Genomic DNA, 288358 nt, shown 5'->3' with positions numbered 1-288358 from the left:
TTGGAAGGTTGTCCGGTGTTTTATTTAAATCTAAATGAGCAGGACTCCTGGGTGGCTCAGCAGTGGAGTGTCTGCCTTCAGCTCAAGGTGTGACCCCGGGATCCTGGGATGAATCCTACATTGGGCTCCCTGCATGGAGCCTACTTCTCCCTCTGCCTGTGTCTCTGCCTCTCCCTCTGTGTCTCTCATGAGTAAGTAAATAAAATATTTTTTAATAAAATAAATAAATAAATAATTCTAAAGGGGAGTGCAGAACCATGGGCAGAGCAGATTTTGTCACTTATGCTAAATATATTATTTATATATAAATACATAATTAAATTTTACATATATTTGTTTACTTGCTTATTTTAACCCTGTGGGCTGTGCTGTATATAGGTGCAAGTCTTCATAAATTCACTCAAGCTGCCTGGATGAGAAGGCGCCAAGCTTTGTGGGAAGGGTGTGAAGGAAAGGAAAAGTTTTCAGCTTCTACTCCATACGTTTATCCTTTACAGTGAGAATGTATTTCTTCAGTATTGTTCAACCAATACAATTTTTGGCGAATTTTATGCCAAAAAATTATACTGATATTATTTCATATACATTAGCTGAAAAAAAAGAGAACCAAACCCATGACAGGTGGGAACAGAAGTGCCTAGAGTGCTCACCTATGTTGAGTGTAAGTTAGGAAAACTGCTCTGATGATCGGTGTGTAGAAAACGTGCCTGGCCTTCCACCCAGAAATTCCACCCTTCGATTGACATCCCGGAAAAATTGTCAACGTGGCCAAAAATCATTGACCTTAATGTTCATCTCAGCATTTCCTAGAATCCCGTGTTTCAGTCATTGAGAATGGATCCATGAACATGGTAAGCTCACATGGTGCTCCAGCCATGAGCCAGTCAACACACTGGAACCCATGACCCAAAGTAGGCAGATCTGAAAAACAGCACAGAGGGAGAGCGTGAGCTGAAGGAGTTCAGGTAGGAACAGAATGATGCCATTTACATGAAGTTTTAAAGACACACAGAATAATATTGCCCATTAGTTGTAGATGCAACTACTTACGGTGAAATTACAGAGGCAGCCGTAGGAACATCAAATACAAACTCAGAATTTGTTCTGACATCAGAGGGGGGTGCCTGGAGGCACCAACTGTGTCTGTAAAATTCACTTTCTATAGCCAGGGAGGATGCCCATTGTATTTTTAGCCATATTTGTCATGTCTGACAAATTCTAAATTTTAGCAGTCCATCCAAGTAACAGCCATTGACACACTCCTAGAGAGAGGAGGTAGACCAGGGGTGCCAGCGTGGGGAGGGGGTGGGAGCCACCGGGTCCTGGTGTGACACTGATGTTGGAGAATGTGCTGGGTGGACAGAGGCTATGGTTGCACCATGCTGTGAATGTGCCCAATGCCACTGACTTGCACACTTTCAAATGGTTGAGATGACAAATACTACGCCGCGTGCATTTTATCACCACAAACCCAGGAGAGACAGATATTCAGTGACACTCGCTGAGCTGTGCACTGAGGACACCCGGTGAAATGCTGTCCCCCTTCCAAGATACAAAAAAAAAAAAGGTCTTAAAACCCATGAAGGCTTCCAGAAGCTGTCCGAGGCCAAGCACAGACAGAGGACGTGCATCTGGTTACATCTGGAAGCACGCCGCCCAACACCAGCTCTGGGGAAGACGCCAGAGGGTGGCCAAGCCCCTCTCCATGTGGTCCAGGGTGTAGGGGACACTGACGGCCAGCGCCTTCCATGCCACTGGTGTGTGCGCCCCTCTCTGCTTCCTGCCCAGAGTGGCTCACTTGTGCAGAGGAAAGGCCCTGGATGAATCAGGCCAAAGTTGGCAACGAGGACCAAGGGCTGCAGGTGTGTGGGGGGGGGGGGCAGGACAGGAGCTCTTGGCCTTGCTGCCTGGCATGCTCCTCCTCTCCGAGCTGCACCTGAGATCCCAGGCCAGTGTCAGAACAGTGTGAAGGGTAAACAGGTGTTTCCCTATGCCATAGCCTGAAGGGTACCACTGAAAAGACCACCCAAAAACCATCTTCGGCAACTCGCTCCCCTGGCACATCCCCATCACCGCCCCATAGGCATCAGACACTGGGCTCTTTGAGCCCTTATTTTAAGTGTGCACCGGGGGCGCCTGCAGGGCTCAGTCAGTAGAGTGTCTGCCTTCGGCTCAGGTCATGATCCTGGGATCAAGCCCCCACATCGGGCTCTCTGCTCAGTGGGGACCCTGCTCCTCCCTCTGCCCCTCCCTCCATTCGTGCTCCCTCTCTCTCAAATAAATAACAAAATCTTAAAAAAAAAAAATCCAAATCTACACCATGCTGAGCACACCATATGGGTGTTCACTCAGCGATTCTCAGGTGTTATATCTTCCCCGTTTAACAGATGAGAAAACCCACACACATTGGAAGCCTTGTGTGAGGTGGTCCACTGGTGCCTGGGCACAGGGATCTGAGCCCTGGCCTCCCCACTCTAGGGTCCATGCTTCCAATCAGGGCATGTGCCAGTTCTGGATAGATTCTTATTGAAAGAGTAGGTGAGTTCATTGTCTGGGTGGAGGCGACATTGCTCCAAATCTTCCCCATTTATGTAAAAATGAATCTGGGACAGGGACACACATCAGTTCATTTTTCCGTGTCACTAGCACTACGGTGTGTAAATAACTCATGGCAACTAGGGGACAGCCTCCTACCAAGGCCCAGGGAGAAGCCTGGAGTGTTGGGAAGGGGGTTGAGGGCACGAGGATGTCGTTCTGAAGCACGGAGAGATTGCAATGCTTCGTAATGATCCAAGCAGTCAAAAGAAATGAGGGTATTTGTACAAGGAAGAGGAATTTCCCGGCAGGTGCCGGAAGTCAGTAATGGGAGGGTCAGGGAGGGAGGCCACGGTCCATGGGACAGGCTGGCAACCCTGGCACCCAGGGAGCGCTCAGAAGACACCAGATGAACAGATGAATGTACGGAGACTTATGTTGAGGATCAGAGCCCTGTTATCATGAGAAAAGCACTGAACTAGTCACCGGAAGACTAGGTTTCTGGTCCCGGGTCCGCCAATCACTACGTGTGGCACCAGACATGTCCCATCACTTCTGTGCACCAGGCTTCTCTCCGTCGGGCAGCAGGCTGAGTGTGACCCTGATACTCTGCCATCTGTGAGTCATGCTGGGCTCTGGGGAAACAAGACAGAACAATGGGAGGCAGAGGGTAGAGTCCACGGGGCACGTGGGTTCACAGGCCCTGGCGGAGGAAGCACAGTGACACCCGGCAAGGGGGTGACTCAGGGAGGTGGCTCTCCAATGCGTGGATGGAAAAGCTCTCCCACACATGACCCCCGCGTGAAAACCATGTCCTTACGGTGTTACAGGGTTTAGCTCTGCCCCCAAATGTGAACACAACTGGAATTCCTGGCTTGGCGCTATCAGAGCAATGCCCTGGATTCCTGATCAAGTCTGGTCCTGTTTAGAGAGAAGAATCAGGGCTCACTGGTTAATTGGGTTTGAGTCACCACCAGAACTCTGCAGAGGTCATGATTAATGTTCGTGTTATTTAGGGAAAGAGTCACAACGCAATCATAATACTCCTTCCTCTTGTCCTCCCTCCGTCCCCCACTCGCTGGCACCAAGCCTTTGTTTTACCAGAATCATGAAACAAGGCTCAACTCTTTGGGTGACACCAACGCTAAGTCTCAAGTAACCAGAACGTTTCTGCAAGCACTTTGTGGGACCAAGAGTTGCTTGGCACAGAATGGGCTTAGGCTGCAGGTGCCCAGGCTCCTCACTGGAAGGGCTCCAGCCCTACCCACCCTGCAAAACAATAAAATGGTTTTCCAGCGGCCCCCCAGGGCCTGGTCAGACACTCAGGATCTGATCCCAAGCTCAGGTCACAAAGGCTTTGACCGCCAACATCCCCTCCCTAGCCTCCCTGGTGTCTGGGGAAACTCTCCTACCCACCCTCCCCGCCAGCCACCAGGTTTGCTTTGTGACAAGGAGCAGCTCCCAGTCTCCGTGTGAGAGCCACAGAACAGGGACGCTCGCATCCCATTCCAGAGGGGTTTCTCCTTTTCACGCAAAGACAGGACCACGGGGCTTCTTCTGAAACAAAGACTTTCTCCACCCTGTACGATTATTATCCAGGACGACGGTCCCCTCGATACAACCAGGACAACCTGAGCCAACTCTGATCCTTCAGAAGGCAAATGGCAACAAACTTCCAAAAGAAGGTGGTTTGGAGGAATGTTTCTTGTAATTTCTGCCTGGCTCCAGAAGGGCTCATTTTTAATCAAATCTGTACACAAATGTCAGGATGGGATAAGGAGCAAAGAGGAGATGCTTGACACTGAAATAATGCAGCATTTCTGTCTGAAAGACTGTCCGATTGCTCCTTGCCACTTCCACTGGGAACCCATGGTCATCTCTGCTCCCCCAACACCTTCCACAGCATTTCCTTGGGCATGAGATGAAGACATGGGGTTACAACCCAGCTGTCGTCCAAGCTGTGTCCACCAGCAGTGTTTGGGAGCCGGGGGACCCGAGAGAAAGAATCCCGAAGAGCTGCTCTTATCTGCTTATGAGACCAGAGGGATAGAAGTGTCTCTCTAACTTGGCTGTCACGTGGGACGGAAATGAAACATCCACCCAAAACATCTTCCATTTTACTCTGAGAACCCCTTTTATGTTTTTTGGAGTTTGTCATTTGGAGCAGAGTCCAATCCCACTCACCGAGTGCTGCGAGCACGTTTATTTGCTGAGAGCCAGCATTACAGAAGGTTCAAATATTGTTGCCTGCAATCTGAATAATGATAGCAGAGTCATTTTCTCTCAAAGCTAACTTTCTTCTTGGAAACAAAGAGAAAAATGGATAGATGAGACATAAAAATATAACCTTTCTGGGCAAAAACCAGAGTCAAGAAATGTCTGAAGCATGTGTGGTAATGAGAAGTGAGCATCCTCCATCGAAAAGCTCAGGGCAACCAGCAGTAGGAACACAGGATGCTCCGAAGGGGAAAGAACTGACACAAAAAGAAGTAGAAATGAGCAATCGAGCCAATTTTGTTTGTACCAAAGAAATACAATGAAAACAACAGGGCCAGTCTTCTTCGCTCCTTACCCCGGCTTGACATGTGTGTATAGATTTGATTAAAAATGAACCCTTCTGGAGTCAAGCAGAAATTATAAGAAACATTCCTTCAAACGTCCTTCTTTTGGAATTTTGTGGTGTTTGTCTTCTGAAGGATCAGAGTTGGCTCAAGCTGTCCTGGTTGTACCGAGGGGACAGTCGTCAGCCCTGGTGCTGTGTATGCACACCCCACAGGGCGCCAGCAAGTGAGTGGCACCAACACTCCTTCCTCTAGCTTTCCCCAAAATGATTCGATGACACCCACCAAGCAGCTCTAAAACCATTCGTGCCCTTGGGCCCACCAACTGCACTTCTCAAAATCTGTGCTAAGGGAACAGTAAAACATTGCTAGTAAAAGCATGCTATTTTGTTGACAGATGAGAATCAAAATCCTGTGTGTAATAGAAAAAAAACTGTAAACCAAAAATGCTTACCCAAGTCACAGCATAGTACTCAGCTATTAAGGAAAATCCTATTTACAAAGAATCTTTAAAAAGTATAGAAAACTCACATGATAAAACTTGGAGTAAAAATGGAGAGCACTATGGTTTCATCAGCTACGTGCATGACCCTCTGAAAATATGTGTAAGGAAAACTGGAAGGAAACGACGTATCAGAGTGGACACTGCTCTGACTTTTCACCTCTCTCTCTCCTTGCTAAAGTTTCCTTGTAGCTTCAAAAGATTTTATAATACGCATACATTATTTTTATGATAATGCGAAAGTCTTTCTGAAAGCTCCACTATTGGATATTAACCCTCAATATCCTACAGCCCCGTTTAGACAGCTGCCCCAGGGATGGTGGGAAGGCATGAGCCTCCGGGAGCGGGCTGGGTGAACCCGCATTTGGGACCCTGGGAAGAAGACGTAGGTTATGGGGATCCTGACGCACCAGCCAGGAGCCTGCCCTCTGCCCTCCTGCTGGCACCAGCCACCCCTTTACCTCATGCTCTCCAGGGACATGGGGCACACTCACCTGTTGGTGTCTGTGCCCTCTACAAGATGCTGAGGCTCTTGAGGAACAGGTCTTACCTGTCACCATGCCTCTGGTCTAGCCTGCTCCCTGGAATGTAGTAAACATTCGATAAACACATGTTGAATGAATAAACTGTACGTGATGGACAGTAAGTAAACTCCTTGTTGAAGACATGGGAGCAAGAACTGTGGGGGCAGAAGGCGGGAGTGGGTGGGGGCTGGGATAGTTAGTGCGCTGCTTCCCAGTTAGGAGTCACCATCCATCACACATCCCGGGGACCACACAGCTCCTCCAGCAGCAACCTCAGAGGGTGGTGGGAACCCCTCCTTCTTGGGAACCCCTCTTATGCCCCACACCCTCCCACTGTTGAACATGCTTCATTCCAGCAAGGAAGCTGAAAACAGATTACTTTAATCCCCAAAATTGTGTGGTCTCCACCTGCCTGGGGTGATGAATGCCCTCTGTGTCCCCTCCGTGTCCCCTCCATGTCCCCTCCGTGTCCCTGCCAGTGCATCCTGCAGGCTGCCCAAGGAGCCCGTGTGGAGACAGGCCTGGAAGGCACGGGCTGGAGTTGGCACCCAGGGAGGTTTGAGGACGTGCGGAGGGCCCTAGTCCCCACCCCCACCCCAGCCTCCGAGGCCTCTGGATACCTCCTGATGCCTCAAATGAAGGCATCTTTACAGCAGGGCCCTTCTTGCCGTAATTAGAAATTCAGACACATAGTCTGATGGTATTTTAAATCTAGCCTATTCTGGAAAAACCAAGAATATGGTTATTAAATCTGTGTCCCCTGTAAAACTCAGAAATCGAGAAATTAAAATGTGAGCCCTTCATCTCCTTGGTTATTAGATCAAGGAAAGATACTTAACAAGCAGCTGGCAGGTGTATCTCTGAAATAGCAAATTTCATAAAAATCTAAGGGACCCATCTGCAGAAATAAAGTAAGAACATTTTCACCTTGTTGCCGTCTCATACGGTACTTTTTCCTCAGCAAGTTCAAGTTCAACTCCATAGACTGCAGCCCAGCAGCATTTGGTGGCTAATGGGCAACTGAGCGAAGGCTTCGTTTGGGAGGAATATCTGAGCTCACGTCTCAGGTGGGAGGGCACCACTGGGCTGAACATTTGCATCGTTGTAAAAAGGGAGAACATCATTGCCGTGGAATAAACGCCAGATCACAGGCCTGATACACACCTCAGTCAACATCTCCCAGTCCCTACCCCATGCGATGTGCAAACGATGCCCTGTCCCCACCTCCCACCCGACCTTGCATATCCTTCGTCAAAATACCATAGAGGCCCAAACACCAAGAGATGCCAGGTCTGGGCATATTCTGGGTGACTCAGAGCCTCTGGAAGGAAAAATGAAGACAATACAAAGTACAGTCGAAGCAATGCTGGCCCTGCCTGTGCGTTTCCTGAATTCTTCAGTTTCACTGAGTTACCAAAAAAAAAAAAATCTCCAACAGAAGGACATTTTAGGGAAAGCCCATATTCCCTCTCTTTAGGAATTCCTGAATCCTTCTTTGGATTCCTAGGGAAATAGTTTTGCTAATGATCTGAGGAGTATAGTCTGATTACCTCTGTGTTTCAAGAATGATTTCCAGGTGACTTTATGTCAAAAAAAAAAAAAAAAAAAAAGACGATAACCTTGTTCTTGTAAAAAAACAAAACAAAACAAAATAAAATAAAATAAAATAAAATAAAATAAAATAGAATATCCCCAACACCACCAAGAAGCAGACTTCATCCCACCTGAACTAGCTGGTTCTGTGAAGACACAAGACACTGTTCCTGCCCTCAGGAATTTGCCGGAAACTAGAATCCAGAATTTTTGTTGGGAGACAGCTAGTTCTATAGTACCACACATACTCATGAGATACCTGCACCTGTGTCCACAGGTGCACCAGGTACTGGATGCCACCAGGACCCCAAGCTCCCAGAGCCAACGCAATGGTGCCGCCCTCAGAGTACAGCTAATATCCTAACAAAACAGAGACCCTCCTGCCCTCTATAACCTAAGGTCTGCTGCCACTCAGGATTTAGAGGGAGGAGCATCTTGCACACCCTGGGCTCCCAGCGAATAGGTGTTGGGTGAATAAATGTGTTGTCTTTTGCAAATTATCAGGCCACCTGGGGAATATTTTGGGCTGTAGGTTTATGTTTCTAGAACGAAAATATTTAAAACACTTTGCACTAAAAATAACAGGGAGGGGAGACAGAGCCCAAACTGTCACTCTATCCCCAGGGCACCATGATCATTAGGAAGTTTCTGGCCCAGAACAAGCCCGCGTGGTCCCTAACTCTGCTATTTTCACTCGGGGAGCTCTCACTACCCTCGCTGCTTCTCCTTAGCGAGGAGCCCGCACCTGATACCAGCTCTAACGATTCCCGCACCTCCGCTCTAGGTGTGAACCCATAAAAGAAATCACACTGGCTCCCCTGCCTATCACCATTTAATAAATCAGCAGCTCCGTTTCAGTGGCCTGATGTAATGGCGTTTATGGGCACTGGCAAAGTCATGACCACTTAACCGAAGCAATTAAGCTGTGCCTTGCTCTTATTATAAGAGATTGACTGGTGATAACTTATTTTTTCCAATGCACCTGACAAAGGAAAGGTAATATGCATACCTATGGAATACTTGCATCAAAAAAACACTTCCTGTCTGTCTCATTGTTCATTGCTGCATTATACCTGTCCTCCGGGAAGATAGCAAAGCATTGCCTTCACATGGATTTTAGCATATTCAGGGAGGCATCCCCCAGAACCAGGCGCTCCCATGGAACCCCAGGACGCTTCTAGAAATCAGAGCGTCAGTGCTGACCTCAGCCAAGCTTCTCACTTACAGAGGATGCCCAGCGGCAGGAGGCCAATTGAGGACAAAGCCTTAGGACACCTTTCTGAAGCTGCAGTCACTAGATCAAAAGCAATGCATGTTTTAAAAATAGAGGTTTTTAAAATAATTTCAAAAAAATTAAATTCCACACCTCGTTTTAAATAGAATTTTTAAATCTCTAGCCCCCTAAAAGGGGGAGAGCTAATTCATACTATCCTCTACCAGTGCCCCCTCCTAAATTCGGGTGCTGGCATGAGGGATGTGTTGCTGGTTTGACAGGCTGGTGTGTAGGTCTGAGTGCAGAGACGAGCAAGCCAAGGGAGGAGATGCCACCGTCAAGTGAGGACAGAGGTTCTGGAAGCCCACCCAGTGGTTCTGCCACTGTCCTATGCCCCCTCATCATGCCCCTTCTCTCTGCAGCTGCCCTGGACTCCCTCTGTCCCCAGGGCTCTGGCCCTGCTACTGGCCTGGCCCGCTGTTGTGGGACTCTCAGCCCTGGCTCCCTGTGGACCATCCTGTCCCCTTGTCACACCACATTTCAGACCACAAAAACTTGGCTTCCGAGAGATTTTTTCCCATCTTCTCAGATTTTTCTAGAAGGAAGTAAATCTAAGTAGTTCCATGAGGTGATTTATGCTCTAGTCTGTTTCCAAGTTTTGTAAGCACTTATCTGGAAAACTAGAAATAATCACAGGTGACCGTCCCCCACCCTGCGCCTCCTCCCTAACCCCTGAACTTCCCTCCCTGGGGTCATCCTGCCTTTCAGCTACCGATTTGCCCTCTCGGTTTTGGCTTATCTTCTGATAACTCTGCAATGAGCCATTCAGAGTCAGTCCCCCATTGTCTCTGATCTCAAAATACCGCTGCTTTTATGTTTCCTTAAAACTCACTTTAAATCAAATACTAAAAACAAAGACCAATGGAAATCCATCCGTGCGGCTGAACACACATGAGAGCACAGACTCTACACCGGGTTCGTCCACTCACAATATTTTCCCGACGATCCGAAAACTCAGACCTTCTGGTGTTTTCTCTCCTGGAGAATTGTGAGACTAGCTGCATATGGGTGTTTTTCAGATCATTTCTGCGCTCACACCTGGGCCTGCAGACCAGGATCCGTCAGCAAATCGTCTGGCGCCAGTCTGCCGGGCACTCTCGCCGCAGCCGGAAGAAGAGGAGAAGGAGGGAAGATGATCAAACCTTGCACATCTATTGTGTCCTGGGCACTACAGCGGGAGATGAAAATTATGGTCCATTTGTTAATCTCATCTAGTAAAGAAGGAAAGAGAGTCTTTGAGGAGCACTGTTCGGCTAGGAAGTGATGGACCAGAGAACTTTGTGCAGCAGACTGTGCTCCATCAGGGGCTGTGAACCCCACTCTGCCCCCTGTCAGGGCATCCGTCTTGCTGGGAGGCAAGGCCAACACATGGGATGACTCCAAAGCTATGCCCTGAGACGGATCGGTTGGGAGTCCACATCCAAGGGCTAAGCAGAGCTCTGTTAGGTTGTCCTATTCCCTGTCTGCGAGCCGTCAGCAAATGTCTTCTCCAGTCTCTGTCTCCTTGTATCTACCTTCTGCCACTAACCACCCCCCACAAACACACACTAACTACTTGTGGCTTTAGATCAACTGCTCCAGGGACCCCTGTTGTAACCACCAGCATGCCACGTCCACATGTTCCCCTCCCCCAAAGGTAAACTTCCATCTGAATATGCCTGCACAGACCCTGCCCACCAGGGCCCCCTCTGCAGTCTCCTGCCTGCTACAATCATTCGAGCAGAGTACCAGAGCATTGTCTGATGCTGTCTTTCCCTGGGGAATATTGACACCATAGGCATCTGGGGACCTCAGCCAGGCAAGAGTGAGGGATGGGGGTCCCAAGCCCTTCACTGGACTGGCCCCACAGAATGCCTTCCTGGGCTGTGGGCCCTCACCCCAATCCCAGCACCTCTTTCCTCCTCTGTGTTCAGTCTCAGGGTTGGTGCCTGGCAGCCTGGCATCTGCTACTTGTCCTTATCCTCCTGTCCTCAGACAACACCTCTACGACAAACTTAGTGATGAGAAAATGCAGGGCTAGCCTAATGGCCAAGAGCAGGAACAGCAGAACCAAACCCCATCTCCACAGCCCCCAGATGGAGGGTCTGCAGGTTTATTAACTTCTCAGTGCTCAGTCTCACCTGTAACAAGGGGATAATGAGAATAGTACCTTCCTCCCCAGAGTGCTGTGAGTATTGAATGAGTGAATACATCTAAGTGTTTAGGACATTGGCTGGCCTAAGGTGACACTACACAACTGATGACAATAGGGTAAGGATGACAATGGTGACACTATACAATGATGATGGTGGTGATGGTGATGATGATGGTGGTGGTGACGGTGATGATGGTGATGATGATGGTGATGATGTTCGTGATGGTGGTGATGGTGATGATGGTGGTTATGGTGATGATGATAAGATGATGATGATGGTGATAATTATAATGATAGTGATGATAATGATTATAGTGATGGTGGTGATGGTGATGATAGTGAAGGTGATTGTGATGATGGTGGCAGTGGTGATGGTGAAGGTGGTGATGATGGCAACACTACACAGTGATATTGATGATGTTGGTAATAGTGATGATAGTCATGGTGACACTACACAAGCAGTCACAATGATCATCATTGCCCTCATTTGCCAGAGTCACAGTAGAACTAAGAGTTTTAACTCAGCCCTCTGGCTTCTTGTCCTAAATTCTTTCTATCACATCACAGGAAGAGTCAGCAGGCAGTCTGATAAGAGGAAACTCCATTGCTTGGTTTGTTGACTTTTTTTTTAATAAGTTGAACATATTGGCAGTGATAACTCCAAGGCCTTGGATGCATTCTATCATGGGTGATTCATTTGGTTTCATCTCCTGAAATATGCACTGGATTTGAACACCTTATCCCCAATAAATTGATCTGAAAGAGCAAAGCAAGCAACCCTTAAATCCAAATGATCTTGCAATCCACACAAAGAAAAAATCTTGATGGAAATCTTATTTCTCTTCTCTTGCCTCCCCTGCCAAGTCATCTTACCCTGGTGTCAGGAAGGTCCAAATACGCATAGTGGATACCAGAAAGGGGCTTAATCGCTGGTGCCTCAACCCCTGGTGCCTGAGGAAGGACAAAGCCTTCTACCACCACTCTAAAAAGGTATAGCTACAATACTAATCCAGAAGACCCATGTGCACCTGCTCATACATGTACACATGTGTACACATCTATGCATACATGCACACACATATGTCCATTCTTCCTTCATATTCTGTACCTGAGCCTCCAGGCTTCCAAGGAGCAGATTGGGAGTAGGAGCACATTCTTAAGGCAGGAGGGGCCCCTCAGGCAGAAGGCACAGAAAATGGGCTCGGGGACCCCACAGAACCTGAATGCCCGCCTGCCATGCTGAGGAAGACATCTGCAAAGCCTCCAGACAGATGGACCAAGCTGTGTTTGCTTTTCAGGCATGTTTTCCTTAGAGCAGAATAAAAAACTTGTTTCAGGACAAAAGCAGCTGATGGCACAGCCCTCTCTCCTTCCTCCCTGCCTTGGTCCTGTGACGTAGGGCCCCTCCTCACCAGTGGTCACTAAGCACCATGTCAGGTGCATTTCCAAGATGTTGTTCCCTCAGAGAGCTGCATCAGAGATATATGTGCAGACACGGCCCAACCTCACACCCAGAGAGGAAGCAAGAGCTGGCATAGGACAAGTGGCTGTCCTCCAAGGCTGACAGATGGTCAGACTTCCAAGAAATATTTCAGGCGACCATGTGTCCAGCAGATTCTTCTGGGGATCAGCATGTTGCCTGGCTCAGAACAAGGGAAGGAAAGGCAGAGTGAGCCAGTGTGCATGTGCACAAGGGGAATGAACTGGCTGTGGCGCTAGATGACCTGCACCCAATGGCAACTCTGTCTATGGTTTGTTGGATAACTTGGAGCATGACACTTAGACTTCCATAACCTCAGTTTGCTCCTGCAAAATGGGGCCACTAATATGTGCATCCCAGGGTTTTTATAATGATTAAATGAAATAATACACAGAAGTTAGCATAGAGAAGGTATCCTATGAGCACCTGCTACTGTTATTATGTTTTCATAATGTTCAGAACAGCTTTAGATCCTGCCTATCTGCCTATCTTGTCTTCTCTCTTCTGGGAATGGGTGAATAGTACAGATGAAAGATTTTAAAAATTTCTTTCCAAAGATGAACAGAACTACACTCTAACAGGAAGATAGCAAAGAGGTAGGAGGACATGAGCTGGACAGTGCTGGGCAGCGGCTGCATCATGGGTGGATAGAGGGGCAGACGAGCTCGGTCACTCTGAAGAGCACTCAAGGCAGGTGGCCTGGGGAGGCTTGGCCACTCACAGCCAGGTGAGGAGGCCCACAATTCCTCTTCTATAAAGAGGAGCGTGGTGCCCGCTCCACAGAGCTCAGTACAGATTCACACATATGTGAAGGTTGAGAAGACCATGGTGTGATCAGTGCTGAGTTAATGCTGGCCCTTAGTCTCAGAGAGGAGCATCCCTGAGGACTGACACAAGGCAGAATGAACACACACATGCAACTGCCCTACTCCGTTTTTCAAAAGCATTTGCCTTATTTATTTCACAAAATCTTCCCTGTGATTAGGAACGCCATATAAATTCAGGTTGTCAAGTGAATTATTTTGGTATACGTATGTGAGCAATATTTGGGGCATATTTATATTAGAATTTTTTATCATGTATCTCAAATGTGAGTTTGACTGACCATCCTGTATTTTTATTTACTGAATGTAAATAAAACAATCTTACCTGTGAAGCTAGTTTGTGTGGGCTGTGATAGAATAGGGGAAAGGAGAGAAAATGAGTGGGAAAAATCAGAGAGGGTGACAAAACATGACTGGGTGACGGGCACTGAGGGAGGCACTTGATGGGATGAACACTGGGTGTTATATTATATGTTGGCAAATCAAACTCCAATAAAGATCTATACAAAAAATATGTACCAAACAAAGCAGGGCACAGAGCAAACCAGAGGTCAGCAATAAGGACTCTTAATGGAAATGATGATCCAACTTTGTGCAGAGACACATACTTCACAAAGCATCTAGAAAGGAGTAAATCAAATGTCCGTGGTGGTTTCTTGGGCAGGTACAATTACAAGGGTTCTTGGTTTTCTTCTTTTTCTCACCATGAATTTTCTGATTTTTTTTCAATGATCCATCTCAGGTCAGTGCAATAAGAGGAAAAAGGTTTATTTAAAAATAAAACCTCTTCAGTCAAGCCCTACACACTGCTTGGCAATTCCCACTCGGAAGCTGGCAACTGCATGACCCTACTATTCTCAACCCACACTGTCCGCTTGCCTTCACTTCCTTTCCTCTTCATCTAATATTGCAGAAATCAGTTGCCTCTGCAACTTATTCCCACTCTTGTGTCCCACCATGTCTGACTTTCACCTAGAAGGGCACTTCACAAAAGGTGACACCTATGAAAAGATATATGAGTTCTCAAATCATTTTGTAGAGAAAAAAATGTGTGAGCCCACAGGTGCCAGCCACTAAACTGGTTGCATTCCTGTACTTTCACAACAATAAGCACTGAGCTTCTTTTTTTTTTTTAAGATTATTTATTTATTTATTCATAAGAGACAGAGAGAGAGGCAGAGACACAGGCAGAGGGAGAAGCAGGCTCCATGAAGGGAGCCCGATGCGGGACTCAACCCTGGGTCTCCAGGATCAGGCCCTGGGCTGAAGGTGGTGCTTAACTGCTGAGCCACCCGGGCTGCCCAGCACTGAGCTTCTTGGAGGTAAAGACCACATCTCATTTGTCCATTCACTCACTCAGTCATTGGAAGGATGGTCTCTGAGCCCCCACCACATGGTACTGAGGCTTACCAGTGGGAGAAGCAAGGAGCAAGACCAACATGGTGCTTGTTGGCAGGAGAGTCATCATTGTCATTCAAGTCCATAGAGGTCAGAATTGTGGATGTACAGACACCCGGCAAACTTGAGCACACAAGAGGCAGCCTCAGACTCTACACCTTCATTTTCTCCTTTATTAAGTCTTCATTTGATAAGTCATTAGTGAACGCAGGCATTGCTCTAGGTTCAGGGAAGCAGGAGCTACTTTACAGCAGATGGCCAGGTGATTGCAGAACCAAGGGACAGCATTTGGGCAAAGGTGATGATACTGAGCTAAGACTTGGATGATGAACTGAGTGTCCAAGAAATCACGGGAGGAAGAGGGTTCCAAACAGAGAGCCAGCACGTGCAAAAGCCCTGCGGTAAGATTTGGGTTTGTCTTCTGATGGAACAGAAAGATGATCAACCGGGTAGGAGCAGAGGAAGCAAAGATTGAAACCAGGTCGTCTGGAGAGAGAAAGAGAGAGTAAGTAACCAGCTTAGGTTAGTCACCGAGTTTGTGTGTTCATTTGTCTTGAATATTCTAGTATATGATACATAGTATAATCTAACCCACTTACCATATGGATGAGGAAATTAAAGCCTAGGATGGTTGAGATGCCCCAACATGGCACAAGCACCCCACCTGGGGTGCCCAATTTTTCTACTCGTGTTACTCCTTCTCATCCCACCTGCCTGCATTGACCTGCAGCTCACAATAACACCTCATTGGCCACCACATGTGCTGGTCCTTGGTCGGAAGGGAGCAGACACCCTAATCCCACACAGAGGCCATCTGGGTACTGGGGAACCAGCCTTCCCTGACCGTACACACCTTCTTCTGATTTGGTTCAGTGCAGATGACTGCCTTGTTAATGCTATTAAAGGAACTATAATAATTTTAAAAATCCAAAAGTTCAAATTTCCACAAACTAATTAGGTAATTTGTTTCTTCAAGAGCCCCTTGAAGAATCATGAATGATCCATTAAATAAAGATCTGATGCATGTAATAGTCTCATGCAGACTCAAGCCGAAATGGTAAATTAATGATAATTATACATAAATACAATCCGTAGCACTCTTATTCCCAAGGTCCGACATAATTTTCAAGCCGTGCTGAGATTAGTTCAGTCACACAAGACCCCCACCCATTTTCCTGATGGTAAAACCAAGAAAAGCAAAGGAGAAGTATTTGTGTGAGAAACACACTTTTAAGACTACTCAGAATCCCCAAATATTTTGTTTACTTATATAAAAATACTAACGCATGCTCACTGTACACAGAGTGAATCACTAGATGAGCAAGATCTTTGTCCTCTGTGGCTTTCCCAGCCCAGGGTCCCAATTTCCAACGACCATTCATCTCTGTTTACTTGATTAATAGAAAATGAGGCTGTTCAGGTAGGAAATCACCTCTGGGAACATCTTCATTGGACTTTCTGAACTTCCATGCCATGAGCATTCAGCAGGATCTATTTTCAGATGTGGAAAGCAATTTAAGAATATTACAGAGAACGAGGATGGAAATGATTTTTTAAACCAACCTGGAATGTTTAACAAGAACAGTATAAAAACTTTATTCTACACTATATCCCATTGATTTAAAGTGTCAGGGAATTTTTTTTTCAAAAGGAAAAGCTATATCCTAAATAATTCGATGTTTGCAGTTTTTTCTAATTTATTTAGGTTTCTAGGACCATCTTCCTAAGAGCCTGCCTTGGATTTGGAGTCAGTCAAACGTGCTTTGACTCTCAGTGCTCCATTGCTGCTGTGACTTCTGGGGAATTACCTAACATTTTCACACCATTATTCGACCTACAAAATGGAACCATCGTGGGCACCTAGCAGGGGGTGGAGGTAGAGGAACAGAACATACACAAACCCTCAAGAAATGCCCCAAAACTCCCAATTAAATTTATCTCCAAAGAGCCCAGAGACTGGTTTTGACAGCCCTGGGTACCCTCTTGCTCCGTGACCCTTCTGCGTCCATTATCTACAAATACAAGGAGCAGAAGTGTTCATAAGCAGATCTTATGAATGGGTTCCCACTCCCATGATCCAGGCACACATAATTTAAAAGGAGAAGAAGGAGAAGCTTCTGTGGGGAAGTGTCATGCACAGTTTTCTTTCAGAACTCAAACAGCACACGCAGCCCCCAGAGCAGAGGTCAGAGGACCAGCAGCCGTGACTGCCCAGGATGCACATTCTCACTTCACCTATTCTCATGAGAACATGGAAATCATCCTATTACCTTTATTTAGTTTCCACTTACTGAGAAGACACCCTTTTCCAGTGGAAATGGCGGTGAGGCCTGTTTTTCCCTGAGTATGAGAGTGAAGGGTGGGTGCTCATCTTGTCACTTAATCGCTGCAGGTTGCGGTTTTTAATCCATTAAATGGGGAAATTCACAAAACTGCTGCAAAGGATTAATGAGATAATATTTGCAAAGTGATTGGAGATAATCCAATGAAAAGCACATATAAATACCGAGTATTACTATTAAGTCTCTCAGGAATAATAAAATGTGTAATGACATGCCTGTGGTAATCTATACTTAATTATGTAATTGTCTACTACCCAGAAGGTGTGCACACACACAGATGAGTAAATTGCATCGTACGGCATTCATTTCATGAGGTCACTGGTCATTAAAGTTTAATCATGTCCCATTAAAAAATAAAGATTTCTGTTTTTACTCTTTCCCAATAATTGCTAGTATGTACACGTGGTAAGGTATGAAGTCATATCGACTTTTTTTCAGAGAGAGAGGTTTCCTAGGAGGCCTGCCCAGCTGTCTCCACCCACCCACCCCCTGTGAGCACCTGCCGGAGCTTCCAAAAAGCTGGAGGTGTGTCTGTCTCCAGGGGCTTATCCCCTAGCTGGGCAGAGGTGACAAACGCGTGAAGGACGCAGAAGCCATGAGACAGAGCACAATTAACTGCTAACCTGCACTGCTGGATCTCTGGGAGTCGGGACCAGGGAAATTGCAAACCTGGCCTGATGAGGTCAGAGACTTAATCTCTGCTCCTCGCCACCCAGAACCTCCACCAGCGCCTGCGCACAGTAAGTTGCCAGTGAACATTTCTGAACAAATATGCTGGTGAATGAATGAATGAGGCCCCAATAGAGCCAAAACCGTTGCATGGAGGAGGGGGGATTGGAGGGGCATCCCCACCGATGCCAGCCAATGAAGCCCCCAGGACCTCTGTGTGCTGGTCTCTGAGCAAGGGAACAGGTGTGGCTGCTTCAAAGACCAGGCTGGCTGGGTGGCAGAGCCACCTTTGGTAGTTTAGTGCCACCTTTAGCCCAGGGCATGGTCCTGGAGACCCGGGATCGAGTCCCACATCAGGTTCCCTGCATGGATCCTGCTTCTCCCTCTGCCTGCCCCCCACCTCCCGTCTCTCTCTCATGAATGAATAAATAAAATCTTAAAAAAAAAAAAGACCAGGCTGGGATATGTAGGTAGACGCTGGGCTTACCTGTGACTCTTGCAAAAGTCCTTTCTCAAATTTCAGACCCAAGAAAAATCAAAATGGCACGGAAACCCCTTAATGCCACACCTGCAGCTTGCACTGCTTTTAGCAGCCCCAGCACACACCCATACAAGCTGCCAGGCCCAGGAACCCAGAGTGCTTCTGAGGGGAGCCTGAGGGTGTGCGGGGCTTCCAGGTGGCGGCCGCGGGCTGTGAGTCCCTGAGAAGCATTTAGTCCAGGGGGCAGATCACCTGAAGGGGGCATCTCTGGGCAGGCAAACAGATGGCAGGATTTCTGAGCTGCCCCTAAGGGTGTCCAGATGCCACACCCCCTAGTGGGCTGCTGGATCCAACAGGGAATGGGGCTGAAGGCCTGGATGTGGCCGGCTCTAGCCCTAACCCAGAGAGGACCTTAGGTGAGACCAGGACAGGTCTCAGTGTCCGTGGGCCTCAGTGAGAGCAAGCATACCTGCCTTCTCTCCTCCGTGACCTCCCCAGCATGCAGGTCACATCGATGAAGAATCTAGAAGGAGCTACAAACACAATCTCTCACAGAATTAAAGAATGATTTCAAGGGGGCAAACACAGGGCAGGAGTTTGTTGGCCAACCCTGGACAGCGCACCTAAATCCTCCACGCTTTAGTGTCTTGTTGGTCCAGGTGGGCAGCCGGCCCCCTCCCAGTCCAGGAATTGGATGTGTCGATGTGGCCCGAGCATCCCAACTCATTGCAGAGGCAGATCTGCAGGCCCTGGACCAGCAGTGGTGCTCCCTACTGGTGGTGCTCCCAGTCCCTGATGCAGCCAGCCGGGTTGGAGGTTGGAGGCCACTGGCCAAAAGTGCCCAGAGGGCCCCCCACCCCCGCTCTGCAACTGTGCGTCTGCACAGTGATAGGTGCAACACTGAGCGTAGAGCTCAGCAGGGCAGCCCACCGCAGGCTCAGGGCTCCCGCAGCCTTAACTCGCCATCCCCCAGTGTCCAGGCTGTCAGCGGGCCTCCTCCCCATGGTGCTGGGCGTTTGTGAGACCTCATCTGCTCCACTCATGCCAACATCCCTAAAGGGAGGCGGCACAGGCCCCGCCTGGTCCAGGGACGACACTGCTTCGAGTTTCAGAACACGGCATCTGGCGCTTCCCCTAGCAGGTTAGGCCCTGGACCTGCTGCGTGCTCCAAATGTGATTGACGAGAGCGGAGACCTGATTTTTCTCTTCGGAAGGATGCCCTGCTCCCTTTTCCCTTTGGAAGGGCCCCTCCCCCAGCCAGCGGGGAGCTCTGGCAGGACACCAATAAGTGGAGGAGACACAGGTCAGGGGTTCCTGCTCAGGTGGCTGTGTCCTCAGCAGGACGGTGCCATGCCCTGGCCCGTCTCCACATGGACGCACACCCACCACCGTCGCTAGCCACAGGCACCTCAGTGCCCACGCTGGCCTTGCGAGCCCCACACACACCTCTGCAAGCCATCCCTGCCCTAGGCCCCTGCTGGGAGTGAAAGTCTGCATCCTGCTGGGCCCTCGCCTAAAGCTGTCATTCGCCGCCACCGCACGTACAGCCCCAGGTCCCCTCCAGCGAAGCTTTGCTACGGTATCCAAGTGACAGTGCTATTCCTCCCGCAAACCCCTAGTGGGTCCATGTGGAAGTTAACCTGAAGCCACCTCATGTTAGAGTCACATATCAGGGTCCCAGATGGTCTTGTAAATCTTTCCTAGAGGGTACATTCCACGTCGCTCCATATACACCACCACAGTGCTGAGATGCACACATGCTACCAAGTACGTTGGCCAGGGAGTGGCTTTAAAATCTGTGCAGCAAATGTATGATACTCGTCCATTCAACAGGTGAAGCTCAAGTCTCCCTCCCCTGGAGTGTGGGCGCGACTTCATGACTCACTTATAACACACAGGCTGTGGTGGAAGTGCTGGTGTGTCACTCCCCAGACTCGGCCATCCAACAGTCCTCAGTTTCCTCCTCTCAGATCCCTTACTGCATCCCATGAGGACACCAGCCAGGCCCCTTGAGCAGTGCTGTGCACAGGGGCTGAAGCCTCAGGACCCACAGTCACATGAGGGAGACTTCTTGGAGGCGGATCTTCTGGCCCAAGTAGAGCCTTCAGGTGACCACAGCCTTGGTCAACCTTCCTGGCTACAACTCTGACCCCCTGAGCCAGAGCCACCTGGTTAACTCCAACCCCCTGAGCCAGAACCACCCACTGAGCCACTTCTGAATACTCAACTTTTGGAAATAGTGTAAGGTTTTAAATATCTGTTGTTTTCAGCTATGAAGTTTTTAGTTAATTGGCCACACAGAACAGGTAACTTGGATGAGCTCTGAAACATCGGAGCTTAGAGTCAAATCTGTTTGCTATGATACTTGGAAATATAGATGAAGAGAGGACGTCTGATTGAGAGGTCTGCTGGTGATTGCAGCACAGTCTACCATCTCTCCCCTACTTTGGCTGTCACTATGTAGGTGATGTTATTTAGAGAAAAATTTGAGATTCACCTTTCCTCCTGCCATCGCCATGCTCTGAGAAAGGCTAAGAGAAAGGGATGTATCTTAAATTTGAGAAACTGGAGACACCAGCAGAAGAGAATAAGAAAAGAAAGGAGGAGGACCTCTACCTGGATCATGGAGAGTGATGCAAATGCATTTTCAGCTCCCACAGCTTCTAGCATAAAAGGATCCAGTCATGAGTAACTGCACAGTATCTGCATCTTCCCCTGAGGCTGCAACTGCAAGCATTTTATTGTTTTTTTAAGATTTATTTATTCATGATAGAGAGAGAGAGAGAGAGGCAGAGACACAGGCAGAGGGAGAAGCAGGCTCCATGCCGGGAGCCTGACGTGGGACTCGATCCCAGACTCCAGGATCGTGCCCTGGGCCAAAGGCAGGCGCCAAACCACTGAGCCACCCAGGGATCCCCTGCAAGTATTTTCTACCAATCTTTCACCAAACGCAAAATAGAGGTGCACATGCATGAGAGATCATGAGGGCTCTGTGGCTTATCACTCTCTCGAGGAAGGGTGGGCAAATGCTTTCTGTAAAAAGGCCGGAAAATAGGTATTTTCAGCTCTGTGGGCTATGTGATCTGTGCCTCAAATACTCAACACTTGGGGATACTAAAAACCAATATTGAAGTCGCAGGCAGTCTTGGTTAAGGAAGGAAAAAAAAAAAAGCAACATCAGCCAGAGCGACCAGAAACGCCCTCCTCCAGCTGGGCCTTGAAGGCGCAGGGATCAGGGCCCAGGCCAGGATATGTCGGTGGACAGGCATCGGGGGGCAAAAAGCGGGGTCCTGCAGGGGAGCAGTGGCAGCCAGAGTCATTGTCTGGAGACTGTTGCTGCCTATAAGCTGGGAGGGGATGTCAGCTGGGGGACTGTTGAGTCCCAGGAGGCACCTTTCAAGAAATGAGGGACCCATTGGAGGTTTCACGTGGAGGGACACATGTCCCAGGCTGTGCACTGGATGGAGGAAGAAGAGAGGGAGAAGCCCGAGGTTCTGTGTGCCAGCACTAGAACATGGGAATTTGGGGGACAGGTCTCCCGAGCCACTGCAAGCCCCTCACAGACGCAAGGCACATCACTTCCTCACCTCGCCGCAGTTGCTGCACCCCCCTCCCCACAACAGGCTGACCCGCTTGGCAGTCATTTTCTGAGGAACAAAAGCAAAAGGAGGTGCATAAAGATTTTGAAAGCTATGCAGCTCTTCACAACCGTCCGGTGCTTTTCCTTTTTTTTAAGACAACCATGAGGTTTATATGAACACATCCCATGGGAGCTGTCCCCGCTGCCACCAAAGGGGACCAGAGCATGACTCAACCTTGGTTCCTGTTGGAACCACCAGGGCAGGTGTGCTAATGTCGCCACCTGAGCTCCGAGGCTCCTGCAACGCAGCAGGGCTCAGGTGTCTGCTGCCTTGACAGTGACTCTTGCCAATGCGCTCACCAAGTAGCAAGAGGCCAGTTGGCTCCTGACAGCATTTCCTTTTGGACAATTAGACCCCCCGGCGTTAACAAAGATGCTAATGATGCTGATTATCAATTAGCAAGTGATGCTAATCATCGACGTGTTCACTACTGACCCGTGATGGATGACAGTTCATCAGTGTCTTGAAGGTCTCTTTAGAAACTCTGGCCCGTCGGGGACAGGTTGTCAAGGTACAGAAGTCCCAGGAGCTGCACTTGACGCCACAGACCCCCCTGGACCGCAGGGGAAGGATGCAGCGTGTGGCCACGACATGTTTCTCCCAAACGGCCCAGTCCGGGACTCGGGTAGGTAGGGTTCCCGAAGCGGGTGTCAACACCTTTTGAACTGCTGGTCCTCCTGGGAGACACACTGACTGGAAAGCCAGAGGACCTGTGTGTGGCAACGCGAGATGCTCTGGTCATCTGGGGAGTGGGCGACTAGAATCTTCGTCACTCACCAGTGTGCATTCATCAGAATAGGTGAGGCCGGGGGATGGACTGAAAACACCCTGGGGCAATCACAGTGGAAGCTCGCTCTTGCCCCGTCGGCAGGGTGACCTGGGACGCAGCAGGTTCTGTCATCGGCCTCTGCCATCCTCTGTGGCCTCATCCCCAAGCTCACCCAGTGGTGGAAGAGGAACACCCTCATCTTGACATGTGGATTCTGTGCACCTCATGTTGGCTGGGACACCACAGCGAGGCCAGGGGGGCAGGACAGCAGTCCCGTCATACACCCCGGGAGAGGGGGAGACCAAGGCTTGGAGAGCTGGGGGGCCTCTGCACGTGTGGTGCCTGTGCTAAAAGGGCCACTGTCACCTTCGGGCGGAGGTTTGCAGCACCTCCGTGGAAGTTCCTCGTTGCTCAGGACCACACAGTGGATGGAGCAGCTGTGGGGAGAGCACACCTGAGCCCCAGGGAGCCTGGCCAGTGTCTTTCTCTGCTTGCATGTGGGGTGCACTGAGCTGCAGCTCCGTGCCAACCCCTTCAGCATCACCTAGGAGAGCACCCCGCGTGTGTGGCCACTCTTCCCCCCCAAGAGGGGTGGCTGGAAGGGTTCCTGAGGGCTGGAGAAACCACTTTCACAGGCCTTCTAGCCCCTTCTTCTCACCGCCTGAGTCACCCTGAATTTAAAGGTCTTTCTCAGGTGGTCCAAGGCCCTGACAAAAGTGGGGATCCCGGGCACGTGTCACTGCCTCCCGCCTCCCCGCAGGCACTTCCCCACCCTCTGGATTCCCTTTCTACGCTGACAGTTACATAAGTAGGTTCCTTCTAGAAAGTAACAGCTGATGATGTGCTGGCAGAGAAAGTCCAGAAATAAAACCTCAGGCTGCAAGAAGGATGAGGAGAGAGGCTCTGGCTAATGAGCTGGGGAAGAGTACATGGGGGCAGGAGAGGCCGCAGCCACCTCATCCCTGCCTCAGTTCCCACCTCCGTCCCCACCTCCCCGGGGCCCTCAAGATGCCTGTGTCCTCGGGTGGGGACCCTGCATCCCTACCGCACTCCCACCCGCCCTCAGGTAGCTCAGGGCTCACCTGTGTGCAGCCTCTTCTGCGTGCCAGGCACCCCACCGAGCACCTCCACATTCACGAGCTCAGACTGCGCAGTCAGTACCCCAGCTCATAGGCACAAGGGGCGAAGCACAGAGAAATATACTGACTTCTCCAGGGCGGACCAGCAAGTGGCCACAGTAGGACGGGAACCCGGGGGCCTGGCGGCAAAGCCCCCTGAGCCAGGCATGATCAGGCTCCTCCACTCGGGAACTTCCCAGCTGCCGACAGGACAGAAACACTCAGACTTCTCTCAACAGGACACAGAAAGCAATACACGCTAATCCAAACCAAACGCAGGCAGTTCGCAGCGCAGTTGCTCCGCAAGCCCTGACCCAGCTGCACGGGGCCGTTGCTCCTGGGACGCACGGCCACGTCCCTCGGGCCTCTGCTCACAGCGCCTCCATCAGCAGACAGTTTTGTCTTATGTGTTTGTATTTAAAGACACCTGTTCTTACCCATAAATACTGTTGATTCGAGCCTAAGTCTGTGCTCAGGGCTGCGGCACCGTGACTCACGCCAGGCCAGGCCCGCCTGCCGCGAGGGTCTTCTCTCACAGGCAGGTCACAGGCCCCCAGGCTCAGGGCTGCCAGCCAGTGCCCGGTGCTTCACTCACCATCCTGAACAGTAAAGAGCACAAAAGTGCAGGAACCGTGGCACCAAAGAGCCCACGTGCCTACAGCATGAGAGCTGAAGCAAGAACGCAGAGCATCACCTGTGTGACCCCAGCTGGAAGCCCGCTTGTCCCAGGACCTGAACTTCTGCCATCGTGTGCACATGCGTGAACGACCACAAAAGCACCTCTCTCCTCCCCCCCTTCCCTCCTCCTCCTCCCTCTTCCTCCTTCCTCTGTCCCTCCTCTGCCTTCCTCCCTCCTCCTCCCTCCCGCCCTCGCTCTAAAACACTCCAGCTCCAGGTACAATGAAAGGGATGAAGCATCTTTGGCAAACTTTCTGGGTGAAAATAAGGAGTTAATTTTTTCAGAATACAAGAGGAGCAAAGTAGAAGGAGACCGTGTGCTCTGAGAACACTTCCTACGCTGCAAGGTCAAAGCCAGAATCAGTCATTAAAGAACGTATTAATCTTGTGTTGCTGCTTGACATCTTGTGGCACACCAGGAAACTTCTGGGGAGCTATAATTGTACAATCCAATATTGCAAGAACAGGGCGAGAAGACGCGTCTGTTCCTGGATCCGCCCCACGCCAGTTCCGGGTATTTTTATAACTGACCAACTCCTGAGTGGAGGGGCTGTGACTCAGGTCCCTGTCTGTGGACAACAGGTCGTGCTGTGAGCCCTCTCCAGAGGAGCCTCCTAGGATGGAGCCTCTGTAGGGGAGCAGGACTACCGGGGGCCAGCATCCCCCAAAGGAACCCAGGTGACAGGCCATGGTGCCATCCACCCACAGGGGGACTGGCTTCCTGGGCCCCACTTGGCATCCACCAATTTTATTACTGAGCCTCAGTTTCTCCATCTGTACACCTGCGGCCAACAGGCCAAGTGTGAGGCTGTGTCCTGCCCCAAACAGTGCTCTGCGGGTCAGGGCAGTTCTCCCCAACCATCAGGGTCACACAGGGGCTTGCTGCATCTCCCCCGCCCGCAGCCACTCCAGCTGTGACTCTGGGCTCCCCCAGCACAGGCACCCCACCACGCCTACGACACCTCCAAACCGACTGACCCAAGAGCTTGTCAGTAGGTGACACAGAGCCCGCATGCATGACCCAGGCCTCCTGCCCCCTCCACTCGGGGCCCACGCAGGGCCTTCAGCGGCACCACCAGGTTCAGGCTTCTCCATGCTGAGGCGGGTCTTGGCTTCCAACCCACACGAGGATTGACAACCTTGGCAGGTACCCGTCTGTGCTGCTCCACAGCACGCATCACCATGAATATGCCGTGACTTTGTATTTGTTTGCCTTGTTTCTCCTGCCACAAGACACAAGAATTTTGTCTGTTGTACTGACTTCCTGGATCCCCATCACCGATCCACACACTGGGACACAGAAGATGCTCATAAATAGTCTGTGAGTGAATGACTGGGTCCACCCACCCATCAAAGCCCCTTCCCCTCACTGTTTGGGGCAAGAGGCTATCCAGCCAGCCCAGGTGCCAGAGGAAGCAGTAAGGTGCCCCCCACTCCCTCCTTCCTGACCTGCCCCCCGAACCCCCCAAACTGCTCTCAGCAAGGCAAGCCCAGTTATGGCCCCGAGGCATCAGTCCAGCCACCCCGGCCCCCAGGGGCTCCCCACCCTGCACCCTGACTCCTGGGGGCCCCCTGTTCCTCCTAGGTGCCCTTGCAAGCCCCTCGTGGCCCTCAGCTGCGAGCCCACAGAGGAGCCCTGGGCCAAGATGGGACAACGGTCCTCACTCAGCTCTGCCACTAACGAGCTGCATGGATAGCTACATGTTCTCATTTCCCTTGTCAGGAAAATGGGCAGAAGACAGCTGGCCTGACTTGCAGGGTGACGACACCAGGGAGCACACTAGACAGCCACTGTCTCACACGCAGCTCACCCCTGACCTGTCCCTCCCATATGGGTGACCCTGGGAATTCTCAGCTGTCGCAGACTCAAGACCTAGAAGTGAAGGAACCTTCTGGCATCAGTCAGCAGAGGGAAGCCCGCCAGCACCGAGCTCCCACTGGGACGCTGGGAAGGCTCCCTGGGGGGAAGCTGACCCTGCGGCTCAGGGCGAGGCTGGCACAGAGCAGCCCTTGGGTGGATAAGAAAGCTGAGGTAGGGCCAGGTAGTGGGGCCTGAAATCACAGCAGAGCCGGAATCTAAATCCGGGCACTGTGTGCTCTTCCTTGGTCACCCAGACCCTTAGGCATGAGGGCTGTCCTCTGGAAATCCGTCCCCTGCCTGGTAAGCACCTGGACACAGCTGGGACATGAGCCCTCTGGTACCACAGACGCACAGTTGTTCTATGTCTGGGGGCAGGAGGGCCCTTGCCTGCACCCGCCAGCCCTCTGACCTGCCAGGCCAGCACCCTGGACATGGGCACCATCCTCCTCCAGCCCACGGTGCTCCCACTGCCCCAGAGCCGTGCCGCAGACCTAGGGACTTCCTCGATGGTGGCGATGGAAGCCACCAGGAGCTGCCGCGAAGGTAGGGGTGCCCAATTCGGCCGTTCACCATGGGGGCACTACCAGCGGGCTGGGTGCCTCACCCCTATCCCCACGCCCTCCCGATGCAAGTGGGGGAAAGCTGCAGCGTGCCTGCAGGGTCAGCAGAGCCGCCGGCCGGCTGCCATGAGCTCCCCACGCTGCACAGCATTTTCTGCATGGTTGGAAGTCCCGCTTGTTACGACACAGTATACTTCAGACTCCTACAGGTTTTGAACGGGACAGATAGCAAAGCCGGGTATTGAGAAAATCTGGCACTTGGGGTTCCATTGTCCTGGGTGCAAGTGGGCTTCCGTGGCCAGACTTCCAAGCAACGTGACCGGCGGGGCAGGCCTGGGGTGAGCAAGCCTCTGGGAGATGAAAATCCTTTTGTTGTCCGGCCTGGAAGGTCAGAAGTTGCCATTTGAGATTGCCTGGACAGCAGGAAGTCCACCCCCATAAAGGTGACAGCATCTGGGGCAGAAGTCAGCACCATGGCCTCGCCCGGCCATGTCACGCCCATTATCCCACCGCGAACAAATGCCATTGTGACCAGACGCAGTCGGCAATAAAAGGGTGCTTGTTTGAAAGGCCACCAGCACAGCTGGCCAGCTAGGAGAGGTGGCCCAGGGCACAGGCACTGGGCCCTGGGCTCAGGAGAGACGCCAACCCCACCCAGCATCCCCTCCATCTCACCATCTGCAGGAGTCATGTCCTGCAAGGTGGCCTCAGACACAGGTCCCGGGGACCAGACCACTGCCCCTGGAGGTGCCCGTGCAGGACCAGGCTCCCATGAGCCTCTGGTCACCGCATGTTCATCAGCGGATCAATGCATGCCCTGGTTTTATGTGTGTTTCTGTTTAAAGACACTGTAGTGAATATATGTCCTGAGCCATTAACATTGAACTCACGGCCAACTGCACTGTCACTCATGCCTGAGTGACAGTCCTTGACACGGATAATTCCCTCATGAGGCCCATCACGGCCTCCTTTCCTGCAGGAACACTGGACAGCTTTTTGGGGCTGGGCTCGGGGCCATTTCAAAGGGAGAAAACACCAAGGAAATATGCACAGGTGTGAGAGGACGCCACCAGGAACACCTGGAAAAAGCGGCTTGTTGACAGTGTGAGTGGGGTGTCGCCCTGTCCGGCCCCAGCGGGGAACACACCGGTCCTGCAGCTCAGAGTCGGCAATGCTCTGCTAACATCCGCAGATGACCCCAAATGTGCCCGGATTATTAACTTCAGGGTCACAACTAAACATGAGCGGGGAGGCCAACCTGCCTGTGGGGAATGAGAAGAATTGGGGTTGCTTGTGTAAAGGACCACCTGTCGACATGAAGCCCAGGTTCCTCTTGGGACAGGTCCCCAAACACATCACTGCTCAAGAGTCACAGAGACTTACAAACAGCCTCCCCCACACCAGCGGGGGCTCGGGATGCTACTATCCCCCTCCCCCCTCACGACATACACGCCGGAGAGCAGGCCATCCTGCTGGCCTGTCCCAGTGGCAGGGATGTCACCAGGCCGTGGCCAGAACACAGGGATGCTCCATTCTCAAGCGTCTGGGCCTCTCCAGGGATGCGGACCTGATGCTGCTGGCCTCTTTCTCTGAGCTGAGAAGCCTCAGACTTGAACATATGGTCTGCATGTTGCAGGTTGGCAGGTCCCTCCTGCAGGATTGTGTGACCAAGTCCCGAACCTGGCTTCCTCCCTTCTCACTCCTTATTTCCCTTTTAGCTCCAACTGTCCTTACTATAAATTAGTTTTAGCCTCCACTCTGTTTTGGAAGGAGGTGGAGGGGAGAGACCATGTGCAAATCAGAACTGCTGGAGGAGAATTCTCTGACCTGGTGGGGTGGCCGGGCCGGCGAGTCCTCCTATATTAACCCTCAAAGGACCAAAGAGTGCATGGGGACGACTTTCCAGAAGCTGGCTAAGAAAGGGAAAATGCTGGAAACTAAGTGCTTTTACCTGCTGGTTCAGCTGCGTTGTTTGTTAATACCGCAGAAGTGAGAAAAGACAAGACCTCCAGTGTGTGGGAAGTGGGGCCCGGGGGTGGCATTGGGTGTCAGGAGAGACATGAGGCACAGCCGGGGGCGTTCCAGAAAGACAGGTAGCCATTGCCTGAGGTCGCTCCATGCTCGGCATCATGGTCTAGGAACCAGGGCCTCTAAGGACCCCCGGAAGGGACCACTTCGACGGTCACCAGCAGCCGTAAGACCCCAGGCTCTGCTGCCGTCGGGGATCCATGCCCGTGTTTGCCAGTCATGTTGGAGACTGAGCCCTCCATCGCCCCAAGGACAATTGAACTCTCTCCTCCCTGGGTGAGGGGGGACACGGCAGCTTCTGTGTCAAGAAGCCCGGCTAGACCCGAACACAGGTTTCTCTGTAGGTTACGGGAGCTGGCTGAGGTTTGTGTCATAAGGATGCTCTCTACGCTCAGAAGCCCATGGACTCACACTCATATAGATCTGGGAAAACATGCTCCATACCCCACAAATAACAAGACGGTCAGGGATGGAGCTGGTCCTGAGCCAAGGCCACTGTCCAGCCCCCGGAGGCCACCAGGGCCACCATCCGGCCCCCAGAGGCCACTGTCCCTCATGCAGGAACCTCCATAGGCACAGCTGTGTGTCCTCAGAAAGCAGGATGCACACATTTGCACCGGCGTGTCACTAGCTGGCACGGCTGGGGCCCAGGATGACACACCTGCAAGAAGAGGCGTGGGGCTGCCCCAGGGGGCCCCCATGCCCATACCATCAGATGTGTTACCTCTAAATTGGAGGTCGAGGGAGACTGAGCCTCTGAAGCCTCTTCCGATTCTATGAACAAACGGTTCAACTGGAAAATGGTTCTCAGCGGGAGCAAATAGGGTTTTACACTAGGGACAGCCCACTCCACCACCCTGGTGACAAGTCGGCCCTACGGCAGGCTGCTTTTCAGAAGGGGATGCTGCACAGCATGCACATGAGGGTGAGGACGGCCAGTGACAGCCAGCTCCCCAGGGACCTCAAGGCACCTGCCCAGCCCCTCCGGCCTGTCATCTCCCGCCTCCCTGCCACGCACAGCTCCTGGCCCCCTCCTGCCCCCATGCTCCAGCCTCTCCCCTGGTGATCCTGGAGGACTGCAGGGAGGAGTGGTTGGGGAGCCTCTGAAGCCCTGGGCAGCCCCAGCCTGAGCTGGCTTGTGCAGGACAAGGGGTGCTGGCAGAGTCAGGAGCTCCGGAATCCAGAACCAGCCATGCTCTCGGTACCCACGTGGCCCAGCGGCTTCTCCCCGACCCTCTGGTCCCACCACACCAGGATGTCCAGTCTGTGTGGCCGTGGCTGTCTCCCCCGGCTCTGCTACCACCATGTCCAGCATCTCCCTGGGGGGGGGGGGGGCAGCTTGAGGCCCTAAGGCTCTCCAACCCCGAAGCTTCCCCCCAAGAGCCAAAAAGCAAATGCATTTTAGCAATACGTTTTGCCCTAGGACCCAGGAGTAGGTACAGCAATCCAGGAGGGGGACAGTGGGCCATGGGCAACCCTGCTCTTCTGAAAGGGTCATGTCAGAAAGTGCCGTTGCGAGATCCATGCTTCCCAAGGGGCTTCCCTGAGGCTGGCTGCTCCCTTCCCCGCCTCCGAGATTTCTCAGATCGTGCATGTGTGCTCCTTTGTCCGCCATGGGTGCCAGGCCTTTCTCGCTCCCCTTGCAGCCTGTCTTAAGGGTCCCTAAGAAGTCAGCTTCCCAGCACCCAGCACCCCTCCCACGGGGACACAGAAAGCTGTACAAGGTGGAATGAAAATCTCCATTCACAGAGCAGCAAATGCTGGCAACACAAACTTTCTCCATTAGAACAGCAGCAGCAGCCAGGCAAATAAACCAGAGCTATGATGAGCAAGTTCTCAGGTAGGCTCTTCTGAGGCCGGACACCTCTGTCCTCTGAAGGGACTAGATGAGAAGTGGAGACACAGGGAGGGTGAGGTCCAGAGGACACCCGAGTTTCCTGCTGCCCAGAGTCCCTGCATGTCTTGTACACCCATCTCCCTGAGGGTCAGGGCTGCAGCCGAGGCTGGACACGTCACACTGGCAGGGAGAGGGCAGACTCCAGACCCCTGACACGGAGCCGCCCCAGAGGGAGAGCAGAGGGAGGGCATGTGCAGCACACAGGCCCAGGAGCAACATGTGCGGCTGAAGCAAGGTGGAGAATGAGGAAACCGGCCACGCGGGGCAGACACCTGTCCTAGGTGGATTCAGAGGCACAGCACCCTGGAGGATGGGTTCAGATATCACGTGACCAGGGCAGGGCTCGGGGTCCCTCGTGTCCCCACAGGGAACGGCCAGCCCCACCTCACCTTCTAGAAGGGACATGAGTGTTAGAAGTGGTGAAGGGGCTCTGGTGGGTTCAGATCCACTCTGAGGAGCATGGCCACCTGGGCCATAGGACGGGGGACACCGGGTCCTCCCACCCCTGGGGGGGCTTGGGGCAAAGCAAGGCCTTAGAAGCCATGATGCTGTCCACCACTCCAGTGCCTTTGAGATGGGCCAGGGGTCCGAGCTGGGCTCCCACCCACTGACTCTGGGCTGGGTCTTCCTCTGCCGCCTGGAAAGGGTGTGACCCTGCCAGGACTAGAACCGTGAGGACAGGCTGGAGCAAGACGGGAGACGGAGTGGCTCCCAGCAGCGCTCAGGGAGCAGGCTGCGAGTTTAAGCCTCAGCCTGCCCTTCGAAGCTGGGGGGCCGGTCGGCACCGGAGTCAGGGATGGCCCCGGACGCAGGACTTGCAGTGCAAAATGCTGGAATGTCAAGTGCAGGAGTTAGTTGCCCTGCATGGGGGTGATTTCACTTCTTAGCATCCACCTCATCCCCTGTAGAGTGGGCGTGACACCGTCTGATCTGGGGGTCCAAGTCCCTTCTTGTCCATCAAGTGTGGCCCCCATGAAGAGACACGGTGTCCTCTTCCCACAGTAGTGGAGGCCCCCGCAGAAGTGCCCTGGGCCGTGCTGTCCCCCCCCACCCAGGCCCCCACTCAAGGAAGACTACATGGAAGGGTTGGACTAGAGCTCGGACTAAAACGAGTAGGACATGCAGATGCAGGGGAAGGGAGAGGGCGGGCATGCTGGCTGGCGGGCCATGACAAGGACGCAGCCCCACACAGCATACTGTCCCACCCAGAATACATACAACCAAAGAATGCATGCCCTGCCTATTCCCATTAACTGGGTGGATGGGGGTGTCCAGTATAAATGTGTGCTCTCCAGATATAGGCCTTAGGCCATAAAATACACATTTTGATGATCCCTTCTTCTTCCAATAGAAGGGACTATGTGAAGAGTTGCTTTCAAAGATTATCAAGATGCAAGGGAAAAAGAAGAAAGAAAAAGAAAACAAAGACGCTAAAGAGCACAGCGCTGGGAGTAATATTGTGAATTTCAGGCATTTTCCTCTTTTTTTTTTTTTTTACATTTTTTAAATTTAAATTCAATTTGCCAGCATATAGTGTGACACCCAGCGCTCATCCCATCAAGTGCATTTTCCTTCTGAGAAGGTGCTGCTGGTGCTGAAGATACTGGGCTGTGTTCTCTGAGCTCACTGACAGGTGCAGCAACCTCTGGAGCAACTCTGAGTCCGGGGAAAGCCAGCCAGCTGGCAAAGGGGAGCACGGCCCTGCTCCAGGAGCAAAGAGCCCTGGTCATCCTCCAGCCCGGGGGTGGGAGTGAGAACATGAGGAGACACATACAGGTCCACAGCAGCGAGAGCCCAGAACACACTCTCACGATGGTGGTCAACTGACTTCGACCAAGGTGACAAGCAAGACAGGGGGATGGGGAGAGTAGAGTTTCTAACAAATGGTGCTGAGAAAACTGACATCCACTTGAAAAGAATGAATTTGGAGCCTCCATGTCATATATATATTTACCTACATATTCATATACACGCGCATGTTCGTATATACATGTGTGTTCACATACATATTTATATGCATGTTCATATACATATAAACGTACATATATACGTGTGTATTCATATACATGCTCATCTGCATATACATGTGTATGACACCAAAAGCACCAGGAACCAAAGAAATGATAGATGCTTAAAAGCTTTTGTGCATCAAAGGCCACTGCAAAGAAACTGAGAAGATGACCCACTTTCTTATGAATGGGAATGGGAAAAAGGAAGGAAATATCTGACCATGATCTAGTATCCAGAATACATAGAGAATACCTACAACTCAACCACAAAAAGGCAAATGACCCAATTTTAAAATGGGGCAAAAAACTGAACACACATTTTTTTCAAAGATACACAAACATCCAAAAGCACAAATACTTGTACGTGAATGTTCACAGCAACCCTATTCATAATAGTGAAACTGTAGAAGCAACCCAAGTGTCCATCAGCTGATAAATGGATAAACAAAATATGGTATAGCCATATGCCGGAGTATTACTCAGCCATGAAAATGGATCAACTACTCACGCATGACATGGATGAACTGAGAAGACATTACAGTCAGTAAAGGAAGCCTGCTGCAAACGGCCACATACAGCATGACCCCTCCCATACTAGAATCAGTGAATCCAGAGGCAGAGAGTAAGCATGGGTGCCGTAGCCAGGGAAGAGGGAAGTGGGAGGTAGCTAATGGGTATGGGGCTTCTCTTCAGGGAGATGACAATGCTTGGAAGGCACTGAGGATGCTGGTTGTGCAACTCCACGAATATGCTGAAAGCTGCTGAATTGCACATTTTAAAATGGGCAAGCAGATTTATCTCAACTTAAAAATCAGAGGCACCTGTGTGGTCAGTCAATTGAGTGTCTGACTCTTGGTTGCAGCTCAGGTCATGATCTCAGGGCCACAAGATGGAGCCCCAGGTGGAGCTCCACGCTCAGTGCAGAGTCTGCTGAAGATTCTCTCTCCCTCCACCTCTGCCCCTCCCTTAAATAAGTAAGTAAAATAAAAAATAAAAATCTTTAAAAATCAAATAAACAACAAAATCAACAAGAGCCAGAGCAGCTGGGTCTGGAAGGGCCGGGGGCAGCAGGGTCCTGTCCTCACACAGCCTGCCTCCCAAGAAGGAGGGCAGCTGAGGCCAAGAGCCACAGCACCCGCCAGCTTTCTACACCATCCAATCCCCAGCAGGGACTCTTTGCTCTGCTGTCCCGTGAGGACACTCCTGTTCCTATAGATCCCCTGGCACCTGTTCAGGCTGGAGGAGAGGCAGAATGGGAATACGCCATCTGGACAGCTGTGGAGGGAAAGAGTGGCCACATGGAGATGAAGCCAAAGGAGCTTGGGGGAGAAGCCACATGGCTCCCAGAGCTGGGGTTCTGGCTGCTGGAGGGAGGGACCCGGATGGCTGAGCCCAAGAGCAGAGAGATGTGGTCCAGAGCGGGTCCAGAGTCACACTCAGGCTGCCCTGGACGGTCAGAGCAACCCATGCCTTCCTCAGCAGCACCTTTTCCAACAAGCAGATGTTTGCTGCCAAACTTGGTTCGGTCCTTTCAAATCCCCAAGTGAGCACAGCCAGTCGCAGGTCTCGGCTCCCTTCCTCCTGGGAGAGAAACGGAAGCAGAGAAATGTCAAGTGAGACCTCCTTCAGCCTTTGCCAGCCTGACCCAGACACACGGCATGCGGCAGCCAGGCACCATCGGCAGGACATCCCCACGAGGGAGCCCCATCAGGGACGGCCGTGACCCTGGGACCCGTTAGACTCACTGAGAGCCTTGGTTGGTGATATGATGAAGAAGGTGGGTCTTTCTCTGGTGCCTTATTATCCACCTCCTCATCCCCCAGGGGCCCGGCATACTCTTCTTATCCTCCTGGGCCAGGCAATGAGCCAGTAGACGACTCACTTCTATGCCTCTCTGCAACCTCACTCAAAATCCACATTGTCCCTCCAGAGCCCTTCCATGTTCATTCATGTCTCCTTGGTATCATGCCAGGCTATGAGCTCCGTGACGGCAGGTGGTTCTGCTCACAGAACATCACTGCATCCGGCACAATGCCTTAGGTAATGCTGCTCAGTAAGTAGTCACTCAGGGAGGGAGGGAGGGAGGGAAGGAGGGAAGGAAGGAAGGAAGGAAGGAAGGAAGGAAGGAAGGAAGGAAGGAAGGAAGGAAGGAAGGAAAGAGGGAGGAAGGAAGGAGGCTGGGGTGGGTGGGTGTGGAGTGAAAGTCAGGAATTCGATGTTACTTCTCCCCAAAGAGTCTTCACCATGAAACAGATTCTTGGTACCTCAGCAAGAGCAGAAAGCTTAAAGGTCCCTCAGTCTAGTCTCCGATCCAGAACCAAAGGCCCTCACTGGCCACCCAGCTCCTACCTGAACCAAGTAGCGTGCCCCCAGCACCACCTCCACATGCAGTCTGGCCGCAGACCCGAGCCCCCACCTCCTGGGACACCTGCCTCTTCCCCCCATGTGCCTTCCCAGAACCCACTCTCCCCATTTAGGATCAGGGATACATTTGCAGGGTTGCTCATAAAGTAAGTCTCCCCACTCACTTTCTCAGTCACCAAGCTCAACACAAAGAGGAGGAGGAGGAGGAGGAGGAGGAGGAGGAGGAGGAAGCACAGAGGGCAGGAGGGCAGGAAAGGAGGGGAGTACATAGGGCAGTAACGAGTCCTGTGGCCCCTTGTCCTTGGCCATTGAGACGGGGGCTGGATGAGCTCACAGCTTCTGGAAAGGGAGGGAAGGGCTGCCCGGTCAGCAGTGACTCAGGCTGCTGCTTTTTGTTCTTGGTCGACAATGGGGGGCCAGAGGACAAGCTTGGAGCAGAACAAAGAGGTTCTGTGGAGCGGTTCCCCACAGAGGCCAGAGTTGCAGAGTGGACACTCAGAAAAGAGAGACACTCCGTGAATGTGGGCCGGAGACTGGCCGGAAGTGCAGAGTCATCTGTGCAGCTCCCCGTGGCCAGAGCACAAGGCAGCAGAGCCACAACGTCCTCAAGGGGGGCGGGCCCAGGACCAGGTGGGATGGACTGGAGGCCAAGCAGCCCCCTCCAGTCTGCCACTCCCCGGACTCCAGGCAGCCCGGGGCTCTGACCCAGGCCGTCCCCCTCATCTCCCAGGTGCCTCTCCCTGGGTGCTCTGGCCCTGACAACTGTCCTGGTGACCCCACAGTGCCCCAAGCCCATGGAGAACATTCCAGGCAAAGCACACTCCCTCCGCCTGAGATTCTATCTCAGTTGATGGCATCGTTTCCCAGGGATGAAAATCAAATACATTTTCAGAATAAGGGACAAGAGCAGGGACCCAGGAACCAGATGCTGCCCCCGTCCATCTCACTGGTTGCCTCCTTCCCTGAGTATCACTGCCACCCACACCCCAACCTTCATGTGACCCATGTGGAGCCACCACTGGGGGAGGGGAGCTCTGAGAAGTTGTAGGCAGGTGGGAGCCAGGGGAAGACCGTGTGACACCACATGCCAAGGCGACCTGGCTCCTAAAAAGGCTGGATCTTTGCCCTTCAAATTGCTCTGCTCTCAGGGTGACTAAGTGAGCCCCCCCAAGGTCAGAAACACAGGGGGCTCCTAATGGGCATCAGCTTTTTAATGAGCACTTAAAAGGCACTCATTTTTCGGTCACTCTTTAGAAATACCAACATATAATTTTATCAGTTGGTGGATAAACTTAAATATATATGAGGCATCACTACCAGATTATGGGGCCAGTTTCACATGGCCCAGTTTGAGCTAAAGTGCGCGAGTCTGTCGTGTGAAGGACGCGAGGTGATGTGGGCTCCCTGGGAAGCGGCTGTCTGCTCAGGGGATGAGGGGCAACCCATGACCCCGCAGACGCCTGTGGGGACCTCACAGAAGCTAGAAAGCAGCTCCAAAATGAGCAGCAGATGATAAAGCCACTGAAGCTCCCAGGGCAGGAGGGGGACATCCTTGAGCGTTCCTCCCAGCGCCCCGAGAAGCCTCGGGTGCAGATTCCTGCAGCCACAATGCCCATCAACCAGCATGTATTTCACGCCTTTCCTCCATCCTGCCACTTTGAGGCACTGACACCTGCCATTTAAACCAAGTCCTGGTGGATCGCTTCTGGGGGTGCCACAGACACAGCCCCGCCTCGGGATGCTCAGCAGACGGGAGAGGCCCCCCCGTGGGGCCGAACAGTGTGGATGGGCTCGCTTCTTGCGGAAGGAGACCTCCACCCTCAAGGCTATGCTGCTCGACACATTCATGTGGCAGGACCACTAACAAAGTGTGAGGCTAGCACAACTCTAAGCTACAGCTAACATTCAAATATCCTGATCAAATTTTAAAAACTTCATAAAGAGTCCAGATGCACAGCAAAACTACTAAGATGAAATTTATCCAGAATGAGTACAAAATCCTAAACTCCAGTTAAATACATGCTGTAAACGGGGGAAGACATGATTCAGTACATGTGGGAAGAGACCCCAAGGATGCAACGGCCAGTGGGGCAGTTCTGAAAAACATAATAAAACAAAAATAACACCAGTTTGGGCAACCTCAGTAGGATTTAACATTCAGACACTAGCCAGTCAATCAGACTCAGCTTATGAGGTCCAGACCTAGACCCTGTGCAGACCAGCTCTGAGACAAGCTGGACTGGGCCCCGGGAGGATGCAGAGAACAGACCAGGAAAGCTAGTCCCCCCTGACTCCACATTTCAGCACCCCCCCCACTCAGTAAGGCGGGCTTTGCAGTCCACTCCCAAATCTGCCCTTTCTTAGCTGTGTGACTTCCAACAGCTACTCTGAACCTCTCTGAACCTCTATTTTTTCACCTGAAAAACAAACATGATTTAGAAACTTTCTCTAAGTAAGATAATCAAGAAAACCACAACACCTGTCTCTAAGCAAGCACTAACAAACTCACTAAATTATTATTACCATTTTGCTGAAAAAGATATGAGCATAATAGCCGTCTTCAAAGGTGTGTTACAGGAGAGACAGGTCAGGTCCACCGGGTTGCTCCCGAGGGCAGAGGTGTGGGGAAGGGGTCCAGGGACAAGGGGAGACACCATCCAAAGGAGGAACACCCCTCCCCTCCAGGTATTTTGACTCTGATGCAGAATCTCTGGGTGCCGAACTTGAGAAAGAAACGCTGCCCTAGAAATGCCAAACCTCCGTTCAAAGGGTACGCTCTCAGAGCGAGACGGCGTCAGGTCAAGGTGCTACAAAATACACGTGGGTTGACGGGAACTGAGATAAATACCTCCAACCTGTCAGGCTCTGTGACCCCATCCCCATCCCTACCACTCTTCCCATCACACCTACAGCTTCAGAACTGAATGACATAGGGTCACACAGGGTCATGTTTCCCCAACACCCAAGACTCTAAAATACTACCCTCTGGAGGAAGCTCACCTGGGCCCAAGACCTGTCCATAGCCATGGCGGGGAACAGGAGAGGGGAAAGGAGGACCCTCCTTGACCCCCATGAGTTGAGAGCCCCTCTTCCACACCGAGTATCAGTCCATGGAGCAGTATCTGCCTGGTTCCAGTCTTCCAGCCAACGTTCCCTGGCAGGGACTCTCAGCAGTGACATCAAGGAAACACCTGCAGATTGTTCGTCCTGTCAGGATGTGAGTCAGAGGGACCTAAGGACCTGAACTCACTGCAGGTACCAGGTGCCCTCCCGGCATCTCCTTTCCCCATTTCAGTCTGCAGAGCCCTGCTTTGAGCCTCGTAATGTCTCCCTTTTGCCTCTGATTATGAATTAATGGATGCCCATGGTGCCTAGGTGGCTCAGTTGGTTAAGTTCAGGTCGTGATCAAGCTCAGGTTTTGAACTCAGGGTCGTGAGTTCAAGCCCCACATTGGGCTCCACGTGGGGCTTGGAGCCTACTTAAAATAGTAACGATGATGATGATCATCATGATGATGATGCATGCTCGTTGTATAAAATTTGGAAGACACTGAAAGGTAGCTCTTAATCTCCCCTAATTCTACCAACAGAAACTCAACAACATAATATATATAAAACACTTATTTTGCAATATTGGGCTTATGAGATTTCTTACAAGTGGCATCTTTTTGTCACTTATCATTGTTATGCAAATTTTCCAAATCCTTAGATATCCTTCCAAATGGGGACTGTGGTATTGCACTCTATAAACAGGGCTTCCTTTATAGGACAATCCCCTATCTTAGCTATTAACATGCTCTTCCGATCTTTTGGTATTATCAACAACATTGAAAGAAAAATTATCATATATAGTTTTTTATTGTTTGTTTAGGAGAAATTCCTAGGAGAGGTTTATTCATTTATGTATTGGTCACATGATTTAAACAGTAAGAATCTTGATGAAAAACAATACAATTCCTTGCAGAAGATTGTACCAGTTTACTCACAGCTGTACGTGGAGTGTTTGTGTCACTCAGATTTCTGTCACCTCTTGACTGGCTGTTATCTTATTATTTTACTTCTGTCGATCTGATCATTAATTTTTTTTCTTTACTATAAAAGATCTGATTACTAGAACTGAACACTTTGCTTACTTTCATTGATCATTTATCTTATTTCTGAAAATTGTCTATTAATGACATTTGCTCATTTTTCTCCTTAGATGTTCAACTTTTTCATATTGAATCTTAGGGACATTAATGTACTTAAGAATTTTAACTCTTTGTCAAAATATACTTTTCCTAGTATATTTTGTTTGCATTTTAACTTGAGATACTACTTTTAATTTGCAAATACTGTAATAGAGTCAAACCTATAAATATTGGCCTTTATACCTTCTTCATTCTAAGATCAGATAACTATCACTGTGTTTTTTTCTAATTCTTTTATGTTTGTTTTTCACATGTGATTATTTAATCACCTTGACACCTATTTGGGTGTCTGATAGAAAGAACTCCAATTCTTCCAGACAGTAACACTGTGCCCCAAGGGATTATTCACTGAATAACCCATTCTTTCCCATTAATGTGAAATGAACATTTTCTCATATACTAAATTATTTAAAAATACTGGGTCTCTTTCTCAGTTTTTTTCTGTGTTGATCTAACTTTTTCATAGTATTCCATTTAATATGTCTCTATACTTTTAATCTGGTACAAGTATACCATTAATTTTATTTTATTTCTACAAATAGGTCTGTTTCCACCTATTTGTGTTTTTTTTCTAATTTAGAATCAGTTGATCAAGTTCCAAAAATATCCTGACATGATTTTGGTTGGGACTACACTATATTTTTTAAATTAGTTATAAAAAGACTACATCTTTATATCAAGCCTTCACAATTGGAACATGGAACATCTTTCCATTTAGGTAAATGAAAAAAAAAGTTCTTTATTATATGTGTTCTGTACATTTCTTAAATTTATTCCAAGATACTTTATATACTATAATGAATATGATCTTTACTCCCCTTAAATTTTCAAATTAGTCACTGCCAACATGTAGAACACCTGTTAGTTAGCATTTTTATACTGTAACTAGCCAATTAAGCACAAATTGTTTTAATAGTTCAAACAGTATTTTCATTTTATTCTGGAGGTTTTTCAGATAGATAATCAAATCATCAACAAGTTACAATAATTTTTAAAATTTGTCTTTGGGGATATATACTATTTCTTACATTTTTCTTGTCTAATTGCATTGTCTAAAACATGTAGATCAATGCTAAAGTAGGAAAATGAGCTCTCCTGATTCATTCTTAAGTTTAATAGAGATCTTTTGATTGTTCTACTCTAACATCTAATGTTAAGTTTTAGTTTAAAATGCAAAATATTTACCAAGTTAAAAAAAGAGTCATTCTATTCTTAATTTGTTAGAACCTTTCTTTTTAATCATCAATAGAGCCTCTTAGAAATTTATCAAGATGAACTTTTTTTAACCTTTAGACCTATCAATGTCATAAATTACAGTAATAGTATTCTCTTAAGCCATCACCTCATTTTGGAAAGCAAAGTGTATTATTCTTTCCATACTCTGCTGGATTTCATTAGGTAATAATTTGTTTACAATATAATGTATCTGTATGCATAAATAACATCAGTCTGTAATTTTTCATACTATTTTGGTCAAATAATTCATACTGACTTGGTCGCATTATGCTAATAAATCTTTAATAGAATTAGGTGAATTTAGTAAAATGAATTTGGGAGATTTTTAATTTTGTGTGCAGGTAAACAAACATGAAAATTACCTATTCTCAAACAAGGAGATTTCACTGTACACCTATGAGTATGGCCAAAATCCAGAACACTGACACCACCAAATGCTGATGAGGACATGAGCCATCATCCACTACCTGGTGGGAATGCAGGATGGTGCAGCCAGTTTGGAAGAAAATTTGCGGTTTCTTAAAAAACAGAACATATTCTTACCATATGATCCAGCAATTGCACCTCTTGATATTTAGCTGAATGAACCGAAAACTCATGGGCACACAAAAACCTACAAACATGCTCGTTTATAGCAGCTTTCTTCTTAGTTGAAAAAACCTGTAAGTGACCAAGAGGTCCTTCAATAGCTGAATGGAAAAGTAGACTGCAGTATGCTCAGTCAATAGAATATTATTCAGCACTAAAAATAAATGAGCTAGCAAACCATAAAAAGGCATATAGGAAATGTAAATGTATATTACTAAGTGAAAGAAGCCAATCTGGAAAAGCTGCATGTGGTATGATTCCAATTCTTTGATGTTCTGGAAAAGGCAAAATGATAGGGACAGTAAAAAGCACAGTGGTTGCCAGGGGTTTGGAGGAGGGATGAATAGCCAGAGGACAGGGGAATTTTCGGGCAATGGAAATACAGACGCCAGAATGGTGGCACATGCCATCACCTCTTCGCTCAATCCCATAGCATGCACAACACCAAGAGTGAGCCCTAATGTCATCTGTGGCCTGTGGCTGATGATGATGCACCCACGCAGGTCATCAGCTCTAACGAATGTACCATCTGGTAGAGAGGTTGTTGGGGGGAGCCTCTGCACGCATATGGGCAGGGGGTACATGGGGAATCTCTGTAGCCTCCTCTCGATTTCACTGAGAACCTAAAACTGCTCTGAAGAATAAAGTCTATTAAAAAAACGATCTCTTTCCAAATAGTTTAAAAGAACTTGTCTCTGGAGCACCTGGGTGGCTCAGTGGGTTAAGTGTCCAACTCTTGATTTCCATCTAGGTCGTGTTCTCAGGATCAAGCTCATGTTGGGCTCTGCACTGGGCGTGAAGCCTGCTTGAGATTCTCTTTCCTCCTCTCCCTCTGCCCCTCCCTCACCGGGCTTGGAGGCTTGCATGCATTCTCTCTCTCTCTCTCTCTCTCTCTCTCTCTATCGCGAGCACGTGCGTGCGCACTTTCAAAAAACAAAACAAAAAAAATTGCCAGTAAAATTGGTCTATGTCCTTGAATTACGTTTTCATGATTAGGAGGTGATTATTTGACAGCATTTACAGTTTATTCCAAGAACAGCAATCTATCCACGCTTTAAACATCTTATTGGGCCAGTTTTGCCAGTCTTTATATTCCCAGAAGATAATGTAATTTATCAAACTCTACACATTTACAAGTATTATGATCATCTCCATGTTCGTGCTCAGTCTGTAATAATGTCATCTGCACTTCCACACATCTTTTTCCATTTCTGATTTCATGCACTTGTAGTTTTTTTGTTTGACTGTTTGGAAATTTCTATTTTCATCACGATTTTCCAAACGACCAGTTCATCATGGATCTATGATCCCTTTGGCTATGCCTCTGTTTCCTAATGAATTAACTTCTCTGCATATCATTTGCTTTTCCTGCTTTTCATGCTTTATATTTGTGTTTATTATCTTCACCCCCTTTTTTTTTAAGATCATATTTATTTATTCATGAGAGACACACAGAGAGAGGCAGAGACATAGGTAGAGGGAGAATAAGGCTCCCTGTGGGGAGCCTTATGTGCAACTCAATTCCAGGATCATGACCCAAGCCGAAAGCAGACACTCAAACACTGAGCCACCCAGGCACCCCTCTTCATCCCTTCCTTAACTGCTTGAACTTCAAACATCACATTTTTTCCTCGATGGTGATAAATGCATTGAACACCATGAATGTTCATGAATATTTCAACCATCCCCATGAGAATTGATATATGGGGTTCCATCAATAGGAACCAAACATAAGTGTCAGTTTTATTCCCTCTTTAAAGCAACTTATTTTGCAGAGTGATTCTTACCTTATAAATAGTTTAGGGTCGGGGCTAAAACTTTTAATCAAGGTATAATTACGCTTTGATCCTGTTCTTAGTGGATGGAGATGAGATCCTGATCTCAGTGGATGGAGATGAGAAGGCAGCAGTGTGGTGCGCACAAGGACACAAAGTGGGCACATATCCAGGATGCCTGCCAGCAGGAGGTGGGAGAAGGCACCCATGTGGGTCCCTACCAGCATTCATGGGTAACTTTGTCTTCTTTAGCTTGCTCTCTCCCTCCCTCTCTACCAATCTATCTCTTCTGAAAAAAAAAAATAAAAGCAAAACTTTCTTTAAAAAAAAAAAAAAGCACTGTTTTAAAAATCTCCAAATGAAACTCTCTAATCATGGAGATTCCAAATTAGAGCCTCACCTGCACAGGTATTCAAGGGTCTCACAGTCATGGTCTCTGCCCATATGGGCAGAAAACACAGACTCCATGATCAAGGGCCAGAACTCACAGGTGGCTCCCAGCATCAGAAAGCTGGGGCCTCTGGGCTGCCAGCAGCTGTCCGCACAGCCCCACAGCCACCACCACCAACTGCCTAACCACCACAGCACTGGTGGCTGACATGCTGGCGCCGCACATGGAAGTCATCCTGGGGATCAGCCATTTTAGAAACCAAGTACATCTCAAAGACTTCCTTTGGACTACTTCTCATTCCAAATGAGCTTTTACTTCTGGACATGCTTTGTGCCCTGTGCTGTGTCCACTTCTGATGTGGTAAACACTAGTTGGGGACGCCCAGGCTCTATAGGCAGGAGACAGGGAGGCCCATGCACGGCCCATAAAGCAAGTGCTTGCCTCAGAGCTGAAGAGAAGACTCTCTTGCTGCATCGACCTTGACCCACACCTGCACGTGGCCAGGGTGCCAAGGCTGAGCCTTGAGTTTTTACGAGATGTCTCACGTTCCACGTAGCACCGTTTGCCAAAGTCCTACCTGGGCGATTTAATTATTTCTCGAAAACAATGCAAGCGAAAAACAAAGTTATGTTGACTGGCTCAGAGGCTGGAAGGCCTTGGCTGCTTCGTGGCAGACAATAGAAGAAAGACTGCGGATAGATAGGAAAGAGAACATGATTAAATCACAGAGGTGACATTAAATCAATAGAAGCAGAGCGGGATCGATACTCCTTCGCTCTGGGTAACAGTGGCAGGCTTGTGCATATTTTCAGATTGCTCCAAGATTGCTTCCTATTTGAATAGTGCAAAGAAAGAGTTTAGGGGGTGGCAGGGGCGGGGGGGGGGGGGGAGGTATTGCTGCTTTCCCAAATGTCTGCTTTTCCCCGAACCTGCAGCACAGCCAGTCAGTTCCAGAACCCTGTGCACATGTGAGTCTGCAGTGCCCGTAATAGCACAGGCAGCAGGGCGATTTCTAGATAAAAGTTACTGGGAGCTCACCAATAGGAAAATTGAGGAGCAACCATGCACCCCCGTGAAGACCAGGCCGACGAGAATCCAGGTCATGCCAACAGTTCCCTCTCGACACGCTGGCTCTGCATCACTTAACGTCAGTCGTGGATCGGGGTCCGCCAAACAGATTCCAAAGGTGGACAGCAGCAAACTCCACACATCCATGCATTTGCAGAGGAAGCATCAGCCCAGAGGACATTTAAATCCAGAAGGGTGCGCCTGGCTCCCAGCACCGATCCCGCTGACCAGCTGATGACCGTAAGCCGCTAAGCTCCCTGGGCCTTAGTTCTTTTTATCTGCACCAGGAGGCAGCCAGAGCCTATGATCTGAACATCTTTTTTAACCCCCAAAATCTTCCCTCTATAAAAATTACACTGAAATTCTTTATTCTCTTGGTGAATCATCTTTGCTTGGCGATCACAAAACTAGGGGAATAAAAGCTATTGGGACATTTCTCAAGCGCTCTGGGCAAATCATACCTACACAGTGTTAAACATACCTAAACAGAATGTTTCATTAGTAAAGAAAATACGCACACAGCATAAGCTGCATCCTGCCATCGATCTGAGCACGGAACAGCGGCAGGATATGGCCACGGGTTTGCATTTGTTATTAATAGGAAGGCTGAATTTTCAGGACAAAAATAACATTATCCTCTGAAGTAAGGAAATGTGAAGCTGTAAATAAAATATATGCAATTGCCAGCGGAGAGGAGAGTCTGTCTGACATTATTCTTCAAAAGATGGCATTCCTCGGGGCTCAGGGGTTGTTCTGGATTCCAGTCTGGGGGACTTGCAACTGGGCCGCATGAAACCAGGGCTAACTGTCCAGAAACACTGAGAACAGATGCTCGGGGATGCGCAGCTGTGAGGAGAGCAAGCAACCACGGCACCACACATGAGCATCCCCTGGTAGCCAAGGAGACACAGCAGCCAGCATGAAGGGCCTGGCCGACGCCACCGGGCCTCCCCTGCCCAGGGACTCTGAGACACGAGGAAAGAATGGTCCCACATGCATCCATACAGCAAGTGGAGAGGTAGAGGGGAAGCCACTGACTCGTGTGCCCAAGCTTGCAGCCACAGCACCATGACCGCAGGTCTGAGGCCACAGTTGCAGTCTCTGGACCCTCCCCTCCCAGGTCACAGGTGTGCTCACCTGTTTCCAGGCTGCCCGAAGCCAGAGTCCCAGAAAGGGGGCTGGGAGGTCGACCACTTCAGCCCAATTTGCTTCAGATTGCTCTTGCGTCCATTCTTGCCTTATTTTAAACCTTTTTTTGACACGTTAAGTGTTCTAGGCCAAGTTGCCCCTGGACACACGTGGTTCAGTTTTATATTTGTAATAATTCTCAAAAATGTGGTATTTTATGAATGATAAGAAAGCAAGTATCCATCTGAGTGATTCTTTTTACTGATTTGCTTTAAAGACAGTCCTTCGTGTAATCGTTTTAATTTCTTATTTCTTTTTTGGGTCTGTTAGGGCTGAATTGTGTCCCATCAAATTCTTACGCTGAAGTCTGGGCCCAGGATGTGACTGGGTTGGGATGGGGTCTTTAAAGAGGTCATTCAGGTAAAATGAGGTCTCCAGGATAGGCCCTGATTCAATCTGACTGGTGTCCTTATAAGAAGAGGCGGTCAGGACAGACAGAGGGACAACTGTGCGAGGACACGGGGAGAGGACGGCTGTCCGTGTGCCCCAGTGGAAGCGGCCCCGGGAGGAACAGGCCCTGCCCGCACGGTCAGCTCAGACCCCCAGCCTCCAGGAGGCCAGTGGATAGGCTATTGCTGAAGCAGCCCGGTCTGTAGTGCTCTGTTATGGCAGCCCTAAGAAACTAGTACAGGGCAAGCCAATCAAACCAAAGCATTCCAGAAAGAGGGACACAGCCAAGCCAACGGCTCTTGAGGTGAAGGGGTGCAGTGCGGCGGCTTGTACATGCCAGTGCGAGAGCGCAGAGCCTCATGCCCAGGAAAGCAAGCCCCTCAAGTACTCTCTGTGCGGCCCGGCCAGGGTACGGGTCAGAGACACGGCCTGGAGAGGAGGCTCTGCCCCTCAGAGAGGGCTTTGCTGGAGAGGGAAACGTCACACATCACCACACTGTGTATGTCTGAGGACTGGATTCCTCCGCCCTCCTGCCAGGACTAGACGGCCTGAATCAATGAAGAGAGTCTATTAATTTCAAAGATATCTCAGAGGGATCCTCAATGTTCTTTCAAGGGAAAGGAGAGTCACTGGGGGGCCGCCCAGGTCTGGGGAGACTGGTGCTGGGAAAGGCGGACCTGTACCCAGATGGGTGTGGAGGCGGGGCAGGATGGGCAAAGCAACCCTCACCCCGGGGGTGGCCAAGCTCCAGGCTGGGGGGGAACTGCCTGCAGTAACTGCCCACCCACCTCGGTTGCCCACCCTGTGAGCTCAGGAACCCCACTAAGTTCGCAGCCCTCAGGGGGCACCTCCTCGGGAGCTTTCTCCGCCAGGCCATGGGGCGACGGGGGTCTGCTCCCTGTGGTATGCACCAACCACTCCGTGGACAACATATAAACGCTGTCCTGCCCATGCACTGGAAGGGGCTGGGGCCTGCGGGCACCAGTGCTGGTTCATCTCATGAGCACAGGGGCCCTAGAGTAAGTGAAGGACGGCCTGGGACCCACAACCCGCCCCATCCTGCAAACTCTGGACCGTTGAGCTCCTCAGTGGAGAACTTGACCTTCTTTTTCTCTTAGAAAAAGAGAAAGGTTCAACATCAAGCTGAACTCACCCTATAGGTGGAAACAGAGAGCCTGGGACCCAGACAAAGACTAGCCTTGAGTCAGAGAGGCCCTTGGAGGGCTGGGTGGTCCTCACCGTCCCTGTAGGCAGGAAGCACATCTTTCTTATCTGCGTGGCCCCAGCAGCCCTGGGGGTTTATTCTCTCACAGAATACGTGCTGATTAAATGCCTGCTGGATGGAGGAGTGAATGAATGAATGACTATAAGTCGTTCAAACTCTGGTGTGAAAGGGGAGGGCCAAACAGATGCCTAGGCCGAGGTGCACTCAGGGCAGGGACAGGCGAACCCTCCTGGCAAAGGGCAGACGGTAAATATCTCGGGCTTTGCGGGCCTCCAGGTCGCTGCTACCACTGTGACAATTCACCTCCAGCTCCTGATGCAAAAAGCAGCCACGGTCACTATGGACATGGATGGGCACATCTACATTCCGATGAAACCTGACCAACACTGGAATTCAAACTGCATATCATCTTCACATGTCATGGAATATGGTTTACTTTTTGATTTTTTTTCCTCAACCATTTGAAAACATAAAAAGCAATTCTCAGCTCAACAGTCCCAACAAAGCAAGGGTCTCATGGGGTCTGGGAACCTGCAGTCCTGGGTGTGGCCGAGCAAGACCTCACAAAATCCGAGCGCTCCTGCAAAAGAAGGGATGCCAAGGCATGCTTCTCCTCCCGGAGAGCCAACCATGGCTACAAAGCCCAAACTAACCACCTGGGCCGAGGACCAACGCCCCCGTGAATAATAGGAGCTGGACATAAGTTTGTCAGTATCACAGCACTGAGGTGCGAGGTTTCTGTCCTTCACGTGTGTAAAAATTTCGGTGGAACACTTTATCTCTTTCACTAGGTTGTTATCTCCTGGTTTTGCACCATTCAGATCAGGGTGGCAGCAAACGGATTTCCCCCTCCCCGTCTTCCGCTCTCCCTATCAACTCCTACCGATTACAATTCTATTCTCACACCGTCAGAAACACTACCGTTGGCATTCTGTCTCGAAGCCGTAATGAAGTCTTCTGGGCTCTATTCCTAGGTTGATTCCAGAAGATAAATAAAAGTTCTTAAAACATTAAGTGCATTTATATGATTATAACTGTATGAAGATTGCTGCCTTCGGATAAGTGGCGCGGCGCGGTTTTATTCTCTGAGGGTCCCCTGCCGTCTGAGGGAGGATGTTCCTCGCATCAGGGCGGCCTGCCAAGATGCAAAAAAAAAAAAGAAAAGAAGCCTTATTCTGAATTTCTGGGGGACGTCCATCTGGTCATAAAGAATTGTACTTGAGTGAGGCTGCTGCCCATGCTCTCACGGGGCTGGGAGAGGGTGAGCTGATGGGTACGCCCAGGACAGACTGCAGGTTACCCCTGCTCCCGCCTCCTCCTCCTGCCATCTGCATCTGGTCCATCCCAGGCGCTGCCTCACTCATTTTACATCTTACAGAAATCTGTTGAAACATCTTATCTCCTGCCAACCCCCCCTTTTATGATCTCTTCTCTGTCGCAGGTTTGTCCCTTTGGTTTTCCTTCTCCACTATTCTTTCAACAGGATCTGATGCTGGTGGGGAGACAGGCTGGCAACTTTTATTTATTTATTCATGAGAAACACAGAGAGAGAGAGAGAGAGAGAGAGAGGCAGAGGGAGAAGCCGGCTCCAAGCAGGGAACCCGACGTGGGACTCGATCCTGAGTCTCCAGGATCACGCCCTGGACTGAAGTCAGCACTAAATCGCTGAGCCACCACCAGGGCTGCCGGTTGGCAACTTTTAAATCTCAGCTTCCCTCCCTAGAGCAAGTTGTGCCTAACTACACAACATAGCTGAACACGGTACCTAGGGACGTGGAACACAAAACCTTCTTGGTGATGTAGAACAGAGAGCAAAGCTCAACGGGTCATCTTGGCTAACATGAGTTCATGGAGGACAACTCCGAGGGGGGTGTACAGAAAACATGTTTGGGGCTGGGCATGTGCCTCTGGCCCACAGGCCTCCACCCTACACCGCTGCCCGGGGCCCTCCTCCAGCACCTGCTACGTGTCTTCTGACTTTCCCCCCGGAAAGCCTGGGGGGCCTTAGCAGCCCAGAGGCATCCCCTTACCACAGGGGAAAGCAGCTAGGGACAAATGCCCACCTCCCTCCCTGCCAAGGGGCAACTCTGGGGTCCTCCCCATCCTTCTAGAGGGGAAGCCCCCTCCTAACCACCCTCCAACTCTCCCCTCCTCCCTGCACGTGGGTCTCACTTTTCTCCTCACTCACTTCTGATCCCAGGGACCACCTCCCAAATGAACACGTCCCTCCAGATTCTTATTCAAGGCTCTGCTCAGCTGACAGGCACACAAGACAGGGCGAATTGTGCCCTTGGGGCGGGGGTGGTGAGCATCTGTTGATCCAAAGGTACTGACATCCTCAGATGGCTGAGTCTGGGACTGCACATGGCCTTTAGATCTAAATCTGGGTGAACAGTCCCAGGAGGGCAGCCAGAACGTTTGGTCATGAGAGCCCCCTGAGAATAGGACCCAGGGGGTGGGCAGGGAAGAGAGCAGTGAACAGTGAGGAGGAGCCCCTGAGATGGAGTGAGACCTGGTACCATCCACTCAAGGTCCTTGCTGGGACCCAACGCAGCCATTGATTTCCAAGCATCCAACACATAGACTGGGAGAGGGGCCATTGCCCGCCTCGAAATCCTTGGTGAGTGTCTGGGGTCAGAGGCATGGTCAGAGCCCCTTTGCTGAGACCCCAGGAGGAGGGGGTGGGAGGTCTGGGCCGAGGCAGAGAGAGCTCATGGGTGAGCTCCCGCTGAATGTCTACAAACTTGTGGGGTCTCCCTGTGTGTAGACCTCCCAGGACGGCTGGTGAGTGGGGCCAGACTGTGTCCTAGGGGTCACAGGGCAGTCCCACAGGTCCAAGAGCACAGTGGCAGACAGAATCAGAGAAGGCCTCCACCCAAATATGTGGGCAAGTGGAGAGGCCTTCGAGTAGTCTACGCAGCTCGCCCAGGCCTGGGTGGGCCCCTGAGACGGCAGCACAGCCCTGAGTCTGTATGGGTCACATCTCTCCAAGTAGCACAGAGCACAGCTCCAGATAAGGATAAAGCTCTGAGGATTGACTTGGACAGACTCAAGCCTTTCTAAAAGTGTTTTCTATCCCAAAAAGGCCCCAGGGTGCCAGCAAAACATGTCAAACAGCCAATGACGAGGACACAGCAGAGGCCGTGATCACATCAGAACAAGAACAAGCAGTAAGGGAAGGAAGACAGCCTTTCACAGACAGGTGTGGCGCTGTACCCCGAAGCCCAAGCCCTGGGAGAGGCAGCCCCCATGGGTCAGCACGCAAGCATTTCTCTTGTGGTGGTGGGGGGGTGTGGTTAGGGTCCCGCCACAGCCAGGGAGAGGCTACCCGGTGAGCATGGGCCTCGCACCCAGCAGCTCTCCACATGCAAACCTATCATCCCAACCACGTCCAGCACCCCCACCAGTAGATGCTGGTCACCCCGCTCTTCAGAGGCGGAAATCCACACTCCAGAGCAGAGAACTACATGTCCGGCTTGGACTCAGGCATGTTGGCTGGGGGCCACAGATGGCAGAAGAACGAAGAGTCCCAGGAATCTGAGTTCAGAAATAGCCATGTCCTTGCAGCTTTTCAGAACGAACCCGAGGGTGCAGAGCGAGCACCGAGCTGTCGACGCAAGAAGGACCAGCCCTGAGTGCCCAGGAGGGACACCATTCAGATGGTGGGTGAGGGCCGCAGGGAAGCTGCATGGGTCCCTGGGGGACCTTCCAGAAGGGCAGCCAGCCCCCCTCTGGGTTTCCTCATGGCGCTAAACCCAAGAGTCCTTTTCTAGCTGAAGTTTGCATTTGATGTTTTTTTTTTTTTAATTGCAAACAGAAGTTTATGGCGCAGGAACCGTCCCCTGTAAATCATCATTAGAATGCCTCCCATCATGAGACAATGACAAGAATAATAATCGATGGACATATATCAAGAGTGAGAAGCTGATGTGGGGCTGAGACAATGCTACAACAAAGCAAATGTTTGCATTCTTAAGAATAGCTTTCTCATTTATAAAGTATGAGTAATAAAATCAATATTGCCGGGATCGAGCGCTCACGGGGTGGAGGACGCTGTCCTGGCCCAGGGACAGGTGACGAGATAAGAATGTTCTATGTTCTTTCCACTAGGTAAACACAGGCCCCCGGAGCCCCCACATCCCAGTGCTGGTCTTGGGGGGATGTTTCCCCACCTGTTCTAAGCAAAGACAAGATGTACGTGAGAATAATGACCAGTTAGCCCAGGAGCTTAGCTAGTGGATGTTCAGGATCTGGGGGTGAGCTGCTGTGTTCCCTTTAAGATCTCCCAGACAGGAGTGAGTCAGTGGAAGCCTGTGACCCAGCACCTATGTGGGAGTGTAGTGGGGGGCAAGGTGGGAAGGGCTCTCTTGTGCTGGGGACACTGGGAGCCTCCTGCGAGTCTTAGAAAGATGGTCCTTGGTGACGTCACTGCCTCAGTGACATGGCCCGTGGTGAGCTTGGACCCCTGGGCAGACCTGAGAAGGTGTGCCACAGACTCCCCCTTTGTGAATGGGGGCTGCGCCCGTGGGTGACAGAGAGACACATGGATCAAGTCATCATTCGTAGGGAGAGCCAGCCATGAGGGTGCTCGGGGACCGTGCCCACCTGCAGTCAAATTGCACTTACAAAACCACCACTCAGAGCATAGGTCCTGCAGCAACTTCCCGGTGGTGGCCACATGTGGCTGCCGTCGCCACTAGGGCCGTGATGCCACAGCAGCTTGCATCCCTGCCTTGCCCCTCCTGGCCAGAGACCCAGAGCCCTGCTGTCCATGCCTGGGTGGCCCCTGGGCCTCCTGCCCCATCCCTATCCAGCCCCCTCCCCGGAGTCTGTGCCAGGGCCTATGTGCTCAGCAGGCACGACCACCACCCCAGCTTTTCTAGCAGACCAGTCTGGCCGGGAGCCCCAGAGGGCCTTTTGCACTACTGGAGAAGGCCCGGCACTCTGCTGCTTCTCCGGGACTTTTGGAGGACAACCCCAGGTCCCTCATGGGGGCTGGAGCTGCAGGGCACGCCTTGAGAAACCCCATGCCATCAGAATCACCTGGGGCGGCGGTGGGGGCACTTGGCCCTCACTGCCCCTCGGTGGGCACTTAAGAAATTTTCTCGGTGACGGAGCTGTGCCTTGGCAAGCCCACAACAGGGCCAGCTGCCAAATGCTCTCCCAGCAGAAGGAACCCTTTTGCAGGAAAGAGGAAAAAAGATTGCAAATATGAGCTGACATCAGCTTTGTCTTTGGAGACTAAAAGTTGGTAGCTGGATGAGGTCATTCATCCTCTGAGTCGTCTCCCTTCCCTCAGACAGGAGGAGACCTCACCCGTGGGCCTGTGTCCCCGGATCCCTGGTAGGGGAGTGATGGCGGGCTGTGTGTCTCAGGTGGGGACATGCGTCTTCCGACCTTGCAAGTGCAGTGACCCCGAAGGGCCTCGTGTGGCCATGCTCTGCCTAAAAACAGAGGCCTTCGAGACATGCTGTGTCCTGAGCCGGACCTTTCCCAGGACTCGGGCAGCTGGGCGCAGACAGCGCAGCCTGGACACCCCAGCTGGGCTCCGGCTTCTTAGACTCCTTTGCTGTCAGTGCCCCAGCCCCCTGGGAACCTGGGGACAAGCCCCACTGTCTTCCCAGCTTACCTGGAAGGAAGTTGAGCCCCAGGGGAAAAGAAAGTACAAAATCAGCCGCAAGGATGGGGAAGCACAGCCCGGTGACCCCAGGGGACAATGAGGGGGAGCGCAGGGTCAGGGTGGGGGGCGCACAGCGGCTCTGCAGCCCTGTGCTGGGAACCAGAGCTGGCAGGTGGATGTGCAAGCAGTGGCGGAGACCGTGGAAAGGATGGAAAGGATGGAAAGGATGCAGCCTGACACCCAGAGAGACCCGAGTTCAGTCCCCACTGCTCCTCGTCCTCTCCTTGTGATCTCAGATGCCCCTGACACATGCAGGGCCTCAAGCTCCTCATTTAGCACATGGTCATCCCAACCCCTCAGAGCTGCTCCAAGGCTCGACCGACGGGCGCCGATGCCTACAGCACAGCAAACACATGCGCGACTAACCATAACTGCACATCGCTGCTGCGCGGCCCACCACCCGTCCTACCTCCCTGCCACTCACATGCACTTACACACGCTAACACATGTCAGCTCACACACAACACACTCACATGCTAACACATCTGGTCACACACAACATGCTCTCACACGCTAGCACACATCTCACATGACACACACACTAGCACACATTTCTCACATACTAACACTTGTACATAACTGTACATGTGCACACATACTCAAGTATGCACCTGCAGTTAAAAAAAAAAAGTATGCACCTGCAGTCGCACATTACACACTATGTGTTTGTAGACGTATATACACTTGCACACTATGCACATCCTCTCACATGTTCATGAGCTTGTAGACATACATCCACATACACTAACATACTACTCTGCGTATTATCATGTGCACACCCTCTTACTCACATGCTTATAGACATACATCCACAGAAGCTTGCACACTACTCTGTGTACTCCCATGTGCACACCCCCTTGCACATTCACGTGCTCCCTTGCACACACACACACCAGCACTCGCACAGCGTTTTCCCCATGGCTCCCAGCTTTCCCTCCTCCTTACCCACCTCTGTTTTCACGCCATCCTGACTTCCGGACAGCCGCCCACAGAGCTGGGATCACCGTGGGTTCCCCTCTTGGGCGGGCTGATGCGGGCAGTGACCATTCAGACCCAATCCCAGTTTAGTGTGCCAAACCACGGCAGCAGGAGCAACTCGTGCCTGATGAAAAGTGCACAGAAAGGGAGCCCTGGCTGCTGATGCATACACACAAACCCCCTGGGGTGTCGATCCCATCAGGCACTGATGCAGCAGGGCCAGAGCGAGTTCTCAGGGCCCACCTTGAGGAGCATTCCTAGAATGTGTGGGGTGGGCCCTATCCCCAAGACTGTGACCACGGAGAGCACAAGAGGGTCAGAGCACTGTGTAGGCTCTGGGGACTAAGTGTTTGCACTGCTAACATGACGGCTCACTTGCCAAAATCCTCCACGATGCTACTGGCAGCCCTTGTAGCAGGAGGGGGCTGCGCCCATCTGCAAATCCTTTACTCTGTCATCCCCAGTGACAGCCCAGAGAGGCAATAGGATGGCCCACAGTCACACAGCAATCAGCGGCCAAGTCTGCCCCTCAAGTTCCTTCCTCCATCCCACTGCTGTGGGAGTCAGGACACCCCCTTGGATCAGCTAGGTGCTAGTCCTGGGACAACAGGGACATTCTGGGGCTTGAAGCCACATAAGCCACAAAAGTTTATGCCTCCCAGTCTGTTCCTCCACCACAGGCCATCAGGATGATGCCCAGGACCGCAGAAACCTTGACCAGGCACTGAGCATTGTTTACACTCCTCCATAAATGGAACTTTCCCTTTCCAGACCAACCTAAACACTGCCCTCAGGAATGCTCAGTGGTGTCCATGGATGTGCCCCCTCCGACATCAGCTCAGAACCTCTAGCACACAGGTAGCAGGTCTGTGTCAGGGACAAAATGAATAAGAAAGGCTCAGAGAGCTTCAGTCAGGTGAGGAGACAGAAAGAGGTGGTCAGCAGATCCAGAGGACAGGGATGGCCATGGGGGGTGAGCTGGGACCCTCGGGGCACGGGCAGTGGGACCACTGGCAGAGCAGCCCTGAGGCTCCCTGTCTAAGATCTGGGCATGTACAAGACGACCATGTTCTGATGGGAACTTACACAACTTCCACATCTCGATGCCCCTCAGCAAAGCCACAGACTGCTGGGAAGAGCCAAGTCCAAAACCATCCAAAAATGGCCGTTCCTAATTCCTAACTCCCTCTCCTCGGAGCTGAAGGGTATCGACGCAAGCTCTTCCTTCCCTGTTTCTCGAGGCTCTCCAGGAATTAGACTCCACAATCACAGGCCTGGCAGGTTCCTGACCTGGATCTCGGGTGCCCCACCTGGAGTGCAGTCCTGACCGTGTTGAGCCTGGTCGATGGGCCACAAGGAGGCCGTCAAGTGGCAGGCCACTCCAGGGCCGCGGTTGCCCCACGGGTATGTGGACAGGCGCCCAGGCCTGCTCACACGGACATTCAGGTGTGCTAGAGGCTCGGGGAGGACCAGCCTCAAACTGGGAACTATACCCACTCTACATTTTGTCCCAAGAAGTTCCAGGGACGCCTGGGTGGCTCAGCAGTTGAGCATCTGCCTTCGGCCCAGGGCGTGATCCTGGAGTCCTGGAATCGAGTCCCACATTGGGGCCTGTTTCTCCCTCTGCCTGTCTCTCTCTCTCTCTCTCTCTCTCTCTCTCTCTCTCTGTGTTTCTCATGAATAAATAAAGTCTTTAAAACAAAAGAAGTTCCAGGAGTGGTGCTTTTATGAGCAATGTGGTCAATACGTGCATTTAAATGAGACCAACGTTTAAATTTGGATTTATACAAAGTCCAGATTTGGGAACAGTTTTCTACTTTACAGAAGGATGGCCCACAGGACTGACTTTGATGATAAGGCCCTCAAATCTATTCCAACTGTTACTTGGTTTATTTAATACTGCCTTGCAGAGGATTTTGCAGAAAGCTAAAATTTTACCAAGTATTTGCTTTCAAACACTGTGATTATAACTCTGGGTTCTCCCAGTTCTGGTAAGTTTCCACAGACTCAGAAAGCGCAGATCTGCCTTGTGTCACTTGTTACATCAAGGGCCGTGTCCGAGCACCTGTTAGGTGCTCAGGGAGTCGCTCGGACACATGTTAATTTTGCATCTACTTTGTCCGCGGCTCCAAAGCTCTAGAATAGCAAGTGGATGCTGTGAGGCTGGGTCTCTGGCCTCAGGGAGGGCCTCCCTCAGCATTGCGATGGCAACGGGAGCCCCACGCCCTTCGCAGTGAGGGGTGTCCTGGGGTGACAGTCTGTGGACTCCAAGAGCAGAGAGGACAGCTTCAAGGGCATCCGGCCTGCCGTGGTTGTGGACAGAGCGTCAGGAAGGGCGTGGATGCAGTGCCGAACGGCTGCAGCCGCCGAAGATGACCAAGGTGGAAAATCGCTAAGTGCGTGTCCTCGGCTGAGGGGATGATGTTTCCTCCCCGAGTCCCGAGGCTCTGAGCCCACCACTGCCACCCAGCGAGGCCAGAAAGGCAGAGCCCACAGCTGGGACGGCCACATCTTTCTAGGCAGATCTCCCTAGAACAGAGCCGATGGCAGCTCTGCGCACGGGCAAGCACCCAGAGGCTCTGAGGCCCCCGCAAGCAGGAACAGAGCTGAGGCTCCCAGATGCTGTCCTGTCCCCATGGCAGTCTCTCCAAGGCCCCAGCCCAGAGCTGGTGCCCTTCCTGCTAACCCCCTGTGGCTTCCTCACACTGCCGCCCCTCCCTCCCTCCCTCGCTCAGATTGATGCATCTTAGAGATGGAATCACACCAAGCAACTTCCTTCACAGGTTCCCAGACGCCCAGGAGGGTACCGCTGGAGTCAGAACCCGGACGTGGGTGGCAGGGACACCCCGGACACTACAGTTAATCATTGCCGTGAGCGGGCGGCCCTGGGGGCCTGCCCGGGCCTGTCCCCATGTTTTCAGGGAAGTGGGCAGGAGGGAGCTGCAGGCCAAGGGAGGGACAGTAGTGGGAACTCAAAACTAGATCTCACTCCTCCCCACGCAGAACGCCACAGGTCAGCAGCCAGGGGCGCCTCCTCATCCTGGCCGAGCTGAGCTGGGGAGGGACTGTGGCCAAGGACGGAGGGGGAGGGCATGAGGGGAGGGGCTGTGCCCCCACCAAAGCCCCCTCCAACCTCCCCCAAGTGTGCCCAGCGCCACTGGGGCAGGAAGGGGGGCAGTGCCAGGATCGGCTGCCATGCGGAGTCTCCCTGGTTTTCCTGGGTTTAGGAGGGCCCAGGATGGCCAGTGACGGGGGTGAACTTGCCCAAGGGCAGGCCACTGAGGCCACTTCCTCCCCTGCCCCTCGGGGGTCTCACCCCTGCTCCTATGCAGCCTCACAACATTCTCCTCGGCAACATGGCCCTTCTCCGTCTCCCACCCCCTCTGGGAAGTTGGCTGAGCGACATGCAGGCCTGCACTGCCTCCGGGTGTCGTGGGCCCTCAGCCTACGACACGGACCGAATCCGCTGTGACAGGCTGTGTATGTCTCCTCCAAGCAGAGGCTTTCATTCAACCACCTGTACTGAGCACCCACCCACCACCAGGGCTGGAGACCAAGGCCAGGCCCTGCCCTGGGGAGCGCGCGGCCCGGAGGAGACCTACACCCACCTGAACCCTGAGGCCCGGGGGCCGCCGTCAGCCCGCTGTCCTTGCAGCTCGGAGGCCCGTGACCCGAAAGCAGGGAGACGCCCTCGAGCCCCGCGCCCTCCTGCGAGGAGGTCCATGTGGATACACCTGGACACTACCCCCTCCGGGGGGGATCTCTCGTGCCGTCTCTTGAGTGAGACGCCAACCCTCAGCTCCACGGAGAGCCCTCGGCCCTGCTGCCCGGGGACCTGGGCCCCACGAGGCCCATTGACGTGGAAGGGGCGGGTGCAGCGCCGAACCTGTGCTCTTGCGCCGCCGCCCAGCACCTTCTCCCTCAGGCTGCCCGCAGCTCCCTGCGCTTGCCCTTCCCCGCTGCTCTGAGACACCTGTCGTCAGCCCCGAGGCCCGACTCTCCGACCCTATGCCCGCCCGCAGCAGAGGGCGGCCTCCGCGCCCCACACCCACCGCGCGGCAGCTCCGCAGCACCGATCGGAGCGAGCTCTGAGGTGTGACTCGCTGGCTTCCTGACACGCCACGTCATCTGGGAGAGAAGGGACATTGTTCTGAGAAGCTCGTATGCAGACAGATAAGGGAGAAAGACCATGATTTCCCCGTCTTACCGCAGATAATTTCACACCAACATGGAGGCAGAGACGATGGTGACAATGACATCTGGCCACAGTCACAGCTTGGGCAGAGTGTGACATCGACAGACAACCGAGATGTGTGGACGGGATCGGAACTCACTGCTTCACTTCCACATGAGAGTGTGTTCTCAGCATCGAAGGGGAGGCACAGGTAGGCTCACCTGCGAGGGTGCTTGCCTGAGCACGGACGCCTCTGCGGCAGGTGCTGGGGGGCATGCGCAGTTTCTCCCTCCTCGCGCAGGTTTTGTCACCATGGTGTGGGCGCTGCTAGTGAACCAAGGGGTCGTGGAAAAGCAGCACTGGCTTTAGAGACAGAAGTGAAGAGCAGACCAGTCCAACTCCTTATCCAAATAAATGAGCAAAAACTGTTTTGATGACACACTGGCCTCCCCAGAGGAGAGAGGACGGCCTGGGTACATACAAAGGCCTGCGCGCTCTGGGTTGGCATGTAAGCGCCTAGGGGCTTTCATCGCATCCCTGGGTGGCAGAGCTGGACGAGGCACAGCACGCACCTTGCAGGGAGGGGTGGGGCCAGGGCACATGCCCGGAACTGGTCCAAAATGGAGCAAGACAATCAGACAAGGTCCAAAGTGCTTTCACCCAGAGCCAGCTTGTGGGACCTGACACAGGGAGCCCAAATGAGCTGGTGCCTGCTCAAGAGGGCAGGACACTTCAACATGAGAATAGCCCAGCGGATGGCCAGTAAGTGACCATGTGACCTACATCCCATTCAGGAGCCCCAGGCTCCATTCACCAAACAGTGATGGGCACCCACACAGAGCAAAGATGGATGAGACGTGGGCTTTGCCTCTGGTGTCCGTGACCAGCATTTGTAGCTTCTCACACAGTCCCCTTCCTGTTGTGCATTAACAACACCTTTGCTCAAAATCTGAAGGACAGTTTTCAAATGTCCTCAGAAGTAACCCATGTTCCTAAAGGGTGAATTTCATCTTTAGGAACAACCAGAAGCCAAGTAGAAGCCAAATCCATGAGTGAGGCAGGCAGTCCTACAGGGTCAGACCGCAGTCAGGGCTCATCTTCCTGGAGTGGCAGCTCAGGGGGGCAAGCATCCACCAGCACGTATGCAGCCAAACACATCAAATAAAGGAAAATCTGTGTTACTTCTCCCCTAAGGGTGTGCATGTGTATGTGTGCGTGCATGGTTGTGCACACCTGCGGGCGTGTGCATGCATGTGCATGTGTGTGCATGCATGTCACACTTTGTTTTGAGGTCTGGTCAAGTCAATAGACTCCCAAGTGAATGTGCTGCGGACTCCCACTATTTACACGTACCGTATAGTCAATCCCTTTGAGGAGCAAATACACTCCAAAAGAATAAACCCCAGCTCTGCTTAAAATAGAACCTACCTGAATTTGGCTGAAATGCACATGCATGTAAAATACACTTGAAGAGGCTGTGACCTCAAAGTGGAAAACCTGTCAGAAATTCTAATAAACATCTGGGTTTGGGAGAGCGGAAGGGCAGCAGGCACAGGCAGTTAGGGTCAGAGGGAGGGAGGGCAGCGCTAGGGGTCCTGAGGCCCTCATGGTGACTTCTGTCCTGCACCACTGCCAGGCTGGCCTGTGTCTGCGGATAGACTTTGCGTCCAGGGCACAGCCTCCAGGTGAATGGGCACATGTGCCAAGCGGACACCCCAGCCCTTCATATGGCTGGTGAACGAGTGCAGATATGACTGCCTCCTGACAGCACGACAGGGGCCGTAACGGCAGACACCTGACAAGCAGGCCCGACGCTGCGCTGGGCACCTGCGGCACTGAAAGTTGGCGGGTGGTGCTGGCTTTGCCAAGGCCCGACAGCACGCCAAAATTAATGACTTGCTTGAGCGTATTTGCATAGCTTCGTCCAGATTGCTGCCCTCTAGATACAGTAAGCAAAGAATTGCTGACTCCAGAGAAGTCTGAGACACACTCTGGGTTTCCCGAATCTTCACTGTAATTTTATAATAAACCATCCATAATGTGGCTCACAGTTTGGCTTCCAGCTTCACTGTGACATGAACCCAAGCATCTGAGCCTGCATCCTGAGGCTCAGGACACATCGGAGAGCCACTCTGCCTTTCGGGGGCGCCAGGCACATAGCCAGGCCCCCAGCCCCCAGTGTTGGGGCCTCCCTGTGAGAGAGCTGGGACCCACAAAGCAGTGTGAATCTGGCACAATCACAAGAATTAAGATGGTTTCCTCACTGAAATTGGACTTGATACGTTCGCCCATCTACAGTCATCCCCATAAGTGCCCACGCCCAAGAACAACACATCCTGAGCAAACAACTCCTCCTGAAAATGTTCTCTCTCCGCATTAATACTGTCGTATGTGCTCACTCGCTATCGCCGTCTGATAGCATCGACAGGGGCACTCGGGGCTTAAAAAGATGTCACGGGAAAGAAGCTTAACGTCAGGAGATAGATCCGTGTGATGCTATGCTTAATGTATAGTCTATCCATTAAGTAATGCTGTTCTAAGTCAGCTCAGTGAGCTTTAAGCCCTTATTATAGCTCATGGTTCAGAAAACAGCCCCAATTACTCTAGTTTCGACCCCAGGATCGGCCAATTCAGTTCCCAACAGGACGGTTTGCGAGGAAGCTTTGCCGTGAGGTAATGAACTACAATCCACCACCTCACCTTACAGCGCCCAGAAGCCCTGACACTGTCCCCCAGACAAAGTCCACTGCAGGGGCACCTGGGTGGCTCAGTGGTTGAACATCTGCCTTTGGCTCAGGTTGTGATCCCAGGGTCCCAGGATCAGGTCCCACATCGGACTCCCTGCGTGGAGCCTGCTTCTCCCTCTGCCTCTGCCTGTGTCTCTGCCTCCCTCTCTCTCTCCCTCTGTGTGTGTGTGTGTGTGTGTGTGTGTGTATGTTTCTCATGAATAAATAAATAAAAATCTTTAAACTTTTTTTTAATAAATAAATAAATAAAAGTCCACTGCATTGTGGACAACAGGACAGGCAGGGGTCCTGGCTGGACCCAGGCACAGCATCCATCAGAGACAAACAAGTGGTCCCCATAAATCAGAACGATCACCGAGTGGCCTTGATGTCGCCTGGTTCTCTTTTCTGGTCCAGGCTCCTTTAGGACAATCCTCTCACCGATACCTGTCCCCGCACATGCTCCACACGCAGGCAAGCTAGTCTTACACAGCTGCCACTGTCTGGACGCCATGGGTCCCCCACCCCCACCCCACTGCTCACTCCCCAGTCCCTGTCTCAGGCAGAACCAGCCTAACACAACTATCCCTTTAAACATCATCTGTATTGCCTGCAGCCGGGACCTGGGGCTTGAATTGGTGAATTGGTGCTTTTTGCTACCTGCTGCCTTCTGCCCAGAGCCCCGTTCACCTGTTGTCACTGAGATCCTGAGTCTTCTCGCCTTCTGTAGATGAAGGAGGTGGGCACACCTGTCTACCCATGAGCCATGCACACTTCGCACTCAGCACTGATGGTTCACAGGTGTGGATGAGGCGGGCGCTTAATCATGAACTTTAGATGGCTGTCGCGCGTGGCAGGGGACAGGGCTCCTGTCTCGGGCTCATCCCCACCAGCCGTGTGCTGAGAAGACCTGGTCACCATGGCGTTCCCCAGACGCATAGGAAGAGCCGAGATGTCAGTGCCCACGCTCCGGAGGGAGTCAGCCTTCCAGGAAATGTAGGGCTGGTCATGTGTGTCAGAACCGCTTCCTACTCTGGGAAACGAACAAGGGGTAGTGGAAGGGGAGGCGGGCGGGGGGTTGGGGTGACTGGGTGACGGCATTGAGGAGAGCACTTGACAGGATGAGCACTGGGTGTTATACTATATGTTGGCAAATCGAACTCCAATAAAAAAATATACAAAAAAAAAAAAAAGAACCACTTCCTTAGTCACTACATTGGATGGAAACGTTTCTTAAATGCATTACATTTCTCTGCTTATTAAAGATGGCACTGAACAAAATGTACCTTCTCCACGAGGCTGAATCACCACTTTACGAGGCAATTAATCCTCCGGCAAGCTGAAGGCAGGGCTCATGCCACATTTTCGGCTGCAGGATCCCATCCTCTTCAGGGGATCCCACCCACCGTGTGTCCCCAGCCCAGCGCCTGGTCCAGGATGGCTCGTTTCCTTGCGTCTCCTCCTGCTTCCCCAACGTCTGGCCCCTGGGGAAGCCAGCCCTCAGGAATGGCTCACACCTGCTGGATGCTCACAGCCAGACAACCTGCTGACTTAGGGATTCAAGAGCAAGTGGACGCCAGGGGAGGGTCTCTGGGCCCACTCCCTGTGTGGTGCTGCCCATGGGCCTTTGACATCTATTTTGGGAAACAGTCCTGCGTATTCTCCTTGTGGTCGCTGGATGTGCTCTAAACAAATGAAGCTGCCATGTAAGATGGATTCTATACAGGTTCGCGGTGTGTTTGTGAAAGGCCGAGAATTTGATAAGTTGCATTGATTATTTTAATCTCGGTAGGAGGAAAGTGGCTGTAGGACCAGGAGGTAGAAACACCTGCTCAGCCAAAATAAACAGCAAGCCACAGCACTGCTGTCCCGAAGGCCCTGCCTCCCCGAGTCACTGGGGACGGGTTAGGAGAGCTGCAGGCAGGGACCTGGGATCTTCTAAGTCATGCAGGGAGGATGGCAAGCACTTCAGACAGCCCAACCTGCCCTGCCCCGGCTGTGGGGGGTACCCCCGGGGCGTCTCATAGATGCTCAGGGATCACAGGCCGTGGCCATGCCAGCATCACAGAACAACACCTCCAAAGCCAGCCTGCGGTCTCCAAAGACCCGACAGCACCCTCCTGACAGCCAAGGGGGCAGCCTGGGCAGCGGAAGGAATGCACCACTGGACACGAGAAAGCGGCGGGCAGCCTGTGCTCTAGCTCAGCCAGCTTCCTCCTGGCCATCCCCCTAGGCTTGGCTTGCTGCTCTGGGAAATGGGAAAGTCAGTGGCTTCCCTCATTAAATGGCCAGGAAACCTCACTTGAGTGCAGGAGGCGTTCTGAGAAGCAGCCAGCCCCCCACGAGCCTCAGGGAGCCTCTCCCTCCTAGAGATGGGGCACACGTCGTTCCTGGGGTCCTGTGCTGCTGATGACTCAGAGCAAAACCAGCAGGCCGACTGGCTCAGCACAGAGCCTCCCAGGTCCTGGCATCTGGGCCAAGGCTCCTCTCTCCCCTCCCCCTAGCACCTGGAACCCGAGAGCACTTAAGAGACAGGACTTTCACAGAGGCACATCTTAGACTTCGTCCCCCCCTTGGCTCCCAGCTCCCTGAACCAGCGTTTGCCTGCCACCCGATCCCCTGTGCCACCCACACGCTCAGTGAGCACACACACGGTCTAGGGCTATCAGGCCCTGGGGCCACCCTGCCCCCTAAGCCCCAGCTCTCTCAGCCCCTCCTCATGGACTCAATTCCAGATTTATGTCCACTGACTTTTTTTCTGACTTTATTGGGTGCACCCAGCCTCACCTGAGTACCCCAGACTTCCCCCTCAGTGGAGACTCATTCACAGCAGCACATGGGGAGGCTGGGAGACACCTGGACAACTGGGCCATGGACAGCTACTGTGGGAGCCGTGATGTCACCGGATGAGACAACCCCCAGACACAGCTATCCTTGCTCGCTGCTGGCCACCTGACCCTCTCCCCAGGGAAACGGAGACACAGAGGCCGGCTGGGCTGGTGAAGGGCTGGGCCAGAGTGGGGCTAGACCAAGACGGTGGTTTGGGCCGCATCCCCTGGCACCTCTCCATCAATGGCATTTCTATCTGTCACACTGTGAGTCAGTTCTTCCAAGGGATGCACACCCCAGGAGGGAATGCCAGGTGTGGTATGCCACCGTTACAGCATCCAGCTGCCTGATGCCCCACCTAGGTCATCGTGGTTCATCGTGGCGGAGGCTAGGGGGCATGGACGGGCTGGCCCCTGCATCTCCCCGCAGCGCCAGGGTAAAGGCCACCTCCAGGCCTGCCCCAGGTGACTGGGTCATGTGGTGGCATCGGAAGGTGTGGCAGACTGGGAAGAGATCAAGCGTGGGTCCCTTCTCACCTCGAGGAGGCACTGGCTGAGGGAGAGGGGAGAGAGGAGGCACTTGGTGGCCTGAGGTGAGCACCTGTAGTGTGTGCTCGACATGCTTAGGAGACTCGGGGGTGGAAGGCAGGCCCCACGCTCAAGGCCTCCAGGTAACACCTTCCTGGAGAGTGAAGGTAGCTGCAACATTGACTAAGTGAGGCAAAGTTCTGTTGCCTATCCCCATGGCCATTCCTTCCCAGCAGCCACAAAGTTGCTCTCTGATTCACGCTCTCTGGGGGTCCCCTGGATAAGCCTCCCGCCCAGCCTGGCAACCAGAAATCCTTCACCCCACACACAGTCATTGGCCAAGGGGTGCACAATGGGCCAGGAAAGGCAGGTGCCAGCCCCTCAGGGGGATGGCTGGAGGTGCTGAGGCCCATCTGGGCTGGGTGCTGGGTGGGGAGCTGCCTGGCCAGGAAGCCAATGGACTTGCAACACAACAACATGGTGGACGGAGCTCTGCTGGGACTGCACGCACCTGCTTCAAATGCTCCAGAAGGTGGGTGATTGTGTGAAGGTCCAAAACGTATCGGGAAGGAAAATAACAAGAAACCCTCAGGTCACTCTAAAGGAGAAACTTAAAGCTAGATCTTTACTCTCATGAGGTGATTTTGCAGGAGGCTCAAGGGTCATCAGGCTGGTCACAGGCCCTTGGCTACTGGGTCCTAGTGATGGTAGGGAGCAATTGGAGGGTTGGCCTTGGCCCTTCAGAGGTGGAGAGCTAGCCCACCCCTGACCTGTGGAAGGGCTTCTCTCATAGAGAAGAAGCTGGGAGGAGAAGCAAGAAGGAAACCTAGCTCTCCCAGGGCTCTGGGCCAGGAGACACTAGAGATCTAGCTCCGCCACAGGTGGATGTGGTCTCCAAAGTCATATCACCTGCATGAGGCATGCCCCCCCCCACTCAGAAATTCATGCCAAGTCCCGGGGTACAGAAGCATCCCTCTCCTGGGCTCTCGACCCTTGTTTTTGGTTCTAGGAAAGGACTCCTCGCCTCTAATTATGTCTTGGACCACGTCCCTTCCCCAGACTAAACATCGTGGCCTGGGCTTCCAGGCCAGAGGATGCCTGGACATCCTCTCTTCCCGAAGTGGCCAGGGCCTGGGCCTCACGTTTGTGCCAAAGCCACACCTGGCACGGTCTCAGCACATCGTAGAAGCCCACTGCACACCTGCGAGTTAAACAGATCATCGGTGAGTGAATGCATGGCTGCGAGTAAAGGAGCAAACGAGCTCTTCCTGATGTTTCCAGGCCCCAGAAACTCACAGAGCATGTGGTCCCGGAACTCCAGGGATGGCTCACAGACAGGACTCTGAATCTTTTGTAACAGGCCCACAGGAAAAGAGATCCGTGATCCAAGAACCGGAGGCATGTGTTCGAGTTTCACTATGGCCACCTCTCCACCCTCGGATGGGCGGAGGGCAGTTGGAGTAGATAAGCCTCGGCTTCCTCATCTGGATTGTCAGGGTTGGGTCAATTTCTCATTTTTCTCCTAATGTTCTAAACTTCGATGATGCTCTCCAGAGATGACATCACATGAGACTTTTTTTTTTTTTGATGAGTCAGAAACTCAAAGGCTTCCCGGGATGTCTGTGGATTGTGCATGGTTCAGAGACGGGGATGATTTTCTAGACCGCATTCTGTGCCTTCGTTTATGGCAGCCCTCTGAGCACTTTGTGTTTGTTTTGATTTTTCATCTTTGCTCTCTGAATGATGATTTATCTGGCTTTCAGAATAGAAGTCTGAAAGGCCTAATTGTGTGTGTGGCTTCTGGGGTTGTTTCAATTTATAAATATTTTAATAGGATTTTTATTCCTTCATAATAAATATCTTAGAAACCTTTGTACCAGAAGCAGATTCTGTGCTTGTTTTTGTTTTTGTTTTTGTTTTCCTACAAAGCCCAAGTTAAGGGAGGGAGAAAAATGACTCCAAAACATCAAGTCACAGTCCCTAAAAAGAGTGGAGCAGCACATCTGCTTGAAACCTCTAACCCTGCGATGGCAGTCACAGTCCCCTGTCCCGTGCACAGCCCTGCCCCTACCCACCGCTGAAGAGGACAGTGAGGAATGGATGTGCCTCCTACTAACTGGCCTCCTGCAGGAACGTACCAGATACATCGGCCTCCAACTGGAGGCATGGCGAGGCCAAGCTGGACAACAGAAAACCCTACAGCTGAGTGATAGAACCTCCTAAAACAACATGTAGGATCTGCCAAGACCAGGGAAGAGAGGGGAACCCAGTTCTAGGGGGACGAGGTGGCAATGGCGAAGTGGGGCCAGCTCAGAGGGACGGTGGTCCTGGAGTTGCCATATAGGCCCCACCCGTTTGCAACAGCTTTCTTCCTCCTGCACAGCTCAGCCACAGAGCCCCGGCCTGAGCCTGAGAGCTCTCTACAGAAGATTCCAGGTTTACCCAAAGCCAGCTTTTCTCATTCAATCCTTCCTGCTGTGCCAAAGGTAAGGCTTTACCAAACCTTCCCCAGAAAATGCACTTCAACAATCCCAGGCAAGTCTCCATGGCACCAAGAAAGATGATCCATTCCCCAGACTCACGTGTCTGACCCGCGGGAGACACAGATACCTCCGCACATTTCCCTACGTGCACAGTGTAGGAGCCCAACTGTTAAGCACAGGGATGAATGCCGCCTGGCCTTGAAGACCATGATAGTAAAATGCAGGATCGCCCTCAGAGCTGCTCGGATGATGTTATGATGCTAGAAGCCAGGAGATGACAGCAGAATTGAACTATTGCCCAAAAGCAATTACTGATTAGAATTGATTATTTCTACAAAGGTGACCGATGGATTAGTTGTCACATTACAGCAGATTTGGGCAAAACTGCCGTGCTTGTTAAAGGGACAGAGCCTCCCCTGGATGCTGGTCTACACCCTTGAACAGGACGCCGATGCAACCAGCCTGTGTGCCAGGCTCATCCCTGGAAGATTCTACACTTGCTCTCCCCCTTCCATCAGGTGAAATCCTGCCATGCTGGCCACAGCTGTCTGACACAGGGATCGGGATTTGAACACAGTCCTCGTTCCAATACACAGTAAATTACTGGGAACTGGTGTGTGACTAAGCAGTTGAACGCCATTGCCATGCCTCATCTGATTTGCCCAATTACACGTCTTCCTGCCTCCTGTACACGACCATCGCCTGCCATACCCGTAGCCTTGACACCTACTTCTCCACTGAACGGCTGAGTCAAAATGCTGGGCGATCACGTTGGCATGCAAGCTTAAAACTGCTTCCAAGTCCACCGAGGTGTGCCTCTTGGAGAGGGATGGCTCTACCCGCCTGTCGGTGGTGGCATTTCAAGAACCAAAGATGAGCATCCTGGACCAACTTGACACAAAAGATCTCCCGGCCACTTCACAGCCTCCCACACCATCCCTCCTCCACCAAACAAAGCACAACAAAACTAGGGCATAAATACATCAGGCTAAGAAAGAACACACGTACACAATATCTAATACCATCCGCCGCAGGAGAGAAACAAGAGAAGGCAGGACAATCAGACACATACTTGGCCTGCTCCCATGGCCCAGTGAATTCACCGGTTACCATGGTGGGACGGGGCCAGAGGGAGGACTCTGGAGGGCAGGCTTTGTCTGGGCGCTGCTCAAACAGAGAGCTGGGATTCAGTCTGTTGGTTTGTGTACTTTGGGGTAAGCCATCCTTGCACTGAAAAGGCCTGAAGGAGAAGTGGTGAGTTTGACTTGGTCTCATACCTTTGGGTTTCTCTTGGCATCCCGCCCCCCGCAGCCCCGCCCAGCCTCCCCCAGCCTCCCTCAGCCTCTCCCCTGCCTCCCGAAACAAGCGGCATAGAGCACTCTCAGGGGAAGACGCCAACGAGGAGTCTCCCTTCTCCTTGGATAACTCACTGGTAGGAACATCCCCGAGCCCGTGGGTGTGAGTCAGAGCGGAGACCAAAGGAATGTTCTTCACATGGAAAAGGAAACGGTTCTGAGCACAGTGCAAGGTCTGGCCCCTGAGACACTCCAGCTACTAAAGCGTGAAGGTCAACAGAGTCCAGTCCAAAGTGACCGTGCGCAAACACACTCCACTCCTAAGCTAGAAGGAGGGCAGAGTCACCTCATCTCTCCTCAGACATCGACTTCCTCGCCTGTCAAGCGAAGATAATGACGTGTGGCTGGCCTCTACCTCAGGGCATTACTGCCAGGATTCAATGCCCTTTGAACACACGTCATGATGAGTGATGCAACTCCCAGGCCGTCTTGTATGGTTACAGAAATCCCTCACGTGGGGAGCCAGGGCACAGCAGCGAAGAGCCACCACGCTGAGTACACCCGTGTAAGAGGTTGCCTCTAAGAGTAAGGGACACACAGGGACTGGGATCCAGACAGACCCCATTAGGGTCCCCATGTCAGGGGCTGCACTCTGCTTCCCCTTTGGCTGTTTGAAAGAGGCAGGGTGGGGGGCAGATGGAGCCTCAACAGGAAGTGAGATTATTTAAATTAACTCAATTTGACCGAATGTCTTTTTTGCCAAATGAAAGAAGGGACCCTCTTCAAATACCCATTCTGCCCAAAGACAGTTGAATTCTTTTACACCCAATTGCCTTTGGCCTTACGAAGTGCATTTGTACCAGCGAACGTGGCAGGTCCCAAAAGAAGACTCCAGCAGCCACATAAGTCAGGTTAAACAGGAAACCACTGTGTTCAGGCGTGTGCACACACTGGGCCCCAGGCACTGGTACGTGCGCCGCGGGCACCCAGTCACCCCACCTCAGCGATGCCTATGACCCTGCACCCCAAACACCACCTGTTCATTTCACAGAAGCAGAAATATGTTCAGGGGAGGTTAGAGGTTTTCCCAAGGTCACCCTGATGGGCATCAAGCCACATCAAGGAGGATCCAGAGCAGGCGCCTGGCCTCCAGTGCCAGGAAACCCTGGGCCACAGCCCCTCAGAAGCCCAGCACTCACTCCCAGCAAGGCCCGGGCTCCCCGGCAGAAGGAAAGCCCTCTCCCTTCCATCCCTGTCAAGGTGGCTCTGAGATCCCTGCAGATGAGTACCTTCTCTTCCCCCTCTTCTCGAGGCACAGAAGGTGTCCCCCAGACTTTGAATTTGAGATTTGAGATCTCTGTTGCAGTTTGCTTGCTTCACTGGGTTACTTCTTAAGGAGCAAGTGCTAAAGTGCACTACACAGTGCAGCACCAGATTAGCTGGCTAGTTGATACAAAGCATCTTTCTTTTTTTTTTCTTGGTTTTGTTTTGTTTTTATTTAAGTTCAATTTGCCAACATACAGTATAACACCCAGTGCTCATCCCATCAAGTGCCCTCCTCAGTGCCTGTCACCCAGTTACCCCATCCCCCCGCCTACCTCCCCTTCCTCAACCCTTTGTGTGTTTCCCAGAGTTAGGAGTCACTCATGGTTTGTCTCCCTCTCTAGTTTTTCCCACTCAGTTCGCCTCCTTTCCCTTGTTGTCCCTTTCACTGTGTCTTATATTCCACATATAAGTGAAATAAGACAATCGGAGAAGGAAACATCTTTCGACCCACGAATATAGGGTTCCCCGCTATGCAAAAGCAGAGTGCTTCTGTGAGGCCTGCCCTAAGCCACAACGGGGTAAGGCCAAGAAGTAATTATGGCTAATTTATATAGAAACAGTTTTGAGCATTCCCAGGCCCCCAAAATCACCTCTTAGGCTTTTCCGATACCTTAGGGCAGGCATCCTGCCAGCAGATACACAAAATACACGGGGACAAAGCCCGGATGCTCGCAGACCCAGTTCAGAGCTCCCACGGCGTGGCGCAGAGGTGCTGGCTGGCCAGGGCCTGCACACAGACGAGGAGATTTTTGTACTTCCCGAGACTCGGGGTTGAGCACTCACTTAGGCACCGAGATGCCTCAACAGATTTGACAGCTTCCTCAAACACGTGACAGCACAATGTGGCCACAGGAGTGGCGGCTTCGGGATCCATGCAGCCGCCTTTCATCCGTGTTGGAGACAAGCTCTGTCCCAGGCTGGCTGTGGGGCTGCAGGGGTCGCGCCCTCCCCACCGAAGGATGAGCACCCAAGGACCCGAGGCTGGACTGGGCTTCGGGGAATCATGTTGTCTCCCGGGTTTGGGGTTTGCCTGTCACGAAGGCTGTTGGAGCTAGTCATCTGTTTGAAGACTACAATAGAAGTCAGGGGAAGCAATACGGCCTTGAGTGGAGGGGTACCTTCCAGAACTCAGGAGGGAGAACTTGGCGTTTGGGGGTGGAGGCCAGCCCGGCCCCTGCTGACCATCCACTGCTGGGTGACGGGAGCGTGGTCACCGGCTGCACCTGTGTACTGGATCTGTGCAAGCCTGCGGGGCGGGCCGCCTCTGATGCTTCTCTGTGGCAGCGGAGGAAGGGGCTGGCGGCGGGTTGGCGGCGAAGCAGTACTTGCCCGAGTCAGCCTGACGTCCATCGCCGCTTGGGGCCCGGCGACTGGGGCCCGAAGCCCCGGCCCTGAGCTTCCGCTCCCTCATCTGTAAACCAGAAGCACGCAGCCCTGCCCCGCCTCCCTGGGCTGGCGTTCATTCCTGCCGTCCAGCGGGACCAAGCGTTTGCGGTGTCCCTGCAGCCACACGGTTCAGAGCGGGACGAAGGAAGCCACTGCCGCCCTGTGTCCCTCCGCCCACCTCGGGAGGGCTGCCTCCTGCCCACCCAAGGGTTTGGCCCTGAGCAGTGCACCAGCCCTCCCGGGTCATCCAGGCTCTGCAGGTGCACCGGCCATGGCCCCCACCTTGTGTCCGCAGGGATGGGGCTCTTCTCCAGGCCACCTGCCACCCACGCAGAACATCCCTGAGCACGACGGAGAAATGCCAGGAGTGCCACCCGCAGCGCAGACATTCCAAAGGTGAGCTCTCCACGTTTGACCCACGGGCCTGCCGATGGTGGGACATGGGACTTCACGCAGAAGATTCACCTCCTTGAATTTCTGCATCCCCACCTGCACAGAGGAGAGCGGTTTGCACTGATAAACCGGATTTTTTTAATCCAAGTGCAATTAAAATACACACTGAGTAAACAAACGTGACTACCACCCAAAAGTACCGGGAGGGTCCAACCTCTCTCACCTAGCACAGCTCTTTGGGTGAGGTGCTCAGCAAGCACAAAGTGGGAGCCCCAGAGGGCGAGGCTCCCGAGCTGCACTCCACTGAGCGTGCACCCTGGCAAGCACCACACCATACCCTACCCCTGCCCTGTCAGGCCGGAGGCACCCCGGACTTCATGGTACATGCACCGCGGGCTTCGTGGTGCACACACACAAAGCTCCCATGGTGCCCCAGGCCTCACCCGCCGCAATGGGGTTTCTGTCTCCCTCAGGAGATCCCCAGCCACTGAGCAGGAAATGAGGACAAACCCCCAGCCATCTGATCAAACAGCCCCCAAATATTAGGAATGTGAAAACACAAGAAAGAGGCCCATTGAACTACTAAGGTTCTAGCAACTTCTGCTAAAGTTGCAAAGTCCAAGTGTGTGTCCACACCCCCCAAGTGTGTGTCCTCTCAATGGCCCCTTGTCCACCACCACCTCCCGACGCGCCTGCCCCAGGCCTCATGGCTTCTGGTTCTGGATTTGCACACAGAAGGGGAAGTGTCCCTGCCCCGTGTCAAGACAGCAAAGAAGGCCTAGGGCTTGTGGGGGAGGATGTGGGGTGCAGCTACCCTCTCTGCCCCTGGGGAAGGCTGCACGGTTCGAATGGGTCCCCAGAGGCCTCGCCACCTCCATGCTAGGCTGCCCCCCACCCGGGGTAGCCTGCGGCTCTGGGAGTGGAGGCTCATTGCCACAGTGGGGTGGAGACACCTGACAGACACAGCTCAGGGCTGGGGAGTACCCCGAGTTGGCAGCTGACTTGGTTCTCGGTTTCCTCGACTATAAAGAGACTGGTGGGTGAACTCCCCTGTTCTCCCAAGCGAGGACAGTGGTGTCAAGGGTAGAGGGCTGGAGGGCCCAGAGCCTAGGGGCCGCCCCTCTGCACACAGGAGTCAGAGGTCAGGAGTGCTCTAGCCACAGGCTCAGCGGGAAGAACACACAGGGTGTGGGGGACACAGGAGGACCCTCCGTGGCTGAGGTCAGCGCCCAGGCCAACCCTGCAGCCCAGCCTCATGAATCCGGGAGGAACGGCCTCTGCGCTTCTGCACCTCGGCACCATGTCCTGTGTTGTCTCTAAGAAAGTACTTGGATGGAAGTTGCCCAGAGGCTGGCAGCGCCCTGGCACAGGGGCCCCTTGGGGACACGCACCCTCCCTGCCCGAGTCCCCCCCACCCCCTTGGGGACCTGCACCCTCCCTGCCAGAGTCCCCACCCAGAGGCAGGGCCCAGGCAGGTGGGGGGAGGGTGCAAACCTGCTCCAAAATCACCTCCAGGCTCTTGGGGGGAAAAGTCAGCCTCCACCACTTCCTGGCTCCCGCTTCTATGCCCTCATTTTCCTGAGGACCCAGCAGTCCCCGTGTCACACATGCACCCCCATGTCATCCCACCCATGCATATTCTCACATGTACACACTCAAGCCTACACACATTGTCTCTCACCCATGCACACCCACATGTGCACACTCACACCGTCTCTCTCACAGACACTCATACACATGCACACTCTCACACTCACACATACACACTCACTCCTCACCATCCCCACACCCACTCTCTAGAAAGAATCAGAAGCTCACACACATGCTACTCGTCAGCCCCTGGCATGTGATACTCTGTAGCTGCCTGCCAGGTACTGCCAACACAGGACGGGGGCAGCCATGGAAGACACCCCAGGAGAACAGCAGCGTCCCGAGGATGAGGACCCACCATGTCAGGGCCTCTCCCCTGGCTCTTACCTCCAGGGGTTCCCGGGATCCCCAGCAGGGAAGTCAGCAGAGCAGAAACTCTGGACTGTGCAGGGGCGGCCAGGCGGTGCTCACTGGATTTGTCTCTTGTCGACTAAGTTTCCGAGGCAAGCCTAGCTTGCTGTGGGGGTTCACCGCATCGGCGTTTCCAAGGGCATCTGTGACCTAACAAGGTCCAGAGATCTGAGGAATGACCAGCTCGGGGACAAGGGACAGTGTACTAGAGATGGGGTCAGAACCACCAGGCCCAGGCCAGGGAGGGACCCTTCACTTCTGAGCACCTCTGGTCCCACTCACACAGGAGGTCTGTGGCTCCCTGGTGAAACCACCCTGAAGCTGGAAGGGCCACACCCCTAGGCATTGTTTAGACCTGCGGAGAAGCACCCCCCCGCTCAGAATGAAGGTAAGTGACCCCCCCAGAGGGGAGGCTGATCTGGAGAGAGGAGCTTGCACTTCAGAAAGCAGGGCATTTCACGCTGAGTGTGTCTGCCTTAGTACGTCCACTGGTCAAGACTTGGCCTTCCATCTCAGCAGCTGGCTGGGTGGTCTTCCAGCATGTCAGCGTCCTCCTGCACCAAGCCCCGAGGTCACTGCTTGCTGTGTGAACGAGTGCCATACGGGCTGGGCAAGTCCTGGGGAAGGGGCATGCTCTTTGCCTCCCAGGGGCTCTGTGTGACAGGGACAGATCAACAGGAAGGTCCCCACTCCAGGACACAAGCACATCCCCTCGGGGAGGGCAGCACCCTGGGCACACCAGCCTGCCACGGCTTGCTGAGCCAAACTGACAAGAGAAGGACTGGGATCATGTAGGGATGGAATGGGCCCTGGGACATCATCTGTGCTCCTGCTGCAGAAAGTGCTGGGAGCCCAGGGGACGCCAGGGCCCCCCCACCCAGGGCCAGGAAGCATAGGCCTTACAGGTCAGGGTGGCCTCCTCCCCACTGCTGGCCTGGGTGATGGAGACACAGATGCAGGGAGGCCAGCCACTGAGCGGACCCCTGTTGGGTGGCCTCGGGGCAGGCAGGGGCGCTGTGGCCTGTATTCACCTGCAGGTGGACTCTACTCATAAAGGGACAGCGGGGCCCTTCCTGCTGGGGAAGTGGGAAGTGGGAGACTCAGATCCCCCGAGTCCAGGGATGGAGCAAAGGCCATGGGGTTGGGAGAACAGTTCTGGAGGGTCACATCCCTCCAAAAATCAGGGGTCCCGGCTGCAGCCACAGTACTTCAGGTTGCCAAAGTGAGACCCAATTGGAGGGAGGAGAGATGGAGTAGAAGTCCTACGGGGAAGAGCAAGGGAAGGGAAGGGCTGGGAGGAAGTGTGAGCCTGCAGCCCTAACTCAGGTCTCAGGAGCACCCGCCCTGGGGAGAAGCGAGGCAGGCGACAGCTTCCTGGGGTGGGGGGCAGAGCTCCAGCCATGAGGCCTAGTGGGGACTGATGTGAGCAGAGGGAAACGAGGGGTCACAGCCCTGGGGAGGGGGCCGGGAGGGGGAGGGGGCCTCAGTCTGGTCTGCAGGATTTCCCAAACTGGCCGAGCCATAGCCTGAAGGCAGAGTGAGGAGGCCATCTAGTGGCGGGGGCCGGTTGGGAGGCGGGGGCAGGCCCAGGAGGCGCCTGGGGGGGTGGGGGCAGAAGACAGGCAGCCACCTGTCCGCAGCGGGGATGCTGGTGAGGGCTGGAGGGATGGCGGGGGAGGGGGAGGGGAGGAGAGGAGGGAGGGGCAAGGCGCCGGGTGGGTGGCGGGGGGGGGGGGGGGGGGGGGGGGGGGGGGGGGGAGGGATGGTGGCCGGTGACCCTCGGTGCCCACAGTGAGAAATGGGTCCCTGGCTGGTGCCGGAGGTCTGGCCAGGTCAGGCCGAGGCTGGGGTTTGGAACCTCTGACCTCCGTGGGGAGGGGCCCCCCCATCGTCTGGAGGGGAAAGGCAAAGAGAGGGAGCCATCTGGTGTCTGGAGGTGGAAGACAGCATGTCTGGTGTCTAGAAGTGGGGAGGGGGCGGATGATCGGAAGGGGAAGTGGGGGGCTTGCCGGTGCCCTTGCTTCTGAAGCAATACAGATACACTACAGTTGAGTTTTGTCCAGATTTCCCCCCAACCCACAGCAGGGAGCCTACGCTGGGAAATAGGGTGTCGATGGTTGTTTGACCATCCACCGTCACTTCATTCCTGAGGACAGGCCAGTCCTAGGGCAGGCGGCCCCTGGCGGCATCTGGGGTATCCTGGGCTGGCAGTGAGATGGAGGGGCATCTTGGGGGCAGGAGGCCAGCAGGCCTGGGACCCCCTGGTCGCCCTGAGGAGTGCAGTGTCAAGGCATGAGCCCTTCCTGCTCCTGGCCCAGAGGCAGCCTGCTCCCTGTGGCTCAGGCTCAGGCTTGGGCTGGGGGTCTCCAGGGTCATGCAAGGCACAACGGTGAGTGTGGGGCCTGGATACCCACACCTTTGGGAATCATGTGTCCTAGGCACACACCACCGAGCTGGCCCTGGGCTCCACATGGGGTCGCAGGCCCTGGGCACGAGGTCATGACCCAGTGCTGGGGCTCTTTCACCTCTGTCTGGTTGGTGAGGGAGAGGACAGAGGGAAGAGAAGGGGGAGAGGAGGGGACCCGGCAAGGGTGTGGGGGAAGGAGCCCAGAAGGGTGGAGAGCCCCCAGTCCCCAGGGCTGGGCAGCTTCACAAGGCCGCACCACCCAGTGGCAGCCCAAGACCTGAGTGTCCTCTCTGAATCTGTCTACTGGGAGCACAGACGCACAGACACACACAGCCTGGGCAAGAAGTCTGGCCCTTTATCATCTGCATGGAGACCCTCCTTCATCCGTAGGCCTTGATAAAACTGGGTGCTGCCTCCCCACCTTGCCCAGGGGTGGGCGTTCCCCAGAGAATGTTGATGATGGGGGTTGGGGGCCAAGCCTGGGGGGACCACTGGGGACCTGACTGGCAGAGCCCCCATATCCACTCAGCCGTTTCAAGGCCCAGTTGGATGGCTGTCAAGGTGCTCCCCTGCCCACCCCCCTAACCAGATCCATCTGCACTGAGGTTGGCCTGGGCTGCTCCGGACATCCCATTGTTTTGAGGGACCAGCCTTCTTCTTAGACCTGGCCTCTCCCACCTCCCTGGCTGGGCTGGGGTCCAGGGACACTTCTAACTTCACAGAGTAACACTCCAGGACCAACACCCCCATTCTCCAGGAAGAGCCCTCCCTCCCTTGCTCTTTTTCTAGAGCAATTCCTATATATGAGTGAGATGGGGGTGGGGAATGAGAAGAGGCTGTGTTCTGCAAAATGGGGGGTTTCAGGTTTTATTTTTCTGGTTTAAATAGCACTTCTGGTTTTTTTTTTTTTTTTTTCCTGAAAGAAGCACAGGGACTGGGGACTCCAGTATTACGGGCTCTGAGGACTGTGCCTTCCTTGACCAAAAAATGTGCCCCCAGGCCCCTTCCCCATAGTGAGCTTCGGGCCCCCAGGACCCTGAGGGCTGGCTCACAGAGCCCCATGGAAAGCCCGCGGCCGATGTGGAAGGAGCCTGAATTCCACATCAAGCTCATCCCTGGCCTGCACTTTGCTCGATCGATTGATCAGTGGGGGTGGTGTGTGCACAGCCTTGCCCACTCGCCACTGCCCCCAGGCACAATGGGCCTCCGCCCAGCACGAAGGCCCTAGCACCGGCTCCCTCCTCTGAGCTGGGGTGCAGCACCCAGATGCACTTGGCCCAGCCTTCTGGACAGTCCCTCAGGCCACTCTGTACCAGCCCCGGAGCCTGCCTGCATCCCATTTCCAGGGGGTTAAAAATAACGACTTAGCTGAAACACAATAAAGGAGCGGCATTTTCATATTTGTCTAAGGCACCTAAAGCACTTCAAATAGCCGTGCTGGAAGTTGTGGTCAGTGAGAATGACCACCGTCCAAGGATGTTGAATATTCAGGATGAGGCGCAGACCCTCTGTCTTTAAAATGCAGGGAGACTTGGCCTGCATGATAAAGTCTCCAAAAAAAAAAAAAAATTTAAACAGGACCCGGGCAGCTTTGCCCCTCAAACATTTGAGAGAATATTTGTTTGATGACTGAAGCTTGGAGGGGGGGTCTAGACTGTCCTTTAAAACTTAAGTTGGTTTTAACTGAAGCACCTACCATTCTGGAGAAAGAGAAGGGGGAACACCGCGCTGTGCACAAAGCAGGAGGTAACTAGTGTTATCCTAAGGAGCGTGCCTCCTCCCTCCCGCCCACCTTTGTCTCAGGAAAGATTTTTTTTTTTTTTAACTCAAAGGCTTCAGGTGAAAATAAAGCAACTGCAGCCACAGAAAAAAAAAATTTAGTCTTTTTTAGGGTTAAACATCAGAAGACAAGCTTGCGCTGCTTTGGCCAATCAGATACGCCCCTGCCAGCTATAATATAGCACCGAGGGCAGCCTGTCTCGCAAGCTCTCCAGGCTTGCTACCATTTAAAATCAGACTCTTTTTGTCTTTTGATTGCTGTTTCCAGCCCTAACTCCGATGTGTTCCGTTATCAGCGGCCAGCAGCCTGCCACTCCAGCCCCCGTCTGGGTGGGGATCGGTGGCCACTCTCCCGCAGCAGCGGCGGGCGAGGTTATATAGGAAGAGAAAGAGCCAGGCAGAGAGCGAGGGAGCCAGCAGCAAGCCGAGCGAGGAAGGGAGAGCGCAAGCCCGAGCGCACAGGCACACATACTCGCACTCGCGCACACAGACCCGCGCGGGGACGGCGTGGAAGGCAAGGCACTGGGCTCCGCGGACGAGATGCTGCTGCTGGCGAGATGTATGCTGGCGGTGCTCGTCTGCGCACTGCTGATGTGCTCAGGGCTGGCGTGCGGACCCGGCAGGGGATTTGGGAAGAGGCGGCACCCCAAAAAGCTGACCCCTTTAGCCTACAAGCAGTTTATCCCCAACGTGGCGGAGAAGACCCTAGGGGCCAGTGGAAGATACGAAGGGAAGATCTCGAGAAACTCGGAGCGATTTAAGGAACTCACCCCCAATTACAACCCCGACATCATATTTAAGGATGAAGAAAACACGGGAGCAGACCGGCTGATGACTCAGGTAGAAACCCAGCGCCGCGGCGTGGAATGTACTGCTTTCACGGGGGTTGTGTGTAACCAGCCGCTCCAGACCCAGTCTGTTTGCTCTTCAGGCAGATAGCAAGGCGACTTCACCCTCTCCCTCCCCACCCACCTGCCTGCCCGACATCCCTTCCTCTTCTCAGAAGGGAATGGAGGCCAGGGGTCCAGCCCGAGAAGTTTAGGGTGGGGGTGGGGGTCAGGATGGCAGACGTGGTCCACCGATGGCCCTTGTTTGCTCTGTCCTGCCAGGATGGCCTTCCCATCCTGCCTGGGCTCTGCCTTGTAACTTGGGGAGACCTTCACTCTGGGGGTATCCGCCCCTCCGGAGTTGGGAATGGACATGGTGGGAGAGGGGCAGAAATCCCCTCCATACGCATAAAGTAGCTTCCAGGTCACTGTACAAATGCAGCCTAGAGCATTAGCCTTAGGGGAGCGGACACGTTTCTCCCTGTCCACTGTGCTTTTCTCTACCACGGCGACCCCCACCCCTCTGCCCCCCCCAAAGACGCTCAATGGGGAGAGCCCCGAGGCCGCGCTGACAAAAGGCTGGGGCTCCCGAGGCGCCACCTGGCCCCCGAGTGTACAGCACAGCTCCGCTGCCATTCGACCCCGGGCAGTGGTGCCCATCAGAGTGTGAATGTATTGATATTTCTTTAAGGATGCGCTTCCATTCTCCCGAGCCCGAGCCCGCGGTCCTTGAGGGGAGGGACTTAGAACTTCCTGGCATTGCATCACTACGGTCAACCTGCTGGCACGGGACCCGGAGCCGCGGCGAGCTGTTAGCGGGAGGGGGCTAGGACGATGCAGAACCAAAGCCAAACACGTAGCCCCCTCCCTCCCCACCTCTGCCTGAGACTTCGGGCTCCCAACCCCTCCGCCAGCCCTAGACTTTCTCAAACTCCATGCCCGTATAACTGAAGCTAGAAATGGATTTCCTGGCAAATATAGGTCAACATCCTTTTTATTGCCCTATTAAAATATCCAAGTCCTACCTTTCGGGCTAGGAGCGCACCACAGCTGGCGGAGCCGCGGCGGTGGGGCGCGGGGACCGAGGAGGGCGCGCGGGGAGGGGAGCCCCCTCCGGGCCGCTCGCTCCCCAGCGCGGTCCCAGCCGCGAGGCCGCAGGGAGGAGGGAGGGGAGCTGCCGGGAGGGGCCCGAGGGAGCCGGGGACGGGGTCTCCATGCCCCGCTCGCGCATCTGCTCGCGACCACCTTAAATCTGGACCGCGAGTGTGGACGCGCGCGCCTGTGCCGGAGAGCGGCGAGAGCCACAATGAACCGGGCACAGGCCGCGGGGCGCCGGGGGCGCGGCCGGCCGCGGGGAGCCCTCTGACCTGGGTCACCTGGCTCCCCCGCGGGAGGGAGGTGGCCTTCCCGGAGTCCCTCGGAACCGGGAAGGCGGGAGGCGAGGCCGGGCCGGCGGTGGGGCGCGGAGGGGTACGGGGAGGGCGGCGGAGGTCCCGCAGCCCGCGAGGTGGGCGTGCGCCCCTTGCCGCCGCGCGGGGCCCACGCGGGAGAGGGATCCCCCGGGGCCCCGCCGCAGGTCACAGGTCGCAGGTGCGCGAGCGCGCGGAGCCGCGCCCCCCGGCGGCCGCACCTGACGCCCCTTCCTCCCGGGTTAGCGGTCCCCAAGGCCGGGGCTAGGGCGCGGGGCGCGGGGCGCGGGGCGGGGGCCGGGGTGGCGGCGAGGCTCCGACGGGCCGGACGGTCGGGAGCTCCGCCGCGCTCCCGGGGGCCCTGGGGCCTGGCGCCCCCGCCGAGCCCCGGCCGGCCCCTGTTCCGGTCGCCCGCCGGGCACCCACGGCCGAGCGGCCCCGCGCCGGCCACTGTCGCCGCCGCGCGCGCTGGCAGCATTTGAACTTCTGACCTTCTGTCAACTTCCCTCAGACGAACGAAACGAAAACAAATACTTTTCTTTCCTTAGGCAGTGGCCATTCCCGTTCCCGGCACAAAAGGACGGGGGAGGGGCAGCCAACGTGGGGGTGGGGTGGGGAGAGCCTGGCTAGGACGGTGTCACGCACCCCACAGATGTCCCCCGAAAAGGCGGCTGGCTGGTGGGGTGGTGCCGGAAGGCGCCCTTCCTCCTTCCCTGGTTCCAAGAGTCGGGGAGGACCGGGCGGCGAGGGGCAGGGGCAGGGGCAGGGGCAGGGCCGGGGGCAGGGGTGCAGCGGGGCCGCCTCCTGGCCCCCGGGGACTAGCTCTGCTCGGGACCCTTGGCCCGCTGGCCGCGCACTCAAAGCCACCACGGACATCCTGTCCCAGGTGCGCGTGTCTCTGCGCCCCGGGCCAGCCGTCCCTCCGCGTCCCCGTCTCTGCACTGTGGCCGCCGCCCGAGTCCCTCAACCATGGCAAGACCGTCCCCGGTGGAACTTTCGGAGCAGTTCTGGAACGCATGAGCTCCTGGTTAATATTAACTCGGAGAGGGGGAAGCGCAGACAGACACGCTCGGCCCGCAGGCGCGGGTGCCAGGCGCGGGCGCGGCGGCCGGGGGCTCGGGGGGCAGGAGGCGGCCGCCGGGGCAGGGCCTGGGGCCGCAGCGGGGACAGCCCGGGACGCCACGCCGGGTAGATCCCCGTGTGCGTGGCGGCCCGGGCCCGCGCTCAGGTGTGGGTTCCAGGAGGGCGCTCCTGTTGGGATAGGACGGGTCTGTTTCCTCGGAGGGGGTGGAGGGGCGGAGACAGGTGTGTGTGTGGGGGGGTGTCTCTTTTGAAGTCGGGACACCCCTCCCCCGCGCCGGGACGGCCAGGCGCCCTGTGGCGGTGACAGTCCCGCCCGGGCGGGTGGGCTCGGGGCGGCTGCGCGGCCCGGGGGTGGCGGGGCTCGGCGCGAGGACGCACTCGGCCTCCGCCGACACAAAGCCGGCCCCGCGGCCCCGCTGGGCTTTCCGGTGGCTGCACAGAGCCCGGCTTGATTCGCAGCACACGACCCAGTGAATGGCTAACCGGCCTGGGCGTCCCAGCTTCGCCTGCGCCTCTCCGGCCGGCGGGGGCACCACGTCCCGCAGGCGAGGGCCGAGGCCGCGCCAGGCGGGGGGCGCGGGGGGCGCGGGGGGCGCGGGGGGGCGGGGGCGCGCGGGAAGCAGGGCGCAGCTCGGGCCTGGCGCGGCCTGGGGCTCCTCGCCGGGGGTCCTCCACCCCATGCCCCAGGGGCGCAGCTCAGGGCGCCTGCGGCGGGCACGCGGCCTCCCCGCGCTCCCTGCCCTCACCCGCCGTCCCGCGGGGAGCCGTGGGGGCCCCCTCTGAGCCCCGAGAGGAGCGAGCCCGGCGGCGCGGGGCTCGGGATGCGGGAGGTGTGCGTGTGCGTGTCGGTGGTGCGCGCCTGCGCAGCCGGCCTCCCCGCCCGGCTCCGAACTGACCCCGGTTTACTGATTGATTTTCATGTAAAACGCGTTCAATCCTCAAGATGACCTCACTCAAACTCTGCCCCTCCGACTTTTTTTTTTTTTTTTTTTTTTTTTTAAGAAAACTGCTGGCAGGCCCAGAAACCTGCCAGCGCTGACCTGTTACCAGGGCCGCCCCCCCCCCCCATTTGTTGGATGTTTAACTCGACTACCGTACTGCTGGTTTTATTGCTGTCCGACACGCAGGACGTTTCCTGTTGCGCAATCTCCACATCCCCGTAGAGCGCGGACAGCGGGACCGCGGCAGCTCCCCTCGCTCAGCAGGAAAGCAGTCCCCACGCTGTTATTAGGATCCCCGACCGGGTCTTCCTTCCTTCCCGCCTACCAGGTTCCAAAGCCGAGCATGCGCTGCGGGAAGGAGACCAGCCCTACCCTCTGCGGGAGGTCAACTTGAAATTGCCCCGCGTCCCCCAGGTCTGCGTCTCTTGGGGATGCCCCTGGGGGATCCTGCCACCACTCCCCCTCCTGTGAATCCCGCGTCCCCGTCCCTGTAAGCGCCCGGGCCCTGAGCGGGTACCCACGCGGGCGCACACGCTTGCCATGGCTCTGTTTTTTCTAGCATCCTTATCTGAATGTGACCCGAGACTCAGGCGGGGACTCCCCTGACCCCGAGTTTCACTTCGCCCCGGTTCGTGTCCTGTGCACTCAGTGTTTCTGCACATCCACGGCCAGAGCAGCTTCCTCGGGGAGGGAGGGGCACTCCCCAAGGGCTCCGAGGCCTCGGGCCTTTCGGGCTCCCCCTCCCCCACCCCTCCTGCCCCGCCCCCTCCCTCCACCTCTTAAGTTTGCTCTTCAAACTAGCCGGACGCCATTCTGCTCGGGGCCAAGAAAACAAGGGGTGGGGAGGGAACAGGTTAAGGAAAACAAGAGACACAATCAGACCACAGAAAAGCCGGAGAAAAGAGGTCTATGGGGAAAAGGAATGTGGCTGTCCAGATAAAGAATGTTTGTCGTTAGGCCTGGCCCGCATTGAAAATTATTACTCACCTGCTTGCCTTTCACTTCGGGCCCCTCCCGCCCCGCCGGCGGGGCTATCGGCTTCCCACCCCCCTCTCTCCCTTTGGCGGCACCCACGCCTCAGATAGGCACAGGGTAGGAGGGAGGGTCCAGAGATAACCCAAGGCTTTCGCTCTTTAAGAAGCATACCGCGCACGTTCTTTATTTCTGCCAAGTTGCGCCCTGGGCCTGGCTCTGGCCTCCCGGGGAGGGAGTTAGGCCGGGCACGAAGGTGGAGCCTCGCACAGGTGTGCAGAAACGGGGCCACCGGAAGGGATCGGGAGTGGAGGGCAGCGTGGGGGAGGGGGCCTGGCAGGCCCTGCCGTGACCGTGGGAGACACACTTTCCTTGTCTCAAGAAGAGTCCCCTCCTTCTCAGGCCGTGGTGGGGGCTCTGCCAGTCAGACCTCACAGACAGGCCCTCAGTTTACCTGCAAGAGGACTGGCTCCTCCAGCGGATGCCCCCCCCTCCTCCCACCTCAGTGCTCCCCGGAGCCTGCCGGCCCCACCCAGGCCTCCTCCCGACTCCCCACAGAGTCCTAACCCTCAGGGACCCAGCAGGGCAGCCTGCAGGGCAGGGATGGGGGTGCAGACCCGGTACTAATGCCCGTGGGGCCCCTTCTCTCCGCAGAGGTGCAAGGACAAGCTGAACGCCTTGGCCATCTCGGTGATGAACCAGTGGCCCGGCGTGAAGCTGCGGGTGACGGAGGGCTGGGACGAGGACGGTCACCACTCAGAGGAGTCGCTGCACTATGAGGGCCGCGCGGTGGACATCACCACGTCAGACCGCGACCGAAGCAAGTACGGCATGTTGGCCCGCCTGGCCGTGGAGGCCGGCTTCGACTGGGTGTACTACGAGTCCAAGGCGCACATCCACTGTTCTGTGAAAGCAGGTGAGGCGGCGGGCCTGCCCTACTCCACAGCCCCCACCCTGTGCCCACGAAGCACCCCCCCCGGCCCACCAGCAGCCCCCGATCTGCCCGCGACGTGTCACTGTCGGGCCCCACGGCGGATGCGAGGGGAAAGGATGAACGTGCTGGTGGAGGGGCAGGGGGAGGGAGGGGCTTGGCTGGTAAGTCAGTCCCTGGTGTGCCAACAGAGCCTGTTGGTGGGTCCCGCCAGCCAAAAGTGGCTCCTACCCTTGAGACCACCGAGGCCCCGAGGTTCTCCAAGCCCAGATGCAGAGGGCATCTGGCTTCCTGAGCCTTCCCCCACCCTGTTTCCGGAGCCCCCACTGCAGGTGGCGGAGACAGGGAAGATGGGGGAGGGGGCTTTCCTGATGAGAGATTGCAGCCCTGCACGGCTGGGCTAGCCGGGTCTGGCCTAGATTCCTGTCTCGTTGAAGGCTGAAGAGCCAACCAGCCCCCACTCGACCCCCGCATTGGAGGCTCTGCCCGGGGTGTAGGCCCCTCGTCCTCTCCCCCACCATCCCCAGTGGGCGTCTGCGGACACTAAACTAACTTAACTCACTGGCTGAGCCTCTGGAGAGAGGCCTGGTGGGAGGTCATAAACCCAGTGGTCACCGCTTCCAACATCCTGAGGCCGCAAGCCCAGAAGCATCCGTGCTTATTAGGAGCCAGCTGGGCTGCCCTGAGCCCGGGCCCAGAGTCTGCAGCTGCAGCAGCGCGGCCTCTGGCGAGCGGGTGGCTTCCCTGGGCCTACAACGCCACTCGCTGTCGCTGGCGAGGAACAGCCATGCCAGGGAGGCCCTGCGCCCATGCAGATATCCCAGCCTGGAGGCTGGTTGTGTGGATCTCTCCATCTCTCAGCAGAAGTCGGTGCCTTTAGCAGCACAGGTCACAGTGAATTTCGGAGGCGCTGTCTTCCCAGCAACCCCCCACCCGGTTTTGCCTATTTGTCTCCCAAACTGTATTTTCATGGCTTGTGTTAGTAGGAAAACACTTCCAAGGTGTCAAGACACACTCGGTAGGGAAGGAAAATAGTGGCCTCTTACCACAACAGGGAGAGAAGGTGTGGGAGGGGCGACCGGAGAGGGGGGGCTGGCAGGCGGCGCCCCCACCGGGCGGGGCTCGGCGACGGCGGGAGGCCCGGGACGCGTTCGTCCCGGGGCCTCGTGGGTGCGCGGGCTGGCGGCGCGCCGGCCCCCTGTGGGGCCAGGCCTGTCCGCGGGGTCCCCCTGGCGGGGGTCCCTAGAGGTCTCCTCGCAAGTGAGCAGCGGTAATCCCGCCGCAGGCTTGGGCGCGGGGAGGGCAGGCCCCCGGGGCGCCGGGAGCCGCTCATTGGCATTCGGCGCACACCGGCCGGGGCGCGGTGCGCGGCGTGTCAAGCAGGGTCGTGCGACAGGACGACTAGGGCTCGCCTGCGCCCCGGGCCGCATTCCGGGGGGCGACGGCGGGCCTCCAACGGCCAAGCCCGCACTTCATGCCGCAGAAACCGATGAGAAGATTAAAAACCCTCTGTAATTCCAGCAGGAAGATTCTTTCTCGCGATCTCTATTTGCGAAAAGCATGATCCCGGAGATTGGAATGCAAAGAAGACCGGGCTGTCCCCGCCCCTCCTCCGCGGCCCCCTGCTCGCCACCCCGGCTCCGATCATTGTCCTCGGGACAGTGAGCCTCAGAGAGCGACAGAGGGCTCGGGAAAGCGGGTAGTCAAGGGGCCTTGAGAACGCAGCAGCTTCCAGCGCCTGGAGCAGGCCCCGCCATTTAAAATTCAAATACACATCTTGAGTGCTTGGAAGAGGCCTGGCTGTGCAAATAGTGCTTGTGAGGCCCGGGCTTCTGGAGAGCCCGCGTGTGAATCGCGGGGGGGGGGGGGGGGGGGGGGGGGGCTGGGCAGGGGGGTGCACCTGAGCAAATAGGGAGGGGGCGGCCGAGAAGGGGGAGGGAGGATGGAAGTGCCCCTCTTCCAAGAGTGTCTCCCATTTATTGCGGAGATCACAATGACAATGCTGGGCCCTTTATTGGATTTTAATTAGAAAATCCACACAAGCCTCGGATTTTCACACCTCGGCCGGTTCCCTGGAATGTTTGTCCAGTTGCTACAACTACTATAGCTCCTTTGCACTCCCGCCCCCCACTCCCCTGCAGCCATCCGGCACCGCCAACCCCCGGCTGCGCTGGGCTCCCGGGGACAGGCAGGCGAGGGGTCCTGGGCGCGCAGGCCGGGTGAGAGGCGCACGAGGGGGCGGCGCGCCCCAAGCCGGGGGCGGGAAGGAAGGAGGTGCACCCCGGCGCCCCGGGGAGCTCAAGGAGGCTTCCTGAGGAATCTAAGTGCAGAGCAAATACCCTGCGAATTCAGGGCGAGGTTGGGTGTGTGCTGAGCCGGGGGGGATGGGGCCGGAGGAGGGCGGAGGGGAAGGTGCGGAACCGGCCCCCGCGGGACACCCAGCCAGCCCTTGTCACTGCCAGCCCAAACCCAGGAGAGCGGTTAAGGGCTGTATCTGCATCCGAATTTTGTCACTGAGCCGGTGGGGCTGGGTGGAGAGAGGTCTGCGCCCCAACGGCCTGGACTCTCCCCCCGACCTGCGCGGGTCCCGGGTCTGGGGCGCGGGAAGGCAGGCGCGCGCCCCCCTGCCCACTCGTGCGTCCGCGCAGGCGCTCACCACCCTGTGCCCTCTTCTCTCCTCTCCCCTCCCCCCGCAGAGAATTCCGTGGCGGCCAAGTCCGGCGGCTGCTTCCCAGGCTCGGCCACGGTGCATCTGGAGCAGGGCGGCACCAAGCTCGTCAAGGATCTGCGTCCTGGGGACCGCGTGCTGGCGGCCGACGACCAGGGCCGGCTGCTCTACAGCGACTTCCTCACCTTCCTGGACCGCGACGACGGTGCCAAGAAGGTCTTCTACGTGATCGAGACGCGGGAGCCGCGCGAGCGCCTGCTGCTCACCGCCGCGCACCTGCTCTTCGTCGCGCCGCTCAACGACTCTGCGGCCGGGGAGCCGGAGGCGCCGTCGGGAGCCGGGCCGCCGCCGGGGGGCGCGCCGGGGCGCCGGGCGCTCTTCGCCAGCCGCGTGCGCCCGGGCCAGCGCGTGTACGTGGTGGCCGAGCGCGGCGGGGATCGCCGGCTCCTGCCCGCCGCGGTGCACAGCGTGACGCTGCGCGAGGAGGCCACGGGCGCCTACGCGCCGCTCACGGCGCAGGGCACCATCCTCATCAACCGGGTGCTGGCGTCGTGCTACGCGGTCATCGAGGAGCACGGCTGGGCGCACCGCGCCTTCGCGCCCTTCCGCCTGGCGCACGCGCTCCTGGCCGCGCTGGCGCCCGCGCGCACGGACCGCGGCGGGGAGGGCGACGGCGGGGGCGGCGGCCACCTGCCCCCGCCCGCGCCAGGTGCGCTGGAGGCGCCAGGTGCGGCCGACGCGCCCGGGGCCGCGGGCATCCACTGGTACTCGCAGCTGCTCTACCAAATAGGCACCTGGCTGTTGGACAGCGAGGCCCTGCACCCGCTGGGCATGGCCGTCAAGTCCAGCTGAAGGCCGGGGAGCCGGGGAGGGCGCGGGGAGGGCGCGGGGAGGGCGCGGGCGGGGGGAGCCGGAGCAAGGAACAGCAAAAGACGCACGGAAAAGCGCACGGAATGAGACTTTAATTATAATAATAATTAATAATAATAATAAAGTAGGACAGTCCAAAGTAGACTATAAGGAAACAGAGATCCCGGGAAGTTTTGTCGTTGTGTTTAGTTTATATATATTTTTTTGAATTTTTTGGTTGTTGTTTTATTTTGGTTTTTTTTTTTTTTCAACCTCTCCTGGCTATTTATTTGTTTGGTATGAATAGATGTTTTAAATAATATGAACCGGACCTTCAAGAGCCTTAACTAGTTTGTTTCTTGGATAATTTATTATTATCATGTGAACTGTACTCACAGGGGGGAGAGATTATTTTGTGAGGCCAAGCGACCTGCTCAGAGTCTATTTTTCTACATGTCCCTCGCCCTGACTTTCAGAAAGCAAAACTCTGCGCTCTGCATTCTTCGTTTGCCACGCGCCTGCTTTTCAGCAAGTGTGAACTAAAACGTGCTTCGTGGGGGTCCGCAAATTATATTTTTATACACAGAATTGTAAATTAGATTTTTTGAGAGATCAATACTTAACTGAATTACATTTCATTTTTGAAATAGTGTAAAATATGAAAATATATTATTTTAATTTAACTAGTTTCCAGTGTAACAGCCACCTCCCGTATGTCTTCATGGGTTAATATTTGCTCTGTGATCACCATTTTGGCCACATTCTTAGAAGTCAAGACTGTTACACACACACACACACACACACACACACACACACTTTTTTTTGGACAAACTGGAAGAACTCTGTTATTTTTAACTTCAAAGAATTTATTAGAAAATAATATTTTTTAAAAGCGCACATAGTGATGAGCCCACAAGGATGGAGCGTGTAGTTTGTACAGAGAAAAACAAAGGATGTTTTTGCATTAATAAATTGAGAAATAACTGCTGTAAATTTACTAAAATGTATTTTTGAATATTTTGTAATAGTTTTATAGAAATAAAATGTGCCACGCACAGACTGGTTAGTATATAATAACTAAGAATTCCTGTCGCAGCCCCTTTTTCTCTTCTGTTTTGGCTTCTTTGTTTGGGAAACCCAGTGCCGACAGGAGGGCCCAGCATTATATTTAGATGTGTTGCTTATACTGTGAATTCAGATCAGCTTAAGTAGGAAGCCAAAGTAGGTAACCAAACCAACTTGTTTATTTTCATCACTGGAGAAACCTCAGCTCTGTTTGTATTTGTTGTGTGAGAGACTTTGTGCACTCCAAAGACTGGGGGGTGCCGTGTGCGGGCACCGCCCCGCTCCCACCCCCCAGCCCTCACCCAGCGCAGCCTGGCGCAGGCCCGGAGGAGGAGAGGCCTCCAGGCAGCCACCCACGACTCTCTCCCCATGCTTCGTGTAGCCGTCGACAGACCCCGTCCCCTCCACTTGGTTGTCCCACATTGGAGTATCTGGTCCTCTGGCGGTGAAGGGAGGAGGGCCCTCGCTGCTTTGTGAAGTCCTGGGGTACCCTTTCCAGATGGGTCCCCAAGGAGAGGGCTAAGTGTTGATCTCTGACACCCGCCCCCCAGGACCCTCGTGGCAAACTCCCCGAGGAGTGCACATTTTCCACCTGCTCTCGGGGTGGCCCCAACCTCCCCACTTCCCCAGTCACAGTGGCTAGTCTCAGGGCTGCTGGGGTCCTCGGGTCATGTTGGTGTTGTCAAGTCCAAGCTGTCTGTCTGGAGTGGTTGTTAGGTGTAGACTTCTGTCCCTAGGGCATGGTCCTCCTTTAGTGGGCACCCTGTGACTGGCGCCCTATGTCAGCTGGGTCTGGGGGAAGAGGTCCTCCATGCTCGAGGGTGTGTTCTAGACTCAGCCGAGAGGGGCTCAGCCGTTGGCTGTCACTCACAGTGCTTTGGCTTATCAAAGGCTGCTGTCCCGACTTGTGCTTCGGGCCAAGTGTCTAAGCTGGCTGGGTTTTGGAAGGACAGGCTGTGCGAGCATAGGGCCTCTTAGCAACTTCAGCTTGTCTGGAGGCTGGTTTGGGTTTGAGGGGTAGACCTGAGCCTGACAGCTTCGGGCAGGTCCCAGGACTGCCCGGGCAGGGTCTGGAGGTGCTGCCCCTCAGGCTAGGCCTGCGGTGGCATCTGCAGCCAGAAGCACTGGTCCCTGAGGAGCTGCCGTGCTGAGGGCCTGGCAGGGTGTACCTCTTCCAGGAGGCCGGGGGCCTGCACGGCTGGTGCTAGGGACAGCCGCGTAGCCTGGAGCTTGCCCTCTGCATGCTTCCAGGCCCTCTGGGCAGGAGTACTCCTTGGTTTTTTTCTTTTCTCTGTAAAAGAATTTTCTTTGGTCTTTCAGGTAGTCAGCAGGTGCAAGGTTTACAATCCCTGGTGGAATTTGGTGGTTTCTGTTCTGTTCCATCTTGAGTGTAAGCCAGCAAAAGTAAACGGGAAGCACTGGCACGCCAATGGCTCTGGCCACGTTGATTCACAGATGAATCAGCCCTCAGCCTGACTAGCCAAAGAGAGAACCTGAGCGCTGGCCAGGCCCCTAGGTGCCCCCCCACCCCGCACTGGCCACCTCCAGTGCGGCCCCAGCCAAGCGTGGTGGCAGCACCCTCCCCCTGCCCCCGCTGTCCCCATCCTAGGCTACAGCCCCCCGCCCGCCCTCACGTTCAGAATCCTCTCTCATGGCCAACAAAGGGGAGCCCTCAGCACAGGGTACCAGGGTGGTGCAGCGCGGAGCCACCTGGTGAGGCGTCCGCTCCCTCTGCAGGGTTGACGGTGTGAAGAGTTTGTGCGAAGTGTCCGCGCCGCCTTGCTGCCAGCCTCCCTTGTGACTAAATGCCTATCTATTCCTGTCAAAAGCGTGTATCACAATGTACTTGAAACTCTTACCTTTGTGCTCTATTGTTTGAATAATTAAAGAAGTTACAGACTTGTGGCTGTGTCTGTTCTGTGGTGGAGCTCTCTGGTCTCACCCGGGTGGGCACCTGAGGTTCTCATTTTCTTCTGCAACGTCGTGCAGAAATGTGAGAGACCAAGTCTTGTGGGGTGCCAGCCCTGTGGGCCTTGGTGGCTGCGGGCACCCGGGCTGTGGGACAGCCCCTGGCAGGATGAGGCCGCAGTGCTGGGCGCCAAGGCAGTGCCATCCTGTCCTGGGGGATCCCCTTCACTGGCAGCCTCGCACCCACGTGGCAAACATTGGCCGGACCTGCAAAGAATGCCAGTTGGTTGCAAGATTTGGCAAGAAAGTGGCAAAGCCCCTGCGGTGAGCCGGCTGCAGAGCTGGTGCGTGGCTGGCTCTCCCAGAGTCCCGAGCTCTCCATTGACCCGTCCTTCCTTCTGAAAGGACACTTTGCTCAAAGGAGTTGAGAGGCCCTGGGACGTGGACTTCCTTATGGCTTCTTAGAAACAAATGGCCAAACACGGACTGAGCCCTGGCTTCCCCCAGGCACCCTGCTGGCTGTACAACCTCGGACAGGGCTTGGCAAATAAAGGCCCCCAAGAATAATGCAGCCCTTGACCTAGTTTTGTATAGCCCAAGAGCTGAGACTGGATTTTATATCTTTTTTACTTTAATGGTCAAAACCAAAAAAACCCTAAAGAATAATATTTCATGCCAGGTAAAAATTATACGAAGTTCAGATTTCTGTGTCCATCGGTAAAGTTCTCTCGGACACCTCCTGCTAATTCTTGCTAATTCCTGCTGCCTGGGGAGCCTGGGGCCGCAGGAGCTGCATCAGAGACCACATGGCCCACAGAGCCCGAGATATTTATCGCTGTCTTTCCACAAAATGCTCCCCGTGGTCTAGGATGGGAAACAAGTTGTGAGGAAACGGAGTGGTGCTATGGGGATGAACACAGCGGTGTGTCCTCCATCAAGCACATTGTCGATAGGATCCAAGGGATCCCCCCCACTCAGTTTGGCTCCTTCCTCAGAGCCATTGGGAGGGTGACAAATCGAGGCAGGCCCGCCAGGAGCCCCTAGGACCTGGCGGAGTACTGGGCCAGCCAGAGTGCTAGTTGGGTGTGGCTATGCTGGAAACCAGCTCCCTGCAGCCCGGGAAGGGGCTGGGGCGGAAGGCAGGGTAAGATGTGCCACAGTGGTCCCCCAGCTACATGGGAAGAGCCCCACTGGACGAAAATAGTACATCCGGGTTTGGAGACAATCTCCTTTCCTTCTTTGGGCTGAGCTTGACTTTCTCCAGTGAAGAAGAAAATAGTAGGAATTCATACTTTGCTACATGGGAGGCTCTGGGCCTGCTCCATGAGGCGTGGAAACAGAGGATCACCTTTCATTGCGTATCTGTGGTTTTCGAGATGGGGGCAGCTGTGTTCTGGGGGCAGGGGAGGGGTTAGCTGCCTTCAGTGAGGGGCCATATACGCTGAAGATGAAGATAAATGAGAAGGGACAGTACACAGAGTCCCCCTGTGTATCCAAGGTCAGGGCCCAAGGATGCCACACCTGCCCCAGGGCAGGTCCTTCCCCACAGGCCAGAGCTCAAGGATTCCCTCTGAGAGCCCTGCCACTGCAGGCCTGGGGCCTCTGAAAGGAGCCTCACGCTCCAGGTCCCTGTCTGCCACCCGGCCGGCCCATCATCGGAATCCTAGCAAACCCCTCCAGTAGGACTGCACCTGCGTTCCTTGCTCACACCAGGCCACCGCACAGGCAGGCTGTGCACCTTGTCAGAGAAGTGGGGCGAGTGGAGGAGGCTGCAGGAATCTGCTCCGGGGTGCTGCCAAGTGTCAGCGCTGACCTGAGAAGACCATGGCATCTTTGGACCTGGCCTCCTACCTCGCTAGTTGTTCTTAAGGTTCGGTGATGAGTGGGGAGGCAGTCATCTTTCCCAGGCCTGGGACTCCCAGCGGCCGCCCCCCGGGGTCCCCAGCTCCATGTAGGGCCTTCCCCTGGGACTGTGCGGCTGGCGCCCCTCCCAGCATCTGCAGAGCCCCACCACCACCAGCGCCACCTCGGGGTGCACACCCAACCCACCCTGCTACAGGTCTGCAGCTCTGCTGCCCAGAGCTCCACCGACCCATGCAGCCGGACTGGAGAAGCTCCAGGAGGCAGTTGGGGAGACACGGAGTGCTGGGTGGCAGTGGCTCACGGCCTCTGGATGCCTCACTCCCTGTCCACAAAGGGCTCCCGAGTGCAGCATCGCTGGGCCAGAGGATGCTCCCTTGAGTGGAGTCCGAGCTCCCTCTTCTGGTCGCAGTGGGAGAAGGCAGGCGCTGGCACCTACAGGCCGCCCAGGCCAGCAAACCAGGGTGGGTGACCGCCAGCTGGGGACTGATCAAAACAAATATCGAAGGGAGACACACTGTGAGAGCCCCCCAACTCTGGAAAATACACAAAGGGCTGTGGAAGGGGAGGTGGGCAGGGGGTTGGGGTAACCGGCTGATGGGCACTGAGGAGGGCATCTGATGGGATGAACACTGGGTGTGATACTATATGTTGGCAAATTGAATTTAAATTTTAAAGATGTAAAAAAAACCCCACAAAACAAATATCGAGGTGTCTTCAAATAGAGGGCAGGTGACAGCAGGTCAGCCCCAGAGGAGTGTCAAAGAGACATGTCTGGCACAGTTTGAGTGGGTGCTGCGGGTGTCCTGCACAGTCCCAGCACCCTGCCTCCCTCCCCGCCCTGGTGACCCAAGTTAAAGCCCAGTCGCCTCAGCCGCCCCGTGGATCAGGCCTGGGTGGTGGGGTCCATGCTCCCCGGGGGGTCATGTTCTTAGACAACAGTGGTCAGGAAGGAAGACCTGGTAAAAATTATACCAGGGGAACCTGGTAGCACAGTGTCACTTCTCTCCCAGGTGCCCGAGCAACACCACGACCCCCTCTGTCTTAAGTGAGGTTGAGGCGCCCCTTCTCGGGCACCAGGCCCGACAGAAGGAGGGGGCTGCAGCCTTCACAGACCAAGGGGTTGGCACCGCTCCTCCCAGCAGTCTGGGTGATACCGGTGCCTGGGAGGAGGAGCACGTGCTGGATTTGGGGGCCCTTGCTGGGCAGTGAGGCCAGGACCAGGCCCCCAGGGTCCACAGCGCATGGCATCTGCCCCTGGATGCAACTTACCATGCCTTGGGGTCAGGAGGTGACCTGACGGGAGGTTAAAAGGAAGGCCAGGGACACATGGATGGACAGTAGTTGTGGGGGCCTCTGTGGGAAGTCCTGGAGCACCCTGGCCAGGCTCCTCTCCACAGGTGGTGAGGACCAGACCCGAGGCCCCTGGACACCCAGAAATACTCCTGCTTGAAGGCCAGGCGGCTGCCACATCCTGCCCTCAGCCGCCACCTGCATCCAGGTGAGACTGAATAAGTCTGTGAACACAGAGGAAGGGGAGGAACTTACAGTGTAGACATTGTGGGGAGAAGGCGCTGATTCTCTGGGAACAGAGCCACTGCCGTCACCCACCAGCTGTGTCCCTGAGCGCCTGGCAGACCCGGGCAGCCGCGGCGGGACACACAGACAATAGTGGCAACAAAGCCCAACTTCCCTCCAGAGTGGCCTCCCTGGGGAGGACCGCAGCCTCAGCAAGAAGGAGGCCGCAGCCCTCTGCACCACCCCACCCCGCTGCTGTCCTGCACTGTCTTTGTGGGTCCCAGGGACACTGCACTGCGAGGGAAGCGAGGGAAGCGAGGGAAGCACCTCCCGCTAAACCCCCCCAACCCCCCCACTTCCCCCTCAGCCTGCCCCCCCCATGATCTCCGTCTGCACAGCCCCGGGCACAGCACCCTGTCGGCCACCCACACTGATCCCTGCCATCTCCCAAGCTCCCACTCAGACCAGGCCGCTGATGGGGGGCGGGACCTACCCCTGGGTCAGGGGGGTGGTGGTGAGACCCCGCTCTGCACCACCACCACCACCCACCAGCCCCCAGGCCACAGCAGGGGTGACGAAGGAGGAGGATGCCTCCTCTGGCAGCACCACCTGGTGCTCCACTGTCCTCACAGGGTGCCCAGGGGACCCTCCCTCCACCTCCATGGGGCACTGGGTACAGACCCCCGGGAGTGCATCCCCAGGAGACAGGTGGCCCATCTCACAGACCCCCACTCCGCACTTCCAGGCCAGCTCTTCCTTCCTTCCTTCTCTCTCGATTCTCCAAGGGCTGAGGCTGGAAGGAAGGAGGAGGCGAGTCCCGGGACCAGGCCAGAAGCAAGAGGGAAACTGAGGCAGCCATGCCTGGCACGCCCGGGGGCTCCAGAGGCGGGTTAGAGAGCACTGCCCGGACCGCTCGCCTCAGCAGAGAATGCATGGCACGAGCATAGGCGGGGAGGAAGGGGACCATCCTGCCCGTTACTGATGGGGTACCAGCCTGGGGTCGGTGGGATTTGAGGGACTTTGGGCAGGTACAGCCCTGCTACGTCGTCCAGTTTTTCCTCATTCAGTGTAAGGAGCAGCTTCTGCTGTTTCAAAGAACGAACTCGTTCAAATTGCTGGGGCTCAGATGGTGCCACTGCTGTCACCGGGCTGTGGCTGGCGTCACCCTGCGGGCTGAGATGCCCGCGGCCTTCTGTGCCCCACCCACCCACCGAGGGGGCAGGATGGGCAGCAGCGGGGGGCCCAGGGGTGACCGGCCCTGCCCAGCCCGTTGCTGTTCTGCCATCAAAAACAAGCCGGTAGAGTGCCCACGCCAGGACCTCCGGCCCACGGAGCCCTGGGCACCTGCAAGGGCCTGAGCTGTCCCCTCAGCCTGCGGTGGCCGCGCTGCCTCTGCATCTAGAGTGCTGGGCTATTTATAGGCAGTGCTCCCACGTTGGTCCTAAAGACGAGGCGCTCAGTCCAGAAAGAGCCTTTTTAGGTCAGGGAAATTAGTTTAAAAATACCTTTGTCTGCCTGCCAGTCTGCCAGGCAGAGGGACACGGGCTCTGCTGTCTCGGCAACCAAGGGGCGCCTTCTTCCAGGGGGACGCTCTCCCTGGGCACCCAGGCAGCACACCCGGCCACGTGCTCCCTGCTGGCTGGAGGGCCCCCCACCCCTCCTGCCACCTGTGACCTCTGGCTCCCTCAGAGGATGACTCTGGAGAGGCAGGGTTCCTGTCAGTTCCCTTCCCCCCCATAGATGTGTCACCAGGGTGGCTGTGTGCACCTGAGTGTGTAAGTGTTCTGTGGGTGTGAGTGAGTGCATGAGGTGTATGTGAGTATGGGTGGGTAAACTGTGTGTGTGTGTGTGAGGTGTGTGCATGCATGCAGCTGTGTGATGTGTTTATGAGGCATGTGGAGGCTGTGTGTGCAAATGTGTGTGTATGACATGTGGTGACTGAGGAGCTGTTATAGGTGTGTGTGCACATCTGAGGCACGTGGTAAGTGTAGGACTGCACATGTGTACAGGTGTGTGTGAGGTGCATGGTAAGTGTGGGGCTATGTGTGTGTGTGCAGGTGCACGTGTGTGAGGCACGAGATGAGTGCACATTCCTGTGTGTGTGTGCAGGTATGTGTGAGGCACATGGTGAGTGTGGGGCTGCAGGTGTGTGAGGCACGTGGTGAGTGTGCACGTGTGTGTGAGCTGTGAGCATGTGGGTGTGCGTGGGCTGAGTGATGGGGCAGTGGGGACGGGTGTGTCCCTGTGCCCTGGGCGCCCCACCCACGGGGTGAGGTTAGCACCCCGCCCACAGAGGTCACGGGCTCCCAGTGTCCTGAGCGGCTTCGGCTGTAACTGTAAAGCCTTTCCCTCCTTAGAGACCCAACTCTCCTCCGGAAATGGGACTTGAGCAGATTGAGTGGGGAGGGGCTCCGGGACAAGGGTTGTGGGGTCCTGGGGTTGAGCAGAAGGGGCAGCAAGGGCAGCAGGGGTGTGGGCAGCAGCCCTCAGGTGAGCGGAGGGGAGAAGGGACATGAGCAGGGCTCTGGGCTCTGGGTCCGTAAGTCAGTCCACGGGCGCTTTAGGGACAAAACGGTGGCTCCAGGTGCACAGGAAGTTCCTAAAGAGTTCCCAGCCCCCGGGGTCCCAGCAGGAAACAGGGAGCCACATTTTAGTGACACGTGTGGAGGGCAGCCCGTCCTTCTCACCGTCAGCGGTGGCAGCTGGGCTGGGGGCTTCCGTCTCCCCGCGTCACGGACACACTCTGTCCGCCTCACAGGTGAGGAGTGTCAACGTTGCGGGCTCCTCCCCAGCTGCACAGCTGAGGCGGTGCCGGACTGCCAGCACCCGGCCTGGAGCTCAACGTGGGAGCCTCGTCCTGGGCCCCCCCGCGCAGGTGGAAGGAGAGACCGCCGCCCCCCCGCCCCTCGCCTGCGGGCTTCCCCTGTCCCCAACCCTGCCTGGAGCACGGCCCTCTCCAGCAAGTCCGCGGTGGTGCCGTGGGAGGGGGAAGTGTGTTTGAGCCTGGGTAGGTGTGTTTGGGGCGGGGCTGGGAGGTGCGTGGGAATTCGTGTCACTGTGGCACCACTTGGCCGAGTGGCCAAAGCCTGGGACTGTGCGCATCCCCTGGCTCAGCTATTCTACTGTTCGAATTTACACCTAGGAAGTGCCGCCAGATTTGCGCACGCTCTGGGTTCCAGCAGTTTCTGTGGCGCTAGCTGTGACCTGCGAACCTGGGCAGCCGCCTCAGTGTCCAACACAAGGAGTGGGTTTCGTAAATCCTGGAGATCATTCAACCAAGCGGATCACCATCGCGGGATCACCATCAGGGTCGAGCCACATGACACTAAAACGTACTCAACTCCACAGGGAAATAGTCACCACATATCACATGCTGGAACCAGCTAGTTCCAAACATTACGCACGCTGTGATCCCACTTCCCTGTGAGCGGATGCGTTCTGGGAAGACAGTGTGGACACACGCTGGAGTCTTCCTGATGACTGTCTCCGGGTGGTGGAACTATAGGTGACCTCATTTTTCCCTTTTGCTTATCTGTATTTTCCACATTTGTCTCAAGGACAGTGGACTACTTTGTAAGCATTAAAAACTAAATGTTTTAATTTGAAAACTTTTGGGAAATTCAACAAAGAAGCAGAACAAACTGCTTCCCCTCTAGGTCCGTCCTAGTGATACTGGGTCACCAGTAAACGCTGGAACAGCCAAGATGCTGCCCAAGCAGAAGTCCTAGAGATTTGAGCACCTGTGCATTTGCTAGTGTTTCTAGAATGTTCTAAATGGCCAGGAGTCACCCAGAGAAGCATCTGTAGAGTTTAGGTGAAAATAAGTAAGACCACATGTGTCCATGAAAGGAGGAGGCTCATTACCAGGTTCAAAGCCAGCATCCAAAATGCACTCCCAAAGTACCTTCCCCCAGGAATGGGTCCACTCCCCACCCGAGGGTACCTGCAGGGGGTACAGGCGGGGTCTGTTCTCAGGTCCGCACAGCCCAGCGTGGCCCCCATGTGAGAGGGGAGGTCCAGCCCAGTTCCGGGGCTCTCCAACTTGTGGCATGGCTAGCCAGGGCAGCTTGCACCTGACAGTCACAGGCTCGTGGGGACAGCGCGGGGGCAACGTGGGGGGCTGTCCTGCACAACACTGTCCTGGGTGCCCATGCAGCAGGCACCCATAAATATTGAATTAGCGAGTGAGCAAGTGAGCCAGTGACCAAGCCGACAAATGCACGCAGGCAGGAGCTGGCAGGAGCTGGCATCTCGCGGGAAGTGCGCGGTCCGGTCTTTCCTGTCGCTGTGCTCGTGCAGGCCTTTCCTGGGAGGAGAGCACCATCTGCTGGGGAGTCTGGGAAGGCAGCAGGATGGGGGGAAGCCTGCACTCTGGGCCCCTGTGACTGCCCCTGGCTCACCATCTGGGGAACAAGACAGAGACCAGGGAGGGACGCCTGGGTGGCTCAGCGGTTTGGCACCTGCCTTTGGCTCAGGGCGTGATCCTGGAGTCCCACATCGGGATCCTTGCATGGAGCCTGCTTCTCCCTCTGTCTCTGCCCCTGTGTGTGTGTCTCTCTCATGAATAAATAAATTTTAAAATCTTAAAAAAAAAGAGAGAGACAGAGACAGAGACCAAGGAGCTACTGCAAGGACCCCCGACCCACATTAGCCCAGCCAAGGAAGGGTGGCCCTGGAGAATGGCCCTGGCGGGAAGACCCCTGGAAACCTCACCCCAAGATGTCAGCAGTGCAGCACGTGTGCACGCATGAGGGTTCTGGGCGTCCCATTAACATTCACGTTTCCAGAGGTAAAGATGGGGCATTGCAAACACAGAAATGGCTATGAATCGCCTTCATCTCTTCCCGACTCCTCACGACAGTAGCTTCACAAATGATCAACGCACACGTGGTGACTCGCCCCGGCCAGGGACCCCCCGACCTCCATTCACGTGCAGCCCCCGTGAGCTCAGGCCACGCCGCACAGTAGAAACGCGGCATTCACCGTAGGCTTGGTGTCACCTGCCGCAAACCCAGCTGAGTGTGGCCCTGCCCATGACAGGGTGAGGAGCTGTAGCAGGGCCCAGCATGCCCACCTCGGACACGGAGGAAGGGAAGGTGTGGTCCCGCCACAGCAATGGGGTCAGAGAAGCAGGGCTGATGGAAGCAAAATCCGGGCCACCGTCCTCTGCTCGTCGGTCTGCAGGGGGCCGCGTGGCCCACAGGGACTTGAGGGCTCCTCTCTAGGCTCCAGGTTTCCAGTGCTGGTCCTGGGCCCCGCGCCAGGCATCCCTCTGGGGGCTGTGGCCCCGATACCAGGTGTGTCACAGGCATAATGGAAGCGCAGGTCCCATCAGCCCTGCAGCTGCTCGGGCCTGCTGTCAGTGCTGCCCCTCTGCGGGGCACCGGGGAGCCACTGTCCACGCCTACCGGAGCCATCGCTCTGGAAGGTTCCTGCCACCGCATTCTGCAAACGCTCTGCGTGTTGTTCAGGGTCTCCGATAAAACTCTCCCTCTAACAAATGGGGGAGGCTAGTGGGATGTGGACACTCGGGCGCCGTGCTGTGAGCATGGTTTGGAACAACCCCGTAACGATTTTGGAGAATTGCAGGCAGAGTGCATTAAAACAGAGAAGGTGCAAACCCCTGGCTGAACTGTCCGGCAACCAGGAGTCCCTCTGGCTCAGCGTGTAGAACAACAGGGCTTACGGCTAACTGCACACCACCTACCTGTCCGCAGGCATGCCGGGCTGATTACAGATGAGTTAAAGCCCCTGGACATGTGGCAGCAACGAGCAAGCGCCGGCATGCTGCTTGCCCACGTGGGGCAGGCTATCCCCTGCAGCTGCCCTGGCGCGAGTCCGTCGTACCGTCCATGCTCCCGGGTCACCATGCAGTGTGTTGCAGAACATCAGCCTTCTATGCTTCCGCATAATACCCGCCTAGAGACCTACCTGGAGCAGCTGCCCCAAAGCACTGTTGCAGTGAGCTCCTGGTGACCGTCACTGCCTTCGGGCAGAAAGGTTGCAGCATAGCCTTTGGGTCAGAGATGCAGAATCCAATACAGGCTCCAGGCACGCTGAGCGTGGCACCCCTGGGGATGGCCCGAACGCCAGGGGGCCCTGAGGCCACCGTTAGGATGGGCACGGTCCCAGGTCAGGACACACGGGGTCACCCTACAGGCAGCAGCACATATGCCGCACACATGTGAGCACAGCGTCCATCACACGGCCCGGCACTCACGAGCACCCTGTAAGGGCGGCACTCGCATCGTTTACCCACAGACGCCTGACTTGGCCCGTGGACCCCACAGTCCTTCCTCCAACAATCCTCAGGCCGTTGCTCACTGATATGTTAGGGCACCAAGGTCATCTCTGATGCCTCCCAGGACAACAAAATGTATGCAAGCATGTCGAGAGCGCCTGCTAGCTGACAGGGATTGTGCACCCTATCCTGGTGGAAAAAATGGATGATCTTAGAATCTGTAATAGAAGACATCGTAGCCGTCTTTTCTAAAGAACTTCATATTTGTTTTATAAAGAACAAGTGCCATAAAGTCGTATCTTACAAACTGATGTGGACGCTAATTTATTTAGATACACGTATTAAAAGTACATGTGCTTTTTTTTTTTACCCGAAGCCTGGGGTTTACAGGATGACACAGCAGGCCGAGCCCATGTGAAACCCAGAAGAGCAGCACGGAGTTTGGAGGCCCCCCCGCAGCTCCCCACCAGGAGTCCCAGACGCAGTGGCTTTCCACCCAAGGAGCCACAGCCCTGGCTCGGCGACCCGCCCCTGGCCATGTGGGCTGCTGGCCCCCTCCATCTGCTGTCTTCCCTCCCAAGGCTGACTGGGGCGCATGTGGCGGGGACATAGCTCAGGCATGCGTCCTAAGCCCTGTCCCAGGGGACCTCAACACCCGCACTCCTGGAGGCACCCGCAGCATGTCTCCTCACCAACACCAGCCCCCAGTGGCAAGCCGGAGGGACACGAGAGCCTTCCTTCTTGGGGAGCCAGCAGTGCCAGGAAGGTTCTGCTCCAGGATCAGCTTGTGTTGTCGCACACGGGAGGGGACCAAGCGCGGAGCTCTGGCGAGGAACTCAGGGCCACGAGCAGCACGCACAGTCCAGGTCCCAGGGACATGGCAGGAAGAACAATGGGAACACTCCCCTTCCCTCACCAATTACTTCCCTGGCGGGGGGGGGGGGGGGGGGGGGGGGGGGCGCATGAGCCACAGAATAAGTCAGTCCTCATGTGCCAGGTGGCAGTAAGATCCACAGAGGCTGACAGCACCTGAGGATGGGAACTTCTTCCCGTCCTGACAGTGACCACAGCCCAGGTGCTGTCCCCCCATAACAGGCCCAGCTGCGATCACACACGGTTAGCTCCGGGGTCCCTGGCTTTGTGTGTGGAGGAACTTTCCAGACCTCAGTGCAGGGGATGCAGCCTGAGTACAGGGAGGCAGGGGCTGCTGAGGCAGCTGGAACCAGTGGTGCAGGGTCTTGGAGCGTAGGCAGCTACATGGGGGCTCCAGGCCCCGCAGAGGGTCCCCTAAGTCCTGCTCTCCCCCAGCTGCCTGAGTCTGGGGGCCCGGCTGCGTGGGGCCCAGCAGCGCATAGCTTGGAGCAGGCGTCCGGGGCTGGGGCATAGGAGGTCTGCTGGCGCAATGGAGACTTCGCTACACATCCCAGGCCATCAGGCCTCCAGAGCCAGGGCAGACCTGCATCTGGCCAAACCAGGCTGCAAATCAAGTCCCAAAAGGTCCACGCTCACCCCCATCAGACTGGCTGCCTTCCAGAACGAAAACAGACACTCTTTAAAACAGGATGACGGGGACACCTGGGTGGCTCAGGGAGTGTCTGCATTTGGCTCAGGTCGTGATCCCAGGGTTCTGGGTTCGAGTCCCACATGGGACTCCTCCACAGGGAGCCTGCTTCTCCCTCTGCTTGTGTCTCTGCCTCTCTGTGTCTCTCACGAATAAACAGAAACTTAAAAAAAAAAAAAAAAACAGGACGACAAAATCCAGATTCCCAAAGTGATGTGTCCCACACACCCAATCCAAAATTACCAGACATTCGGAGAAGAGAGCCAGCAGGACAGGAGCCCCAGGAGGAACAATGACAGTACAGGAACCAAGCAGGGAGCATGGCAGTGGGGGGGGGGGTGCTCTGACAGGGGCAACCCCAGAGGGCTGCTGGGCAGGGGGGGCAGCAGGGGGCGGCATGGAGGAAGGCCATAGGTGCTGGAGGGACTCATACTTATCTGCGGCTGGAGCAGAGTCGACACGATGAATCGCTGCAGGTGTAGGGCACAGGGAGGGACGCATCCTAGTCCTACCTTCCGCTGTGCGCAGCTGCCACTCCTGCACAGGCGCTACAACAGTACACGGATGACACGTAGGAGGGGTTTTATCCTAGGTAAGAGGAGATGCCCTGCAGGAGCATCTCCCAAGCAGTGAGCTGACCCCCATCTTCGGAGGCCGGTCTAACCTGTGTGACAGGCGGGTTTGGTGACTTTCGCTGGGGTGGTAGCTGTGCAGAGGGACAGGCTGAGATCCCAGACACTTTTGGAAGATGGGGCTGGATGCATGAGAGGAGGAGGCTCAGGGCCTCGGCGTCCTTAGGAAGCAGTGGGGACAGACCGAGGACGAACACTCAAGAGTTCCGTATATGGAGTCTGAAGCACCTGCTGAACATCTAAGCGGGGGGTGGGGGGGTCTGATCCTCCAGTCGTAGAGGGAGGAGAACGAGGGGCAGTCCGGGGGCTCCCACCTAGAGCAGACGCGCAGACAGAGACAAGGAGGACCCAGGCAGGAGGCCAGGAGGCGGATCCCAGGGCAGCCCCATGGGGGAGGAGGCGCCATCCTGGAGGCCGCAGAAGGAACGGGAGGAGCGCGGCCACTCTACCGAAGCCGTTAGAATGCTTGGCAAAGATGTTTCGAGGCAACATTGGGTTGAAAAGCCAGGCCAGTGTGGATCAAAGAGGGAATTTTAGGGAGAAGGTGCAGACAGCAAGAAACGACAGCCAGCTTTCTCAGTGGATTTGCAAATGGAGATGAATTCCGTTGGAGGTGGAAGCAAAGTGAAGGGGGTCTGCCCCCAGGAGGGCCAGTGGGCGCGAATCCTGCAGGCGCCACGGGAGACCGGGCAGGGGCGAGGCCTTCAACAGGTGGCAGGGTGGGGTGCAGTGCAGGTGGGGACGCTGGAGGCCCGCACTCCACGGCGGGCGCCGTTCTGTCCCAGGGGACGACGTGGGAAACTGGCGGCGGCTGAGGAGAGCAGGAGGAGACGCTGCAGGCAGCGGGGAGTGAGCACAAGCACAGAGGAAGCTCGGCCCCAAGAGTGACAGGGAATTGGGATGGAGGATTCCAGCAGCCCCGGGGACTCGGGCTGGGATGTGCAGCCTGAATGCCAGGGAATGCGTGTCAGCTGTCAGCGCCCTCAGGGCGCGGTGCTGCCCCGGGGAGAGCTGGGCTCCTAGGAGGTGAGGCTCCGAGATGCCCAGGCCATGGGACGCTGCTGGCCACGGCAGGTTGGCAGGGTGGCGGAGAGCGGCACCGGGCAGCTAGGGAGGAGACCCCGGAAATGACCAAAGTCGGCAGAGGGCAAAAAGGGTGGAGGTCACTGGATGGGGAGGCATGACCCTCCACAGGCAGCGGCAGCGGCCTGGCGGGTAGTGGGCGCTCCTGTCTCACCTTGGGTTTCTGCAAGGATGTGGGGTCTCGGGCCAGGCGCCCAGAAGAAATAGGGGGGCCCCTGGGTCACCCCAGACCCCGAGGCGCTGGGGTGGCAAAGAAGTGCAGCCTCATTCCCAGATCTGCACAGGTGGCAACACCCTTGGGGGTGTGGCCGGAGGCACCGGGGCAGCTCCCGGGGAGGACCCAGTGCAGGGGTGTGGTGGGGGGCTGCAGCCCAGGTGGACTCTGCAGACTGCAGTCAGGGCACGGCACCACTGGACACAGCAGGTGGAGAGCACAGGCCCCGGGGCGCGTGGCGACAAGAGTCTCGGAGCCCTCAGCACCCCGACCCGTCACCCCCAGCCCCTGCCACCGCCCGAGCTCTGATGGGGGTCTTGTACCCCGCTCTCTGTGCAGGCCCTCACCCCTGCCCACTCCCGACACACTGTCCGCCCCCTAGTTTCGGGCTCCGCGAGGGCTGCCGCTGTGCTGCTCCCCAACATCATCCAGGCGCCACGTCAGGTGCAGTGACGGGCTGGGCCAGCCTCCAGCACCCAGAAGCCAAGTGCCACTTCTGGGGGATTTGCGTCTCTTGGTCACAGTGGATGAGGGAGCCCCATGGTGCCGTCCAAGTGGCTCTGGCTGCCGACCTTCGGGTCTGACAAGAAGGGGCAGCACCCAGCACCCTGGCTGAGGCCAGAGTGTCAGGCAAAGAGTCACCTGGAGGGGTCCCTGGCCAGGTGCGACTGGAGGACTGCTTGCCCGAATCTTAGAGCCCGGGAAGGAGCCGCATTGGCCTCTCAGTGCACGCACGCCATGCCAACACCCACGTGTACCCAGGAAACACCACTTCCAGCACAGACCTCCGGAGCCACCAGGCCAGCTCCCCTCAGGACAGCCTCCCCTCAGGATGGCCTCCCTCAGGACAGCTTCCCTCATGAAGGCCTCTCCTCAGGATGGCCTCCCCTCAGGACAACCTCCCCAGGACAGCATCTGGGACCCACCCTCTGGCCCAAACAGTGCTCCATCCTTCCAAGGAGCCACCCTCCACCTCAGTCCTGAACTGTCTCCCTGGGGGTCACTCCCACCACTCCTCCCCTCAGACTTGCTGCAAATGATCTCCCTCAAAGTTCGGGAAGGTGCTCTGAGAAGCGGGAAGGTGCTCTGAGGAGAAGCGCAGGTCAGAGGTGGCGAGTGGACCCCATCGGGGGTGCGGCCTGTGTGGACACATCTGCACAGCAGCACCCACACTCAGAGGAGCCCGTCCACCTGGTGCCCAGAGGCACTTTCAACCCCATCCTGTGCAAAGATGCTGTCCCTCACAGTAAGGCCAGGTTTTACATAGGGAACAAGTTATCCTGGGAATGTGGATTAAAGTGGAAGGAAAATGGTTTTGGCTTTAGACACCGGCCATCTTGGGACACGTGGGTGGCTCAGCAGTTTAGTGCCTGCCTTCAGTCCAGGGCGTGACCCTGGGGTCCTGGGATCAAGTCCCACATCAGGCTCCCTGCATGGAGCCTGCTTCTGCCTGTGTCTCTGCCTTTCTCTGTCTCTCATGAATAAATAATCTTTAAAAAAAATAGACATCGGCCATCTTGGAATTCTGATTTAGGGTTAAAGACTCCGTGAAGTCAGATCTGAGAAATGAATCCAACACGTAGACCTGTTACCTGTCAGTTCCTTGTTTCCCCCCGATTAGCCTCCTCTCTTGCCTTCTCTCCTGCTCGCTCAGGACCGACCCAAGGCCTCCTGCTCGGCATCGGAGAAGAGTGATAAAGTGCGGCCTCTGGACGTCTCAAGCAGGGACACTTGTCAGCGAGGCCGTTACCGATGCCAGCAGAGGAGCCCAGGCCTCTACTGCCCATCCTCCTGCGGCCGGTCCTGCCTGCAGGGGCACCATGTACATCCTCTCCGTGTTGGCCTTTGTCAGGAGATCAAAGGAGGTACCATGCAGAGGTCAAACGAAAGTGACAGCTGCTCATGAGCGAGAGCACAGGTTTTGTCTCATGAAGGGCAGGAAGACCTGAGTCCAGTTAGCCAGTGTCACCTGCCCAGCTCTAGGGGCTTTGTGGGCCGGCATAGATCACCCCTCACCATTCCGCTTGATCTTCAACAACAGGCCTCCTTCCTACAGGTATGACAAACTGGTTTCCAGAGCTGAGGACAGGTGCAGCCACCGGGTGCCTCCCGCCTCAATCCCATGCAGACACCCACGTTGGGCCCAGCACAGGGTATGTGCGCACCAACACCTAGGTCTCCTCTCAAAGGTATCCTCAAATGGGGTGGGGTGGGGTGGGGTAGGGCGGGGGGTTATTTTCAAATGACTTTTTCAGAACAGATCAGAATTTATGAGCCATCTGTAGCGACATGGCATGTACAGATGATGCACAACAGGGACGAGGGACGCCCAGCGGTGGGCACCATGCGACTTCCCAAACAGAAGCTGGGCATCACAGGCAGAGGTCGCACGCACGGAGATACTATGCATGACTGGTTTTGCCCATCTTCACTGTTCATCAGTAGCCTCAGAGCACTAATGTCCTCTGAAAAGTTCTAACAATTACTTGTAACATCATAAAAATGTAAAAAGAAAATAAAACTCCCCCACTTCCAACAACAGAAAACACCATCTGTTCCGGCCTCTGCAGACCACAGGATGTGGATGAAGACACTGGCGCTGACCTTCCCACGGGTCCACCCACCAGAGGCCGTTTCCCAGCCGACACCTACAGCACAGGGGAACACCTCTGGGGGGGGGGGGGGGCCTGCGGATATCCCCACTCCTCGGGGGGACACCACCCCAGCCTCTGTCCACATGGCTAAGATGGGACATGGACCGCATCTGAGTGGCAAGAGAAAGGAAAAGCTACAGAACAAAAGTAAGAACTGCAAAGTCTTTTATTAACACATCTTTCGAATTACAAACAGTTCCAGACACGTCTCGGTATGGAATCACACAAATGATACACACACAATACATTTTTCCAACCATGTCACTACTGTTCTTCACACATATTCCTGATAGAGCTGTCACAGTGATTAGCACAAAGTGAAAAACGGGGTAAGGCAAGGCAACGTCATTTCCCACAATGGTAAGTGCAGTGTTTGGTAGAAAACATGGAGGAGACCAACCCAGAGGAAAGCAATAGGCAACCTCTTGGTTTGTGAACTCTCAATGCACTCCCAATAAACACAGCGTCAGGCTCCACCTCGGAGCTGCACAGACCAGCTCGGCAGCGCGTGCGCATTACGGTTAGGAAGGATCACAGCGAGAGCAGTAACAAAGGGTCAAACAGGCCGCCACTTCCAGTGGAAAACTAGGCGCGCCACAACTAACACTGAACTCATGCACAAGGGTCCTGCAAAAGTAGAGGGGTGAAAACAAGGGGGTGATTAATCACACGCCTCCCACCGGCGGTACGATGCTGGCATCTGGGGGTGCCACACGCTCCTACAAGTCAAACTGCAAAATAATAGAATTCAGATGTTATTCTCTCCAACACAGACCTGGGGGAACAAAGCACGAGTAAACACCTGTCAAAGCAAAGGATGAGAGGCAATCGAATTTAAACACAGTGCAAAAATATTCACAACATTCTCATACCCCCTCCCAGAGAGGAATTCTAAATGCTAAGACTGGACACAGGAGCAAGAAAAGAATGTAGCACCAACAGCAAAAGAAGTCCATCACCAAAGGAGGGCCGGGAGGAGGAGGTAAGGGCATCCAGAGATGAGGAAGTCAAAGAAAAGGATTTTCCGAAAGGGAAAGGCACTCTCAGTGGTGGCTGGGGGTGGGGTGGGGTGGGGTGGGGTGGGGTGGGGTGGGGGCGGGGGGGGGTTGGGCAACGGAAGTGCAAGAGAACAGGAAGGAGGGGGGCAGGTGGAGGCCAGGGCTGCAGGCCGCCCAGGATGGCAGCGCCACCCACCAGAGGAGGGACGGAACGGTTTCAGGCTTCGCTCTTCCTGAACCTAGAAGTTAAAGTGTGGAATTAAAGACGAAGGCGGAGAGTTAAAATCCTCACAGAGGAAAAGCAAGTCTGGATCCCATCCTGTAAAAAGCAAAGATGGATTATAAATACAAAGGATCACTTGCTCTTCGGCTGAGAGTATGAGCGTGTTGCGTGTGTGCTGGTTCCAACACCTAGTTATGTATTCCAAGGCAATACTGCAAAACACTCAGTCCTTTAAAATCAGGGTCCACTATCTGTGCCCTTACGATGACAACTAATTCTAAAAGGAAATCATGCTGAAAGAATGTCAAGGTCTACTTTCTAGAGTATACTAATTACTAAATACAGAATATATCAGAATAGCACATCTGTCCACTCTCTGCAATGGACTAAAAATTTAAAACTACAGTTTCCTCATAAAAGGCCTGTATTTTTCTACATACATTTTTAAATTAGTAAAATAAAACAGAGCAAAACACCAACACGATCTTTTTACATTTTAGTTGGTTAGAAATAAAAGTGAAAAGCAACTTCTCACTATCAATACCTGCTCTACCTGCCCATCTTAATGAAAAGATTTCCTACCACAACACGGCACAGAAAAGAGTTAAGATTCATAAAAACATTCTCTAGAAAAAGCAGGTTACAAAGTGTAAAATCAATGATCCTTCCCAACCATACGCTACCAGAAGAAGGTATACCTGGGATCCAATATGAATCAGTGAGTTTTGCTTTGGTTCTAGGACACAAAACCATGGGCGCTTTAAATGACGACAATTAAATAGGTTGCAAAAAAACCTTACACAAAATCCTTAGGATTTACTAGTGAATCAAGGCCAAACGCCTTTGGAGAGTTCATATCTACGAATGTCCAAAATAACACTTCATTCACAAGTTTTAAATATAGTTGAAAAGGTTACTCGAAATGCTCATTAAACACAGTAAAATATCTAAACTTTCCCTTACGTGATCTAAACTCCTGTGGCTTCTTTCATGGGAGAGGCGAGGGGAGGGCAGACAACGTCTCCTGGTCTGGGTTCTATCACCCACCCCCTCCCACCACCATTCAGGAAATTCCCTTTTAGAATAATGTCACTTCAAAATGTGTAAAGAACCAAGGGCTACCTCTGAGAAGTCCCTTCCCAACTCCAAATAAATAAGCAAAAAAAGGGAGGGGGGGGAAATGACTCTACCTGACTAAAGGGAAGTAAGATTAGGTCTCCCAGTGAATATGTGAAACCACAACAAGTCCTGCAAGCAGGAAGGAGGAAAAATTAAAAATGACCCCGAGGAGGGCAGTAGGGTAGGCAGGGGGCCCAAAGCCATTTGCTGAGGGCAGCACAGGCCGCCCAGGGATGGGCTTCCTGACACCAGGCGTGTGGGCTTTCTGGGGAACTAAGCAGGACGAGGGGCTCGAGGGTGTTCCAGGCACTCGGCACCCAGGCTACTACATTAGCCCACCTGCCCACCACAGGGTCCCTGTCAGTCCAGTGGTCTACCTGCATGGTGAGCTTACCTTCAATTAAATAACAAATAAATTAATAATAATAATTAAAAAAAAATAAACAGAACAAAACAGAAACCACAAGCCAAAAGAAAAATGAAAGAAAGAAAAAAAAAAAAGAATGGAAGTGACAGGTTCTCAAAACCAACCCTCTGAGCAAGGCCCTGCCTCCGTGCGTCTCCTCCATCTCCTCCATCGGAGCCAGTCCAGCCTCCTCCTGAGGAAGAGCTCAAGGCCCACGCAGGGAAGGTGGTTGGTTCTCCCTGATGGGGACACCCTCCCATCCCCCAGTGAGAGCTGTCTGCTTGCCCACCCTCCTGTGTCTCTCAGCTTAACTGGCTGACTCGTCTTTAAAGAGTCAGCATGTTAAAAGTTCATTATAATCCTTAAAACAATTCTTTCATTCTGAAAACTCTCCTCTCCCCCTGCCTGTGGTTCCTCACTCCCTCCACCCTAGACAGCTCTCCCCTTCCATGGGCAACAAAGTGTTCCGTTTGCAAATTAAGCAAAATGCTCTTTGAAAGAAGACCCTTGGGTGCAGGATTGAAGCTCTGCCACAATTTAAAAATGCTACAGAACCAAGCATAAACAATTGTTTATCCAGGACCATTACAAATTAAGAGAAGAACGACCCAAATGAAAAGTAGTTATTACAAGGCCCCCCAACCCTTCCACTACCCCCCTGGGGCAAGGGCACAGGCATCTTCTTAGGATGCTGCCTGTCTAGAAGGGGTGGGGGACCCTCAACATTTCTTTTGGTGGTGGTGGGGGGGGGCGGGGGGACAGGATTTCTCCTTTAGAAAAGTATCAGTAGAAGGACTTAACAAAAGTGGCCAGACCAACGGTAATGCAAGGTTATGCTCAGATAGCGGCTACGTGATCTTATATTACAGCACAAAATCAAAACAAGACAATGCAAAAAGAAAAAGTAACTTGGCTCCACATAATTACCTATTATGTTTACCTTATGCGATAGATTATTTACTGACTTTAAGCTTCTTGAATTTGGGAACAAATAATACACAGGTCAGGATAAATGTATTGACTTACTACCATCTTTATAAAAATCGAATATACACACAAACACATCAACAGTTATGGAACTGTATCCATGAAACTTTGATAAGACAACACAAAAGAACTAACAAAGAGCTAAGATTGTTGCTGAATTGAAAGCATCTCCAATAACATTTTAAATTTAAAAGGTCCATATTTACATAGTATGTTAAATGCTTCTGCATCTCATTTTAAATGCATGATAAATAAAGAACAAAGATAATGGTTGCAACAGATCTTCCAAGAGGGTTCAGCTGTCGGTGGTCTGATGTCACTGCGGAAAGTGTATCGACCTTGGAAATAACGTTACTTCCTAATTCTGCTTCTTTCCTTTTCCGCAGTCCCCTTCAAGGAAACCTAAGCCTCTGCTCCTGGGCCAGGGGAACGGGGAGCCTGACAGGGGGCCGTTCCCGACGGCACACAGACTGGGAGCGGGGCCTTCTAACTGCCTGGCCCAAGGCTTTCAAGAATCACAGCAAGAGAAAGATTCCGTGTGTGCAGTTAGAGACACACACGTCCCGGACACGCGTGTCCTACTCAGACAATGACAAAAGCAGATCTTACAGTAGCCACAAGGTCTGTGTTCAACAGTGGCGCCCACGCCACGCAGGACGGCTTAGTTTATCATTACTAACTAGAAAAACAGTGTTTCTGTGCCTACTTTCCAGAGACAAGGTGCTTTTCGGGTTCAAGACCACAGCACACTCAGACTATCCCATTTTATGGCATCAATTGGTCCTCGGTGATACAGGAAGTCCATCAACTGAAAGCCTGCCCATTGCCCAGCGTGGGAAGGTTGTCTGCAGCTCTCTTACCAAGAGCTTCCAGGCTAGCAAGTATGTTACTTCAACACAGCTCTCTGGGGACCGAACCAAATCATCTATGCTTTTTCAATACATAAACACACCCATTACTACTTGTGACCACAGTGGACAAGACAGCCCATGTCAACCAGCTGAGGGCGGGTACACAGCACTACGGGAACCCCTCCACTGGAGCACCGAGGCAGGCCCACACACACCACCTTCCACAGCTCCATCAGGGGCCTTCGGGAACCTGGGAGGCCAGGCACCATAGCCAGAGTCTATTCTAGTGGACCCTACAAGTGCCCATTTGTTTCCTGGCACCAAAATCTTCTGAAAAGTAGCCACCAACAACCACCTTCATTTTCCAGGCTCACTCTTTCCACAGGATGCCATTTCAGAATCAACGCTGCAGTCAAGCCTCACCAGGCCTGGACACTCTCCCCAGCTCGGGTAACTTAAACTGAAAGAATATAAAATGTCACTGTGGAAACCAGCTGACACAGCCCCCACCAGAAGGCGGAGAGGCAGGAAGACGCCTGGCCACGGGGGCTACAGCAGGTCTACGCTCAGCTAACCAGAATCTCTTCTAATTCTACTAATAAACCTGACATGAAATCTTAGGTATAAAATACAGCTAAAAAGTCTGAGTATGCCCTAGTATCTAATACTTGCTCAAATAGTTCAGGTCCACATTAGAATAAATCCGGAACAGTGAATCTCCTTCATGAGCAGAAATACAATAAGGCACTTTTCAAACATTTGCCCAGAACGAATTTTACTAAAGAAAGGCTGCTTTATGGGGAATAAGGGTCTCGCCTAAGGGAACCTACCCAGAACTCCTCAAGTGGGTTCGTGGCGATACGGACACATTTCGGGTTGGCGTTGGGCTTCGTGGCCCCGATGAGGCAGCCATCCCTCACACACACACTCCATGAGGGTGGCCTGCTCCTAGTCTGCAGAAGGATAGCACAGCCCTGCTCAAAGGGCCTTCAAACACAAGAAGTTAATCAAAGCAATGATAGCAGGTTCCCAAAGAATGTCACAGGTCACCGAGCCAGGGACACAAATACGCCCCTCTGGGCTGCATTTAAAAGAGGAAAACCACCCCACACAGGTCTGTGAGCCTCAGGCCACCCATCCACCTCCATGGCAGATCCGCGGGGCAGCCCACAGGCAGGGGATGCCAGAAGGCCCAGAGAGGCGGGACAGGGTCTACCAAGACTGCTGCCTTCTTCGGGGAGGGTGTAAAGGGGTGGGGAGGCCCCTCTGGAACTGGGAATACACAGTCGGTGCTTTCGGAGTATTCACAAGAAGCAGAATCTGCCACACAATTGGCACCATTCCCAACCACCCTCATACCCTGCTTCCCAGGATATACAACTGTCAATCATCATCACCCACATTTGAATCTAGGTTTTTCCAAGAGCCTTTTGAGGGCTTTCTGAGAAGACAGCGCAAGGTACGCTTGGTTGGGTAAACACTTGTCTAGCCTGCACTGAAGATAAGTGCAACCATTATCAAGTATTCTTTGCTGTGAGAAACTACTTAGAATTTGTGACGTTAATGTTCCTTCCTGACTCTAAGTCACTGTGATCGATCCCACAGTACGATCACGAAGAACAATGTCTACATGCATTGTGAGCACTTCGAAAACAAAAGCAAACGAAAACTGTAGTTGTCGGTGGTGACAACAGAACGTGAAGCAGTCTAACAGCAAACCCCAGTCCGCCATGTCCCCAAGTTCAGCTCTGCTGGAATCAGCGCCGGACCATCCGGCACTCCGGACAACAGTTACGCAAGACTGAGGGCGGAGAGGCCTGCGCTCGCGGGGATTGTGCGCTGCAGCTTCCTGAAGAAATGCCACAGCGTGTGTACAGTGTCAGGTCAGCGTCTCCTGCTAGAAATCACTCAACGATCAGGGCCACGTTTATGTGGGACAAATCTATCATGTGCCTGTGGAAATGCAAAGAAACAGTCAGAACAAGCAAACTCCACATGTCCCCAGTCAACTTAAGGTAAAAACTAAGGTAAAATGATGGGTCCGGATTAACGAAAATTCTATAACCATGCAGACGGAGACCAACAGGACAACAAGGGTTGGTGACCCACATTAGGAAGGGTGCGCTGCGTGCACCCTTTATGCACTACTGTGCACAGCTGCCCTGGCAGAGAGCAAACGCCATGGAGCAGTTCTCCCACCCACTCCCACATCACCCTGATCACGGAATACACTGGCTACCTGTGGAATTTCTGTTGAAACGCTAATGCATGAGCTGGTTCCTTGAACTTAGCTATGGCTTTCCGTTGCTGGGGAAGCATCTGTAAACTCTAGAAGAAGAAAACAGAAAAACATTTTAATATCATGTTTTATGTGTTGAGAAGAAAAGAAAAAAAGAAAAGAAAAAGAAAAAGAAAAAGAAAAAGAAAAAGAAAAAGAAAAAGAAAAAGAAAAAGAAAGAAAGGAAAGAGAAAACACCCAATGTATTTATACATTAGCTTTAACACAAAGTTTAAGTCCAGGATGACATTTGGATCATTAAAGAAAACTGTACCTCCCTAGCAATTTTTATCTTATCCAGAGTATCTATCCCAAAACAGTCATTCCCATGAGTAGCATGTATATCCTTCCAGCCTGGTGTTAAGACCTTCCATCACCTGGCCACGTGAGCCACTCCGTCTTCTCCCTCAACCCACCTTGTGAGTCTTGGTGGCAGACAGTTGTGGAGAGTCACTTCCTGTCTGCATGCCATTTTGCCAGGGGATCCTCTGTGTGGCCCTCACTAATAAGCTTTTTAAAGAGCAATACTCATCACACAGGAGGAAACTGCCATTTAGCAAGGGGACCCAACAATTACCACTAGGGTAAACTGAGGCTTTTACATATCTAGCTGGTCACATTTTGCACTTAGAAGTGGATCACTGAGTGACATCGCAAATTAAGTCTTCAGGAGCAAGAGCAACCATCACAGGCAGCTACTCTGCAGTGAAAACCAAGTTATTCTGTGAAGAAGACATGGAAAGAAATGATCCATCGGGTGACAAGAATCTTATTGTCTGAAAAGCAAGCACTGTCAAGAGGTAACTTGTACCTAGTCCTCACACTGGCCCTGAGGAGGACGCACACACGGCTCTGAGTTTTCTCTGAGGCCTTGGGGTCTAGGATCCCAGGATCTGTGAAGGACAGGTCAAAGGAAGAGACCTTGTGATCCATCAGCCAATCCCACTCTCAAGCGCCTAATGCTTCCCAAGCATCCTGATGATGCAGGCAGCTCAGCACGTGTATCTGGGGCACTGAGCAGGTTCCAGCCTCTGCAAAGGGCAGGGCATGCGGCAGCTGAAACGGAACACTGGCTCCCTGGACACACTGCCTCGATGCCTCAGGATAGCACACAACTCGATGCCTCAGGGTCTGAGCTTCTGTCTGCCAGAAAAAATAACTGATGCTAACATATGACCCTTAGAAGCATTGACCTATGTGGGTATTTAGTTTTAAAACATTTGTCAAAGATCTACAATGGAAACACACAGCTAAAAATACCACGTACTCTTCATTTCAGTAACCACAGAACGTCTAACCAGTGAACACCACTGGGAGAGCTCTAAGTAAGCACCCACCTCCCCAAAGTCACCTTTCAGTGCTTCACAAAGAAATAAACTGTTTCAAGTCTCCCCATTACACAGGTGTGTACACAGACCACTTGTAGTCGTCACCAGAGCCCCACCCGAGGACTCCTCCCTGACCTGACTAGGTGCACGGGCAGCCCTCGGGGAGCACAGAGCTGTGTCTGCCCGCCTGGTGTGCTGAAGTGAGCTTAGCAGAATTCTAAATCTTTCTTCTTCTGTGGATATAAAAACTGGAAGCAGAAGAATTTACTGATGATGATTAAAGTTACTGTTAACAGCACAAGAAAAGTGCCATAACGTGGTCTTTAATGACTGTCATCGACTTCTCCCTGGGTGCACCCTCAGCATGCGGCTTCCCCAGCCTCGGAGACACACCCAAAGTATGGGGCAGAGGCCCGCTTTCTCTTCCAAGCCGCCAGTCTCATCTGGCTGCTCACTCCCAGGATGAATGAGTTCTGGCTATTGCCACTCTGAAGCTCTGACACCAGGTGACCCCAGCACCTGCACACAGCCCATAGCTAGGCCCTTCCTCCTGGTCCTGTGTGTGCCTCTGGACCAACCACAGGGCTCGAGGGGCAAGAGTGGCGCCCCCACAGTGACACACCTCATGAGGGAGTCAGGAGAACTTACCTAAATTTACCTCGTCTAAAAATAAAAGAACTTTATTTGGAATTGACAGGAAAAACTAATTTATGATATCACAAGTAATTATTCACTCTACAATTCACAGAATCTGGACTCTGAAAATACCATGCTTTTTTTCTGAGGAAAGAATATGTTTCTACATTTCTAGAGTGATTTCCTTGGGGTGACTTCACAATGTGAAATGAAGGCATGAAGCTTCATTTTTACCATTTACCACATAAAATGGTAAAATGCCTGATGCAAGAGCATGTATTTGTACCTAAGGAGTTTAAACCTCAGTCTGACTGAGGAGATGCCAGTCAGGACATGGCCAGCTGAAATTCCTAAGGACCGGCCTGGTTCTCAAGGAGTCAGCATAGGTAATGAGGACACAGCCTTAAATGTGCTTATCTGTTCCCCTCTATCTACATTTTTGTACCTTCTTTTAAATAACAAGTATTTTCTAGATACAAGACTGAGTGTCAGGAAGTGTCTGACCTACCAAAATAAGAGCTACTAGTAATTTCTGTATTGGGAGCAGGGAAGTAGACACTTCACCGAAAGCCAAAAGCCTTATTTCTGTTCACAGGCTTCCACTTTGAGGTTATATACATCTACGGATCAGTACCATACATCCATACAGTTAAACACCAATTCACCCAGAGGAAAGCCAAATTCACGTTTCTCCAGGCCCCTACCACAGGTGCCATGCTGGCACACAGGCGGAAAGCGAACACCAACTTTCATCCTGACGCCTCATTTTCAGAGGTAAGACGCCTTTGCTTCACTTCCCGAAAACAGGTAACTGCCCTTCTTTATGTAGCAAAATGCAAGATGAAACCCCTTGGTTGGCAGCTGCCTGCTCGGACACCCTGCTACCCTACCGGGGGCCAGCTGTCCGGCCCTGATGGGCTCTGACAGCCCACAGCTGGATCCCAGGGAAGGTCCGTGTTGCTCTGAGCCCCAGGCACCTTCCCTTGTTAGAAGTTGCTTCTCCTTCCAGAAAGAGCCTGTGTGCCTGTGCACACGCTCAGAGAAACGAAAATATTATGGAGACGCTAACAGGGTTCTGAGGCCCTGAAAATCTGTTTAAACTTCTTCCCCTTCCGGGGTACCTGGCTGGCTTCATCAGTGAAGCGTCTGCCTTGGCTCAGGTCATGATCTCAGGGTCCTGGGATCCAGCCCCACATCAGGCTCCCTGCTCAGCGGGGAGCCTGCTTCTACCCCCTCTCCCTCTGCCCCTCCTCCGGATCATGCTCTCTTTCACATATATAAATACAATCTTAAAAGTAAGCAAGTAAACTTACTGCATGAGAACAGTCCCACTGCAGCCCTGACCCAGACACCCGCGGTGGGCCACTTCTGTGGCCCGTCCAACAGCCACAGAGAGTACAGAAGGCTCCCCCTTGTGGGCTGGCACCACCAACCTGATCCTCCCTGTGCCCAGCAGGCCTATGCCCCCTCATGGCACAGGGTGCCCACAGAGGCGGACAGCACCAAGGGCAGGCAGCCGACATGCTCACACTGTCAGTCAGGCCCTGCTCCCGGGCCTCCCACATGCATGCGTGCCACCACCACAGGCTGCTTTGGTGCCCAGCCAGTGTCCTCCTGAATCCCAACGTGCCGCACATCCACCTGTGATTCCACCTGTGATTCCGCGTGCCCCGGGGCCTGTTGCTCGTGCTGACTCGGTGCAGGTACATTCCCATAGTCCGTGCCACTGACGCTGCTGTCCAGCTTCCCTCCTGCAGGACAAACCTGCCCTTTGGAACCCATGCAAGCTCTTCAGAGCTCCCGTGCTGTCACACTGGTCTCCTGAAAATCCCTTCTTCCTTTGGGTTACTGCCACAGTGTTTTCAGGACTTTGCCCAATATGGCTCCAAATCCCGTGGCTACGCCTTTATTCTCCTTACACCTTGTGGCGTGAGTCTGTCCTAAGTCTACACTGACTGCACCTAGAGCTTTTTCTCCCAAATGTCCTGAACTTCAAAACTGAACTGCTTTCACTCAAGATTCCAACCTTTTCTACTTCAGCGACCAACCCCCCACAGTGGGTCAGAACGAACTGCATCTTCAGAACAGGTCAAATGCCCCTACATGAGCCAACCTCACAGAACCGCTCAAAGGAGCACTGCCACACTGCAAGGACAGAGCTGCACTCCAGAACTGCAGTGTCCAGAGGCAGCAAGTAAATGTGCGGGACCTAGAAGGCTGTCCAGCACCCCCACATCCCCACCGAGAGCATACACATGGCCATGGGGTACACCTGCTGCACACCTTGTCCTGTCTTGCTTGCCACCCCTCGAGGGCTATGTGGAGGCTGCCCGTCTCTCCTATCCCCCCAGGACTGCCAGGGTGTGAAGGGACAGTCACAAAGGAGTGGTGATGAGAGTCTGAAGAAAAAGCCCAGACTCACAAAGGAGAAGTGCTCCCTCCAAGAGTTACACATCAAGAACTGGCAACATCAGGACTTGCCCCCAAAGCCTAGTCTCAGAGCCTGACCCCAGTGGTGACTCTGGCTGCACGGTGAGGGGTCACTTCTACTCTTGCCCAGCTCAGGTGCTGCTCCCATGACTGCTACTGGGAGAAGTGAATAGAGAGCGGCAGAGAAGATGTGCACGACTGTTGTCAACACAGCTGACAGTGATAACGACGGGGAACTGGTTACAGATTCTCATTAAATGATTTCAAACCTTCTGCTTTTGTGAGCAAACTACTTTTTTGTTTTTACAACAGGACATTTATAGGATAACAAATTTTTCTTCTTGGCACAATTTTAGGCACAACCTAGCAAACAGGGAAATAAAGACAAGCAAAAAAGCCACAGGTGTTTTAAGTAGCTTACTTCCTGACCTGAAGAGTCCCCTTGGCTTCCGTGTTTCAGGACAGAGCAAGAGGTCAGGTCACTCCTGCAGGAAGCTGTGCAAATCACTAGAGAGCAGCTGGGTGTGTGCTCAGCTGCCCATAGTGCTCATGGGCCCCCCTGTGGTCCCCTGCCCTCCCTATGAGCAAGATGCAGGTGCCTCCCAGAGTCTGGGGATCCAAAGCAGAGCCTTTTCTGAGATGTGGACTCGTGCAACATAGCTACAAGTGAGCACCACGTGGCTCTCACTGGGCCATCTTCCCTGAAACTCTGAAACACACCCCTTACTTCTCATGCCACTGCCACCTTCAGGTTGCAACATTTCTACAAAATCTTGCCATTTTTTCTTATTCTGTAAACAATGAGCCAATACAGAATTTTAAAAAGGACTTTGTAGAGAGGCTTCTGAGTACTGTGTACAGGGATTCGGCACTAGTCTGAGAGAAACGTGCTCATCGAGGCCTGCCGCCACACTGGGAAAGCCTCTCGTATGCCGCAGTTTAAGAAGCAGAGCTTGCATGTTGTCACTGTCATTTCCTCTCATTTAAAGCCCCCAAAGGGGGATCCCTGGGTGGCTCAGTGGTTTGGCGCCTGCCTTTGGCCCAGGGCGTGGTCCTGGAGTCCCAGGATCGAGTCCCGCGTCAGGCTCCTGGCATGGAGCCTGCTTCTCCCTCTGCCTGTGTCTCTGCCTCTCTCTATCGTGAATAAATAAATAGAATCTTAAAAAAAAAAAAAGATTTAAAGCCCCCAAAGAACAGGAGCCTTCCTGCTCTAGACACCACCACTTGCTGTGACACCAAGTGTACACGAGGTGGTGCCAGAGTCCAGGCACACAGAAGCTCAACACCAACTCTTCCTCCCGCCAGGACTGCAGAAGGCCAACGACAGAAGGCCTGGATTAGCCAGCATCATCCCTTCCAAGTGTATTTATACTTAAAGCATAAGTGACTCTTGTTATAAAGGTCTCTGTAAAATGTATAGTTAATATCACTCTTCAGCTCTCTAACATTGGAAGGGACTTGTTTATACTTGTTAGATTTTTGTTGTTGTTGTTGTTAAGAAACTTGACATTTTGTGAATGTGGTGCTTAAATATTTATAAACTCACCCTCAAAATCATCCTATGGGACTAGGACTGGCATGATGCACATACTCTGCTGTGTTCCCCAGGGTGGGAGAAGAGGTCCTTCTGTAAGCGCTAAATACATCATCCCAGGGGTTTCTTCAGGGGCAGATGGGCCCTCACCTTCCACCCCATTGTAAAGGTAACTGATATAATCTAGAGAATTCATTCTCCCCTTCCTAGCTTCCTCTTGCTTTCTAATTAGAACAAGGCATTAAATAATCCAAACCTGTTTCTGTTTGGCTTTTAGTTCCCTCAATCAAACTTTATTTCCAACAGAATGATCTCTAATCCTTTTCATAAACAACAACAACAACAACAAAAAGGGCCATTTAAGAGATCTATAAGCCCCAATGCAAAATGCAAAATTCAAGTGTTAAGATGAGTACACTGAGGTTAGGTGACTTAGCAACAGCTCCAAGCAGCCACTGGCTCTCACTCATTGTGTTGAGAAGCAAGTAGCAGCACTATTCAGACCTGAAAACTGTATTTCAGTTGAGGACACTCCAGAGAAATATCAAGACTACCTGTGAGGAAGCAAAGCCACGATCATTAGCAGGTCACATGTGGAAAGCGGCCATGCTGTCACCTCCCGGGGACACGAGACTGCCCATGAGCTCTCCCAGGGAACACCAGTCCTCAGAACTCCCACAGGAGGCTCTGGTTTATTAGTCTGGATTCACTGCTACACTGTTACTGGAGCCCATTCTCCACCACCATTTGTGGGAGAGTCTCAGACCAGGATAAGCACCTGTTCATGAACCTACGATGCTCCGCAAACTGATCCCCGTTGTGATGACCTGTGCGAAGGGGCTGCCTGTGAAGGCAGTGCAAAAGCCCCAGATAACGGACAGCTGTCTCTGGCCACACCACTGCAAGAGACTATACTGAAAATGGAAGCTCAAATTCTTGGTTAACTTTCTCTTATGACACACAAATAAAAATTAACCCTAACCATATCCCTGGGAATCGAAAGGTGGAAGTCGCTATGCCTGAACAGGGAAAGTTTTGGAAGAGATTTCATCCATGCCTCACGTTCAGAGACTCAACAGTAGCAGATTTCAAACATGTTAAGAATTATTTGTATCAACTCTAGTCTGAAAATGTAACCCCATTCACTCATGTAGCAAGAGGCTATAAAACATCCTGAAAGGAAAGCATGCAGAAATCTGACAGTCACACTCCACCTCCTGACCATGCAGGATGTGTGTGACCCAGTGCTGATGGCATCTGGGATGGGAGGGGGTAGGGGGAGGCCAAGTGCAGGACCACAGGACCAGAGAGACACAGGGCTCAAGGAAAACCAGGACCACCCACTTCCCTAATGGTTTACCTACAGGACTCTAGAAGATGCAGATTTCAGGGGTTTAAATGGAGAATTCTGTTTACTACAGAACTGAAGCCATATCTGCAGCCTGCTTGTCAGAGATTTTTTAAGCATTTAGAAGTAACTCATTTTAAGATTAAGAGATCAAAATATAGTATATGTTACTTCATGTCTGTAAAATCTAAACCAAGTTTCATAGCTGATAACATGTGAGCTATTTCTGGAAATTAAGGTCAAGAAGGCCAAATGCTTTACAAGTTTTAAGTTGTTACAAACAAAAGTGTATTACAGAACAAAAAATATAGATGTATAGGTGCCTATGTGAACTTTAGGATAATATGAGGATTTCAAAGGATAATTGTTCAGTTGGCAAAGTTATTTCATAAATTTCATGACTGAGCACCTAAAAATTTCCAAATAACTGAACTCTAAAGCAAGAGTTCTGATATCAGGGATGCACAGTAAATAAAATATGTGTCTTTCTTCTTAAATATGTTATTTTAACAGGAAATACCAACACAAAGGGAACTTAAATCAAGACATAACTGAGTCCTAGGAAGGGGCCCCAGGTGACCCACCTGAATGGGGCCTACTGACATGAGTAGGTTCTTCAGCTGGACATCAGTAGTGGACGAAGAAAGCCCTTCAACAGACACGACACAGGGCTGAGGCTTACACTCCACCACGCGGAGGTTCTGCTTGTTCGGCATCAGGCGCCCCCGGCCCATCGGTCCTGCCACCCCTCGTCCTCTCCCGTGCATGATGACCTGGCAACAACAGAAGTACTATGTGACTTTCCAGTTGTGGGGTTATTTCCCACAGAGAGTAAGATTATAAAAGTGATCAAACAACTCAGAATCCATTAAAATAGACGATAAGCTACAGGATCTTGTGTATTTTTCATCCACTACCACAGCAGGGTTTAATGTCTAAATGAAACCAAACCCAGCAAATCTGGATAGAGGCAAGGAAGGAAGGAGAAGTAGCTAAGTGTGGATCTATCTTGGTACTAAGCACCAAGTATGGTATGAGTAAGTACCTTCTGTGTAAGCACCATTTGCAGATGAAGCAGGAGGATCAGAGGGGTTGAATAACTTATTTGGGTCTGGTCCTAATAGCCCTAGAGCCCAAATCTCTCCCAGCATACTCCAGGCCACATCAGTGGGGATTGGTGCCATCACACAGCCTCCACAAGCCACAGTATTAAGTACCCAAGTCTCCTTGTGACTCTGCGTAGCTGGTACCCTGAGAACCTAAAAGGCAGGTTCCATAGCTGGGGTCACTTCCCAGCTGCCGCACACCACAGTCCCACACGCTGCAAGTTTCTACAGAGCTTTAACAACACCAAAAAAATCCAAGCTGCAGCAATGCCCATGTGCCCACCCCCACCACAGTGATGATGTCACTGGCTTAAGGCAGGTCCCAGACCTTAGGAGTTTCTTAAGTTGCCCAAGGGTTCAAAACCATTGTTCTGGGATCCTTTAAAGAAGAGGAGATAGCAGAATCCTTCTGGTATTTTCTAATTAGAAAATTAGATACAGCACCAAGTGCCAAGTGCTTTCTCTAAAACAAAACTCCTCCTCTGCAGGGTAGCAGTGAAATGAAGGCACCAAAATTCCTCTTGGGAAGTAAGTTTTTGAAAAGTACAAAAAGATATTACAAGAGATATCACACTGGAAAACACATCAAAAAATGCATGCAAACCACATCAATAAGATAAAGGATAAAAACCATATGATTATTTCAATATGCAAAGAAAGCATCTGACAAAGTACAACATCTATTCATGATAAGAAGCAACAACATAGGTCTAGAGGGAATATACCTTAACATGATAAAGGTTATATATGAAAAACCCATAGCCAACATCATCCTCAATGGGGAAAAACTGAGAGCTTGCCTCCAGAGGTCAGGAACAAAACAGGTTCATTGTCACCACTTCGATTCCTCACAGTACTGGAAAGTCCCAGCCTCAGCAATCAGACAAGCAAAAGAAATAAAAGGCATCCAAACTGGTAAGGAAGAAGCAAAACTCTATTTATAGATGACATGATACTACATATAGAAAACCCAAAAGACTCCAACAAAAAACTACTAGAACTGATAAATGAACTCAGTAAAGTCGGAGGATACAAAATCAATGTATAAGAATCTACTGCATTTCCATATACTAATAATGAAACAACATCACGAGATATTAAGAAAACAATCTAATTATCGTGAACAAAGGAAGAAAGGGTATCCAGTGGGAAAAAGTCTCTTCAACAAATGGTGTTGGGAAACTGGACATCCACATGCAGAAGAAAGAAAGTGGACCACTTTCTTAGGCCATACACAAACATATACTCAAAATGGACTAAGGACCTAAATATGAGACCTGAAATCATAATCCTAGAAGAGGTTACAGGCAGTAATTTCTATGGCATTCGCAATAGCGACATTTTCCTAGATGTATCTCCTGAGGCAAAGCAAGCAAAAGCAAAATTAAACTACTGGGAGTACATCAAAATAAAAAGTTTCTGCACTGTGAAGGAGATGGCCAACAAAACTACAAGACAACCCTACAGAATGGGAGAAGATATTTATAAAGGGTGAGTATTCAAAATAGATTAAAAAAACACAATTCAACACCCCCCAAAAAAAATAATCCAGTTTAAAAATGGGCAGAAGACATGAACAGACATTTCTCCAAAGACGACATCCAGATGGCCAAAAGACACATGAATAGATAGATGTCAACACTGCTCATCATCAGGGAAGTGCAAATCAAAACCACGGTGAGCCACCTGACACCTGTCAGAACGGCTAAAATCAAAAACAAATAGGTACACTACAGAAGCAGCCCAAATGTCTCAGACAGATGAGTGGATAAAAAAGATGTGGTGTAATATATACACCTGGAATATTATTCAGCCATAAAAAAAGAATGAAATCTTGCCATTTGCAATGGTGTGGATGGAGTAAGAGAGTATTATGCTAAGTGAAGTCAGTCAGGGACAAATACCATACGATCTCACTCTTTATGTGGGATGTTAAGAAAGAAAAGAAATGTACAAAGAAAAAAAGAAACCAAGAAATAGACTCTTAACTCTAGAGAACAAACTGATGGTCATCAGAGGGGAGGTGGGTGGGGGAAAGGGGATTAAAAGTGCACTTTTGGGGATCCCTGGGTGACTCAGCAGTGCCACCTTTGGCCCGGGGCGTGGTCCTGGAGTCCTGGGATCGAATTCCGCATTGGGCTCCCTACATGGAGCCTGCTTCTCCCTCTGCCTATGTCTCTGCCTCTCTCTCTCTCTCTCTCTCTCATGAATAAATAAGATCTTAAAAAAAAAAAGTGCACTTTTCATGACGAACACGGAGTAATATAAGGAATTGCTGAATCACGATACTGTCCATCTGAAACTTAACAATGTATGTTAACACCACACTAGAATTTTTAAAAAAAATTGTTAAGTAAAATTGGCTGGATACCAGCAATAAATAAGTATTCTTATATTCAGGCTAGAAGTTATAATATTAATAATAATATCCTTTACCCAATGGTTACTTATACACCAAGGACCATGCTTTTTATATGTATCTTCTTATGAAATCTTCCCAAGAGCCCACATAAGCCAGGAACGACGAAGGTTTTAGACGTGCACAGCTGTATGGGGGAAGGGGCCTCTAACGTCTCAGCCCAACTGAAGCCAGTTTAGACTGCGGCAACCTTCAAAGACGGGAGATAAGACTTAATGTCTATACTCGTCTTCTGTTGCAAAAAGGGAATAATTTCATTTGCTCCTACATCATCAAGAGCTTATGATATAATATATACTAAGTAATTTAAATATTTCAAAGACCCCAAATGGCTTTCATATTAATATGATTACTACTTAGTATCAGTAAAAGAACAAGTAGAGAGATGGGAATATCTAGTAGACTGCCGAGCTTTCTAGAAGAACTCAAAGCAGATGTTGCTGCCCTGCTTCCTTCCTTACATAATTCCATCAGACAAGGGGCATCTGACCTATGCACCCAGAGGGGACTTCACTGTCAGGCAGAGAGGCGAAGGCTTTGGGGAAGCCACAAGGAGGGCTCCCCAACCAGCTGAGGGGAAGGGCACCCTACTACAGGGATCTAACAGGACAAGGTGGACACTCCTCTCCTAGGGAAGACTTTAAATTCTTATCATGTTCTTCACACACGGTCCTTCACCCCCAAAGGGCTTGCTTTCCCACCAGGGACCTGGGCAATGGTTCTCTGTCTGCGGAGTCTGGCAAACCAGCAACCTGGGGAAGGAAATGTACAGGACTGGGATCTGTGAGCACAGGCTTGTCTCCAGAGCAGGGCCAGAGCTGCAGCGAACCACCACACCCCCGGTTGTGTGGGCTCTCCAAGTTGTCCCATTAAAAAGTCACGAGGGGAAAGTGCTTTTGTGAACACATTTACTTTCAAAGCCAGAACAAAGGAAATTATGGCTCATTTCTTAATTTACTTGAGCCCTCATACTATGCACTAGACACTCGTATCTGAGAACTGTCCAGATGTTGACCACTGTGACTAGTAGGACATCTACGCATTCCCGGCACTCAGGCATCATGTGCCCACGGCGCGGCCCAGGTAACAGGCAATACCTTCTTGGCCGGATGAACTCCCTGGATGCTCTTGATGCCTGGGGGGCCGGCCGAGTGCACGTGGGAGCCCACCGGCGGGTGCTGGGGCTGCTGAAGAGCCCCCTTGGTCAGCGTCACCTTGCGGGCGGGCTGCTGTCTCACTTCTGGGGGCTGCGGGAGCCGCTGGGGCTGGCCCTCAGGGTGAAAAAAGCCGTCGCTCTCTCCTCCCTGCTGAAACAAGGCAGCGAGCTGGTCAGTACCCGCATGGCCAGGCGGCCTTCCCCAGCATCGGGGAGTCCGCCTCAGCGCTCAACTGAGAGCAAAACTATTTCAAGCAGGTGAGAAACCAAACCTGTCATTTCACTAGAGCCACTAAGGAAATTCCTCATCTGACAGTGTTTGGGTTTTAATCATATCTTTGAAATTTAAAACACGAAGATCTTTAATTACAGGATCCACTCAAGAGGTCTGTGATTAAAGTAAATGCTGTTTAGCTCACTGAAAGACTGCTTAACTTTAAAAATACGTCATACTCAAAATGTATTTGCCATTTTCAAGAGCATTCTTGTTAAAATCTGAGTTTGCACAGGCAGTGGTTTAAAACTTTTAACCCATTTTCAGACCTAATTCCAGGTGGACTGTCTTCGGGACGCATCTCTCTGGCTGTGGCCATAGGCCTGGAGACACAGCACTGACCCCTGGTTCTCTCCTACCCCCCTGCCTCCCGCTGAGACGCCAAGTGCCTCATCCTAAGGAGTCAGTGATTTCAGAGGAGGGAGTCGTGGGCCCTATTACCAGCTTTAGGAGTATCAGAAATCTAACTTTTGAGTTTTACTAACAATCCTTCATTTCTTGACCTTAAAATTGTTATGATGTCACTCAGACCATGAGTCCCCAAATTGAGACTGGACTAATCAATCTCCCCCAGAGACGTGGTCTTCACTGGACAGTCAGGAAGTTTTCAATCAGCAATAAGGAGCAGGCCACACACAGGGAAGGTCAGAGCATTTGCATGACAAGACCCTAACTTTTCCCCTTAGGGAGAGCCACCTGCCTCAACCCATCCTTTTCTTTTGCCAATAACTTTCTTGCTCCATCCTCCTTCTATAAAAAATCTTTCTTTGTGTACATCTCCTGGGAGCCTCCTCTGCTTGCTGTCCAATTCATAAATATTTAATAAAGCCAATTAGATCTTTAAAAGGTTCTCAAAGTTTTGCTATTTAACACATTCACACTGTACTATTTATGTTCACGATACCACAAGGCAGCATAAGAAAATCTCTCTGGATGGTGCCTGTTGGCTAGGTTCAATATTAAATGCAGTGTCTCTCCAAAAGAGTAGCTGGTGACCAAAAAGTAAGTGTGTATAGCAAGAAAATCCTCTTTGCCCTCCTAAGTCACAAAATCTGAACAGCAACAGATGTGTGAGAGTGAACAGTAAGATTCTATCCCTGGTCAGCACAGGAGGTGGGCTCAGTGGGCAGCGCTCTGCCCTCGCAGCCTGCTCTGCGGCCCCTGTGATCCAAAAGGAACTGGGTGGCAGGCACTGAGGGGGGCACTTGACAGGATGAGCACTGAGTGTTATACTATGTATGTTGGGAAATTGAACTCCAATAAAAAAATATACACATAAAAAAAAAAACCAAAAGGAACTGGGTGAATGAGCTCAGCAGCAGCCCTTGTACTCTGTGCTCTCTCCCCTCTAAACTTATCTTTTAGAGACAGTTTAATGGCATAAAGTGAAGGGACAGGGGCTGGAGCAAGATAGGTGTAGATAAGATTAGTGTAAAAACTGCCCAAAGTAATTGGGACCCAAGAAAAATGAGATTAAAAATGTCACATGTGGCAGGGTTTTTGGCTACAGCGACATGAAGAGGATAGCAAATCTCCTCCCCCCAAGACAAATATTTAACTGGACAAAACCATCCAGAACAAGCATTTCAGGTCTCTGGGAATGAACAATAGTCAAACAAGACACAGAGCAGCACCTGGTGCAGGGCCATCTTTGCTCCTCAACAGGGCTCCCCAGGCGACCCAGACGGCAGAGCTGGTGTGGCCTGCAGGCCTGAGGAGCCCTGCAGCACAAGCAGGGCAGTCAGCACAGTCAGGACGAGCAGCCACCTCAGAGGGAAGGGAATGGGGAACACCCACCGAACCGTCAGCCCCCGTCCTTTCTGGAACAATAGTCAACCAGCCAGTAATCTGAGAAACAGAATGAGAAATCTTGGAAATGAAAGAGCTCTCCACCGGTGCCAGGGAGCCAGGGAAGCTCATGGGTGTGCGAGGGCCCAAGGGGGTGGGTAGGAAGGGCAAGTGCTGCCCCACTCACAGACCACTGGCCAATCTCTTCCTGAATGACCGACCAGCCGACCAACAAGCTATGTAACAACATGCTCAAACCACAGGAAGCCAGGCTAAGAAATGAAAGAATAAAAAACTGATAAAAAATTCTTCTGAATAAAAACACAACATATCAAAATCTAAAGCAGTTATGTCAGAAAGGAAAATAAATCTGAAACCAAGAACCTGAGCTTTTATCTCTAGAAGCTGGGGAGGGCGGAGGATCCAATCCAAAATACAAGGAAGGAAACGGTAAGATACAGCAAAAAGCAATGACTAGGAAACAGAAAAATAGAGAAAAATTAATGAAACCAAAAGTTGCATTTTTGAGATCAACAGAACCGATGACCTCTAACGATCAAGAAAAAGGAAGGGTGCCAAAGACCACAGTCAGAAATAACCGAGCCGTTATCACCACAGCCCCTACCAAAATGAAAAAGGACGTCATGACCAGCTTTATACCAAGTCAGGCCACCGAGGTGAAATGAGACTTTCACCGAGGTGAAACACCAAAACAGATTCAAGAAGAAAGAGAAAATCTGAAAAGACACTGAGGTGGTAGTGAAAACCCCCCCCGCAAAGAAAAAGCCAGATGAACTTCCTGGTGAACCTTGTCAGAGCCTCTTTCAGAAAAGAGAGGGGGAGGAAGAACCTTCCTACTCGCCCTCTGAGGCTGGCATGACCCAGATGGAAACGCTGAAGACCTCCCAAGAGAGGCAAGCCACAAAAGAACATCCTCAACAAATGTGCATGAGGAAAGTTCTGTACTAGAGCATCATGCACCGTGAGCAAGCACCGTTTAGCCCAGGAATGCAAGGCTGGTTGTACACTGGCAAACCACGTCATCGCCTGTACTGGTGCAGCAAAAGCATTCTCAATTAAAACTCTCAGCAAACCAGGGATGGAAGGAACCTCTGTCGACTCATAAAGGGCATCCCCTACAAATGGGCAGCTCACATCATGCTTGGTAATGAAGACTGAGTGCTTTCTCCTAAGGACCACTTATGTTCACACTGCCCCCACTGGTCAGGGACACTCAGTTTACCTATTTATCACCTGGGGAGAGTTCTAATCCTAGCCATCCTGGGCTTAAATCCAGAACCATCCATTTTGGACTCTGTGGAGCTGGGATCTCGACATGAGCATATTTTAAAGGCTCTGTGGGTGATGGCTGTGCAGATAAGGCTGTGGATGGCTGAACCAGACAGGTGCCTCCTGACCTGCCATGACTCTGCCTCCAATAAGTGCATTATCACTGCCAGCTGAGAGTCATTCCTACCTTACAGAGAAAGATCCCCAAATGAAAATGGAAGCACTGTGGGAAAGATAGGCCACGCTACAAGACCACAATCCACAGAAACATTTCAGCTGCTGGTCTGTGTTTCTCAAAGCTGCTCCCCAGGTCTTCCACTCAAGGTGGAAGTTGGTGCCCGAGCCAGGCAGGGGTGGCCTATTCTAGGTGCACAAGGTTTCAAAGTCCTTACCTTGAAAAGCTATGTGACCTCTGTTTTTTGGATATGTTTGAATTTTTCTTTTCTTTTAAAGAGGGCATGGGGAGTGGGACAGAGGGAGAGGAAGACTCTCAAGGAGGCTCCATGCCCAGCACCGAGGCTGACATGGGACTCAATCCCACAACCCCGAGATCGTGACTGAGTGGAAATCAAGAGTCAGACACTTAACCAACTGAGTTACCTGGGTGCCCTTTGAATTTTTCTATACTATAAAATTGAAAACCTTAAGGACATATACCACATATCCTCATCTTTCTCAAGAGCCAGGGATCCATTACTAACTTATTTAAAATCCTGAAATTGCATTAGTATGAGATTCATGTATTTCCTATGCATATGTTGAGAAAAACATTCCTCTTTTTCCCATGCACTGACACTTCACACGAAGTCCCAGGTCCTACAAGACGCCGATGTCAGGTGCAGGCGTAGCCAGCCCCGCAAATTCTCCACACAGCTCAGCTACACAAGAGTCTACTGATTGATTGATTCTCCAACTTCCACCCTTTTCACCCACATGAGTAAATGAACTGGCTAGGTCCTGGTTAGCTCTAAGGGAAAGCCTTCTACTGTAGGGACTTAAGGGATCTAAATAAACTCCCTGGAAGCCGACCCGATGAACAGTTCAAGGATTCCTAAAGCACATGCTACGCTATAAGCATCTATAAAAACAAGAGGTTTAGACCTCATCAATCTATTTTGTTCACTATGCCCAAATTTCTTGTCCATGCCAAAGGCCTGAGGTATCTACTGAATAAATCAGTAACTAGTGCATGGTACTTTTAAAAACTGAGTAATTCTCAATGTGCTACAAAAAAGTTGATGGTATAAGGACGCTAGGTTACAGCCACTGTCAATTAGGACACAGATTATTTCCTCAACGTCACTATGAGGCTAAATAGGGCAGCTTTCAAGGCAGCAGTACTACCCTGTGCATCAGAAACAATTATGCCACGCTGCAGAGCAGATAATTAGCTGCTACATACGACCTAAAAAGGGTGATATTCACATGGACAGACAGAATGAATATTGCCATCTTATTTTGCTTTCTCAATCCAAGGCTAAAAACAAGATAATCTAGGTAGTGAAATTTAATTTAAAAAGAAGAGCTCCCCATCGAAAGACGAATGGATAGAAAGAAGATGTGGTTTATGTATACAATGGAATATTACTCAGCCATTAGAAACGACAAATACCCACCATTTGCTTCAACGTGGATGGAACTGGAGGGTATTATGCTGAGTGAAGTAAGTCAATCGGAGAAGGACAAACAGTGTATGTTCTCATTCATTTGGGGAATATAAATAATATTGAAAGGGAATATAAGGGAAGGGAGAAGAAATGTGTGGGAAATATCAGAAAGGGAGACAGAACATAAAGACTCCTAACTCTGGGAAACAAACTAGGGGTGGTGGAAGGGAAGGAGGGAGGGGGGTGGGGGTGAGTGGGTGACGGGCACTGAGGGGGACACTTGACGGGATGAGCACTGGGTATTATTCTGTATGTTGGTAAACTGAACACCAATAAAAAACTGATTTATTAAAAAATAAAATAAAATAAAAAGAAGAGCTCCACCAAAAGTAAGATATTCTAACGAGTCTATGTTGAGGTATACAATGTATATATGTATCTGGATGATGAATATAGAATACTCGTGGTAACCTGATGATTTTTAAACTGGGAACCAAATTGAGAACAGAGACGTTTAGTCAAGAAATACTCCAAATAATAAAAATTCTCTTCATTGTTACTTTGAGTAAGAGACTGGTGCTAGTTACTATAAGAGACTATAATGTCAGATAAAAACCCTGAAAAACAAAGTTCTGAACTTTTATCTACCTTTCTAGAAAAGTTTACTCTTTAAAGCTTTATCCCCAAAGTTTAGGAAAAACAGGTACCACAGAAGCCTCTCCGTTCCTCATTTGTGAAGAGAAAAACTTAACTTTCCTTATGTAGAATGGAGCATGAAAGCTTGTGACATCAAGAAAGGGTCCCAGTCATGGTGTACAAGGCCTCCTTTAGGGTTTTCTAAGAAATGATGATAATACCATTTCTAGAAGTGGTTCTCCTCTCCTCCCGCTCTGCCCCTGGGCCCAATCTCAGGGCCACAGGGTCTCTGTCCTCCTCCTCCTCGCCTGGCCTGCATCCTCCTTGTCCTCGGAAGTCCACCCCCCTCCCCCCGCACCTCCCCCCCCCCCCCCCCCCCCCCGCATTACCCTCCTGCCCACCACGTGTTAAGTGCTTTGTGCTTCACAGCAGTAACCACCAAAGCCATTCTGTTCACCATTAGCTGGAAGGGGAGCCCCACGGGAGGCACTGGTCCCCAAAGCATCCTCAGATGAGAGAATGAGCAGGTGGATGATAAACACTTGTTGAGCAAACGATGCACACAGAAAGGGGGATATTTCAGGCAGCGATTATGACGAATGTCCAGCTTTTAAGAAAAACCATTCCTATTACTTTTTTATTGGAAAGTGGGAGGAAGCCCTGGATAAGCTCTAGAGGTGCTCATATTTTAATCAATTTTTTATACCTTCCATAGCTGTAAATAACATGCTCTAGAGCAGAAATTTCCAAGGCATTCCTAGGATCCTGATCACCAAGAGTTTTGGTAGGATTAACATAACCCACTTTCAGGAGGGCGGGAGGAGTTAATGTTTCTGGAATGTCTGCAATGTGACAAGAAGTGTTCTGGGTTCTGTAGAGACATCTTTTCCTTAACTCCTCCCTTCAAGGTAAATACTATTATCCTCATTTTGCAAAAGAAAAGCCAGGCCCTTGGTCCCCAGGTACCTGCGGGGACTTCCTGTGTCTGGGGTCCCACAACACTTCCCACCTGAGACTACACATGAAAACAACTGTTTCCAGCAAACATGGAAACAAAAAAGTCTAGCCCCTCATGCAACTGCATGAAGGATCACTGTGATGCTGTGCTTTTGTGTACCACACAGATGAGCACTCAAGGCTTAAATGTAAGTTCAACAAGTTAGTCCATTTTGTACGAAAAACAGAGAGGTTTCCTTTTCTCAATGCAGAAAACAATTATTCTCTTTCAAAAAAGTACAATGAGAATTACTCCAGTCAACACGTGGAAGATAGTCAATGCACTAATTAGTAGGTTGTGGCCAGGAGCACATTCTTAAGCAGTCAAGGAGAAGCAAACTGAAGAAGGCACCTTCCACTAGAAGTCTTCTGTAACTTATAGTTACAGCACGGAAAGAGGTCCTAAAATCCTTGGTACTTAGCTATGTAAATATGAAAATACTGTTACATTCAAAATAGGAATTCCAGAAACCTATTAGCGTTAATGTGAGTAAATAACTGTTCCTTTGTGGATGGCAAAAGACGTCCTCTTCAAAAAAAAAAAAAAAAAAAAAAGTCCGTTCACTCTGAAAGTGAATCTCTCTCCAGGTGGCCTAGCTCCCTTTCTAATTACCTAAACTGTAAGGTGTGTAGATGCGATTTTAAGTATCTTCTACTTCCTCTAAACAGAGATGAGGTGAAAGAAGTTTGGCCTTAGACCAATGCAGAAATGTTTCGTTGGTTGTCTCCACAAGTGATTCTCTTTTAATGAATACTGTAAAAATGTCTTTTCAGAGTAGTTGTTCTTTTTTAAATATGAAGTACTACCTGAATTAAGTAAGCCCAGGGAATACTTTTTATCAGCTTAATCATTACCAAAAAATGAGGTTTGTAGCCAGCAACATTAGCAGGACAAATTTATTTATAACAAATGGCTTAAATGTATAGATAAAAAATGCCTATTGATACTGTCAGGGCTTCTTGCAATTTGACAGATCAAATCTTATTTTCATTCTTAAACCCCATGAAGAAGTGATATCACTGACTTGCATTCACTAGTGAGCAAATTGATTAATCCCTCTCTATAGAAATCTCAACTCTTGATTACAACTATCAGACGTTAAGCAGCATTATTCTAGAGTGACAACACTTGACAAATTCCCCAACCATTTTTCTCAGCTTTTGTGGCCCTGCTAGCTTGTATTAACCCTGATGAAAAATTAATTTCCCTTATCTTCTTCTAAACCCCAAAATCCAAATCCGCCAAACTGGCAACTCTTTCTGTAAAGGTATTATGAAAACCTCTAAAAGATTAATTGCATGTCTTCAGGTGACATTAAATTAATTTCTGTACTCATGACAGACATTTGATACTCCGTACTGAGAGGACAGATAACATTGTCAGGACACACACAAGGACAGTGGTTAGGGTCCCAGGGCAGCCTCTTATGAATTCTCCTTCCGATAAGGCCCACTTCACTGTCATGGCAATGCTGCTGATCTTACAGCCCACAGACCGCACGGAACAGGTTTCTATTAACTGCAACAATGCCATGCCTGGCCCTGTAATCTTTAGAAAAAAAGCTCACTCAGAATCTGGACAGTAAATGATATGCATGCTACATGAAGTTTCTAAATATAAATACATTTAAGGGTCTATTTTGTCTTTGAAGACCACTGTTTCAAGGAGAAAAGGTAGAAAAAAACAAACAGGCTAACATTTTTTTCCAGGTCTCTAGGTCAATTACCTAATTAATTAAACTGTTGCAACAGAATAGGAAGTAAGAATATTTTACCTCTGCAGTGTCCCTGGATTCTCTGCAATCAACGATCCTTACATATAGTAAGGATGCAAAACAGGTAAACAACTCAAGTCTAAAATGCTTCCCGTAAACTTATAGTAATGGGTCCCACATGAGTTGAAGTGAAGCAAAACCCACAAGGTCATAGAGACAAGGCACACAGACCACATAAGTGCCTGGGACTCCTGAAGTAAAAGGATCTGAATGCATACACAGTGGCTTTTACGATATGGGGCTAACAGGACACCATACCTTGAGTGCCTCCCTCCCCACCATTCTACCTTTCTGACATGAGTCAGGTTTGGGGAAATCTTTAAAAACCAAAGTTAACTGGCCTTTGAGGCCCTGAGCCTCTGGCGGCTGGCCAGGGAGGGGAGGATGGACCTCCTGCCCCAGGACTCTCCCACCTCTCTTGCATGAATATGTATATGAATTATTTCTGATTCAAACATTTATTTTACTCCCCAACATCATACCCCTAAAAAAAAAAACCCAAAAACTAACATAGACTGATTCATTACAACCAATTTCTGTCCTCTAATGAACAATTGATGATTTTGCCCAAATTTAGTGGTCACAATGTTTAAGAATGCTTTAAAAACCGTTTCTCTGAAAGTTATTAATTCTGTCCACTAAAGCATTTTACAGCTCTTAAAAACAACTATTTATATATGATAGTTTCTCCTCGGAAGTTTCTGGAATATACATATTCTCAAACACTTGACTAATCAGAATTTATGCCCGAAGTCTCTTCCTCTCTTCCGCTAGCTGCCTTCAGGTCCTTTTGCTGCTTATGAGCACCTGACACAGAGAAAGGACTCAGCAATCAACGAGGCCCTCCTGCCCCACCCAGAAGGACAGAGCCAGCAAGGCAAGAGTCTGGGCTAACCCTCACCCCCCGCCTTCCTGGCCCCCTCACCTGGGTTAAAGGAGCCTCTCCTACACTCAGTTTCCTTGATAGTCTGGTCTTCCCAGAACCCTTCTATCACAACTGAATGGCAGCTCTGTCCGCTCGTACCTCACTTCCCACCTCCCCCCAACTCATTTCTTCCTGGCCCTCAAGCACATCTCAGCTCCCAGAGCCTGCCTGACACTGTGGCAGGAAGTTAGCTGCTGCCAGAAATCAAGCCAGTCAGGAGAGCTGCGCCCTCTATGCTGGTGAGGCAGCTCAGCACAGCTCATGGGGTGTCCTCCACAGCATGGGACACGCCCTGCCCTGGCTGGGGCTCCACACAAGGACACCAAGGTCCTCACACACACACCTGCCACTCGACACAACCCAAAAAGTGCCAAACAGTATGTACCATATAAGCCCATTCTGTACACTGGATAAAGGAGTTTTTGCAAGGGAAGCGCAAATGTGAGCATGAAAAGAAGACCAGAGGAATTAGGAACAAGGATTAGCGCTATTTTTGTTTTTCCCCATTTTTCTAACGGGTGCTGTCTAAATGTCTACAACAAACAGCTATTACTTTTATAATCAGAAGTATTCACGGAAAAAACAGTTCTAATTCCTTCTTTGACATTTCATTAAAAAAAAAAAAAAAAACATACACAATGTCCAAGTTTTTAAAGGGAGAAGATACTTTCCCAATTACTTCAACAAATTTTTAAAAATAATTTATAATGTTCCTGAAACTATCCTAAATCCTGGACACAAAAAGTGAACAGAAGAACAAGCCCAGCCTCAGTGAGGAGCAGTAAGGAGACAGCTCCGCAAACCCGAGGCCATGCTCGGCAGGCAGTGAGTGCAGGACAGGCAGCCAGTGGGCCAGAGGCAGGAAGCAGGGCACTTCCAGAGAGCAGGAGGCAGTGAAGGTGACCAATCCCAACCCTTCCTTCTCTACGTAGGAGTTACAACAACTCCTCAAAGTGGGAGTCCCCTAAGGGTGACATATGGCTCCAGGAGGAACACTTCTGTCTCTAAATGCAACGCTCAGGAGCTGTACCTATAACTTCCTGTGTATTAACGTCAAAAGTAGAGCCTCAAAAAAAACCCAGCAAGTTATGACTAGTTTAGAAATATGTTTTTAAAAAATGAGGTTCAAGTACTAGTTATACCTCTGCTAAAACTTTCCAATGGCTCCCAGGGCTCTAACAATCAAGATTTGAGACCTAGAAGAGCCCGTAAAACCCGTGTCCAGACTTACTTGCTCTCTGCTCTCTGGCAAAACTGGCCTTCCTATAGCTAGAAAACTGTCCATAACTTCCCGGCCATAGGACCTTTGTCTGTGCTCTCCCCTATCTGCCTAGAAGGCTCTTTCCTTTTCCCCTGCCCTCCTTGCTTCACCTCTACACTCAAAGTCACTTCTCTAGGTCTCCCTATCTTACTTCTCACAACACCTGTCAGGGGCTGCTTTTACCTGCATTCATGACACATCCTGAGCTTGCGCAGCACCTGGTCTATTGAGCACTTCCTACTTGCCCTATGCAGCTCACGCAGATGCACACAGGGCTCCTCAGCCCCAAGGTCTATCCAGTGGACAAGCTCTACCACAGCTGCCCTGCTCATGAACGCTAGCACCAAGGCAGAACCTTTACCCCAAGAGTGACATGAAGAAGTGACAGTGCCTCCTAGCAACAGCTGCCAATAAGCCTTACCAAAGCGTGCACTAAACAGAACAAAACGCAGAACTACAACTTCGGATCCCTGCACGTGCCAAGTCCACCTGGCCCCTGCCATGGATGGGGAGGAGCCCTCAGAGACCCACCGCGCCACTCCCTCACCTTCCTCTTAGTATCATGCACCTCAGTCACTGCCAAAAAAACATGCCTTGGCTAGCCTCCTTGTCCCAAAACCCTCATTTTTACTATTTAAATGGTGACCACGAATTCCCTCAGAATTCTCACATAGAACAATTCAAAAAATAAACTCTATACAGCAAAAAGTGTACTTTTTTCATGTCAACAACCTGTTACATGAACGTACTATAAACAGAATTTCTTTCTGATCCATCCTTCTGCCTTTGGAACTGCCTGGAGGGCTGGGCATGTGCGGACAGGGCCCAGAGCAATGATCCTCAGGGAGCACACCTGGCGCCTGGCTCTCCACTACAGGGGGCTGAGCAGACAAAGTCCAGCGTGAGCCTGATCATCTTCTGGCACCAGATGTAAAGACGTGTTCAAAGAGTGATGGAGACACATCAACAAACAGAGCCAGCCTGAAGTGGCTCTCACCAGCCAATCCAGGACAATTCAAACATCAAAACCAACAATGACAGTAACAGTTCACTGGATAAAATAAAAGTCCATAAGCCCATATTACTCTAAATAAAAGCAGCAATAAGAAAGCAAGAGAAAACAGAAAGCTATTACAGTAAGCATACAGAGTGAGTGCTGGTGGGATAAACACACCAGGGCTTGCTATAAATGGTGGAAATCTGACAAGAAATGAGATGCTTCCACAGTCTCAAAGTATCTTCTCATAAAGTACTTATCAATTATAAAGTGTAGGATTGTAACCCTAGGGAGAGAGACCTGGTAAACACCACCTTGCTCAAGTAATCCCAGCTGCCGACACTGGACAGACACATCAGGTGCCCCCCCGACAGGACCCACAGAGGACACGATGTCCTTCCGTGGGGTTCCCACCCAAAGCGCACAACCTGCAAGTCTGCATGAGGAGAAGTAAGAGAATCCCAAATTGAAGGACATGTGACAAGATAATCAGCCTCCCCTTTTTAAAAGTCAAGAGCAAAACACACAAAGGCAGAGGCACTGTCCCAGAGTCGTGGGGACTATAAATACAACACACTGTGCTGCGCCGGGGACGAGAGAGGAATGCTGTGTCCACACGGAATCTCCCAAGTTCTGATGTGGGTACCTGTGGCTGTGCAAGAAGGCAGCCCACTGCTCAGGAGATGTGGCAGGTGTGGGAGTGTGAGCGAGGGTAGAGAGCAACAGCGGCAACGCGAACATGACAAAACAAACTGGTGAATCTGATAAAGGGTGTGCAGGAGTTCCTTATACTATTTTTGCAACTTCTCTTAAACTGTAATTACATCAGAATAATATGTCCTCCACCGAACACAGAAAATCAGGTCTGTACATGTTACCTCTCCTACCAGCTCCCTACAGAAATCTGACAGTAACTTCTGAGCAGGGAGGAATCTACAAGTACAGTCCAACCCCCAAAAGCAAGCTCACAAAAATAAATTGGGACCTTTCGCAAGCAGCATTTTGACAGCCTTTTAAAAATAAAATACAAGAGTATCACAATTGGACAGCTGGCTTTCCTGCTGAGACATTCTGCACTTCTCCCATTTCTCTGTGTGGCCAGCAGAACAAAGGACTGTTTACTTAATTTGCTGCCAAATCCTTAAAAATTTTATTACCTCAATCAGAATAAAGCCACTGAATCCAGAGTTTGCTTTCATTTTCTTAAATAGCACTAGAAACTCCTGCTCTGAATAAGCCACTGCTCCTGCCTTGGTCACCAAATAAAGGGTTGGTGGCCCTGGAGCTGCTCCCAGGGGCCAGGGCCTTGCACAGCTCCTTACCCCTGCTACCGTCTCAAGCCCCCAGCCAGCCTGTGGGAGCACGCCACACTCTCTGGAGGACACTGGGGCCTGCTGGGGCCACGAACCAAGGCTACCTGAAACCACAACCCAACATGCCCTAACCTGGACGCCAAGCTAAGCCCTGATTAAACTCCTTAATGAAGGAAGTGCCCATGACACATGCTTGTTCTAATTCTTTTTTTCTGGGGTGTGATCACAAAGGATGGCTGGATGACTATAATAAGTTTACACTGAATAAACACTTTATATTTTTGTGTTTGCTCTGATATTACTTAAATGGATTTTCTGCATTATGAATAAAATTATGATTTAAAAAGACTGCTCTTTTGGTTTCTGAAAATTAAATACTTAAATTAAGTAGCTTTCTGAGAAATGAGCAAATGGAAAATATTTCCATATTTTCAGTAATAAAAAGGAACCATTCCATCAAATATAATTCTTCAGACAGATTACTTACATATAAGAAACACTCAGAAAGGAATATTAAGTTGTTCTGAAAGTATTCAACAATATTGAACACTCTTCATGAACTGCCACTTTACACAAACTTGCTCCTTTTGTAGTCTCATGTAGCAAAGCTAGACAACAAAATATGAGTGGGAAAACTAAAATTCATGCATATATCGATGAGGCTCACAACAAAGGTCTCTAAATTTAAATAGCAAATTCCCCTAGTTCTCACCCTAGTGCTTTATATATAAAATGTGACCTAATCTGATTTCTACGGAAATGTTCAAAGGTTCATCTAGAGCACATGGCAAGTTACAGCTGCACAGAGCTAGTAGACACCATCCCTCACTCCGCCGGGCCAGGGGCCCTGTGTTACCCACATGGTAAGGTTCTAGAAGGGGAATGATGGAAACCCAGCAACTCTCCAGTCCGTTATTCAGAGCTGCTGCTATATGCCAATCCCAACACTTTTCTCCTACTCTAGAATCCTCATCACTCTCCAGTCACTAGTACTTGTGGTTGACAAGAAAAATGAAACCTAATCATCTCCCTTCTTCTAGAAGCCCCCACTAAAACTTTTCCCTATTAATTCTCTATTAATACGCACTTACTGGAAACAGTAGAATATTATCTCTGATGAAGAATTAAGTAACACTTTGGAACAAGGCAGCAGTAAAAACTGTTATAAATACTAGTAAAGAACCTCAGCTCTACCAATCAGTAGCTGGGTGGCTCTAGGGTACTAACACAACCTCTGAGACTGAATCTACTCACCTATAAAACAGGAATCAAAGTATCTACCTCACAAAGATGCTCTGAGGCTATGCTAAACATAACGGTAAGCCAGATGACTATAGGGCATGAAATCACAGACTGCATTCCTGAAGGGGGCCTTAGGAGCATGCCCAAAAGAAAGCAGGCTATGCATGGAGTGACCTCCATGTGCTAAAAGGCTCATTCACTCATTTCCACAATTCTTTTATAACCGCGTCCACAGTCTGGGGACCTGGAGACTGGGGTTCAGAGAAACAAACCGACAGCTCAGGGTCTCAGAGGATGGGTAACACACGCCTACCCAAACGAGGGTCCTCCTCACACAGAGTCACACTGTGTACGTGTCGCACAATCACAGACAGACAGAAGTACTCAGTCCTGGCGAGGGAGGGCCTCCACCGCTACCTTTCATGAAAGGAATTCCACAGCGACCAACCACCAAGAGGATGCCCACAGAGGGCCCCCAATGAAAGTGAAGAACCACTGTGAGCTTTACCATGACTCAGTTGCCACAACGGTGAGAACCAGTATCAACAAAGAATTTTTATTCAATTCTTTTTGAAAATGCTTCCTATGCCCATGATACATTAGCTATAACAAAGAGAAAGGATATAAAAGGACTAGAAATTCCCTTATACTGATTAGGGTGAACTAAAATCACTTTAAAAATAATATAATAAGGGATCCCTGGGTGGCGCAGTGGTTTGGCGCCTGCCTTTGGCCCAGGGCGCGATCCTGGAGACCCGGGATCGAATCCCACGTCAGGCTCCCGGTGCATGGAGCCTGCTTCTCCCTCTGCCTGTGTCTCTGCCTATCTCTCTCTCTCTCTCTGTGTGTGTGACTATCATAAATAAATAAAAAAATTAAAAAAAAATAATATAATAAAAAGAAAGATTAAAAAAACAACAACCATCTTAAGACTTGGGCTTGTTCATATTTTTAAAAACCCAATTTAATATAATCCAAAGATAAATTGTTTGATTATAAATAATGAAATACGGAAAATAATAAAAGAGAACTCCATATTGATTCAGAATCGCCTCACAGGTAAAAGTACACCTAGAGAAACCTAATTAAGTTTTAAGGTATTTCCAATTCTGTATGTCAGAATAAGAGTTCCAAGACACTTTTGCTTTCCTTACAATCCTATGGATACCTATCTGAAATGTGATCACTGCCAGACCATATTCTAGCATGGCACTGTATACTGCCATAGTCCTGTGCCCTGTCTGGAGACCAAACAACAGAACTAGAGGAGGCGATTGAATGCAAAGAATAATTTAATTGCATATATCTGATGCCAGTTTAGGTTAGAAAGAAGTAAAGGAAACAAAACTGACTCTCTCCAGAATAATCTCTCTAGGAAACCTTATAAATACACTATATTGTGCTTCTGTACTAACAGGATGTACAGAAGTCCCGCGCTCACAACAAAACACAAGAACATCAACAGATGAGATGTTTTTACCTGAAGTGCATAAACAACACTAAGCTGGCTGTGCTAATAAGCCCATCAGAACCTTGCCAGGGCGCTAGCCAAGTCCTGGGTAGCCGAGTCCCAGGCACTAATACCATGGCCTGCGGAAGAAAGAGAGCACCAGCAGGGGCAGAAACAACAGCCCCAGGAGATGCGAGCTCACCCATCACCTAATGAAATGGTTCCCTCCTCCCACCACCCACACAATTACGAACATGTTCTCTTAAGGATAGTCCTATCCACACACACAAAAACCCAAGGCTTTCAGGGAAATACTATTTTTTCTGGTTCAGAGATACACCCAAGATGTATTTAATCCCTGGTAAATTGAAAGTTGTGAACATGCTACTGCAGGACTTGCTGGACTAAATTCTAAGATACAGAACATGTTGATTAAATAACTTAAAACTTGAAAATTAAAAAGAGAGCTAAAAAGTTGTTTCAAATTTTGGCAAATAGCTATTTTCACACAGAATTCCTGTTGTTTTTCTGTGTATTATAAAATTATACAGCATGATTCTGGGATACAGTCTAATAAAAAAAAATCTTTTTTTCCCCACTGGAAAAAAACAACAGCAAAAATTTAAGTAGAAAAATTCTTTTAAAGGATAAGTCCTTTTTAGTTTGAAAGCTGCCAGCGCCCTGCACCTCCCAGCTTACGAGAGGTCCTCAGTTTACACCAGCCACAGCAGCACATGGCACCAACCATCAATGCCATAGGGAAAAGGCCTACTCCCAACCTTAGCCCTCTGGCCCCCTGGCCCCTCCTTATAAGTTCTTAACTCAAAAAAAAATGAGACACTGACAAAGCCTGCCTAAAACAAGGTCAAAACAAAAGACCACAGATACCATGAAAACTGCTGAATGCTTGGGTTCTCGCCTAAAGAAAACAAATTCATAAAACGATAAAACAAGCTGATATGATAAAGGACATCTGCTTACCCAACACCTGAACCACAATGAATGGGGGGGGGGGGGGAACAGGTTTGAAAAAATATTACTGGGTCTGCTGAAGATGGAATTCCCAATTCATATTACTCTATCAGATTTTTCTCATATCACGTGAAAAAGTCACACTTTACAGACCAGGAAATAAAAGCAATAAAACTCAACTCATTAAACTACTAGCAATGAACTGTTCCTACTCCAGCACGGCAATGATCCTCTACGCCCCCCACCAAGTGCACAAGGGACCATGCCAGTCAACATCCTCTGGTTTAGGTGGTCTGCTCTGACCACCCGCATCCCCAGCTCTTCACTTCCTCAATGCACAATAGAGAGGGTGCATAGGCGGAGCACTGCTCCAGGGCATGGCCCACCCTGACACAGACAGTTGGCCATGGCACAGGTGAGTCACCCCCTGTGGGCAAGTCAAGAACATGTGGCAGGGCGAGAAAGCATGGATTCTACAGAGCTACAGAGCACTCCCTGATGGAGAATCTTCCGCTGTGCGAGTCTGTCTGCAGCAACTGCGTTCCTAACTTCTCTAAACCCAAGGACGGTGCCCCACTGAATATGATCTATAGGGGGAACCATCCAAAAGGAAAACAAAGGAGGTGTGCTCCACTCCTGAAAACCTGCAGTAAGACCATACAGGACTTTCTTGAGAATCCTGTCGATTTTTTTTTTTTTTCAACAAGGGAGATTAGCTTGACAAAGGAGACAGAAAACAGTCTCCGAAACAACGCTGCTTAAAAGGAGCCACACAACACACACGCCTGCCCCCCACCCACCACTGCTCACTGAATCTAAAGCTACACACAACAGATAAGTATACTTGTTTTGTGGCAAAGGAAATTTTATTTTTAAAATAAACTTGATGGTTTTGTCACAGATTATCTATAAAAGTAAGCTAAAACTGCAAAACATCTACCATGGGGACTGTCACACTGGCCTTGCTTTAAGACCCCAGACAGACCATGGAAACACAGGGCTCAGTGGAAAGGAAAATCGCAATGACAACCCTTGCACCCAACTGTGAGTAGTATGGAGGGCTGGACCACATGATTGCAAGTGAGGCAGTTATAACTTCCCTTTCTGCAAGAACCTTCCTTGGGAATGGGGACATTCTGAGTGAAGCACAGATTCCAAGAGGCACCAGTTACCTCGTCAACTTACCCCGCCTGACAACTTAATCACCCTGACCTTGGAGCTGACGTGCGGCCCATCTCCGCCGCCGCTGTTTGCCCGGTGCATGACAGTCCTTTTCGCGCCGGGCTTGGCGTCCGGGGGCCGGCCCTGCAGGGACGCCACTCGAGCGGTCTGTGAGGGGGGTGGCGGCCCCTCCCCGTCCGCAGGTTTTACCTGCAGGACCTTGTGCTGAGCTGGACTCTGAGGTACGGTTCTGGCCTGTCTCAAATGTTTCAATGGTTTCATCTGTTGTCCTTGATACTGCATGTTAGCACCAGATGGCACAAAATTTGATGTTTTGGGCTGAACATTTGAAACAGTGACATCTTGGTTTTTCACGAGAAGTCTGTTTTTCACATTTTGTCTGACCTGTGCACCTGGGAAGGGTAACAGTGGGTTTCCATTGGTGGGCAACGGTGAAGCCGCCTGCTGCTCCTGCTCTGCCGCGGTGGGGGGCAGGTGGAGCTGCTGCTGCTGGGCCAGCCTCTCAAGCAGCTCTTTCTTCCTGGCACCTGCCTGCTGCTGCCGGCGCAGCTCCTTCTGCTTGAGGATCTCTTCTCGGAGGCGCTTCTGTTCTTCTATCTTCAAACGATACAACCTCGTCTCTTCGTCTTCATCGGGAAACTGCAAAAGAAAATGGGCCTGCTTTACCACAGAGCCGAAGACAATGGTGGCCATCCCAGGTCAGCACAAGACACTGAGAAAATAAATGCACCTTCCCAAAACGCTTAATTCTGGATCAGAAAGAAGCCATTCAAAATCTGCTTATAGACTTTAAGTGTAACTCCTTCCTCTGGGGAGGGAAAAAAAAATCACACACAGCTAAAGCTAATTTGGAAAATCTTATCAGAATATTAAAAATGAAATAATGTAAATTTCTACTCATTTACAAGTTTGAAACCAATTAAACTATTCATTTAAGATATCAAAATATGTTTCGAATGGAAATGGCAACAGTAGGCAGACCGTGCTGTCACACAGGTTTTATCTGGCTCTTCTCTGACGAACCAACAAAAGGTGGGTATAAATGACCTGAAAGGGCCTGATTAGAACTATTGATTTTTCGTACAGAATTTTCAGCCTGATCTCAAACTCATTTGTCACAGAATAATTGGTTATAATGAACAGCACAAGTCAATCTCTCTGACCTTGAACTCATGCACCCTTCACAGAATCAAAATGCTGCCAATTGCAGTATTGGAATATTAATGGTATATAAGGAATGCTTTAATATGCCAGCCCCAAACCATTCTGAAAGTCTATCCAAAAAAATCTTTGAGAAAGTTCAGTAACTTTTATAAAAAGCATCCAATGGGGAAAGTTTGTTAAACGTTAAGCATTTGTCAAAAATTATAATTAAAAAAAAAAAAAAATCACAGATATCCTCAACCAGAGATCCTTTACAAAAGAACATAATAGGATTTAATTTCTTCATAATTCAGCTGTTAACAAATAAGCCTTAAGACTTGGGAATTAAGACCAAAAGGCAACTGAGGCGTCCATGGGTGCTCCTAGAGCCCACATACTTGACCTACAGGCCATAGAGCCGGGTCTCATCAGGACTCCTCAGCATTTCAGAAGTCATTCCAACCAACTTGGTTACCTCATTTCAAAGTCTAGGACAGACCTGAAAGGGCAATTCTGAAGACAGATAGATGAGGGCCTTTAGGGAAGCATCCAGAGCAAGAGAAAGTGTTAAAGGAAGACAGATAAATAGTAATACGTGGACAACAGTTCAAAAGGCTTAGGGGCCAGAGCTTTCAGGGAGCAGCAGACTGCGGGGGAAGAAGCAGGTCTTGAGTGCCCACTGCCTCAACATGGGAATCATTTATATTCACTAGGATTCTCCCCAAGCAATCAAGAGAAATTAAAATATGTTCAAAAAAAGTGAAAATTAAAGAAAATATATGTTCAAATACATAGGAAGAAATACCTCTAGGTACATTTGTTCTTTATTATATCATTATCAATTGGGTGAACGTAACACAATAAACCACATTTACCTAAGGAAAACAAATAGAAGACTTTTTAAAAATAGTTTTACTCTTGGTCCCATTTTATGTGTACACAGAATTAAAAGTGAATACATGAAGACATTCAATTTATACTAGGACTACCTGCAAATTTCACTTCATATACAAAGCATCTGCTTGATTCCACAGAAACTTCCTCAGAAGCCTGCTTAAATCCACTGCTGTCAAGAGGATCGCCACAAGTGGCTAATGGTGTGCCTCAAGCTTATTTTCCTCATTTTATCCAGGCACTGTTACTATAAAAACAAAGTGCTGTGTGACTTAATTTTTCTGACCCGATCGGGTTACACATACAAGGTTCCTATAAAGAATATAAGCAGGATAAAATTTTTAGCATAAATTTCTTTTTATGAACTACCCCAGTCCACTTGTAAACCTACCTAATTTTTTCATATATTGATCTCAAAACCAAAAAACTCACCCTTCTTCTAATATGATCTTAGTATATTATACAGTTAATTCTGTACCTTTGCCTTGTGTTTACTTCCTAGTGGTAACATTACATTGCCACTGCTGCAAGAATTTTTTAGGAAAATCTGGGCGCCTAGGTGGCTCAGCTGGTTAAACGACTGACCCGTGATTTCAACTCAGGTCATGATCTCAGGGTCGTGAGTTAAGAACCCTAAGTGAGGATTGGGGTTCTCTCTCCCTCCTCCTCTGCCCCCGCCCTTCCATGTGTTCCCTCTCTAAAAAACAAATAAATAAATCTTTTTTTTTAAAAAAAGAAAAGATTTGTTAGGAAAATCTGACTCCACCCCCCAATTTCAACAGAAAGATAACAGATTATGAAAACGTGACTTATTCTCTCATGCCTATATTATCTAAGGAAGTTCTTTAAGCTGGTATTCTTTCATTACATTATGTTAATAAATGATACAAACTTACTATACATTCTACATAGTTTTTAAAAATATTGGTGTAACTTCTATTATCCTGATCTTTTCCCATATCCCAGAGCACTGCTAGCAATGGTGGCCCCTCCCAGGGCATGCCTATGAACAGTAGACTCCTATGCATGGTTAAAACCTATGTCTCACAGATACTGCTCAACTGCTGCTGCATCTGTATTTCTAGGGAGCAGCCTTGGATGGAATCCCTATAACACGGAAGCATCAGGCAAACAGATCCAATAATTTGCTATCCCCCTAGAAGATAACAGTTCTACAGCATCAACTACAACTGCACAAATACAGAAACACAATCTAATATCATAAACCCCTGAGGATAAAAGTATGTCTTACATGGACATGGCTGTTAGGTTCAAGAAAGAATCTAGTGGTAAAAAAGTGAAGATTTTATGAAAAACTCAATGGATAAGAGTAAACTAAGAGGTACAAGTTGATTATATGGCTTCCTGTTTGAGATCAAATATTTTTAAATCAAAACGATCTTACCTCTGGTTCTGTTTTTGCTTCCTCTTTGGGTTGAACCACAGGGCTGACTGGCTTGACTTTGGCTTCAGTCTTGCCCTGTGCGCTCCGGGGCCCACCTCCTGGCCTCGTGGGCGGTGACGTGCTGGCGAGAGGCTTTACTGGAGCTGCAGGCGTGGACGAACAGCGGCTGCTACTCATCTCCATGACGTGCGACGGCGCTATTGGCAACTCGCGCAGATTACTGTTTCTTGGAGCAGTTGGCTGCATTTGCTGCATTGGCCGTTTGGTTACATTCTGAGAAGTTGTATTCTATTACAAGAAGACAGAAATTCAAATTACAATGGGATAAATGGGAGAAAGAACGTTGAAAGGCAAATTATTAGATAACAATATTGTTAAAAATCATTTTAATTAAGAAAGGACTTCTCCTCCTGGGGTGGATAACTTTCCTACGGTGAACACTTTTTTCCATGTGTGAATGTTCCTGCTCTATGGGGCAGCACATATTACCATTGAGGATTAGGACTGGCCAAGGTTATCATACTTGCCTATAGACAGGCTCCTCCTGAATGGAAATTATGCCAGGGGGCTGCAGTTGGTGCCTTAGTATGGGGATTGACATTTGTCACAGAAGTGATAGGGCTCACAAAGGCTTACTGGCACTTTTACTGGGCCCCCTAAATTTAAGGTGGAAGAAAATAAGCAATAAGTCAGTATCCTAAGAAAAACTACATCTTCCAAGAGAAACATCTTCAAAACTTTTATTTGAGAGGAAATTCATAGTCATGTTCATCCCTGGGATTCGCAACAGAGACCCAGCACCTAGAGGAGCTTACAGGTAGGAGGAATGGCTGGGAGAGACTGAGCTCTGAGAGCACCAGGTCAATATTTATGGGTGCAAGGCAGGGGGTGCAGTCCACCACTATTCAAAGAAAGTGAAGCCTAAGTTACAATGCACCTATCCGTAAGTCCCTCCTCCATTCTTATATCATGTTAGTCTCAATGTTACTTTAAGAAAGAAAGAGAGGCTGGTATGAGAAAAATTGAAATTAAAAGCAGCTAAGTTATATGCCTGAAGCTCCAGGTCAAAGGGACTCTGTACTAAAGGGAAAACCCAACTAATTCACCTTGGCCAAGCAGAATATCAGCCTCCTTATGGAGTTATTTAATGGACGACAAGGCAACAGTAATGTCTTGTGTTTGTGAAGCAATGCACATTTCCTCGTTTCCTTCGATGCAAGATGAGCCTGTACCCTCACAACTAAACGTACTGTTCATCTCCCACCATTAAATATAGGCTTGCTGAAGGCAGGAAATTGGTCTCCTGTGTTCACTGCTGCATTCCCAGGAACTGGAATGGCTTCTAGCAACAGAGGCTGGTCAATCAATTCTTCCTGAATTCCTTTACTGATTTATTCAGAGCCCAAGGAGATTCAGACAATCCAGCCATCAAACAGGAAGCTACTGGCAAATATTTGCTCAAATAATGTGTCCACAAATAATACCATCTATCGCGGTGAGAATATCTAGATATGTATGTGTAAGATAAAGTAAGAAGGTGTCAATGCAGTGTTTCAGGCACAAATGGGACGTACTAATCTCTGTTGTCAAGAAAATATATTTCCTCACCATTTTTTTAAACATACACACGTTTCAGTACTTCAATCAGGAGTGGAGGGCCTCCCCCACCCCCCACCCACGGAGACATCAAATACCGAGGGACACTCACATGCCTCAGCCCCTGGCGCTGGGGGCACTGCATCCGGCCACTGCTGGGTGGAGGCTGGGCCGCCTGAACATGAGGCCTGAACTGCGGCTGCGACGACATGGGCATGAGTGGTGGGGGCGGCACAGACAGGTGGTGGTGGTGCTGTGGCTGGTGTGGCGGCTGTGGAGGTGGCTGGTGCTGTGGGGGTGGCTGCAGCGGGGGCTGGTGCTGTGGCTGCAGGGGAGGCTGCTGCTGTGGCTGTGGCTGTGGCTGGTGCGGAGGAGGCAGTGGAGGATGCAGGGGCCCCTTCCATGCCAAGGAGAGAGAAACAGTTTGTGAATGTAGGTACTAGTGATGCTCCCATTCAGCCATCCCCTTGAAAGCCAAACACCAGAACCACACAGGGGCACTAGAATTTCACTTTACATTGGTTGACAGAGGTAGTATGATCTTTAATGCAATAAAAAGCCAAAGCTGTTTTCATACACTTTATATTTGCTCTACATCCTCTTAATCCCCAAATTCCAGGAACTTGTTCTAGTAAATGACTAAGGATGCAAACCAACACAATGTCAGGGATGTTGCCTGCATCTTTGGCTGGGATACCGAAGAACTGAAACCAACAAACGTGTCCAAAGAATGGCGGCTGCCATAAAACGTAAAAGTGTGCAGCATTTCTCCCATAATGCGGCGGAAGGTAACTGAGGAACAGGAGATCCTGACCCTGTGTTAACTCGCACAAGAGCAGGGTGCCCAGGGTGCTCAGGGCACAGGAAAGCACAAGGATCCAAATGTTGCCGATGACCACTCCCAGATGATGGGATTTCTTAACTTCCTTTTTAAATACTTACCTACACTTGAATAATTCTGCAACGAAGATATATTTGTCATCATTTTTAAAAAAAGAAAAATGAAGGAACATTTTATCCTACTTTAACACCCAAAATAATAATTTTTCTTTTTTTTAACTTTCAATAGTCTACAGGTTTCTAAATAGTTAATTCAAGTATCCCATCATTCTGTATTTTATAGTAAGCTTACATCTGAGCAGAATCACACAGAGCAAGAACAATCTCATAGACGCTCCAAGTCCCCCCATGAAACACAACCTAAAGCAGAGGGCACTCAAATCTTTCAAATAACAGAGGAATGGCAACACAGTTCTCCCACGCAAAGAACCTATCTGCAGCTACATTTTACAGGAACATAATCCAACAAAAAAACTTCTATTTCCACTGGTAAACCTTTCAGGAATCTTGCAATGATATGCAACGTATTATCAAAACACGTCCTACCTTTATTAGCAGTATCACCTTTAAAAAATCTGAAAATTTTTTTCATTTCCCCAAAAAATGACAATCACTTTTTCCATTTCTTCTTTGAAGGGAGAAAAATAGTATTATCAACAAAGTTGTCTTTAGTAAGTAGTATATTTAAAATTAAACCCTTATTCTTTAATCTCTACAGTTTAGAAGACTCTAAGGGAAAGAAGAAACTTCATCTTATGAAACAAAGAACCAGAGCTCCAGGAGCAACCCTCCTCCATGGAGCCTGCCAAGATACATACCTGCAGGTTAGGCTGTGCATGCGTGGGCAGAAAGGGCTGGCCCGGGCCAGGCAGGAAGGGCTGCCGAGGAGGGATGAAAGGCCGCGTGGCCGCTGAGCCAGGCTGGCTGAAGTGCAGGATCCCCACTGGACCCGGCGGCTGGAGGGTGGGCCTGACGGGCCTCTCCCTGGGGAACACAGGCTGCTGTCCCTGCTGATTAAATGCTGGTCCAGGCTGAGTGAACGGTAAGGGACTAGGAGTGGGCACTGGGTGGGTGCTGCTAAGAAGTGTGGGGGGTGGTGGCGGCGGAGGGGGGCTTCTCTGTTCTAGAAAGAGATGGCTTGGGAACCTCGGTTCACCTGAAACTGAGAGATAGGCCACATGAGCCTCTATTGTACACAACACACCCGTCACACAAGAGCAGTTTTATGTATCATCCTACTGGGAAAACAAGTTACAAGTGGTGGACAGGATGTGAATGTTTGAAAAGAATGCTACATTTTACAACTTATTTCTAGATTGCTTCATTACTCATTTTCTATGGAGACTGCCTCACAAATTGTATGAGATTCTCACATTGCAGGCACCAACAATGTCCAATTTTAGCACTGAAATGAAAGAAGTGCTCCAGTACAAAAATCTGGCACTCTTAACAAAAATCTCCTATTAGAAGCTCAATCCTGTTTAAAACATCAATGTGTCAGGAGCCTGGGTGGCTCAGTGGTTGAGCGTCTGCCTTTAGCTCAGGTCATAATACCCAGGGTCTTGGGATCGAGCCCTGCATCAGGCTCCCTGCAGGGAGCCTGCATCTCCTTGTGCTTCTGTCTCTGCTTCTGTCTCATGAATAAATAAAATATTAAAAAATAAAGTAAAATAATAAAATAAATAAAATAAAATAAAATAAAATAAAATAAAATAAAATAAAATAAAATAAAATAAAAATGAACATCTCTAGGCACATCACCCAATATGACTTTGCTCCATGAGTCTGCAAGGTCCTTTACCTCCTAAAAAGAAAGGGTCTCGCTCCTGTGGCGGGGGTGGGGCTCTCCACTGGTCCTGGAGAGGGAGTCGTGGGGGCTGGCTGAAATTACTGGGGACAGGCCCAGGTGTATGCTGCGGGAACTCTGGAGGGCCCTGCAGAACAACCAGAAAACAGGATGAGAGGCAGAAAAAGTCTGCTTTTTCCAGAAGTGGATACATATATGGTTCCCACCTGAAAACATCAGTAACTGTCTCCCTTGGCCCCTCCCCTCACCAATATAATTAGAGGTTGTTACAAAGTAAGTGATCTTGCCATAATCAAACATCCAAATGCAGCATGGCAACAGTAATTCCATGTTCTCCTATCACTACAGCACAAGATGACATTATTTTTAAGCTTACTGAAATCCATGCACTTACTGACCCTTCTTGCCCATTAATCCAAGAGGCTAAATGTCTACATTCAGTGTCCCTGGCACTGATCTTCTCCAACATGCTATAATTTGCTTTTTAACACAACCATTAGCTTCAGCTATGAAGCTGCTTTATTTCTTAAAGAAGAAAAAGAAATTGAATGTGTACCATAAACATCAGTAAGCTCTGACAAAACAGGACAATGTGAAATGCTTAAGAGACCATACTGCTACAAAAGAAATGTTTTAGTCAGATTTTACTGGATAAGACATTTTGAACTCTTACAGATTAATTCTTCCAATAAAACTCTATTTAGAGACAAAATTAAGTCATTTTTCAGTTGGCCTTTTAAGGATTCATAAAGATCTTTAAACACATTGCATTTGCCTTTTGTTTTTCAGTGAGGCATTTAAAGAAAGCCTCACCATTTTTTTCACTTCTCCAGAAAGAATTAATTATACAGATACCAAAATAACATTCATTTAAAAACATCTTCTTTAAAACTCAGTATTTCTCAACTTTTAAAAAATCACACTTTCTCAATAAACTTGAAATTCTAACTCCTTTTCTGCCACTTTATTACTAATATACTTAGTTACTCTAAATGTGACATCTTACAACACTGAAAATGTTTTTGCAAACTACGTTTACTTTTCTTCTCTTTTTAAAAGCCTGTTCTACCTGTGGCACTGTAACAATGCACAGTAAATGGAATAGCACCCATGAAAACCTCCAGAAAAGCCCACTGGGTGCAGAAGTGGCCCATCAGCAAGCGGACTACTGCTACTGGGAGAGTCCAAGGGAACTGTCCTGGAGAACCTTGAGATCCAAGCCAACTTTTGGGAACACTGGGTCTGGCCTGTCCATGTTCTGAGAATCACAAAACAAGCTTAAAAATCAAGTCATAAAACCTGGGCTAGTGTGGGAGTGACCTGTAAGGAAATCTGTGGATCTGCCTGTGTGCTGGGCATGGGGCTGCAATGGGATAGGCCTGGAGAAGACGACTCAGGAAATGGCCTGGTGAAGTGCTGAGTCTGGAACTACCTGGGTAGGTTACCTGGTTGGATTCAATGCCAATTCTCTTGCTTCTTTGGCTGGTCGTTTTTGGGTTTTTTTTTTTTTCTTTTTTAAGATTTTATTTACTTATTCATGAGAGGCAAAGACATAGGCAGAGGGAGAAGCAGGTTTCATGCAAGGAACCTAATATGGGATTTGATCCCGGGACTCCAGAATCACTCCCTGAGCCAAAGGCAGATGCCGAACCGCTGAGCAACCCAGGTGTCCTTCTCTGGCTTGTCTTGCAGCCCATGGGAAACCAGGTCAGGAGGCCAGAGACCTGAGCCAAAGCCCAGGGCAGGGCCTGAACCAAGGCTAAGGTCCAGTTTTTGGCAACCACAGCAGGAGACACCTCTTCTACTTTCCAGAGATGCTTAGCCTCTACATATGTGAGCCAATGCTCCGGATACAATCCCTACTATACGATGACTAAGGAATGCAGTGATTTGCCCAAGATTTAAATAAACAATGCTGACAAAGCCAACATGAGCCAGTCGAGTATTGATACTGTTTGAGCACCCACTTCAGGAATAAGGACCAGCGGGCACTGTGGCCCCTAGACCCATGAGTCCCTGGGTACAATGGCCACCTTTGTTACCCATGGCTCACATACTACACACCAAGCTCTGTGCAGAGCTCTGACCCCTGGAGTTCATGAATGCGCAGCACAGCAAGAGCAAGAATCCCATTTCACAGCCCAGAAAATGGAAACTCAGGATATTGAATAATTTGCCAATCTACTGAGCCAACCAGGCACCCTGGTTTCAATAATAAAGAAAAAACAAGTTAAAAGCTCCCAAAGGGTTCATTTTATTCATGACATGAAAATGAAGCAGGGAGTTTCAACCCATATGATATAAAATCTTAACAAAATAATAAATTTGGGGATCTTAAAAACCAGATTTTCTCTTGACTTAATTATGAAAACGACAGCCTACAGCCAACTCAGAATTGTGAATTCTGGAAACCATCACGTCATATACAAATTTCTATATTTCCTAACTCATTCTTCCCTGTGGAAAATGCTCACTCTATGCCCCATCTCAGTCAAAATACAAAATCTCTACAGAGAAGGGCTTCTGTAAGTCCTCGGTACAGATGCTCCATTTTCTCCTGTCCTACTTGACTCTCTTGCCAGCTCCCCGTCTTGCCAACTCACAATTTCAGGAGACTTGCCCACACATCCCTCTCGTCTACACACCACTGAGGGCTGCTGGATGAAGCTGGATTTAATTTCAGGTGGTCCTATCACATCTGTGTCCCTCGGTGGCTTCTCACCTGTTCCTGCTCAGGTGCTCCTGTGGCCCAGGGTACTCAGCCATCTCTGAGCATCTCCTGGCCCCTCCACCGTCACAACGCTGACCCTCTACTGTTCCTCTCCCACCCAGTGCTTCCCGCTCTGGGCTGCCAGGACTCCTGGTCCTGTCCCCCTGCAGCGCCTTGCATCCCATTGTCCTACCTGCTTTCATTCCCCTCCATCGACACACCACATTCTACCTTGCTGCTCATTTTCACTCTATTATTACATTTGGTCAGATTTTTCATTAAAAAAATAGGGACAGGGTGCTAAATTATAACTGGGGTTCAAAGTATCACACTGCTGATTTGATGACAAACTCTCCCCTGAGTTTGTCAGCTGGAGATTCTAAGCAGAAAAGCACGGACAAGGGGAGACTGTGTCAGAAAGGAGGATGGACAGAATAAAACGTCCCTCCTGAGAGAGAGGGGAGGCTGCTAGGGTTATTTCCACTGAGCCCTTAACCCCTCTTCTGAAAGTGGCAGCACTCAGCGTGAGCTCTTAGGAACCTACAACAGTCTCGTGCATTCCAACAAAAGGGAAAGCAAAATGTCCCAGCCGCTCCACAACATCACTCTCTCCCCCATCCCTGGCAAGCCCCGCTTGCACTCCTTGCCTGGGGAGGGGGGCAGGATCCAGTCTGTGCAGCTTCTCTGTCCATGTCACCCGTGCCTCGGATCGGAGGCACAAGTCAGCTCCAGGGAACTGCCTCTGGACCTGGCACTCCTCCATGGGGCTGCACGGAGGCCAGGACCAGTAGTGGCTGTCACCTCCCGTCCCTACTCCACTTCCAAGTACAAGAAGTGAGAAGCTTTGGAAAGAGGCTCCTGACTTTTCTGTAGTGACTAAAAACCACAGCTTTCTGCACGATTTGGTATGTGAAGGCCCGATGCTTCCTGCCAGCTTTCTTACCAGGCTCCCACCACACGGGGCTTACACACGGGGCTTATGAGAACTGGAGAATACTCGGTTTTCTTCTGAAATCTGTCACAAGCAATCCATGCAACGAGTGCATTTTACTGCCCCCGACCCTCCCCTGCCATTGAAGCCCCAGCAGGCTGGTCACGGGGCTGCTACAACAGGGCTCTTTGCAGCCTTCGTGTTCTCTTTCCATTACAGAGTTAATTTCAAGTCCTCCCAAAGATAGGTTTTCTCATTATAGATAAGGCAAAATGTAACTGGAAAAGTAGACCAGCTTCCCTTCCATTATGAGTAGAAGGTCTGCTAAAGTTTGATTTTGACTTTGCCATAGGTCGAGATCAGGGGAAGTATTCTCAACCCCCTTCACCCATTTCTAGAAAGAAGCAGTTGCTGAATTACAAGAACGAACTCAAAGAAAAACTGATGTGGTTAGTTTTCAATAAAAATTCCACGCTGCCAGAGAACTAGGTACATTCCTGGGAGATTATTTTAAATATTCATAACTTCTAAAGACAGTTTTTGTATTAAACTGAAAATATACTGGGATCATAAATTCCCTTTAGAATTCTAGTATTGTGATTTTCATCTCTTCCCAGACCTTCTCTCCTTTTACTAATTATCTACATGCGGTCTAACTGCATATAGACATAAGCACTCAAATGTTAGCAACATGGAACAAAAGCCCCCTAATCCTTTCTTCATCAGTCATATTTTGCCGGAACTTTAGTCTTCCAGCTGGTCCTCTCTCCGAAAGGCACTGGCTAGGCAAAGGCTGAGCGAGCGAGCGAGCGGAAGGCAGTCCTCCCTTCACCTAGCACAGCCCCAAGCACGTGACCGACCCCTCTGGGCCTCCATGTTCTCATCTGTAAAAGGTAGGGATACTGACGGTACCTGTTTCTCATGGGAGAAGATGAAAGAACACATTCAAAATACTTACAACAGTACCTGGCAAATAACAAAAGTTCACAGTGTTTGCCATTAGTGTCATTTGTACATGACATTTTTTGTAGACAGCATTCCATACTGTAAACCTAACACAGAGCTACTGACAAGTGACATGTCTCCTTATACACTGCAAGACGGATCAGTACAGACCCCCTTCCTGCATTCTCACTCCTGAGTCACAGAAGGAGGCCTTCACAGATGAGGCATCCAAACATCTTGCAATTCCACCCCTTGTTGCAAATCCACTCCCACTCCTCTCTCCCCTTCAACTGACAGGTCCGTGAGGGGTGACACCATGGTCTGTTTTATTCACCAATATATTTTCATGCTCTTCACAGGGCGTGATATGCAGATATTTACAAATATTTAATAAATGAATAAACTGCTTATTTCTAATAGCAAGGAAATCCCAACCCCATATTCCAATATAAATACTATGCTGAGCTAAACCCTGGCTGCCCACAAAGCACAGACAGTAGATGGCTAAGTGCTCTAGGAAGGATGTTAAGGGAGGCTGGAATGGACCATCCTGGACACTGGGCAATAAGGACTGCAGGTTCTTGGGCTGCGCAGACTCAGAACATAGTGCACCAGAACCAAAGAGAAGCCAACATCAACAGAATCTAGTTACCTGACTTAACTCTAGGATAGAAATCATTTTAACTTGCACTGTCATGATGTAAAATAATTAGAGGGAAAGTGATATGAATACGGACTCTTCTCCACCCTGCAACCATCCCCCTAATTTTAGAGAATAGAAAATGAAGAATGAGGGGCACCTGGGTGCCTCAGTAGTTGAGCATCTGCCTTCGGCTCAGGCTGTAATCCCAGGGTCCTGGGATCAAGTCCCACATCGGACTCCCCCAAAGGAGCCTGCTTCTTCCTCTGCCTCTCTAATAAATAAATAAATCTTAAAAGAAAGGGGGGAAAAAAAGAAAAAAGAAATGAAGAATGAAAATTAGATAGATGATCTGTAGGATACCTTTCCAACACTGCTAATAAGGAGCACAGCCCAGGCCAGTTTTCTTCTGGGCTGTAGACTGAACTTAACAATCGTACAACTATAAGATGCAGGACACTCAGAAACCAGAGAAGAACCAAAGTAAAATGGGGACACACACACACACACACACACACACACACACGCTCATTTTACTCAAATGGTAGAATTCAGCAATAATCGTGCACCACACATATGATAACACAGCATTTTCACAGGGTCAATCCTAAAAGTAAATTCGATCAAGTTAGAACTATACTCCTTAAGCCAGAAAATGCTCAAGAAAAAGTAAAACATGGTAGGAGCAAGTCTGCATAATGGCAAACTTGATCATACTATCCTAACAGCATGATAAATATAGATTAAATACATAAAATACAAAGTCATTTATAAAATATAAACAGCATAAGCCAAAAAAGTATATAATATAAAAACAAATGTCATTTTTTAGAACTGAGGCAAATCTGGATATACCTTATCCCAATCTGTGCAAGTTCAAAGATAAGAAAAAGTAATTATCTCATTAATGTTGTAGGACTGTGGATGCTCATGAAATGTAAATCCATATTTATGTTGCTTTTTGGCTATAAATAAAAATTAGCCACTTTCCTACCCAATGAGGACACAGACCCCTGATGCTCACTGCGTCTGTGCCCACATCTTCCTGCAACCAGGCTACATTTCCTAGCTGGTCCTGCAAGGCAATGTTGCTGGCCGAGTGACCACAGTTCAGCCAACAGCACATAAGCAGAAGTGATGCTGGCCAATCCCAGACCTGGCCAGCTACAAACTCCCAGGAGTGACCCTCACCCTTTCCCCACCAGACAAGTAAGCACAGAGGTCTGTGGGGCCCAGAGGGCAAAATGAGTGAGAAGTACAACTCTGCGGCACTGAGCCACTGAGGGCTCAAGGCTTCTGTCAGTCCCTCTACTCCAGCTGGTCCTCCTGTGCTAGACACTCTGGGGCCATGGCCAGTTCCCCTTTACGTGCAAGTGCCGCATGCCCCAGCTGTTGCCAATGCTGCTCCTCCAAGGCCTGCCTGACCTGGTGCCTCGCCCACTGCCTTGGGGTGGACAACTCTGAGGAAGGGCATATATTCCACAGAGCCCGCACCCCACCCCTACCCCCTGAGAATCAGGTCAGGGCCAGAGACTTTGACCTGAAACTACATCATAGCCCAGTTCCACCCTCTTCCCATCTTGCATCCCCAGCACCTTTCCCTAATCCTGTGCCCCCAAATACCCATCTTGGGCTCTGCTCCTGCTGACCCAAAGCTGCAGCCCACCCTACTGCTGCTGCTAGCTAACTCTGCAGGGGGTTCCTCTGCTATCTCCTTCAATCCTTAGAACGCCCTATGAGGTAGGAATTTTCTGCTCACAGAATCTTCTGAGCATTTAAATATCTCACACCGATTACTGGGCTAGAGTGTGGCAGAGCCTGGACTTGCTCCCGGGCCAGCTATCTCCATGGCACACACACTCACCCACTGTGCTTGTTATGAGCACTTATTCCATGTTCTGTCTCACTGTTTCATTATCACATATGTACATGTTAATTCTGTGACAGTATGTGAATACTGCAGAGTCAAGAATATCAATAAATACTAAATCAAGTCTATGGTCAGACAGCCATGAAAATTCCACGACTGGCCTGAATAGCAAGAGAAATTAGCAGTTCTTATCTGATCAACCTATGAGAAACTGATAAAGGAGGCAGAACCAGAGATGTTATCTATAATTTAAAAGAAAGGGGCTGACTCAAGTTGAGTCAACAAGGAAATTTCTGGCTTTGGTAGTTTGTCCAATAGAATTAAAAATGGAAAAAAAGGGGCTTTGTTGGTGTTAACCTTGAAACCACAGGCTGACACCAGTCAAGTGGAGGGCAGCAAGCAGCAGGTAGGACACCGGCCCAACAACGCTGGCACTGGGGAAGAGAGTTTTACTGGTACCTGCATCAAATTCACCAGAAAGAAGCCCATTTCCAAGATGCCCAATGCCTGCATAAGGGCCAGGGAGTAGGAAGATTAAAGAGTGGGGGGCAGACAACACAAGATATTATTCAGAAAAAGTCAATGGGTGATACACAAAATGAAGTAGAGTAGCAAAGGTTACTTCTCTGGAGATATCAGACCACAGTGGACACGGGAGAAACGACCTGGGGAAGACACACGCAGGCCCCTTGTTGCCTCCATCTGCCTCAGTGGATAACAGAACCTGAGAATTTGAACACTTAATGAATTTTAAAACTTTTAAGCTTTAAGATCCTAAGAGCTTCTTATTGACTATCATCAGTACTGCCTTTTGAAATAGAAATTTACTAACCAGGAGGCACCATGAAGTTCACAGTGCCCGTTTCCTCACTGGTCTCTATTTCATTTTGAACACACACATCATTTTCTTTTTCTGTATTTACATAAATTCAGTTTTGGCTGTTAGGTCTTAGTTACGTGGAAAAGACTGCTAACTGCTTACCCTGTATAAATTCTCACTTCTTCCCAAGTAACACAAGGGCAGCACAAGAAGGCCCTGTGCCCGGGTTCTGCTCACAAGATGCAGATGGCATTGTGGGCTGGAGGCTCTAGGGAGGCTCCTAAGGGCTGCCTCAGCTCGCATGCACCTTTTGTCCCCAACCTTCCTCCTCTTTTGGCCTGGAATTTGGGTAGAAAAGTATATGGGTGCCTGTCACATCACAGAACTGCTATCCCAAGCCAGATCTTTCTTGTTTTTAGGAAAAAATAAGACACTTGGTGCAGGTCACTTTTAACTGGGTTTTCTGTCACAAGCAGGCTGATTTACAGCCTGAGCAAAACAAGCACAACTCTGTATCTTTCACAAACATGGTGTCAAGAAAGAGGCAGAACAACTTTTCCTTTAAGGGATGAAGAAATTCAGGTTTAGAGTTAAAAGTGGATCAGTCCAAGTTACACTGTCCACACATGACTCAGGACACAGACATCCGTTTTTTGGATTCTTGCTTTATGAAGTGTTCTTTCTGCTGTCACACCTTGCTTCTGCTATGACCAATATGTCTTCAAGTAATGCTGAATAAGCCATGGTTCCAGTCTGCCACTAAGCACCGCGGAGTCTCTCCCAACGTGAGGATACGTTTAAGAACTTCTATCATTTCACGGGTATAAAAGATAATAAATTATCAATTCCCTCTACCAAATGCAGAATTATTTTAAGACTGTTAGCGAGCTGTGTATACTCACTTAACAGAACTTTCGGTACTTATTCTTCTGCATTTTGAAAGAAAAGGCTACCTTAATCCTTTTGATTAATTGCTCTATTTTGCTTTTCTTTATAACCCTTTAAGAGTCTAAGGTAAAAACTTATCATTCTTTCATATAATTCTTACACAAACTGTACTCTTACTTGTTCTGCATCTCTTGTTAATTACATGATATTATCTGCATTAATCCTACTCAGGAAGAAATGACAACTTCAACCACAAAAAAAAAAAAAAAAAAAAAAAAGATGAGCATACTGCATAAATTGCTTAGCCCAAAGTTAATCGTATAATGCGGAGAATAAAGAGGCTCTAACAGCTACTGTAGGATTTATCAGCTTCCCTAACAGGGTCACTTGGTATATTTTAATAAGACTAATTAAATACCTTAACAATGTCACTGAAACTTCATGAATCTTTCAATGAATTACAACCTCCCTTTACAGCATGTTTTCATTTACTAATCTCACTTAAAATGCAAAGAACTATAGAAGAGACCAACAGACACAAACGCCTCTCAGTTAATTCTGATTAAATGTGGGTTAAATGCGAAGAATAAAGACCACTAGTGACCCATGACATAATTAAAATTATACCCTTCTATCACAGCATTAATCCTCTTATTTCAGTATTTTCATAGATCTTTTTTCTTTCAGATTATGCCTTAATACCTACATTTATTCCCTAAAAGGTACTTCTGTATTGAGAGATGCTTTCTAAACATTTTGATGAAGCACATACTCTGGTGCTTAGCCCGTGGAGGGTACAGAGCGGGGGGCAGACCCCACATGGACTTAAATATTAGGAAGATTATATAATTGGCTCAAGGAGTGAAACCAGAGCGTATAGTACACATTATAACATCTTTAACTCAGTACAAAACACTGCTTTTCTTGAACATACTAAACACTATCTTCATAAAATGAAAAGCCCTTGATCCCTGCACCTCACCCCTCCCATTCCCCTCCCCAAACAATCCCAGCCACGCACAGTCTGGCCTTCCCAGAGCAAGCCCGTGTATGTGAGCACTCAGTGACAGCTGCAATCTTCAGTACTGTTAGAATGCACTTGCCAGTTTTACTGATGTGCGTGTTAATATTTTGAGAGAAGGAGAGGGACACCAAGACTAAGCGCCCCAGACTGCCCTTGCTGCAACCCCACCTCCAGCACCCAGTCACGTGAACCTGAGCCACTGAATCTTTCCAAGACTCAGTTTCCCCATCTGTAAACTGAAGAAACTGTGACCTTCACATGGCTGTTGATCACAAGCTCTGAACAAACTCTGGGACACAGTGAGCACTCAGTAATTATTTCATTTCACAATGATCTTCAAAAGCACATGTATCTCCTCACTCAAAAAGGACAAGATTCAAAGCAGTGCAGCAGCAGCTCTACTCGAGAGCACAGTCTGTTTAAAAATTCTCATCTGTGAATATAACCACTGCATGACCCACAATCTCCATTCCCAGCTATTCACTGACAACCACATTCACACAGAAAATGATGCACACTTTTATTTATAAGAGCCAAAGAAGAAATAATCCAAACATCCAAATGGTGAATGGATAAACAGACTATGGTACATCCATACGATAGAGTAATAACATACCAACTAAAAGAGGAAAAACCTGTACAGGTCCAACAAATGGATGAAAGGCTCTCGGGAGCATTGTGCCAAGGGAAAGAAGCCAGACCCAAACCAAACATGCCAGAGGAGTCCACTCAGGACTTGATTACCACTACCAAGGGATGGGGTGGGGAGAAGAGTGCCCATAGAAGGGCAGCCCGAGGAAGCCCCTTGGGAGACAGGACTGTTCACAACATTGCAATTGTGTTGATTATACAACTATGCGCCCTTGTATAGTTTCACAGGCTTACACATCACAAGGACTAAACTGTAAAAAGATTTTTTAAGTTTCTAATCTTTTGGGAGAAGTGCTTTCCTGTCCTTTATAAAAAAAATAGGGCCTCTTTCAAAATTTATCTTAAAAATTCATTTTAACAGAAATATACAGGTCTTCAGAGACTCCAAAGAAAATAAGTATGTAAGATAAAAACTGGTGTGCTTTGCAGGACACATCAGTAAAAACAGTCCATAAAGATTTTCTTGGCATATACAGGAGGTTCTGAGAGTTTGAAAATCTGTATTATCGTCAACACTGCATTGGCTGGATTATTACATTACAGAGGGGCAAACTGCACTCAAGAGTTTTAGTCACTATTTAGGAAAAGATGCATGAAAGGTTTTCATTTCAACATAACAGTTTCACTGAGCCAAAGACTCAACATGACAGTTTAGCACACATTTTTAGAAGGTACCTTTTATAATGTGGCCTACTGGCTCACTTACTATACAAGAAACCTACTTCATATGATTTCATAAGTACTCCCAGGGCTCAGAGTTATCTGTGTGGGTGCCCACCATCCACAGCTGGTAGCTGATCTCTACCCAGCACACACAATGTATGCTGGCAGGACGGCAAGTCAAGTCAACAGGGTGCTGAATCTCATAACCACCATACTTAATAGCTGTTACCATAGTGTTTAGCTGTTCCCGTTACTGCTGCAGATGGGAATTCACTGATATGATTAAATTTGATGGTATGATAATATATGGTAATCATGATTAATCAGAAACCCACTGGCAAATGGAGGATGTTGGGCATTATGTCACCTGCATTTTAAACTGCATTCTCTCCCTGCAAGCCTGACAATGTTTGACAGCTGGAAGGCTCTCATCCCACACTCGCCTGCTACTACTCATAGATCTGATAAGAGAAAATGCCCATCATTCCTTCCCGATCCTAAGTGCTAATAATTACAAGGCATTGCAGCAAGTTGTAAAAACAGAGGTTCAAAAGAAAGACTGGAATAAAGTCTAGATTCACATCTGCAAGAGCTCTAATCAGAAAGAAATGGAATTTCAGGCAGCAGTCTCATCAAACATGATTTGCATGAAATGCCATATAAAACACATCCAGGATGTGTCAATCACCACCACCTGATACCATGTACCCGTTCCATGGGAAAAGAATTGACTCAGACCTACCTGTGAGGTACTGTAACTACACAGTACACACAAATGGAAATTTTATTGGGTCAACCTAAATAATAAGGTAATTGCTAAGAAGATTAAACTTCTTAGTAGTCTTTTTAAATGTAATTTTTACTTTTAATTTCAACAAAAATCACTGAAAAATTACTCAGCAGCCAAAGTACTTGGCACTTAACTGGCTACCCTGAAATACCAGCATTTATCCAATACACCAATTCAAAATCAATGACTGAGCACGTTTTAAAGTACCCTACACGTCAAGAATCTTTACAACATGAGTTACTTAGGATTTACCCATATGCTTAAAAACAGCAATTGCACTGACACCTGAAACAAATTAGTTTAACAAAATCTCAAAGCAACACTTTAAAAATATTAACCAACATTTCAGTGTTACTTTAAGTGAACAAACTTTAAAAAAAAAAAAAAACTAACACCTCTTTGAGGATAAATACATAACTGGAAAATATAGTTACAGATAAAGACAAGACTTCAAACTTTACATCAGTGACAAAAACATCAGGGACAGCTTTTGTGGGGAAAAAGGGAAAGCTATCAGACAACATGTAAAACAAAGAGTATTTGGAAATGAAAACAGAATTCAGACAGACACAAAGACAGCAAGTCACTTGCAGAAAGGTAAAGGAGCCTCCCAAGCCCACTCCCCCACAAAAACAAAACAACAAAGAAAACCACAACTGTTCTGTGAACTACATCCAAAGGTCTCAACAGGAGTGGAAATGCTTCATGAGATCATGAGAGATGGCAGGCCGTAGATGGTGAGACTGGACGGAGCACACAGGGAGGGCACCTGTAACTTCCTGAGCCCATCGGCTCCCACGGGGTTCACTGTTCAGAGAGCAGAGCCATAGTTTACATTTGGCAGAGTAGAATTGCAATATAAAAAGGAGTATGAAAAGAATTCATTCTCTGGTAACACTGTCAATTGAAATCTATTTATATTTCGAAGAAAGGTTCATAACGCTGATTTGAAAAAAATAAAACAGCCTGGGAATTAAAGTTTGTGACCAGAAATGTTTTAAAGTGCATCACTAAGAGCTGTATCCTTAGCAAAAATGAAATATGTGGATCTAATCCTCAGATGCAAACCTAAATTACAGAGCACTTCAATGAATTCCAGAAGTGAGGGAGCCAGAAAGGCAGGGGGACTGCCCACCCAGACACAGAGGCTGACAGAGGCACAGAAGCTGCAGCCCGATGCCAAGAGCTAAAGCAGTATCTTCCAACATCAAACATAAGGATGCTTTTCTTATGATATTCATTACTTTGACATTCAAATATTTGTTTTAAAACCTGTTTATTCAATTCTCTCCGTAAAATTTGCCAACAGAAAATAAAAATAATATTTTGCTTACTTTATCACACACGGCATAGAATACCATATTTTGGCCTAAGATTTGAATTTTAAAAAACAATCTTAATAGGGGCACCTGGGTGGCTCAGAGGTTGAGCGTCTGCTTTCAGCTCAAGTCATGATCCAGGGTTCTGGGATCGAGTCCCTCATTGGGCTCCCCACAGTGAGCCTGCTTCTCCCTCTGCCTGTCTCTGCCTCTGTGTGTCTCTCATGAATAAATAAAATCTTTAAAAAAAAATCTTAAATAATTCTATGAAAAACAGATTTAGTATTAGATTGCCTAGAGTCCTCTGATTTTTAATTAAAAACTTGGGAGGCATTACCATCTAATATTAGTTCTAAAATAAGAACTTCTCAAATTTTCATAAAATTGTCAAACAAAATGGACTTTTCAGAATGTAAAACTGGGGGAAGAACAGGAATACTGTAGCAATAATACCAACTGGATACAAATTCCTTTGAAATTTGGAAATCGAGTGGTACTTATTCTGCCTTTTTACTCTTCAGTCAGATGAGTAGAGCTGAATTCTTGTACAGTTAAGTGAGTGTGATATAATTCTCCAGAGCAAATTCACATATGGACCATTGAAAACAACAAGCAAAAAACTAAATTATATACCCTTTCCTCCACAGTACTCATTTATATAGGATTCATCATGGAGTCTGAATCAGGAGACTTGTAGGCACACAGATGTGAATTACAGAAACCTAGTGAGCAAAGTGAAGTTCCCTGCAATCTTATCTTTCCCCAACCTAATAAGCTGCTTTACGAAGTCCCCGTTCCTAGGATAGGTGGTGGTCTTGCTGATGGCTTCACAAGCTCACTCATGTTTTAGAAAGACCTGACCCATGTGTGCAGATGAATTTCCGTACAGAGTCCTACTCATCCTGTGCCCAGTAGAGCTGGCCCAGCCCTGGGCCTTGTGCACAGCAAGTGCAGATAAACAGTGGCTGAATAAATGACAGCAAATTAACACAGTGATCTTGCTACAAGATTACAGTGGCCTTCACTGTGCTCAACAGATCAGTGTAAATCACATCTGTCCGTGCACCAAGAAGTCTACCGATTCCAAGAGGCTCCATGATAATTCTGAAGTCAGGCTTCCTAACGTGAACATTTTATTAGTTGAGGGGCAGGGGTGGCGGGGGTGGGGATCATCTTACAAAGCAAAATTTAGTTTAGCAAAAGTAACAGACTGTCCCCGGGGCAAACTGCCATCAGTAAGAAATCTCTAAGAGGTTCTGTTGAAATACAGCAATACTGCCCACACTATTTTTAAAATTTTACACTGGTCAAAACTGGCTTTGCTGAAATATGCTGGTCTGTTTTATGGTCTGGGACTAGCATTAGGCAGAAGCACTGGCATGAAAGAGTAACACACATTCACAAAACTGTATTTATACCGACACCAAGTTTAATCTAGTAGAAAAGGGGAAAAAAGCAATTTTATTCAAAAAAGATCTGGTATATGTAAAATAACAGGAAGTGGCCCACAGTTGGCCTCCCTTAACAATATTTTATTTTATTTATTCATGAGAGACACAGAGCGAGAGAGAGAGAGGCAGAGACACAGGCAGAGGGAGAAGCAGGCTCCATGCAGGGAGCCCGACGTGGGACTCCATCCTAAATCTCCAGGATCACGCCCTGGGCTGTAGGCGGCGCTAAACCGCTGCACCACCAGGGCTGCCCCCTTAACAATATTTTAATGGACTTTTTAAAATATACTACCTCTTGTATGTTTTTTAAAATATGTATTTTTAAGCCATCTCTACATGCAGTGTGAGGCTCCAACTCACAACCCTTACATCAAGAGTCACACACTCCACCAACAGCCAGCCAGGCACCCCACCTCTTGTGCATTTGTAAAAAATAGATTCCACATCTAATTACCTGCTCTAAGGAAGATCAATTACAGAAATAGGTAGAGTACTGCACTTTCAAGACCACACGTACTCTATAACTTCAGCTAAGATCTGGTATTTGGGGCTTACGGAAAGGTACAACACACGTTAACCACCGATAAAGTGAGCTGAAGAGTCTCTCTTCATCTCTGAAGATGTCTATTGCATCACACACATAACTACTGTGTAGCCCAACGATTTCCTGTCACCCCTACATACCACCCATCTCAAAAACTATAACAAAACATCACACCTTGCAGAAAGTTTTCCAAAAGCAGCTCAACAGTATTTATTGTCCCCAGAGTACTGTATAACTTAAAAATAAGTCTAATTTTGGGCAGCCCGGGTGGCTCAGCGGTTTAGTGCTGCCTTCAGCCCAGGGTGTGATCCTGGAGACCCGGGATCGAGTCTCACATGAGGCTCCCTGCATGGAGCCTGCTACTCCCTCTGCCTCTCTCTAACTCATGAATAAGTAAATAAAATCTTTAAAAATAAAAAAATAAAAAAGTCCAATTTCATGGCACCTGACAGGCTCTGTGACTCCTACTCTCAGGGCTCAGGGCTGTAGGTTCAAGCCCCACATTCTGTGTAGAGATCACATAAACAGAAAATCTTTTTTAAAAAAGTAAGTTCAATTTCTCAAAAAAATATTCTTTGATAGGCCCCTGAGTAGCTGAGTGGGTTATGCATCCGACTCTGGATTTTGGCAGAGGTCATGCAATTAAGCCCTGTGTTGGGCTCTGCACTCAGTGGCGAGTGTGCTTCTCTCTCCCCCACTCTCTTCCTTTGCCCCTCCCCTCACTCATGCTCTCTCTCAAATAAATAAACCTTTATTTAGAAAAGAAATTTCCTCTTATTATCTTCTTATCCTCCAGTACTATGTAGTTTGCCTCTTCTAGGATCAGATACAATTATATTTGCAGAATGGAAAAATAAAAGATGAAAACTGCTAACAATCTAATTTTATATTAATAAACACATTTTTATAAAAATATCAAGTACATACAACATTGGTTTATGTTTTTCTTAAACTACAGTTGGTTTGAGGGCACCTGTGTGGCTTAGTGATTGAGCGTCTGCCTTTGGCTCAGGTCGTGATCCCGGGATCCTGGGATCAAGTCCCACATCGGGCTCCCCACAGGGAGCCTGCTTCTCCCTCTGCCTGTGTCTCTGCCTCTCTCTGTGTCTCTCATGAATAAATAAAATCTTAAAAAAAAAAAAAAGCTACAGTTGGTTATCACATCAAGTTTTATCTCTATAATGCAAACAAAACACAAAAACAAGTTCTAATATTGATTATAACATAGTTGCTCACATTTCTGAAAAACAGCAAAAAGTATTTAAAATATTACTGCCTTAAACTACCTCACCAAAAGAAATGTATCTAACAACTAAAATCATATGTGCTTATCACTGGGTTATGCAATTAATAAATCTTGGTGGGACGCCTGGGTGGCTCAGCAGTTGAGCCTGAGCCTTCGGCTCAGGGTGTGATCCCAGAGTGCTGGGATCAAGTCCCACGTCAGGCTCTCTGCATGGAGCCTGCTTTTCCCAATGCCTGTGTCTCTGCATCTCTCTCCGTCTCTCTCATGAATAAATATTAAATTCTTTTAAAAAAATAAAAATAAAAAAATAAACCTCAGCTATTAGGGCAAGTGCTTTGAATAGAGAACTGTACTCAAATACTACCTAATTTTTAAAAAGCATTTTCAGAATTTCATGTTATTTAAAAGAAAAATTAGTTAATATAAGGAATAAAACAATTAAGAATGAGTTTCAGAAACCATTAATTCATAAAGAACTACAAATCAAAGATGTTTATAAAAAAATACTCTGAACTTTAAATCCAATATTGATTTTTTAATATCATTTGACTATACCTAGAGCCTTCATTAAAATCCTTTTGTTAAATATCTTATATAAATATACGATCTACTTAAATGTCAAAGCTAGAGTCAAATATGTTTTTTAGATATTTCCTGAAATCAGATTATTCAGTCCCAACAACAGTCCCAACTGTTATCTGTTTCACATACAAATGATACTAAAATTTTATGGTCTGGTCCATTTTTTTCAACACCGTAAAAAGAGTATGTCCTCAATGATTTAATGAAACCAAGAACTAATGACAAATCTAACCCAAACCTCAAAACAAAATTTATTTAAACAGATACAACTACTTAATGGACATTTTTCTTCTAGTTAAATTTTTTTTTTAAGTGTGTTAAAGAAATGGATAAAGCGGGATGCCTCGGTGACTCAGCGGTTGAGCGTCTGCCTTTGGCTCGGGGCATGATCCCGGAATCCTGGGATCAAGTCCCACATTGGACTCCTTGCTGAGAGTCTGCTTCTCCCTCTGCCTGTGTCTCTGCCTCTCTCTGTGTGTCTCTCAGGAATAAATAAAATCTTAAAAAAAAAAAAAAAAATGAAAGAAATGGATGTTAGGTAAAATACAGCAAAGTGTGGAGGGAAGAGAATGAATGCTTTCTTTTAAAGATATTTTAAAGAGAAAACTTTCATTTTAAGCTATAAAACCAAGAGCTCATTGAGATTTTTGAGGTTTGGGGGGGTTTCCTTTAAACAAAGCAGAGCTCTCACTATTTATTTTTAAGATTTATCTGAGAGAGTGAGCACACATGAGCAAGCTGGGGGGATAGGGGGTCAGAGGGAGAGAGAATCCTAAGGCAGACTCCCCACTGAGCATAGAGCCTTACGTGGGGCTCCATCCCAGGACTCTGATATCATGAAGAGCAGATGCTTAACCAACTGAGCCATCCAGGGCCCCGAGAGATCATTATCATTCCCTAAAATTTCACACACATACCTACATGTACACAAATTCACACACACGGTAACAAAGAAAGGCCCTTTCTCACTTGATGTATGGCAATAATGAAATCAAAATTCATACTCTTTAAGATGAAAGGCATTGTACGATGATCCTGATTCAACAATTTTACAGTTAAACGAAATTAATTCCATTCCCAAAATTCCACTGACCTTAAGCTTTTAACATTTTCCACTGCAAAAATTATTGTCAATATTTACACATCTTTAAACTTCTATTTAGTTGGAACTACTTATATTTACTGTATTTGTATTTCTTAGTAAATGCATGTACATCCCTGTCAGGACAAATAGAGAAGCTGCTACTCACTGGGAATCTCTGGGGCCCCACAGCAGGCCTGGGCTGGCTCGGGACCGGCAGCAAGGGCACTACAAGAAAAACAGCTTCCATTACAAACAGTTTACTGCAAAATATATGTAATATATTCAGTTTACACTCAATACTTTACAACCTCACATAAGAGAAGGGGAGAGCAGAACCTTTGTCAGCACACAACAGCAAGTGCAGAAGCTGAAATTTCAGCAGGGAAATTTCTATTTAGAACTAAAATGTTTTGCAACAGAAGGGCTTACTCCTCCTAAAATAAAAAAGTTTAGGGTTTTACATCCATATTCCAGTTATCCAGAATATCTAATCCAGTTCCGTTTTCTGACTCCAAATACAAACCTAAATCTAAACCCTCTAGAATCATGAGGGAGGTAGACAAGGAACAATACACGTACCCATGGTACTGTTACAAAGAACCATCTACTAACAATCCACTATGACAAGATTTCCAGTTTGGTTTGGGTGGTTGTTTTTAAACAAGCAGAATTCCGATCTACCAAAAGAACACAAAATCTTATAATTTTAAAACAAACATTTTACAGCTGGGAAGAAGCCACATGTTAGTTTTATACCCTGGGACTAAATCAGGTATCTTTAAGCCATTTACAACACATGTAACATATTGATCTTGATTTTGGAGGGGGGAAAAACAAAAGCACTCCCCCACCTGACTGGGGTGTCCTGTATTTTTCATTAAAATGTGCCACCAGATGCAAGTAGTAAGCCCTCAGGTTGTTAGGTGTTATGGGCTGAAATGTGGTCCCCTCTCAAATGTGTACGCTTAAGTCTCAACCCCTAGTACCTCATAATAGGACTATATTTGGGCTCAGGACCTTGGAAGAGTTGATCACAGTAAAATGGGGTCACATGGGTGGGCCCTGATCCAGTATGACTGGTGTCCTTTTAAGAGATTAGGACACAGACATAGAGAATAACCAACCAAGTGAGGATACAGAGAAAATACATAATAATAATGCTATCACGTACCATATGTTTAATTTAAGAAATGTCTGGTAAATGAGAAATACAAAAACGATACAAGTTGAAGGTCAAAATTACTTTAAAAACAGAATGCTAATACAAATTTTCTTTAATACTGGTACTCTATACATCAGACCTTATAGTGAGGGTCAGACTTCCAAAGGTCCAATTTAAAGAGATAGTGTGAAAAAAATGAAAAATAAAGTGACAGTGTGTATAGTCACAATGGCTCAGACACAAACTGGCTAAAAGAAATTTATGATAAAATATACAATGGCAGAAGTCGGAGCCAGAGAGCGAGAGAGCACACCAGCATGCACACCAGCCTAATCCACTGAGCCAATTTCAAAATGAGAAGAGGTTAATTTGAGAGACTTCACAAAGAACGGGATCCAGCCTCCAATTCTGTAAGCCTCCTAAAAGGCACTGGGGGGTGGGGCGCTCATCAATTTATCTGAAGCAAAATATTAAAGGGTCTCTGATAAAGTGTGTGTGTGTATGGTATTTATCTCTGATACTACTTTTTTAAAAATTTTATTCATTTATTCATGAGAGACACAGAGAGAGAGAGACAGGCAGAGACACAGGCAGAGGGAGAAGCAGGCTCCATGCAGGGAGCCCCACGCGGGACTTGATCCCGGGTCTCCAGGATCACGCCCTGGGCTCAAGGCTGCGATAAACCGCTGAGCCACCCGGCTTCACGTGGAAAAATCATTTAGCTGGTTCTAAGAGTATAAAAACTATGGTCAGAAAGCTGATCTCATTATTTACTGAATGATGAGCTTTGAGGTAGAAGGACTACATTCTGTCAGGTTGCCGACTCCTTGGCGTGGCACACCATTTTCATGTCCGGAAGACATCCTGGGGTTTCCTCAGAGCTTTCTCACTCCATACTTCTAATACTATTTGTTTTTATTAAGCCAAAGAAAATCTGTGCACCTTACCAACTGTCAGTTTTCCATTCAATGTTTATAAGGATATACACAATAACAGACACTGATTGCAGTAAAATTATTCTGACAAATTACTCAGACTGCAGTTGCCTGTCTTAGGAATCACTGTGGAAAGGGCTGGGTTGTCCTCCCTGCTCACATGTGTGTGATGGTCTGTTCATCCCACAGTGGCTGCAGGAGACACAGTCACAGGGACAACAGCAGTTATATGCAGCAGCCGTACAGCTTGCCTTGGGAGCACAGAGCCCTGGCAGAGGGTGATTCCAAGAGATTCCAGTATAAGATGGGGCCAGGTGGGGGCTCAGTCAGGGGGTTAAGGACCCACTCTACCTCTACTTCCCAGATGTGTAAAACAGCAGCAGTCTCCCATAGCAGCACACACCCCATGCCCAAGGTCAGCCTGCCACTGTCACCATCACAGACGTGGCTCCAAGGCCACAGCATGATTTCATTATGCTTCCGGGCCACTGGCCTCCTCCCACACTTCAAGTTCGATCTCGGACTTCTCCTCAACTTCTGCAACTTTAGGATTCCAAGTTCAGTGTTAGCAGAGTCCAGCATCAGCCACCCCCTTCTTGCTCAAAGGGAAACCCGAACGCTCCCCAAGATGGAGCTGCTTTCCACCCTCAGCCTTCTTCTGCTGGCTCTGCAGGTAGGGAGGGGTCCTTCCTGGCTGTCAGTGCTGTTTCAGACCTCAGCTTTGGCTCTCACATCATCAAATGTGTCATGCCTACCCTCTGCTTCTGTCTGCTGGACCAACCGTGGCTCTCAAGTCCCAGAGTTCGGCTCCTGTCTCATCATGGTCTCTAGCTGTCTTAGTCTTGGCAGAAACAATGCTTCCTGTCCCCAGCCTCTTGGGCCCCTGACTACTGTCCTCCATCCCTCTGCAGCCGCATCCAAGACCCAGTCATCATCAATGACCCACCTCTCTGCAATCTCTATGCAGCCCCATTCTTACCACTACCTTCAACCTCACCACCTCACTCTCTCCCAGACAGTGACTGCACCTTCTTTTCACCCATACAAACAATGCCACCCTCTACTGCCTGGTCAACACCTGGACTCTGGCAAACCCAACACTGTGTCCGTGCCACACAACCAAGCTGCGGTCTGACGCTAAGGTCACCACCACAATGCTCAAGTGAGTTTCAACACTGCCCACCATCCCCCGCCAGCACATCCACTCCTCTACTCCCCTAGGGGAAGATTCCATGCCTTCTCTCCCCTCCTAAAATTTCCCCTCCACTTCCCAGCTCTTATCTCCTTTCAACCTACACCAGGAGAGAGCAACAAGACCCCTCCACTCCACTGTCCTCCCCCACTGCCATGCCTACAGCCAGGCCAATGGGTGCTGGGTCCCAGTGAGGACAAGTTCCCCCTTGCCTGCATCCATTTCTTTCCTTCTCAACTAGATGCTGGTTTTCCCATCTGAAAATAAGAAACCTTCTCTCAAGCCCATTTCCTCCTACCAATTACCATCCAACTTCTCTGTTTTAGCAAAACATCTTCAGAGACGGTCAGTGCAATGCTGCAATGCCCTCCCACTTCCATGCCCCTAAACTCTGTCCGGTCTGCCTGAGGCAGGCATCTTCACCGTGATACCACAACCACCCTGTCAAAATCCCCAAGACCCCTGCAAGTCCACTCCACAGCCCTGTCAGCAGAGGCCACATTCCTCTGCTGCTTGTCCCCCACAACTCTTTCAGCTTCCTCCTTCCTACGCCCTGCAGGGTCCCTGCCTGTCCTGTCGGGGAGCCGCAGGTTCCAAGCCACACTTCAACATCCTTCCCCTGGGCTTTTCACTGGGTGCAGGCTCTAGACTTGCCTATGTGCTAACCACCCAACTCTTACTAATTGTATAGTGGACACCTCCACCCACAGATCTAGTTAACATCTAAAATGTAGCACATCCAGAACACAACTTCAGGCCTTCCCCCCTCAGAACCTTCTCTCCCTCATCACAAGTGGTGGCAAGTCCATCCTTCAAGACCCCCTTGGCATCATTTTTGCCTCCTCCCTTCCACACACCCATCAGGTCCAGTCCATTCTCAAATCCTGCTGGCTCTGTTCTTAACTGTATCCAGCATCTGACCGCTTTCCACCATCACTGCCATCACCCCAATCTGAGCCACCACCATGTATTACCCGCATTAGTGTAGTCTTCCCCCTGCCAAACACCGGCTTCCACCCTTACCACCATACAGCCCACTCCCAACAGGGGAGCAAAATGACCCTTTCAAGAGAGAAACTAAATCAGGTCACTCCCCTGCTCTCCAGTCACAGCCCATTGTGCTCAGAGTAAAAGCCACAGCTCTTAGACTGGTTTGAGGTCTCATGTGACTCAGGTCCCACAGTTCTTCTCTGCTTTCATCATTCCACTTATGCCATATCATCTCTTTTTGGCTTCTGGAACACTCAAGGCATGGTTCCACCCTCTCTTCTTGCTGATCCCTCGCCTGGAATACTCTCCCCTGAAACACGAGCATCACTGGCTCCCCGACCTCTTTCAACTCTGACCTCTGCAACGAAGCCTACCCCTGTGGCTCTAGTTACAGCCACAGCCAACCCTGGCCCCTTGCTCTATTCTCTGTCCACTAGCACGCCGCACACGTTCTTACTGTGATGGTTCTGGCCCGCTGCCCATCTTTGTTGGCTAGAAAGCAAGATCACCACTGCAGAAAGCTTTTATTTTTTTTTTCCAGTGATATATCTCAAATGCCAGAGATATAGTATCTCCATCAACATGTACTGAACCAATTCATGAAGACACACTCCATATCCACTGCTCAAAAGTAGTATCCTAGCCTCAATAACATGGGTCTGTAATAAGATTAGAGGTTATTCACTTAACTAGAGCATACTGAGTGGAACACTCACTGTGCAAACATTCTCACTAGGCTATTTAGGAAGAATACAAACTCAGGCAATTCCACAATGTCCTCCACTGCCCTTGAAATTTAAAATTTGCTCAGTACTTTCCACCACATCAAGTTTGGCCCATCAAGCTGGCATGTATTAGGGAGTTGGTGGGGGAAGGAACCAAAGAAGTCAAGTCGTTCTTACAGACTTGCTCATGAGAACCTGGCCACGGTACCATGTGACTTTATCATAGTAGAAGAGACACGTACCTTGGACGGGCGTGACCACTGCCCCTTTGAAGTGGGGGTTTATGTGTATGTTCTTGGGCTGCTGTGGGGTCACAGGGGGAGGGGTCATCATCACCCTCGGGGCCTCTATCTGAGGGGGCATGTGCACTCCCTGAGGAGGGGAGGCGTGGTGCGGGTGCTGCAGGGGGAGCAGAGGCTGCAGTTGCTGCTGCTGGAACAGACTTCTGATAGGCTGCTGCTGCGGAGGCGGTGGCGGCGGTGGAGGTGGTGGCTGAGGCTGCGGAGGAGGAATTAATCTTGGAGAGTGCGTCTAAAAACCACCCAAAAAAAAAGAGAGAAAAATTCACAGAAATCAACATTTGCAAGAAGAGTACAAGAAGGCTAACGCCTTACAGATTTACACTAGTTACAGTAAGAGCGATAGTGGAGAAGTAAGTTCAGTGACACCTGCATAAACAGCAAAAAAGCTGCACTGCCTGTCCCGGTGAGGGCCGCTGCCTCATGAGGTGGATCAATCTCAGGGCAAAGAGGAAAAAATGGTAGCCTTAAAACCACTTGCATGGATTCCAAAAGAAAACATTTCAGTTCAGGCAATAAACCTGCCCAGAGCGAGCCAAGCACTGTGCTATAGCCAGAGCCCAAGCTGCCCTCACCTCCTGCTAGCCAGTCTTGCTCCTCCTCCCCGCCTCCTCCAGAAAGCCGGGAAGAAAGACGGGGCTGTGCATAAGTGGCCTGCCAGAAATGAGGCCTCAGAGGAGGATGAAGAATGAGAAAAAGCCCCACTCCCCCAAGAGGGTGGGAGAGACGAGGAGGCAGAGATGTGTCACACACAGGGAAAAGAAAGGAACAGCCTGCAAGCAGCAGAGCAGGCACAGAGACACACCTGCTGGGGGAAGCAGGAGAGCAGTGTGGCCACAGCCATGGAGACAGAAGACAGGCAGAGGCAAGGATGGGAAAACAGACAACTGATGCAGTCGGGGGGGGGGGGGGGGGGTATGTCACACAGTCCCGAGGGGAAGGATGTGGCTGCTTGAGTGCCAGCTGACCCCGCATCCTAAGCCCCTGTGGAAAGGTCAGAGCAGGAATAACGGGTTTCCTCCCGACAGTGTGCTGCAGGGGGTCCTCGTCACTGTCCTTTTACAAATCAAGCAGTTGGTCAGCAAAAGAGCTGCAAGTGGAATCCACCCCCAGGTGACTCCACAAGTCCTGCTAGTGGCCACTCATCAGACTGGCCACAACTAAGTAGCAGAGGGAGCACCACGCCACTGACTCCACCTTCCCACAAGAATGCCAGATGATGGAGGCCTCTGAACGCCAGTGCCTCTGAACGCCAGTGCCGAGGGAAGGGCTTGTCGCCACGGCACACAGAGTGTATAAGGAGGAACCAGCGATGTGATGTGGTGGACGGAGTAACTAGGGAGTGACACAGCCCTCCGCAGGTCATGGCAAAAGCCGAATGGAAGAAACAGCCAGGCCTGGACAAAGAGCAATAGGAAACAAGACATTTCAGAGAAACCCATGGAATTCTGAAAGCAAACTGCATATGGTCTTGGTCTCAGGGAAGACTCTTCCAAAGATTCCAGGACTAGCCTCCATTCATCGCTAGCCATGCACCCAGAATCCAGCGCGTTCTCTAACTCATGGGGTCTTGTCTCACCCGCCACTGAGCCCCCACAGAGAGTACCCTGACTGACAGACGGTCACCAGAGCCAAACATGGACCTAACAGACAGTGAACACGGGGCAGGGCCACCCACTCAAGAGCACCAAGGCGTTCTAAGGAAATCATGTGCTGTAAACCAGTGAGTTCGGGGGTGTGAGGTGCCCGTGTGGAGGCACAAAGGGCGGCGAGAAAGCACAGAATCAGCAGGGTCAGGGCTGGAGACTCACACTTGCACAGAGAGGGCGGGTGGCAGGAAGGTGACGCCGCCCAGCAAGAGCTCTGACCAAAAGGAGGGCTGCCAGGGTAGAGGCTGAAGAAGAGAAGGAGAGCACAGCCCAGCCCCAGGCAGGAGAGGATCAGGGAAGAACAGCAGGGACGACCGGACAGACCGGGAAGGCAGCGATCCTGAGAGCACCCTCAGAAGGGGTGAAGGGAGTGCCAGCCAGGCGGCAAGGGACCAACCTAGAACATGTTCTGATACAAAGACATAAGGAAGAAGATTCTTCCCAGAACTCTGAAGAGCTCTGCGGTGGGGAGCAACCAGGATCCAGAGCGTTTGTGATCTGAGGACAGACATGGATGGGAGCGAGGTTATGTTCCTCTCCAACAGCTCCGGGCCTCCCAAGAAAGTGAAATCTTAAAAGACCATGACTAGCAAAGGTGAGTACAGAGCTTACAGCCCAAAGCACCACCAGGTCGAGCAGGTCTCAGCACAGGCTTACTTCCAGGGCCCAGCTCAGTCATGAGAGTTCTGGAGACAGGACACACCCGGCAGGGGCCCAGGCTGTTTTCCAGTTGGCTAACAGTATTCAAAGGCTCACAGCTCCTCTCAGCCCAGCCTCTCCAGGGAGGCCAGCGGGGCATGCCTCCTCTCCTTGTGGATATAAAGTTCCCTTTCCAGGATCAGAGTTATGATTACACACAAACAGGTCTCCGTGTGTGGTTGCTCCCTCCTCCCCAAGGAGGCCATGGCTGCTCAATACATGGCATTCAGAGGCTGGGAGCAAAGGTACAGAACAGGGACGAGAAAGAAGGAACTAAAGGTCCAGCCCCTTTGCTGTTTGAGAAGCTTCAAAACAAAACAGTTGTATGAGCAAACAGCATCATTAATATCATCAACTTCTTTACATTAATTAAGCCACAGACTTCTCTCCCCTTCCTGGACTTCAAAATTGGAATTCCCATGTTACAACAGTAAGGCACCTTACTTACAAGTCACAAGTGAATGCATCTAACGTTGACCATTTCTACAAAGAGGCAAAGCATGAACTCCCCCTAAATTCAAATAAAAATGTACGAGGGACATGTGGTAGACACTGTGAACATGTATCTGTACTAAATAAATTTATCTTTAAAGATTAACTTCTGAAGGAAAAAGCCATAAAATGCTAAAGCTAATCAAAATAACATAAAAATCACTATACTTCCTTTCTCTGCTTCTACAATATCTTTGAAATGCGCAGAAAACGCAAATTGAGCTGAAGTTCCGAGTGTACGATTACGAATAGGATATGATAGTTACTCTAAGAGAAACTGCTACACTTAAGGGAGAAAACTCTGGCAAACAGTACAAAGGGAAAACTATTTTTATGAAGTGAACAATACTGCCTAGGTTCTACACAAACGTATGCACCATTTTGAGCATGGATGTTCAGGAGCAACAACCCTCTACAAGCAGGGAGAGGACAGAAGCCAGGCTCCTCCTTGTGCTTCTTGTCCTGTTACTTCTTTTTCCATAAGTAGCTGCATACTAATTCTTCTTTTTACTACACAAATACCAGGAAGACTGAATTTATAAGACCATAGATGAAGTTATGTTATGAAGACACTTCAGCCGTTATTCCTACTGTGAGATTTTAATTTCAGAATAGGATATCCACACCAAATATGAAAGCCACAAGGGTACATTTTCATTTGTTCTAAAGCCTTGGACTACGCAAGAAAAGTAAACATTACCACGCCAGGAGGCTGTGTCGGGAGCAGAGCAGGTCTGTGATCTTTCATTCTTGCACGCTCGCCACTGTCTCTCCTCTGGTCTCCCATTCCACGACACACTACCGAGCCTCCTCTCCTTCCTCCCCGCCTCGAACCATAGCGCCCCTGCTTATGCTGTCGTTCTCGCTCTTCAAATTCAAGCAACGCAGCTTTGGCTTCTGCTGAAAGCTCTATTTGAAAAGAGGTAAACATGTTAGATATTTCAAACAGCCTAAACTAGATTCACAGGGAGAAAACAAGGAAAGCACACATGATAAGGACACCATGAAACAACAAATGCCTCACCCCCAGGACATGACTAGTGGCAGCAAGCAGGGCCTAGCCGCCGACCCTCGCCGTCCGGTCTGTTTGTGACCCCCGCTGGATGAAGACACGCTCCTCCCATGAACCACGTAGGGAACACAGGAGCCTCAGCAAATTTCAAAGTATTTTCAATTGAGACCACACAAATGTGCAGAGGGAAGCTAAAAGGAGGGGGCCAGGGCCCAGCGTCCACTGCCCTCAAGCCGCCGCAGTCACTTTCTCCCTGACAGCATGCGGCACAGGCCAGGAGCAGGCTCTCCGGGCCCACACCAGCACGATGTCCTCAGTGGGACCAGTACCAGCAGCATGGATATGCAGTGGCACACAGACTCAAAATGAATAAAGAAAACAAATTCCTGCTTATTCTGATGTAAATGAAACTATTAATGAAATCACTCAAATCAATTTCATACAATGGAAAAATCATTTAATATTATTTCAGATTTATCAAAACAACAACAAAAAACCTTTACTCTGAAAAAAGACTTCCACGCATGCAATCTGATAATGGAAGTTAGATGAGAGCAAAGTTGCAGAAGAAAAAATCTCATTAATGCAAACGCTTTTATAGGACGACCCAGTAGCTGCTCACCTCTCTGACCACTGCTTTAAGGATACAAAAACACGGATTCCAGCCCTAAGCAGCTTCAGTTGGCATATTATTCTCAATTCCTAAAAGAGAAAAGCTGACTTATTCATATACGGTTCCTTCACTTTAAAATATGGCCTGAACTGTGGATACCTTATATTAGCAAGTGTATACCTCCTGAAGGTTTCACTGAATCCTGAGAGGCATTCATATACTCTCTTCCACAGTGAAGGGCAAATTTTAAACATTACCAGTTTATCTCCTACACCTTGGATTCCATAATCATCTCCAAACTCTTCCAAAATTTCTCAGCCACATTTCATTTCCTTGATACTGTTTCTGTGGTATTCCCCTCCCCTTCAAATAAATCTAGACCCCATTCAAAAGAAAATTTAATCTCCTCTTAACAAGCACAGACTTTTACTCTAATCTTGACTACATGATGGGTTCACATACACATTTTATGCGGTGAATCAGCAATTATTTTTCTAGTGGTTCTAAATGTCAAGATTAATTTCACTATCCCCAGTAATAAAATGGTTTCAAATGACATCTTTAATCAGCAAGTAAAAATGCTTTCCTCCAATTGAGACAAGCTGTCACAAAAGGTCACCAAAATATGACAGGATGGAAATTACATTTGTAACTTCAACTGAAATGTTAATTTCCTCTTAAGTGTTTTCTGAACTATGTCCATATTCTAAAGTAAAGAGATATAGCTCAACGTAACAAAGTTTTACAACGCATTGTCCTTTTCCAAAACGTGCTTAAGAAAAACACTTGCATACATATGATTTTATACTAGTTGGACTAATACATAATGAATAAATATTTATGAAATACACAGCTTATATGGCAAAATAAAAATAACAAATGATAGTCTGAAGTATTTTTTACAAGAGAATTTGGATCAAGTAATTTGTAAACACCTGTAATACAAGGACCATTATGTGAACTGAAGGCAATACCCTATTGCTGGCACCATCAATCTTGAACTGTTTATTATTAGATGAAAATATTCTTCCCACAGATCCTTGGTCTTAAAACTAACTAAGGATATTATTTCAAGAGAACATTATGTGGATATAATAAGAATGTTCTTTAGGCTAAAGCAATAAAATATAATTTAACATACTACATGGGCCAATGAAATCTAGAATATCATGAAATCTAGATGCTTACTCATAGGTTAATGGATTAAAAAGGCCTAACTAACAGAAATGTAGTCTTTCGTGTACTGCTAGTACTGCTCTCGAAGAGAATCTCAGGTCTACCTCCCAGGGCCAAAGAACTGGCAGCTCAGAACTTCTGTGCTGAGACCTTAGAAAAACCAGTCACTGACACCTACTTTTTAGAGATGGCTTTTGACATTTCGATTCAAAATACATCACTCCCTTACACATGTATGTTCTAGAAATCCTTCTCAGCTGGGATCCACAAGAGAGTCAAGCACTTATACCCCACGGCATCGTTTGTACATAATTCATGAATCTATCTGCTAAGCATGTGGTTTTGTACCATACTCAGGAAAACTGAGGAAAAAGTCACATTTTCTGAAATGCTTAGTACTCAGAATGCTGGTTGAAAGCCCCAAATTCTATATGAATTCAAAATACACACTGACTCAGTATTAGGGTCTATAGCTGCCAGACTGTCCTATATACGAATCTGTGGTCTCCCCATTTAATGATGGCGTCCTCTATCTGAATGCAAGAAGGGCTGAGAGAGAGAGAGACCCAACATCCTTTTGAGTTTTGAAGGGAACTCACTGCCTGCAAACAGACCAAAGGGTCAAGAACGGGGGATGCCAGAGCATAATGATTTCAGTCTTCTTTTTAAGGAGTGGAAGGTTCTCAATATTAATCAATGATATCACAAGTTAATTTTTATTTGTATTCAAAATGTTAAAAGACATCATTTGTCAAAAAACATATCATGAGACAATGTATGGATTCTTGCAGCAAGACATTTTAATCCCATTACAAAGAGTAAACAGCCTTATACAGTCAAATAAATATAAGTATTTCTATACAGGACCTGACACTGCTATCTCTCATCACCAAGAGCACACAAATAAATTAGAGGGTAAAACTTGTGCAGATTTCTAGTTTACCAAATTATGTACAGTTTCTCTTTCTCAATCAATTATTTTTTCATTTGGGGGCACCTGGGTGGTTCAGTGGTCACGCATCTGCCTTTGGCTCAGGGTGCAATCCCAGGTCCTGGGATTGAGTCCCACATCAGGCTCCCCAAAGGGAGGAGCCTGTGTCTCTGCCTCTCTCTGTCTCTCTCATGAATAAACAAATAAAATCTTTTAAAGTTAAAAAAAATATATATATATATATTCTCATATGTAAAATTACCCTTCTGTACAGGGGAGGGGGGTGTTGGGTGGACGTGGGATCAGGCTAATAAGAGTGTACTGTTTTAGAAAACCAATCTGTAAATGGACAGAAAAATCCATTTTGTACTGGGAATAAGCCTAACTTGAGTTACCAGAAAACTCATGTTTCAAACACTAAGCCTGCTTATGTCAGGGGCCACATATGTATGGAGCAGAAAAAGATATATTTAAGCATCATTTTCACTTGGTCTACTACCCAGCCAAATTTGCACAAATGCATTTATTTTTTAATGTTTAAAAGAATGGCAAATGTCCAAACTCTTTATGCTTACAGCCCCTCTGGCACTAAGGACTCCAGACTTTCTCTGTATTTTTTTTTCCTCTCTCTGTATTTAAAGGCTCCTGCTTACCTACCACTAACCCTTCCAACCTCTTCTCTCAGGAGGTACAAATGACCACGAAAAGAGCAAAAGGAGGCAAAGGTCCTGAGATGCAGGAATGAACACAACACAGATGATGAGCACAAGCAGGATGGATACCTCGAGACATGCTATCAGTGCCTGGGGCAGGTACAGTGCAAAGAGAGAGAACTCTGGTTGAGGACAGGAGGCAGGCAGAGGCATTGAGGTTCAGGGAAAGGCAACCTCCACACTAGCCTACAGGGAGCTGGCTACAGAGGGAACAGCCCTTGGTGTTTGACAAGTGATCTCACATTCTAAGAACCTGTAGCTATCCCAGTTACTATGATGTGATACATGAAGTTCCCCAACTTATATAACACCATAGCCACTACAAAACTGTAGAAAAGTGATGATCCATCCCCATCCCAACCCTATGCCATCTCTAATAAGATGCTGCCCATTGCCCTCCAGGGCTCAGCCAGGAACACCCGTCGCCCTTGTTCATCTTACTCTAGCCCAAGCCTGAGATGTCTGCTCCAGTGTGTAACGCTACCAAGTCCTCCTGCTGAAGGACACATTTTTGTTTTTTGCTTATCCTCCTATTTTAAGACTTTTGCTTCATCTCCTTTTACCCAAGGCCAACTTCAGATCCTCTTTCTTAGAAACTTAGGTTGTCCTGCTTTAGATCAACTGGCAACTTTATAGCATAAGTTGAGAAAAGTCCAGGAAACTTTTGGGTCAAAAGGCAGAGAAGGAGGAAATCAAAGGGCTAAGAAGTAGAGACTGCCAAGAGTCTAACAATCTCTCCATAAATCACACCTAATAAATAACATGGTAAGACTGTCTCACTACTGTTAATGTGAATACCCTGGGAGCCTGGTGTCCTCAGGTAGATTCACACCTACCACTTATAGACATGTGCTCATGTTTCCAAATGAAAAGGGCTATAAATAATAGTTTAAAAAATAAACGTTATGACTGAGGAGTTTATTTTTATTTCAACCAAGACTCGTACGTGGGTAAACCCTCTGTCCTTCCACCCTTCCACCCTCTTCCTTAGAATACAGTATAATATCCTAGTGGTTCTCAAAGTACAGGTTTCAGAGCAGCAAGAATAGCATCACCTGGCAACTCAAGAGAAATCCAACTTTCTTGGGTACCAGCCTAAACCCACTGAATCAGAAGAGCTGGGAGTGGGTCCGGGAATCTGTGTTTTAATAAGTCTTCTAGGGGATTCTGTTGCTTGATCCAATTTGAAAACCACTTTATTCTTTGTAATAGACGCTAGGAAAAAAAACTCGTTGAGGGGTAGGATTAGGTTAATACTGAAAAGGGCTCTGCTGATCAGCAACAGCCTGCTGGAGATCTTTAAAAGCAGGGTTTACTCAGAATGATGTTCAATTGATTATGTCTATAAACAAATCACCTTATCTCATGAAACATGGAGAATGACATACAGGAAAGAAAAGACAAAAAAGATGGCTATAATGACAATAATAAGTACACAACACAAACAGTCTGGTCTAGACTTAGCCCCGGCAACCTTGTGTGTCTCAAGAGGGGTCAAATGACCCTGTACCATCCCCACACCACCTTCCTAGAGCCAGCCAGGACCTGCACGGTATGCATGAGAATAGGTCTAGGCCATCAACTTCAAAAGAAAAACTATTTTAAAAAATGAGCAATCAAGTATTTTATTGATATTTTTAATCCAGAAGACAGTCATTTTTATAGAATGACTTTCACAGCACCATAACTCAGCTCTAACCTGGCAAAGACCATCCACTCTCTGGACAGCACATACAATAATCTATGAAGTAGAACTGTTTCTACCTATTTGATTAATCATAATAGTACCATGGAGGAAGTTAAAATGGAGTGAAGAAGGATGGGAGACAGGCAAAAAAAGTTACCCAAAGTTTCTGGAATGTTCCTTCTCTCTCTAGTTACATCTGAGAGCCTAATAATTGTTCCTTCTTTCCTCTCAGTTTTGAAACGTAATCGTCCAGATTCTTCATCATCATCATCTTCTTCATCTGATTCTTCTTTTATGTCCTTCTGTAGTTCCAAAGTTTCCATACTGCCCTACAATGCAGATACACAAAACAAAAAGGGAGGGAGGCTGAGTTCATTCACATTCTTTTGAATGAAATACTGAAGAATGTTTTTCTATCTATAACAAGGCTCTTTATATTTAAGGTGAAAAGATACTGTAAAATGTTCCATGACAAGGCCATGTGAAATACTAAACTGTTCCAGGAACAAATAATCATCTCAAACATTAAAAAAAAGGTTTTTTTTTTAGGAACAAAAAGTTCCACTCCTGCTTGTAATTAATATACAATATATACTGTTGTTACTTATGTTTCTGAGAGAAGAAACATAATTTTTTTTTCTATTTAAGAATTTTTTTCAAGTAAGCACCATACCCAACCTGGGGCTCTAACTCATGACCCAGAGATCAACAGGTGAAGCTCTACCAACTGAGCCTGCCAGGAGCCCCAGGAAACATGAATTTCAAAAGTCCCTGCTGGCCTCAAGTCTGATCCAATTTCCAGCAAAATTCAAAACATTTATTAAACTAACCCTGAAGTTCCATGAGTTATCAGCAAAAATGGAATGTGTGACTTACATTCAATGAGAGTATACTCCTTCCTGTCACACAGGCTCAACACTTCAGGAGCTCCTGCCCTCATCTACCATGACTTGTACTCTAGGGCAAGCACTCCAAGTCTGCTGTTAGGTTGGTTGGTCTTTTCAGCCTCCAAACTCTTTCCTCATTCACTGCTCTACTTTATTCTACTGTCCAGAGTTTGTGCATCACTGCCTCTGGCTCTGACTACTGCAATAGCAAAGCTTTTTTTTTTTTTTTTCTTTCAGTCACGCTAAAACCAGCTTTCATCTTATATTCTGCCAGCATTCCTTCAAAAATATCACCTAACCTAGTCCCAACTAATAGCAATTTCTTCACCAACAATTCTTACTCTACCATTAACTTTCCTTTTGATCTCACCACTTTTCACCTTGTACTAGGTCTCAATGACCTCCTGTGAGATAAGATAGGGACTGAGTGCCATGTTCATTTCAATACTTTTTGTAAACATAAAGAAAACAGAATTCATCCCTTTATTCTCGTGATTCATAATTTTAAATGTCCTTTACTCTTAAAAGAAACAAACATGAAAAAAAAAGAAACAAACATGAACTACTTTATTAGAAAATGCACAAGAAAAAATTTAAATAAACCAAAGATAAAATTGTTTTGTATTCTTTTCCCAACATTTTCTGTGCAAAGAGATCAACTACAAATGCACATACTCATTGCTATATACTTCAAGTCTCTAATAACTTCAGGTGTTCAAATGCCTAAAGATAAAATGATTGATGTAAACTAGATTTTAAGCCTAATGTCTATGATATCTCCACCTGTCAGTATTCTGACTTTAGTAGACCATAGAATTTTAAAGTACCAAAGTCTTGGCATTTTGTTGGTTTGAGATCATTATTTCTGTCTTACTGAATATCTGAAACCAAAATGGGTAACATATATGATGGACCCAGCTAGGTTTCTGTTGTACTACACTCAAATCAAACAAAGGTAAACTCATTTACAAAGTACTCTTCTCCACTTCCATAATGCTCCAGAACAATGCTTCTCAAATTTCATGTTTATATTCATCACTGGGAATGCTGTTAAAATGCAGATTGTGATTCTACAGGTCTCTAGTGGGGCCTGAGACTCTGCATTTCTAACAAGCTCCAGGTGAACAGACTTTGAGTAGTAAGGCCAAAAAGGAGAAAAAGAAATGGCTACCAATAAAGCAATGATTCTATTTCTTACAGTGGTCATTTCTAATTCAACCATTAACCGTAATTTCAGTTCAAAGACTTTCCAAGCAAGTTTAACATAAAACACGACAAGACTGCAATTAATAAAGTTTATTCTGCATCCAAATCTCCACCTAGAAATCTAAAGAAGACAAGAAGGAGGTGAAAATTGTTTCTTTGAAACAAATACTATAACCGACCAAAAACAAACAAATCCAGTCTATGACCCAGCAATCCCATTCCTAAATATTTATCCACAAGACATGATCATTTATGTTCATGTAAAAAAATCTGTCTCAGAGGGACGCCTGGGTGGCTCAGTGGCTGAGTGTCTGTCTTTGGCTCCAGGGTGTGATCCCAGAATTCTAGGATGGAGTCCCAAATCGGGCTCCCTGCAGAGAGCCTGCTTCTCCCTCTGCCTATGTCTCTGGCTCTCTGTGTCTCTCATGAATAAATAAATAAAATCTTAAAAAAAAAAACAAAAAAGCAAAAACCTTGTTGGAGAATATTTACTGTTCTCTTTTGGATCACCAAAACTGGATCAACAGTAAGTGAATGGATAAACTGGGTCCACCCAATGTTCATAAGCAATAACAAGGAATGAGCTATTGATACACATGTGGGGTGAAATCACAAAAGCCACACAAGATGAGAGAAGTCAATCATAATACACTGCAACGAGTCCATTCCCAGGAGTTCTCCAAGACAAAACACCAAACTGGTTGCCAGGGATTAGAAATGGAAGGAAGGTAGGACTACGAAAGGACAGCATTATAAGGTAGTTTTTTGAGCAAATGGAATTCCTAGAATGCAAGCTTCTGGTCCAAGTCTCACAGTCAGTTAAGCGTGAACTACATGAGGCTCTGACCTAACACTGAAGCGTGGCCAGGCCTTACATGCCTCAACTATAGCCTACACTACTAGACAACCTTCTCTGAGAGAGATTCATGCCTTCAGGCACTGGTTACCACCTCTTATTCTAAATACTGGGCTCAAAAATGGCATCTCTTTTGTCCACATGATTTACAGAATCAAATAAAATAATCTATCCACCAAACTGCTCACCTTCTCCACAGTCTTTAACAAATACTATCTGGTATTCTATTTACAAGTAAAACTCCAAAAAACAAAAAAAAAGTAAAACTCCAATGAAGGGCAGTGTCAAGTGACATAAAAATTATCCTAAGATTCTATTGTGTGAGAAGTCAAATACATGTGTCTTTTGTGATCTCATTATTAAGCTTTGCCAAAAAAACCTCAAAGGTCTGATTTTTAGCTACTTAATCATCTTGAAAACCTGAGAGATCTAATTGTAACTCTTAACAGAAGGTACATAGGAAAATTATCATGAAAGTTCTTTAAAAATAGACAACTCTTAGAAATCTTATCACTTACAGCTGACCCTTGAACACAGGTTGGAAACGCACAGGTCCACTTATATGTGAATCTTTTTGATAAATGTATTTTCTTTTTTTTTAATAAATGTATTTTCTTATCACTTTCTTAATAACATTTTTTCCTCTAGCCTACTTCAAGAATACAGTATATAATACACATAACATATAAAGTAGGTATTAATAGAGTATTTCTGTTATCAGTAAGGCTCCTGGTCAACATTAAGCTCTTAGTGGTTAAGTTCTGGGCGATTTAAAAGTTATACATAGATTTTCAACTGAGTGGGGACCAGAACCCCTAACCCTAGCATTGTTCAAGGGTTAAAGGTATACATAAAGAATTAGAAAATCTAAGGGGAAGCAAGACCCAGACCCTGGATATTTTTTTAAGTTCTCCAGCTAATTCTGAAATGAGCCTGTGATCTTGACGTTTTGAAAGAAAATTCAATATTCGAACTCAAACTCGAGAGGAAAAAACAGGTAGCTCTCTGTAACAGGAGGAGGGGGGAACTACAGAGAACATGGCTTTTAAAAACTTACCAAATGTTTTGTTTTATTTTATTTTATTTTATTTTATTTTATTTTATTTTATTTTATTTATGAGAGAGAGAGAGAGAGAGAGAGAGAGAGAGAGGCAGAGACACAGGCAGAGGGAGAAGCAGGCTCCATGCACTGAGAGCCTGATGTGGGATTTGATCCGGGGTCTCCAGGATCACGCCCTGGGCCAAAGGCAGGCGCCAAACCGCTGCACAACTCAGGGATCCCCCAAATGTTTTTAATCCTTACAAAATATTTAACAGAGCATAATTCTTTATTATATCATGAAATACAAATCAAAGACAAATACTACTTCTATCAATAGTGAAAATTTAGGGGCACCTGGGTGGCTCAGTCTGTTAAGCATCCGACTCTTGATTTCAGGCCAGGTCATGATCTCAGGGTCCTGAGATCAAGCCCTTAGTCAGGCTCTATGTGCAGCAAAGAATCTGCTTAAGATTCATTCTCTCTCTCTCTCTCTCCCCTTCTCCTCCCTTGTTTACTCTCTCTCCAAAATAAAGAAAATAAATCTTTTTTTTTTTAAATAGTAAAAACTTACCAGGTGGAAAGATGGAGCAATCGAATGGCACAAAAATGCTAAGAAATTACAAACCAATATTCTTCATAAGTAAAGACACAAAATTCCTTTTAAAAAATAATAAAAGTTCATGGAATCCAGCATAATATATCACGACGAAGTGAGATTTAGCCAGAAGCACAAGTTTAAGATTTAAAAAAAAAAAAAAAAAGGCAGTCACAATTTAACAAATCTCAGAGAAAAATCCCAAATATATGTAGATTGCACCCCTGCCCCCAAACCCTCCTCCAGAGGTGGCTCTCCAGTCCTTCCTGTGCTTTAAAGGCAAATTACCCTTAGGGACTTGCTTCCAAAGAACAGAGCACAGAAAAGGAAAGACAGTACCTTACAGATCTACTACCTATAACTAGTGAACACAAACTCACCACATGATCAAGGCTAAATTGGCCAGCGAAGTCCTATGCCCAGTGGTATGATGAATGAGAAGGCACTGAACCCCTGTGGCATTCCTTCCAAAAGCCCATAACCCCAGTCTAACTGTCAGGAAAATATCAGACAAGCCCAGACTGGAAGATCTCTATAGGATACCTGGCCAGGTAGACTGGTATGCTTGTGAAATACAAGCAAAGACTGACAAACTGGCACAGACCAGAGGAGATGCAATAATTATGCGGGCCCCTGGACTGGATCCCAGAACAGAAAGAGGACATAAATTTTTTTTTTTGTTAAACGGAAATAAAGTCTATGAAGTATAGTTAATAGTTTTTTAAAAATCAGTTTAATTCACATTAATAAAAAAAGGATAAAAGCCACAAGAGTATCTCAACAGATGCAGGAAAAGTACTGACAAAATTCAATACCCATTTCTCATTTAAAAATAAAAATCTCAGCAAACTAGATGGAGAAAAGAACTTCAATCTGATCAAACACAAACCTCCACTGAGCTCCTATTACCTACTTGATGAAATAGTGAGCACTTCCCCTACCATCAAGAACCAGGCAAGAGAGGTGAAGAGGATTGGAGGGCCCAAGTCCTGACCTTGCTGGCTCTGCCTTCCCTGAGCGTCCTGGAAATGGAGAACTCGACTTACAACAATGAGCAGAATTTCTCTGAGGAGGCATTAGAGGAAGAAAGTGTGATTCTCACATTGGTTCCAGTTAATGAAGAACTTAATGAAGAACAAATGGAACCAAGTGTTTCTTCAACTTCAGAAGTCAGTCTGAAGATGCCTGGGTCAAGCAACAAAGTTTGTCATCCTCATATAAGTGAACGATTCAAGTTTTGTCCAAAACATAGTTGTTGTAGTACACCAGCCCCTCCTTTGCCAGCCAGTTTGCCTCCAGTTAATAAAGTACGTTGGGACATTTTGCGGAACTGGTGCCAACAATTGAATTTGAGTACCCATGGCCGGAAAAGAGAGGTTTATCTGAGGCTCCAGAAACATGCTTACTCTGAAACAAACCAGGAGTGTGACAATGTAAAGACTATTCCTGAAACACCACCAGAGGCTAAATCGGAGTCATGTTCGGCGAAATGCAAGATGGTGACCAAGATTTGGAAAAGTTGTAAGAGTGAGAGAGGCAGGGGGATTAATACAGTCAAAGTCGTAACTTCGGCACAAGAAGGCATGTTGGCAGCATGGTCAAGAATTGCTGCAAGAGCCAGTCAATCCAAGTCTGTGAATTCACGTTCCATTCCTGCTTCTGTTGAGACCTTTCTGCTGCAAGCCTCTGGTGTCAGGTGGTGTGTGGTCCATGGCAGACCTCTCCTTGCAGACACACAAGGTTGGGTTCGCCTGCAGTTTCATGCAGGTCAGGCCTGGGTGCCTGACACTCCCAAAAGGATGATCTCTCTCTTCCTGTTACCTGTCTGCACTTTCCCATCTCCAGGCCTAGAAGATAATATGTTATGCCCTGAATGTGCTAAAAGAAATAAGAAGATGATGAAAAGATTAATTGCACTGGGGAAGGAAAGGTGACCTCGTTCGAACACATCAACACCATTCCCTTTGAATGGGCCATATCTTGATACAGAATAAAAAATGATCGAGAGCCCAGAGCCACCCCTGAATTGCATCCCAGTGTTTGCTGCGCTCTGTCCTAGCCAGCCTCAGCATCGCTTGATAACCTTGAGTATGGATGTGAATGTCTGGATTCTGTACTTGAGGCTTGCCAAGAAGTGACTGCTACCCCTGCTTCAAGTACTTAGTCCTATAGAGTATAACTTAGTTCTGTTTTAATTAATAGATTTTTGAAAGTTTTAGGTTTTCAGAAAAATTGAACAGAAAGTGCAGAGCTCTGAAATAACTGCTCCAACCCCTTCCCCTACTATCAGCAGCCTGTACCAGAGTGGTGCAGTTGTTGAACCTACATCGACTTCATTATCACCCAAAGCCCATAGTTTACAACAGGGTTCACTTTGGGACTCCTGGGTGGCTCAGCAGTTGAGCATCCTGCCTTTGGCTCAGGGCATGGTCCCAGGGTCCCAGGATCGAGTCCCACATTGGGCTCCCTGCATGAAGCCTGCTTCTCCCTCTGCCTGTGTCTCTGCCTCTTTCTCTGTGTCTCTCATGAGTAAATAAATTAAATCAGGCAAGAATGAATGTCTACAATATTTCTATTCTTTCAAAGAAGTAAAAGAAATAAAAGGACAGGGAGGAAATGAAGAATTAAAGTATGTTTATTAACAGGCAACATGATTACTAAGGTGTTAGTTTTCCCCCAATTTGATGGAAAGACAAGAATGCATTCTCTACCAAAATCCCAATCAGATCAGTAGATACAGGCAAGTCAGTTACAGAATTTATATGGAAACTCAAAGGACCTAGGATAACCAATCTTGAAGACAAAGCTGATGGATTTAGACTACCTGCCACAGTAATCAAGACAGGGTAGATCGGCAAGGAAACAAGAGGTTCCAGAAAGAGACCCAAACTTAAACTTAATTCCCAACATAAGCACCAAGGCAATTCAATGGGAAAGGAAGGCTTTACAATAAATAATGCTGCAACAATCAGATAAACATACAGAAATGGGGCACCTGGGTGGCTCAGCAGTTGAGAGTCTGCCTTGGGCTCAAGGCATGATCCAGATTCCAGGGATCAAGTCCCGCATCAGGCTCCCCACAGGGAGCCTGCTTTGTCCTCTGCCTATGTCTCTGCCTCTCTCTGTGTCTCTCATAAATAAATAAATAAATAAATAGATAGATAGATAGATAGATAGATAGATAGATAAATCTTAAAAAAAAAGTGAAGCTCATACACACACACAAATTTATTAGTTGAGATAGAACATAGTCCTAAACTACAAATAGCTACAAAGCTTCCAGAAGAACACAAGGGCTAATATCTTTACAATTCTGGGGTAGGCAAAGATTTCTTGGGTCATAGAATTACCTGGTCCTCATCAAATTTAAATTTTCTGCTCATGAAAAGATATCTTTAAGAAAATTTACACACAAGCCACAGGCTCAGAGAAAATATTCACTACACATATAAACATCAGTCTGTCTATCTAGGGGTGTCTGGGGGCTCAGTCAGTTGTGTCCAACTCTTGGTTTGGGCTCAGGCCATGGTCTTGCAATTATGGAATGGAGTACTGAATTGGGCTCTGCTCAGTAGAGAGTCTGCTTCAGATTCTCTCTCCCTCCCCTTCTCGCTCTAATAAATCAATCTTTAAAAAAAACCATCAATCTTTCTAGAACATACAGACAGTAGATACTGATATATGTATTCTATGTAGAGCATATACAGGCAATATTTATTCTCTATGTGGGGTATACAGACTATGTAAAGCATATATAGACAAAGATTGAAAAGAACACACATTTTTTCAACAGACTAAAAACAAACAAGGAAGATCTCCAAGACCAATCAGCACATAGAACGGCACTTGGTATTCTTAGTTATCAGAGGAACACACACTAAAACCATGATGACACACAGAGTCCAAGGACTACATGGAAACAAGTGACACTATAAAGTGATGGAGAAGGGAGACTCTCAGGCAGACCACAGGGAGTACGAAATGATTAACAACCACTCTGGGATACCATTTGGTGGTTTCTTACAGGATTAAACATACTTCTACCCTGTCTCTCAGTAATTCCACTCCTAGTTAAAACCAAGGAAAAGGAAAAGGTCCACTAAAAGATATGTAAAATAATCTTTACAGTTACTTTATTCATGGCTTTAAAAAAAAAAAAAAAGGAAACCCAAATCTTTTTTTTTAAGATTTTTTTTTTAATTTTTATTTATTTATGATAGTCACAGAGAGAGAGAGAGAGAGAGAGAGAGAGAGGCAGAGACACAGGCAGATGGAGAAGCAAGCTCCATGCACCGGGAGCCCGACGTGGGATTCGATCCCAGGTCTCCAGGATCGCGCCCTGGGCCAAAGACAGGTGCCAAACCGCTGCGCCACCCAGGGATCCCCCAAATCTTTATTATCATGGGAATAAACAAATAAGGTACATCCCTAAAGTGGAGGGAGGGGCAGATCTACACAACCATTTGCATGAGTCTCAAAAATATTACGATGAATACAAAAGTCAGACACAGAGTAATCATTACAAACTACATGACCACATTTCTATGAAGTTCTAAAACTGGAAAGACTCAGACAACAAATTAAGAATACTATCTCTGGGGAGGGAGGGGAGGGAGGGGAGGGAAAAGGGAAAAAAAGAAAGGAGGAAGAAAAAGAAAAAAAGGAAGGAAGGAAAAGAAAAAAGAAAGAATGAATGAATGTTCTGGGGTCACAGAACTGCCTCTCAGCAAAGGAAAGTGGTAACTCAAACAAACTCTTGGATCAAAATGCTGAACTGTACACTTCAGATCCGTGTCTATCACTGAACATATATGGCATCACCATTTTAAAAAGTACATCTTTTTTTTTTTTTTTAAGATTTTATTTATTCATGAGACACACAGAGAGAGGCAGAGACATAGGCAGAGACAGAGGGAGGCTCCATGCAGGGAGCCCAATGTGGGACTTGATCCAGGGACTCTAGGATCATGCCCTGGGCTGAAGGCAGGAGCTCAACTGCTGAGCCACCCAGGCATTCCAAAAGTAAATCTTTTAAAAAGTGCAAAGATTTCTTTAAATTTCTCTCATTACTCCTCCTATACATGAAAAAAATATCTAAAATAGCAAGCCTGTTTAAACCATATGTGAAGACAGGCATAACTGGCACTGGTCATCTTTATAATTGCCTTGTTCTAATCTGTTGAGAGTATAGAGATTTCTTTGTTCTAACAAAGCAAGAACATTAATTAAATAAGAGGAGTCACCTCAAATAGGCTTTCCAATTGAAATGACTCCTTAGTTGCATAATTCAAATGCTAATATGTACTTAAATAGAGCATAAAGCTCCTAGAAGGAGGCCGTCCTTGTCCTCGTCCTCACTGGGGCTTCCTTCCTTGGCTCTAAGCAACCCAGAGTCATGTCACAGCAAATGCTGCAAGAGGCACAAAGGGCTGGTACATCAACACTCTGCAGACACTTATGAAAAGATGAAAAGGCTAGAAAGACACCAAAACACAGGCATTGTGGCAGATTAAAACTGTTACTCCTCCTTGAGGACTCTATTTTGACTTCTAAAAAAGATGGAATAGCAGCTCTCCAAAAGCAAAACCTACCAAAAGGTACTAAAATTAAAATACCACATAACACCTATTTTTCAATACCTAAAATAATACCATGCACACAAATTCTCAATAACGCTATTATAGACTGATACTCAGTGATTCCTCTACAAGAAAGATAACAAGCCCAAAATATTTGTTGCTAGTGGCAAGACCAGCATATTACCTGCCTCTAAGAAGGAGGATCAAAAGTCCTGAGGGCAAAGTACATCACAAAGAATTTCCAGTCAATACAAAACCAGCAACATAAACAAGGCAAAGGCAAACAAAGCAACAAAAGACAGAAAGATAAGAAAGCAAATATATTTAAAAACATGCCACAAATACAAATACATTAAATACACAAAATACAAATGCATTAAAAATACTTGGAAGATATATTAAGCAACTTAAGGCAAACTTAAACCACGCTCAGAGACAGACGGATAAGAAAGTAAACATATGAGTGACTTTTTAAAAATACTTTCAAATACTCAATTTAAAATTAAATTATGGGACATACAGCTTAGAAGAAAAAAGCAAATACTATACTTCCTCACAGATGGTATAAAAAAAAGAGAAGCTAGTCAATCTGGAGAAGAGTTTACTTTCTGCTCTATAAAAAGATTCGTACTGAAAACAACCCTTACGATGTTTCCTATGAGACTTAACAGCAACTAGAAATCACAGGAGTTAACAATTGCAATCTGTTGACAAATTCTAGGGGCAAAATTTTAACCATCTTTTGTTTCCTCGTTTATGAAAGTTATTCTAGTCATAGCAAAAATATTTTAAAATATTTGGGATACCATCTAGAGGTAATCACTATCACCGTTTTTGTCTTTATCCATACAGATGTTGAGAATCTTACACACACATTTAGATGTGCAAAGTTACAGGGACCTTAGCGGGAAACTGTACTATCTTCCTCTTTTCACTTTACATGCCCACCAGAGAGCTAGGGCATCTTCGGGTAACCTATGGCTCCCTATGAAGTTAGGCCATCATTTGACCCTCTAGAAAAATCTACATTGGTTCCATTTAATCTCAAGGCTGCAAACAACTGGAGCACCTATCTTTGAACAAATCTTTGATGAACTATTTTGGATGACTTCGGCAGGGTGGAATTACTGAGTCAAAGGACTTTAAAGCTTTTGATGCCATCAAGAAGAATGTAGGGTGTGGAATCTTCCCCTTCTAGCCAGACAATGAGGTAGCTAGCCAGTTTCACAGGGTGTGTGAGAAGCCAATAGACCCAGGTCACAGGTGAGGACAATGTATTACTCTGACCCAGAGCAGTGGCATTTGGGAGCCAACTCCCTGAGCTGATTCCCAGTGTGCTGTGTGAATGCAGGGGGCTGTGCTACAGGAGAGGTGTGAGCTTAGAGACCTCCAGGAAGATACTCCATCTTTCAAGGCCATGTGCTATACAAACATCCTTGAAAAGATAGCTGAGAACAAAGGGGCAGTCCATGCTTTGCTCACAGAACATGCAGACATGAGAGACCCATGGAAAACTGTCTCTGGGCAGTTAACATTTCTAAAATGGTCCTCCAATAGAATGAGACCACATGTGACCAATGATCTTGATTTTTGCCAGTATTAAAAAAGGTTAAAATGATCAATTTTGTTCTATTTCATTGAATATATATTTTTTAAAGATTTTTATTTATTCATGAGAGACAGAGTAAAAGACAGACAGAGGCAGAGGGAGAAGCAGCCTCCTTGCAAGGAGCCCGATGTGGGACTTGATCCCCGACTCCAGGATTACGCCCTGAGCCAAGGGCAGATGCTCAACCACTGAGCCACCCAGGGGTCCCTTATTGAATGTATTTTATATAGGTTTAAAAAAAAAAAGAAGAAGAAGAAGAAGATTTTATTTATTTATTCATAAGAGACGCAGAGAGAGGGCAGAGACACAGGCAGAAGGAGAAGCAGGCTCCCTGTGGAAAGCCCAATGTGGGACTTGAACCCAGCACCCCCAGATCACACCCTGAGCCAAAGACAGACCCTCAACCACTGAGCCACACAGGTGTTCCTGTATTTTATATGCTTAATGGTCATTCGATTATCTTATTGTTGGATTACTTTCTCATAATACCTTACCCTTCTTTCTATAGGAGTGCTCATCTGTATATACTGAATATATTAACTCTCACATACTGATTATGCTAATTTTGCTAAATATATTAATTCTTAGGCTCACATGTAAATATTTCCCCAAATTTGTCATTTGTTGTAACTCCTTTATGTGTTCTGGGGGTATTTATACATGATCAAATCATTATTTTCCTTAACATCATAAAAAGGCCTTATTACCAAGAGTAGTACAATGGTAATAACCAAGACAACTTGGTGCTCGTTTTTCCTCACTTTCTCTCATGTCCTTAATAATTAAACCCCCAATTTTGGCTGAATACATTGTTACCTCACACTATCTTCATCAGTTTCCCCTACTGTGGGTTACAGCCATGTGACCAATGCATAACTCATGAGATGTTTGCGGAGTGCCATATGAGAACTCCAGGACGCATCTTCAAAGTGTGGCATGGCCCCCTTCCATCCCACTGTAATCCACTGTTTGGATGTGGACCATGCTAAGAACAGCAACCCTAGAACTTACCATGCACATCTAGAAGAAGCCTGGGTATGTGAATACCTGGTGAGGCCTATACCAGATCTGAAACACTCTCAGAATGGAATCTTTCATCATTAGTGAAAAATAAACTTCCAACCCTTGCTGAGTTTTCGGTTTTGCAGGTAAACCTAAGGCCACTTGGTCACCGTTATTAAAATGTTTTCTTCTACTCCACTGACAGTTTGGTGTGTGTCTATGCATATGTACAAAGGTATGTCTCGTTATATTTTTTTACACTAAAAGATTTAATCAATCTGAGATCCAATTGGTATAAGGTAGGGATCCAACTTTTTCCCAGATGATCCATCCTAAGTATGTCTGAGATAATCTATCGTATTAACACATGTGCTATGAGATCATTTCCTTTAAGGCTGGGTCTGATCAATAATGTTCCTCCAAAGACATCTCTCTATCCACAAGATACTTGAAACTGAAAGGCAAGATTACCACTTTTTAAAGTAATAACCCACTTTTGCTATAATAATTTAATGAATAAAGTTCAGAAACCAAATCTGAAATACCTAGATCTACAAGTCATACCTAGAAGGCACTCAGGCATCACTAATACCTGCTTTTCTTTGACTGCTTTACACAAAAAAAAGAGTTCCTATCTCCAGAGACCATTAGACCTTTTCTCATTCTAAAACGTGCTATAAACACAATAATATTATCAAAGGGTAAAGAGACTGTTACCTAAAATACTGGAAGAATAAATTACAAACAAATATTCCAAAATCCCACAAACTAATAAGCAGGATCAAACTACCCGTTTCCCTCTGAACTCTTCATCACTGGGAAGGATGTCTGCAGCGTCCTATCAGCCCCGCCCCTCCTCTCCCCTCAGGGCTTCTTATGAGTTCTCTCTGGGCTTGCTCCAGGTCATAGGCCAGGCAGAGCCTTCAGGACCCCCAGGACAGTGTTGAGTACAACCCACACCCACATCTGAGCCTCGGTGCAGTGTCGCTGACTGCCAGTACAGAATGGTGAGAAGGAGGGGAATCATCTCCAATTTTACAACTTCTTCCGCTTTGTCTTGGTACTTGGTCCTGGTTCCTTCTATAACTGGAGAACCTGGGTAAGGAGTTCCCCATACTATATACTTCTATCTTTTCTCTAAGTGTCAAATTATTTCAAATAGCAAGAGATATCACAAAAAGACAAATCTGCTTCAGCCTGTTAGGGAGGAGAGAGGCTGCTACATCCTGGGAAGGGTCTGCCCACGGCACACAGGATCACACACTCCATCACAGCACCATACTGAGGAAAAAGGGGAAATAAAACATTCTGTATGCTGCATTCCTAAAGCACTGGTGTAAGGCCTGGAGTAGATAACCTAAGCCAGTAAAATACTACTTTTCATGATCTTTTGAAAAAAGGGAGGGGGATTATTATGGAAAATAACTGAGAAAAAAAAACATTAATAAGGAAAACAAGTTTTTAGATCAACCAATCCTAAGGCTATAGAACAATTTAATGGTTTATCTGCTTGGCTCACCAGACAAGTCCTAAGGTTGGAAAACTGAATCTATTAAGCCCTACACCTCGTACCACCTTTATTCATCCAAAGGACATCTGTTTTCAGACCTAGCCCACAGGTTGTTACCTGTTCCACAAAGCACGGGTGCCTCCCCACCCACTTTCCCCAAAGCACTCCAAGACATGCTCCCAACCAGAGGGACCCTCCATGAACTCCTGAAAGCAGGGATCTGCGCCTTTGCTGGCAAACTTCACATCTTCTAGTTTATTTACATCACACGGGATTTGCCCACATGTCTTCCCTCCCCTGTATTAAGTTGAGCATTCCCTGAGTACAGGAACCAAGCTTCTAAAACATCTTTGTTTCTTCAAAACCTAAAACAGCCTAAATACAGGGATACTGGAAGTATTTTTTCAATAATGGTCATAACTAATGAATGGTAACTAATTTAAAATGATCACAGCACTCCTTTCAAACACAACACATACATCACATTTTTTAAAGATTTCTACCCACGCCCACATAAAACACTGAAAATATCTAACACGGAAAGGGCAAACAGCTTTGTGGAAATCACAGTTCACCAGAACTCACTGCCCAAAGACTCTAGAAAGCTCAGGCTTCTTACTGCACACATAGTTCAAAGAAGAGATGTATCAACTTTCACTAATGCTTTAAAAAAAAAAAAAAAAAGGTCATTTTAAATCTGGAGGGAAAAAAAACCACTAAAATTTTGGACTCTTTTTAAAAGATGAACAAATACCTCTTCAGTTTCAGGAGCAACCTGGAGGTCATCTAATTCACCTTCAGCAACACAGTCTTCCTGCTCTTGCAGCCCTTGCTGCCCACAAGCCTGCAAGTATTCTTCATCCTAACAGCCATTAAAGAGAAAGTAAGTCTTCCTCATAAAGCTTTGGGTTTTCATCTTCATGACTCATGCTTCATTACTTTAGCAAATTTTACTATGGCAAGTACCCGACTAGGCAGAAAGCACCAAGCATGAGAATCAAATGCAGCCTCCCCTGTGTTAATGAGAACGGAGTGCAGTGCGCTGACCCCCATCACCAAAGTTAGTGACACAGCTCTGCTTCAGACCCCAAGCGCCCTGATAAACAGCTCTTCTTACAATCAGCACCAAGGAAAGGCAATCTTCAAAAGGATGTGCATGTGCTTGCACAGTGCAGCTCAGCAGCAGTAAAGGGCCAAAATCATGCCCAACATGCACCACTTTTATGGCAAGAAAAGGCAAAAGTATAAGCCATTCAATTCAACACAGGAGCTTTATTAAAAATCATGTAAGTATCTGCTTCTCCATCGGCCCATCCCTAGAATTAGAGGGGTGGTCCTAGGTTTGTATGAAATGTAATGGGCACATCAGCAGGCAAGCATCCCTTGAAGGGTGTATGGAAGGAAGCAGACAACCTGGCTAGAGACCATTTCCAGAGAAGGAAGGGTTCCTACAGGTACTACTATCAAGTCACAAGAACATCTGATCCTACACAGGGGAGCTGAACTTGCCAGCATACCTGGTCACTGGCTGAAATAAAGAGTGCATGGTTACAAGGTAAGCAGCCAAGAGTGAGCATGCAGAATGTGAGCAAGCTGCTGTGAGGTACACAAGGAGCCGAACCTACAACCCCCAAAGAAACCAGCTGTATTCAAGGCAACAAACCATCTTAGGTCCCACAAATTTCTCTCAGGGCTACCTGAACACACTGCATCTCACTCTCCAGAAGAAACGATCCCATCAAAGAGAAACTATCACTACCCAGGATTCACTGACAGCAGAACTGTCAGATTTCAAATAAGGCCAGATGATGCTAATCAAAATCTACAGCTAATATACAATGGAGAATAGTCTATGACTGGATCCTCCCCAGGAAACAAAAATCTGCTACCCTTCATTTAAATTATCAATCTGAAGTTGTTTTTACAGCACAATGTTTTATGAAATCTCAATTTTTGGTAATTTCAAAGGCCCTAAAAAGACTGTGCTTAAAAGTATAAATTACTCAACAATTTCCTCCTGTTTTGTTGAATAATAAACGATAATCTTCTCTTAATACAAGAATGTAAGTTTTTAAATCATATCCCAATTCACTCTCAAGAATAAGAGTCACAAAACCCAAGGGAACTTGTTTTTGAGTATGACAGGAAAGAACCCTGGAATTCTATTACCAACATTTAAATGTGGACCTAGCTTCTTCATATGTAGAAGCATCCCTTCCAATTGTAAAATTCTGTGGCTTTATGACTGTACTCCCAGATATACACAAACTCCCTCCATGAGTGAGCCCAAACAGACAGACCGTGCTCATGCTCAGCATGTCAAGTTCGATTCTACCTTGAGAGGACAAGTTAATGGTTCCTAACTAGGGCATGAACCACGGTGAAATAAGTCATCTGATAAACTGAAATGCCACGGGGACACAAAGGCACACAATCTAGTCATGTGCTCGTTCATCTACTCACGAACAATCCCCTCACTATGCACCAGGGGCAGCCTGCTACAGAGCTGGAGCAGGGCGCCACAGTTTAAGGCCATCTCTCTCCTCCATCCAAAGAAAAGGTAATGGCACACTCCAGCACCGTGGTAACTATGAAGAAACCAACAATCCGAAAGAAACGGTAGAGAGAAAAGAGCGACCATGGCTATGAAGCTAAATGTGCTGAGGTGAGCTGACACGGCTCATGGGACACTCAACTATTTTGCCTCACCTTTCAAATTTACAGCTCCCTGTGAAAAGATAACGATGCTTTCAGAAATTCTAAGCAAAACTGTTTTTTTTCCCCTACTCTAAAAAATACAATTCATTTTGATGTGGAAAAGAACTGTAAGTATACCAAACTGCCACACTGTTTTCATTTTGATACTGGAACCTAAGACCACAGGACATCAGATAACTAAGCTGGATTTTATACAACCGGGGGCCTAAATGTAACCTCTAGTTTGACAATGGAACACAAGAGAGGGGAAAGTCCTGACTTATGAGAATTCTCTTTACAACCACCTCTGCCAGAATGCCACAGTGAAAAACACCTCCTATGCGGCACACTGGTGCTGTTAAAGCAAGCACTTTCCACACTGATCTATCTGTTCCACCAAATTCTAAGTTCACAGAAGGCAGGGGCCATGCCTCATATCTCCTATTATAGCCTGGACATCAGTAAAGATGTGCTGAACTGCTGAATTTACAAGGGAAAAAAGGACCCACATATGATTAACCAATCATCTTGTCTTACTGATGAACAGGAGAAATAATAAAATGCTTTAAACAGAGGATAACTAGGCACATTTTTAAAAGATCTTGTTTTAAAAGATCCTTAAAAGATATTTAAGGATCATTTTAAATTTATAGTATCCCTCTTTCAGAGAGTATACAAACACACCAGTAAACCATAGAGCACTTGTCCACACCAATGATGGATTTATTACCAAAACAAACTATTACCGTTATGGAAAGAACAAGCCATGATGCCTTTTACATGTCTCTACCAAAAATACAAACATTTTTTCATTACTGTATCTACTAAAGAGAAAGCATTCAGAACAAATCAAATCTTAAAAATAACATTACTGAGATAAATAAACACAATTAGGATTAGAACTAAGTATTCCAAGGGTTCACATAAACAATCTCTATTTATATATATGTATGACCAATGACCAAAAATTCAGATTTCAAAATTTTTTCTCAAAAGCAAGCTTTCTCTGAATAAAAATATTAAGAGATTAAACGCAAAGCTCTTACCCCTAACTCTGCGTGCCTCCACCCCATCCCCACAGCCCTGCTGAGGCTCTATCTCAGTGGATGTGCAGTACCATGAAAACACGAAACATCATGTCCTCCCCACACAAATTTCATTAAGTGCTTTTTTAAAAAACAAGTGTCCTTTAATGACGAATCATTAAGATAGATGAGTAATCTTTCACTAGTACCTTTTGCTTTCTTGACCGTTCAACTTTTTTAAAAAGCTACCTATCAAAATCATCTTTCTGAAACAGAAATCAGCACAATCTTTGTTTCCTGATTACAGATAACAAATTATGTGTGACATTTCCAAACGAACCTCCAATCTCTTTATTCATGTTTAGACAGTTCTCAGTTACAAAACAGGATGAATGAACAGGACATCAATCACTCTAGAATATTAGCACCTTAAAGATGTCTTTAGCAGGTCAATAATCTTTTCACCTTGGAAGGACTTTATCAGATCTTGTCTAAAGCCCGGATAAAAGCTCTGCATTAAGTACTTCTAACAATTGACAGTGTATCTCCACCACACAAAGCTGTTTTCTTCCTTAGGTGCAATCCTCAAGGTCACAATTCTGTGCAGCCTTCCCGAATGACAAAGGGGCATTACCTCCAGCCAAACAAGCTGTCAACACAAACTTTGTCATAGCTCAGATAAAGAAACTGGCAGACAGTGATAATAAGGTCTAATTTCCCTTCTTCCCGAGGGAGGTAAATAGATTTCAAATCAGTCTAGAAACCTATGCCCAGGCAGCCATGTTATCTTTGGCCATACAAAGGAAAAAGACTCACTGTGAATTCATCTAAAGGCTCATTGATCTCGATGTCTAACACTTCATCATTGTACAACTGCTCCTCCTCTGGCTCTTCCACATACTCCATGTGGTCTTCCGTCAGCTCAGCATCATGGCCTTCATACTGTCCTTCTTCTGGGTACTCGTGAGCATATAATTCAGATCCATCGGACTTGTGATAAACAAGTTCATCCTCTCCTTGTTCATACTCAGATTCCTGTTCTCCAGATTGGTCATTAGTGTTGTCAGAGAGTTCAAATGATGTGACCATGCCAGATGTAGTATTTAAACTAATCGTGACACCCTGAGAACTAGAGAATAAAAACACAAAGAAAGGTGCCCAATTAGAGAGTAAAGTTCAAAATTAAATCGCTACCTAAATAACTGCTACGAAGATGTAAACCATGACTGGTGAAAAGTTGCTCTAATGACTGATAAATGCACATTACTCCTCCACCTGTGCCTGAAAATGAGAGCTCAGTGTGCCATCCTGAGCCTGCACCACACACCCCTATTGTAGGCAGCACCCACCCACACCATCGTCAGCTGCAGGTTATTTACCCAAAAGAAGCAGATCAACCAGATGGGGACACAAGTCTGGCAAAACGCCAAGTCTGAAAACAAGCAAGACTGTATTTCACTCTAACTTCCAGAATGAAAAGGATGGTATCTGTTTTCCAAGATTCCAAAGTAAAAACAGGACTATTACTTTATAAACAGAAAATCACAGATGGAATTTTAGAACAATTTATTCTTTTTACATCTATGACACAAATTATAAACTATTTTTAAAAATCAAAATATTAAAAAAGTTGTGTGAAAATACACTTCAATGCTCGAATAAATAAAATTTGTACTAACCACCAATTTTCAAAAAACTTAGTTTATAATTTCTGAGTAAAATACCAGAGACGGTTTTAAAACCACAAAAAAAAATCATATTCCACTCAATGAATCACACAACAGTGACATGCCAAACAGTAAGCGCAAGAAAGCAACACCTACAGCGCAAGATTTTGCAGAAAATCCTAAGTGCACAGTACTAATTATGTATCTAACCCTAACAAGAAACTTGAGTACACCACACAGACCCAAAGGTATTACCTGACTAAAAATTCCAAACTGCCATATTTTGAGGGCTAACTGAAATAACGCAAAAGACCAAACAAAATTTAATAATGATGTCACACAATAGAACCTGGAAACTCAAATAACTGGTAGAATCAACTAACTTAAAACTATTTCTATCCATAAAGATTACTTTAAGTTAGAAAACCTGTTATAAATCTATAGTTCAATAATAAACAGCATATATTTATTAACTTCATTTATAACCAAGAGATGTCTCTTTAAATTTTCACCACAAAGGTTTCCTTCGTAAAACTGAAAAAATTACTCCCCTACAAGAGTATACTAAATACTTCTTCCTCTTCTTATAATGGAGCTTATTATATCAACAACAAGCAGGCACTAATGACTGCTGTGGACTGGATATTTGTGTCCCCCCAAAACTCATCTGTTGAATCCTGACAACCAGTATGATGGTGCCTAGAGGTGCAGCCTTTGGGATATGATTAGGTCATGAGGGTGGACCCCATGATGGGATTAATGCCCTTACAAAGAGCTCAGAGAGCTCCCTCACCCTTTGACCCTATGACGTATCAAGAAGGCTCCATCTATGAACTAGAAAGCAGAAAGTCAGCATGCTGGTTCCTTAACCTTGGACTTTCTAGCCCCTACTGTTAGAAATAAATTTCTGTTGTTTATGAACTACCTAGTTCATAATATTTTGTTAAAACAGCTGACAAAGAATAAAGTAACTATATTCACTAAAACAATTACATTCAGATTGTCAACTAGAGTCTAAAGTACAGTCCAGGGGCCCTTGGGTAACTCAGCTAGATAAGCATCTGCCTTCGGCTTAGGTCTTGATCTCCCTACTCAGCAAGGAGTCTGCTACTCACTCTGCCTCTCCATCCCCCTACCCCACCCCACCCCCACTCATGTTCACTCTCTCTCTCAAATAAAATCTTTAAAAAATAAAAATACAGTCCAAAGGAATTTCCAAAATGGCAATTCAGTCAAAGATTACATATAAATAAAAATGGCCTCAAATAAAAACAAAAGCAGCAACATCAAACTGCAGCCAGCAGTATTAAGAGCCTAAGTCCATTGCCCCCATCTAATAAAGGAATTCTTTAAAAGAGCAGTACATACCTTTACTGAGTTTTCATAACCTGCACTCAATAGAACTTATAGAGGTCATCAAATGCAAGACCAATACCTATTTATAGAAAAATATATATATGGCTCTCATGTGTTATATTAATATCCTGTTTAAAATAAAATCATGTTAAAGTATATCACATTAACAATTATATTCCATTATATTTATAAATTACAGTTACTAACAATTTAAAGAAAATTTTTAATGAGCTAATAATGAATACCTGAAATTTTCTTCATCCTCATTATCACTCTGTAAAAGATCATCATTCAGCTCTTCATCTGACAAATCCGACTGATTCTAATTAAAATAAGAAATTTAATTAATGCATGCCACTTCCACAAAAAGACTTGTTACAAATGTGCAAAATTACGTTGACTGCATTATTTCTAACCTTGTTATTAAAGCATATGCCATTCAGTAAGTTATCTCACTTTTTTTTTTAAGTTATCTCACTTTGATATGACCAGTTGACAACTGAGAAATTCCACGACATAATTGCTACCTCAAATTTTCAGATGCAAAATCAAGTATAGAAGCAACAAGCTTAATGATCACATTTATTCTAAATTTAACAAAAAGAGTTTTTTTTTTAATTTTTATTTATTTATGATAGTCACACAGAGAGAGAGAGAGAGAGAGAGAGAGAGAGAGGCAGAGACATAGGCAGAGGGAGAAGCAGGCTCCATGCACCGGGAGCCCGACGTGGGATTCGATCCTGGGTCTCCAGGATCGCGCCCTGGGCCAAAGGCAGGCGCCAAATCGCTGCGCCACCCAGGGATCCCAAAAAGAAGAGTTCTTTAGCAGCATCTATAAATATTTTTTTCCCTATCAAACACAAGAAAGAATGGTATCCTTAAGATTTGACTAAAGTTGATTTCTCTATGTGGAATTTAAAAATCAGAACAAAAAAAAAAAAGAGAGAGACAAATCAAGAAACAGACTCTTCACTCTAGAGAACAAACTGACGCTTAACAGAGGGGAGAGGGTGGGGGATGGGGGAGATGGGTGATGGGGATGAAGGAGGGCACTTCTTGTGATGAGCCCTGGGTGATGTATAGAAGTAATGAATCACTTTACTGTACACCTGAAACTAACATTACACTGTATTTTAACTAATGGGAATTACAATAAAAACTTAAAAAAAAAAAACATTTGTTTCAAGATTTTATTTATTTACTCATGAAAGACACAGATAGTGAGGCAGAGACATAGGAGAGGGAGAAGCAGGCTCCCCATAGGGAGCCTGATATGGGACTCGATCCCAGGATCCTGGGATTAGCACCTGAGCCAAAGGCAGGCGCTCAACCACTGAGCCACCCAGGTGCCCCTAGAAAAAAAGATTTGACTAAATTTAACAGTAGTATCCAAAATCTGAAGACTTTTTAAAGCAAAAAAAAAAGGAGAATTTTAGAAAATAGCAGATTTTAGGGGTGTCTGGGTGGCTAAGTCAGTTAAGTGCCTTTGCTTGGGTCACGATACCAGCCAGGATCCATGCTCAGAAGGCAGCCAGCTTCTACCTCTTCCTCTGCCCCTCCCCCCAACCCACTCATGCTCTGTCTCTGAAATATATAAAATCTTTAAAAAAAAGAGAAGCAGATTTTAGATAACTGCATTGCCAAATTAAAATGGTAAGAGACTAAAATAAAACTTTAGGGGGCGCTTGGGAGGCTCAGTCAGTTAAGTGTTTGCCTTCAGCTCAGGTCATGGTCCTGAGATGGAGCCCCACATTGGGGTACCCTGCTCAGCAGGGGGTCTGCTTCTCCCTCTCCCTGCCACTCGCCCTGCTTGTGCTACCAAATAAATAAATAAAATCTTTTTAAAAAATAAAGAAAACTTTATTAATAGAGATGACACAGAAAATAGACATGACTGCTCTTGACAGGCCTGTGCATTCATCACACCAGTAGCTACAAAGAGGAAGCCTAGTGATTTTGTCAACTGCTCAACTTTCTACAGTCCCAGGTTTTGTTGAGTTAAATATACCACCAGCATCGTATACTTATACAGGAGGGTCCTTCACACTTTACTCCTCTATTCAAATTACTTTCAGGGTATATATAAATTACCACTTCTCTAAAAGATGTCCCTTGAACACACAATTAGGCAAGAAAGTAAAGAAAGAAAAAGGAAAAGAGAAAGACTTGACTTTCTTCTTAAAGAGGAAACAAACAAACAAGCAATCTTTCCTGGCATTTTATAGCTTATAAAAATAGGCTTCTCAAACTTATCTACACATTCTTCATTTATAGTACTTTTGATATAAGCCAAAAAATATGAAACCTATTAGTTCTTATGGATCTCAAGGGACTTAATGGCTGACATTATAAAAAAAATAAAATAACACAGGGTGCCTGGATGGCTCAATCAGTTAAGCATCCAACAGCTCAGGTCTTGATCTCAGGGTTGTAAGTTTGAGCCCCACACTGGACTCAGTGTGGAGCCTACTCAAAAAAATAAAATAAAAATAAAAAATAAAATAAATTACATAAAGTAACATAAAATAACAACATAGACCATGTAGTTTACTTGGAAGGAGAATGGATCTGTATGAAAAAGAAACAGACTGCTTAACAGAGCCAAAATAAAGTAGTAGTAGCCCACATAATCTGTCCTCCGCTAAAAGAGATGTGCCAGGCCTGCCTAAATTTAGCTGCCCAATAAATAGAATAAATAAATAAAACCATGGGAAATCTTTAAAAACTAACAATTCTGAGTGCTATATGTTGGCAAATTGAATTTAAATATTTTGAAAAATAAATAAAAATTAACAATTCAGGGGATCCCCTGGGTGGCTCAGTGGTTTAGCACCTGCCTTCGGCCCAGGGCCTGATCCTGGAGACCTGGGATCGAGTCCCACGTCGGGCTCCCTGCATGGAGCCTGCTTCTCCCTCTGCCTGTGTCTCTACCTCTCTCTCTCTCTCTCTCTCTCTCTCTCTGTCTCTCATGAATAAATAAATAAAATCTTTTAAAAAAAATTTACAATTCAATGAAAACCAAACTTCATTAAGAGGCTGCTTTTTTAGTTAAACTTTTACATGCTTGTAAAAAAAAATCAGTGAACCAATAAATAATTCACCAAACAGGAATGTATGCTGTGGTAGGCCCTGGTGGTAATCAGATCTTACATCTGGATTCTGAGGATTCAACTTCCCATATGGATTCTGAAAGTGATGAGTAATATACCTACCAGGCAACTGACCAAAATCCCCACTTCACCAATCAAGCAGACATGGAGAGCTAGACTCTATCTTTGAGGCAAAAACTGATTTTCAAGCACATCCCCAAGAATGGAAGTGAACCATTTCTGAGGCAAAGGCAGAGTTATTAGCTAGGACTCTGTTGGGGTGGTCTGCAGGGAGGTAGGGCAAACACATCCCCAGAGTGAGAGAAAGCGGCCAGAATGCCAGCAAAATCCCTTTTCCCAACCTTACCAGACAGATCAGTCATGCCCCTCCTGGGGGGAGAGACAGTATAAAAGAAAAAGAATGCTTCTCCGGGGCTCCCCAGAGGGTGGAAGGTCTAGTGTATCACAGAGCACGTGCCTGTCACCAGTTGCGGCAAAGTAAGAAAGACAGATCAACTGACGAGGGGGTCGCTTGCTGACAGGCTCCCCCATCTCTCAAAGCTCTGGCTAGGCCATGTCAGCTTCTCATCTTGAGTTTGCAACCTCTCAGTTGTAACCTACATTGAAGATTTCACCCTAACAACCTCCCTTCTGAACACCGATGAACTTGTTCCCGATTTGCCCAGTTGGGGGGATGTAGTCACTCTACTCAGTAAGAGGCTGAGCGGCCCTCTGGCCCACTGGCCTAGGAGCCTCTCTCCAGACAAAGCTACATCTCTGTATATTTCATGGGGACTCAAGTGGAGGAAAGACAGTGGGCAGGCCAAATGTACCTGTAACAATAAATTCACTAATAAATACCCGACAAAACATCCAATCCCGTTAGAAATCAAATAAACACAAAGTAAACTAACTACAAATCATTTTCTGTCTACCTCACTGAGAAAGATTTTAAAAGAGAAGTGATACCACGCCTGGGGGACTGGAAAGGTGAAGACATGTTCACACACCTGCTGCTCAACTCATTGCTGGGAAGCAAGTAGGCAACAGAGACAAGAGTCTTAAAAGTTTATGCCCTTAGCCAGAAATTCTCCTTTATGGAAATCTGCCAAGAAAAGAATTTCAAAAGCATAACATTTGTACATTAAAACATCATTATAATGTCTGAGATTCACTTCAAAATAATTCAGGAAAGGGAGCAAGTGGGCAAAGATAAGGCAAAACTGCCTCTAAGTGAAAGCTGCTGAAGCAGTGACAGTGATGAGGGGGAGGGTCACATTGCTCATTTCTTTTATATATGCTTAACACTTTCCATAAAAAGTTCTTTTAACGAAGTCATAGCACGGGTGCCTGAGTGGCTCCATGGGTTAAGTGTCCGACTCCTGATCTCGGGGTCGTGAGTTCAAGTCCTATGTCGGGCTCCATGCCCAGCATGGAGCCCTCTTTTAAAAAAATTTTTTTTAATCAAAAAATAAGAGTTATAGCAAAAAAGTAAAAAGTCATAGCAATGAGCTAGATATAACCTCAGTGAATGTAGGAATGGCTAGGTATACTATAATATACACAAACTGAAATATTACGTAGCCTAGTATACCTAATAATATTAGGTATTATAAAATACCTTAAACATTTCATGCATGACAAGGGAAAAATGACAATAATAGAACTCTAAATTTAAAAAAAGTGTTTTTATATATAGTAAGTTAACTTTAAAATATATGAAAAAAAAGAATTTAAGAATTATGGCAAAACGTCAGTCATGAGGGTTTATATCTACTTTTTTTAATATTTTTCTTTTTTGATACATTTGGCCCCTTTGATTCCCACAACATACAGCGCTGGAAAGGAGAGACGAGTACATATACTGTTCCCAATCAAACAAGTTTCCCAACCAGCCAAAGTGGGTGAGGGCCCCACCCCCAAGAGAAGGCAGCAGAAGAGAAGCAGCAGGGTGCCGCCCTCATGCACTCCTATTCCACAGGAATGGAGGCTAAGGCACAGCAATCAATGAGTCTATTAAGAAATAGTGAGGCTACTTCCTCAGAAGAGTCAGCATTACTATCCAAACCAAACTGTGCTTTTCCATCTTTACTGATAGATCTGACCAAAGCTCTCACAAGATGGGAACAAATGTACACCAAAAGAATTAACTAGGGCTGGAGGGACATCCTGATAGAAATGGGGCAGGACAGCCCAGGTGGCTCAGCGGTTTAGCGCTGCCTTCAGTCCAGGGCGTGATCCTGAAGGGATCGAGTCCCACGTCAGGCTCCCTGCATGGAGCCTGCTTCTCCCTCTGCCTGTGTCTCTGCCTCTCTCTCTCTCTCTCTCTCTCTTTTTCTCTCTGTGTGTGTGTGTGTCTATAAAGAAATAAAATCTTAAAAGAGGAAAAAAAAGAAAGAAACATGGGACAAACTATCCTGCCCCAGGCTTGCCTAAGGATAGAAATCCAACTTACATAAAAAGTATCTTACTACATCTAAACATTTTAACATCTGATTGAAGTAAAATACTTCACTGAAATATCTTAAATAATTACAAAGGAAAAAACATGTTTACATTAGAGTAGAGGACTCCCAAGTGAGAGTACTTCAAGGATGTGCAAGGTCATTTTCACTGAGTCACAAAGAGAAACAGTCTCACTTTCCTCCGTGACCGTGACATAGGAAGGACTAGCCCTGGCACCCTGAATCACAGGACAAGTGCAGAGCACCCTGAGGCCAGAGCATGAGCCCCTCAAACAAGGACGGACTGAGGGACCATCTCAAGGGTTTCACTTTCAATATTTTGATATTTCCCCATTTACTTACATGAGATCAAGTGGATTTACAGGTAACTAATTCTTACTGAGAGTTAAGGGTGACAAAAGTCACTTAAAGGAGGAAAGACAGGCAGGCTGAAGCCAGGCAACCTGAGGGCCAGTGATGCAGGAAGCAAACAGGACAAAGAAAGGAAAGTGGCTTCAAAAGAATCCTACAATAAACTCATGTTTTAGCGAAAAACTAATAATGCAACATAGTAACAAGAAAATGGCAGCACTGAAACTTCACCTAGCACAAGATCTTCATCAGCTATACTAGGAGATTAAAAGGAAAATATAATCAGATCTGATAAATCTGACAAATGACATGACCTTACCACCTAAAGTATAATAAACAGGCTTATGTATAACTACTGTGGACAGTAAGGAACCAGCACAATCCTAAGACTTTAAAAACTAAGTATAAAAAAACTACCTTAATATTTAGTAAGAACAAGTTTTTTTAAACAGTTAATAAAAAATTCAGTATTTCACTTTAATCTTTGGATATGTATTTCTATTTTTAACGTATATTTTATGTTATTGGTAGAGTAACATAAACATATATACACACACGATATATAGATACATTTTCATACATTTTCGAGTTAACTACAGAGAAACCTGTATTCGGTTTTAGACTTTTATTCTCATGTATCTGAACGTGTGTTACATTTGAGTACAGCTATCTTTGAGCTCTGGACTTTCAAAAAGGGAATGCAAAATATTAGCCTCCAAATGTTAGTTTTCTCGTGAGCAAGTGGTCGTTTTATATTGCTGCTTTCACAAACTCAACACTTGCTGAACTGAGTAAGAACTAAAATATTTGCATCAAAGGACCAATCACTTGAGGTGTAAGTTACTGGAAAACTTACTAACAAACTAAACAGTCAGTGCTCTATGCATTCAAAAGATCATTCAATCCACAAAACATTCTGCACCCAACCTTCCAATACCACATCCCATTCATGAGATTCATTCCTGTATGTTCAGTGCAATTAAACAGCTGGAGGCTGGTTTCAGAAGACCTCAATTTCTTACCTTTTTGCCAGACAGCAAATCTTCTCCAAGTAAGTCATCTTCAAGTTCGCTGGGGAGAAAGAAAAAAAGACATACCATTGCATTATTCCTACAACACTGGAAAGTCTGCAGATCATTGGGAAATCAACCCAGGACTTCAGAGTTTGGGTACTTTCCCGTTTAATTTGCTATGCTTCCCTTTTACATATTAATTTGCTATGCTTCCCTTTTATGTATTAATAATGAGAATGTATTTTCAAATATATAGAGAACATGTGGTCTTTTAAGTATGGGAGGCTCTGCTAAAGGAGGTGGCTCTCACTAGACTTCTGATCTCAATTCATATTGAGATCTTTTATCTCTTCGGACCTGTTGAGTAATCAGTAAACAAAGAAATTACAATAGGTAACATCTATGCTTTCTCCTGCCTTGAAAAACCTATTTTTTAAAAAAGATTTTATTTATTTATTCATGAGAGACACTGAGAGAGAGGCAGAGACATAGAGGGATAAGCAGGCTCCATGCAGGGAACCAGATGTAGGACTCAATCCCAGGACTCTGGGATCGCGACCTGAGCCAAAGGCAGAACGCTCCAACTGCTGAGCCACCCAGGGATCCTTTTTTTTTTTTCTCTTTTTTTAAAGAAAAACCTATCATGAAATAGTCCAACATCATTAACTAGGAAAATCAAAATCAAAACCACTGAGAGACCATTTGACGCTTGTCAAACTGCAAAACTGAAAAGAGAAAAAAACAATGATGATAAGAGCATACAAGTAAATCACTGTGACTAAGAGAGTGACCTTTGTGTAACATCTAAGTCCTATTAGTAGTCTGAAATTTTTTTCTGTCAGCATGTTTATGTTCTGAAGTGATCAGCAGATTATGTCACAATTAAATTCAAAACCCTTACCAGATCAAAAAGCTAAAGACATTTCCCATTGTATGGTTTTTGGGGTTTTGTTTTTTGTTTTTTTGGTTGATGAAGATGGCTACCACTGAAATATATATTCTTAGCTCTGGGGAACCCGATGTCTTAAGGATGACATCTAGAAGGAGAAAACAATCAGACTATGCTTCCAGGTGCAAATGCACCAATATTCTTATTATTGCTGCTACTCTTTTTTATAAGCACTCTGGTTACAAGTTTCTGTAGGTTTTGAGCACTACTTTATCCAAAAACCATGTTTACTTGTAGTGTGCTACTTTACAGATACCAGGCTTTATGGGAATGCCCACCAGAGTTATAACAGAAATGCCTGTTTATATGTACCACCTTTAAAGAACTAGAAATATCTCAGCAAATCGTTCATGTACTGAACACCTTTTTGTTATCGTGTTACCCTATATAAATCCTTTATCTTCATTTTGTGATAAAACAAGAATAAGAGATTAAATAATTGGCCCAAAGTCACACAGCACAGACAGACCCAGGACAAGAGCTTACCCATGGGGTAAATCTTTTCACAGACCTATATGTATGAATAAGACAACTATCAGAGAATAACATGTAATTTCTTCCATCATTTCCACAAATCACCTAATCAGCTTTCATTTACAATGTCTGCATCTTCAGTGTTACAATCATCCTCTATGGATGAGGAAGAAAAGATCTAGTCACAATACTGACAGGAACACCATTTGAAAATTGATTCTATATGACCAAAACAGACACTCTCCCCTTTGAAGACAAAAATCCATGCGATGCCATCACTCTAAATAACTGAAAATGAAAGGGAATACCATCTGCCCATGGGATCCTGAGAACTCTTAAAACCAGAATACAAAAAGGCACTGGTAAATATACAAGCAAAAATCTAGAAACCATCTGTACCTTTTGCTAACAAGGGGTATATACGGAAGAAGAAATCAGTCTTTGATGATTTATTTTACTTAAATAGAAGCATTTTTTCAAAGAAGAGAAAGGAAAACTAAAACTTATAAATGAGGAGGGCACAGATATGGAGAATAGCTGCTTCCATGACCAACAAAGACAACAGCATGAAATAAGAAAGCAGGATGGGAGACTGAAGGCCTAGGTCTATATGAACACAACAGACATCGTGAGTATCCGTTCAGTATATGATGTCCAGGAACCATTCTAAGTTGTTTCACATGTATTAGCTTTTTCACTGATATCACAATCCCATTATGTAGACATTTACATCATCCCCCATTTCTTTAAATGTGAAAACAAAGACCCTGAGTTGTTAAATAATTAATTGGCTCAAGGTCACTCAGCTAGGAAGTGGCAAAATCCTTAGGTGAACAGAGATGCTTTAGCTCCAGGATCCAAATCCTGACTACTATGCACAAATCCCACACAGAAAGCAAATTTACTTCCTTGCTATCATCATCAAGATGGAGCCTTGCAAAAGATGTACATAAGAAGAAAGGAATTTATAAAATATAAAGCATTACCAAAACTATACCAACTGTCACCAAAAACAATGAACTAGTGGGAGTGACCAGCCCAATCAAGTCCTTTCAAAGAGACTGCACCCTGGCCAGCAACCGCTGCTGGGTCAGGAAATGAGAGAAGCACAGGGCGGTCTGAAGAGGCTTCCTGGAATCCACTGCAAGACTCCTCCGGGCTCTCACCAATCATCACTACATGAGTAGAACAGCCTCTTTGGCAGCTGTTTCTTATCCAAGATTAGAGACAATCAGCTTGTTGAGTATGCTTTTACTAGTACACAGGTGTATACTGAAAGACATTTTCAGGAAACAAATATTTTGTAGTCAGCCACTTGGCTGCAGCCTTTCAAAATCACAAGTATAACTGACAACAAACCCTGCCCCTCAGCCCGTTATGTCAGTGTGCCTGCCCTCTCCAGGCCATCCTCTTCGGGTCTCTGCCAACTCCGTTTTCCAGAAGGTTTCTCTGGGAAGACTCATGCAAGCTCTCTGGCCTTTGCCCCTGGATGGCCCTGGCCCATGGGATGACCCCACAGAACATTTCCCAAGCAGGAGAGACTGCCCCCTCCCTTATACCTGCACGGTTCAGTCCCATCCGCTGCTACCAATGCAACTCCCACTGGGCTCTAAAACACTTCTTCCCCTTCAGGCCTGCTGCTACGCCCTGGGCACTGACCAACTTTTACTGCTTCTTTAACCAACCCTCTCCTATAAAGAGCCCTGTCATCACAACACTTTCAGCTACAACTTGAGTATGCTGTCCTTCACCCATATGGATACAGATTAGTATGAGCACATCCCTCAAAAAAACTTTAAAAATGGGGCAGCCCAGGTGGCTCAGCGGTTTAGCGCCGCCTTCAGTCCAGGGCGGGATCCTTGGAGACCTGGGATCAAGTCCCATGTTGGGCTTCCTGCATGGAGCCTGCTTCTCCTTCTGCCTGTGTCTCTGCCTCTCTCTCTCTCTCTCTGTCTCTCATGAATAAATAAATAAAATCTTTAAAAGAAAAAAAAATACTTAAAAACTTCAGGCGCTGGTTCAACAATGACATGTTCTTCCAAATATACCATTAATGCAACATGGCAGTAAGAGCTGATCATAATTTCTGACTCACTCTTCTTAATTTTCAAATTTCTCCCTCTATTATGGGAGAGAGTACATGCAAGAGGCTGTGATACATTATACAGAACCTCCATATATAAACATGCACTGAAAATGAGTGAAGAAAGGAGGCACGTGTTCGTAAATTAAGATGGAACAGCTGCCACTCAGGCCAGGGAGGATGAGAAAAACCGAAGCTTTGCCTCACATTACAACCAAACCCAATTCCATGACAGCAGAAAGCCAACTAACTTTTTGACAACTGAAATTCCCACTGAACAGATATTGTAACGGTCCAAATATTAATAAAAATAACAACTGCAATGGATTAAAATACAAATGTAGTATTTATATCTATGAGTTGGAAAGGATTCAAAATTAAATCCACCTTTGGAGGATGTAAGGAACCGACTCATATTTTGAAAACCGGTAAATAAAGAATCAAACACTTATTTAGAACCTCAAAGGAGCCAAGTAGTTTGCGGAAGTAAGTTGGATCATCTATCCTCCTGCCCATTTTCAAACGTAAACCTATCAACTTCTAGACCTATTAATTTACAGAAAACGCAAGAGATGAAGGAACACACCAAAAACACTCCAGGGAATACAATTAGCAAAAGCAGAAACTCCATAAGACAAACCACCTTGTTTCTTTAAAAAGTTGCAGAGAAAAAAAAAAAAAAATGCAGGAAAACCTATAGATGAAACAACACTTGGAAAGTCTACCAATCACCTGGAAACCTGGAATCTAGGGATGTAATGTGGACTCCACAAACTATAAAAGAGCATAAAGACACACGGCCACACTGTGATGTGTGTGATGCCCTGATACTTCCAAGAGACCATCAGTAATAAGACATTAACAATTCAGGGAGTTTTTCAAAATAGAACTCTATTGTGGTTGTCTTTGTAAATCCTTCATTTTTTAAAGAGATACAACCTGAAATATTTTCAGATGAACTTATATCTCTGATGATTATAGATAAAACAAGACTGACTATAACAATAACTGCTGAAGCTGAATGACGACACACTGGGTAAACTGTACTCTTCTATTTTCACATAGTCTTGAAATTCTCAATAACTTAAAAATCGATCAGTTTCAGGCTAATTATATATCTTAACTATAAAAAATTAAAATCAAAACACTTCACAATTTTCATAGGAACATTCAAAATACACCAGGACACAGAACAGGGAAGAATATCTTAAGGACAAAAAGTGGAAAGCACTTTGACCAACATCACAAACCAATGAAAGTGATGCCCTTGGGAAGGCCACCACACTGCCAACTAGTATTCCTATATATAACCTAAATCTAGCTCTGCAAATCCAGGCTGAGAGTGAGTCTACAAAATAAAGAGCCTGTCCTCTTCAAAAATGTCAGTCATAAGAGACAAGGATATATAATTCTTCCAGATGAATAAAGAGGGGACAAAATGCACTGTATGATCCTGAATTGAAACTTGAATCAGAAAAAAAGAAACTCATTTTTGGCTATAAAGCACATTTTTGGGAGAACTGTCAAAACTTGAATAACCACTATAGATTAAAAAAAACACAATTCTGTGTTTGTTAATAACTACATGTTTTCGAAGTGATAGGGTGGCTATGTAAGTGAATGTACCTGTTCTTGGGAAACACACGAGTAAAAGTACACACTGAGGTACATGGGAAGCACACAGCCTGATGCCTGCAGACCACTGTGCAGGGGAGTGGGGAAACAGGACAGCCTCAGTGAGCAGGTGTGCAGAGAGCAGAGAGGACAGCGGATGTGGCAGGAGGCAACTGCAAGTCTGAGGCCCCATGAGAGAGTGTCACTCTTGCAACATTCCTCTAACTCTTAAAATGATTCCAAAGTACACTGTTCATATTTTAATAAAAAAAATAAAAGCCATACAGGAAAAGGTTATACATTTGATTATATTATTTATAAAAATCCATCTGAAGGCTATTGTTTAAGGGAACACATGTCACAGACTGGGAAGAGATATTCAAGTACAAAAAGTAAATTGCAGCAAATATAAAGAATTCCTAAATTCAATAAGGAAAAAACAAACAATAAGAAAAATACACATAGATATGAACAAACAACTGACAGAAGAGAAAATCCAAATGGTGAGTGAACTACTAAGATATTTATTCAGCTCCCCCTCACAATCTTTGAAACAAAACTACTTGTCATTACCTTCAGGTAGGGCCATTTCTCTTATAGATTCTGTTGTAAGCTCTAAGTAATCTTTTATAGACTGCCTAGGAGCCACTAACATCTTTATGTAGGCTGTTAAGTTTTTAATGTATATAATTTTTAATGTAGATTATTTTGTAAAACTCCTGGAGCATCATAGTTTTCAAATGGCCATCAGGTTTTCTTTCTACTATAGAAGACCATTGTCATTTTTAATATTCAGGCCTATTTTTACCTTTATTATTAAACTTTGTGACTTTAACTACAAGGTTATTTTTTACATTTTCAACACAGCATTTAAGAGGCCAAGAAATGCATAGGGGGCACCTGAGTGGCTCAGTCGGTTAGGCATCTGACTCTTGGTTTTGGCTCAGATCGTGATCCTGGGGCTGTGAGATCAAGCCCCATGTCAGGCAGTGCTGAGCAGGGGCCTAGAGCCTGCTTAAGATTCTCTCTCTCCCTCTGCCCTTCCCCCCAGATCTCTCTCTCTAAAAACAATAAATCTTTAAGAACAAAAACAAAAACACGTAAAGAATGATCCTTATCTTAGATCCCCCACTGCCCAGATATGCCCCCCTGTACTTCTCCCAGCATGTGTCCCTCTAACTTCTACTAGAACCACTCACCAGTAATTTCAATCACTATGCAGAATTGACATTTATCACTACTCTGAACGTTTTTAACTTTCAGTGCACATGTGTGTGTATCCCTGAAGATATTTTCATCTTTGCTAGTATTCATAGAAATACAAATTTAAATTACAGTCAAGTACTATCATACACATATTAAATTGGCAAAAATTTTAAAGTCTAGCCAAATACTGAGTAAGCTACAGAACAAAAGAACTCTGGCAATAATAGCTCTGGGGTCCACCAAATCATTATCATCACTGTGTAAAAACAAAGGGATACAGGATAACCAGTGCCCTACAGACAATTCAGGCCTGGAATGGGAGCCTGCCAGAAAGCCTTCCACCTGGAAGGCCTGCCCTTGCCCTCACTTCAGCCCAGCAGTGACAGACCCATATGGGAAAGAGCATCTGCTGGCCAACATACTGTTCTCGTAAAAATCTCTGCAGAGTGGGATGCCTGGCTGGCTCAGTTGGTAGAGCATGTAACACTTGATCTTGGGGTTGTGATTTGGAGCCCCACACTGGGTGCAGAGATTACTTAAAAACAGAATCTTAAAAGGGGGGGGGGGGGGGGGGACGGGCAATCCCTGAAGAGCCAAGTGGCAGAATGAGATAAATCAGCATGCACTACAAGTAACCAGTTGTTAGGTACCTGTCCCAGTCCTCATCTGCAGCTCTTCTTCTCCAAGATCGCTCTGCACCAGGCTTATCAAACTGGTCAAAGTCATCATCTGTGAAAGAGAGGCCATGATAATCAGTTTTACTAAATTAAAATAGACATAGATAACTCAAATACTGACGGTCCCTGACTTACAATGGTTTAACTTAGAATTTTCAACTTTACAATGCTGAAAAAGCAATATGCATTCAGTAAAAAACATGCTTCAAATTTTGAATTTGGGTTTTTTCCCAAGCTAGCAATACTAGTATGATACTTTCTTGGGATGCTGGGCAGTGAGCAGCAGCAGCCACAGCACCAAGTAACCAAGGGATCATAAGGGTAAACAACCAATACACTAACAACCATCTGTACCCACACAACCATTCTGTTTGTCACTTTCAGTACAGCATTCAATACACAGTCAACACTCTCTTAGAAAATAGGCTTTGGGTTACACGATTTGCCTTACGGTAGGCCAGGCTAAGCTACAATGTTCAGCAGGTTAGACGTACTAAATACATTTTCAAATTACAGTATTTTCAACTTAGGGCAGGCTTATCAGGACATAACCCTATCATGAGTTGAGGAAAATCTGTACTGAAACAACTCATTTAAGGATTCCTAACATAAGATTTTAAGAGGTAAAAGTTCTGGCTCTCTGCTCCTTCCTATATGACAGATGGCCACTTCTTGTACAGTGTCAGCTGCACCCGAGACCCAATGGTGTGGGGTGTTCCAGTATGATTCCACCTATGGCAAATTCAATGGTAGAATCAAGGCTGAGAATGGGAAACTTGTCATCCATGGAAAGTCCATCTCCATCTTCTAGGAGCGAGATCCCCCAACATCAAATGGGGTAATGCTGGTACTGAGTACACTGTGGAATCCACTGGGGTCTTCACCATCATGAAGAAGGCTGGGACTCACCTGAAGGGTGGAGCTGAAAGGGTCATCGTCTCTACCTCTTTTACTGAAGCCACCATGTTTGTGATGGGCATGATTCATGAGAAGTATGACAACTCCCTCAAGACTGTCAGCGATGCCTCCTGCACCACCAACTGCTTGGCCACTCTAGCCAAGGTTATCCATGACAACTTTGGCATTGTGGAGAGACTCATGGCCATTGGTCCATGCCATCATTGCCACCCAGAAGACTGTGGACAGCCCCTCCAGGAAGATGTGGTGTGATGGCCAAGGGGCTGCCCAGAACATCATCCCTGCTTCTTCTGGCACCACCAAGCTGTAGCCAAGGTCATCCCTAAGCCGAGTGGGAAGCTCACTGGCCTGGCCTTCTGTGTCCCCATCCCCCAACATGTCAGTGGGCCTACAATGCCGGGGCTGGCACTGCTCTCAATATCACTTTGTCAAGCTCCTTTCCTGATACGACAATGAATTTGACCACAGCACCTGAGTGGTGGACCTTATGGTCTATATGGCCTTCATGGAGTAAGAGCCCCCTTGACCACCACCTCCAGCAGGGGCACAAGAAAAGAGAGAGGATCTCAGCTGCTGGAGAGTCCTTGCCTGACTTATCCTCCAACACACTGAGAATTTCCTGCCCTCTGCGCAGTCTCCATCCCAGACCCCCTAAAGAAGGGGAGGGACTTAGAAGGCCCTACCTCATCATGTACCCCTATCAAGTACACAGTACCCAAATAAATAAATTGATTAAATACAGAAATTCCACATATAACTATTAGAAATGCTGGGGCACCAGAGTGGCTTAGTCGGTTCAGTGTCTGACTTTTGGTTTCAGCTCAGGTCATGATTTCAGGGTTGTGAGATCAAGCCCTACATCAGGCTCCATGCTGGGCATAGAGCCTGCTTAAGAATCTCTCTCCCTTTGCCCTCCCGTCCTAGTCGTATGCACATGCTCTTGCTCTCAAAAAAAGTTAAAAAAAAATTTAAGTACAAAGCGCTACTGAACACTTATCAGGCATGAAAAATCACTAACACTAGAATTTTTTTTAAATTGTAAATTTTAATAAGATATTTTCCATACAAAATAAGTTTTTCAGTATATATCCTTACTGCAATTACATGAAAGGGAAAAAATTAATGCTTTGCTAAAAGTTAAGATACTTTTATATGATTTTTGTAATCCCTACATTTTTCCAAATTAACCACAGAAAACAAAGACCTCATTTAAGTGATGTAGACATTATAGAGAATTGCTGACCAATAGAAATAAAATGCAAGTCACATATAATTATAAATTTTCTAGAAGCCACATTAAAAGTAAAAAGAATGAAACTTTAACAGGTGAAATTTTAACAACATATTTTATTTAACCTAGCATATCCAAAATATTATAGCATGTAACCAAAACAGAAAATATTAACAAGACATTTTACATTTTTCCCCTATCAAGTCTATATCTCACATAGAGTACATCTCCTATATCATTTTAAATTTTAATTAGGAAAAACAAATAATTGGAACAAAAGTTTTTCCTCTTAGATATATACACGCGAGCAAAGAGCCTTGAGGAGCAGCAGCAGCAGACAGACACCTCCCCAGAGAGAATCTACATAGCGGGGTCAGATCATAAAAACACCAAGAACGCCCCAGAAATTTTTCCAGCCTAGGGCTAGGAACTAAACAATCAAGTTCTAATAAGGTAATAATACATTAATTCCAGCCATACAGTCCCAAACAAATGATTTTTTAAAAATCCAAGGATGAAAGTATTAGAAAACTGGTACCCTTGAGGAATGCCATATCCAGCACGATGGTACAACCCCACTCCCTGTGAAACTGGTAAGAATTATTTTTACTGAAATGACCATTTAGAGTCTCTGGAATTAATTCTAAAGGCAAGAAATGAAAATTCTAAAGGCATCAAATGAAAAACACTTTTTCAAGAAATCTGCTCAAAGAACTGCAAGAATCTGTGGCTTTTAAATCAGGACCTCTTAGTGCCTTCTCTACCTCCCAGTTCAGTGGGGCTTCAACTTTGCTCCAGATTGATACAGCCAAGAACTCGGCCCTCCACATTCCTCATCCTGCCCCTGTTGCCCAGGCCTGCGCTAAGTTCTGCAGGAGTGCCACTGAGAGGCAGGAGCTCCCTTCATCCATCCAGGCCCTACCTGTAAGAGATGCTGCTGGGGTCCAGGCAGCAACGGACCTAGCTCATGGGATTTCACACCAAGAAAAGCCAGCCAAAGATACCTAGAACTACTCCGCCCTCCTTTCCAGCCCCACCATCCAGGCACTCAGCTCTGAAGTAAAGAAGGATGTCACTCAGAGACAAGTACACCACGGTCCCCACCCACAGCCCAAGAGCTCTGACTCCGGGTTTCCCCAAGGGAGAAAAGCAAGGCTTAGAACAACAGAACTCCATCCAAAACTCTAAGGAGCCGACTTCATGGAACAGGGCGCAAAAAAGTTCTGGCCAAAAGGTACTCTCAAAAACAGTGATAATTTTGGATAGCTAACTGGAAGGACAGTTAAGAGTCACTGGAGCTAAAGCCTGAACTAACTAACTACCTAGCATGCCAGAGAGAAATGAAATGGGGAGACTGGTGGGAAGGGCCCCCCTGGGTTAAAAAAGATTTCACTGACCTCAGACACCATTCAATCAAAGGAGCATGAATTTAACTGCATGGGTTTACAAAGCAAATTATACCCCAGGACATTGTTGAAAGTGTGATCAGAAATAGCCCCGCCAACACACCACCACCCCAGGATAACTACATGCCCAAGGCTATGGCCTCTGAGGAGTGGTATCAGAGGTGTCCACAGCCCAGAGTAGAGTGGGGGATGGAACAGACTTCACGGACACCTGGCCAGTCACCAACAAGTAAACAAGCAAATAGTAATAAGCCCAGGGGTGGGAAATAGGGAGATCAGCTCCAGAGCTGACACAATACATTATCTAAAATGTTCAATTTCCAACAGGAATTACAAGACTTGCAAACAAACAAAAAAGCATGGCCCATAGTCCACTGGGAGGAAAAAAGCAGGCAACAGAAACTGCCTATGAAAGGATTAGATACTTACCGTTTTAAGTAATTCAAAGAGCTAAATGAAACATGACTAAGGAACTACAGGAAAGTATGGTAACACTGTCCCATCAAATACATGATGTGAAATTATTAAAAAAAAAAATTCTGCAGTTGAAAACTGAAATGAAAAATTCACCAAAAGGGCTCAACAATAGGTTTAAGTTGAAAGAAGAATTTGTATCCTAAAAATAAAGAGATTATCCAGGACACCTGGTGCCTCAGTTGGTTAATCATCTGCTTTTGGCTCAGGTCATGACCCCAGGGTCCTGGGACTGAGCCCCATAGGGAATCCCTGTTCAGCAGGGAGTCTGCTTCTCCCTTGTCCTTCCCGGGCTAGTGCTCTCACTCACTCACTTTCTCTCTCAAATAAATAAATAAAATCTCCAAAAGAAAAAAAAAAATATCCAATCCAAAGAACAAAAAGGAAAAAATTTTTAAAAATGAATATAGCTTCGGAGAAATGTGAGACACCATTAAGCACACCAATAAATATGTAATAGAAGTATCAGAAGAAAGAAGAAAAAGAGAAAAAATATTTGAATAGCTGAAAACTTCCCAAATGTATTGGTATGGATTAATCTATACATCCAAAAAGCCCAACAAACTTAAGGTAGAATAAACACAAACACAAACATCATAGTCAAAATGTTTCACACACGAGGAAAAACCTCTAAGAACAGCAAGAGAAAAACAACTCATCGCAAGAGAACTCAAGTAAGATTAACAGGTGATTCTCATCAGACAGAGCGGTCAGCAAAGAAAGGGCTCAAAGAATTCTAGAACCAGCAAAACTATCAAAAATTAACATGAAATAAAGATACTCACAGATAAACAAAAATAGGAAGAATCTGTTGCTAGCTGACTCTGTGTAGCTTACTGAATTGCAAAAAAGAAATGCTAAAGTCCTTTTTCTCTGTTCCCTCACCAACGAATGTGAACTCACAGTTCTTATACATATAATGGTTGAGATTATACTGGATATCAGACCTAACAAATACAGGACACTCAACCCAACAACAGAATACATTCTTCTCACGTGTTCTCACGTTTTCATAGAAAATTCTCAAGGATATATGTCAGGCCATAAAACAATTCTTAATAAACTTTTAAAAAGGTCAAAATCACACAAAGCATAGTCTCCGACTAAAATAATAAAACTAGGAGTGATTTCAGAGGTCTCCACAGCCCAGAGTAGAGTGGGAGATGGAACAGACTTCACTTACACCTATTAATGTCAGTTAATAGAAGGATAGTGGAAAATCCACAAATATGTGGAAATTAAACACACACTTCATCAACCAAGAGGTAAAAGAAGAAATAACTAGGGAAATAAAGTGCCCTGAGACAAAGGAACACAAAACTACAACTACAAAGTTCATGAGATGAAGCAAAAGCAGTACCTGGGAGAGAAATTTATGGCTGTAAATGCCTATACTAACAAAGAAAGACCTCAAATCAACAGCTTTACTTTAAATCTTAAGAAATTGGAAAAAGAAAAGCATACTAAACCAAAAGACAGCAAAAGGAATAATAAAGATTAGATGAGATAAATTGAGACTTGAAAAATACTTTCAAAAAAAACAAAAGAAAAATACTTTCAAACTCCTTCTATCAGACCAGTATAAAACTGACAAGGACATTATAAAAGAAAAAAAAAACACAAAACTAGACCACTCTCTCTCACAAAAACATGTGCAAAACTCCTTTTAAAAAAATTAATAAATTCAGTAACACATTAAAGGGACAATTACATCAATACCACATGGGTTTATCCCAAGGATGAAAAGTTCATTTAACATTCAAAAATTAATCAATGTTTAAGAAAATGTAATATATTAATAAACTACAAATGGAAAATCAAATTATCACCTCAAAAGATGTAAAACAAGTGTTAGTCAAAGCCCAATATTCATTCCTTAAAAAACCCCTCACCAAACTAGGAACAGAGGTAGAGACGAACACTTTCAACCTAGGATTAGGAATCAGATGAGGATTTTAACTCCAGCTACCTCACTCCAGCACTGTCCTGAAAGCTCTATGTAGTGAAACCAGACAAGAAAAAGAATTCAGACAGAAAAGGAACAAGTAAAATTGTGTTTATTTACAGCAAACATGACCAACTACATAGAAAATCACATGGAATCTATCTTCAAAAAATAATGAAACTAGTAAGTGAATCAAGCAAGGCTGCAAAACCTAAGATCAATACCAAAATATCAATAGTTTTTCTACATACAAGTGATGACTAACTGGAAACTAAATTAAAAACCAAATTCTCAGTAACAAAAAATATGGAATACTGGGAATAAATTTGAAAAAAGATGTGAAAAACCTGTACATTAAAAACTATGAAACTATGCTGACAGAAAAACTTAAGTAAATGAAGTGACAGTGATGTGAAATGTTGGGGTTCAAGAGCCAAGGGTCAAGGAAGAATTCTTGAGATGTCTTCAGTAAAAAGCATGGTTTTATTAAAGCATGGACAAGACATGCAGGCAGAGAGAGATGCAGGGGGGTCATGAGGAGTGGGGAGGGGTGAAGGAGAGCAGGGGTCTCTAAGGAATTGGGAAGCAAGGTTTCCAGACCTTGAGGGGCTAGTTGGTGTTAGGAAAGAGTCGTTTACTACAGTTCAGGGAAGCCATGCTCATGAGACCCTCAGGACGTGTATCGGTAGGCCATATGCCCAGGGGATGACTGCTAATATATACTGGGGGGGCGGGGGACAGAGATAAAGAAGTTTCCAGAGGGGTTTTCCCAGGATCCTGGAGGTCAGGCTAATGGCAAGCTAAGGTTGCCTTCTGCCTCTAGCAAAGTATTGACTTCCAGGCAGTAGAGTTCCTGGAGGGTGGTCACCCTGCCTGCCCACAGATTTGTCACTGGGCTCCAAGTTGTAAAGCGATTTAATTTTTTCTACGTTTCTTTTGCCTTTGCTCTCCACATCAGTAAACCCTGTTCATAAATCAAGACTCCTTATTATCGAAATGTCAATTCTCAGGACGCCTGGGTGGCTCAGCAGTTGGGCGCCTGCTCAGGGTGTGATCCTGGAGTCCTGGGATAGAGTTCCGCATCAGGCTCCCTGCATGGAGCCTGCTTCTCCTCTGCTTATGTCTCTGCTTCTCTCTGTCTCTTGTGAATAAATAAATAAAATCTTTAAAAAAAAAAAAAATGAAATGTCAATTCTCCCCAAATTGATCTACAGATTTAATGTAATCTCTTCAAAAATCCCAGCAACTTTTCTGTAGAAATTTAAAAAGTGATCTAGGGGCACCTGGGTGGCTCAGTTGGTTATAACAGCAGCTGTCTTCCACTCAAGTCATGATCTCAGGGTCCAGGGATCAATCCTCCCACGGGGCTCCCTGCTCAGTAGGCAGCCTTCCTCTCCACTGCTTGTGCTCTCTCCTGCCTTCTCTCAAATATATAAAACCTTAACAATTTGTTTAAGGTTTTATTTATTTATTCATGAGAGACACAGAGAGAGAGGCAGAGACATAGGCATAGGCTCCCACAGGGAGCCTGCTGCAGAACTTGATCCCAGGACTCCGGGATCACAGCCTGAGCCGAAGGCAAACGTTCAACCACCCAGGCATCCCCCCCAAAATTTAAGTGGTTCTAAAGTTCATATTGAAATACAAAGGACCTAAAATAACCTAAACAATTCTGAAAAAAAGAGCATGTTGGAGAGCTCTCATTGCCTGATTTTAAAAAGTATTAGAAAGCTGTAATACTGAAACTCTGGTGTTGGTATAGACAAATAGACCAATGGAACAGAATAGTCTGTCCAGAACATACATGGACAACTGATATTTTACAAAAATTCAAAAAACAGCCTTTTCAAATGGTACTGGAATAACTGGATTGCCATATGGATTGCCATGCAGGGGGCGGGGGGGAATGAAGGAAAGAAAAACAGGAAAAAACAAGTGAACCTGGATCCATTCCTTACAAAAACACAAAAAAATAATCTTTGTGGTCCTTGGGTTACGCAAGAATATACTGGTGACAGCAAAAGCACAATTATTAAAGAACAAAATGAGGAGCCCCTGGGTGGCTCAGTTGGTTAAGCTTCTGCCTTTGCCTCTGGTCCTGATCCAGGATCCTGGGATTGAGCCCGGCATTTGGGCTCCCTGCTCAGCAGTGAATCTGCCTCTCCCTCTCCCTCTGCATGCCTGCTTGTGCTTGCTCTCTGTGTCAAATCAATAAATAAAATCTTTTAAAAAATAATCTGGACTTCATCAAAATTTAAAACTTCTATGTTCCAGGAGTCATCATTAAGAAAATGAAGACAAGCCAAACTAATAGTCTTTGTAAAGTATATATCTATTAATAAAGAACCTACCTGCAGAAAATATCAAAAACTCTCAAGTTTAACAATAAAAATCCAACTATATCTACAGGGCAAAAAAAATTTTTAAAGATTTTATTGATTTGAGAGAGAGAGACAGAACTGCAAGCAGGGGGAGGAGCAGAGGGAGAGGGAAGGGGAAAGAATCTCAAACTGACTCTGCAAGGAGCCTGGACAGGGGAACCCAACCCGAGACCATGCCCTGAGCTGAAACCAAGAATCACAGGCTTAATAACCAAGTACACTGCCCAGTGTCCTTAAAGGGAAAAATATTTAAATAGAGACTTCACCGAAAAAACATGTATTATGACAAACAGCATATGAAAAGATTCTCAGTATTACACTGTCCTTAGGGAAGTATAGATTAAAACCACAATTCACCAGGACCTATCTATGAGAATAGCTAAAATTTAAAGCACCTGCTATATCAAATGTTGTCAAGGATGTGGAGCAACTGAAGTCTTATACCCTGCTGACAGGAATGTGAAGTGATATAACTACTTAATAAAATAGTTTGGTAGTTTCTTAAAAAGTTAAATATACCCTACCATATGATCTAGCCATTCTACTCCTATGTAACTACCCAAGAGGAAAGGAAATATAAATCCACACAAAAGGCTTATACACAAATGTTCATAGCCACATTACTGGTTAAAGCTCAAAACGGCAAACAACCCAAATAATCATCAATAGGAAAAAAGATAAACAAATTGTGAAATATCCCTAAACGCAACTCTACTCAGCAATAAAGAAGAAATACTGATACCCTCAACAACATGGATGATCTTCAAAATAATTACGTTGAGAGAAACCAGACAAAAAAAAGAACATGTACTCTCAGATTCCTTTTTATGAAATGATACTGTTAAAACAGTAACAGAATCAGCATTTGCTGGGGGCAGCAGAAGCAGGAGGCAGGAATTAGGACACAGACATTCCTGGTGATGGTACATTTATTGCACTGACTGTGGTTGTAATTTCATGTATATATACACATATTCCAGCTTATCAAATGGTGTGTTTCAAAGATATACAATCTCTTATATGTTGATTATACTTCAATGCAATCAGTTTTTTAAAAAGATAATTATGAAACTGATCAGGGATGAAAAACTCAAATGTCTACAGAAGTACACAGGGATAAGAACATAAATGAGCAAAGCAGACTGAACGGGAAATATGTCAAATTAGCAGGACTTTACCTTGTTTACAGACAGTAGCATTACCACCTACTACAGAAAATGCAGGCCCAGGCGGCCTGGGTGGCTCAGCGATTTAGCGCCACCTTCAGCCCAGGGCCTGATCCTGGAGACCCAGGATCGAGTCCCACGTTGGGCTCCCTGCATGGAGCCTGCTCCTCCCTCTGCCTGTGTCTCTGCGTGTCTCTCTCTCTCTCTCTCTCTCTCCTCTCTCTGTCTCTCATGAATAAAAAAAAAAAAAAATCTTAAAAAAAAAAAAGAAAATGCAGGCCCAATGAGGGCAGATTCCAGCTCTTCAAGAGAAGACAAATATAAATGTTTTCCTAGTTGTTAAAAGTAAGCAACTATAACAAAAAAAAAAAAAAAAAAGTAAGCAACTAATTTCAATTTTCTGCTAAATAACAGTTTTCTGTTAGCTTTAGATTAGTTTTGTTACATTTCTGGGTTAGTTTTCCTTCCTCCCCAAGATTACATACATAACAAAAACAAGAGAGCATTTCCTAGCTATGACATGACAGATGGGAGCTAAACTTGTGAACACAGCATATAAGGTACACATAGATACATTTGTCAAATCATTATGTTGTATCCCAGAAACATGTAACACTGTGTGTCAATTATGCTCGAATATTTTTAATTTAAAAACAAATGGACACAGGTTATATCTTCCCATATTTACTATATTAGAAATTAAAACCAAGGCATTTTTAGAACATTTTATTCACAATTCACGTATAAGAAACAATAAACCCATTACATGTTAATGTAACATATGAAAGCTGTATTTAAAAAAAAAAGAAAGATTTTTGTTTTGCATAACTCCTTAATGTCTGTCTTTATAGAAGACAGCTGCATTTTTACATCTGCTTCTCCATTCAATCTCTTGCAATATATTGCTCTGATGGAAGTGCATGAAAGAAATCTGACTCAAAATATATGTGAAGTTGCAAGAGTGTTAATAACGTTTTCAGATAATTTCAGATACTCTTGATACTATGCCAATAACTCAACAAGTGGTGGTTTCTTAAAGGCTATTTGCAAAGCAGAATCCGAAGCCTTATCAATGAACATCTTGTACTCTCACCTGTTAAAATGCACTAGTATGTCTTGCACTGTAAATATATCTTTTAACGTAATTATGTAACATCTTAAAAAAAGTGTTCACTAAGTTATGCTATTCTTACAAATGTAAACACCTTTCATTACTTAATATCAAAAATTACATTTGTTAATAGCACCACCAATTTCATCAGAAAAATCTTCAAATATTGGGATGTTTTCAAATTCACCATAGCAAATACAACTTCTCCAAAATTCTATTTTTACTTGAAAGCTTGGATTTTCTCATTGGCAATCAATACTGTCAGTTGTTTCCTTGAATAGACAAGCTCACTTCATTTGCAAGAAAACATCTGCCAAATACTAGTCTGAACAATTCGTTTATCAGTTGTCTTTTCAAGTAAAACTGGTGTTCTATGAAAAAATACAAAGCGAAACAAAAAACAGCAAATTCAGCTCAACTCAATCAGAAAAGTACTTTCCCTACAGGCCACAGGTGGTAGTAACAGAAATACCTTATGTATACTTCCCATTTTGACATAAACCTTTTTTTCCCCCTTTTTTTTTTAAGGGGGGGGGGTGGTGGAGAGGGACAGAGAAAAGAGAATCTTAAGCAGGCTCCACTGCAGGGCTTGATCTCAAAACCCTGAGATCATGACCTGAGCCGAAATCAAGTTGGACACTTAAAACAACTGAGCCACCCAAGTGCCCCCCAAAAAATATTTTTTAAATGTACTTCAGGATCAAGACTAATAATTTTTTTTAAGATTTTATTTATTTATTCGTGACAGACACAGAGAGAGAGAGGCAGGCAGAGGGAGAAGCAGGCTCCATGCAGGGAACCTGACATGGGACTCGATCCCGGGTCTCCAGGATCACGTCTGAAGGCAGGCAGGCACTAAACGCTGAGCCACCGGGGCTGCCCAAAATTAATAAAATTAATAACTTTTACTGCTTCATCAAGGATCTTCCTAAACAAAACCTGTTATTTTTGTTTTTTGTTTGTTTGGTTTTTTTTGTATGTGGCTTGACTTTTAAGTTTGTGGCCACTGCCTTGATTCATGTTGAGGCAACAAACTGAGTCACCATTACTTTTGCAACATTGGTGCAAATGTAAGCACAGTAAAAAAGGCACATCAGGTCTTAGCACTCTTATGAAAACAGACCTCACAGATACTCTAGAATAGTCTTGGGGACTCTTTAAGACTTTGAAAGTCTGTTGTTATCCAACCAGAGAATGTAGATAGATAGTATGGATAAGGATGCTCACACTCACCAAGGAATGTTTTATCAACAAGGGAAAAGTGGAAACCAAGCAAATATCCAATAAAAGACAACAAAAAGGTAAAATTAAAATACAGTCCTGCAATTATATACTAGGCAGCAATAAGAACTATCACTAGTATTGCTATATTACCTGACATGGAAAAATGTCTTCAATAATATAATGTGGGAGGAAAACATTCCACAATATCATGCTTTATAATGCACCACTTTACATGTAAAATATGGGTGCATGTGCATCTGGAAGGATACAAGCAAAACTGCTAATGGTAATTATCTTTCTGTATGGAATTATAGATTGTCTTCTGTATTCTTCATTACATTTTTACAGAACCTATTTTCTCTCTTACAATAACAACCTATACTTACTCAAGTAATATAGTTATTATAAAAACTTCTTGGAATAACAAAAAGGTACAAAGATGGTATTAAAATCACCCTAAATTTCTCCCATCAGATAAGAGAGCACCTGTGTGGCTCAGGTGGTTACGTGTCCGACTCCAGATTTCTGTTCAAGTCATGATCTCAGGGATCCCTGGGTGGCTCAGCAATTTGGCGCCTGCCTTTGGCCCAGGGCATGATCCTGGAGTCCCAGGATGGAGTTCTGCATTGGGCTCCCTGCATGGAGACTGCTTCTCCCTCTAACTGTCTCTGCCTCTCTCTCTCTCTCTCTCTCTCTCTGTGTCTCTCATGAATAAATAAAATCTTAAAAAAAAAAAAATAGTCATACCTCAGGGTCAGATGGATCCCAATTTCTGGCTCTGTGGTGGGTGTGCAACATATTTAAGATTCTCTCTCTCCCTCCCCCTCTAAACCTCCCCCATACTCAGCTAAAGCTCTCTCAAAAAAAAAAAAAAAAAAAAATTCACAACATCAAGTGAACATCAATCCAAATGTTAATTTGTGCACACATCTGAACATATAATGTGCTAACTTAAAAACAGGATGGTATGATGTTCTTAATGAAGTATGAAATTTCACACTATTTAAATTTATCAGCAGAAAAAGCCACTGAAGGGGCACCTGGGTGGCTAAGGCAGGTAAGCATACGATGACTCTTGATCTCAGGGTAGTTGAGTTCAAGCTCTACACTGGGCTCCATGCTGGGTGTGCAGCCTACTTAAAGTTTTTAAAGCCACTGAAGTAAAAAATCAATGGAATGACGGTAATTCAAGTAAAAATGTATCAACCGAGGAGACATTTTGAGGGAAAGGGCAAGGGAAAGTTTCACAGACTAGGCAGTAACAGAGAGGAAGACTAATGGCTAGATTTTTGACAAGCAGATGGGCATACAGGGAAGAGAGCAAAGAGGGTGAAGAGTGCTGTGTAAGCCCAGAAGACTGTGAGTAGTTCAGGAGGTCTGAAACAGCCATTCATGGAGAGAAGCAACAGGAAAAATAAATGCAGAAAAGGTAGATTCGGGGCATTCCTGAAGAATCAATGGGAGAAACTACACTTAATATGCAACATGATCGTAGTTTAGAAAAATTATTTAGCAACAAAAAGCAGCAATGACTGAACTGATGATAAACAATGATCTTAAAAACAAAGAACTACAAATCAAGTAAAAACAAAGCAAAACAAAACAAGCCCTGGCTAGCATCACAGTAAGGAATAGATGGGAGAATAAGAGAATGGATAAACCAGAATCTTTTTTTTTTTTTTTTTTTTTTTAAGATTTAGTTTTTTTAGAGACTGAGAGAGCAAGTGAGCATGAGCGGGGGTCTGGGGGGGGGGGGGTGTTAGGCAGAGAGGGAGAAAGAGAAACTTAAGCAGACTCCTCACTGAGTTGAGTTGGTGGAGCCCAACTCAGAGCTCAAAACCACACCACTCAGACCATGACCTGATCCGAAATCAAGTCAGAAGCTCAACCAACTGAGTCACCCAGGCACCCCAGAATCTGTCCATTTAGAAACTCCAAGTCAGGGACGCCTGGGAGGCTCAGTGGTTGAGCATCTGCCTTCAGCTCAGGGCGTGATCCCGGAGTCCCGGGGTCGAATCCTACATTGGGCTCCCGGCATGGTGCCTGCTTCTCCCTCTGCCTAGAATCTGCCTCTCTGTGTGTCTCTCATGAATATATAAATAAAATCTTTAAAAAACAAAACTAAACAAAACTCCAAGCCATGTTAACTGACAAGGACAAAAGAGAAGTCAAAGAAAACATCAGTACTTCAAACCCAGAATGTTTATGGGATGTGAATTGATTGATAAATGTGGTTTATTTTGGGGTTGAGTATGGGTAGAAGGTAATGAGTTTGGTTTTTAAAATGTCACATGGGTCTTACTATATACCAGTCAACTTCTGTAATACAAAAAGCAAGTATGACTTGCTAACTAACTGTACCAGTACTGAATAGTCTCTGATTTTCAGATACTAAGCAGATGTTGGAACAATTCCATTCCATTCTGACCCTCATAATGTGGAGTTAGCAGACAAGTTGAGGGCTCAGTCTCACAAGATTGCCCCACTTCACCTGTAAACTGCAAATGGGGTGCCCCGACTACCCACACTTCTACTGGTCAACTACAAATTCAGGCGTTCCCACAATCACCCTTCCCCCAGCTTAAATAATTCAACTGAACGGTTTACAGAACCCCTCACAGAACCCAGGAAAACAGGATACTTACTATGACAGTTTATTATAAAGGATAAAAATGAAGAGCCAGATATAAGTGGGACAAAACTGGGAAGGGTCCAAATGCAAAAGCCTACGTCCCCATGGTAAGGGTATGCCACTCTCCCAACATAGGGATATGAAGCTATCCCAAAACCTTTCACTGAGGGATTTTTATGGTCTCATTAGCTAGGCATGACTTAAACTACTGACCAAAGATGACAGTACTCAATCTCCAGCTCATCTCCTACCTCCCAGGAAATGAGGCAGAAGCTGAAAATTCTAATCCTTTAAACATGTGGTTGTTTTTTAGGCAATTGGCCTCCATCCTGAAGCTACCTAGGTAAATCCCCCCAAAAAAGTGAGTCGTTCATTGGCGTACAAAGGCAATAAATTCAAAGGGTTTCAGGAGCTCTGTGCCAAGAACCTGTTCAATAGAACCTCACAGGGACGCCTGGGTAGCTCAATAGTTGAACGTCTGCCTTTGGCTCAGGCTGTGATCCAGGATTTCCGGGATCGAGTCTGACATCAGGCTCCCTGCATGGAGCCTGCTTCTCCCTCTGCCTATGTCTCTGCCTCTCCCTGTGTGTCTCTCATGAATAAATTTTTTTTTATTTCTTTTTTTAATGTGTTAAATTTTTAATTTTTTAAAATTATTTTTGTTATTGGTGTTCAATTTGCTAACATACAGCATAACACTCAGTGCTCATCCCACCAAGTGCCCCCTCAGTGCCCATCACCCAGTCACCCCAACCACCCACCCACTTCCCCTTCCACTACCCCTTGTTCATTTCCCAGAGTTAGGTCTCTCATGTTTTGTCACCCTCACTGACATTTACACTCCTTGTTTGTTTCCCAGAGTTAGGAGTCTCTCATGTTCTGTCATCCTTACTGATATTTCCACTCATTTTCTTTCCTTTCCCCTTTATTCCCTTTCACTAATTTTTTATATTCCCCAAATGAACGAGACCATATAATGTTTGTCCTTCTCCGATTAACTTACTTCACCCAGCATAATACCCTCCAGTCCCATCCACATTGAAGCAAATGGTGGGTATTTGTCGTTTCTAATGGCTGAGTAATATTCCATTGTATACATAGACCACATCTTCTTTATCCATTCATCTTTTGATGGACACCGAGGCTCCTTCCACAGTTTGGCTATTGTGGACATTGCTGCTATAAACATTGGGGTGCAGGTGTCCTGCCATTTCATTACATCTGTATCTTTGGGGTAAATCCCCAGCAGTACAATTGCTGGGTCATAGGGCAGTTCTATTTTTAACTCTTTGAGGAACCTCCACACAGTTTTCCAGAGTGGCTGTACCAGTTCACATTCCCACCAATTGTGCAAGAGGGGTTCCCCTTTCTCCACATCCTCTCCAACATTTGTTGTTTCCTGTCTTGTTAACTTTCACCATTCTCACTGGTGTGAGGTGGTATTTGTGGTTTTGATTTGTATTTTCCTGATGGCAAGTGATGCGGAGCATTTTCTCATGTGGTTGTTGGCCATGTCTATGTCTTCCTCTGTGAAATTTCTGTTCATGTCTTTTGCCCATTTCTTTTTTTTTTTAATTTATTTTTTATTGGTGTTCAATTTACTAACATACAGAATAACCCCCAGTGCCCGTCACCCATTCACTCCCACCCCCCGCCCTCCTCCCCTTCCACCACCCCTAGTTCGTTTCCCAGAGTTAGCAGTCTTTACGTTCTGTCTCCCTTTCTGATATTTCCCACACATTTCTTCCCCCTTCCCTTATATTCCCTTTCACTATTATTTATATTCCCCAAATGAATGAGAACATATAATGTTTGTCCTTCTCCGACTGGCTTACTTCACTCAGCATAATACCCTCCAGTTCCATCCACGTTGAAGCAAATGGTGGGTATTTGTCATTTCTAATAGCTGAGTAATATTCCATTGTATACATAAACCACATCTTCTTTATCCATTCATCTTTCGTTGGACACCGAGGCTCCTTCCACAGTTTGGCTATCGTGGCCATTGCTGCTAGAAACATCGGGGTGCAGGTGTCCCGGCGTTTCATTGCATTTGTATCTTTGGGGTAAATCCCCAACAGTGCAATTGCTGGGTCGTAGGGCAGGTCTATTTTTAACTGTTTGAGGAACCTCCACACAGTTTTCCAGAGTGGCTGCACCAGTTCACATTCCCACCAACAGTGTAAGAGGGTTCCCTTTTCTCCGCATCCTCTCCAACATTTGTTGTTTCCGGCCTTGCTAATTTTCCCCATTCTCACTGGTGTGAGGTGGTATCTCATTGTGGTTTTGATTTGTATTTCCCTGATGGCAAGTGATGCAGAGCATTTTCTCATGTGCATGTTGGCCATGTCTATGTCTTCCTCTGTGAGATTTCTGTTCATGTCTTTTGCCCATTTCATGATTGGATTGTTTGTTTCTTTGGTGTTGAGTTTGATAAGTTCTTTATAGATCTTGGAAACTAGCCCTTTATCTGATACGTCATTTGCAAATATCTTCTCCCATTCTGTAGGTTGTCTTTTAGTTTTGTTGACTGTATCCTTTGCTGTGCAAAAGCTTCTTATCTTGATGAAGTCCCAATAGTTCATTTTTGCTTTTGTTTCTTTTGCCTTCGTGGATGTATCTTGCAAGAAGTTACTATGGCCGAGTTCAAAAAGGGTGTTGCCTGTGTTCTTCTCTAGGATTTGGATGGAATCTTGTCTCACATTTAGATCTTTCATCCATTTTGAGTTTATCTTTGTGTATGGTGCAAGAGAGTGGTCTAGTTTCATTCTTCTGCATGTGGATGTCCAATTTTCCCAGCACCATTTATTGAAGAGACTGTCTTTCTTCCAATGGATAGTCTTTCCTCCTTTATCGAATATTAGTTGCCCATAAAGTTCAGGGTCCACTTCTGGATTCTCTATTCTGTTCCACTGATCTATATGTCTGTTTTTGTGCCAGTACCACACTGTCTTGATGACCACAGCTTTGTAGTACAACCTGAAATCTGGCATTGTGATGCCCCCAGATATGGTTTTCTTTTTTAAAATTCCCCTGGCTATTCGGGGTCTTTTCTGATTCCACACAAATCTTAAAATAATTTGTTCTAACTCTCTGAAGAAAGTCCATGGTATTTTGATAGGGATTGCATTAAACGTGTATATTGCCCTGGGTAACATTGACATTTTCACAATATTAATTCTGCCAATCCATGAGCATGGAATATTTTTCCATCTCTTTGTGTCTTCCTCAATTTCTTTCAGAAGTGTTCTATAGTTTTGAGGGTATAGATCCTTTACCTCTTTGGTTAGGTTTATTCCTAGGTATCTTATGCTTTTGGGTGCAATTGTAAATGGGATTGACTCCTTAATTTCTCTTTCTTCAGTCTCATTGTTAGTGTATAGAAATGCCACTGACTTCTGGGCATTGATTTTGTATCCTGCCACGCTACCGAATTGCTGTATGAGTTCTAGCAATCTTGGGGTGGAGACTTTTGGGTTTTCTATGTAGAGTATCATGTCATCGGCGAAGAGGGAGAGTTTGACTTCTTCTTTGCCAATTTGAATGCCTTTAATGTCTTTTTGTTGTCTGATTGCTGAGGCTAGGACTTCCAGTACTATGTTGAACAGCAGTGGTGAGAGTGGACATCCCTGTCTTGTTCCTGATCTTAGGGGAAAGGCTCCCAGTGCTTCCCCATTGAGAATGATATTTGCTGTGGGCTTTTCATAGATGGCTTTTAAGATGTCGAGGAATGTTCCCTCTATCCCTACACTCTGAAGAGTTTTGATCAGGAATGGATGCTGTATTTTGTCAAATGCTTTCTCTGCATCCAATGAGAGGATCATATGGTTCTTGGTTTTTCTCTTGCTGATATGATGAATCACATTGATTGTTTTACGGGTGTTGAACCAGCCTTGTGTCCCAGGGATAAATCCTACTTGGTCATGGTGAATAATTTTCTTAATGTACTGTTGGATCCTATTGGCCAGTATCTTGTTGAGAATTTTTGCATCCATGTTCATCAGGGATATTGGTCTGTAATTCTCCTTTTTGGTGGGGTCTTTGTCTGGTTTTGGAATTAAGGTGATGCTGGCCTCATAGAACGAATTTGGAAGTACTCCATCTCTTTCTATCTTTCCAAACAGCTTTAGGAGAATAGGTATGGTTTCTTCTTTAAACGTTTGATAAAATTCCCCTGGGAAGCCATCTGGCCCTGGACTCTTGTGTCTTCGGAGGTTTTTGATGACTGCTTCAATTTCCTCCCTGGTTATTGGCCTGTTCAGGTTTTCTATTTCTTCCTGTTCCAGTTTTGGTAGTTTGTGGCTTTCCAGGAATGCGTCCATTTCTTCTAGATTGCCTAATTTATTGGCGTATAGCTGTTCATAATATGTTTTTAAAATCGTTTGTATTTCCTTGGTGTTGGTAGTGATCTCTCCTTTCTCATTCATGATTTTATTAATTTGAGTCTTCTCTCTCTTCTTTTTAATAAGGCTGGCTAATGGTTTATCTATCTTATTAATTCTTTCAAAGAACCAACTCCTGGTTTTGTTGATCTGTTCCACAGTTCTTCTGGTCTCGATTTCATTGAGTTCTGCTCGAATCTTTATTAACTCCCTTCTTCTCTTGGGTGTAGGATGTATTTGCTGTTTTTTTCTCTAGCTCCTTTATGTGTAAGGTTAGCTTCTGTATTTGAGTTCTTTCCAGTTTTTGAATGGATGCTTGTAGTGCGATGTATTTCCCCCTTAGGACTGCTTTTGCAGCATCCCAAAGATTTTGAACGGTTGTATCTTCATTCTCATTAGTTTCCATGAATCTTTTTAATTCTTCCTTAATTTCCTGGTTGACCCTTTTATCTTTTAGCAGGATGGTCCTTAACCTCCACGTGTTTGAGGTCCTTCCAAACTTCTTGTTGTGATTTAGTTCTAATTTCAAGGCATTATGGTCTGAGAATATGCAGGGGACAATCCCAATCTTTTGGTATCGGTTCAGACCCGATTTGTGACCCAATATGTGGTCTATTCTGGAGAAAGTTCCATGTGCGCTTGAGAAGAATGTGTATTCAGTTGAGTTTGGATGTAAAGTTCTGTAGATATCTGTGAAATCCATCTGGTCCAGTGTATCATTTAAAGCTCTCGTTTCTTTGGAGATGTTGTGCTTAGAAGACCTATCGAGTATAGAAAGAGCTAGATTGAAGTCACCAAGTATAAGTGTATTATTATCTAAGTATTTCTTCACTTTGGTTAATAATTGATTGATATATTTGGCAGCTCCCACATTCGGGGCATATATATTGAGGATTGTTAAGTCCTCTTGTTGAATAGATCCTTTAAGTATGATATAGTGTCCCTCTTCATCTCTCACTACAGTCTTTGGGGTAAATTTTAGTTTATCTGATATAAGGATGGCTACCCCTGCTTTCTTTTGAGGACCATTTGAATGGTGAATGGTTCTCCAACCTTTTATTTTCAGGCTGTAGGTGTCCTTCTGTCTAAAATGAGTCTCTTGTAGACAGCAAATAGATGGGTCCTGCTTTTTTATCCAGTCTGAAACCCTGCGCCTTTTGATGGGGTCATTAAGCCCGTTCACATTCAGAGTTACTATTGAGAGATATGAGTTTAGTGTCATCATGATATCTATTCAGTCCTTGTTTTTGTGGACTGTTCCACTGAACTTCTTCTTAAAGGGGAATTTTAAGAGTCCCCCTTAAAATTTCTTGCAGAGCTGGTTTGGAGGTCACATATTCTTTTAGTTGCTGCCTGTCTTGGAAGCTCTTTATCTCTCCTTCCATTTTGAATGAGAGCCTTGCTGGATAAAGTATTCTTGGTTGCATGTTCTTCTCCTTTAGGACCCTGAATATATCCTGCCAGCCCTTTCTGGCCTGCCAGGTCTCTGTGGAGAGGTCTGCTGTTACCCTAATACTCCTCCCCATAAAAGTCAGGGATTTCTTGTCTCTTGCTGCTTTAAGGATCTTCTCTTTATCTTTGGAATTTGCAAGCTTCACTATTAAATGTCGAGGTGTTGAACGGTTTTTATTGATTTTAGGGGGGGATCTCTCTATTTCCTGGATCTGAATGCCTGTTTCCCTTCCCAGATTAGGAAAGTTTTCAGCTAGAATTTGTTCAAATACATATTCTGGCCCTCTGGCCCTTTCGGCGCCCTCGGGAACCCCAATTAAACGTAGGTTTTTCTTTCTCAGGCTGTCGTTTATTTCCCTTAATCTATCTTCATGGTCTTTTAATTGTTTGTCTCTTTTTTCCTCAGTTTCCCTCTTTGCTATCAACTTGTCTTCTATGTCACTCACTCGTTCTTCCACCTCGTTAACCCTCGTCGTTAGGACTTCTAGTTTGGATTGTATCTCATTCAATTGATTTTTAATTTCTGCCTGATTAGCTCTAAATTCTGCAGTCATGAAGTCTCTTGAGTCCTTTATACTTTTTTCTAGAGCCACCAGTAGCTGTATAATAGTGCTTCTGAATTGGCTTTCTGACATTGAATTGTAATCCAGATTTTGTAACTCTGTGGGAGAGAGGACTGTTTCTGATTCTTTCTTTTGAGGTGAGGTTTTCCTTCTAGTCATTTTGCTCAGTGCAGAGTGGCCAAAAGCAAGTTGTATTGGGAAAAAGAGAAAAAGAGAGGAGAGAAAGAAGGAAAGAAAAGAGAAAGAGAAAAGAAAGGGGAAGAAAAAAAATGGAAAGAAAAAAAAAGAAAAAGCGAAAGAAAAAGAAAAGAGAAAAAAAGGGGGTGGGGGAAGGAAACAAATCAAAAAGCAAAACAAAACAAAACAAAAAAAAAAAAAAAAAAAAAACCACTGGGGAGTATCTTCTGATTCTGTGTACTTTAAGTCCCTTGGCTTCTCCTGGAAGTTGTCAGTCAGTCTAGCTGGTCTTCTGGGGGAGGGGCCTGCTGTGCTGATTTTCAGGTGTTAGCAGTTGGGGGAGCTGCTGTGCCCCTGCCTGGTGCAGGGCTCAGCGGGGGTTGTTTACCCCGTGAGGCCGCAGGAGGAACAGCCCCAGTGGCGGGGCAGCTCTGGAAACCTGGATTCAGCTCCGGCAGGAACTCCGTCTGCAGGGCCTGGAGGCTCCGGGGCGGGGCCGCTGATCTGCTCAGCTGGGGCAGGAGCGTCCTCGCTGTCCTGGGCCCTCCCGGCCTCTGCCTGTCCCGGGGGGAGGCCGGATCCTGGGCTGTGTCCCGGCGCCCCGTGCTCCGGAGCCTGCGCTGGTGGATTCGCGCTCCCGGGCCGCGCAGCCCCCTCCGCGGAGCCGCCGCCCGAGCCCCTCCGAGCTGCTCCTGGAACCGCGCAGCCCCCTCCGCGGAGCCTCTTCCTCCGCCCGAGCCCCTCCGACCTGCTCCCGGGGCCGCGCAGCCCCCTCCGCGGAGCCTCTTCCTCTGCCCGAGCCCCTCCTGGCTGCTCCGGGTCCCGCCGGGCCCCGCCGTGCGCGCTGCAGCCCTTAGGGAGCTCGGCGCACTCTCCTGGGCGCGCAGTTGCTGTTACTGTCCCGGGGAGCCCGAGGGCATCCCCGCCCTCCTGGGTCCTGCTCCAACTCCCCGCGAGCCCCTTTCCGCCCGGGAAGGTTGGTGCAGCTCCTGCTCCTCCGGGACGGGGCTCTCCTGTCCTGGGGACACTCGCCCCGGCCTCAGCCCGGCTCCTCGCGGGGCCCCTCCCCCTTGGAGGCCTTTGTTTCTTTACTTCTTTTTCCCCCTCTTCCTACCTTGATAGAAGCGCGAACTCTTCTCACTGTTGCATTCCAGGTGTTCTCTCTTTAATTCTCAGGCCGAATTCATAGATTTTCAGGATGATTGGAAGGTTTTCTAGGTAATTTGGTGGAGACCCGTGATTTGGAGACCCTACTCCTCCGCCATCTTGCTCCTCCCCCCAATAAATTTTTTAAAAAATCTAAAATAAATAAATAAATAATAGAATCTCACAATGTGACCTTATAGAAAAAGGATCATTACAGATATAATTGTTAAGATAAGGTCATGCTGGATTGGGATGGGCCCTAAATCCAATGACTGCTGTGACAATTCCACTTCTGGGTGTACATAAACAAGCAATGAAAACACGAGTTTGAAGAGGTATTTATACACCCATGTTCATGGCAGAATTACAATAACAAAAAGGTGGAAGCAATCCAAGTATCCATCAATGCATAAATAGATAAAATGTAGTCTAGCCATACAACGGGACATGTAGTCATAGGAAATTCTGACACCTGCTACAACATGAACCTTGACAGCATTATGCTAGGTGAAATAGGCCATTCACAAAAACAGAAAAGCTGTTATGACTGCCCTTATACAAGGACCCAAGAGTAGGTGAAATCATAAAGACAAAAAGTACAGTGTGGGTGCCAGGGGACATGGGGAGGGGAAATGGGGAGTTAGTGTTTCGCGGGGACAAGAGTAAGAAGGTGGAATATATATGAAAATATGAGTGGCCATCATTTCATATTGTTGTAACTAGATGATGGACATACAGGAACTATGCAATTATTTTTAAGTTGAAATGTTCTCCATAATAAGTTTTTCATTTCATAAGAGATATTTTAAACTATGAATTAATAATTTTCTACTTCTGACAAGGACTCGAAACATCTCACCAAATATTGCTGATGAGTGTGTGGAGATATAAGCATTCTCACTGACTAGCGGTAGCTATGCAAAATGGCACAAATCCTACACAAAATTGTATCTGACAATATCTGGCAAAAATCTACATGCATTTACCTCTTTTTCCTCTGACAATCCTAAACCAAAGACACATTGGTAAAAATACAAAATGACATATGCAAAGGCTAACCTTTGTGGCATAAAATAAATACTACATATTGGTTATGAATGCGTATATGTCGAAGTATTTATTAACATCTTGACATTGATACCTAACATAAATAGAGATCGGAAATACACCAAATTCCGGATTAGTGTGTGACTCCGGAGAAGAGTTAGGCAATCATGCAAAGCATAATGGGGACCTTGTCTGTAACACTGTCCTTCATTTAAAACACCTGATGCAAATGTGACCAAAGGTTAAATGCTAATTCCAGCTGTGAGATTAATAGGTTTATCATGCTATTCTTTACAGTTTATTTTACTGAATGATTTCTCCCAGCACACAGGTCAATAGGAAGTGAGAGAGACCCAGATAGTATTGCTTTATACAGGTCTAGATATCCTCTCAAGACACTTTGGCCACAATGTATGAACATGGAACAGATGCTTGAAGGGGACCATCTGTAAGAGAGAAAAGGTGTTTGGCTTTTTGTTTTGTTTTGTTTTGTTTTTAATGTAGGAGCAAGCTCATCATGTGTAGATGTCTGAATGGCAAGGGAAAGTGATCCAACATGAAGGGGAAGCAAAGAGGGGGAAATGACTGGCAATGATGTCCCAGAGGAGACCTGCTGGGAATCTCAGCCCAGGTGTAAGTTTACGCAAGCACTGAGGAAAGAAGTTTGTGGTTGAAAAGGCAAGTACAGGGCAGCCTGGGTGGCTCAGCAGTTTAGTGCTGCCTTCAGCCCAGGGAGTGATCCTGGAGACCCAGGATCAAGTCCCACGTCGGGCTCCCTGCATTGAGCCTGCTTCTCCCTCTGCCTGTGTCTCTGCCTCATTCTCTCTCTCATAAATAAATAGAATCTTAAAAAAAAAAAAAAAAAAGATTTAAAGTACAAGGTGTGTACAAAGGCTTCTTTTCCTAAAGAAAGCAACCTCGTCTCCTGACACCAAAAAAATAGAAAAAAAAATTTTAAGTAACGCAGTGAGATACAGCTACAGCAACAATGGGAAAGGAAACAACTAGAATTCCCAAGAAGACATAAGAGCAGTTCTCAATATGGGTGAACCTGTGCATGGACAAAGACCACACCTAACATGCAGGAAGCAAGAGCATATTTTCTTGCCCCCTGGAATATGGAATGTAAAAATGAAGATGGAAGAACTATGACTCGAAATCCTAGAAAATAAACTGAGACAAGACCTCGAGGCCTGTTTTTATTATTCTTCATTTCCTACAGTCATTTCCCTTCTGTTCACCTTTAGAACACAGACAAATCCTTTTTGTAAAGTTGTAATTTATATCGGTCACACTGAGAAGAACCAAGAGAACAAAAGGTGTCCACCTCAGTCCAGCTGAAGCAAGAACCACACATCCCTGACCACCCAGGAGAAGACAAGCTTGGCAAGACAAGCGTGGTCCGTGCCCTCACCTACAGTCTCTCCCTGAAAGGCTAAACATCATGCTGGACAGATATTTCCGTAAGGGAGCACTTTTCCTTAGAGCAAAACTACTGGTATCTACTAGAATTTTTACGCCTTTCAATCACACCGCAACCAGAGGTTTACAACCAACCTAACTCTCTTAGCATTCTCACTATTTCCTCTTTCCCGGGAGCCTGGAACTTGACTTAGAAACAATACAGAACATTAGCGTGAACAGGGTTCTAGCCAACTGCCTAATCCAAGGGTCAGCAAATAACAGTCCACAGGCCAAGCAGTCTACCACCCATTTCTGTCCAAATTTGGCTACTGCCTGTTTATATAAGTAAGTTTATTGAAACAATATACCAATTCAATTACATACTGTTCATAGCTGCTTTCAAGCTACAGTGGCAAGACAGTAATTGCAACAGGAGCCATGTGATCTGGAAAGCTTAAAATATTTACTATTTTGCCCTCTGAGATAAAGTTTGCCAATCTTTTTCTAGTCCAAAGGTTCTCAACCTTCTTTCTTTTGCCTCAATATCATTCTCATGTATGATACGCTCATGTTCTGAATCACTAACAGTCAAAATTCCATATTTTATAGGCGAGTAAATCTAGACCATAACTTAGAAAACAACCAGGGTAACGTTCAAGACCTTTGAAAGAGAACATACTGGCCCTACAGAGTAAAACCACCAAATTGAGTAACCAAGCAATATATTTAGATAGACTTATGTTGTTTGGAAAATAATTTGTAGTCATTGTCTTAACAATCTCTCACCTGGGGCACCTGGGTGGCTCAGTTTGTTAAGCTTTGGACTCTTGATTTCAGTCATATCTCAGGGTTGTGGGATTAGGCCCCGCACATCTGGCTCCCGTGCTGGATGTGGAGCCTACTTGGAATTCTCTTTCTCTCTCCCCCTTTGCCCCCTCCCCCCCAAATTAAAAATAAATAATCTCTTATACATATGGGCCCCTGAACAGGTTCTCCCCAAAATGAACTTTCTATTTTGTTTATGAAGTATAGTACACATGGACCATTAGCCTGTCTTACAACTGAATTTCTCCCTACTGTGTTTGGAAATCAATCACAGCACAAGTCCTAATAGAAGACAGGGCTCTGCGTCCCAATATGGAAACTATAAAAGCTAGGTCCTTGATTCTCTATCATCCTGGGCAGTCTGAAAGAGGACAAGTGGTCTGAGCTCAGCCAAGTGGATATTCTCATCATGACTTAGAATCAGAGGAAATGATACCCATTTCTTTTCCCAAGAATCTAGAACTTTTTTTTAAAAAGTGAAACCCTCTAAACTGATGATCAGTTGCTAAATGGGTGAAATTTAGGGGGGAAAACGTCAAAGAAAAGTACAGTCCACCTACCAATCCCTCCTTTGCCTTCCACAGAACTAAGTTAACAGTGTGCTGTGATCACCATACTCGCAAAAATGGTGCAGAGGAAATGCAGGAATACACTTCCCAAAGCCTTTCTTTGTGTGGTTCTGAGTTCAACTGTGCAAGGGAAGGCAGTCACAGGAGGTCTGAGTCCCAGTTATCATTACAGTTATCCTCAGGTGTCACAGAGGCAGCAGACAAAACACACACACACACACACACACACACACACACACGGCACACACAAGGCTTTCAGGGACATGAGGCTGTCAGGGACGTGGAATGGTGGGTGGTGACTCCTTGGGAGTCAAAAGTCAACATCTGGGGATCCCTGGGTGGCGCAGCGGTTTAGCGCCTGCCTTTGGCCCCGGGCGTGATCCTGGAGACCCGGGATCGAATCCCACATCGGGCTCCCGGTGCATGGAGCCTGCTTCTCCCTCTGCCCGTGTCTCTGCCTCTCTCTCTCTCTCTGTGTGTGACTATCATAAATAAATAAAAATTTAAAAAATTAAAAAAAAAAAAGTCAACATCTGCAGTGCTGCAGACCAAGAAGGCCCACAAGCTTCTCCAGGAATCTTCAGGGTCACAGGACTCCCAGGCAAAATTCCTGACAACCCTGTTGAGATTATCAGAAAGTTTTCCTGACCACTGCACCTCCACTTTTCCAAGGTTTGTATAAGCCTCTAATTCCAGTATTTAAAATAGCTTCATACCTGGAATGCATAGCATTGCTTTTGTTCTGATTGAAACAGACTGATAAAACTCAAATAATCCCAGCACTACTGAAGAGCTAAAGAGAGGCTTCATTTTATACTTCAACAAGTCATCCTTTATACCTGGGTTTTCTCCTTTAATCCAACTGCAAATCATCCTTTTACATAGGATGTAAAACCTATGTTTTACATAGGTTACCAAGACTAACCAAAGTCAGTAAACAAAACCAGATTTAAACTCAAGTCTACCAAACACCAAGTACAGCACTCTTACATTTTTACTTAGGAAGCAACTTTAGTAATATACACTCTGATTTCCTATCTAAAATATTATAGGGCAACTATGACTTCATTGATGGTTAGGTAGGAAGATTATTCAGGCAGTTGCTAAAGTGCAGGCTGCAATCTGGTGGTCTCCAACACATACTCTCTTTGAATTACATTGTCTTTTCTTAATTGACTTAGTTAACATATTAAAGATGGAATTATATATAAATTTATGAGTTCCATTTTCTTTCAAAAAAAAAAAAAAGGAGAGAATATCAAAAGATGGAGGATAGCGGACCCACATTTAGCCAGTGCTAAAACAGCTAAAGAAGTTTGTGGTTGAAAAGGCGAGTACAAGGCTTCTTTTCCAAAAGAAAGCAATCTCGTCTCCAGACACCAGAAAAATAGGAAAAAAAATTTTAAGTAATGCAGTGAGATACAGCTACAGCAACAGTGGGAACAGGAAAAAAAAACTAGAATTACCAAGAAGACATTAGAACAGTCTTTGGTCAAACAGCATTTGGCCTAAGAGGAACAAAATTCCTCCTACTGAAGGAGTGGCAGCCTCGGAGCATCCCTGGAGCAAAGGCCCACCAGCAGCTGCAGGCCTGCCCACCGCCCCAGGGCAGCCCTAAGTGCTGCACTTTCCCAACCTTAGTTACATAACCTTTTATTTCCCTCCAACAACTACCAAAGTATCTATCCTCCCAAAAGCATCTTAATGAACTGTAACATTATTCTTATGTTTTGTACATAATTGAAGCATCAGAAACCAATAATAAGGGTTTCAGAAGGTGTGAACAGAGGAAATGAAAGGCAGAAAAATACAAGATAATTTCACAGAACTGAAGATATATATTTCCAGACTAAAGTGTCCACCAACTGCAAAACAGTAAGAAGAAGACTTATGCTAATGAAATTTTAGAACACTGAGAAGGAATTGTTAAATCCTTCAGGGAGAGAAAAAGGTCACATACAAATGAACTAGAATGCCATTAGACTTTTCAACAGCAGAATTGGAAGCAAGAAAAACACAGTAATACTACTAAAAATATAAGGAAAATGAACTCAAATCTAGAATTCTAGGCCCAACCAAATCATCAATCAAGTTTAATAAAGAATTTGTTCAGACATGAGCTTCAAAAAATTTACCTTTAACACACTAGAAATGGTAGTGCTGAACCATACATTTTGAAAATAGAAACATAAAAAATTTATTTTTCAAAAAAAATTATCAAAACTAACCTTTAGAGGGGGACCTGGCTCACTCGCTCAGAAGAGCATGCAACTCTTGATGTTAGGATCATGAGTTCAAGCCCCATTTGGGGTGTAGAGATTAAACAAATAATAAATACACTTAAAAAAATGACCCAGAGATTTTTAAAAACCTAAAGAGACCAATAATTGTAAAAGAAACTGAAAAATAAAGAGCTACCTGACCCAATGGCTTTGCAGACAAGAGTTCTTCCAACATTTAATATAGAGAATTTTTTTTTTTTTACACTGTCCCATAAAACTTCACAACTCATTCTAGGAAACCAGCATTTCATTTTTAAAAAGGATAGTACACATGCACACACAAATGCAAAAGAAGAAAACTATAAGCCAATCTTTCTTATGATCATACACAAATCCTAAAATGAAATCCAACAATACATTAAAAAGAACAAAACATGCAGAAGATTGTGAGCCCAAGAATGCAAGGTTGGATCAGCAGCAGAATCTATCAATATAACATGTTAAGAGATTAAAGAAGGGTCTCTGGATCCCTGGGTGGCTCAGTGGTTTGGCGTCTGCCTTTGGCCCAGGGCGTGATCCTGGCTCAAGTCCCACATCAGGCTCCCTGCATGGAGTCTGCTTCTTCCTCTGCCTGTGTCTCTACCTCTCTCTCTCTCTCTGTCTCTCATGAATAAATAAATAAAATATTAAAAAATAAATAAATAAAGAAAGGGTCTCATAGATCATCCCAATAGACGCAGAAAAAGTATTTGATAAAATTAAAAGCCCAACTCAAAAAACAATTTTCTTCACTAAAAAAAAAAAAACCGTAACTAGCAGAAACCTACAGTAAACACCATATTTAATGGCAAAACATTAAAAGAACACTTGTTAAAACTCAGAACAAGATAAGACAGAGATGCCTGTCATCACCCATAGTCTTCAACATCATACTGGAGAGCTTGATAATGAAAGTCTCTGAAACAAGTAGGAGAAAAAGAAATGAGAGCTATAAATATGAGAATAAGAGACGCTGCAGGTACAACTAACTAGAACATCTAAAGTACCAAACTATTAAAAACAGATTTCAAAAACCAGCTGTATGTAATTCCACTGTATTTTTTAAAAGCTTTTCTCTAGTAAATCAATAACAAAAGAGAGAATGTAGTAAGATAAAAAAACCACACCATCCACTATGACAAATACAAAATATCTAAGAATAAAGAGTAACAAATGTGAAAGAACTATATAAAGAAGTTTTACTGGGGCACCTGAATGGCTCAGTTGGGTAGGTGTCGGGCTCTTGATTTCAGCTCAAGTCATGGTCTCAGGGTCAGGAGATGGAGCCCCACATAGGACTCCTTCTGGCTTCCCTCTCCCCCTTACCCCACCCCCACATGAGCACTCTCTCTCTGAAATAAATCTTTAAAAAAAATTCTTTTTTACTAATATAAGTTTCACAGGGTAGGGATCTATGTACCCCAGCCCCCTAGACCAGTGCCCAACACAGAATAGGTTACTCAACAAACATTTGGTAGATTACTTACTGACAAAAAAGAAAAGCTTCACAGAGACACTTTGTTACTAGATAAAAGAAACCATATTTTAAAAATATTAACCACTCTCAAATTATGTAAATAAACTCAATGCAATCTCAAATAAAAATTCCAGTAGAATTCTTTGTAGAATGTGGTTAATGATTCTGAAATACATTTTTTTTAATGCACAGGCTAATCAAGAAATTTCTGAAAAAGAACATGCCATCATAGATACATAACATATGCCCATACATACCCACATATATATGCACACACACTACAAAACAGTAATTCTAAAAAACTCTTAATGGAAATATACTACAAAGACAGAAAAGACAGAGAATTCAATATATCATATTAGAACTGTTTTAAGTCCCAAATGCACACGACACCCAAAGTAAAATTCTATATGGAATAAAAGCGAATTATAAAAAGCACTGAGGGCAGCCCGGGTGGCGCAGCGGTTTAGTGCCGCCTGCAGCCCAGGGCGTGATCCTGGAGACCCTGGATTGAGTCCCACGTCGGGCTCTCTGCATGGAGCCTGCTTCTACCTCTGCCTGTGTCTCTGCCTCTCATTCTCTCTGTGTCTCTATGAATAAATAAATAAAAAATCTTAAAAAAAAATAAAAAATAAATAAAAAGCACTGAAGCATAAAATGTTAAAATCATAGACAAACTCTTGGCACAGAGACACCATTACAAAAAGAAAAAAAATACTTACAAAAATAAAGGACATATTTTACAAAGTAAAAATTTTGAACTTCCATATACTAAAGTTTAAAAAAAAGCTATGTATAGGACAAGCACATTTTTTAAAAGGATTAATAATCCTGATGCAGTATACAAAGAATGAGAAATAATTAAAGAGATCAACTGCCTAATAAAAAAAAAGGGAAATGATATAAACATGCAATCCACAGAAAATTAATATATGAAAATATGCCTAACTTCTCTGGAGATAATGAAAATACAACAGTAAGGCTATTTTTCTGTCCAAAGATGAACAAAAATTTTTAAAAATACTCTTAGGGTATGGGAAACGGGGTTTTCCGACACTGAGGAGGATTTAGTGGTACCAACTTGTTTTTAAGGACAACCTGTAACAGCTATCAATATTTGAAATATATATAACTTGAAACACATTAGTTCCACTTCCAAAGGCATCTGTTCTCCAGAAACATCTGCATAAGCACACTATGTTGTGTCTATAGGTGTTTAACACAGTATTTTTCACAGTAGTGAAAAAGTAGAAATAACTGAAATGCCCATCAATAAAAAAAAAAAGGTTAAATGATCAATAGTGGATCCATAAAACTCTCACCTACTGACATGGAAGATCCCCAGGACCTTTTTTTTTTTCTTTTTCTTTTATTTACTTATTTGAATTTTATTATTTGAACAAGAGTGGGTGCACACAACTGTGTGCCCCTGACACAAGGGGAGAGGCAGAGGGAGAGGAGGAAGCAGACTCCCCAGTGAGCAGGGAGGGAGCCCGATGTGGGGCTCAATCCCAGGACCCTGAGATCATGACCTGACCCAAAGGCAGACACTTCACCATGTAAGCCACCCAGGTGCTCTCTCTATCCCCAGGACCTACTTTTAAGTGAATAAAAGCAAACTACAGATTACATGATTCTGTTTATATCATAAAAGGCCACAAAGCTAAAAATCCTCAACTTATATATGCACAGAAAATGATATAGGAAGATCCATAAGGAAAACATTTCATACTTTAATTCACTCATTTGTCAAATTATCTGTTGAATATATACAATTTACCAAGAAGTTGGAATAAGAGGCAGGTAAAACAGCCAGCATTCCTGTCCTCAGGGGGCTTAGACTAGGGGAAAGGGAGATTTTTTTTTTTAAAGAAATTAAAATAAATTACCAACTAGGATCCATGTTCTGAAGAAAAGGAGCCTACCACAGAACAGAAGAAGGGAGGCTCCCCAGCAGGAAGTGGACATAGTTTAGATAAGAAGGCCTCACAGTAGCCTGAGGCCTGGCTAGTGAGCACAAAATGAGAGCGGGAGCAGTGTGCCTACCGGTGAGGTCCTAGAAGCCAGGTCATACAGAACTCCCACACCTCTGAGGACTTTGGCTTTAGTCTAGAGCAAGGGGAAACCAGGATGAAATGGAAGGAAAAACTGCAAACATCAAGCATAAAGCCTGCATGGGGCCCTAAAATAGCAATTACCAAACTTTCTAGACTCAAAAGTATCGAGGACACGGACATTTACTATCTTACAAATTACAAACGAGTAACTTGAAAGAACATGCCAAGACACATGTCTTCATACATGACACAGCTTCTGAAACCCCACTGAGCAGGGTGTGCACTTTAGCACCCAGCAATCCTCTGGCTGCCCTTAGAGAATGAACAGAACACGTGCTGCTGACCCCCAGAAAGTAACCAAGGAAGGTGCACCTGCATCCCCAAATCCTAACCGAGGAGCCTCACTGACCCCCAGAAAGTAACCAAGGGAGGTGCACGTGCATCTCCAAATCCTGACTGGGGAGCCTCACGTCTGACAAGCAGAAATCAGCTGTCGGGCAGAGGCGGTGCGCACCAAACCACAGGCCCGGAGGGGCACTTGTGAGCGCAAACCCCGTGGTCTCTTCACTCCGCCAAACGTTTTCCTACTCCCAGCAAAGTTCTAAGCAGGATCACCGCAACGCGCTGCTACGAAGATCTCGGGAGCGGACGCCTGGACGCTGCTTCCATGACGCGTGCCCAAAGCTTTCGTCCAGACAGTTGACCGCCCAAGGTCCCTCAGACCAACACCTTCGAATCATCGTCAGTCACTTTCAAGGATTTTTCCATGTTTAAGGTCTTTAAAACACACTGCATCAACAAAGCGTGAGCTCCCCCGAGAGACTTTGCCCGGAACGCGTCCGGCGCCCGAGCCGGTGCTGAGGCTGCCCCGCCGGCCCGGCCCGGCCCGGCCCCTGCTGACCGAGCGCCGGGGGACGTCGGTCGGACCGCGAGGCGCTCACGCAGGGCGCACGCCCGGCCGGGGTTCTCGGCACCGACCCGGGCTCCTGAGCGCCGCAGGCCCCACACGCCCGCACAGCGGGGCCCGCCCACCCCGCCCGCCGCGGCCCGGCGCGGCCGACAGCCCAGCGGAGCGGCCCGGAGCCTCCTCCCGCGACAAGCCCGGCGCCCCGCACGCCCGCACCGGCCTCGCGTCCCCCGCCGCCGCCGCCGCCTCGCCGAGGGGCCCATGGCTGCCGCCCGCAGGCTCCCGGGCCCCAGGCCGACGCGGCCCGAGGTGGCCCCGGCCCGTCCCCCCAGCGCGGGGCGGCTCACGTACCTCCTGCGCCGGCTCCTCCGCCCGCTCCCAGGGCGGCCGCCATGGTGCTCGCGGGCCCGGCCTTCGGGCGCGCCCCGCCAAGCCAGCCGGTGGGCCGCCGGCCGGCCGGGGCCCGGGGACGCGCGGTGGGGGACGGGGGGCGGCGCGCCGGGACCGGGACAGGGCGACGAGGCCGGCAGTCGCGGCCACTCCGTCCCGGCTCCTCCGCAGGAAGAAAACAACAGACTATCGCAACATGGCCGCCGGCCCGCCCGCCGCCGCGGTGCACGCCGGGATGATGGCGACCGGCAGGGCGGGCGCGAGCCGCCTCCGCGGCGCGGCGGCTCCGGGCCGCCTCGAGGGACGCAGGGCGAGCGCGGAGGGCGAGCAGGCGGGTGGCCGCGGCGGTCGGCTCCTGCAGCCGCAGGGTTGGCGTTGGCGGCGGCGGCGGCGGCTGCCGGCCGTAGTCCGGTCCCGGGTTCTGTCGTACGGCGCTTTGCAGCAGTTGGCGCCGCGCTTTCCGGCCGGCGGCCCGCGGAGCGGTGGGCGGGGCGAGCTCGGTGAGGCGGGGCCGCGTCGGAGGCCCGCGGCAGGTGCTTCGCGGACGCGCGGGGCCCGGGAGGTCGGCGGGGGTCGGCGCTCCTGAGCCTGAGCGGGCGGAGCGGTCGGAACACGAGGTGGTAGTAAGTGCGGTGAGGGAGAGGGCGCGGGGCTGAGGCAGCTCTGTGTGCTTGTTGGCAGCGGACTGCACACCTGGACTATGACGGCGGGGCGGGGGCCGGGGCGGGGGGGTGGGGCTGGCCGGGCCGTCGGCGGGAGGAGGAGGCTGAGCCGACGCTCGGGGCCGTCCGAGGACCTCCCGGCGCGTGCGGCCGCGAGCCCCGGGAAGACCAAGGGGCTCGGGAAGCGGTCAGCTGCCGAGGGGACCGGGGCCAGTGCACCCAGGACTTCGGGGCATTTCCCCGAAGCTGTAGGGAGCACGAGGAGGTTCTAACAGCAGAAGCTCCGTTGTAAAGTTTCGTCGTTTAGGAAACCGGCTGTGACAGCAGAAGAGCGCATGGGCGCCGTGGGGAGATAAGACACCTGTTGGGAAGCCTCCGTCTCCGTCCACACAGGAGGAGGCTTCCTGGACGGGAGGACAGAGGGGCGTGTGACAGCGCCTTAGCGGTAGCCGACGCGAGCTATAAGATCTCTAGAACTTTTGCAGACGTTTGAGGTTTTGCACAATAAAATGTTTGGGAAAAAATTAGCTTTCCTGGTTTAATAACTGATGTAGGTAATTCTCATCTGAAATTTTTTTGCAAAACCATTTTGAAAGTTATTTTGGGGATCCCTGGGTGGCTCAGCGGTTGGGTGTCTGCCTTCAGCCCAGGGCCTGATCCTGGAGACCCGGGATCGAGTCCCGCGTCGGGCTCCCTGCAGGGAGCCTGCTACTCCCTCTGCCTGTGTCTCTCTCTCTCTCTCACTGTGTGTGTGCGCCTCTCATGAATAAATTTTAAAAATCTGTTTAAAAAAAGAGAGAAGGATGGTTCAAAAAACCAAATACACAAAGATAAAACAATCTCATGGATACTTTGTAGCCAGGTTATAATTGAGGAAAGAACTCTGTCGTCTCAGTTTTGAACAACCTAAAAATGAATTTCTCTAGGACCAGAATCTCTTAATTTTTTCATCAATCACCTGCTGGAAAAACTTGAGCACAGACACCAAATCTTGATGATTTACTGTGAGTAGAGGTTTAACAAAACCCCTTTTCTTCTCAACAGAATTTACTTTGGGTTGAAACCTAATGAAAGTCAAGCCTAGAAACCTAATGAAGTCAGGATATCAGCTGTGTTATAAAACATCATTGCTTGTGTTAAAGATGCTCTCCAGCTGGTACACTGCTTCTGTCTGGAGAAAATGGAATGATCTTTTAACATCTATCAGGAAGCCAGACCTTTAGGCTCTCTTTTAACTGAGTTTGGAAATTTAAAAGATAAACTCAGATGACTTGTTCCAAGATGTATCGGTTCCCACAGTCAAGGACCTCTAAGCCAGAGCAGCTCCTATACCTTATCTTGCACCTGAGTTGCATCGCAGCTCAGTGAGGAGCTCATGCATGCCTATGTGGACTGCAGGGAGGAGCACCCGATAATGCCCTGCTCCCAATGTGTGTTTCTTCTCTGTCCTCTTACATGAAGCTGCTGCCAGGTGTGACATTACAGGGGTGTAAGTGATTGAATGTAAGAAGCCCTGCTAAGGAGCACTTATAATTTTATATATCTCCCACTGAAAATCGTACAAATTCAGCTTTGTTTTTAGTTAAAAATTAATATAGAAGCTTTCCTCTTCTGCCAACATGGACCAAAGAGTCTAGCGCCCCTCCACCCTACTATAAAACAGATTTTTTCAGGGAAAAAAAAAATGTGTTAGATTGCTGGATTTTAGAAATTAAAACAAATGTCCAGGAGATCAAGAGAGAAGCGGGGGTAGGGGGGAGAGGGCTGAGCTGTAAGTAGTGAGCATATAAGAAAAGTAGGTTTCCCTGAGAGAAGTACCTCTGTTAGGACTGCTAATAGCAAATAAGTCTTTAGACCTATGGTGGGGTGAGAGAGTATGAACATGATGCTCCCTGGTTAAGTCAGAGATCCTGGAAGGGCTTCCTCAAATTATACATCCCTGTTTTTCACAGTTTAAGATCAACCAACTATGAACTCAAAATCAGAGATCACAAAACACACAAAAGAAGAAACCACTGTAGTTGAGAGTTGGAAAAATAGAAACTGTAGATTGCCCTTTCAAGGACCTCAGATATTGAAATGAAGAGAAACAAAAATACATGAACTATGTAAGGAAATGAGTGAAAGTGAGAAACCAAGAGGAGACCCCACAGTGACCAGAGAAACCCGTAGCTGTTATTTTCTTCCCAGCCTTCTCCTCAGTCTTGTCCTAAAGCCATTAGGTGACACTGGTGGTGACATGACAGGAGTGGAGGAGGTGGAGTTGGCTGTGCTGACCCAGATCTGAGTATCAGACTCTGCCCCATAAGAGAGCTGCCCTTTTGAGATCAAAAGGATGAGGAGTATGCCCTTGTTGACTGCAGCCCAGGGTAAGGAGGGCAGTGCAACAGGAGAGTCCCAGCCTGGGCAGGATACCAGGACATCACCCCAGGGGTGTGGGCTCAGCATGAGGTGGGAATAGCCTCAGGGTGAACTGGGATGTCAGCACAGCAGCACTGTGAGAGTGCTTCCATGCAGGTGGAAGGTGGGGTACGGGGGATCAGAACTGGGTGTTAGAGGGGTTGGAGCCCAGAAGCCATCTGCGAGGGCAGCAGAGCTGCAACAGGGACAGCCTGCTGCCTGGAAGCAGGAAACTGTCCACACTGTAATGACTGTTACTGGGACCTTGTGCATAAATGAATAGGGTCTGAGGACAAGAGGAAAGGAAGGTAACAAAATTAACTTCTTATTGATGACTGTAAGTGATAAGTAGGAAGAAAATCCTTGTTGGAAATACATACTAAGGTAGTTGAGGGTGATGCAGTGTCAACTTAGAGACTTGTTCTCAAATGGTTCAGAGAAAAGGGTTTGAAGTCACCATATGTTCAACTTTTCTATAAGTTTTGTATTGCTTTGAAATAAAAAAAAATAATTGGAAAAGGACAAAAGAGAACAGTCTTTAAAAATGTAATTGTTGAATTGTGATGGTATCACAGGTGTGTGCACATGTCCAAACTCATCCAGTTGTGTACATTGAATATGTGCAAGTTTTTGTGTATCAATCATACCTCCATGAAAGGATAACAAAAGGAATTGTTGAAGTAAACAGATAGGACCCAGTTGAGGACATGCAGGAAAGGATTGTCCAGAATGGACCACAGAGAGGAAAGGCATGGAACAGCGTGAGTGAGGCGTTTAGCAACTGGGAGGGCCGAATGAGACAGACTGCAGGTCTCGGGCGGGGAGGTGGGGTGCAGAGGACAAAGACAGTGAAAGAGAGTCAGTATTTGAAAAGAGGACTCCTGAGAGTTTTCAAGAACCAATGAAAGATATCAGTCCACAAACACAGGAAGCATGATGAGCATCCAGTAAGAAAAACTAAGAGAAATCTACACCTAACTGCATGTGGTGCAGCTAAGAAATATATCCCAAAAAGAGAAGACCTTAAAAGAAACAATAAATAAAATCATTTTAAAAAAAAAAAAAAGGGCAACAAAAAAGAAACTGCCTCGTCTGGTCATGCCAGCGCAGCTGAGGCAGGCTTCCCGCATTGGAACATGAAAAATGGACAGATGTCAGACACACAGTTTTTTTTCTTTCTTTCTTTCTTTCTTTCTTTCTTTCTTTCTTTCTTTCTTTCTTCTTTCTTTCTTCCTTCCTTCCTTCCTTCCTTCCTTCTTCCTTCCTTCCTTCCTTCCTTCCTTCCTTTCCTTTTCCTTTCCTTTCCTTTCCTTTCCTTTCCTTTTTTCTGATACAGAGAGAGAGGCAGAGGGAGAAGCAGCCTCCTTAGGAAGCCCAATTTGGGACTCAATTCCAGAACTCCAGGATCACGCCCTGAGCTGAAGGCAGACGCTCAACCTCTGAGCCACCCAGGGATCCCAGACAGACTGTTTTCTGACATTTGACAACACGCAGTACTGGACCGCAGTCACCCAGAGAGAGGAAACCAGCAAAGTGGGCCTTACCGTCCAGCTTTCTGGCGGGAAGCACTTTCTGGACCGTAGGAGAGGGGGGAAACACAAGTAAAACACAGTGGTTGTGATGATTTGAGAGATTGGAGTTTGGAGGGGCTAATGTGGGGCATTTGTGGGTCTCAGTGCCAGACATGATGGAGCTATGTTGAGAAGCTTCAGAAATCTGCATGAGGTCACCTCAAATGTGTTGCTGCAGGTGAAATCCCAGGAGGACAGGACAGGAACTAGAAGAGTCAACTGTAAATGGAACCATTCCCAGAGCTCACACCACTGTCCCCATGACCTCCAGGAGCCAGTCTTCAGAGCTCCTGAGTTATGTGTCCACTTTGGGTATGGCTGCTCCTCCAGTCCCTAGGCCAGCATTTCCCAAAGCACCATCCATTTTAGAAATTTGCTTTAAAATCATTTTGGGGGGACACCTGGGTGGCTCAGTCATTTGGGTGTCTGCCTTCAGCTCAGGTCATGATCTCAGGGTCCTGGGATTGAGTCCTCAGGTTCCAGGCTCAGTGGAGGGTGGGGGAGGTCTGCTTTTCCCTCTCCCTCTGCTGCTCCTCCTGCTTGTGCTCTCACATGTGCTGTCTCTGTCTCTCATAAGTGGATAAAAAATATTTACATAAATAAAATCATGTTTTGTGCCAGTTTTACCAAGTTTTGATTTCTGGAAGTTGGATCAGGAAATGCTCACCAAAATATAAACCACATCCAGAGATGTTTCAAGTTGGGAAATGTTAGGTTATTCGACCTAACTTTCTTTCACTGCTCCTCTCATGGAACTCTACAGTGAATTCAAATTTTACAGTTGAAGACCTAGGTGCTTCCTTAACTTTACAATTTCAAGCTCAGGAATCTGGGTGGGGGTGGGGGTGGTGAGGTCTTTAGGAAGCTTTGTGCTCTGCGGCAACTTCAGAGTGATGTCTCATGGTGCAAGTGGAGTTGATGAAGGTGAGGGAAGGAGGCTCACCAGGCACAGATGTCCACTGCTCGGCATGTTCCTAGACTTGAGTCTGTAGCTGGGTGTGCACCTGGCTTGCTGTGGCATGGGGAGAAAGTGCACAGCTGAGTCACTGGCACAGTGCCTTAGATTACAGACCGCTTCAGGCCAAGGCAGAGATGCTGATGAAGCCATATCTTGCATTGAAATAGCCCCATTTCCCCAGGGAACTCAGAAACCTCACTCATCCCCTACACCACCTATGGTAAGGCAGTGAAATAGTCTCACCTTACAGGTGAGAGCTAGCTGGCCCAGATCACAAAAGGAGTTCACGATGCCGCCCTCTGTGACAGCCCACCCTCCACACCCTTCTGGGTGCCCGCTGGTGTCCATGGAGTAGGGCCTTGCCTGTCTCAGGACCTCAGCACAACGGGACAAACCCTTCTTCCCTCCCTGCACCTGCACATCTACCCACTTGATCCCCACACACCCTTTGACCTGAACCCTCACAGTTTTCACAGGCACACTCTGACACACACTCAGGCATCTGCAGTGGGATCCTTTCGAGGGGTTCATTACTGTGACTTACTTATTCACCCAGTTCCTCTCAGTTATTATTTTCTGTAATAATTCTTTTGATGGTGCCTGTTTTTCTCTCAATATTAAGAACATTTTCTTTATAAAGATATTAGAAGGATATCATCCTAATGTGTGCTAAGAGTAAAATATGCTATATAAATTAGATGGTTTTAGATGTAAAGATGTTAAATAATGCGTTTGGTACTGACAAGTGGAATAAGCACCAAGATATCAAATATACACCTGAGCAATATACAGTGGAATGGCATGCAAAACCTGAGGTCCCGAGCCTCATTGCTTTCTTAAATTTCAGTTGCATCTAAGTGTAAGGTGGTAACTGATAAATTGATTACAGAGCAACAATAAGTCTCATTCTCATTTCTAGCATAAGAGTGGAGGCCCACATCAGAGACAATCCCACTTCTTAAGTACAAGTGTGCTAAGGAAACCGTGAGCACCACAAGATGTTTCTTTTGCTAACAGTGACTTATCAGTGTGATATGTAAGGTCCCTGGTTATTTTGGTAAGATACAGTTTGCAATCGTGTTTCAGAAGTATGTTAACCTAATCCAGTCGAGAAATGGGCAGAAGACATGAACAGACATTTCTCCAAAGAAGACATACAAATGGCCAACAGACACATAGAACAATGCTCCACATCACTCAGCTTCAGGGAAATGCATATCAAAACCACATTGAGACACCACCTCACACATGTCAGAATGGCAAAAATTAACAAGTCGGGAAATGACAGTTGTTGGCGAGGATGCGAAAGAAAGGGGAACACTTTTATACTGCTGGTAGAAATGCAGACTGGTGCAGCCACTCTGGAAAAGAGTATGGAGGTTCCTCAAACAGTTAAAAATAGATCAACCCTATGACCCAGCAACTGCACTACTAGGTTTATCCAAAAGACACAAATACAGTGATTCAAAGGGGGTGCCTGCACCACAGTGTTTATAGCAGCAATGTCCACAATAGCCAAACTGTGGAAAGAGTCCAGATGCTCATTGACAGATGAATGGATAAAGAAGATGAAGTATCTATATATACAATGGAATATTACTAGCAGTAAAAAAAAAAAAAAAAAAAAAAAAAGAATGAAATCTTGCCATTTGCAACAATGTGGATGGAACTAGAGAATAGTGGACTGAGTGAAATATGTCAATCAGAGAAGGACAATTACATGGTTTCACTGCTGTGGAATTTAAGAAATAAAACAGGGTCACAGAGGAAGGGAGGGAAAAATTAAAAATAAGACAAAATCAGAGAGGGAGACAAATCATCAGAGACTCTTAACTCTAGGAAACAAACCAAGGGTCAACTGGAGGGGAGCATGTAGGGGGATGGGGTCACTGAGTGACAGGGATGGAGGAGGGCGCATGATGGGGTGAGCACTGGGTGTGATATCAGACTAATGAGTCCCTGACCTCTAGCTCTGAAACTAATAATACACTATATGTTAATTAATTGAATTTAATTTTTTTTTAAAGCATGTTTACCTACAGACAGTGCTTATGAGCATTGCAGATGGCACTGGCAGCCCCCCTCCAATCTTTTCACTTTTTCCCTTTGCTGATTCACACGTGGGAAGCAGGCAGATGAAGCGCCAGGGATGCACCAAGGACAGAGAACGAGGCAAAGCTGCTCACCTCACGTACAGGCCGCCCAGGAGATAACCCCTGTCTGATCACGTCCATATCATGGAGGGTCATGTGAAATCACTGCATGATACTAATAGCAGCATTGGGAATTGGGTAAAAGCAAATAAAATTGTGCTTCCCAAAGCAGCAATGTTAAATCACCTTTTAAATGGCATCTTCTGTCTGCTTACGAACATAACTGACCTTTCCCCACGGGTCTGTTGCACATTTGTTCCTGATGAGTTCAAGCTCTCACCCTTTCCTTGCTCATGTTGTTTTATTTTTCTGAGTCCAGACTGCATGGGTTATCTGAATTCTCATGATTCTTACTGCACTCTCCATTATGCCAGCTGACAAGTGGCGACAATTACTCATGTTGCCCTCCTTGCCTTCGCCTTCAAGTCGCCTCCCAGAGAGTGAAGGACCCAGTCTCTGCGTGTTTGCGTCCCACTAACATTGCACGTTCACCCAGCCCCCATGTGTAGAGGCATGCCAGGCCTGGGGCTGGGTAGCGGAGGTGAATGGACCAGGGTGCTGCCCAGCCCTGGGGAGCCCTACCTAGCCTGGCGTCAGCCAACAGCCCTGTGCGGTCCACACAAGAATAGCTCAGTTCCTGCGGTGACTACAAAACTAAATCATTAAAACACCCTCATATTGGATGAAGTTAGAGATCCCTCAGAATCATCATGCCATATCCCAAAGCTGGCCTTGTCACTCTACTAACCATAAATCTGATTCCTCGGATATCAACTGCTCATTAGACAAAGAAATCTGGCCATCAGTTGTTGCAATAAACATTAAACTGTCGTTTGTTGTTTTGACTAAAGACAAATCTCGTGAGGACACGACTGCATGGAGCCCCCAAACATTTCTTGGGAGCTTTCTGTGTGTCTAACCCCACGGCAGTCATTTATGTGCCTGAAGCTTAGTCTCCTTCTTTATGGGTGAAGGGCAAACACTTAGCTATGTCCCAGGGGCTTGGTAAGTACACTGTGGAGTTCCTATAGCTTTGAACACTTGAGGAAGGATCAATGTTATATAAAGGTTTTAAAAGGAGAAACTCTTTGCCCTATTCCTTCTACAATAGTAGGATTGTGGGGACATCTGTGTAACTCAGTGGTTCAGCGTCTGTCTGCCTTTGGCTTGGTCCGGGGACCAAGTCCCACATCAGGCTCCTGACAGGGAGCCTGCTTCTCCTTCTGCCTGTGTCTCTGCCTCTCTCTGTGTTTCTCATGCATAAATAAATAAAATCTTAAAAAAAGAAAAGAAAAAAGAATTGTGGGCCACAGTATGTGATAGGCTATAAGGAAACAGAGGCCATGTGAAAATCAAGGACTTGACCAAGGTAGGGAAACTAGGAGAATCTGAGCCAGGACAGACACCCTGTGTGGTAGATACTTATTCTAACAAGTTGGGGAGATCACCTCCTCTTTGGGGGATTGCTTTCTCCTACCCCTACCCAAGTCTGTGGCTGGGGGGGCCAATGGGTTGCTGTACCCCACCTCAGTAGTGGCTGGGGAATGGCCTGAGCCAGGGTAGAATCTGTTCAGCATACTCCCTCCCACCACCACCATCTTCCAAGGCTGCCCATAGAGATGGGCATGTAACCCAAGCCAGGGGTCCTCTTCAGGACTCTGCACCACAGCTGGGGGGTGGGGCGGGGCCTTCCTTTCAGGCAGTGAGGTTGGGAGAGCATGGCCCGAAAGGTGCCAGTGGGCCATGTCCTTCCTAAAGGAAAACCCTGGGCTCAGAAGATGAGAACGAAGAGACAGGAATGAGAGAGTCCAAAAATAATGTCTCGCAACTTCAAAGGATGGAATTTTCACCAGCAGAAAATGAAAGGAAGGTGGGTCGCTGGTTTCTGAGTGGTAGATAAATACTTAACACCTGTATAAAGTCTAAACAGTCCTGTCCAAAGGCATTTACCAAGTGTTTTTTCAATTTTTCATTCAACCACCTGCCATTGTAACATGCTACACAAAGTGCTGGGAATGATAACAGCGATGTAAACCATTTCTGGCCAGAGGGGTTTGAATGTGGCGTAAGTGATGAGGGAGGACCAAATATGGAGCAAGAGTGAGCAATTCAAGTAGGTGGAGGAGGGGGAAGCATTGTGAGAATGATGGCCCAGACAGATCGAGGGGAGCAGGGTCTGGGTTTGTGGTGTAATCCACATCGAAGGGGATATGACTAAGCCATTTTTAATTTCCAAGCCTTTGATACTGAACCAGAGCAAAAGACATGAACAGATATTTCTCTAAAGAATACACCCAAATGGCAACAGGCACATGAAAAGATGATCAAAATCGCTCATTATCGGAGAAATACAAATCAAAACTACAAGGAGGTGGCCCTTTACACCTGTCAGAATGGCTAATACCAAAAACACAAGAAATAGCAGGTCTTGGTGAGGACATGGAGATAAGGGATCCCTTGTGCTCTGCTGGTGAGAATGCAGACCAGTGGGTCTTCTGTGGAAAATAGTATGGAGGTTCCTCAAAAAGTTAAAAACCATGTGATCCAATAATTCCACTACTGGGTATTTGTCTGAAGAAAATGAAAACAGTAACTCAAAAAGATATAAGCACCCCCATCAGCATTACTCACAATAGCCAAATACGGAAACACACACAGAATGGAATATTATTTAGCTACAGAAAAGAATGAAATCTTTCCATTTGAGACAACCTGGACAGACCTCAGAGGGCCGTCTGCTCAGTGAAATAAATGAGACAGAGAAAGGCAAATAGTATATGAGCTCTCTTATATGTTGGATCTGAAAATAGCAACAACAAGCTCATAGATATAGAGAATAAACTGGTGGTTGCCAGAGGTGGGAAGTGGGGCATGGGAGAAATGGGTGAACTAGCATGGGTTTGTTTTGTTTTGTTTTACTTATTTATTTATTTAAGTTTAAATAAACTGAATAGGGATGCCTGGATCGCTCATTTGGTTAAGTATCTGCCTTTGGTTCAGGTCATGATCTCAGGGTCCCAGGATCAGACTCCCTGCTCAGCAGGTAGTCTGCTTCCCCTTCTCCCTCTGCCTGTTGCTCCGCTTGCTTGTTCTCTCTCTCTCTCAAATAAATTAAATCTTCAAAAATAAATAAATAAATAAATTGAATCAATTTTTTAAAAGATTAATATGTGTTTATACAGTAAACTTTCATATAAAGCTAAAGTATAAAATAGATGCACAAGCATAACAAATATTCTGGGCTGGACACTTCACTGGACTGCATGGTGGCTCACAAGGGAATTCCACATTTCACGGAAAGTTTGTAAGACATTAGTCTTTAAAAAAAATTATGGTACGTCTGAAAGATCACATCACAATAAATCAGGCTTTTCTGCATCCACATATGGTCATAGAACCCTTTGAATTCTGTTGATTCCTTCCTGTCACCATATCTTAATTTCCACTGAGCAATTTCATTTGTAAACATTTGTCATTATAAATACTAAAAACCTCAGATCTATTAGTCTGAAATTTTTAACACTTGAAAATCAAAAAGGAATATTCTATTAGAAGTTGGGGGTTTTAATTAAATATGGAAACAGAAAGAAAACTAACTCATCACACTGTCAACTTACCAGCTAGATGCTGATTTTTAAGATCATTTGAGATGTAATGCTTCAAAAAAGAGATCTCATTGACTTAAAGCTTCCTAAGCACATTTTTTAAGTTGGTTTGAGTTTTGCAGCTAGGTTGTATTGTTCCAGGTTACTTTTTATTTTTATTTTTGTAAAGAATTTTCACATTATTTTTTAAAGGGTTTTTTTTAGTTATTTTTTTAAACATTTATTTATTTATGATAGACATAGAGAGAAAGAGTGGCAGAGACACGGGAGGAGGGAGAAGCAGGCTCCATGCCGGGAGCCCAACGTGGGACTCAATCCTGGAGTCCTGGAGTCCCGGGATCACGCCCTGGGCCAAAGGCAGGCGCTAAACCGCTGAGCCACCCAGGGATCCCCCTTTTTAGTTATGTATTTGAGAGAAAGTGCGCAGGCGCACACATGAGCAAAGGGAGGGGCAGAGAGAGGAGAAGGAGTCACCCCACTGAGCAGGGAGCCTGATGCAGGACTCAATCCCAGGACCCCGAGATCATGACCTGAATCAAAGGCAGACGCTTCACCAACTGCGCCACCCAAGAGCCCCTCCAGCTTACTTTTTAAATGAAAAATCCATGAAATCTCCTCTCAAGTCAAATGTAACCACTTGACTGTACTGGCTGGGCTTAAGATTTTTTTCTCCCAGAGGAAAAAAAATCAAGAAAACATTGAGGTCCAGATTTTGTCTTTAAAAAAAAAAAAAAAAGACTATGCTCCTGCCCATCTGCTGAGCAAGTAATCATACCTGCATAGGTATGAAAATGGAAAGTCAAACAAGAATTTTTATGTCATCTAGAAGCTACAAGTTCATGTGAAGACAAATAGCAGATGAAGAAACGGTATGTCAGTCAGGAGGGGCCTGTTGCAGAGCTGGATGGAACATGAGTGAAGCACCAGCCCAGCCAGTACTGTCAGGGAAGGCAGCAGGGAAACCGAGTTTTACAAAAATTTCTGAGCACCTGGGTGGAGCACAAGGCATTGCAGTGCCGTGTACAGGCACAGTGGGCAAAGGTATCATTTCTTAGCTCTGTGATCCAAGATTTTAACACTTAAAAATAATGTGTTGAAAGGAGGAAACTGAGGCCTGCATGGTGGACGTGTCAAAGTGACCACTCAGCCTCTCCTCCAGTGTTTTGAGCAACGTCCTCCCCTTGCCACACACACACTCACATACACACATGCGTGCAGCTCATGATGGAACCAGGCTTCTGGACTGTGGAGGGAGTGGCTTGGAGTATTTTTCTACCCACAAATAGTACACCTCCCGAACGGAATTCTAGTAAACCTAATACTTGCCATCCTCCACATTTCTACTGTGATTTTATGTGCACGTCCCATACAGATTGATACCGCAGGAAAGTACCCTGCTGGTCCACCCTTTGAGGGGCTACCAGATTTCTCCACTGTACAGGAATTTTTCCCTTTGTAATGAGTAAGTATCTTGTGCGCAGATACTTTGAGACCATGTAAATATTCTATTTCTAATCGAATATCATCCACTAGTTTAGCATTCATTTTTCCCTAAATTGATTATTATTATTATGTTGGGCACCAAATGATGCTTTTGTGCTTCATAATTGTACATGTATTACTTGTAAAGCTAAGGAAGAGCTTTCACTGCTTCTCATGTATTTATTCAATTATTTATTTATGTCCAGATGGACTTGTGGGTTTTTTTTATCTTATAGATTATCACCTATTACTGTTGTTGTTTCTTGTGCTCGGACTGTCACAGATTTGTGCATTGGAAAACCCTTCTGGTTGGATCTGATATCCTCTTGCCTTTAGCTTTCAAGTATGTTATGGAGCAAATGTTCCCCCTCCACTTCCCTGGATTCGTATGTTGAAACCCTAACCCCCAGTGTGACAGTATTAGTGGGTGGGGCTTTTAGGAGCCAATGAAATCTAGATAGTCATGAGTGTGGGGGCCCCCATGATGGGATTGATGCCCTCCTGAGAAGAGACATCAGAGCTTGCTCTCCATGCCACATGCACACAACAGGATGGCTGTCCGTAAGCTTGAAGGGGGCCCTCACCAAGAACTGACCTGCCAGCATCCTAATCTCAAGCTTCCAGCCTCCAGAACTGTGAGGAATGAGTGTTTGTTGTCCATGCTGCCCTGGTTGGTGTTATCTTGTTGTCATGCCCGAACTGAGCGTATATAGTCAATCACTGTTTCCCAAAATTACTAGTTGTGTTCTTGTCCACCCCCCTTCCAGGTGGTGATGCTATTCTCTGTGATACAGTTCTGTTCACCTATTTCTGTCTGAATTTCACTGGATGTCTTCCTCCCTCCTTGTTGTCTGATTGGCTTGTGTGAAACGTTAAGTTGGTTCTGCCGTCGGAACTTTGTGAAGGACACCTCCAAACCCTCCCGCCCTGACCCTCCGCTCCCACCACCCCTACAGCTAACCCAGCTCTTCCGGCTCTGATTCCTCCCTCCTGCATTTAGTTTTTGCACAAATGAGCAAATAATGCATGTTTTCTTATCCTTATTTCTTATGTGAAAGGAACTCCAACAATTAGATGCACACAGGTTGTTCCATTATTTCTCTCTCATTCTTTCTCTCTCTCTTTTTTAAGACTTATTTATTCATTTGAGAGGGAGCATGTAAGCAGGGATGTAGGCAGAGGGAGAGAAACAAGATTCCCCACTGAGCGCAGAGTCTGATGGAGCTTGATCCCAGGACCGTGAGCTGAAATCAAGAGTCAGACACCCAAACCCCTGAGCCACCCAGATGCCCCTTCCTCTTTCTCTTTTGCTGGTGCCCTGTTACTTGGCATCTGGGTCCTGTCGGCAGTGCTCTTCCTCCTCCTTGGGTATATGGTGGCCTGTGGGTCTGCTACCTCAGCCCTTTTCACTAGAAGCACCCGTTGGGAGCACAGAGGACCCTCTAAGACTTGAAAGCTGAGTGGGCAATCCCTGGCTGAGCTCCTTTGCATATAGATGCTCCAGACAGTAAATACTGCAGAATAAATCCCATTATCTGGGAAGCTGTCCTGCAGAATGATAGAAACAGATGGTTATTAGGCAGTGCCAGGGATGCCCTCCTTCTCAGCCTGGTCTGGACATACATCTCCACAATCCCATGCTGTCAACATGGCATGTGGCCTGCAGGCCACGCGCCCTACTTAAATATGAAACCACAACAAAGTTTTCAAGGGAAGGTTGAAGGGAGATGGTTATTGGAATAGTAATAAGCGCTTTTAAGGTGGCCCTTGTTAAAATCCAAGTCCCCAGGGGAGGTGTCGGGAAGGCAGGGGAGGGAGTGAGGCGCTCCTCTATACCGTCTGGTGGAGAGCCTATGCTTGGGGTTTAAAAAGCCATGCCTGAGGCTGGGCTCCCAGGTGGTCCTGAGGTGCTAAAACCAGCCAGGGCATCCCGGTAGGGCCTGTCTTCAGGCTTGACGCCCAGGTGCCAACTCACCTAGTGGCAGGGAGCTGAAGCAACCCGCAGTCTCCCAGAAAGGCACAGCTGGTGTGGCAGCAGGATCCCTCCCCAGGCACTGAAGACCCAGCAAGATGGAAAGCGTGGGATTCATCCTCCTCCCTGCTGTGCCTGGACCATCACAGATGAGAGGAGGAAGGGTCAGGCAATCCCAAGCCTCCTTTCATGCGTTAAGCGGAAATTTATAAAAACCGATCCTTTTTGAATAATTCCTACTTGATTTTATTTGACCTAGTTGTAGATCTTCTTTTGTATAATAGATGAGAAAATGAGATTTTTTAAATGTCTGCTTTAAAGTGATAGCAGTTAGAATCATCCTGAAGGTGATGAGATAGTAGAGTCAGGATGCCAGACCAGCTACAACGGGGCCTTTAATCAAGCTGTGGCCTTCAGCAAGTCATGTCCCTCCTCTCTGTCTTCCTGTGCTTGTGTTTAGGGTAGATGATAATAGTGCCCATCTCTGGGGCTGCAGACAGGGTTGAGTGAGGTCATACACTTAGACGGTAGTTGGCCTTGGGTAACTATTGATCAGTGTTAGCAGCTTGATTGCTCCTACCATCAGCACCACCTCCATGCAGCACCACTAACAACACTGCCAACAACATCGCCATCACCCACCACCTCCACCACCACTAACAGAAACACCATTACCACCACCATCATCACCATCAACACCCACCACTACCACTACCACTAACAGGAACATCATCACCATCACCCCCACCAGCATCATCACCAACATCACCACCACCACCCAGCTATTACTAGCAAAGTTTAGACACTCTGAATTAGTCTGACAACATTCAGATAACAATGAAACAGCTGGCTAATACCAGGTCTGACTCAAGTGCTCATTCCCTAGTACCTGTGATTCACTTGGGGTGCAAGCTGGGGTTTATTTAAAATACAAACTTCTGGGGGTGCCTGGGGGCTCAGTTGGTTAAGTGTCCGACTCCTGATCTCAGCTCAGGTCTTGATCTCAAAGTTCTAAGTTCAAGTTCTAAGTTCAAGCCCTGGGCATGGAGCTTACTTGAAGAGAAAAGAAAAGAAAAAAAAGAAGAAAAGAAAAGAAAAGAAAAGAAAAGAAAAGAAAAGAAAAGAAAAGAAAAGAAAAGAAAAGAAAAGAAAAGAAAAGAGAGAAGAGAAGAGAAGAGAAGAGAAGAGAAGAGAAGAGAAGAGAAAGGAAAGGAAAAGAAAGAAAGAAAAGAAAAGAAAAGAAAAGAGAAAAGAAAAGAAAAGAAAAGAAAAGGTATAGGACAAAATAAAAGGTGTCAAAGATCATAGCACCTAGCCATGAACACTTCTGTTTCCTGTGTGTCACAGAATATTAATGGAACAGAAGCATATACTTAAAGTGAGCTTTGAATCTTGTTGAATCAAACCTCTGCTTGGGCAACTGAATGCAATGAATTAGTGACCAAATTGGCCTGGTTTCCAAAAGTCCACAGGTAGCTTCAGACAACCCCTCTGTTGTCATTCAGCAGAGAGCAAGAAGGAGCATCCTATCCTTTCTGGAGATGAAATGGCTGGATGGGTGTGGATAAGGGGAAGGGGAAGAGTGCCACGTGCAAGCTACATGGCTTAGGTCATGGGCCACCTGGACCTGTTTCCTCGCTGTAAGAAGGGAGTGATTTGAAGCCCAGTGGGCTTCACAGGAATGGTATAAGGTCTGAAGACATAACAATGATGGATGTGCTTTAAAAGTACAATTGAGGGCAGCCTCAGTGGTTCAGCGGTTTAGCGCCACATTCAGCCAGGGCGTGATCCTGGAGACCTGGGATCGAGTCCCACATCGGGCTCCCTGCGTGGAGCCTGCTTCTCCCTCTGCCTGTGTCTCTGCCTCTCTCTCTCTCTCTCTCTCTCTCTCTCTCTCTCTCTCTGGGTCACTCATGAATAAATAAATAAAAATCTTTTTAAAAAATAAATAAAAATACAATTGCTATCCGAAGATAAAATAGGAAATTTTGTTGTAAAAATTTACTTATTTATTTATTTGAGAGAGAGAGTGCATGTGCATAAGCAGGGGTGGGGTAGGGCAGAGGGAGGGGGCAAGAGAGAATCTCAAGCAGACTGCATTCTGGACACAGTGCCCAATGTGGGGCTCGATCTCACAACCCTAAGATCATGACCAGAGCTCAAATCAAGAGTTGGACTCTTAACTGACTGAGCCACCCAGGCGCCCCTATAATAGAATATTTTTAAAAACATTAATGACTAGCAATTGTGAAACTGTTTCTATAGTGAAAATATGCATAAAACATGAAGTTTCCATTTTACCATGTTTAAGGGCACAGTTCAGTGACACATTCACACCATCCATCTCCAGAACCTTTTCATTTTCTCAACAATCATGAAACTTCATTCAGTAAAGTTCACAGTTTTTAGTGTAAAATTGTGTGAGTTCTGTCAAATAGATAGAGTTGTAGAACCATTTCCTCAATTAAGATCTAGAATTGTTATAGTTCTATAGTTTTAAGTTTATAGTTTTAATTGAATAGTTCCCAAAACTCCCCAAATTCCTTTTTATGCCTTTGCAGATCAACCCCTCCCACAACACCAGACCTCAACAACACACGCTGAGGTCTGTTGACCTCACTGATCTGTTCTTTGATTTATTTTGCCTTTTCTAGAATGTCATATGAATGGAATCATATGCATGGAATCACACAATACGCGGTCTCCAAGACTGGCTCTTTTATGTAGCGTGGCGCATTTGACATTCATCTACATTGTTGAGTGGGTCGGTGTTGGGTAGCTTTGCAGTGTGAAGTGGACTCCGGATTCTTTATGCACTCACCAGCCGATTTGGGTTGTTTCCAGTTGTTGGTGATTAGGAATGAAGTGCTATCAGCATACAGCACTTTTATATACAGGTTTCTGAGGGAGCGTATGTTTTTATTTCTTTTGAGTTGGGAGCATTGGTGTGAACCAACCAGGTAATAGGAGGAGTATATGTATAACTATAAGAAATTGCGCAGTTGGCTTCCAGTGGGACTGCACCATTTAGCATTTGCAGCAAAGGGATAGGAGAGCCATTGTCATTCTCTCTCTGCCCCTCCTCCATCTCTCTCTCTCTCTCTCTCTCTCTCTCTCTCAAATAAATAAATCTTTAAAAAAAATAAAATCTTTTAAAATCTAAAAAAAATTAATGTACTAAGAGTGTATGAGCAAATGCTTGTGCTAGAATAGTAAGTAAATAAGAGGAAGATATAAATGTTTACTAATAAATGCTAGGAAATAAATGCTAACCTGTGTAAGATCATATATATAAAGAAGGAAACACATGATACATTGAAAGTGGTTATCACGTATGACTAGGCTATGGGTAATTTTATTTTTGTCTCTATTTTCAGTTTTCTACAATGGCATACATTTCTTTTAGTGTCAGAAAAAAATTTAATGAAAACAATGAACCCTGACCCATAACTTGCACCATAGTAAAAATTAACTCAAAATGGACCATAGGCTATAGTTGCTCAGAGTCCTTGTCAGCACTTGGTATTGTTAGTGTTTTGTTTTGTTTCAGATGGAGCCATCCTCATAGATGTGCCATGGTGTTTCATTATGTTTTTGTTGGCATTTCCGCAACAAGACCAAGGATGCTGAGCAGCTTTCTATGTGCTTCTTTGCCACGCATCTCTCTTCTTCAAAACGTTTGCCCATTTTTAAATCAGGCTGTTTGTTTCTTATTATCAAGTTTTGAGAATTCATTTCATATGATAGATGCAAATCTTTATCGCATGTGTACATTGCAAATAGTCTTCTCCCAGTCACTTCTTTTTTCATATCAGTATGTGATGTCAGCCAGTCTTTTTCCAAGAACAGAAATTTTTAAATCTAATGAAGCCCAATTTATCTATTTTTTTTTTATGGGTTGTGGTTTTGGTGTCCTAAATAATCTTTGCCTGACCCAAAGTCGCAAAGATTTTCTTCTAGATATTTTATGATTTTAGGTTGTGCATGGAAGCCTATGGTCCATTTTGAGTTAATTTTTACTATGGTGCAAGTTATGGGTCAGGGTTCATTGTTTTCATTAAATTTTTTTTCTGACACTGAAAGAACTGTATGCCATTGTAGAAAACTGAAAATAGAGACAAAAATAAAATTACCCATAGCCTAGTCATACGTAATAACCACTTTCAATGTATCATGTGTTTCCTTCTTTATATATATGATCTTACACAGGTTAGCTTTTATTTCCTAGCATTTATTAGTAAACATTTATATCTTCCTCTTATTTACTTACTATTCTAGCACAAGCATTTGCTCATACACTCTTAGTAAATTAATTTTTTTAGATTTTAAAAGATTTTATTTTTTTAAAGATTTATTTATTTGAGAGAGACAGAGAGAGAGGGAGAGAGAGAGAGATGGAGGAGGGGCAGAGAGATAATCCACAAGCAAACTCTCCGCTGAGTGTGCAATCTGATGCAGGGCTCGATCCCATGACCCTGAGATCATGACCTGAACCAACATCAAGAGACACCTAACTGACTATGCCACCAGGCACCCCTAAGGTTTTATTTTTAAATAGTCTCTACACCCAACATGGGGCTTGAACTCACAACCCCAAGATCAGGAGTCATATGCTCCACCAACTGAGCCAGTCAGACACCCCAGTAAATTTATTTCTCAAATAAAATATCTTTTCAGAGTTTTTCTTATTGCTGAAGTAACTATGCTTATTGCATAAAACTAAAAAAAATAGGTAAATAAAAGAATAGCGTGAAAATTACCCTTAACCATACTATTTAAAAATGATTTGCCTACATCCTTTCAGATGCTTATGTCTGGAAGTGTGTATAGGTATTGTTCTATTGACTATATATAATTATACAACTTTTATAAATTAGTTGACTATTTTGTTGGTGATATTTAGACTGTCCCCTGTGTTTTTCTCTCATAGGTATTGCTGGAATGAACAGTCTCATTCACGTATCTTTGGATTTGAGATTTTTTTCTTTGGTTAGATTTCCAATAGGGTCATTAATGAGTCAAAGGCTATGGACATTTTTAATGCTCTTGAATCCCTGTCTACATCTCCTTTGCCCCCAAGAAAGATTGGATCGATGTATCATCTCTCATGCAGTTCTTGTGATTAATACATTTTTTGTGTGTCATAATTCGACTGGTGGATCATGACATCTCAGTTGGGGTTTCCCTTGTATTTGATTGCTCCTGAGGTTAAACATGCTTTCCAATGTCCACAGTCTTTCATAATGACCTCTTTCATGATTTATCTGATAGTCCTTTTACCTATTAGGTAGTATCTCTATTAGTAGGCATACTAAGGCATATTCACCTTTAGATGGAAGACATCACAAAGTTGTGTCAGGCTTGACATCTTTTCCTGTTTAGTATAATGTGCAAAAGAGACAAGGAAAATGTATTTCTATCAATCTTTATGTTGTTGGCCTCTTGATTTCTCAAAAAATAAGGAAAACAAAAATAGAACTTTTGACCTTTGAATTTTCTGTTCCCATGCCATGCTTTCAAGACAATTAAGATATAAATATTCTTTATATAGGCTCTTGTCCCTCTTAATCCATGATTGATACCCTATGTTGAAGTAGTATGGTGGCACACAAAAGAATCATCTCAGAGAATGCAAATGTTAATAAAAGATGGGTTGTCAAACATGGTTAGGCAGAGAACAATGAAGAGAGAACATAATTTGCCTTTCTTAGATGTCCTGACGGTATCATGTTAGGCACCTAACACCACTCCAGTCCCCTCTTGGTGACTGTCCTGTGTGAGCCATGTTGACAGCACCCGCTGGTGGCTATCAGCCCTGCGTGGACAGCTCCCCAAGAAAGGACCCATGTTGAAACATGGGTTGAAATTGGGTTTGAGGATGTGGGCCTGTTTCATATTTCTGACTACTATATAATGCATTTTATAAGCATAAGTTGGTCTATTAATTGGATTAGAGATTAGAAATTGAATACAGACGGTCTCAGACCTAACTGTGGTCCCACTTATGTGGTTTTTCGACTTTACTGATGGTGTGAAACCGAGACACACTCAGTAGAAACTGTGCTTCGAGTTCTGAATGTGGATCTCTTCCTGAGCTAGTGACACGTGGTTCTGATCTCCCCCGTGATGCTGGGTGGTGGCCGCAGCTCTCAGCAGCAGCTCCCATACACCGACCACCGTCTATACCCACACAGCCAATCCATCTGTCACTTTCGGTACAGCGTTCCATGAGTTACAGGAGCTACTCAACACTTTATCATCAAATAGACTTCATGTTACACAGTTTTGCCCACCTGCGGGCTAACTTGAGAGCTCTGAGCACATTCAAGGTTGACCTGGGCTATGCTGTGATGTTCAGTAGGTTTGGCGTGTGAAATGCGTTTTCTCCTTAGGATATTTTCAACCTATGGTGCGACTACCAGAACATAACCACACCCCAAGTGGAGGAAGATCTGTAAATGTTCCAAAACCAGCCAAGTCCACAATTTGAATCTCGAATCTTGTTCCTGACCATTGTAACCATTTTGATGCCAAGGAGGAGGAAGGATAAGTAGAGGTCCTGTCCTCACACAAAGGGTTGAATAACACCAGTATTGTAATCCCTTAGAGGATGTCGAGAAATCTGGGCTTGTCCAGCAGTCGTTGTGCACTTTCTCTGCTTCCATTTATTCAAAGGGAGAACAGGCACGGGTTCAGGGTGAGTTCAAACCATGCCATATAGGCTATTCTGCTTAAGGAAAACAAGATTCCCAAAATTTCAAATGGATGACCTGGATAACTAAAATTAGAATTTGTTTGATTGCATTACAAAGATCTTTTTCAGCTTAGAAAATCATGCTTTATATTTCTTGTAAATATCTACTCTTTTTGTCATTTACAATATTGGGGTTCAGGGGCCCCTGGCCTGCTCCATTGGTAGACTGTGAAACTCTTGATCTCAGGGCTGTGAGTCAGAGCCCCACTTTGAGTGTAGAAATTACTTAACAATAAAATTTAAAAAAATAAAATTAGTGAGTTGACACATTTTTTCATAATATTCTTTTTTTTTTTAGTGCACCAACACCAGTATCTTCGAAGTAGTTTGAAATGCAGTATCTTATTAACCGTGAATTCTCTTTTATTCTCACACACACAGTGCAACAGTAGAACAAACAGAGACACACCTCGTAAGTCTCTTTATTTTTTTTTATTTTATTTATTAATGAGAGAGAGAGAGAGTGCAGCAGAGACACAGGCAGAGGGAGAAGCAGGCTCTGTGTAGGGAGCCCAACGTGGGACTCGATCCCAGGGCTCCAGGATCAGGCCCTGGGCTGAAGACAGCGCTAAACCGCTGAGCTACTGGGATTGCCCATAAGTCCCTTTCTAACTGAAACGTCACTCATCAGGTATTTATCTTTCAGTATTTGGTGAAAGGTGCGCATTTTTCCCCCTTTCCAGTCTGACTGAATTTTTTTTTTTTTTTGAATAAATTTCCTTCTGGGAGAGCATTAGGGCTGATCTACAGGAGCGGAGCGAACCCATTTTGACCTCTTGAACAAGGCAGTGTGCTTGTCACAGCTCAAGTCTATGAACCAGCTAATAACTTGCAATTTAGAAAGATATGCCTGTTTGGACACCCAACTTCTCAACTTAATAATTTATTACATCAAGGCTGCTTTCTCAGGAGCTCCCAGTCCATCAGTGAGTGTTAAAACGAAACAGAAGTGAGCTTTGGGGACCCGAGAATCAGCACAAGCTGGCCATCAACACAAGTGTTACCATCTTCCTATGCCTTCCGTTCTTGAGGAACGAACCCTTCTGGTTGGACCCAGCCACCAGTTAGATTGGCAGGACCCTGAGACCCAGGCTGCTCAGTGCTAATGGGCATCTGTGGGTCCGATGCTTGGTTGTGGAGACCCCATGTGTGTGTGACCACCAAGCGATCCATCTCACCCTAAGGGGGGGGCTCGTCAGCAGAGGGGGGCCGTAGCCTTTCAGGCCGAGTTTTTGCAGTTAAGGATTATTTGTGACAGATGAGCCCATCCTGGGAATCTTGCCTGCTTTGTGCTGCAAAAAGAACATCTCCCACCTTCTGGGGAAGGAGCCTTGACTGATGTAAACGGAAGGAAAAGCTGCGAGCTCTTCAGAAGCCATCATTTCAGGGCTTTGAAGATAAATGAGTATGTACATATTTCTACGTGCAAAATGAGACTCCCTACCTTTAGAAGGATCTCACATCTCCCTGCCTTTTGAAGCTCCCACAGATACAAAACGCAGTCATTTTCCTGGTACCGGTTAGTTTATTGATCTAGTTGGACAAAAAGAGCAGAACTATGAAAAATGACTCCGGCAAACACTCCTTTCATCTTCCAGCGGTGAGGCATCTTTAAAACCTGATTAAAACACTTCGAAACAAATGAAATGGCTTTCGGTTTAACAGCAGCAGGAAATCCCAGGATCTCCCCCATGTCTCTCAGCTTCAGGAGCTCATGTTGGAGCCGGAAAACCGTGGTCTCAAACCTAAAGCCTGCATCCTTTGACTGTGTTTTCTTCCATCGTCCTTTTGCAACTGCTATTGTAACATATATTATTTCCTTCCACAAACTGTCTCCTGTGTCTCCTCCCAGATTCTGTGCAACTTGGGGAACAGGCACAGATTGCTCCAAGGGTCCCAGCCTCCCTGCAGTCAAGGAAGTGGGCTCAGATTATGGGAGTGGTCAGGGCAGAGTGGGGCAGAGCCAGGTGAAGGGTGGACACCCAGCTGGTGCAAATGGTCAGCCACTCAACACCCCACCCCTGCCCTCCTACCTCCTCTTTTGCTTCATTAACTAGCCTGGTACTGTCTGGGGAAGGGGCAGGCCACGGTCACCGTTTAGAACACCAGGGCTCTTGGGGAAATCATGTGCTGCGTCTCGGGTGCAGAATCCCGAAGAGCAGGAGTAAAACACTCCACACGTCCAGGCTTCCCATGAGAAGGGCAGGAAATAAGCTAGAAAGGACTGTTTGTGAGGGGCCAAAGAACTGGCCAAAGTCCAGGTCAATAGTTCCAGCTCTTACTCCCCATAGCTCAGGTTTGTGGCACACCAGTAATGAGGTGACAGATCCTGATCATAGAAACTCTCACACATCAGTGAGAATTTATTTCTTGCAGAATTGACACTCTTTCTTGTTAGATGTTGGGATTTTGCGCTTTTTTCCCCTTGGAAATTGTTCACTGAATACTTGTTTTTAAGAGGAGTTTGAGTTTAGGGTCACAAATAATATTATTTCTTTAAAACTTTCTTTTAATGGAATGCACCAGAAAGCTCATGTGATTTTACTCTAACAACGATGTGTCAGATTTCTAAATCAACCTGACTTCCAGCAGTGTGAACTGCATTTTAAATTGTCGTTGTGCACAGTGACCGAAAAAAATATTCAAACAAGGTGCAACCCCTCGCACCTGAGAACACCCACACATGGCACAATCAGGCTGGAGACCCCTGAGCCTCCAGCAGGAATTAGGCAAACTTCCCAGTGACTGAAGAGGCAGGGAAGGAAAGGGCCCGGGCACGTGACAGAAGGGCTGCAAAGTTAACGTGCGCAAACAACTAGTAAGGGATGTGATTCCAAATATAAACGTGGCCGAGTATGGGTCATGTGCAGCCAGGAAATGCCAAGTTCAAAAATAATTCTCAAGAAGTTGAGCTGTAAGTTGATTGTTAGGAGCTTTGGATGAATGTTTCCAAAGGAAAACCGGCTCCTCGCAGCCCAGGAAGCTGCTGCCCTACTGCAGCTGACAGCTGGCCTCCGGACAGCATGGCTCTGCCGGCCAAGCTCGGGGAAAGGACGCAGAGGCCTGGCGGCTATGCCCCACTCCATGGTGGTAAACAAAGGTCCCAGGGAGAGCAAGCGGAGGCCTCTGGTCCAGGGCTGACTGGAGCCTGGGGGGGAAGGAACATGGAGGCAGGCCCAGGGCTGGGACGGCCCCCCATGAGGAGGGCTCAGGTGTGCCCTGATGGGGGACCGTGGGCACAGGGACACAGCCGGGGGGTGGGGGCGGCTAACTGGAAGCAGGTCCCTACAGGGTGGGTCCAGGGAGTGTGCATGGCTCTTCCGCTGCTCTTAAGTTGCAGGTGGGGGAAGAGCCAGAGCAGCTGCCAGTTACTGACCAAGTCTGGTGGTCTGGGCCCACCTGATACAGGGGATCCCGAGCTGGTTGCTCAGGAGAGACACCTGACGTCCTGTAAGCCCGCTGGCTCCTGGGCCACTGGATGGTGGGTTGCTTTCCAGGCCTGGCTGTCGTGGGCTGTGGGTTGTTTTTCTTCTGGTCTGGTAGTGGTCCTGGGCCTATCTGGTCTCTCGGAACTGACCACTTCCCTAGCCTTTTCACAAGCTGGCTGGACCTTCTGCCTTCTCCTAGATAAAGATCAAGCTTTCAGAGTGCATAATCCGAGGTAATTGCCAGTTCTCAGATTCCATACAAAGAAAAATCTTGAGAATGACAATGTCCTGTCCGTGGAGGGCCTGCAGGGAGCCTACACCCAAGGGGACCCTGAAGACTGGCCCCACCCATGTGGCCTTTGATCAGTCTCAGCCGCGGGGCAGGGAGAGAGGCTGGAGGCTATCCAGCCCCCCCCAACCCCAGACCCTCACGACTCTCCCAGCCACGTGACCCCAAGCCCAGGACAGACCGGCCAGCTGCTCCTAGACTGGTGTGTCAGGCCAAAGTTCCTCCACTAGGCGTCTCCCCCAGAACCCAGGTGGTGCCAGAGCCGCCCGGGGTCCCCCCAGGCCTGGAGCCACCAACGCCCCATGTGGCTCTGAGCGCCAGAGCAGCTCGCCACCCACAGTGGGCACATACCTAGCTCGTGGGTCCTGCAGCCTGAAGGAGCCAATTGTCTTCCTGGAGACGAGTGCCCAGGGACCCACCTCGAAGCTGCTGGGGCTGCTATGCGGGGTGACGAACACGCTGGCCGTTGCGCGAAGAGCCGCCTCTGATGGGGCAGGAGCTGCGCTTTTCAGGTTTGTACTGAGGAGCGTTTGGCTCTTCAAACCTCTACCTGTGCTGCCTTGATCCACGTTAAAAGGATATCTTCCCCTAAGGAGTTGAGTGTGAACACGTAAGCACTCCTGGGCGCAGCCTGAGAAGTGTAAGCAGCAGCCCAGAGGGAAGGTGAGGCCACCGGGGACGGGGACGGGGACGGGGACGGGGACGGGGAGGCAGGCTGCTCCACTGTTGCCGGGTGGCCCTGCTCTGGAGCCTCGGCGCAGCACCCGCCAGCGCCCAGACCGCACCGCTGCGGTCCCGTTAGGGTTCCCTGCGGCTTTCTTCCCCACGCTGCGGCTTTGCTCCCCACGCTGACACTGGCACCACCTGTTTCAGGGAAACAGCACCATCCCCACGCATACAGCCCTGATTATTTCCAGTGGAATCCGGGAAAACATGCAAAATGCCAATATAGTATTGTTGAGGATGGGTTCGCCCTTATTTCCTCAGCAGGAGGGAGCCTGTTAAATGCAGCCCTCGGGTGCCTCAGGCAACCGGGCACGTAGGTTCCCACAGTCCGATGGCAGCAAGATCAGAGCCGTGGCCGCCCTGCTGCTTCGGAAGGTTCTGGAGAGCAGGAGACTCGAGGGGCCCACTGGTTTGGCCAGAACCACGCTCCCCATGTCCCGAATGGGGCAGTACCCACGGGGAGCAGCTGGTGGGAACAGCAGTCTCTCAGGCCAATTCTGCTTGTCATGGCTTTGAGTTCAAGGACAGCTGATGAAATGCTCCAGCTGGACATGCTCTGGGAGTTCATTTAACACTATCTGCTTCTTTATCGTTGGAAAGACGGAGCCCTGCAGACACCGTGAGCTGCTCAGGCCAGTCTGTCACAGGTGTGTTGAGAAGCTCTGTGCCAGTGTCCTGGGCCCAGACACAGTGGGGATGCTGACAGCGGGACTGGCAGGAGCCATCTCAGTGCGGGGGGACCTGCCCTGCCCTGGCAGGGACTCTGGGCACTGCCCTTGGGGCACCAAAACCAGACCCAGCCTCTGACTGGAGGGCAGGCAAGTGTTCAGGGAAGGCTCCCTGGAGGAGGTGACACTTGACTCAAGTCTTGAAGGGTCAGGAGTAGTTGTACAAATAAGGAAAGGTCTGGGAAGAGAGTATCAGCCTGAGGGGACACCTGTAAGCCAGATCTGAAGAAATGTGATAGGAAACATGACCCAAACATCCCAGAGAGGCAGCTTGCTGTGCAGGACACCAGGGCTAAGGATTCTGGGTTTATCCTCAGAGCAGAGTGGCTGCCACTTGGGTATTGGGTCTGAGTTGCAATTGGGTTAGTATCTTTGGAGCAAGTTGGAGCCAGCCTGGAGGAGGTGGTATGGAGGAGCCATGAGCTGAGCTGTGGAATCCAGACTGGAAAGGGCAGGACTGGAGACATCCTGACGCTCCTCTCCTCTGTGGGCTGTTTAGAGTGGCCGGGAAGGGTGTAACCACAGGCCTGTGTGGAACACCTCCTCTGCCCCTGCACATCCCTCTCCACGGCCGCTCCCTCCCTGAGCCCTGGGGCCCACCCACCTCGCATTCCTGGTTCCAAGCCCTTCTGTGTCGACAGCAGAGGCTGGAGGCCTGAGCATGCAGGGTGATGCTCACTCCCCAGCCCACTCCGAGCGGGTCTGCAAGGGTTGCGAGCGTCCCTCCACCGAAGGTCACATTTCATGAAGTGCAGCTTCTGTTACAACTGCCTTCCCGGGGCTCTTGGGCTCAGAGCTGGGGGGGGCCCTGGGACTGCACTGTCCTTCCTACTTTGCTCAAGCTGCAAAAGACACCCCTGAAATCACCGAGTTTGGACCTGTGCACTCTCTGCCGTGCAGAGCCCGGGCGCGCAGGGAGGACAGGCAGCTCCAGGTAGGAGCCATGGGGCCCAGGCCTCCGTGTGACCTCTGGTTCTGCCCCAGGACCACGGTCCCACGTGGGGGCTGCACGTCCAGGTGTCCCTGCGGGCTCCCATCCAGCCCACCTGGACAGGGCATCAGCTTGGGGCTCAGTGGCCCAGGTCTTGGCAGGCTCCCATGGCTGCAGTGTTTCTCCCAGAAAACACAGACTCTGATTCTGTCTCTCAGGCAAATAAGCTTGAGAGAGGAAGGTGAGCCGCCGGGGGTGGAGAGGGACAGGGGAAGGGGTAGGATGGAGGAATCTCCATGCTCGGCCTCCCTCTTCCTAAATTCCTTGGTGGCAGCTTAAAGGAAAGCTCATGCTGGCCTGTGTCTGTGCCCGAAGGAGGGAGCCCCTCCTCTGCTGGTCAGCTGAGGTCTTGTTCAGAGCTCCGTGGCTCCAGGGGGGCCAGCCACACGGGGGTGTGACGCTGTCTAGAAACACAGCCTTGTCCACCTGCAGGGTGTAGAGGAGGCGCCCCAGCCTCTACTGGCCACAACACTCTCTTTGCCTGAGGACACCCCGGAGAAGGGCTCACCTCTTGTCTTTGCCGGGGAGGACCCCTGAGCTGGGCTGAGGGGTGGGGGGTCGCAGCACCACTCTCCCCTCTGTTCAGATGTTCGGGCCAGGACACTGCACACATTTCTTTAACGCAAGTGGTTGTGGTTGGTTATGCGTAGGGGCAGGGGGCTGTGCTGGACATGCCCAGGAGGTTTCCAGTCTAAGTAAAAGAGACAAAACAATTCAATGAAAGAAAAATACCTCTCCCAGTAAATGAGATGGTGCTTCAAACCTCAGAGGGGTGAGGTTATTGGCTTTTCCTCTATTCATTCTTTCTTGCCTTCAGGGTCAACTCAACACCACATGGCCACAAAATCTTGAAATGCGAACTGCTATGTTAATACACATTGATGGCATCTGGTTAAAATGGAATGCACTGATTTTATTTATTTTTTTAAAGATGTATGTATTTATTAGAGAAAGCACAGAGGCAGAGGAAGAGAGAAAGAGCATCTCAAGCAGACTCTGGGCTGAGCACAGAGCTCAATGTGGGGCTCGATCTCACGACCCTGAGATTATGACCTGAGCCGAAACCAACAGATGCTTAACTGACTGAGCCCCCCAGGTGCCCCAGAATACACTGATTTTTAAATGGAAATGGCTGAGTAGCACTCAAGCTGGTTTTGACTCAAGAGTCTCAGGCTCCTGGCAGCTTCAGGGGCAGGGAGGAAGAGGCAGGGCAGCTGTGGAGTCTGTCCTTGGCACCTGTTGGATTTTCCAGCATTGGCCATCCACCTTGCTGCCTATGGGGTAGGTGGGTGGGGGAGAGTGGGGAGGAGTGCAGGTATGTGGGTGGGGCTGTGAATTCCCCTTCCCTTGCAGGCCAGGGCAGCAAACTCTATGCCTTAGAAAGTTCCAGCCCACCCTCTCTTGAGGCTTCTCAGCAGCAGCAGCAGCAGCAGCAGCAGCAGCAGCAGCAGGTTCTATTCCCAGCAATGGTGACCTTCAGAGGATGACACCAGAACTTCCTCTTCCCATTACGTGCCCCCTGTGGTGGCTTGAGCAGGTGCCCTTCTGTGCAGCAGGTTGCACCTGCAGGGTCACAAGAATACCTCTTTCTCCCAGTAGTGAGTGACTCACACCTACAGGGTTACACAAACACGTCTTCCTAGCGGCACATTATACGTATGATGTAACAGGAGTGCACAGGTGCCCCTCACTTTTCGAGAGCTCGAGTGATGCCGCTTCACTTTTACAAAAGACTAATTAGTACACATTTCCTCGATGTCAGAAAGTAGAGCATATCAGAAAGGGCTCACTGTAGAACAAAGGCTGGATGCTATTTTTGCTCTTCGGATTTCTTTTGCTTGGCAAAAATAGGCAAATAGTGAAAATAGACTGTGGGTCTTTTGTAAGAGCAAAATGGTGCCACACCAGGCATGAGAGGATGCTGGAGAGAACACAGGCTTTCCTGACGGGCTCTCTGCATCCATGCAGCCTGGTGGCTTCCTGGGGGGGGGGGGGGGGGCGTTCCAGCCCCAGTGGAAGAAAGCAAACTCTCAGCTCCTCCCAGGTGAAAGGACAGAAACATTTTCCTTCGTCCCTTCTAGGATCTTTGGCTGGCCTAATAGTTAAATTGACATAAGACAGATTACCAGGAGAAAAAATAAATTTTGAACATATGGGAGCCCCCAAAGTCTGAGCCCCAAAGGGCAGCCAGGTGATTGAGGCTTATATAACACCCTGAGCAGAGGAGGAAGGCCGGGCGAAGAACATGCCTGGAAAACACAGGTTATCCTGCTACACGGGTAAGTTTCCTAGGCGAAGAGGAATCTGTGGCAATCACTTCCTTCCTTCCTGCTCCAGGTCCCCTTCCTAGTGAATTCAGGCAGCTGAGGGGAAGTGAAGAGCTTTTCCTGAATCTGCAGTTTCTTAAAAATAATAGACCTAAGATAATCTTTATGCCAAAGAGGTATAACCTGGGGTGACAAACTCTGCTCCCCTTCGTGCACATGACACAATGGCTTGGAACCTTTTTTTTTTTTAACTTAAAAATATATTTCAGGGTTTATTCCATAGCTGTACATGATGAGATTCCTTCTTTTTCCTGACAGCAGCTCATAGCGCCGTTCTGTACCATTTCCCACTGATGGGTAGATGATTTCCAATGACGGCTGTTACAGTGGTGCTGCAGTGAATGGCCCTGAACCATTTTATCCCTTACACATGCAAGTGTACGTGTGGCACGGATATCTAGGAGTGGAATCCTGGGGTCACCCCATATGCTTATTTGTCATGTAACGGATTATTTAGATACCACCAGATGGCCTTCCATGGAGGCCATTCCCGTTTATGACGATGTAGGAAGATCAGGTTTCATTATACCACTACCAACTTGCAGTGTTTTTTTCTTTTTTTAAGATTTTATTTATTTATTCATGAGAGATGACACAGAGAGGCAGAGACACAGGCAGAGGGAGAAGCAGGCTCCCTGTGGGGAGCCCGATGCAGGACTTGATCCCAGGACCCTGGGGATCATGACCTGAGCCGAAGGCAGACACTCAACCACTGAGCCACCCAGGTGCCCCCCAATTTGCAGTGTTACCAACTCTTTGATTTTGCTAGTCTTTCCATTCATATCCTTACTGGGTTTTCAAGTAGGTTGTTGGATTTTAACGTGTAGCCTATATTTTTTAGGGCAGTTTGAGTTTCACAGCAAGAGTGAGCAGAATTATTGACTTCCTGCATACCCTCTGCACTGCTCTCCATGGCCTGTCCTATTATCAACACACCCCCATTTGTTGCATTTGTCCACATGGTGCATCTGTGATGGTGAGCCCACACTGACATGTCACCATTCCACGGTCTATAATCTACCTTAGGGTTTCCACCTACTGACTTGCACAAATATATATTGACATGGATTCACCATAACAGAAGAACAGGGTGAAGAACATGCCTGGAAAACATAGGTTGTCCTGTTACACGGGTAAGTTTCCTAGGCGAAGAGGAATCTGTGGCAATCGCTTCCTTCCTTCCTGCTCCAGGTCCCCTTCCTAGTGTAAATTCAGGCAGAATCACACAGAGTAGTTTTGCTGCCGTAAAAATCCTCTGTGCTCTGCCTATTGATTTGGTTTGATTTTTTAAATAATTAAAAGAGTTGGGGTTCCTGGCTGGCTCAGTCTGCAAATGGTGTGACTGTTGATCTCAGGGTCATGAATTTGAGCCCCACGTTGGGCATAGAGATGACCTAGAAAGAAATGATTATAGGAATGTTCTCTTTGGATTTTTCCCCCTGTTTCGATACTCGTTAAAAAGCCCTGTCCCATTCTGCAATATATAAAAAATATTCTCCCATTACTTATGCTAGTACTTATATGGTTTTGTTTTTTAATCCATCTGGAGTTTGCCCGGTGTCAGCTATAATCCAAGACCACTTATCAAATAGCCCCCTTATTGGAAACAGCACCTTCATCATCTCCTAAAGCCTGGTTGTGAAAAGCTCCCTCTGGCGGCTTAGGAAGTATAGCGGGATAGGCGGAGGGGCGCAGGGCCTGCTGTGACTCTGTGGAGCAGGTGGTGGTGGAGGAGGCGGAGACAAGTAGGCCCCTTCCAGAAATATTTGGGAGACAAAGTCAAGAGGATTGGTCATGAATGAGATATGGAGCCTAGGAGAGGGGGTTGCTAGGGAAACTTCCAGGTTTCTAGACTGTGTGGATGGTGGATGGTTGTCCTGCAGATACAAGAAAACTGGGTGTTTATTAAGGGTTTAGAGACTCCCATTGCTGAGTGGGGAAAGCCAGATTGCATGGGGTCTAGAAGTTTCTCCCTCACCCCAGTCTGGTTCCTTTGCTCTCTCTGGGGTTTCATGGGACCCCACCCCATGCTCCTCCTTCCTCCCACTGGCTCCTCAGCAAGGTCTCACTCCCAGAAATTGCACTGGCCCAGTGCAATTTATGGACTGGTTCCTCTGGAATGGGGTGTTCCCCCTCCAACCTGCTGGGCCAAGAGGTTCATTGGAGCTGCCACCTTTGCACTGTAGACTAAGAAGACTCTCTAAGGGGAGTGGAAATGATCACCTCTCTGCCTTTCTCAGTTAGGATTTTCATTCAGCTTCTGGCAACACACACTAACAACAATGGCTTAAGCCCGGAGGAATGTAATTGTTCTCTTATATTAAGAGAAGGCCAAGAGTTGACAGCTATGCACTGGTGTGGAAGCTGCACAAAGGCATGAGGATCCAGGCTCCTGGGTTCTTGCTCTGAGTCTGCTCTCTGCTTTCCAACCTCTAGGCTGCCTCAGGGTCTGCCACGCCTGCGGGAGTTCCAGCCATCAGATCCACATTCCAGGGAGGAAGCAAAAAGAACAAAATAAAGGCAAGAAGGGCCCCTTGCTGCTGCCTTCCTGATGTGGAGAGCAAAGGCAAAAGAAATGTAGAAAAAAAATTAAATCTCCTTACAACTTGGAGCCCAGTGACAAATCTGTGGGCAGGCAGGGTGACCACCCTCCAGGAACTCTACTGCCTGGAAGTCAATACTTTGCTAGAGGCAGAAGGCAACCTTGGCTTGCCATTAGTCTGACCTCCAGGATCCTGGGAAAATCCCCCTGGAAACTTCTTTATCTCTGTCCCCCCCCCCCCCAATATATATTAGCAGTCATCCCCCGGGCATATGAGCATGGCTTCCCTGGACTGTAGTAAACGACTCTTTCCTAACACCAACTAGCCCCTCAAAGTCTGGAAACCTTGCTTCCCAATTCCTTAGAGACCCCTGCTCTCCTTCACCCCTCCCCACTCCTCATGACCCCCCTGCATCTCTCTCTGCCTGCATGTCCTGTCCATGCTTCAATAAAACCATGCTTTTTGCACCCAAGACGTCTCAAGAATTCTTCCTGGACCGTTCATTCCCAGACCCCACTTCACGTCACATCATTCTCACTTTTACTAAGCTTTTTAGAAGTTCTGCTGAGCTCCTGCTTACAACTCACCGCCTACAAGAGTCTGGTGGCTGTCCCTGGGAGTGAGGGGATGGCCGCCACAGCCTCTTTGCTGGGTGCACCGCTGCCCCAATTAGAAACAAAGTTGGGGCCCTAAGCACATAAGCGGATGGCTGAATCTGGAGGCTTCGGGGCATATGCAGGGGCTCGGGCAAGAAAACACTGAAGCAATGGAAGCCAACTTTCTTGCTGCTGGAGAAAGGACTTAATCGTGTCAGGAAAGGAGGGTAGAAGGAACCTGAGGTGTGCTGGACTGGCGTTGGAGGTATTGTGTCAATTCAGGCATCGAGATGTGTGTGTGTGTGGGGGGGGGGTAAGTGTGTCTGTGCCTACGAGTCCACGCACACGTTTCTTCCTCTTCCATTGAAGGAGCCTGAGAACAGAGACATCCCGGGAGCAATGAACAGTGAATATCCAAAACTTGGCTTCCAAATACTCTCCTCCACTGCACGGTACTCAGGGCACCTTAGAAGGACCTTGTACCCGGGCTGGGGCACAGGTTACAAGGAGTCCTGAGACATCCCTCCTTGCCTCCTTCCTTCCCTCCTTTTTCTCTTTCTTTCTTCTCCCTCCACCTCCCCCCAGATACACCCCTACCTGCATCCTCAATGAGCTAGCTTTGCTTTAGCAGCAAGGGAACAAGCATTCGCCACCAGACTGGACAGAGTGAGCACCTACCTGCTGCATACTCACAGAGCATGGAGATCAGGTGAATTTGGGGAAAGAAAGTACTTACCCCCTTTGTCCACCTACACACACCCATGCAGCCTGCAGCTGGGTGGGAAGAGCTGGCCCTGGAGAAGGAGGAATGGATGGGGGGAGACCCACTAATGGGAGGAGGCTCCTAGTTCCACTGCTTTTCATACCAGGATTTCCATGAGACTCATTTGAATAAAAAGATGCCCTGCTCATTAATCAAAGCAGTGTCCTGTTAAAATGTAAATATGAACCTAAATGCATCACCCTTTTCCCTGTACCTGGTTCTGGGATGGGTGGGGACAGGTGGGAAGGAACAGGACCAACAGAAGGACAGGGGACACTGAGGAATGGGGTAGGGGAATAGGTCAAGAGTCCCTGCAGGAGCCTGGAGAGGACACCTGTGGGGGACCTGACCACTTCTAGGCATTTCTCAGAGCCCCCCGGAGCACATTTCCTCTGCCTTTGTAGCAGTGCTGAGAATAGGTGCCATGTGACCAGTGTGAACACACACCTTCACCTGCATGGTGAGGCTCTGCACTCAGGAGTGTGTGCCCCAGAGCCTGCTGTAGCTCCCAAGGGCTGTCTGCACCTGTGACCTGGACCAGCTGACACAGCAGGGCTGGGGGTGAGGGGACCTGGGGTGGGCGTGGGAACCGAGGACAGAACCACAGACCCGGATGGAGCTCGGGGACCTGGGATGGGGGTGGAGGTGGCGGGGGCAGGGATGGGGCCAGCAGGGCAGTGAACAGCTGAGCCGAGGCCAGCTGCCAGCACCTGGTGGCAGGTGCAGGTGTGACACCTGCAGGGCGGGCACGGGTCTCCAGGCGACAAGGTGACACCTGCAACTCCCTGCGGGCACCCAGGAACAGGTCAGTTCCGGAGAGGTTGGCCGTGAAGCATGGGGCTGGCGCTGCTGTCTGTGGCCCTGCTGGCCCTGCTGGCCCTGCTGGCGTGGCCTGCGCAGGCCGTGGCTGCTCAGGATCCCGACGTGCTCTGTGGAGGTGAGTGTGGGGGCTGGCCAGCCCTCTCCTCTGCCCCCCCCAGGCACCCAACCAAGAAGCTCCCTGGGGTGTTAACAAAGCCCAGGCCCCAGTCCTACTTTGGAGCTGGCTGAGCCTCCCCTGCCTACCGTGGCTCTGTGGGCAGGGGGCAGCCACTTCACCTCTTGGCCTCCTTTTCGGGGTGGACTTGGGGGTTCAAGGTCAGTTATGGGGGTCAAGCCGGCATATGTACCCTGGAGCACTGGGGTGATCTCTCTTACGACCTACTTCAGCAAGTGCCCTTGCAGGTTTTCTGGCCTGGGCCTGTGGACTCTAGACTCCACAGGTGAATTTGGGTTTTCTTATCATTAGGAGGATAAAGGCAGAAGGGGCATTCTTTCTGTCACACGAGGTAATGGGCGTGAGAAGCCGGGGAATGAATACATTTGGCAGTGCTTTGACTGCCCTTCTGGGTGGGACGGGGCCCTAGGACCTGAGTGGCCTCCTGTGCTGGGACGGAAGCCTGGATGCTCCTGGCTGACGTTGGATTCACCCCCGAGTCTACCTTTGAGTGGACTTCTTCACGCTCTGCGGCCCGTGGTGTGGCCCTGGGGTCTCTGGTGGGAGGCAGGCCGCTCCTGCCTGTCCAAGCTCTACTCTGGCACTTAGAGGTCACTTCTCTGACCTATGTTGGCTTCCCTGGCCCGGCTCCAGGACCGGGGTGCACTGTGTGGCCAGGAGCTGGACATGGGGAGATGGGGTGGGGCCGGGAGCCCCCAGCCGTGTGAGCCAGAGCTGGAGAGGTGCCCTGAGTGCTGCGGGCGTGGCGGGCGCTCTGTTCACAGGGCCCATCATCGCCCCTTTACCACATAGCCTCAGACCTGGTCCCCTCCTGCCCCACACATGATCAGGCAGCCCCGAGGTGGGGTGATGTGAGATGAAGCAAGAGACTCCCCTGACCCAAACCATATCATCCTTTGTCTGGACCCAATGCCTGACGCCATTTCTCTACTCAGATCGCCTCCAGAAAGTTCCTGCTCAAATGCAAATGTGTAACAGAGCCTGGGAGGGCAGGCAAGGATAGCCGGGGGTGATCCAGGGCGGGGCCACGCTCCCAGAGGAGGAGGCACTGGATGAGTGAGCTCTGACAAAAAAAAAAAAAAGGTGTTTGGACCTGTCGAGATGGGTGGTTTTCAAAATTCTTTGTAGCAAGAGACCCCTCTTTTCTGGTGCAATTGTCCACAGAAGCACATGGGGCGGAGCAGACCAAGCGGGGTCGCCCAGCCTGGTTTAGGCTCTCCAGCCTGAAGTGTGTGCTCTGAGGGAGGGTGAAGACCCTCAGGGGACCCGGAAGGCAGCCTTAGACCCTTTACTTATGTGTATTTTATCTTAAAACCATACATAGTATGTGAAGGTGCTTCAGATCCTACGCGTAAAACTCTAGACAGACGCGTATGGGGGGTGCTCACACTTCCGTACTTGTTGATGTGCCTCGGACGCGCCGTGCAGGGCTGGGGCTCGCAGGGACGTGCAGGAGCAAAGGCTCTGAGAAGCAGTGTGGAGTCTGTCTCCAGGGCCTGGGCGTCGCTGGGACGTCCAGAGCTGAGGCTCGCAGGGACGTGCAGGAGCAAAGGCTCTGAGAAGCAGTGAGGAAGTCTGTCTCCAGGGCCTGGGCGTCGCTGAGGGAGCTGGGGAGAAACTGAGGCATGGCAGAGGGGCTGAGGGTGGCTCTCTGTGGTGTCACAGGCCAGCCCTGCTCCACTTGGGAAAACCCCCACCCCAAGTTCTGTCTCTCGTTCCTCTCTCTCACCCTGTTTCGCTCTTGGAAAACCTATTTGTGGGTTTCCTTCTCTTTGAAGCAAATTCATTTCGGGAGACCAGGGAGGGGATGACCCCTTCTGTCCCATAGAACCCCGCCTCCCTTTCACGAAGGGCCCTGAACGCTGACAGTTGATGCGACAGGGCTATTCTGTGCCCTGCAGCAATTCTCCTAGTTCTGTGGTGGAGAGAAGCAGAATACAGAAAACTTTCCCCGCGGGCGAAGGAAGCAACCCTGCCTGCCCTCATTCTCGGAGTCTTGTTAACAATAAAATGCACGCCATCAGCATTCTTGGCACTTTCCCCTCAATCCTGGTCCTTTGCTGCCAGTGACTGTTGGTGGAGCAGACGGCTGGGGACGTGCTTCTTCTCCTGGGGCCCCGGGACCGGTGACCTTCCTTCTGAAGCCCTTCCATGGATGCAGGTTGCTCTGGGCAGGCTCTGCGGGGAGGCCAGGAGCAGTGAAAGCTGAAGAAGTTAGACTTCTGTGTCCAGCATTTATATCATGCCCACGACGTTTGGCCCGGTTTGCCTGCCTCGGACCTGTCACAGCCTATGAGCTGCAGGGCCGCCAACCTATCAATGGTCCCCCAGCACCTGCCACAGAGAAAACATGCAAACAGGTGGACGCAACCATGTTCAAATAAAGCTTTATTTTTTTAAAGATTTTATTTATTTGAGATAAAGAGAGAGAGAGAGAGAGAGAGAGAGAGAGAGTGTGTGTGTGTGTGTGTGTGTGTGCAGGGGAAGGAGCAGAGGGAGAGGGACAAGCAGACGCTCCCCTTAGCGTGGAGCCTGACACAGGGCTCCATCCAACAATCCCACGACCCGTGAGATCATGACCTGAGATGAAACCAAGAGTCTGATGCTTCGCCCCACAGGTGCCCCGGAATCAAGTTGTGTTTATAAAATCAGGCAGCAGGCTGGATTTGACGTGTGGGCTGCGGTTTGCAGAGCCCCGCTCCCTGCAGCGTCCCGGGTCTGGAAGGACTGCACCCCTGCCACCCACAGTCACGTATCCTCCGCTCTCTGACCCTACTCCTGCGTTCCAGGGAGGGACTCAGCCAAACACTGGTGGGTGGGCTTATTACTCGCATCTGCCAAGGAAACTGAAGCAAACCCCCACTGTTTGGGCGAGGTCATTCCCTGGAGGCAGTGCCTAGGTTCCCGTCTGGGCAGGCCTGCGGCTCTTCTCAGGCGCTGCGCTCGCTTGCATTGCTGCGCGACTCTGGCGGCCAGCAGA

The 288358-nt window shown here is 47.7% G+C and overlaps 3 protein-coding genes and 1 long non-coding RNA gene across 12 annotated transcripts; 3 read left to right on the top strand and 1 right to left on the bottom strand.

The window, feature by feature from the left end:
- The first annotated feature begins 77476 nt into the window (after positions 1 to 77476).
- On the top strand, positions 77477 to 86960 carry SHH (sonic hedgehog signaling molecule). The gene is made up of 3 exons (XM_025451660.3): positions 77477 to 78115; positions 83162 to 83423; positions 86135 to 86960. Exons 1-3 carry the CDS (start codon positions 77816 to 77818, stop codon positions 86956 to 86958), a joined length of 1386 nt encoding a protein of 461 aa, XP_025307445.1. The 5' UTR covers positions 77477 to 77815; the 3' UTR covers positions 86959 to 86960.
- An 18879-nt stretch (positions 86961 to 105839) lies between these two features.
- On the bottom strand, positions 105840 to 250939 carry RBM33 (RNA binding motif protein 33). Of its 9 annotated transcripts, none has more exons than XM_025451667.3 (19): positions 250395 to 250939; positions 217262 to 217340; positions 210295 to 210343; positions 203613 to 203689; positions 201161 to 201473; positions 197377 to 197484; positions 182494 to 182665; positions 176905 to 177113; positions 173308 to 173596; positions 168228 to 168286; positions 149898 to 150030; positions 148915 to 149258; positions 147369 to 147653; positions 145661 to 145948; positions 142222 to 142857; positions 124452 to 124661; positions 120414 to 120602; positions 112515 to 112603; positions 105840 to 112228 (listed from the first exon to the last, which is right to left on the bottom strand). In XM_025451667.3, the coding sequence occupies exons 1-19, from the start codon at positions 250435 to 250437 to the stop codon at positions 112180 to 112182; spliced, it is 3621 nt and encodes a 1206-aa protein (XP_025307452.1). In that variant the 5' UTR covers positions 250438 to 250939; the 3' UTR covers positions 105840 to 112179. The 9 variants fall into 9 exon arrangements, with proteins under 9 accessions (XP_025307452.1, XP_035555961.1, XP_048951215.1 ...); XM_035700068.2 differs by having other exon boundaries at positions 124452 to 124658; positions 250395 to 250709; XM_049095258.1 differs by having other exon boundaries at positions 124452 to 124658; positions 142603 to 142857; positions 250395 to 250709.
- LOC112663099 (developmental pluripotency-associated protein 2-like) lies at positions 187597 to 188897 on the top strand. Its single transcript, XM_025451690.3, has one exon. It carries the CDS (start codon positions 187951 to 187953, stop codon positions 188854 to 188856), a length of 906 nt encoding a protein of 301 aa, XP_025307475.3. The 5' UTR covers positions 187597 to 187950; the 3' UTR covers positions 188857 to 188897.
- A 3-nt stretch (positions 250940 to 250942) lies between the features above and the next one.
- LOC112663110 (uncharacterized) lies at positions 250943 to 273824 on the top strand. Its single transcript, XR_007402817.1, has 2 exons — positions 250943 to 251056; positions 272720 to 273824. It is a non-coding gene; the product is annotated as an uncharacterized LOC112663110 (long non-coding RNA).
- The last annotated feature ends 14534 nt before the right edge of the window (positions 273825 to 288358 follow it).

This window comes from Canis lupus, chromosome 16, assembly GCF_003254725.2.
Source record: "Canis lupus dingo isolate Sandy chromosome 16, ASM325472v2, whole genome shotgun sequence".
Classification (NCBI taxonomy): domain Eukaryota; kingdom Metazoa; phylum Chordata; class Mammalia; order Carnivora; family Canidae; genus Canis; species Canis lupus.
The sequence above is the reverse complement of the archived record's forward strand: the minus strand, read 5'-3'. Positions and strand labels throughout refer to the sequence as shown.

Coding starts and splice junctions, on each gene's coding strand:
- SHH (XM_025451660.3), top strand. CDS start 77,816: ATGCTGCTGCTGGCGAGATGTATGCTGGCGGTGCTCGTCTGCGCACTG. Junction 78,116..83,161: donor CAGACCGGCTGATGACTCAG/GTAGAAACCCAG, acceptor TTCTCTCCGCAG/AGGTGCAAGGACAAGCTGAA. Junction 83,424..86,134: donor CCACTGTTCTGTGAAAGCAG/GTGAGGCGGCGG, acceptor CTCCCCCCGCAG/AGAATTCCGTGGCGGCCAAG.
- LOC112663099 (XM_025451690.3), top strand. CDS start 187,951: ATGGAGAACTCGACTTACAACAATGAGCAGAATTTCTCTGAGGAGGCA.
- RBM33 (XM_025451667.3), bottom strand. CDS start 250,437: ATGGCGGCCGCCCTGGGAGCGGGCGGAGGAGCCGGCGCAGGAG. Junction 203,690..210,294: donor ATTTGCTGTCTGGCAAAAAG/GTAAGAAATTGA, acceptor TATTTTAATTAG/AATCAGTCGGATTTGTCAGA. Junction 120,603..124,451: donor GAGTTCATCCGGCCAAGAAG/GTATTGCCTGTT, acceptor TGTTGTTGCCAG/GTCATCATGCACGGGAGAGG.